The following is a 288,358-nucleotide window of genomic DNA, read 5'->3' as shown; positions in this document are numbered from 1 at the left end:
GGACAGAGGAAATGAAGGTGGGGGGGGAGCCCTGTCCTAGTCTGGCACTGAGCACATTTTGGGTGTTAAGTTCTAGCAAGGAGCCTTCCCACCAGCTTTGAAGGCTAGCAGTGGTGCGCCAGTGAGGGTCTTCTCCAGGCCTCCATCATGCTGTGTGTTGATGTCTGCTTCTCCCCCAGTCCTCAGGTATATTCTCTGTTGATGCCTGCTCATCCCGCTGGTCTTTCAAGAGATTCTGTGTGTCTGCACAGGGCACTGTGGGGAATAGAAACAAAGGGAAGGGAGAGAAACCATAGTGACATTGTTACTCTTATGTTCCACAAGGTCCCTTCCCACTGACACCCAGGATATCACTCTTTGTCTGTTACCCTTATGAGAATGAAGAGTCTGATCTCCAAGATGGCGGACAAGAGGCCATAACACAGCGGCTCCTTTAACTCTGAAAGGAGATCTCTGCTGAAAGTCCACAGATCCAGCCTCAGGATATCACCACCATGAGCTGGCTCATCCGACAGAAATGCTGATTGACAGGCAAACATGAAGCGCCTAGGTAACCTGAAGCATCCTTGTAGACCTTTGCCACCTAGCCTCCTCCGGGAAGGCTCTCTGCCCCAGTCCATGATAAGTGGCAGTTTATAGGACAGATGAATGAATGAGGGGGAGAGTGTGATGTCAGTGGAAATTCCCAGTCTCCAGGACCATTAGCCTCTTAGATTCACCAAATAGGAAGTAGCTTTGAAAACAATAGAGAAGGCCACCTCTTGGGTAGCCTTACATCCCTGGTCCTGGTCAAGGCAGGACCAAACTTGAACTGCCCACTACATCCTTAGGAGATCTCAGTGGGTTGTGCCATAGACTCCTGATCTAGAGGCCCTTGATCCCTCGGATTAGAGGCAACCTGGACAATGTTTACCTATGTAAGAGTCTCACATGCAGTCAAGGCTGAGCCACTGATCCAGGTGACCCACCCAGAGACTTCCAACCCTATGATGCTGGGCCTGTGGCTTTTGGTCCCCCAGGACCTCTTTCCTCAGGGCTCCTCCCCCTGTGGTCTTCCTCATCCTCTCTCTTCTGGTTCCCCTCTCCTTTAATACTCCCCTAAGTTTAATAACACTTCTTCTCACTAAGTCTCCCCTCCCTGTTCTAGGCTCCAATCCCTGCTCAGGTTACCTACCCATTGAGGATCTCTCTTCCCACCCTCCCCCATCTTTCTACCTCCCCTTCATCACATCCTTCCTCCCTGACCCCCATCTTCTCTCCCTTACATTTCCTCCCACCTTCTCTGTCTCCCTCTTCCAAAGTCCTTCCCAGTTTCATATGAAGTTGTGTCCCATGTAGTTTCCTCACAGCCACAGGTAGGACGTAGAAACAGTAGTCAGAGAGGATGTGCCAGGTTAAAAGGGGAAGTAGGGAGGAACAAGGGATAGTATGGTCAGGAAACAAGGGAAGAGAAAGGTGGCCTCCTCCTCTAGCTCAGCTTCTCCCATCAATACAGCTTCCTTCAGCAGCTCCAAGAGGATGAATCCTAACTTCCAAGATTGGCTTCCAGCCACGTCCGTAGCTGGGAAGAATGCTGTAATTAACAGCCCTCATTAATCAGGGCTCAAACTGGGCAGAACTGGATATGGGGGGGCTGGGAGGGACATTACTGCATTGCACTGACAAAGCCGTTGCCACCACCTGAGCCTCAGTGTAGGCCCTTGAAGTCAGGCCTAGGATCTAGTCAGAAGGAAACAGAGGCTAGGCCTGAACCTGAAGAAGACCACTCTAGGAGCTGGCCACTTTGGAACACACCCATTTTCTGTTACCTTCCTTGTGGAAACTCCTAGTCATTCTACCACAGCCAAAAGAAACTGCTGTTAGACAACAGAGATGAATAGGTCCTATCTATCCAGCTCACAGCCCTGTTCTCATCACAACCCCACCTCACTATGGGTAAAACACAATGGACTCACAAATTAAAAAAATTTAAAAATCAGCTAAGTCCTGCACGGGACTAACTGGGTACTTCCGGGTCATTCCATATAGCCTGCTCTGCCCGTTCCTTCCCAGAGCTCTCAGAACAGGTGGGTATTCCTGCCCCTCCCTCCACTCAGATGTAGGTCTTAGAACGTCCATGTGTCTCTCAATGTGTGTGTGTGTGTGTGTGTGTGTGTGTGTGTGTGTGTGTGTGTGTGTGTGTGTGTTTGAGAGGCAGTCTCTGTCTCGCTAACCCATGCTAGTTTTGAACTCATAATCTCAAGCAGCCCCAATTTTTTTATTTTTTTTTTATTTTTTGGACTCCTGAGTAGCTGGGACCACAGTTGCACGACCAGCACACCTCAACTATGCCACTTAGAATCTGACTTCAGCAGAGCCCTGAAGGCTCAGAGGCCCGACCTCCTCCACACCTATATGAACTTATTCCTGTGAATGTGACCTTCCTCGTGACTGTATGATGACCCTGGGCTCATTCAAGAGCTCAACTTCAAGGGCCAGCTCATCCTTTCACCTCCGGAAGTGGAATATTTTCTCCATTTATTTGAGGAGAAATGTGGCATGCCCCACACTGTTATTCAAACAATACTTTCTCACACTCTGGCTTCCTTAAAGGTAAAGATTATTTGACAAGTCCACTGTGACCTCCCCACCCACCCACCCCAAAAATTCAGATGCAAGTGAACCAGTATCACACACATTCTATCATTTGCCATTTTATCCAAATTGCCCTGTGCATACTTGGTCTTATTTTCATAAACTAGAGAGAAGGTGGCATTTGCTTATCTTAAAGCTGATGATAACTTTCAATAACTTCAGAATATGGGGATTTTATAGGTAATTACAGGTGAGTCCTAATTAGCATTTTGGCTTTATTGGGGGGAAAATCTGTCTTATAAAAGCCCATAATTGGTCTGAGCCAGTGCAGCTGTGTGTCTGTTAGAAGCTTGACCAAAGTGGATTTGGACCCCCTACCCCTGTTCCAGTCACTGTTTCTTGTGACATGCACAGTGGGGTTTATCTAACACTGGAAAATGGCTTGGGACTCAATATAACTTCGTGCACACATAATGTACTTCCATCTCTCACAAGCGGAGAGCAGCTTAAAGTTCAGGTGGGCTGAAATATCCTCTTGTTCCTGGACAATGGGAGCTTCCCATCTCTATCTCCTGCTCAGTGTTTATGGATCTAGATCAGCTGGATTTGATGGAGTCCTAGAAAACCAGTCATATGGCTCCTCCAAGAATCACTTTAGCTACAGAGTCATGGAGGGCACCCTGTGATTCCAACCCTCAGCTGGAGACCTAGCCTTACTGTTAGGAGGATCTCTCAATCCTTGTCTTTTTGAAGGAAAATATTTAGTGAAGTGGCTTATACAGTTTAAACAGAAATCTATTTAGCAAGGAAAACACTCCGAAGAGAGATTAGGTGGGCTGCCTAAAGCAGGCAGCAGTGAGGTAGGTGCTGAACTGTGGATTCTAAAGATTTTATAAATATTTCTGAGGTGGGCAGCAAGTTCATGTGGTAAGGTAACTTTTTTTTCCTCCCAAATCATGGTAGACCAGATCTCCCTTTTAAAATATTTCTTCTCATTGATCCCCACAAAAGAGGGGATATCAAACCTGCAAATCATGAGGTATCATAATGACATCAGACCTTTGAAGAGTCAGACCCTTTGTTGGCACACATGTGGGAAAGTGCCCTGGTTACTTTTGTTCTTGATATAGTGAAACTGCCAGGCAGCAACCTCAAGGGTGTTTAATCACAAAGGGTTAAACATCAGGTTAAGCATCAGGAGACATGGCTGCCAGGATGCAGACATGGTGTTTGTACCTCAGTTTCCTCATATATAAATCCTTGCCTAACCAGTATCATGAGCCTCACATCCTCCAATCAAGCAGGGTCCCAGGAAAAAAAAATGGGACCCAGAACACTTGAAGGACAACCATTCTTGACAGAGGTACTTATTTACATGTATATGCATGTGTGCATGTTTGTTTGTGTGCTGGTGCCCACCTGAGAGGACATATATGTGCACACAAGTGCCTGTGATGTAGAAGTCAAAAGTCATCTGTTTTTGTCTTTGTTTTATTTTTTGATGACTCTAGGAATCAAGGGGTCCTTTGCTTTCGGGGCAAGCAGTTCACCAACAGCTCTCTCCGGTTTTCCTGATAGCTGCACCCTATTTGGTTGCCTGGTGAGACCAAGTTGACAGTTCTGTACACCAAGGCCCAGCCACACTGCTTTCTCGTACCCTGTTTCTCGAGTGTTGTGGGAACGCCTGCTGCAGCAGTACCCTGCAACCGCCTGGGCCTGCATCTGCCAGCCTCCTCCAGTCTCCGGGGAGGTGTTCAAGCAGCTTCTCCCTGATGCCCATCTTCATTCTAATCCAGGAAAATTGGCTCATGGCTATCCTCACATCAAAATGAAAAAGAATCATAAGCCGTTGATCCTCCTGTGGTGAGGGCTAAGCTTTGAGATGACCATTTCTTGATTGTGCAAAATAGACATCGAGCTTTTTTATCCTTGGTGGTGGTTTTAATCCCCCATCAGTTGGCTCAGGTATTTTCTGAACTTTATTTGCTGCCTCCAGCCAAACACATAATTTGGCCAGGGTTTGAGTAAGAAATTGGGTCAGCAGTCTCTGTCTCCTTTAACCTTGCCATCCCATTGTAGTAAATGCAGGTTTGTGCTCTCTCTCTCTCTCTCTCTCTCTCTCTCTCTCTCTCTCTCTCTCTCTCTCTCTCACACACACACACACATATTCACATATTCTTACACACACACACATACACACACATACATGTACACACAGTGCATATACACACACATACACACACATACATACATACACATACCACACACATATACGTACATACACACACACACACCTCCTATGTTCATGGAATTTCAGGGTAATGGGAGTACCCTTCATTATGCATTGTTAGCCCCTCTCTACATGAATTTATGCTAATGAGATGACAAAGTGGGGTAAAGACTGGGGAGAGGCTTCAGGTAGGGAACCTGCAGATGGAAAAGGCTAGTCTATGATCAGAGGTTTGGACCTTCAGCTTCATTCTTCTGCCCTCCTTGGAGAAGTGAAGAATGGAATCCACTGGTAATGGCCGTGATATTTTCTGTGCCTGCTCCAAAATGCAAAGCCAAAGATTAACCAGCCTTGCCTGAGAAATGCAACCTCATATGAACAGCCTGCGACAGTGACATCTGGAAAGCTTCTAGGTAGAGAATATATCCAAGGACCTGGAGGGAGGTGTGACCGCAAACAGTGGGAGCTCTGTCTGCCGCTTAGACCTTGCCCCATGCATCTCTTTACTCAGCTATTTATTTATATCCTTCATGTCACAGTAGAATCAGAAGCACCACATTTCTGTACAATTTTTTGAGTTGTTCTAGCAAATTATCAGACCCAACGGCTTCTGTGGCAAACCACATACTCGGAGCCAGCTGACTTTGCAACCAATGTCTGAAACTAGGGCAGTATTGCAGGTCTAGGTCTCAACCTTATGAATCACACAAACTCCAAGGTTATCCCAGGACTGACAAGTTTCTGGACACTCAGCTAGCATCCAATAGAGACTGCTGAGATTTGTGCTTCCACGTGTGTGGCTCAGATCCAAGCCCTACCTACCCAGCCTTAAGAACCCTAGATTTCCTGCCTCCTCCAGGGCATGCTTTTTTTCTATGCTATGTCCAGCAGTCTGTCAGTAGAGTCTCACAACACACACTATCCTGTTGGACTCAGCCCACCTTCCTCAACTCACAGCAGTTCAGTGGCTAGCTCACAATCCTAAGCTTAATAACAAACCTCAACCCACACAGGAGATTTCTTGTCTTTGGTCACAAGGTGTATCTTAGAGCTCTTCTGTCAGTAGGCCATAAGTGGAGTCCTTCATTAGCTATGCTGAATGGGTCCAGATGGCTACATGGTACCCAGGGCAAAAAGAAACCTCTTCCATTCCCAGACACATGGCCACACCATAGAAAATCTTTCCCCAAAGCCCAAGTCACCACATGCGAACTGATTTCCCGTGATGAAGTTCAAACCACATAAACAGCATCTGTATTCTCAGGGAGATAAATGGAAAGGATTATAGGGCATGCCTTTCACCCAGTGCTTGGCCCCAGGAGCCCTGGAGATGCAAACTGAGAAGAAAGGACTGGGACTCATTCTTCTTAAGGTTCGTTGGATTTCTATTCTTCAGTGTCCTGGTAGCAAAACAGACTTCTCAAATAGAGAAGCCTGTCTCCCTACAGCTTCCATCTGGACTTAAAATAAACACACTTGTCTCTAATCCTATTATAACCTTGGAATATGTCACAGCATCGTGTTATGTGGACACCAGGGTCTGTAAGGAAAGACTCTTATTCTTTTCCCATCCCTGGGTAATCTCCTCTGGATGGGTCGGGGAAGCAGAGACAGACAGGATAGGGAGAGTAGAAGTGGATGAAATGGAGAAGGTGGACAGATGCTGGCAACCGGTTCTACCTGTATTTGTTCTTTTCTTATTGGTATGACAAAATATGTGACAAAGGCAAATCAGGGAGAGGAGGGTTTAAGGGTACAGCCTATCATGTAAGGAAGGTTTAGTGTGAGGACAGAGCCATGTCTGTGGACAGGAAACGGGGTTGGGGGAGGGGCACTGGTGTTTCACTTCTTTCCTCCTTTTTATTCAGTCTGGGAGTCCAGACCATGACATGGTACTGGTCACATGGTATTCCAATCCCAGTTAACCTAGTCATAGAACTCCCTCAGACATCCCCAGGAGTGTGTTTCCATGGTGATTTTTAAATATAGTTCAGTTGACAAGATTAACAACCAGGTTATCCAATACCTTGGTCCCGCCCCTTCTACCGCCTTGTTGACCAGGTTGAGGAGTCACATGAGATTGCTTCCCTGCTCATCCAGTTAGAACTCACCCAGCTCTCTGTACCCATGCTCCTCCTGGTGGGACAAGGAATGGCATTTCTCACACTTGAACCTCGTGTTTTCCCTCCTGACTACAACTTTCTGAGGGCAGTAACCACATATGTGCATGTTGATAATAATGCCTGAGAAGGAGTTCTCTTCTAAGCCCTACCATCAAGCTTCTAGTTTGTATTCTTCCTGAAACCTCACCACTGTCCTCTATAGATGTTCTATAGATGAAGCATCTAAGGTGGCAAAGGGGGATTTAGGAGGAGAAAGGGGAGAAGGGAGAGAAGGAGGAAGGGAAAGGAAAAGAGAGAAAGTAGAAAGGGAGAGAAAGAGAGGGAGGAAGAGATTGAGAGACAGAGAGAAGGAGAAAGAAGTGGAAGGAGGGAAGGCTGGAGAGAGAAGGGAAGGGGTAGAAAGAGGGAGAGAGGGGAGAGAGAGGGAAGGAGGGAGGGAGAGCAAGAGAAAGCAAGAAAGAGAGAGCAAGAGAGAGAGAAGAGAGACAGAGACTGGGGGGGGGGCCAGGAATCCACTCAGAGAGAGTCTGAACCCATGCAGAACCCTGACCCAGGGCAGAGGCAAGTGAAGCCCCCATCCTTGGCACTGGATTCTACTGACGCGGTTATGACCAAAGCACTGGTGACATCAGCACTCCATCACCAGGGCTAAGCTTGAGAAGAAGGATCACTCATATCTGGTGGCTATTTCACTAAAATAATGTCATTTATCATATTCTCAAATGGACTAGTGGCAGATTCATGAGTTCCTTTTAGGTGGTGACTAATGAAGGTCTAGTCGCTAAGGTCCACGCTAATGCAGAAGAAAATATCTTGCTTAGGGACTGATCCCTTGGTAAAATGTGGAAGAAGAAGAGAGATCATGGGATTTAAATTCAGGCAGGAAAATCTGATTCTGTGGTTCCCAGAAGAAATTTGCCCTGCATAGAGAGAAGAAAAGTTATTGTCAATTGAGCTAAGTTTTAGCTAAGAAAAGCTAAAAAGTAAGCTTTTCTCAGCTGTCACTGAGTGAGAGAGAATGGGGGTGAAAAGGAGATGGGGCACAAAATGAGTGTCATAATTAAAATCTTTTCCCTGTGTTCTCATATGCAACCAATACCATTGACTTGGAATGGAGTAGAAATGTGTGGGATAGAGGCAGCAGGCTTGAGTCACAGAAGTCTTGGTGCATGGTAGGTATGGCACACTGAGGTTGAAATGAATATCTGCAGTGATGCATCAGAGTTGTGAGTGACAGAGTCATAATGAAAATAATGATCCATGGAAGACATGATATTCACAAGTCATGAAGCACAGAAGTTGTGTTCAGAAGTCATGGTGTTAGCGGTCATGGTGCACTCTATGGAAATCATCATGCACCTAACTCATCACAAAGAGCAGTCAAGATGAACAGAAGCCATGAGGCACCAAAGTCACGAGTCATGAAAATAGCGAAGTATAGAATTCGTGGTATATGGAAGACATGGTGCATAGACACTATGGTGCACAGAAATCATAATACACATAGGTCATGATGAACAGAAGTCATGATTCATGAACATAGTGATGTGTGGCAGTCATGATGTTCAGAAGCCATGGTGTATGGAAGTCATGGTAGGCATAAGTTATAGTGCATGCAAGCATAGAGTCATATTATACAGAGTCATAGTACACAGAAGTCATGAAGCATCGACATCATAAAGTATAGAAGCTGTAAAGAAGTCATTGTATATGAAACCGAAATGCATAATTCATGGATGTCATGGTGCACTGAGATCATAACACATGGAAGTTTTGGCACATGAAAGACTTGATTGATACACAGAAGTCGTAATACATGGAAATCACAGTTGTCTTGGTCTTGGTTAGGGGTTTACTGCTGTGAATAGATACCATAACCAAGGCAACTCTTACAAGGACAACATTTTTTTTTGATTAGGTATTTATTTCATTTACATTTCCAATGCTATCCCAAAAATCCCACACACACTCCCCCACCCACTCCCTCACCCACCCACTCCCACTTCTTGGCCCTGGTGTTCCCCTGTACTGGGGCATATAAAGTTTGCAAGTCCAATGGGCCTCTCTTTCCACTGATGGCTGACTAGGCTATCTTCTGATACATATGCAGCTAGAGACACGAGCTCCGGGAACTAGGGCTGATTTACAGGTTTAGAGGTTCAGTCAGTTATCATCAAGGAGGGAGCATGGCAGCATCTAGGCAGGCATGGTGCAGGAGGAGCTGAGAATTCAACATCTTGTTCTGAAGGCAAACAGAAACAGAAGTCTGGCTTCCAGGCAGCTAGGATAAGGGTCTTAAAGTTCATGCTCATAATGACACACTTCCTCCAACAAAGCTATGCCTCCAAATAGTGCCACTCCCTGGGCCAAGTGTATTCAAACCACCACAACAGTGGACAGAAGCCATAGTTCATACAAGCCTTGATTCATAAAAGCTGTGATGTTTAGAAGCTATGCTATACAGAGGTGGTGAAATATAGAAGTCTTGATAGAACTCATGGTGCAAACATAATGGTCTGCCTAGCAGTCCTGGGTCCGGCCCTTGAGTTCCCCTGAACATAACCATACCAGATTCTTAGAGCTTCTCAAGTACATGCCTAGAGTCCTTTAACATCATAGTCTGGGCTTTCCTTCCTCCAAAAGAAAGCTCCTGGCATCCCTCTTCCAGGTCTGATTCTGATCTCTCTCAAGGTCAAGTCCTTCCCTGCTCCCTTCAAATGAATGCCTTGTCCTTAAAAGGTAACATGAACCTCTCCATGCTGTACCTAAAAAATCTAGGTAATAGCAACACGCCCTTCCTCTCTCCTACAGGACTACCAGAGCCTTGAGGACAGAAAAAAAGACTCAGACCTTAAACATATGAAAATGCATCTAGCATAGATACACACATGCAAAAGATAAAATAAAGTCAAGATGGGACAAGCACTATTTGCCTACCAGCTGGGCTCAGGAGACAGGGCTAGGCAGTGTGCCTAGTGCTGCGGTTTTTGTAGGATCCCCCCCTTTCCCCTTGGTGATCACTGTTCTCATAGACTACAAAAGCTTTCCATCCTTCATAAAATAGGCCTGCATGATATCACAGAGCAATCTGGGCCCAGGGATGCCCCAGGAGAAGTGGGTATTGCTCTGCTTCCTAGTGTCTTTTTCTGAGAATATGGCACAGAAACAAACAAACAACAACAAAAAAGCAGGCTCTGGTGGCAGGCAGACACGCCCTTTCTGGAGTCTGGAGTCTCTAGGTTTTGTTCTAGGAAACGCTGCAGGAAAACAAAGATGCTTGAAAGACGAGATTGGAAGGCTTTGGAGACCAGAACTGTGAGATCAAAGAACTGTAAAGCTTTTGAGGTGAGGTGTATAAATGGAAACTAATTAATCTGAAGGAGGAGTTTGCTGCGGTATTTGAGTTTGCATGAATGCCATCTGCTGGGAGCTCACAGAAGAGGTCCCACAAACAGAGAAGCCCAAGAAAACATCTTAGAAACCTGCATTTGCCTGTAACTGGTACTCTTAGACTCAATTACATTGCAGCATAGGTGGCTTCTAATTGTCTTAGCTCTATCTTCACTTTTGGCTGGGAGACAAAGCATCAGGGAAGGACTGACTGAGTTGAATAAAGCACCAGACTCAATCCAGAGGTGCGTTCAAGTCTCGGGCAGGCATCTGCTTACAGGTAGCCTTGAGTGAGCTGCTTTGCCTCTGGATCTCAGTCTTCCTCCGTACCATCCACACAGGGCCATGATGAACTGGTGTGTCCAAAAGATAGCCCACTGCGGAGTTCAAAGGCTCTGTAAGTGTCAGCTGCTACTGTAGGAACTGAGTTGCGTTGGTAATTCAGAAAATACTGCTGAAAATAAAAAACCATAAATCCATATTGTCTGGACTGTTTACACCTGTGTATTTGAGTCCTGGCATTTTATTACCTAGCTTCAGCAGATACTGCAGCATCCTATTGGTAGAGTTTGACATGTAGCATCATGTACATTTGTGTCACTTTTACAAAGTAGAGGGGATGCAGGCAATAGTGTACAGGACAAGGCTATGGAGATTCCAAGCCTGAAAGACTCACACCTTCTGGAGTATGTGCAATATACTGAACACACTGTCTAACATAGGTGACCCTGGATACATAGAGCTGCCCCATATTGTAGTGATATACTGAAGACACAGAGATGCCCTCATGTCATAGCTGATACTAGAGATGCAGGGATGTCCCCATGACATGGTAGCACTGAAGATACCAATGTTCCCATGGCCTAGATGACACTGGGGACACAAAAATGTCCCCATGATATAGGTGACCCTGAAAACACAACAGCCTAGTTGGATCCTGATGACATCAAGTTCTGTGCAGCCACATTCCTCTCCTGACTCTATGACTCCTATGGTGATCAACTGGATCAATGGCTTTCATGGCAGGAATCTCCCTAACTGCTTCCTTGTTTAATGCTGATGGTTAATCTTGAATGTCAACTTGATTGGGTCTGAAATCAACTAATAAATAGGTACCTGGGTGGATCTGTGAGGCATTGCCAAGAACAATTAACTGATTGGGGAAAAACCTTCTCCTAGAGAGAGTGAAACCTTCTGGCAAATGACCTAGATACAAAGAAATCTGAGGAGAAAGTCATGCTGCTTGCTTGTATAGTTTCATTCCTTGGTTATGAGTTTATCTACTTGGCTCCTGTACTTTCTTTGTTGCCTTCAAAACCCAGTTTCTTCCACATACCAACACACTCTTCGGACCATGGCTTTCCAAGAACCCTCCAGGCCTCTAGCACCAAACTAGGACTGCCAAGATATCTGGCTTCATGGACTGAGAACTGATGGAGCCTCTCAGCTTCTCTAGCATACACGTGACCATCATTGGATTATACCTTTTATAATATATGTTCATTCTGTATGTCCTATACCTCCAGAGAACACTGACTAGCATATTGTCCAGCCCACATCATCATTGGTGCGGAGGTCTCTGTGTGTGTGTGTGTGTGTGTGTGTGTGTGTGTGTGTGTGTGTGTTGCTGTTGTTGTTGTTGTTGTTGTTGTTGTTGTTTACAGAAAGAATGATAAATTTTTCTGGTGATGTGGATCAAAATCAAAGCCTAATGAATTCTAAGCAGAAGCTCTACCAGAAATTATTTAAGAATTTCTGGACATATTTGTGTTCCAAATCATGCTTAGGGAAAACAAAGGCTTCTAGAGGTTATGAAACTCAGCATCACAGACACTACAGGCTGTGGGAAGAGAGTATACAGGAGGTTGGAGATGCTCAACAGATCTCCATTTCTGGTAGAACATAGGTTTCTGGGTACCAGTGTATCGGGGTGGGAGGATCACATGGGCCATGGCGTTGGGCGGTGCAACTGAAGCAAGCAGGAGTGGCAGGATAGAACTCAGTGGCCATACAAAGAGTATCTTCTGCAAGTTTTCAATATCTCCTGTTGGCACTCCTACCTTTTGCTCGAATCATAGAGGTCTCACCTTGATAACATTCATCTCCTGCTGGACTGCTCAGAAGATGGTCCCTGGAGTGCCTAGTAACACTGAGGTCCAGTTCATTGTCTACCAGCCAGGTCTATCTGGATGTCTCCTGTACACTGAGTTCGTGTCCCCAAATCAAATACATCCCCTTCCCCTGAGATCATGTCATGATCTTGCCATGCCCCAGCCACCAAAGCTGAAACCTGCTCCCAACTCACCCTGCTCCCCTTGGCCTCTCCTCCATCACCAACATGTTTAGTCCACACCCCATCTAGCCAGGCTGCTTTCTGAATGGGCTTCTACTCCAGCTTTGTACATACACCTCTACCTGGTTTAGAAGCCCTTCACTCGTAAACCTCCCTGCCTGTCCCCAGCTCCATTTACCATCCCAACTGGACCACCTGCCTACTCTGCAAGCTCTCCTTTTACAAGTCCCCCTCTATACAATGCAATCACTTTTGTCTCAGATCACACCTATCTTGGTAGTACCCAGAGGACCCTCAGTCACTTCTAGCAGACACACCCACTCCTGGCATTGTTCCTTAGCCTCTCCCTGCCTCCTTCACTGACCACTCTTCCCTGGGATTCATCCTTTGAAGGGTTACAATGCCCCAGCACCTTAAGTCCACTGTGGACCAAGCTTCTCACTGAGCCCCCTTGCATCCTTCTATAGCCTGAGTCCCATCAGATGTCAATGAGAAGTGAGGGTTGGGACCCTGGTTAACACATGTTCTGTTGCATATTACATATCTAAACATGAGAACAAAGTGCAAACATCTGCTGACATTGGCTAAGATCAGTCAGGAAGGAGCAAGAATTCAAAGGTAGACAAGAATGAGAGCCATTGGCCAAACCCAGAAGCCTGTGGCCTTCTCTGAAAGACAACCCTGAAGCATGTAGGATGGAGCACCTGTCACTATGGTGAGTCCCAGCAGCTGTTACTCATGTCTGTCCCCTCTGGGCTCTATGCTTCTCAAACCTGCTTTCTGTCTATTTCTGCCTCTTTCAGCAGAGTTGCTCTTGTGGACAGAGTGAGCAGGCCACCCCTCCCCTTTGCAGTATTGTAGGGACAAGAGGAATGGCTCATTCATCATCTGTCAGCGACGTGTGATTTGGGGGCTGCCCTCAGTCCATTAAGAGGCTCTGTATTTACACCACCACCCTCTGATGTTAGGGGGATCATGGGATACGCAGCACCTACAGCCCAGCCTGTCTCCCACAAATCCCAGCATGTGTCCTGCTCATCATCCAAGAGCAACATCACGGTGACATGGAGGTCTGGTTATCGACTTCCCCCACATTCCACCCATGATTACACAATTAATATTAGCGCACAGTTCACCCACCGATGAGCCATGCGCTACAATCTGAGACGTGGCCGCTTATGCCTCAATCTGTAGGACTCATTAGATTTGGTTGCTCATGGAATCTGCTTAATTTCCAGACAAGCCCTATCCTGTAGAGGGAAAAAGATCATCTGTAATAATTACACAGCTCGCCTGCTCAGGGGAAAATAGATTTGTTACTTCTCTTGCTCAAAACAGCTTCACCTCCGGGAGGGCTTTGGAGGCTGTGGTCCTCTCACAGGGACTTATGAGGTTTCCATGATCAAGCTGTGAAGGGGTCCCTACCTGCATCTTATCACTCCCCATCCCTGACTTCCTCTTCAGCTGTGAGCTGTGACAGGACATTTCATGCAGAGCCTCACTTCAAAGAACATGAAACAGGTTACATAATCAAAGGACTAAAGGCCGATTAGGGAGATGATCAATTAACAGATAAGTAGACATGGGCTGTGTGTGTGTGTGTGTGTGTGTGTGTGTGTGTGTGTGTGTGTGTGTTCCTTAAGGACTAACCTGCCTTAAGGAGTCTGTTTCCTACATACTGGGGCCAACATGTAGGATGGTGCATGAGAGTCCTGGTGTTCCAGGAAACAGACAGCAGTGACATTGCCTCCTCTCCCATTGGGAGTCCAGCTACCAAAAATAAACATTCCACTCATTCATTCATTCATTCATTCATTCATTCATTCATTCATTCATTCATGCGTGCATGTATCCATCCACCCTATATTGCCCCTATGGCTCAGTGTGATATTGGAATTTTTCTGGAAGCAGCCCCTGAAGAAAGGCCTGTGTGCCAATGATTCATTAGTAAGTCCTTCCAGAGGGACCCAGCACAGAAGCAAAGATAGAAGGCGAGAAGTGAGGAGGCCAAACACAGCTGAGTAGCTAGAAGGCTCTGCAGGGAGACAGACATTGTGGTTCCCCCAAAGCAGAAGCTTACAATTCTCATGGTTCCTCCCCAAATGACTCCCAAAGGAATTTTTAAGATTCGGGAGATAAAACCTTGATGGTGTTCAGTTTGCTGCAGGATATGAGCAGTAGAACTCCTGACGCCCTGTGGAGAAGCTGAAGTCACACAGCACAGCGGTGGGAGAGAAAGTGCGGAGACTCAAGTGTAGAGAGGTTCCAGGGGGCCCAGGCACTCTGGTCCACTGAGTTCCAGAAGCACTGGTCACCCTTGACTTTTCTCTCCCTCAGTGACTTTGCCCTGCAGCCCTATCCTTTGGGCACTTGCCATAACTTTTTAGACAGAGGCCTCTACTGGCCTCACTGGACACCATCCCCCTCCCAGGACTATTTATGCCTGCATCTCCTAAGGTGGCTTAGCACAAAGGCTTGTGTGTGCTGGGGGAACAATCTGTTTTATGAGAGAGGGATAATGACCACAGGAATGGTCAGTAGAGCAATCTGAGACTCTTTGCAATGCCTTTGGCAACTCCCCAGTGACAGGGCATGAAGATCATTCTGGGCTTCAGGGTCTGAGCTCTCTTCCTGGAGATTAGAGCCAGAGACATGACCCCTATGTGTGTTCCTCTTCTGTTATGGAGGCATTAAGCATACCAGATAATTGTGAGCTTTTGAAGTTAGACCTGGTCCCCAAGTTAGTGATGTCTACATCTTCCTCATCACTCTCCCATCCAGGCAAATCAAAACAAACAGAAGAGCAGCCAAGGACAACACTGGAGGCTTCCTGTGCCTCCCTCTGTGGCTCACACCTCACCCACAGTATCCCCTCAATCAGGAAGTAGCCTACCTCCTCCTACTGTCAAGCCATGATTTTTCTGCCCTAATTTTGAGTGGCCTCCACCCAGGTCTGTGTATAGCATCCTCTATGCGTCCATTCTAATTCACATTTGCCTACTTTTCTTCAGGTCCTGTGTGGCTTTCTCTGACCCTGTGTTGTATCAAAAATGCATGTTTAAATGATAGTTCTATGTTCTGTTTTATCTGAATTTTCTATAGCTTGGGACCCACACACCAAAGAATGTGGAGTGGGAGGGGACAGGGATTGAAAATAATCTATTGCTGGGAGATGGCAGTTCGAGATGGGGATTTTCCTAATGAGCTTGATAAACTTTATGGGAGGCATCTGAGGAGAAACCCCCAAGCAGCCAGTCTTCTGGCAACAATCAGTGAGACCTCAGGCTCCAAAGTAAATGCAGTTGTATACACTAAATCTGGGGACCCCAATATTGCCAGAAGTCAAGATGAGCTCATCTACTTTCATGGGCATTTCCAAGGACCTGTCAGGACATGCCCCAAGTGAGCTAGGCTACCCAGGTTATGGGAACAAGGCAGCTTTCTCAAGTCATCATTATTTCAGAGTTTGCAGACACAGCCTTGTGATCCAGACCATAGAGAACTGCCAATCAAAACCTGTCCTAGGAGACAGAGTCACAACGTGCTCTGGAGTAATTTCCTCCGAACAATGAAGCCACTCTGACTCACAGGCCCCAGGATACACCTGTTTGCAGATCCTGGGGCAGATGGGCTTTAGGGAGCCAGGCAAGCATAATCAAACAATACAAGTGAGCACAATGGCCTCCAAATGGGACCTGAGGCCCTTGAAGTTTTCAAATCCACCAAAACCTGCAGACAGGCACCTTCACTTTTGTACCAGTTGTTCTGGTTTGATTTGGTTGGTTGTTTGAATAGTGTCTCTTGTATCCCTGCCTGGCCTGTAACTCACTATGCACATGAGAATGATCTTGATCTAATCCTCCAATTTCTTCTTCTTACGTGCTTGGTTGACAGGCATGTACCACCACACCTGGTTTTTCATGGTGCTAGGGTTGTAATTCGGGACTTACTATATACTAGGTAGACCTCTACCAAGTGGGCCACCTACCTCACTCACACATTCATTGCCTTTGACCAAAAGTCAGATAGGAGCAGAAGTGGAAAAGATGAGTTTGTCTTCCCAGGACTGACATCAGAATAATGACTTGAGAGAGACAGAGATAGCAAACAAATGGTTTGGCCCCATATCTCAGATGCTAGGAAGCTGTAAGGTCTAGGTATGCGAAGGAGATAGGCGCTGAAGGAGATAGGCGAAGGAGATAGCATACCAGAGTCTTCAGATCAACCCCCGGAAGAGCTGAGTAACAGGAAGAGACCTGACTCCATAAGTCAAGAGTTGATCCTTAGTGTCACTGGAGGTGGAGCACCTTGAAGTGCTCTCAGGAGAAAACAGCAAGACCTGTGTCCTTGTTGTGGTGAAGCTTGCTAATAGACAAGGGTGAGAAAGAGGAAAGAAGGGAAAAATCTCAAGGACCTCTGGGTCCCCAAGTCAGAGCACTGAACCTCTGGAGATGAGAGGAATCTTGGAAGGGAGCAGACAAAGACAAGGAGGGAGGATTTGCATTTGAGAGTGATGGGCTTTCAGTTTACACATCTCAGATGATGTTGAGACAACCAGCAAAGACACATGAGGAAGAGTGTAGGGTCACATGGCTGGAGGAGAGAAGGTCTGGAGAGCTGTGAATGTACAAGAATTAAACAGACTTTCAGTAGATACAAAGAACCTTCAGCAAGGCCTTGTGGTCTGGTGGCTGTCACTTGGTGCTCCAGTTGAGGTTCTGATCCTTGCTTGGGTAGCCTTGGACAGTGAGTCACCATGTGTGTTAGGTGGCCTCTGGTTGGCATGGCATAGCCACACAGAGATGCTGCCCCATTTAAATGAGATGCCAGTCAGCACCTAAACCTTGATCACTCAGCAGCAGTGTTCAACATAAAGAGGGAAGTGAGGATGAACTGAGGCTGCGTGAAGGGGGGGGGGGGTCATTCATCCATCACACTTGTCCCAAATCCCCACCAATGACAGTCTACAGTGATGAAAGGATGTCGTAGCTTTTGGAGAAAGAAAGAAGTGTGTGAGAAATAACAATGGAAAGAAAGAAATGCTAACAGAACTAAGAATTCAATATGTTAAAAAAAATAAATGTACCCTGAAACAATGGGCAAGAATTGAATTATTACACTAATGGCATTGGGAGGATCGCCTATGGGGGTGGGTGGGAACAAAATCAAAATGCACTGTTACTTAATTTCATACCAAAAGATTACAATTTAATAAAATAAAATAGGAAAAAACCCTATAATATACAGACCATTTCTATACATTTAGCTAGACAGCCCAAAGTAGAAAGAAAGGGTTTGGATTTAGTTCAATTGCAGGCATTTTGTATATGATCTCATACTAGCTACTCGGCCCCTTTAGACTTCAAATTTCTAGTCTATGAAACGAAGAGGAAAAATGCCCTGAAGACTGAATTAAATACTGCATTCACAGCATTTAGTATAAGCATCTAGCCCAGTGTATTGTAAGTACCCACTTTGTGTTGGCTATTTATATTGCCATAATTGTTTGTAGTCTATAAAGACTTGCTACAATATAAGGAGACACTTCCTTCTTGACAAAGCCTCTGTCTCCGAATGCCCAAGAATTATAACCAGCTATGTTCTTACTCATTGTGTGCCCCAATTCCATTTCAGAGACAGATGAAAAACCTGAAGGCCCCTTCTGAGGCAGGATGTCACTGAAGGGTGTTGGTGCTGGGTGTGAATAGCAGAAATGGTGAGCCCCAGGCTCCATCCTTGTCTTCCATGAACACAGAAGATGTGATGTCTCTGAGTGTCTCTTAGTCGGGTCATGGGAGTGAGAGGAGCCAAGGCTAGTGAAGGACTCCTGCTCCGCTGCTCTGTGACTGACAGGCAATAAGGAGAGAAGTTTCCATGACAACACAGCAGGTAGGAATTGTGGTCTCCTTTATAATAGAAGAGGAATCCTGGACTAAATTAAGTAGCCCACACAGAGTCAGAACTTAGTTGGTGGCAGATTTGAGGTTTGAGTCATGAGGCTGGCCTAGTGTTCTGTGGCATCCTCTTTGGTTAAACATGCTTAGCTCTCAGAGTCTCAAGATAACCCTGTGGGTAGAGCCAAGCAGCCATCCAAGTGATTGCAGCACAGAAGATGCCCAAATAAACTATGCTGACCTTTGAGTGGTGAAAAGCAGGTGTGGGCCTTGGATATGACGGGAAGCCTAGGATTGGGTGATCCAGAGCAGGCCTCCTCAGCAAAATAATAATAATAATAATAATAATAATAATAATAATAATAATAATAATAGTAATAATAATAATAATTTTTCAAAAAGAAGCATAGCTTCGGGCTGGTGTGATGGCTCAGTGGGTAAGAGCACCCGACTGCTCTTCCAAAGGTCCAGTGTTCAAGTCCCAGCAACCACATGGTGGCTCACAACCATCCGTAACGAGATCTGACGCCCTCTTCTGGTGTGTCTGAAGACAGCTACAGTGTACTTACATATAATAAATAAATAAATCTTTAAAAAAAAAAAAGAAGAAGCATAGCTTCTTTTTAAAATAAACCAAAAACCACATAGGAATGCCCACACAAATACCAGTACCACTGAATAGGATTCACTTACAATGCTCCCAAGACGGGCAACTTGACCTGGTGGCCTAGATGAAGCCCTGCATGGCTCCATCATAGAAGCCCAGCTTCACGGAGAAAAGATAAGAACTGGTCTCCAAGCGAGTCCCTGGATGCCTAGACAATGAATACAGCATCCAGGGCCTGTGTGCTGGTCAGGGCCAGAGACGAGTGCGTGCACAGCCATCAACTCCTGCACCAGGAGAGCCTTCAGGATGGCGCACTTGGCACAGATCCACCTGACTTCAATGCTGCTGTTCTGACCCTGAGCTTAGAAAGAGGAGGCTCAGCATTAGAAGGGAAGGAATTACCGTTAACCTTCAGACCCACAGCAGAGCTGTCAAAGCCAGAGTGCTCTCCCTAAGATAGAAGAGAACTTCAACCCCCAGGAGCAGAGCAGAGCAGAGTAGGAAGCCCCAGGGGGGCAGCTGAGCAGGCTCCTGCCTCTGCCCCAGACAATGACCCAGGTAGTTAATCTGTTTTCCAAACTCCATTTGTGGGAGTTCCAGTGAGCAATTGTGTTTCTATCGAAGTGACTCATCAGCCTCCTGCACAGCGATAGCGCCCGGGTTTCTCTGCGCCTCCCTCTGCAGACCAGCACTGCCCATGCAATCTCGCCTGTAGGACTGACCTTATTTAGGAGATAGGATCTTGTAACCTAAGTAACAGGAGGGCAGCCTATCTGAACGTGACAGATAACGTATTTTCTGCCAGCTACACCATGAACCAGTTTCCCACCTCATTTTTTTAGATCAAAAAATAAATGAGGAAATGGAAGACCTCAGGAGATTTTATTTATTTATTTATTTATTTATTTATTTATTTATTTATTTATTTATTTATTTATTTGTCATAAGTGGTGGCTAGGTTCCCCTGCATGGGAGCACAGCTCTCTGCTGGGTGCCTTGAGCAGGAAAGGAGCTCTTGAGCAGTAGGCCCTCAGGACATTGACCCAGTTCTAGAGAATTTGGTTCTCTCAGCAGGGCCTCCCTGTAAGTCTTGTTTAATAGCATGCCCCTCTATTGCCGGTGGAAGCATGTCCTTGGGTTTGTCTGAGGGAATTAGATGGCAAATATCTCAAGATCAAACCTCATCTCCCTTTAACACTACTTACTGATAGTCTTACAAACGTCTCTGTTCAGTGAATGACTGCTGGTGGCCTCACTGGGTCTGTCATCAAGTCGTCACCAAGGCAAAGCCCACACTGGAGCAATAATAAGTAGCCGATGGTCTGAATGTGATCTTCCAGAACCTCTCCTAGGACCTTGGGCCCCGGGGTCAATGGAGAGTGTGGTTCCGCCCAGCCTTCCAGCAAAGGAATGGAAGGGTTACAGAGAACTGCAGTGCTCAGGCACCAGTGACGATGGCTGCTTTACAGAAGGCACGTTGGCTCCTTGTTCCCAGCCAAGGCGGGCGGCATTTGTTCTGTGGCAAGTATGCTTACAGAGTGGGGTGGAAGATGGAGCGTTTCCCCTAGAGCGCAGTTGGCAGGAGCCTTCTGTCCTGCGGCTTGGCACCCATGAGGCCCTTGTTTCTCACACCAGCCAGCTTCCTCCAGATGCATAAGCTGGGCCTCTCTGTGTCGTGCAGAACAAGCAGCATCCAACCGGGTCACGGCGAGCTTCTCTCTTGGCCCTCCATCTCTTCTCTCACTTGGAGCAAATGGAGCCGTGGCATATTCTTGTCTTTCTAGCCAAACCCACAGCCTACATGAAGATTGCACCCACAAAGCGAGACTGAAGGTGGTAGCATTTCCTTCCCCCAACACTTGAAGCCTGCAGCCCCAGACTCCTTGGTCACACCCGCTACTGCAGGCACCTGAGCCTCACTGTTTACATCTTTCTAACCCTTCCTCTGTTCTCTTTCTCACCTCTGCACCTCCAACCAGCCAATTGGAATATTCTCTTCCACTCCTCCCTGGTTCCTGAAAGTTTCTTTCCTACCAGGATTCTCTGTAGAAAACAGTGGTTTGGGCTCCATCTTAAGATTCAGCCTGAACTTCATCTTCTGATAAAGCTTACATCCCTTCTTCTGCAGGAGATCACCTATGTGGACCATTGGATCCTTCATTTGGCTCTTTCATAACCTTCTTTAACAGGGTTGTCTGTCATGGGACTCTGTCTCACCCTCTGTCATGTGCTTCTGAGGGGCTCTCAGAGCACAAGGAAGCCCTCTGCCTCCAGTACCTGCCCTGTGGTCAGGCACACACCAACACACAGAAACTGCTGGGTAGATGGCAAGGATTGCTGCAGACCACAAAGGCATATTGGGAAATTCAAATCAAGAATCCAATAGTCATTACACCCTTCCAGTAGAAGCCCTGTGTGTGCCAGAGGGGCAATTGGAAACCCAGAAAGAGACGTCTGAGGTTCATTCCAGGATTCGTGAACTGCAGAGACCTGTCAGGAGAGAGACATGCTCATTTCCTGAAGGGATTCCTACAGGAAATGCACAAGGCATGAGCTGCGCTGGGACCCAGGAAGGCATCTGACTGTCAGAGGCTGAGACTCCACGCCAGCCAGGGCTCCATCTCTAAAGGCTTCTGCTTGCAGTCATTTTTAATTGAGCTTGTGAGTGGTTATTTATCAACATCAGCAATGGGCTGAGCTCTGCTCTCCACTCAAGGAAATGGAGCAGAGAAAAGCACCGTCCGTGAGGTCTGTGAGCACAAGGCTGTCTGATAAATCAGAATAGCTCCAGGCAAGGTGCGCTCTGTGTGAAAATGTGCTTGCCAGGAAGCCATCCTGAGGACAAGAGCTGCTCACCACTTCCCAGAGGGTGGGAGCCCAGTATTCTTCAAGTTCGTGTCCCTAATACTCTTAACGGGACTTCTTAAAGAAGGCTGAATTTTAAAATATCAGCAAGCTTTTTCAAAGAGGCCAGACACTTTAAGAATGTGGCTGTTTGTCAACTGTGTAGGGGGAGCAGGAATTTTGATAATGCAATGCAAAGGGGAGTCTTTAGTAAACAGGCACTGCCATTACAGGGAAACTTGGCAGTGCCACTGGCCATTAGTCATCCCGTTCTGTATAGTCCTGTGCACAATGACTGGGGGAGCACCTGCTTTGTCCTATTTTGTAGACAGTGGAGCCACACCACCGTAGACAGACCTGTCATTTCCTCAAGGTCACACAACTGGTAAAAGGAAAGGTTGGAGCATCCTTGGTTCTCTTAGGAGGCTCTCGTTCTGCCGGGTTCTACTGTACTATGCTGAGAATGCACTTCACTCATCTGTCTGTCTGTCTGTCTGCCTGTCTGTCTATCCATCCATCTATCTGTCTGTCTACTCTGTCCCTGCCCCAGAACACAGAACACAGAACACAGCTACTCCTTACCAAGTTCAGGTATGCAAGGCAAGTTCAGTGGGGGACACACGGATACAAAGCAAGCAGTGGCCGAGCCTCTACTTGTTCACTCGGAGCCACAGAAGACACGCTGAGTATGATTCTGAAAGGTCTGTCTTCTCTTTCACCGCTGAGCAGCCTGTAGGTGGCAAGGCCCCCAGATAGCCACACTTAGGAGAGCACTGCCAGTAGAAGCATTCACTGGCCATGGTGACAGAATGCATGCTGTGTCCTCTATGTCCTCACAGGGAACCAGTGGAAATCCCTTGAGAATACCGGGGTAGCCTGGCTCTGTGACTGTTGAGGTCACCTCCCAGCACATGGTGATCACAGGACTCCAAACTGCTAAGATTGGGACTCTTCGAACAGTAACATGGCCACTCTCAACCCAGTCGAAACAAGGGCGATGACTATGCTGTGGTCAGGGGACACAGAGTGAGCAGGTCCCAGTGTACCCCATGGCTTCTGCCCTACTGCCTATTAGACAAGAAGGACTCAAAAGAATGTGACCCACATCATATAACAGGGTCTGGTGTTGTTCCTTTCTTCTCTATCCTACAGCAGCCATGAAAACCCAGTGTTCCTTTGCTTTAACAATTTTCCACATAAAAAAAGAAGTATTTGTTGCTTGTTTGCTTGTTTGTTCCGAAAAGGGTCTCACTCTAAGGCACAGGCTAGCCCTGAACTCATAGCATTCCTCCTGCTTCAGCTTCCCAAACAAAAGGATCGCAGGCACACCACCACACCTGGCAGCCAGAGTTCATTTTAACCCTGTTAGAATAAAGTGTAAGCGTGTAGATGTTGTTTTCATGGTTGTCAAGGAAACACTCACTACTCAGACAGTCTGAGTTCTCTCTTCACACTTGGAGACAGTGTCCCAAGACACCACTTAACGTTCCTCATGTCCCACCAAAACCAGAACTAAGGAGGGGAGGAGGAGGGCCATGCCGTGCCATTCTCCCTCCACACAGGAAAGGGTTCTTGCTTGTCGCACCATCCTAAGTGTGACTGTGATCTCCACAGTGGGGCTTGAGCAAACATACTCCTTTCTAACCTAAGTGGTCCTCAGGCTTGAGTCTAAGTCTCTCCCACACTCCCCCGTGAAGAAAACATTCAGGCAGCAGAACCGCCCGAGACCCAAGTGATGACTCCAACCTTTTTTTGTAAGTCCGTCATGTCTGCTAAACTCCCCTCTGAAAGACTAAGAGCCAACAAGGTGGGTGCAAAGCAGAGTCTGGAGCCACTGACCTGTGATTCACTGATCCCATGTGGTGATACCAGGAGACCATGGGACAGCAGGAATAAATGTGGCTTTCTTGGGTTTTAGTCAATAGGATACAAAGCAGGAACAAGGGTGCATTCACCTGAGATCCATGCCAGATCCTGCCTTTCAAGCCAGCCAGACCTGTGATCTGCCAGACTTTGTTCTCAAAGAGAAACTGGAAACAGGCACATATACACTTAGCCACCACCTAACCCCTTACTCACTCACTTCTGGGCAACTGGTACTCTGAGTCCACCCCAACAAGCCCCTCCACTAATAGCCCGACATTCTACCAGTCTCTGGGCCTCATTGCATGGGCCTGGCTACCGGGGATGGAACTTTCCCTTGCTCATCCCTCAGGTCCACTACAGGGAAGAGCTCCTGAGACCCTGCGCTGTTCGGGACCCCATAGTGAGTAATCTGCAGGGATCTCATCCAGAGAAAAAGCCATCCCAGACCTGGGCATCACGGTGGAAGCAGCAAAAAGAGAGAAATGCAGGCTGTAGGTAGGGTTTCTGCAGAAGGGCCAGGCAAGGAGCATGGCATTCAGTTCAGAGGAGCTGCAGCTCCTGGGGCAGTTAGTGTGCAGAGTGTGAGGGAGTGTACAGGCAGTACAGCCTCCTACATAACCAGGGTCCACACACCAATGATGCACAGAATATGTTACATTGATAACTAAACTGTCTATTTATAATAACATCATTTATTATTATTATTATTATTATTATTATTATTATTATTATGCAGCTCATTCCTATTATCTGGCACATGCAACTGTCCACAGGCACATGCTGATGGTTTCTATCCCATGTGATGTCAAGTTTTCTCAAGGCTTCTCCTCAGTCTGCTTCACACTGGGCATTAAGGTTATCAGGCTGCATAGGTCGTTGCTCCCAGAGAGAGTGGCTTCCAGTCCCTACATCCACCAGCCCACTCCTTGCTCACTCCGTAGGGCCACGGAGCACAATGTTCTCTCTGTCTCTTTGTCCAAAGTCAACCTTGCCCCTCATCACTGGCGCTTTTCCCTGGACTGCTCTTGGTTGTGGAGCTGTCACGGCATTATGACTCTACTGTCATTTCTCTATATGGACTACCCTGTCTGGGGGAGTACTGGACAGCCAAGGCTTGTGTGGTCTCAGGTACGGTCAGTAGGAGGGGGTTGAGCCAGAAATTTCCATATTTTCAATGATAAAAACAAAAAACAAAACAAAACAAACAAACAAACAAACAAACAAAACCCGAACAAACAAACAAAAACAAAGAACAGTTTCAGAATCCCAGGGACTGATTGTTAAAGGTGCAGCTTCTTGGGCTTTAAAGCAGAAATCTGCTGACCTCTTTGGGTACGTGTCAGGGAATCTATACACACAAAAAGAACAGACCTAGGGGCTGGAGAGATGCCACAGATATTAGGAGTACCTACTGTTCTTATTTCCCAGCACCCACCGGTATCTAACAAGGATCTCTTACTCTGGTTCCAGAGGATCTGATGTCCTCTACTGGTCATGGCACCTACTTGGTGCATGTGTGCTCATACAGCCCTACATATGTCTCCATGAAAAATAAATAAGTAAATATGGTGAATAAAAAGAGCAGGCTCCGCAGATGAGCATCACCCTCCAGTAGGAGAGTGGGGCACTGTGAGGAAGTATCTGTCCAGCCCTAGGAATCAGGGAGTAGGCTAGAGAAGCCCTCCCACAAAAGCTATAGAGCTGGCTGGGATTCTCAGGGAGGGAACAGCCCAGCCCTGGGATTAAGCAGAGAACAACTCAACCAAGTTCTGAAGGACACAGGCCTTTTCTCCATGCCTGGCTCCTGATCTGCCCTCGTGTATAGGACCCTCAGAATGGCAAAGCCATAGATAGCAGTGTGTTCATGGCAGCACAGAATAAAAAGAAGACATGGATGGCTGTCTTCTCTAGTCTTCAGGGAATCCTTTTTAGACACCCCCAAAACCAGTCAAGCTGACTTCTCTTACCAGTGTAACAAATGCGTGTGGGGACACTCCTGGCAGAGGGAAGGAGCTGTTCCACCTGGCTTAAAGCATAAAGACTCCCCAGAGCCTAGCTTCCACATAGGAGGGTTTGATGCCACAGCTGAGCTTACTAAGGTGCCCCAAGCAAAGAAGGACCAGGAGAGCAGCCATGGGCTTGGCACTCTGTCTCAGAGACCAGCCCCGGCAAGCCTACCAGCACTGAGTTCCAGGGCTCACACATTCCCAGGCTGCACAGGGAAGCTCTGTTCCAAACGGGAGCACATAGGAGGCCAGAGCATCTACTCACATCCCTGGGATCCCCGGAGGCCTCCTCTGACCACGAACACAAGCTGGGGTGGGCGTGGCACAAAGGCCAGCATCCTCAGAGGCTCCGGTACACTCCACAAAGACCAAGTGTCTTCTCTACAGCTGACCAGAAGTTTACCTGTCATCCCAAGCATGGGAAATGTGTATGACACATCACATGCTGATCAGACTTCACATAATAGCTGATTCTGGATGAAAACAATCTCACTTTTTCTTAAAAGAAGAAATACTATTAATGTGGACAATGCATATTAGAACAGAATTCTTGGTAAATATTTAGATTGAGTATCTGTGAAAGAAAGAGATCAACTTAGTTATAATTAATCATATATAACTTGTTATTTAGCATGCATCTCACTAGAGAGACACTGGGTGAAAGACCCAGCAAGACTTCAGACTCTAAGCCAAGTTCACATAAAGAAGGAAGCATTCCCTCTCGCCCTGACAATGACAAACACAAGTTGAGTATAGCCACTCTCTCAGGAACCCCCCTCAGAGGGGCCGGTTACGTCAGGGATGGGCTGTAGTTCATTTTGAAACTCAGCACAGCTCACAGCTCAGAGGGGATCAAGGGTCAGGACTGTAATTGCCACAAAACCTCCACAGTCCTTGGGAGGACCACTCGAATGCAGAAGCTTGGAAGCTCTACCCTTGCAGGAGGAAGCACCAATTGGCATCATGGCAGGGCATTGTCATCCTTCTGAGAGAAGGGTCTCATTTAGTAAATACGTGAGTGATGGTTCTGAAAGGAAATGCAGCCAGTCACCAGCAAAAAGACTCTACAGCCATTCACATGCATAGAAGAAGACCAGAAGCCTACAGGTGCTGACCACTGAGGAGAGAGAAATGCAGCCCTTGCTCCACAGAGAGGGCTTGGGACATGGGTTCCTACCCAAGTGTAGTTGCTGGCTCAGGAGATGGTGAGAGGGTAGAAACTGGTTTCTTTTGGGAACTGCAGTCCTAGGCCTGGAGGATACCTACACACATCATCTCCATACATCCTTGGCTTGTTCCTTATGCCCTTCACCACCCTGTAGCCCTCTCCAATGTTCTGTTGCACACAGCCCTGCAGCCTCCCTTAGGGTCTCTCCAAGCCCTAGCATGTTGAAACACATGAGCCTCTGGGGACATTTCACATTCAAACCAGAGGAAGAGCTAGGAGATCCCACTGGGAGTAAAGCACCTACTTATTATAATAAATGTGAGGACCAGAAGGTCAGAGTCCCAAAACCTATGTAGATTCAAGGAGGGGTAGCTCACATGGGAGGCCAGTGATTGGCAAACAGAAAGGGAACCCCTGTAGCAAGCTAAGACTAGCCAAATCAGTAAGCTCTGAGGTCAACTGAGTGATGTAATGGAGGAAGACATCTGGTGTCAGCCTGTGGTCTCTACATGCATTCATATACGTGCACACACACATGCATGTGCATATGTACAAACACAGATATGGGCATACATACATACATACATACTGCACCCATATACATCAATCAATCAATCAATCAATCAATCAATAAGCAAAACAATAAAACCCACAGCATCACCCAAACCCCCTGCCTCACAGAAACATCCCAAATAATATTTGACCAAAATATCTGCAGAACAGCTCCACTGGCTAATGTGTAGGTGTGCACAGCTCCCTGCCTCAGATTCGCACCAGCCTCTGATCCCTGTATTTTCACCAACAACCAATATGTGATTTATGTCTGATGTAGTCCTCTGCTGGCAGATTCCTCCTGTGATACATTGTGGTCACCCACTGGCATAGAACTCCAGGGCCATGCGGCTGCACTGTCCCACTTTTCCCAGAAAAACCTTACCTCCTATATGTGAGCCAAAAGAAGCCCCTCCCCGAAGCTGTCCCTGTCAGGTGTTCTGACCACCAGAAGAGTGACTAAGGCAGATGACTTGGCAAATAGCAAGTAAAGGGGGATTGCCCATCCCAATAGTGGGAGGCCTCATCCAGACAGTCCATTTCTTCTCTTAGTGACACAAAACCACAGACTAGGTAGCCCTATAAAGAAAAGAGGTTCAACTTCTGGAGGTGAAAGATCCAGGGTCATCTGGTGACAGCTTCTCGCTGGCAAAGTCTCAAGGAGGCACAATGTTGGATGGTGAGGAACTGAGAGCTTATGCGTATCTTCTGGTCTCTCTCCCCTTTCCTATAAAACTACCAGGACTCAATATAGGCATCAACCTGATGATGACCTAGTCCCAACACTCCCAGGGCTGCAATGTTACACCACCATGAAGTGAATTCCACTTCCCATACCTCAGAGTAGAAAATAAATTCCAAGACAAATTTAAGATGCAAATCATGGCACAATTGAAGGCCTACACAGAACAAAGTCATAGGTCCCTGAAATAAGAGGAATTCCACAGCAGATGACCTGACCTGGCCCACAGCCCTGGCCCTTCTGCCAGGCCATTCAGAGCACTCTGGACTTGCCCATCTGTATACACATTTCTAGAATAAATCTCTTTCCAGATGCAGAGGCTTTCCAACCCAATCAAACTTTGTTAGGTTATAAACATCATAAACTGAAAATCTGTGATACACACCTGACTTACTGACCATTTATATCTTAGCCTCTCCCGTCCTAATCCTAACACTCACCTCAGCCTACAGTTGGGGAAAGTCACAACGTTGGTGGTGTAAGAAGAAGTTGACAGTTCAAGTTGTGTGCAGAGAGAAAAAGGAAGAACCAACATTGGTATGGGAACACTTTCATACCATCTCAAGCCCAGAGCCCATCAAGTTGACCCTCCCAAGCCAAGGATGAACCACATGCCTAAGCACACATCCTACCCATCCTGTTTCTCTGGAATACTCCCTATAACGCCCCATGATTCCCCAAGTACCAACAGTTCGGTGACCACAGCATGAGCACGTGTGTAGTTTGGAGAATAATGAAAATAGGCTACCTTGCTGTGTCTGACTTAGTGCTCTTCCTGGCCATTGCTGTACCCGTCTGGACTCCCAACCTTCCTCCTCTGCACCCCAACCTAGTCTTGTTCCTATTTCCAGAAGAAATGACAGGAATATGCTTGAGGCTTTTGTCCTCCATTTCTGTGCAGAGGTAGCCAAGTTCTGAGCACAAGAGATTCACGGTCAGTGGTTCTCAACTTTCCTAATGCCGCAACCCTCTAATATAGTTCCTCATGGTGACCTCCAACCATAAAATTATGTTGTTGCTATTTCACAAATGTAATTTTGCTACTGTTATAAATCATAATCTAAATATCTGATATGCAGAATATCTAATATGCAACCACTGTGAAAGGGCCATTCAGTCCTCAAGGGGGTCATGACCCACAGGTTGTGAACCACTGTTCTAGATGAAATCCAACATGAGAAGGATCAGGAGAGAGCACCCCAAGCAAGACATCTGGGACCCCCCCAAACTGCTTCCATGGATGTGGAAGAGATACCTGCCATACAGGTGAAGCTCATGAGGCATCAGTAGGCTCTGCTGCAATAGTATTTCCATCTCATCCCCCAGCTGAAAACATCTTCATACAGTCTTCTTGCCTTGAAAACCTAGTGGTCCATTAAGGCAGACCCTTGCTGGTGTGGAGAATGTAGGTAGTGTGATGGATGCCTGTCAGTGTGTCAGCTTTCGAGTCCCTGAGGAATGAGACTCAAAAAGATGTGATAATTAGTTCTGTGCCTGAAGACATTTAAAACCTGGTGCATTTGAGCTCAGAAAAGCAAGCACGTAGCAACAGTGGTGAGAGACCAGGGAAGATAGCACCTGAGTATGGCAGGTGATGCTTGTCATGGACATCTGCTGTTTCTCCTCCTTGCTGGCCCACCTTACCACAGAGCTGATGGAGAGAGCTGGCACTCCATGCTCCTCTAGAGAGGGCGCCTGGAGAGCTGTGAATACCTGCCGCCAAGTAAGAGAACGGGGAGGTGTGAACATCTAGGAAAAGATTTGGCTCAACAGCACAAGAGCGATGAAGCTCGGAAACAGCTCCAGCTGTCCCCAGTGCCAATGGCTGAAGTCCTAGTGGGTGTCCTCCAGAGGGACAAGAGATAAAGGGACAGATTGTACTTAGAAGACCCACAGAAGACTGTGGATTTTATTACCACATCCTTAGCTTCTTCCTGATTCTCTGTGGAAAAGCCCAGGTCACCTCTCTTTTTGGAAACTGTCTGCTCTGACCCAGAACTTCACAGGCAATTTCTCTTTCCAGGCCACATGGCCCCACTCTAGAGCCACACTGCTGGGCAAACCAGAATCACAGTGGGGAATATGGTATAAAGAGATAAATTACTTGAATATCACCTAGGCTCTGGGCAAGAACAAGCCACCCACCCAGCTCAAGGAATGTCCAACCTTCAGAGAGGCACCCACCAGCTAATTCAGCCACACTCATCCCTATGAGACCATATTTGCACAATGTACACAGCAAAGCCATCCTGAATTCTATCCAGTGACCCAAGTCACCTTCCCAAGTCAGCCCAGGCTTCTGGTTCTACCTTTATTTACACTGATATCATTTTATAGAAACCAAATCAGACCAAATAAAAAGTTAACAACAAAAGTTGCTGTCCAAACACTTACACTCAAATTATGGACCTGGAGTTTAATCTGGAATATAGTAAGAGAAACAAACCACTCTACTACTCTAGACCTCAGTTTCCCCAACTGTGAAATAAAGTGATATAGGGTTTGTTGTAAGGTGAAAGGAGCTTATGTATTGAACCATGAAGCACAGTGCAGGTATACATGCCTGCATAGTGTCAGGGTACTCAGCCCACATCTCCTGACAGCAGGGACCAACCTTAGAATCCCTGCTTGTGCCCTAGGACAGGGTCATTCATGGTATCTGGCCACCACTAATCCTGCTTTATTAGCATTTTGGCCATTTTTTCCATGCTCGAACCATTTTGTAAGGAATAAGGCTACAGGAACAGCTACATTGTTCTATGTACTCACAGAATTGATTCTGTCCCTTTCTCGTTGAAATGACTATTGTGTTAAGAGTTCTTTTGTCAGCATCCTACTCTTTGGCACTTTAGCAAAGTCACCATGATGGTATGCATGTGCTGTGTGCATGTGTGCATATGTATACATGAGTATGCATATATGTGAATTGTGTGCATGTGTGTACATCTGTGTTTGTGTACACATGTGTGCATATGTGTTCAGACCTGCTCAGCGCATTAATTCTAACTCTAAATAAGCTCTGAAAACTAAAACCTCAAAGGCATTTTATCACCTTGTAATTTTTCTTATGGCAACTACTGAGGTCCACAGGGAAGTGTGGCTTGTCCCTAGCAGCAAGCAGTACAGCCTGCAAGGCTTGCCTGGGTAACATGAATATCAGCAACAGAAGTAATTGGCACTGAGTGGCACCAACAAAAACAGCAGTCACAATCCTAATGATGCCAAAGTAATTGGATTGAAGCATGAAGTTATTAGACAGAAAAAAAAATGCCAACAGCTCTCACTGACCAGAGCAGAGTTCTACCAGTCTCCTCTCTGGCACGCTCTGCAGAGGGCAGTCTAGGAAAACATACAACCCAGAGGCATCTGCCCAGGACTGAAACTCTACCTCTATGGCTTACTAAGAATGTAACTTTGAACGTGTCTGCACTCTGATCCTGGTCCCTGCTTGAAACCTGGGGTTTGGAAGGCCCCATGAGGCTAGTGTACACTTGATATTTAACAGTAGACATTACCCAGATTAGAGCCTGGTACATAGTAAATACTGATGATTGTTCTCTTGCTGATGTGGGGAGATGAATCAGAAACAAAGTTGCACTTGTTGCTTTATGCCCCAAAGAAGATGAAGGTCTTCTAATATCTGTAGAAAACAAAGAAGAGACAGGGCTATGATCAGAGCATCTTCTATAGGTGGGTGTATGTGAAAGAGATGTAGGGGGAGGGAGAGAGGTAGACAGCAAACAGACAGACAGACAGACAGACAGACAGACAGCAAGAAAGAGAGAGAGAGAGAGAGAGAGAGAGAGTCAAAAGGTGGACAGTCTTGCAGAGCTCTGATACTAGGTGTATTACTTAGGCTTGAAAGTTAATTTCGCCATTAACCAAATGATAACCATAGGTAGCCAGTCAGTGTGTATGAATGCATTTTCTCTGAGGATTGTGGAAGGATTGGTATATTTGCATATGGGCACTATCTAGATTATATCTTAAGTTCTCAGTATTAGTCATCCATGTAGACCCAGGTCATCACAGTAAGACCTCTGCCTGTGTGTGTACATATTACAGAAACTCAGCCCATGGACTTATGCATGAGGACTGCAGGTTTCGCACTGCTGCAGAATATTAGAGTCATTCCGGAGTCAGCTAGAGCAGTTGCTATGTGTACGGAGCCTTATGGGAAAGGCTTGCCAAGCTCTTTTGTAAAGCTGTCACACTTTCCATGTTTATCCATGGGTGACTTGGGATGCTAACATGCAGCCCTGGAGAGACTGCTACCTAGGCCAGGGGCCACTAAGGGGATGGTTGGTTTATTTCTCATTGCTGGGATAAAATACCCTGACAAAAACAATGTAAGAGGGAAGGGGTTGATCTGGGCTTAAAGTTCCAGGTGGATACAGTCCACCACATTGGGAAAGCCATGACAACAGGTCGGAGGCAGGGCATGAAGCCTGTAGGCAGAAGCAGGAAGCTGGCTGCTCAGCTTGCATCTACACTCTGGAAGTAGGAATGCATGTGTAGACGCCTGGTGCTCAGCTAGCTTTCTATATGCTTATGCAGTCCAGAGTCAAAAATTACAGAATGGTAACCCCCCCAACACACCCACACACTTTCAGGTTGGGTCTTCCTACATCAATTAAGGCAATCCCCAAACATGAACATGCGCCAACCTTACATAGATGGTCTTTCATGAAGACCTGCTTTCCAGTAGTGTCTTCATGGTTGTTGACACTACTGTGGCTAAGCTAAGGCCAACCACGAGATACAACTCTTAGTGTTTCAGACACACTCCCACTGATGACTTGGGTAACAAGAACACCAGCTCTCAAAACCCTCCTGTCTTTCAGTCTCTGGAATGAGTAACTGAAGCTTGGGTCCTTAGGCATTGCTAATTAGTGAGCTTAATTATCACATTAACACTTGCCACTGGGATTTTCTTCACTTTTAGTCATCTTTTGTGCTGTTATTCCAATTAATTGTGTTGGAAGACCATGAGCCTGAGCTTCAAAGAATAACGTGATGATTTTTTGAAGTATGGTGTTTGATCACAGGATTGCCTCAGACAGGTCAGCATCTGGAAGGGAGAGCTGGGATATTATGCAGTCCTTTATGTTTATAAGAACTGGCAATAGAGACCTAGTGTATCTACAAGTAAATGTGTACATACATACACACAAACATACATACATACATACATACACACATACATACATACACACACATACATACATACATACACACATACATACATACATACACACACATGCATACATACATAAATACACACACATACATACACACACACATACATACATACATACATACACACACATACATACATACATACACACATACATACACACACATACATACATACATACATACATACATACATACATACATACATACATACATACACACATACACACATACATACATACATACATACATCTGTAGAATATCTGTAGAAAACAAAGAGGAGACAGGGTTTATGATCAGAGCAACCTCTACAGGTAGGTGAATGTGAAAGAGATGTGGGAGGAGGGAGAGAGAGGGAGAGAAGATTGGGGAAGGAGAGGGGAGAGGGAGAGGTAGACAGACAGACACACACACATACAGAGAGAGAGAGAGAGAGAGAGAGAGAGAGAGAGATGTTCTTATCTGACATCTTAGATATCTATCAGAGGGTTTTTTTTTATTTATATTCGTTTGCTTGGTCCCATACACACCATCAACACATACTAAAACATAGCCTTTCACTGTTTCTCTTTCCCCCAAATCCTAAAGTTGAGACTTTTCCTGATGTCTTCTTGAAGCTCCCTCATGGAACCAGGCGGCCATTTTGACAACATATATACAATGTTGCAGCCATGGGTCACACCAGGACTCTCAGTCTTCCTTTTGCATGGTTGGCAACTGCTATTTTTCCTCTGTCTGTGATAAGACATCAAGAGAAAAGTAAGTTAAGGAGGTTTGTTTCGGCTTACCTTCAAGGGTGCAGTCCATCATGGTGGGGAGTCATGGCAACAGGAGCTTGAGGCAAAAATGTCATGTCAGGGAGCAGAGAGATGAATGCTGGTACTCAGCTCACTTCTACTTACATACACAGTTCAAGACCCCAACCCAAGAAATGTTGCCTGCATTCCAGGTGTTTCCACTTCATCTATCCTAATCAAAATCCTCTCACAGACATGCCTAGAGGCCAAACCAGTCTTGACAATTCCACCTAGATGTGTCTGAAGGCTTCTCCCTGAAGTGATTCGGGCAACTTGACATCTAATGTTAACCATCACAACAGCCACCCTTCCACTGGAGAACCTTCCAGCTCTGAAGATCTCACCCCATGGAAGGGATCATCTGTAAGTCCCCAGCACCAGCCAGCAAGACTGACTAACAGGTCCCCATGAGTCTCCAGTGCTGGCCTGAATAAGCTGAGGCACAGCCTCCTACATGGGGAAGAGACAAGGCAGGACGAAGTCTGACACTGGGAGCTAAGCAACTCAACACTTTCTTTCCCAAATCACAATACTTGACAGCAAGGGTGATTATTAGTAATCGCCTCTGGGAAGTAGGTACAAAAGAGGCCTGGACTGGAGGAAAGGTCACCCTACGTGTAGGAAACGAGCAAGCCCAGACCCATAGGAGAAATCTCAGATCCAAATCCCAAAGCCACCTTCACCTGATTTGGACCCCTGCACCTCCCAGTGCTTTCCCAATGAGCCATGAGAGGACTTCCCTGGCACCTGGCATTCATCTCCTTCCCTCAGAACCTGGTTTATTTGAGGTCAACAGTGAATTGCATTAATTATACAGATCCCCCTCACTGTAAAAACTGAGGTGACACTTGGATCGCTTCACAGCTGAGAACTCTCAAAGTAGTCAAAATGGCATGGGGAAAGGTGAAGAAATGTGAGGGGAGAGAGTGATATTAATACACAAATTCATCTTAAGATCAACGGCAATAAGTTGCCAAGATTTGATCTTTTTAAGTCTATCAACATAATTTCATATTACCTAATCTAATTGTCTCTTTGTGAACTGAAGTTCTCAGACATCATCTACTTGGGGGAGGATCCTCTCTAGAGGTGACATCAGCTCTAGGGGTGGCATTGGCCTTAGGATGATATCACCCCTGGGGGTATCAGAGGCCCTGGAAAGACATCACCCCAGGGGTTGAGGTACCAGCTTTGGGCAGGAAATTACTTCTAGGTTGATACTGGCTCCTGGGACCATCACCTCTCCAGGAAACACAGCCATGGGAAGGTATGTCCTTTGGAAGTGATTCACACTCACACACATGAAGGCAATGACTCAGCCAGACAAGAAAAATGCTAGAAAAGGAAAGAGATGAAAAGGAAAGTAAGAGCAAACATTTAAAAGACACTGAGGAGCCTAAGTGTTGGTAGATGAAGGCCAGGTGGGAGCAACTAGCTGGACATGCTGGGGAGGGGCCTACAGTGCTGAAAAGCTCATAGTGACCTTAGGCCAGCAGTGAGGAAGGGTCTGATGCTGAGAAGCGATGTAACCCGTGTTACAAGAGGCAGAAATGTCAATGTAGAGAGAACCACAGTCCAGCCCTGGTCCCGACTGGATATAAGCCCGGTATAGAGAACACAGTGCAAGGAGTGTCTAGATCACAATAGCTTTGGAGCAAAGGGGTTTAGATGACGGGATGGGTCAGGGGGCAAGGGTGAAGGGACCCAAGGTATACCAGCACATCTCTGGTTTCTGTTTGAAGAACTGGGAGTCGGTGGTACCCTGTTGGCTAGCTATGCTAAGCACTGTAACTTTGGACGCGGATTATCTATCTATGCATGTCGCAGCATGTGCTACCCTCCAAGTCTGATAGCTTATTAATCACTCTGAATCCTATCTCCCTAGGGATAAAATTACAAGCTCCATTGTGGGGACAAGATTGAGATGGCAAATAGAAAGGTGACAAATACTTCCTGCCATGCAACAGACACCTGAGAAAAGTTGTCAGCCTCGGGTTCCAGTGGAACCGGCAGCTTACAGAGGGCTGGCCCACACCTGTACACAGCATGTTGCCTGCTGCCAGAGTCAGAGCTGCTTGGTGGGAGGCCAGGAGAGGTCCCTGAGAGTAGGGCAAACCCAGGGCACATTCAACAAAGACAGGCTTAATGGGCCTGCCTACTCCTGTTTGGTGAGGGGTTGAGTCCCTTCCCCTCCCCCAGAGAGCAGTTGCAAAAGAAAGAGAGGGGGTTATGTGACACTCAGCTTAAAGATGGCTCTAGGGACAGAGTCTCACACAGCAAAATGTCAAAATACAAGTCCTGTGTCATAGTGGAAAAACTAAGAAAAAAAAAAAGTAAAACAAAACAAACAGAACTCTGAAAATCAGTCCAGAGTCTGTAAGATCTAGGTGAGAAGCCCTTGTCTCCACTCTGTCACCAAATAGTCTCTACTGGACTCCTGAGTGTCCCTAAGCATCAGCAGGTGCAGCAGAGAGCACCTGTACAACCGAGATGTCTGGCCTAAGTCAGGCTCAGCCTCCATTATGCAGCTGCCTGGCAGGTCCAGCAGAATTCAGGTGCTAGAGGATGGTTGGCCCCAAAGGCAGCGGATCAAGGTTTAACCAGAGTAAGTGGAGGGTGTCCTGTAAAGGCTGAGGGAACCACAGCAGTGTGTGGTAGGGAAACAACTATCAACCATGCTTGCACCCTTAGGGACCTGTTAGTTCAGGGGAGCTGCCCCCCCACCAGAGCCCCCAGGGATACCCCACTGGGAGGAGAGCTCCCAGCAAGAGGTGGGCTCTGCAAGCCCTGGGGCTCCAGACAACAGCTGCCAGTGATCAGATTTCACCCTAGCCCAGGAACCTTCCAGCTCTCAGGGGACATTGTGTCACCTCTCCTGCCTGGGTTCCAAAGGCAGGTTTGCTTGCCCAAGGTTTTGCTAAGTTGAGATGCCTTTGTTCCCATCGAAGATTTCTACATAGAATCCCAAGAACAAAATATTAAATATGTCCTAAATCCTAAGAGCTCTGTTAGCCAACTCCCACAATTTTCTCTCTTGAGAAAGTTCCCACACAGAGGATTTCAAAAGATCTTTTACATGTGTGTGAATGTGTGTGACTATATACATGTATGTGCACATATGTACATGTGAATGGGTGAACATGTATGTGTGCATGTGCACTATACATGAATGTGCGCATGTATGGGTGAACATGCATTGTGCATGCATGTACATGTGTATGAGGGAGGATACATGCACATGTGTGTTTGAAAGATACACATGTACATGTGTATGTGTGGATACAAATGCATATATTGTGATATGTAAATGTATATATGTATATCTGTGTATGTGAGTGTATATATGTGTGTGAGCATGTGTGTGGGTGTACATGCAGCTGTGCATGGGTGTACATAAACATGTGCATGCTTGTATGAGGGTGTATATGTACATATGTGTACGCACATGTATAAGAGTGTACATGTACATGTGTTTTGTGTATATGGATACACATGTAGATACGCATGGGTACATATGTACATGTGTGCCCATTTGTGTAAATGTGAATGTACATGTGGAGAGTACATGTGCATATACATGTATATGTGTATGTGAAGGGCAGAGGAGAAGGCACATGTACACGGAGGGGTTAGTGGAGAGCCTCAAATGTCTTTCTTCAGAAGCCCCTTTGTCAAGTAAGTTACTCTGTCTGGTCAGTCAATGGTATTCTCCTGTCTCCACTTCCCCAGCTCCAGGATTACAAGTATATACTACCACACCAGAGAATTCACTGCAGTGGAGATAGGATGTACCATGTAAGCCAAGGCTCTAGTCATATAAATGACTGTGAGCAGAGTCCTCTGCAAGGCCCTAACTCTGTGAGCCATTTTAATCTGTCCAGAGATACAAGACCCAAAGGGCAGGAACTTAAAGTCTACTGCTTTGATGCCTGAACCCAGGAGGGCCATAGACTTTCAGGGATACCTTAGATTCTCTGACCAGTATGGAAGTCCAAAGGGTGTAAAAATCTGGGACCAGGGATCATCTTTCTTTATCTATACACACAGCAACATAGAGCCCTGCAGAGAAAGGCAACCAAGCAGACTCCAATCAGGATGAGAGGGAAACAGAAGAGCTTGGAAGCCATCTGTCCAGGAGTTTCCTACCATCCACTCCACTCTCCAGCTCTGAGTAGCCTGCATTTGCTGCCACTGGGGAATCCATTCATGCTCACGTTGACTCCAGCCATCTTTTCTCAAGGCGTTTCCCAGCCATGAAAGAACTGCTGCATGGACAGCATACGTAGTGATGTCAGACTGAAAACCACCATGTATTCAGCATGGAGCGCCACATGCAGCAGGCCAGTGAGTTCCACAATCCTGTGCCCTTCACTCCCATCCACTCTTGCATCCAAGGAGTCTTAGCATGATGACTACACCTCCCCAGGTCAGAATCCAGGTTTCAAATCCAGACTAGCTCATCCTCAAGGCTATGCTCTTAACTGCCAATAGCAGCAATGTCCATTGGCAGGTAGGAGGCCCAGATGCAAAGCTTGACTCTAGACACTTTCCTTCTCCTTGGAGGTAAAGTGGATTGCAGGCTACAGACCTCAAGCTCTCCTTGACTCTCCACTGAGTATTAACTGACAGGGCCATTCAACATACACATAGTTAGAGTGTGTATTAAGCAGGGTTCTCTAGAAGACCAGACTGATAGAATGAAACACATACACACACGCACACGCACACGCACACGTACACGTATATATATATATATATATGGGATTTACTATAGTAGCCTACAGGTTGTGGTTCAGCAAGTCCAACAATGGCTGTCTACTAAGGACAAGTCCAAGAATCTAATAGTTATTCAATCCATGAGACTGGATATCTCAGCTGGTTCTCAGTATATGATGGAATCCCAAGGAAGTAGTCTATAATGCCAGTGAAGGAATGGACTTGCCAACTAGAGCAAGGGCAAGCAGGCAAAGAGCAAAATCTTCCTTCCTCCATGTCCTTTATATAGGTTTCTGGCACAAGGTGTGGCCCAGATTAAGGTGTACCTTCCCAGCTTGAAAGATTTGGATTAAAAGTGGGACTTTCCACTTCAAGTAATTGGAGAAAAAAATCTTTCACAGGAGTACACAACCTCTTGGGTTTTAGTTCATTTCAGAGGTGGCCAAGTTGGCAATCAAGAATAGCCATCACAGAGCTGTGTCCAGTCTTTATCACCAGGGTTCAGGACCCCCCCCCCCCCCGCCAGAACAAGTTTGCAAATGCTTTCAGTAAAGCTGGAAGGAGCCAGTAGGTGGTAAGAAATCCTGGAGATTCAGGTCTGAGGCTGAAGGGGCCTCTTCAGGATCCACCTCCCAGAATCCCACAGTCAGAGGAATATCTGAGTGACCTCCATCATTTCCTGCTGAGGCCTAGCCACCACTACCCTGGGTAGGGTGACATTGGCAGCTCCACCAGCATCCGCCGGGACCCTCTGAAGGTGCTTCCCCCATCTGCTGACAAAAGTTCCTTCACTGCTGCCCTTCACATCCCTGTGCACACACCTTCCATCTGCCAAAGCATGTCGTGATCGGCCAGGAGAGGCTTCCCATTCCCACGGTGACACCCTCGGTGACATTCCCAAAAAGCTGCAGAAGTGATCACTCAGACAACTTCCTCCATCCTGTCAATATTTTCAATAAACAGCCCTTTGCTTGAGTGCTCTCAGGAACATGATTAACATAATTCCCTTCCCTTCCTCCAAATTTGATGTTTACAAGGCTATTCTGGTGAGAGCAGAATGCAGGCTGACTGGGGCCTGTGTTGAACCCATATTCCTGTTGACTCTTAATATTAGCGCTGCTGGGGCAGGAGCTGCAGAGTCAGGAACACTTACCCTCGCTTCGCCACTTCTCAGGGGCATTTTGTTGAGAAATTCAGGTATCTCCTGGAGGGAAAGGAGCCTATAGGGCCTGGGGAACCTCTAAGCTGAGCCAGCGTCTATGGTGGGGACAGGCTATTTATTTTCCAAATGTCAGTTCGTATTTTACCTCTTCTGAGAAGCGGTCCCGGGCTCTTCCTTCCACTCTTTACCAGTGGAGTTGAGTCCTTCTCTGGATCCCGTTAGAATTCTTATTTGTGTTACTATGCTCATAATATTGTTCAGATATAAAGAGAGGGCTGGAGAGACAGCTCAGGCAGTCATGTGATTGCCTTAGGTCAGGGTTTAAATATGAAACCCTATCCCCATAGGCTCGCGTGTTTGAACCCTTGGTCACTGTGACGCTGTTTGGGGAGCTTATGGAACCTATAGGAGGTGAAGACTTGCTGGAGGAAGTCTACCTCTGGAGGCAGGGTTTGAGGTTTGATTGACCTGACTCACCTCCTGTGTCCTTTGTCTGCTTGCTGATCTCATCTGCCTGACTGCCATGGCAGCCTCACACTGCTGCTGCCAGGTCTCCCCCGCCCTGATGGATTGTATGTAACCTCTCTGGAACTACAGGCCAAAATAAGCCCTTTCCTCTTTAACTTGCTGCTCTGGTTTGAATGGCAAGGACCCCTATAGCCTCATATGTGAAAATACTTAGTCCCAACTAGGTAGAACCATTTGGAAAGGATTAGGAGGTATGCCCTTACTGCAAGAGGCAGTCACTAGGGTAGGCTTGGAGGTTTCAGAAGCTCACACCATTCCCAGTGTCAATCTGCCTCTTGCTTGTGCCTCTTGCGCTCACTCAGGAATTTCTGCTCTCATGCCTTTGATCTGCCATTATAGACTCTAACCCTCTGAACCCTTAAGTCCAATTAAATGCTTTCCTATATAAGTTGCCTTGGTCATGGTGTTTTACTACAGCAACAGAGAAGTCATTAAGACACCAGTGATGCACCAAGACCTGAGGCCAATTTCCAGAATCCATGTAACAAAGAGCTGGGTGTGGTGATCCATATTTGTCACCCCAGCACAGGAAAATGTAGTCAGGAAGATCCCTGGGAGTCACTGGCCAGTGAGACTAGCCTACTGAAAGAGTTCCAGGCCAGAGAGAGACTCGGTTTTTTTTTTGGGGGGGGGGAGGTACATCAAGTCTAAAATATAACACCCTAGATTGTCTCTGGATGCCATACATATGTACACATGTAAGTATAGACATACTCATGAATGTACTAGCACACACAAGAACATTCACACTAAGTAAATGTGCTAATCTACTTGCTTCTGATACTCACTTCTTACCCACAGGCTAAGAACAAGTTATTATAGTCCTAGCTCTCAACTGCAGTGGATACCTCTGAAGGTCTGGTTTTGGTCACTTTCCGCAGTTCTAGTGTCTGCGTCCACCATGCTTCCCTGGCCTTCTGGATAGGCTGGGCCTGATGGCTTCTCTAACACAGAGCACATCAACAGTGAGCGGATTTTGTAGCTTAACATTTTGTGTTTCTCACCCATATGCTGTCCCTCCAAACCCTCCAAGGGAAAGCCATCATCTTGGGTCAGCTTTGAGGCAGTCACATAGCAGAGCAGCATGTTGATGTGAGCAAACAGACAGCACATAAGGTCTTGAAATGGTCTTCTATCATTCTAACCCAAAAGACCCAGCTGAGCAGCCTGCGAGTCGCTGGGCCTCTGATGGCCCTCTGACTCTGTCCCTTTATGCAATGTCTCAGCTTTCAATGAAAATCACATCTTTTGGTGGAAACAAGACCCAACTTTTGGGACTTTTCACTTGTCAGGCTAACAGCATGTGTTACATATGGTCCTCTCTCATAATGCTAGGCAGTGTTCACTTCCATCCAATTCTTGAGCAGTAAGCAGGACCCTGAAGATGCAGGGCTGCTGAGCCAGGGTGTTGGTAGGTTACACATGCTTAGTGCATCTTGAGCTTACAGGATTTTCATCTTATGGTACATCTAGCAAGATGTAACTCTACTAAGGTGAAGGAAGACTCAACTGGAATGCATGTGTTTTATGAGCCTAAGCTCTGGGGTGATTTGTTACACAGCTGTACTCACTAAATAACAAGTGTTCGCTGCTGCTGTGAACATGGAGCTCTGCAAGCTGCAAAGGGAGAACACACCAGCATCTTTTGAAACACAAATGAGATCATTTTAAAACAAATGATCTCTGCCTCTAATTACTTTCAGGCCATATGATTTGGCGATCCTGAGACTAATCTTGGCTGAATATCACCAGGTTTGAACCCAAGTCTGTCACAGGTGGACTCAAAGACCCCAAAAAGTATATTAAGTTCTCATAGTCCTTTTTTTTTTTTTTTTTTTTTTTTTAGTGAACCAATGAGTTTTATTGGGGTTAATTACAGAAATATGGGTAAGTAGAAATGACACAAAGAAAGCTTCATGACCAAAGCCTATCCCAATAAGAGTAACAGACCACAAACCATGAAAACCCAGGGCACATTGCACCACCTTTAGGCAACACAACAGATAGGCTGGTTTCTGGTTTCTGATTCTTTTTTTTTTTTTTTTAACTTTTTTTCCTCAATTACATTTCCAATGCTAGCCCAAAAGTCCCCCCCCCTTCCTCCCCACTACCCTACCCACCCATTCCCATTTTTTGGAGCTGGTGTTCCCCTGTACTGGGGCATATAAAGTTTGCCTGACCAATGGGCCTCTCTTTCCATTGATGGCCGACTAGGCCATCTTTTGATACATATGCAGCTAGAGTCAAGAGCTCAGGGGTACTGGTTAGTTCATAATGTTGTTCCACCGATAGGGTTGCAGATCTCTTTAACTCCTTGTATACTTTCTCTAGCTCCTCCATTGGGGGCCCTGTGATCCATCCAATAGTTGACTGTGAGCATCCACTTCTGTGTTTGCTAGGCCCCGGCCTAGTCTCACAAGGGACAGCTATATCACGATCCTTGCAACAAAGGCTTGCTAGTGTATGCCATGGTGTCATCGTTTGGAGGCTAATTATGGGATGGATCCCTGGATATGGCAGTCTCTAGATGGTCCATCCTTTTGTCTCAGCTCCAAACTTTGTCTCTGTAACTCCTTCCATGGGTGATTGTTTCCAATTCTAAGAAGGAGCAAAGTGTCTACACTTTGGTCTTCGTTCTTCTTCAGTTTCATGTGTTTTGCATCTTGTACCTTATATCTCGCTATACTAAGTTTCTGGGCTAATATCCACTTATCAGTGAGTACATTTCATTTGAGTTCTTTTGTGATTGAGTTACCTCACTCAGGATGATGTCCTCCAGGTCCAACCATTTGCCTAGGAATTTCGTAAATTCATTCTTTCTAATAGCTGAGTAGTACTCCATTGTGTAAATGTACCACATTTTTTGTATCCATTCCTCTGTTGAGGGGCATCTGGGTTCTTTCCAGCTTCTGGCTATTATAAATAAGGCTGCTATGAACATAGTGGAGCATGTGTCCTTCTTACCGGTTGGGACATCTTCTGGATATATGCCCAGGAGAGGTATTGCGGGATCCTCCGGTAGTACTATGTCCAATTTTCTGAGGAACCGCCAGACTGATTTCCAGAGTGGTTGTACAAGCTTGCAATCCCACCAACAATGGAGGAGTGTTCCTCTTTCTCCACATCCACGCCAGCATCTCCTGTCACCTGAATTTTTTATCTTAGCCATTCTGACTGGTGTGAGATGGAATCTCAGGGTTGTTTTGATTTGCATTTCTCTGATGATTAAGGATGTTGAACATTTTTTCAGGTGTTTCTCAGCCATTCGTTATTCCTCGGGTGAGAATTCTTTGTTCAGCTCTGAGCCCCATCTTTTAAGGGGGTTATTTGATTTTCTGGAGTCCACCCTCTTGAGTTCTTTATATATAGTGGATATTAGTCCCCTATCTGATTTAAGATAGGTAAAGATCCTTTCCCAATCTGTTGGTGGTCTTTTTGTCTTATTGACGGTGTCTTTTGCCTTGCAGAAGCTTTGCAGTTTCAAATTAAAGAAGATCTCAGAAGATGGAAAGATCTCCCATGCTCATGGATTGGCAGGATCAACATTGTAAAAATGGCTATCTTGCCAAAAGCAATCTACAGATTCAATGCAATCCCCATCAAAATTCCAACTCAATTCTTCAACGAATTAGAAAGAGCAATCTGCAAATTCATCTGGAATAACAAAAAACCTAAGATAGCAAAAGCTCTTCTCAAGGATAAAAGTACCTCTGGTGGAATCACCATGCCTGACCTAAAGCTTTACTACAGAGCAATTGTGATAAAAACTGCATGGTACTGGTATAGTGACAGACAAGTAGACCAATGGAATAGAATTGAAGACCCAGAAATGAACCCACACACCTATGGTCACTTGATCTTCGACAAGGGAGCTAAAACCATCCAGTGGAAGAAAGACAGCATTTTCAACAAATGGTGCTGGCACAACTGGTGGTTATCATGTAGAAGAATGCAAATCGACCCATTCCTCTCTCCTTGTACTAAGATCAAATCTAAGTGGATCAAGGAACTTCACATAAAACCAGAGACACTGAAACTTATAGAGGAGAAAGTGGGGAAAAGTCTCAAAGATATGGGCACAGGGAAAAAATTCCTAAATAGAACAGCAATGGCTTATGCTATAAGATCGAAGATTGACAAGTTCTCGTAGTCTTAAGGGTAACTGTTGAACCCCCAAACCTCAGCTTATTGTAAGAATTTCTCCAAGCTAAATTTAGCAAATATTCACTAAGACAGACATGGTAGCACAGGCATGTAGTCCTAGAACTTGGGCGGCAGAAACGGGATTGCTAGCTTGGGAGGCAGAAACCGGGTTGCTAGCTATTCATGGCAGTCAGAGCTACATAGCTAGACTCTGTCTCCAAGGGAAAGAAAGCAGTATTCACTAGCAATATTGAATCATAGAGCCTCTCTGGAACTTCAGCTGCATAAAGGCCAACATGACCTCTGTTCTTGTGATTTCAAGGTGTACAGCTGCAGGGTTTGCATGGTCTCCATGACCCAGTGTGATCCATAAACATTCTGTGTCTATTCCCTCCTTGGCACCCAGCTCTCATAAGAAATTCAACTGTACAAACACAAAATAAACAAAGCAAAATATCCTTCTGTTTCCAATGGCTTTGGTATAAAACACCTAAATGAAGCCATCAGTTCCCTGTCACTGAAATGCAGAGGTGAATAAGGGGCCCTGCTATAATGGAAATGCTGTGTGCCCAGTGTAGAGTGGGGTTTGAAGAATAAGCTGGTATTTGTCAAGACTCTAGAAAAGCCATGTGGGGTAATGCAGGCCTATAATCCCAGCACTTTAGAGGCTGAGGCAGGAGCATCATAGGTTCTGGGTCAGCCCAAGCTACAGAGTTCCAGACCAGCCAGGATAACACTTGCAAAACATGTTTTGAGAGAGAGAGAGAGAGAGAGAGAGAGAGAGAGAGAGAGGGAGAGGGAGAGGGAGAGGGAGAGGGAGAGGGAGAGGGAGAGGGAGAGGGAGAGGGAGAGGGAGAGGGAGAGGGAGAGGGAGAGGGAGAGGGAGAGGGAGAGGGAGAGGGAGAGGGAGAGGGAGAGGGAGAGGGAGAGGGAGAGGGAGAGGGAGAGGGAGAGGGAGAGGGAGAGGAGAGAAAGAAAATTTTACCGGGGTTAAACCATGCCCTTAATGCACTGAAAAAAGTCACAAAGTCACAATAGTCTGAATTGCTGCAAATAACAGATGACATCCAAATCTGTGGCTCAACAAACTGCACTCCCATGGCCCAGTGAGAGACATAGATGCTACTCCTGTCCTAGCACAACAGACACCACCTGTCCCAGGTTGTCACACACATCCTTGTCACCTTTGATTTTAGTCTGTTGAATGTTATACCTAAGAAGTCTGACGACTTCATCTATGATAAAGAGATTAACCTTGGGAAGATATTCATGTCTGCTATATCCAAATGAGAAATGAGAGCCATTTCTACCCACATCTGAGCCAAATAAGCAAAGCACAGGGTCCTAAATGGATTAGTGCTTTTCCATAAAGTAGAAAGGCGATTACCCAGCATGCAGGGCCTGGCCTGCCCTACATGTTAGCAGAGCGGCTCATCTGCCTTCTCACTAGCTGTCAGTGAAGTCCCTTTGATAGGAAGTCGTAGTGCAAGCCCCTATTCAAGAAAGGAGAGGTAAATGGGCTCTAGATAGGTCAGCTGCAGAGAAAGCCACAGCCTACTGCTGGCCTTAGCTTACTGCTACCCTTGGACCACCTTGGTAACCTTAAGAAACAAATATCCTGGCTCCTTTTGTGAGTAGCCATTGTCCAGCTAGGAGAATATTGAGTGGAGAGACCTCAGACCTCTCCCATGAACTGAGGACCAGCCAAATAGTGTAGAAGAAGGTTGGAGAGAGAACAGGAGACACTTCAATACTCGAAAAGGAGAAGACTGGGGAGGAGGCACTGGGACTGTCTGCTAGTCATGGGAGTATGGGGAGGGACAGGAGGGGGTCCTGCTGCATTTCTGGAAAACCAGGGCAGTAGGCACAATGAAGGCAAGTTTCTAAAATCTACTCACTCACTGGAAGTAATATTTACTCTGACACTGTTTCCTTTTGTCCTACTCCATATAGCCCATGGGGAATTAGAATGATCAGGCTTTGGTATTTGAAGGTAGGTCCACCTCAGCTTTCCTTCTCATGAGAAGAGCCTTAAGCACATGCTCTGTGGGCTGCTGGCTCATTCCTGCCCAGGACCCTTCAACTCTCCACACAAGCACCAAGTGTAAGACTTTGTCTGAGGAAAAGGTTGGTCCCTTTAGAAATGAATGTCTATGCCTGCACAGAGCAGCAGATTCTAGAATCCCACCAACCCCTGAGAGAAGACGGTGGTCAGAGACTAGTTCAGAAACAGGCTGGCGAGCCCATCCTTTTCTGGCCATGAAACTTGATAACACCTACAAATTCACAAGGATCACAGCGTGACAAGAAAGGACAGGTGTTTAAAGCCCTGGTCTCTCAAAACCCTAATTAAACCATAAGAGAGGTTTTTAAGAGGATGTAAAAGTAATTTTCATTCACTTGACGTGGCGTCCTGGAGGCTCGCTGCCTCTGTCTGCTAACCTAGGCCTAGTCCTGGAAGCTTCTAGCCTCCATACAATCTAATCAAGGCCTGGAATGTTTCAGCCTCGGACACTTACTGCTGAATAAGCTCACCCATTCTAGCTCTTTCTGAACTCTGGCTGGCTGGTTCAACTCAGCTGTTGTGGCTCAAAACCCCTCTCCAAGCTGCTTCTCCTGAACTGCTCTGCTTGGCCTCGTGCTAACCTTGTCAATCTGTTCTAATCTTCTGACTCTTTCTCACTCTCTGGCTTGTTCTCTCTTCAACTTGTCTCTGTAAAAATCTCCCAGTAAACCTGCCTCCTTCTTTTTAATCTCTCTTCTCTTTTCTGTGTTCATCTGTTCTTCTTTTTCCTTTCTCTTCTCATGAAAGTTGGGCATATCCTAGTTTGTCAAATCTTTCTCTGATTCAGCACTTTTTCTACCACTCAATTAGACATCACTTTCAAACATGGGTGCTTTCTTCTACCAAGTAACTTTACCTTCATCATTTGGGATTAAAGATGTGTGCTAAATCTGTGTCTGTGTCCCAACCAAAGGGATTAAAGGTGTGTGTTAAGGGCTGAGCCACACCACACCTAGAAACAGTTTTTTTTTTTCAGTAAATAGCACAATCTCAGGGTTCACAATGTGATCACATATCCTGCAACGGTAGAAAGCAGGAATCTGTAGCATAAAAAGCAGGAAGGAAGAGAATATAATACCGGTGGAGGAGAAACTTAAGGAGTTTTTAGAAGACACATGCCACACTGGATGTAGCTTGAACATAGACCATGAAGCCTGCCTCCACAGTGACACACTTCCTTCAACAAGGCCACATGTACTCCAACAAGTGCCACTTCCTGACCAAGCATTCAAAACCATGAGTCTATGGGGGCCATACCTATTCAAACTACCACACAGAGTGAGGCTCTAATCCAGTAAGATTACCAACTGAGGAAGAGACACCAAGAGATGTAGGTACTGAGGAAGGGGAATTGTGCTAGTTTGATAGGAATGGATGGCCCCCATAGATTTATGTGTTTGGATGCTTGACCATAGGGAATGGCACTATTATAAGGTGTGGCCTTGTTGGAGTAGATATGGCCTTGTTGGAGGGAGTGTGTCACTGTGAAGGTGGAGGTGGACTTTGGATCTCCTATGTTCAAGCTATGTCCAGTGACACAGTGTCCTGCTGTTGCCTGTGAATCAAGATGTAGACCTCTCAGTCTCTGCTCCATCTTTATCCCTGCACATCTTGTAGGCAGGGCAAATTTTGGGTGGAAGGTTTTGGGGGTTGTCTCCCTCCATCTACTGGAAGTCTACTGGAAGGCTATAGAAGTTGGCCACTTCAGACTTCATATTCCCTGCTGCTCAAGTCTCATCTACGGTCGCCCCAATCCTCCCAGGAGCCTCCCTCATCCCAGGTATCAGGCTTATCCCAGTGATGCCCTACCAGTTTCTCTTCTCTTTCCCAGCCCTCTCACCCCCTGACCCCTGCTTTCCCCATACATGATCTCCACCATATTTCTCCTCCCTGCCCCACCTCACTTAGTTCCCTCTCTCCATCTACTTCAGATGTCTATTTTATTTCCCCTTCTAAGTGAGATTCAAGCATCCTCCCTTGGGACCTCCTTGTTGCTTAACCTTTAGGTCTGTGGATTATAACATGGTTATCCTGTACTTTATGGCTAATAGCCACTTACCAATGAGTACATATCATTCAAGTCCTTTGGTGCCTGAGTTACCTTACTCAGGATAATATTTTCTAGATACACCCATTTGCCTGCAAATTCCATGATGTCCTTGTTTTTAATAGGTGAGTAGTATTCCATTGGGTAAATGTACCACATTTTCTTGAGATTCACCCCCTTGGAGAAGCCAGCCCCTGACACTATTAATGATACTCTGCTATACTTGTAGATAGTAGCCTAGCATAACTGTTTCCTGAAAGGTTTCATCCAGCCACTGATGGACACAGTTGAAGAGACCCACAGTCAAACATTAAGTAGAGCTCAGAGAGTCTTGTGGACGAGTCGAGGGAAGAATTGAGGAAGCTGGAGGGGTCAAGGACACCACAGGAAGACCTACAGAGCCAACTAACCTGGGCCTATAGGGCCTTACAGAGATTAAACCACCAACCAAAGAGAAAGCATGGGATGGACCTAGGCCCCCTATACATATGTAGCAGATGTGCAACTTAGTCTTCATGTGGGTCCCCCAACAATTGAAGTGGGAGCTGTCTCTGACTCACACACTCATGCCTGCCTTTGGATCTCTTTGTTCTAGCTGGGTTGCCGTGTCTGGCCTCAGTGGGAGAGGATGTATTTAATCCTGATGAGACTTGATGTGCCAAGGTGGGTTCATCTGTGGATGGAGGGGAGACTCCCTTCTCTAAGAAGGAGAGAATGGGATGGGGAAAGGGGGGATAGGAGAGTAGGACTGGGGGGAGAGGGGATAGGGCTGTGATCAGGATATAATGTAAATAAATATATTAATGGAAAAAGATATAGAACTCTTGGCTCCTGCAGCATCGTGTCTGCCTGCCTGCTGCCGTGTTTCCCACCATGATGATAATGAGCTAAACCTCTGAAACTATAAGCCATCACCAATTAAATGTTTTCCTTTATAAGGCTTGCTGTGGTCATGGTGTCTCTTCACAGCAATGAAACCCTAACTAAGATGCTCAATATTCCCATCTAACCTTAATTACAACCTTAAAAGCCTTGTCTCAAAACACTCTCACATTGGGAGTTAGAGGTTCAATATACAAATTTACAATAGGACACAATTTAATTCATAGTTTTAGAAGGAGGCATGTGTATGTGCGCACATGTGTGTATGTATATTCAGGCATGTATGTATAGTGTGTTCATGTGTACATTTTGGGCATGCATCTGGGTGTGTATGTCTATGCACATATGCTCATCTGCCTTCTGTGGACATTTTGTATTTTGTTTGATATGTATATGTATGTAGCTTTTATGTTATCATATATGTATGAATATGTGCATACCTAGGTTTTCTGTGCACTTATATTTATGAGAATGTGATATTTATCACCTTGTACCTATAAGAACATATGTGATTATATGCACATGAGTGTGTTAAAATGAGTCCATGAGCATGAACTTCAAGAATATTCATGCACATGTCCATGTTTCTAAGTTTGCTAGTGCTATGTATGTTTTTAATTGTGTTTGCATCTGTTTGTGTGTGCACATGCATGTGTGCAGGTGTATATATACATATGTTTTCAAGTGTGCATAGATGTATGGAGGCATGTGTGTGACTGAATGTTTGTTCATGTGCACATGCATGTGTATTTGTATGTGTGCATGTGCATGCATATGTAAACACACACATGCATAGACTAGAGTTTTGCATATATATCTGAGTTCATGTATAGGTATATAAGTGTGTATATTTGTTTATATGTATGCATTGGCACCTGCATGTTTCTATGTACATAGGTATGTGCACATATGTACATATAAATGTCTGTTTCATGTGAACCTGAGCATATGTTGTTAACATGCACATATATGCTTATGTGTGTGCATGCCAGCATTTGTGTGAGTATTCATATGTGCTTGTGAGTGTGTGAATATGTGAGTTACAGCTATATATTATATACAATGCTTTATCTGTGAGCTATGTGTATAAATATGTGTCTGTGTGTTCCCATAGACATGGATATACACGTGTACTTTATGCAGCCTGAGAGTAAAAGTGGTGGTTTCTAAGAAGCAGGACAAATTCCTGGCAAACTGAGGTGCAACATGCTACACTTGATACTATTGGGATTGATGGAAGCTTAAGGATAATACAGTTCTTTCTTGGTAGAGTTACGAATCAACTGAGGTCTATATAGATGCTAGCAGTTAGGTTTCAGAGTGAGCACTCAGGACCAGCAAGAGTGGCTACTGAGTCAGAATTGTGGGCCAGATAGAAGCATGGGAAATCCCAGGTGAAGAGCACAGAGAACATACACAAAGCATCTGCTTCCTCAAGAAACTCTCAAGGAGGGAAGTAAAGGGCAGGCTTCATACAGGTCCCAAGCCTCTCTTGAGAAAGGAGCAAATGAGGATGCTAAGAGCTCTACCAAGCATAGGGACTATGCTTCCCCTGATGTGTACAGCCAGCCAGTCTCTCTCTCTCTCTCTCTCTCTCTCTCTCTCTCTCTCTCTCTCTCTCTCTCTCTCTCTCTCTCTCTCCCTCTCTCTCTCTTTCTCTCTCCCTCCCTCTCCCCTTCCCCTCCCCCCCCCCCTCTCTCTCTCTCTCTCTCTCTCACACACACACACACACACACACACACACACACGCAAGGTGGTGGGTAGTTCCAGGAGTGGGGACTATACTTCCCCTGATGTGTACAGCCAGTCTCTCTCTCTCTCTCTCTCTCTCTCTCTCTCTCTCTCTCTCTCTCTCTCCCTCTCTCTCTCTCTCTTTCTCTCTCCCTCCCTCTCCCCTTCCCCCCCCTCTCTCTCTCTCTCTCACACACACACACACACACACACACGCAAGGTGGTGGGTAGTTCCAGGAGTGGGGACTATACTTCCCCTGATGTGTACAGCCAGTCTCTCTCTCTCTCTCTCCCTCTCTCCCTCTCTCCCTCTCTCCCGCTCCCACTCCCCCTCCCCCTCCCTCCCTCCCTCCCTCTCTCTCTCTCTCTCTCTCTCTCTCTCTCTCTCTCTCTCTCTCTCTCACACACACACACACACACACACACACACACACACACACACACACACACACACACACAGGGTGGGTAGTTCCAGGAGTGGGGACCATTGCTTCCCCGATGTGTACAGCTTCATTTTATGAGCTACCTGCATATATGATTTTCCTTAAAGCATCCATCATCTTGAATGCAGCTACACTGAGAAGCTGGTTTGTATGTCATCCCACATCACCTCCACCTAAGGTCTCCTCCAAGTGACTGGTGTGACAGTTGGATAGGTGAACCTGGGATCCGAGTGCAAGAGGTAAGGGCAGCAAGCATCTGACTGACACTGACCGCAAGCATCTGGGTCTTTGCTCCACTGGTGTGTGTGGCCCTTGGTCTAACCTCATCTGCCATGGAAGCAACTTCATACCCTAGGGTCTAACCTCATCTGCCATGGAAGCAACCTCATATCCTACAACCACTCAGCATAGCTCAGGATAGCCTCTGCCTTGCAGTGGGCAAAGTCCAGGGTTTGGGACCAGTGTTCTTTGTCCCTACTTGCTTTGTGAGGTGCTAGTGAACTATGAAGAGCCCTAAGATCACATCTGGCTAATCTGGCTATCACAGCTTATGATCAGCAGCCCCAGCCCTGGCACCCTCCCTCAGCTGCAGTTGCTTCCTCACGTAGACACCCTCAGAGCACGGAAAACCAAGATTAATGAGCAATTAGTAGAAAAATCTTGAAGAAATCTGAACTAATTAAATAGCAGATGGAGTTTTAGGGAAAACCTACCCAGGCTTCAGGTTATTGCAAACTCAGACTCATCCCTCGTGTTGGGGAACAATCTGACAATGTAGTAGCTTTTTTATTTATTTTGGTTTTTATGGGTGGGTGGTGTATGTGGAAGCCAGGACCTAATGGTGGACTTTGTCCTCAGTAGCCTGTCTCTGCCTTTAGTTGGTTAGTTAGTTAGTTAGTTAGTTAGTTAGTTAGTTAGTTAGTCAGTTAGTTGTGACAGTGCCTCTCACTGAATCAAAAAGCTGATTTGGCTAAACTAGCTGGCCAGCAAGCCTCGGGATCCTTCTACCTCCATTTCCTCTCAAACCAAATACATGGGCAGCTGGAATTACAAGGACTGCTGCCACAGCCAGCCTTTTCTACATGGGTTCTGGGAACTGAACTCAGGCCCTCGTGCTTAGGCAGCAAGCATCTTACTGAGCACTTGTCCAGCCTGGGAAGCTCTTCCAACAGGAAGAAAAGCACACTTGGCCCTGCCTAGTGTCTAGTGGGTCCAGGACAAGTGTGTCTTCTGGGATGACCTGGGATGACAACGGAAGCCTACCTCCCTACACATCCCATATACTCAGCCTTGCCTGGACTCTGAAGCCCACTAGATGGGTCCGATCTCTAATTCATTTGGCTTCTCCAGCAGTCAAGTCAGGCCTGGAGCCTCTCACTCATAAGCTCTGAGGCAGGGGGGATTTTGCTGTGTAAGATAACTTAGAAACTAAAACTGGTGACACTCATCTCTCAGGGAGCAGATGCAGGAGACTCGTGACTCCAAAGGCATCCTAGGCTACATAAGAAGCCTTGTCTCCAAAAAAAGAAAAAGGAAAAAAAGAAAGAAAGAAAGAAAGAAAGAAAGAAAGAAAGAAAGAAAGAAAGAAAGAAAGAAAGAAAGAAAGAAAGAAAGAAAGAGAGAGAGAAAAAAAGAAGAGAAGAGAAGAGAAGAGAAGAGAAGAGAAGAGAAGAGAAGAGACAAAACAACATAAAAAAAATTATCCACCAGCAAAGGTGTCAGCTAACTAGCCACTAGACTTTGAAGATATTTCAGAGAAAGAGGAGAGCCTTTTTCAGAAAGCTAGCAGGACAAGTGAGGGGGTTGGGGAGGGAGAGGGAGGCAGAGTAGACCTGCCTCTTTCCCACAGTCAGGTGAGCATGAGAGTCTCAGCAACCCAGAGCTTTTACTTTCTCTCAACAACTGGAGAGCAGCTCCAGTCTGAGGACCCGAGCCTGTTGTTCTGATCACCATTGCCATCTTTCTGGCTTGTCTCGTAGTAAACGGCTTAGTGGGAGACCCCCAAACCACCACTGGTGGCCTTGCTATTGGCCACCAACTTCCAGTTTTCATCAACACAGAGGGGTACCATGGTATCCCCACTTTTACGTGCTTCTGTTGTGTTATGGCCTAGACCTAACCCTAAACTACCCTTGTGTTTACCCTTAATCTAACCCTAACCTTAACCCTTACACTTATCCTTACCATTTTCTTTACACTTACTCTTATTCTTAGCCCTACCCCTACAGCTACACTTAAAGCTGCGCCTACTCCTACAGAACCTCCCAGGGTCTGTCTCCAAATACTCAAGAATTATCATGTGAAAGATGTCTATGGATCTCAAATAACAACTGGTTTTGCCTTGTAAGGCCCCTGGTGAATCCAATCAAGGCATGCAGATTCAGCTACCTCAAGCCAACAGAGCTCCCTACAAAGAGGCCACCCCATTAACAGTTCTAGGGGTTACTCCCAGCCATATAAGCTCGGTAGCTTTAGACACAGACTTTTCCTCTCAGTTTCCTCTTCTGCCACGCAGGACAGATCTAGTGACAGGATGTGTGGTGTTTCAGGAGCTGCCGGGTAGCGGAGACAGGCTGAGGAGCCCTGAGCTGGAAGCCAGGCTGCTCTTTGGTTTTCTCCTGCAGACACCCGCCCACGCCTCTGCAGATCGCTCTCCTGGCCCCTTCACTAGTTGCCATGGGAAGATGAGAGCAGAAAGCTAAGCTCTGTAGGCAGGCGCATTACAGCAGCTTTTTGAGGTTCCAGTCCCCACAGAGGAGAACTCAGCAGGATGGAGGCTGGCTCAGTAGCACAGAGCCCCTGGCCAGGTCTACTCATATACAGCCTCTCTGTACATGCCTGGCCCCCCAGGTTTCAGCTCCCTCCTCAGTCAGGCATGATGTCTGGGCAGATTCACAAAGCTTGCTGTTCATACTTCTACTTTCTCATTACTTTTAATGTGTTTGTGTGTGTGTGTGCGCGCGTGCGCTCGTGCATGAATTTGTGGGGTGGGGATGCATGCACGTGAGTGTGCAGAGGCTAGAAAAGGACACTGGACATCTTCCTCATTCACTCTCCAACTTGAGATGGCTGTGTCACTAAATGGAAAGCTTACCACTTCAGCGAGGTGACTGACCAGCCAATGCCAAGAATATTCCTGGCTCTGCCCCCTTTCCCCCCCACCTCCCCGCATTAGGTTTGCAGGCATGCATAATCATAGCCAGCTTTTTATGGAAATGCTGGAGATTTAAATGTGGGTCCTCAGGTTTGTACAGAAAGTGTTTTACTCGGTGAGCCACTGCCCTACCTCCCACTCCCCATTTTCTCAATGCAAATCTCACTCCAGAAGATCTGAGACTGAGTACCAGGTCCATGTGGGATATGAAAGTGAGGAATTTGGCAGAGGAAAACCCAGCTCAGCCAAGGGCAGCCACAGTAGCAGCCTTCCCCAGGGGGTTTCTGCTAGCCACTGTACCAAAGTGTTCACATACATGGCCTCAACAAGCCAGGCATTATGAGCAGAATGCCCACATTGTGGAGCAATGATAAACTGAGGCTCCCACAAGTAAGAAATGAACCTCTGTCCATACAGCTGGGGCCATTCTCCATCCCATCCTCAGAGTACACACAACTCATGGATTGTGGTGTCACCCCAAGTTCAAGCCTCCATTTTGGAAGTTCCATTTCTACCCTATAACAAACCTTCCTTTATGTTATGGCTTCCAAACATTGCAGGTCTAGGTCCCTAGAAACCAAGGGAAATGGCCTCTGCAGATGGACCATGATGACAGAAATTGGAGGGATATAGATAGCTATAAGTCAAGATACGCTGACCGCCACAAGATAGTACAAGAAGCAGAAGGGTTCCAGTTCTGGTCTCCAGAAAGATCCTAAACAATGGAGCCAGCTGACCAAACCCAAGCTGAGCAGAAGACAGCGGCAACAGTAGCATCCTCTCCCCAGGGTGCGGCAGGCATGTCAGGCACTGTACCAAACTGCTTACAGCCACAGCCTCGTTAAACCAGATGGTTTTCTGTCCTTGGCTGACCTTGCGAACACACACCTGTAGTATGCAGAGCTGCAGGATGAGTCGCACTGAGGCCAAAGAAGAGAAGATGCACTCCACATGTCCACTGCTGTGTCCCTGGTCCACCTCCACCCACTCCTTTCACTGAGATGACAGGAGCTGGAAACAGAAGGGAAGCCCAGAATTTACCAGCTTCGGCTGCCTTCACGGCACATGGGATGAGCGAAGTGCCTCCCCCCACCCCAACCTGGCTGAGTATTCTATCCCTGCCAGATGCTCACACAGAGGCAGAAACCCCAGTGTCTCCAGGACACCATTCTTCACAAAGTGCCATGCCTCATTCTGCCCTCTTTGCTTCTTTCACCTCCTAGACACACGGACAGTACCACAGCTCCTAGCTCCACGCACATCTCAGTGTGGAAGTGGGATTCCCGTGGCTGTGGCTCAGGGAAACGCGGGACTCAATTATTTACTTGCCCCGTCCCTTTGCTTTCTTGTACTCAGCTCTGTGGAGCCCGGTCTCCAAAGATCCCCCTCTGCCTTGAAATGATAGACAGCAAGCCAGCAGTCAGCCTAGGACACTTTCTTGGGCTGTAAGCACCAAGCCCCATGCTCTCAGAATGCAGGCTGTCTCCAACAGACATAAAAGCAGCCTGGGTTTCTTTTTTTAATCGGTGAGAGCAGAGCTCGGCAGATTCACATTCTACCCACATCTAAGAGCAGGAGCCGGGCAGCTGCTCTCCGCAGCGGGAAGCTGGCAGAGTCCAGACGCAGACGTGTGCAGCCTCAGGCGGATGTCCAACTGTCCACAGAGCTCAGCTCCATCCACAGAGACAGAGAGACGGTGCTCCCAGCAGCCAAGCCTCCGCCCTCCTTCTGTGCGTGAGGGATGCCACTCCTGTGGAGGTTCACAATCTCGCCTTCACAGCACCTGTCACACAGGGCGTGACTGATGTCCACTGGCTTGTCTAAGCAGTGCAGAAACAAAAAAAATCCCCATTGTCTGATGGAATCTGTGGTTGCCAGCCAAAACATCAGAGATCATTCTCAAAACATTTCCTTCAGAGCTCTGCACCTATGTGCTAAACTTGGTACTCTGGTTTCCCTCTTGGATACCAGCAGTTCTAAGAGCCGGTGGTAAATCACAGGGTTTGGCCTTCAACACACTGAGCCTCGTTTCTGTTTTAGACAATGCCCCCATGAATGTCTGTTAGAGACTTGAGGCCTTTGTTGTTTAGAATTATTACGAGGGAAACTGGTCCATTTCACTCCGTGTGGAAGTAGGTGGCTGATAACAGCTTGAAGGACACAAGGCCATGGGGGGTGGGGGTGAGGGATACTGCTTAGACAAGCCAGGGGGCTTCAGTCATACCCTGCATGACAGGTGTTATGAGGGAGAGATTGTGAGGCTCCACAATGACAGCAGGAAGGGTTATCTAGAGGTCACTGGGCAAAACCTGCCTCTTTCAGAGAGCACACTTGGAAGGAACCTCAGGTCTCTGGTGTTTGGTGGAGATTAAGTAGAGGGAGAGAGGAGGGATAGAGGGATTGAGGGAGAAAGGAGGAGAGGGGGGAGGGAAGGACGGAGGGAGAGATGGAGGGAGGGATGGAGAGAGAGGGAAGGAGGGAGGGAGGGAGGGAAGGAGAGAGAGGGATGGAGAGAGGGATGGAGAGAAAGGGAAGGAGGGAGGGAAGGAAGGAGAGAGAGGGATGGAGAGAGGGGTGGAGAGAGGGAGAGAGAAGGAAGGAGAGAGGGACAGAGAGAGAGGAGCTAGGGAGGGAGGGAAAGAGGGAGCGAGAGAGGGAGGGAAGAAACAAGATGGGAGTGAGGAGATCAGCCAGGAAATACACTTAGGCACTAAGAATGGACTCAATGGCTCTTCCTGGCAGTGTCCACTGGGTTGGGACAGCTCAGCACAGCCTTCATGTTGGTTGGGATCCTGAGAAAATAGCAAGCCTGCCTCAGACTGTACCTGTAGTCAGGGACAGGTGCAGATAGAGAAAACACTGTACTGAGTCCACACACATTTCATAGCAGATTGGACTGGCCTAAGACAATTAACCAGGAAGCAGAAGTCCACATTCAAAAGCCAGCATCCTCACTGGACTCCAAGTCAAAGAATACCAGTGGATGAGTCTCAGAGCTGGGTCCTCCCTTTATCTCTCCTCTTTCCTCACTTCCCCCTCTTGAATCTTCCTCTCCTTTCCTATTTCTTTAAATACAGACAGATCTCAACCTTCCCTATCCCCTCTTTGGCCTCAGAGTTCTCATGCTGCCTCAGTGGCCTAGGTGGGTCCTGGGCCCTGGGATCCTCTCTGCATGAAGGTGAGGCTGAAGCCAGCTTTTTGCTATCTGCTGTACATCACAGCTGGAGATCTCGGTTAAATCTTGCTGGCTCAGGGACCTAGGCATGACCTCTAGGGCTAGCAGGACTATGTACCTCTGTCATCTGTGTGTGTGTGTGTGTGTGTGTGTGTGTGTGTGTGTGTGTGTGTGTGTGTGTGTGTGTGTATGTGTGTGGTTTCAATATCATCCAAAGCTTCTTTCAAGCTCCTTTTGTTCACATACAACATTGAACCTACAGCGCCGGGACCCAAACTTTCTGCCCATGATGCGTGGACACTCCACAAACAAATTTCAGGATGCAGAACCCTGACTGCCAGCTCCCAGTGCATCATGGGAGCAGGTGGATGGTCTGCTATGGCTTGAAAGTGTCCATCCCTCCCACTTTCAAGTAGAAGCCTTCTCTTTTATAGTATTGTTGGGATGCAGGCTAAACCAACTCAGGCTTTATGTCTCGCCATCATGATGGCCACTTTGAGAAGGGCCTCACCTTCCTTTTATTTCCCAGCCTACAGAGCATGAGATGCCTGTGTGAGTCACCTATGTGTCCTGCAACAGCAGCAATGACTGTATGCTACTTCCTGGGAAGATCCAAGATGTCTGCCCTCCCACAATGCTTTGCTTCCTAGGAATGAAGAGTCCCAAGCCCTGGCCCACATGGAAGCAGCTGGGATCTACATTTTGAATAGAACATATAGAATCTGTAGGTACATCAGGGTGAGAGAAATTTTAAGGCAACTTAAGTTCAGTGAAAACAGCCCTGAAGTTAGGCGTGTTCACACCAGTAATGGGTTATTGTAGAGCAGAGAACAAATCCCCTCTAGTTGAGGGGACAGGAGAGAAATGCATAAGCATGGACATCAAGTGTCTCTCTTTCCCAGAGAGAGGTACTTTATGATGCCTCAGACAGATCAGGAAGTTCAGTGGTCAGAGACAGGCCAAGGGGAAGAAGGCAGTTCTATCGCCAGACAGAGCCTTGAGCCTGAGTTTGGGGGGCAGGGACAGGTATATCCTGTGTGAATGCGGTGGAGGGGCAGCAGTATGCAGCACACTTTTGTGGTTGAAATACAAATACCTTGTCACCCCCTAGCACACAGAGAGGGGGTAACATAAGACAATTTTGATCCTGTAAAGGTCAAGGAGGAAGCCTGTGTAATGTGAAAAGAAGGCTGGAGCAGGATGAGGTGCTGAGGCTGAGTGAGAGGCTCAGTGGGAGCCTGGCAGGACTGAATGTGGGTCCTGGTCGGTTCATGTGGACCACACTGGAGTTGGTGGAGCACAGTGAAGGGAGCATGTGAGCATCATGGAGGGAGTCAGAGAGTGGCCTGAGAGGCCTCAGAGCAGGGCATTCATGAAGTTTATGGAGCTCTGTGCACAGGCTTTAAGCACCAGGTAGACGGATTCTAGCTGTACCAGAAGGAAGAGTCCTTACCTGGGACAGTTTGGAGAATGGATAAAATGTGGTTCCTAAAGTGTCACGGCGATGAGCAAAACCTGAAGCCTGGGACCTGGCTGTGGAAGACCAGAGGATGAGGTGCAGGTGCCACGGGCAGTGGTCGAGGCCTGGTGGAAAGGAGTTAGGCTTCCAGAGACCGAATACAGAAGCAGGGGAGAAAGTTGGGAATGGCCCAGGCTGCAGGTTTTGGGTGGTCTGTGAATCTCCACCAGGGTACAGCACAGAGGCCTTGGGGAGCAGTGGGTACAGCCTGGGAGATCTGAAGAGAAAACAGAGCTCTGGGCAAAGATGGAGCACTTACCAGGGAGAGGCCAAAACCACCCAGGGATTGGCACAGGGCGGAAAGGACATGAACAGACTCTGGGGGTTGGTGTCATCAATGGGGTAGGGTAACCTGCTAAGAGTGGTACCAGGGAGGCCAGGAAGCTGGGCCTTCCTCACCCAATCCCCTGAAAGATCACCTAGGAGTGAGTCAATGCGTCTCCCGCAAGCGACCTTGAATACTCCCTTTCTCTGCGCCGTGGCAAGCCAGCCTCCTCTCAGTTCTCACAGTGTCCTACTTTCCAGAGGTGTGGGCTTGGAGAGAACACCTGCAGAATCTGGAATGAATCAATGAATTAATATGCATGCTGCCTCTGGCCAGCAGCTGGGAGTCCCTCCCCAGCCAGAGAAGCTGGCCTCTGCTTAGGCTGTGCAGTCTCCAGTGTAGCCAGTCCAGCTGGCTGAAACGAGCCAAGCAGTCAAGCCTGCAGCCGACTATGCACACCAGTGCCAGGGCAGGCCATGAGTGGCACACCTCTAGGACTTCGGATGCACAGGACATTCCCAGTCCCACCTCCTGCTTTTTCTCTACAGCACCAGGAATATACACATGTGTGCATAGATGCACAAGCGATTCACGTGTGCAAAAGTACACGTACCATGCATACACCCAAATGTATAAAACCACATAAGGGCACATATGTGCATACATGTGTCCATGTGTTTACATAAACATACTCCACAGTCCATTGACTCCCTCAGGGATAAAGTGTCCCTCTCCCCCTTACCTCCTTTGCAACTTAGAAAACCTTCTGGCCTCATGCCTCCCCAGTGAGCACTCTCTGCACACAGGGACTTCCCAGCCCTGTCCTGCCTGCCATGGGCCGCTCTCCTGCCATCTGGTCACAGAGTCTGATAAGCATGGGCAAGCAGCCAATTTGGCCCCAGCTCTGCTTGTAGGCTGGACTGGCAGATAAATTGGTTGTGGAGGGGAGCAAGGAGGGGGAGTAGGGGGGTCTATGGGGGGGCGTGTGGGCAGAGGAAGGATTTTAGATTCTCTCTCTGCTAAGCCATGCACCAGCTTTCCAAGCTCATTGCAGTGCCGTGAAGCTGACAGAGTGCCAGCCGGGAGCAGGCAGATGGTGCTGGGCGGGTGTGGGCCAAGTGGGAATGGGCAAGGACCTTGTCAGAATAGACATAGGGCAGCAGCCCCATCCTACCCTACCCTAACCTTGCCCCCACCCCTGCCCCCACCCCTACCCCCACCTCCACTCCCACCCCCAAGAAAGCTGTGGTCTGCTAACCTCACTACCTATACAGGATGCTCCAATTCATTCTGGTTTATGCCTGTCCTGAGAGGCACTGACCTAAGAACTTGGAGTTGCTCAAGAAAAGACTTGGTTATGGCCTGATGTCAGCTCTTGCACAGAGCAGTTATGACACTGGTGTGACCTTTGAGATCTCTAGAGATAAACCTTGAAAACCACAAGATTTAGACATTAATACACACACATTTCTGGGCCCAGGCTGCAGGGGTGTCTTCTGGGAAGAGGAATGAGGGCTCTGTGACAGGGGTTACTTAAGTCAGAGTCTAGTAAAAAGTACCTGCTTCTCACACCGCAGACTGAGTCCCATCATTCCCTGTTGATCGTATAAGCATTTTCTTGAAGTCCCACAATGAGTCAACCCCTGTAAGACAGGCAACAGACCTACATGGAGCCACCTGACAGTGGCCAGCTAGAACCCCCACATACAGAACAAGACCCAAAGAATAAGTGAGAAGATGGCTGTGCCCACTGTGAACAGGTTCTCCTGATTTCCGTCTCCCCTGAGTTTGCTGCTTGGTGCAGAGCAGCTGTGAACTGTGGGACTTGCTGGAGGCTGGGGTGGAGTGTGATGAGGGACAGGTTCCGGGGTACTCCCATAGACAGGTCCACTCAGGCCTTCCTGTACTGTCTGTGGTATGTGCAGCCACAGATACTTGGTGTCTGAAACAGGTCCAAGAAGGTTCATTGGAGGAAAACTCAGTAGAAGTCGGAGGAAACCAGCCTCAGTCTATGCAGTGTTGTCTGTGTTGGGTTTGAACATGACATTTGCCTATCCAGAAATCCCAACTTGACTTGCCCTTAGAATGACACATGTAGGAGCTAGAAGCCTTCAAGGCCCTGAGCTATCTAAATGTCAAATAATGCTTACAAATAGCAATGCCACAAACACAGCAGTAGAAACATGTCCACTAGACCCCCTTGGCTCTACCTTGTCCCTCGGGTCTAAGTAGGCCTAGGGCCCAACTATTTGATACAAGCAAGAGGGTGCTAAGACCAAAACACCTGCCGCCACCCTCCACCCCAGAACCTCTCCAGCAGCCCATGTTCATGGGAGAAACTAAGTGCTTTAAGGACACTGTCAATTACAGATCAAATTCATTCCCAAGAAAGCCAAGTGGATTTGTAACGTTATCATTAGAAGAACATATGGCTACCCCAATCTCAAACTAAACGTGTCTATGAGAGAGACCACTGTGGTTACTCTTCAGACATCCCTGTGTTAAGATCCTAATCCATGGGTAATGGTGTTCAGAGGAGCAGGGTCATTGTTAGAGCAAGATCTTTATGATGGGAATTAATTCATTTATAAAGAAGGGGGTACAAGAAAGCTCTTGCCCTATCTAAAATGCAAGAGCATGAGAGGACATCTATGAGACACATGATGAGTCTTCTCCAGAGTCTACCAGACCTCTACCCTAAACTTCCCAGCCTCCCAAGCCATGGAAAATAAACTTCTGCCATTTATAAACCACTTCACCTATGGTAATTTGTTATTGAAATCTACACAAAATGGAATGCAAATATGGGTCTTGCTGTAGCAGATACCTAAAACCATGGAGACAGCTTTGAAACTGGGTGATGGCTATTGGGAGAATTTGGAGACCATTATTGGATGAGTTTGTGAGCGTTCAGGGGAGAAGGAGAGCCATAGAGGAATCCTCAGCTTCCTTAGAGAACATTTAAGTGGTTAAATGGTGGGGGTGGGGTAGAAGAAATAAGGGCAGTAAGGACATTCTGATGAGGAGTCAAGTAGAGGCTGGTAGCTAGAAGCATGCTCTTGAGATATTGATGGAGTGGCAAACACCCTGGCATAACCAGGCTGATAGTTGAAGATGTTAGAACCCAAGATTGATTAAACTGAACATCTGGCTGAGACAATAACCAGATAAAGAGTTTATTCTTTAGAATAAAATAGGGAACGTGAAAAAATGATGTAAATACAAGAGTTGTACATCAAAAGGCAAGTAGAACCTACATTTTTGAGTATTTCTCAACTTATCCATATTGGAAAATTTGAGAAAGCCTGCTAAGGAGACAGCAGGAACAGATATGGCCAAGTGAGCGCATGACACAGAGATTAGTATGGCTTGCCCATCTAAATAGAAGCCAGGACCTGTCATCCAGAACCAGTGGAAGAGAGACTCCCAGGGCATTTTGGAATCCATCAAGTATGCGTCATCAGAGTGAAAGGCCCAGGAACAGAGTAGAACAATTTGAAAGAAAGGTCACAGCTGCCTGGGGCTGTCACTCCCAGACTGTGACAAAATGTCTGGTGCTCCAGACAGGTGCAATGCTGACAGGCAGTTGTGGAAGTTGTGGCAAATAGTTTGTGCAGCAATGTTACAGAGGCCTGGAACCTCCCACTAGATCATGGAACCTTTTGCAGGGAATTAGCAAAAGGATGGAGTCACTGCAGGAAGTCCCTAGGCCCGTGTCTATGACAGCTATTCGAGATGGAACTGTTCAAGACCATGTATGCAGATCTGCCCTATCTGTACCTTGGTATTCAATCCTCACATGGCAAAGACAGAGGGATGGGCCACCCCAACACATGTGAACACACACAAACACACCCGTGCACACACATAATCATATGTACACATGTTCACACATACATACATGTATACACATACGCACACACACACACACAAGCTCTAAAGCATGGAGACAAAGAAGGTTATTTTTGACCCTTAAAAATTGAGACTTTCCCTTTCCTCCCTCCCTCCCTCCCTCCCTCCCTCTGTCTCTCCCTCCCTCCTTTCATTTCTTCCTCCCCTTTGGAACAGGAATGCCTATCCTGTGTCTGCACCACCAATATGACATGTTTGGTGGAGCCTACTCATGGCTTGAGGGGAATTCCTCTTGGTATATAATATATCTTTGAATCTTCTCACTTGTGTATGATTAGGTGAGACTTGAAATTTTTGAAATAAAACTTTCCTCTGGAATTTTTAGTTAATATTTTGGAGTGATTGATATGGAATGTATTTCAGCAGTGAGAGTAACAAGAATTTGGTGAGAGTAGGAGCAGGATGCTATTTTTAAACATTCCCGAATGCGTGTATGCATGTGTACGTGTGTGTGTGCACATACATGTCCACATGTCCCTTCCATCTTTTTTGTTTTGTTTTGTTCATTCATTTGGCCATTCCACTTTCTGCTGTGTGAGAACATGGTAACAAGAAGTCATCTTGGAAACAGAAACACTAAGTCTGCCAGGCTGGCAACCTGACTTTGAACTTCCCAGATACTAACAACTGTGAGAAAGGAATTCCAATTATTTACAAATTATTTAAAAATATAGGTTGTATTTTGTTATAGCAGCACAATTACCTAGGATGGTTATGTTTATGCACATACACAAATATATAGACATATATATACACATACAAATATATATATATATATACATACACACACACATACACACATAAATTTCACAGAATTTCCTGCAATTTATGGTATAATTTGAAAGTAGGGCATTTGACACCCAAAGCGAAAGAAAGTTGACAGCAGATATCATCATTTTTAAAAGTCATGAAATCTGTTATTGATCACCTACTTTCTCCAGTTAAGAATGTACCAAAAACCAGCAAAGCCTGGTGACATGTGACTAATTCCAGCTATTTGGAAAACCAAGGGAAGAGGGTTGTAAGTTCAGGGTCTGCCTGGGCTGCAGAGTGAGTGTGAGGCTAGAGGGGACTTAGTGAAACCCTGCCCAGGTTTGGTTCAAAGCACCAAACAATATATGTGGCACATCCATGGGATATGACATCCTCTCTGGCCTCCAAGAGCACATACATGGCATGCAAATGGATAAGCAGGCTTGCCCACATACATTTATTTATTTACACATTGTAAATAGAAGAAAAAGTTGGTATCTCAATGCTCAGGGCTTGTGTGCTCTCCTAGCATGTGTGAGGACCTGGATTCAAGCCTGTACCTGGGGAATAGTGAACATCACATAATGAAAGCATCGCAGGGCGCATGCTTCCCTGATCCATCTGTAAGTGTCCTAAGGTCCACACAGGTACAGCTTCTGGGCCATATAAATGTTCCCTCATATGTAGAGAAAGCCTCAGCTCTAAGATAAAGTTAAATATAACCTCAGGCCCCTGTAGATGTGGCCTTGATCCCTGTAAACATGACCCCAAATGTATGTAAATATATTCTATGGTGTACACAGATGCATCCTCAGTTCTAGAGTGAAGGTTCTGCCCTGTAATCTCTACATAAGGATGCAATGGAATACCCTAATTTTAAAAACTTCCCACCCTAAGGGCAGAAGATTCTATGGAGAAAGGTTTTTCAAATTTGCCCAGATGTTCCATGTGAGGTCACTATGCATGTAGATTAATAGGGAATAAACAAAAAAGACTGTCCTCATAAAGTCTCTTCACCACCCATAGATACATGTGTACATATGTATATATATATATATATATATATATGTGTGTGTGTGTGTGTGTGTGTGTGTACATATATATGTATATATATATATAGAGAGAGAGAGAGACAGAGAGATAGAGAGACAGAGAGAGACAGAGAGACAGAGAGAGACAGAGAGACAGAGAGAGAAAGAGAGAAAGAGAGACAGAGAGACAGAGAGGCAGAGAGACAGAGAGAGGGGGAGGAATACATTATGGTCACTTCTAGATTGCCAAGTCGACCACAAGGCTTCTCCAACAGACTATGACTAGGAAGGACCCCAACTCAATTCCTCTGTTTACCTGGTTAAAGAGACACCAGGGGCTAAGAGTCTCCATTTCTCACTCAGAACTCAGCCCAGAAGACACAATGCAGCTGTTCCCCTCCCATGGTGCTAGGAAGGAGCTATGTATGCTTCTTCCTCTCCTTGGAGGGAGAGAGAGAGAGAGAGAGAGAGAGAGAGAGAGAGAGAGAGAGAGAGAGTAGATAAGAGAAGAAGGACTTGAGGGGAAATGGTGTGGTCTGTAGGCCACACATAGCCTCTGGTCTACAATATCACCCAGGTCTTAGTGTGGCTACAAATAAAGAGTTGCATTTTGAGCTTATAAATACACCGAGACCATCCTGTCACACTAGGGAGGAAGTCAGATCATCTCACATCCCATCCCATCCCATCCCATCCCATCCCATCCCATCCCATCCCACCTGCAGCAGGCTGGGGGGAACACAACCTCAGCAGAGCAGGAGAAAGACAGCAGACCCCACTGGGAGCAGAGGCAAAGCTGAGCCACCAACCAAGTTGGACACAGATCTTTTTCTCCTGAAAAATTCCTCAACTGACCACAAAGACACCACAGCTGACACTTCTTCTGAAGACGTGGACAGACATCAGATGGTGTCACTGTCTCAAGAGTGTGGCACAGAAGTCTCCATGCACCTGGCATCTTGCAGTTCACACAAGCAGGGTGTGAAGGAGGGGGGAACTAAGCAAGCCAACAACACCCATGTATGTCATCTGCTGTCTGCTGCCTCGTGCAGACAGGTGCTCTCGCTCCCTCTGCACACGGTGGCAGTGCTCTGTGACATTGTGAAATTCTCTCCACCTGCTTCTGCCTCTATCTCTCTCTCTCTCTCACACACACACACACACACAGAGGAGAGAGAGAGAGAGAGAGAGAGAGAGAGAGAGAGAGAGAGAGAGAGAGAGAGAGAGAGAGATGCACAGTGCAGACAGCTAGAGCTGGTCTCTGCAAGAATGCATCTGGTGTCAGTACCCTATGTGGAAAGCCACAGGCTGGCACAGCCAGGAGGAACCCTTAACAAACTAAGCAGAAGCCTTGCTACTCTGAGCTTTATATCTTCCCGAGAGAGACCTCTGAAGATAGTGCTCTCCCCTCCTACACTTTCTTTCCTTTGTCTGGTTTGTCTTCTCATCAAAGTGAGCACCCAGACCCAGGGAACATCGGCAGCCCTGGGGAGGTATAGCTAGCTGCTGGTCCCACTCTATCTCCTACCCCTTGATGGGGCCCCTTGTCCTACTTCCTCAAGGATCCATCTCTTGGAGCATCTTTGCAACCTCTGTTCCCAGAACGTTCTCAACCAGGGGCCGCATGAACCTGTCCTTACACACTGCGGTGAGGCTTTAGCATCCTGTGACTCCATGCTGTAGAGTCTAGAATCCATGTAAGGTTGTGACTCTGATGCTTTGAGATCCATGTGAAAACGTGAGTTAGAATGTTGGTTCCTAGACCTTCTGTTAACTATTTATGAAGGAAACCACTTCTGGTCAGGAGGAGCAGCACCTGTCAATCAGAAGGGCAGCACCTGTCAGTCAAGAGGGATGACACCTGTCAGTCAGGAAGGGCAGAAGGACAGCACCTGTCAGGAGAGCCAGTATCTGACAGGAGAGGAAGCACCTGTCAGGAAGGGCACCACCTGTCAATCAGGAGGGGTAGCACCTGTCAGTCAGGAGGGGCAGAAAGGCAGCACCTGTCAGGAGAGGCAGCACCTGTCAGTCAGGAGGGGCAGAAAGACAGCACCTGTCAGTCAGGAGGGGCAGCACCTGTCAATCAGGAAGGGAAGAGAAACAACACCTGTCATGAGGGACAGCACCTGTCAGGAGGAACAGTATTTGTCAGGAGGGACAGGAAGCAGCTGCCAGAAGTGCTAGGCAGTACCTGTCAAAAGGAACATCTGTCAAGGGGGACATCACCTGTCAGTCAGAAGGTACAGCACACTCCCCTCCGACTCTAACTGGGACATGGCCTGGCTCTATGCCCCAGGCCTTGGATGTGACTCTGTAGACAGATGGATGTCTATCTCTAAGACATCAGGATTCCTTCTCTTCCTCCCTGCAGGTTCTGTTACAGAGCTCTGTGAATACCCATCAGGGAAAGTGAATTCCCTGGACTGTGTAGAGGCCTGAAATTCCAAACTTCCCTAAATATAAGAGAGTTAATCCAGCTGGGAAGGCCGCCCCCGGCTAAGGGACCACCACTTAGGAAGGTGGGGCCACTCCAGGAAGGCCAATCTACCTTAAACTACACTGAGAAGGTGCAGGAACAGTTGCCCAGCTAATGAGATAATGTATTTTTCCTTATAAGAATTCCTGGTCCTGATCCAGCCACTACAAGTCCCCGTGAGGTCCTGCTACTCTCTCTGACTCAGGAAGTTATCATTACTCCCCTTTCTTCTCTTCTGTCTCTTTGAAATCCTCCGTTTCCCTTCTCTTCCTCTGAACACAGCTGTTTCTCTGGCACATGGCCGACCTTCATGCCAGCTTAGTTCAATGGAGTTTCTCTGCCTCCTCATCTCCTTCCCCAGGCAACTGATAAAATTTACAGTTTGCCTGTCGTGAGGTTTTTTTGTTTTTTTTTTTTTTAATTCTAATGAAATGGCCCTGGGGTTTCCTTTTAGTCCATTCTCAAATTATTTTATTGAGATCAAGAACCCCAAGAGAGGACCAATATGTGACAAGTCTTAGGGAACTCCCCTAAATGCCCAGTAACATTTCTGTGGATTCCTATTCACTCTACCATTTCCAAAGGCATGGGCTCCTGGTACCAAAGCTCAGCTCTGAGACAACAACCGGCTAAAGCTGCTCAACCCTCTTCAGGAGACGCGTGCCCTTGTGCCCTTGTGTGTCTTCCAAGCGGCTGGCTTCGATGCAGGGCTGCTGAGCGGGAGGCACAGCTGGTATGGTAAAGGAAGCCCTGGTGAAGATCCAGACTCCCCTGCAAAACCGTGACCAGACAGCAGGAGCCACTCTCTCACCAGAGCAGATGTTGCTAGATCCCCACCAGTGATGAAGCTGTCGGATGAGGTGCAAAGGTTCCCAAGGCCCCGTTGTTGGAGTAGATGGAAGCAAAGTCAGCAGAGTTCTGCCATCAAGACAGAAACGGATGAGGGGCCTCAACAGGGTCATCAAGGCTCTTGTTATAGTGGGAATACTTCATACAGGTCTAAACAAACATTGGCCTTCAGAATACCTTCAAACTGTAGCCATGGCAACAAAATACACAGGGAAGTATAGTGATAGCAAGGTCTGCTGTGGTCATAAGAGAGCTATTAACATTTCCTTTTAGAATTGGGGAAAGAGGAAACATTGTCAGACCCTCAACTGAGATTCTCCAGCAGCTGGGACACTGGAGCTGGGGCTTTCACTCATCACCCATGATGGAGTGGGGTTTTACAGTGAGACAGCCGCTTCTGAGTCAACCGTGCTTCTATAAGTAACCTGTCAGCTACGTGCCTATAAATAGTTCTAATAAACTCACTGGCTCAACCAAACCAGACCTGGAAAAAAAATAATTTCCTTCATATGTCGGTTCTCTATCCGGGGGAGAAAGCTATTTCTTTGTGTTTCCCTGGAAAAAAGAACACAACGGATTGGTAGCTGAACTGGGACATGACAGATCCAAGGATGAGTCTGGGAAGAGAGGTTGCATGTCTATCATGGATAATAAGAAATGCAGCTGAGGCTGGGCCACCTAAGAGTGGAATATCTGTGCCTGGATCCCAGGACCATCATCTTTTTCTGATGTAGCATGGAACAGTGAGCCTCCGTGACAAGGGGCCAACCCATGAAACAGAGATGGAAGGACTGAAAAATGTACCATACAGTACCTGAAAATAACACGTATGGAATGAGATTTCCAGGAAGCTCTGGTGGCAGTCGTATGCACCCTGAGATGTGTAATAAGACATACAACCGAGGTTGACCTATCTACCCATAGGGAACATGCCCTTGCAAGGAAGGAATTACAATGAGAAAGAGGGATGTGGGAGGCATCGCTTAGATTCGTCTCTGACTTAGCAGAAAAAAAAGGATAAGAGGAATAAGACATACTGATGTTCTGTTCCTCACAGCTCTGGGGAGTCATAAGGCAAAGAGCAAAAATTAGATCTGTCCTAAAGAAGCCCTCATGGGATCCAAAGCGTGGAACCAGTGGGAAGAATTAGACAGTGTAGAGAGTGAATGAAGTCTACATGATAGTGAGGACTGAGGGAGTTAGGCATGAGAAAGGTGGCAGTTGATGCCTGGCTCACCAGGCCAGACAGAACTATGCTTAGTGGAGAGGTGAGTAAAAGTTAATTTGGCAGAGACCTCAGGACTAGTGTGGGGCAGTTCGCAGCATTCTTGAGCCTTGTTGTGGGATAAAATCTTTCTGGCTGCTAACAACTCTGGCACATCTAAGTGATTGGCATGTAAATCAGGTTTGTGAAGTTCTAAAGCAATCAAGAGGGATGAAGAAAAAAAAAAAGTAGAGGTCATTTGAAAGCAAATGTGACAAGAATTATGCCAGGCTGGAGTTTCTATGGGAGAACTGGAGACAAATCACTTGGCTGGGGAACTTCCAGGTGACTTTGCAGCCTGGGACAGTAATGTAGTGAAGGAGTGACGGGAGATATTGGTGATCCTCACTATGCCTTCTGCTGGGAGAGAAGGTACTTTTGAGGGTTGGGAGCCTCCCAAGCCACTTCCCTAATCAAGGTCCCACGGTTGCTTGAAGAGAGGTCCATGCATGGTGACTGGCAGTTCCATTTGCCGTGGCATATTCGTTGAGCTCCCCAATGATATGAACATTCTAAGGCTTTGGTGAACGCTGGAGGCAAATCTACCTTACTCATGGAAACTACCTCAAAATATCAGAGCAAAGGATGGAGAGAGAGAGAAAGAATGGGGGAAAAAATGAACAAGATAAAACTTGTCTTAAGGATGGAAGATTACCTAATGCAGAAAGCGTTCTTCCTATAGGTGTAAATATGTAAACATCAGTGCCCTGCCTTCCGGTGCTCCTGCTCCTGGCTGGCAGACTCTAGCTCATGTCAATCAAAAGACCAGTCTCTTGTTGGCTGCTAGATACTGATGAGCACAAGTCTCAGCTCTTCCTGTTTCTACATTCTACAAGTTGAACATGGGGTCCCAGAAGCGCACATCATGGATCCAGTATTCCAAAACCAGGAATGACAAGATTGGCTGAGATGTGAAAGGAAATCTGCGTTCACAGTGCTCAGAGGGTCCTAGTGTATAGCCATTCACATGTATACACAGGTATGACTATATGTCTATGAACACATGAATGTATTCATGCATGTGTGAGCAAATATGCGTTCCATATGTGTGTCTGTGTATACATGGGGAAAAGTTTACATTAGTGTATATGTGTAGTTCTCATTGTATGTATGCTGTGCGTGTATGTATTTGTATGCATTGAGCATGCCCATGTGTGAGTATATGCATATATGTATCATTATGTCTGTACCTAATAGTTTGTATATACATTTGCATGTACACAGGTGTTTAATCATATATTCATGTGTATATGGACTACAGATAATAAAGAGCCAGGCTAAGCTTATCCATAGACAGGAATTCTGGTCCAGGCTGACAGGGTATCTCCAAGGCAAAGTCCCTGACTATGTGAGAAAATGGACTTCTACATGAAGGCAGATGTACATTCTGCTGAGCAGCCACAGACACTGTCATCAGCTCACTGATCCTCAGTTCAAATCACCAATGGAAGACAAAGTGTGACTTCCACTGTCTTAAGGTAATAAAAACCAAAGCTCGGGGAGGACTTGCCTATTATTATCCAGGAGAGAAAAAAAAATCAAGAAATAGAGTTGTGTCGATCTTATTTCTATCCTGGAGTGGCAAAAGTGAGTCTTCCAGATTCACTTCAGTTAAATCATTGAAGTCAGATATCCTTTCCTTCTTCCAAACCAGCCTGTCCCATCACCCACCCAGCAGGAAATGGCCAGTCTCTGTGTCTGTCTGACCCAGTTACACACTGAAAGGCTGAGCTTGGCTCCCCTCTCCTCCTTCTGGGGAAGCCCCCGAAGAAGCATGCTACCGTTGCAGCTCTTCTGGAGCCCCCATGGCTCTAGGCCACAGTTGAGTCTCTGCTGCTGTTCATATCCAATGAACCTTATAAATAAAACTTGGTGTTTTCTCCTCTCCTTAGCACATTAAAATGTAAAGACTCCATGTGGAATCTTTCGGGGACCAGTGCATTGTGGGAAATTCCCTGCAGGATGGGGCATTCCATTCAGAGGATCACATTTCACAAGCAAACCCAAGGTGCTTCTAACTCTAGTCTCAGCTACAAATTGGGTCTGATCTTTGTCCATCCACAGCACACAGCCCCCTGCTCTATCTAGACTGTGGCCTCAGCTCCCAGTGGGAGCCACATTGATACATAGTTCCCTGTACCGCCTGCCCTTACAGAAACAGGAGGGAAGAAATCTGGAGAAAGACACAAAGAAAAATGGAGTGTTGCTCCCAGATGCCTTTGAACTGGGGACAATTAAGAAAGTCTCACCTAATCATCAGGAGGTCGACTGAGAGGTGAAAATGAAGCCTGCCACTAGTTAAGGCAGGCTAAGCTAGAACCACAGATTTCATTTAATAATCTCGAGCGTCCAAGCTTATCTTCCCAAAACAGATTTTCCAAGACCGCTAATCTGACTTTATAACACCAGGACCAATGCTGGTTGCCTGCCTAGCTTCTTCCTACACTCTGCACCTAGGTCAGAATACTGGCATTGTCCTGAGATGTCCCTAGGTCTACACATTCGAAGCTGTCAGCGGTCCTGGTAAAGCAGTTGTCATGGTGGTCACAGATGAGGGTTGCATAAGTGGTGGCATCTGTACGGCTGTGCCATTTGATTATTGTAATTAGGAGGGATTAATAATAGAGCAATGCAGGTATGAGCAGTCACCCCTAAGAAAATTGTCTGGGGTCACCTACAGAGTCAGAGGGTATTTTATGTCCTAGCGTATGCTCCTCTTTGAAGGGAGTCCTTCGGAAGACCCCGTGGAAACCTGGGACCTTGCTAGGGTGTGATTATGGGGGCAACCTCCCACGGCTTCCCAGTTCCTGATGTCTAACCCACTGTGGGACTTTAACACACTCTGCCAGGCCCACCATATAGTACCCATTTTACAAGGACAGGCACTGAGGTCAGTAACTCCCCAGAGTCTCATATCTAATGAACCCTGAGGCTAGAGTCCCTAATTTGAGCATCACTCTCTTCCCAGGAGAACATGATGTGAGCCGTGCTTCTGTGACCTGATTCTATAAACTCTAGCCTGGGAGAGACCATGAGCAACAGCCCAAACTACAGCTTCACTCTGAAGCAAGTACAATTAAGTGAGGAGAACTTGAACCACGGTGTGCCAGAGGCGATCACTCACCCAGAAGGGTGCAGACAACGTACACAAATCAAAGCCTAAAACATCAGTGGAAAGAAGACACACACACCCTGCCCTTGCCCGTTAACATGAGCACTCCAAGCTGTTTCCCTTCACTGTGGCAGGTTAGTGGCTGATTTGGGTGGTAGGCTCTGCACACAAACAGGGAGGGTATGCTATCCCCCGACACCTCTGTAAACCTGCTGGTAACTGCTCTGCCATCTCTCATAAACCTTCAATAAAACCAGCGAGACTGAGCCCCAAACTCCCCTGATGCCTGTTTGGAAATTCTATTTGCTGCTGACAATTTATGGGCTAGGAAAGCAGTGGGCTGAGTGCCATCCACTCCTAATAAATGCAGAGCTCTCACAAACAGCTCCCAACCTAGCTGCACCCAGGAGAGCAGCCAGCATGCAGCACACCATGTCCCACCCCCAGAAAACAAGTACACATCCCATGCCCACCACCACACTCAGAAACCAGGCCAGGGGACACTCAGCAGGAGCCAGAGCATGAGAATCCGTGGGCTCTGGCTCTGCAAGGCTCAAGATAAACACTTCTGCTGTCACTGAAGCATGGAAGTCTCAGGTATGGGAGGTCACCAGTCTTCACCAGGGACACCGTGGTGTCTGAGTCTAACCAGCATATACTTATGTATATATATAAATACACATACATGCAGAAATTCATGCAAGCATGTGCATATATGTCATATCTGATATTGTACCATGCACAATGCTCAGAACATATACTCTCACATGTGTAATGCACACTTTGCATATATGTATATTTTGTACCATATATATGCACAAATATAAAACACATGCATGCCACATGCACCCATACATACCACATCTAAGGACGCAAATATATCACATGTAAACAATATATAAATATGTACATATATGTATATCATATATATCATACTAGACACATGTGTACAACCCATAGGCACACACATACATGCTAAATAAGCTACACTGCACACATTACACACAGGAAAACATATACATATCATAGTATATCAGCCACTCATACTAGACACCACACAAATATTATCCATAGCATATATGTGTACACATAAACAACACATATACAGGCCATATGTACATGCCCCCATGCACATATAGGCACATTTAAAACACACAGAGGCATTCAAACACACGGACAGACACAGCACATACCACAAATTCATGTAGTATTGCATACTAAAAACACAAATATGTGTATACATACATCATGTCCATCACCATCACATGCTGACTAGAGGAAGTGGCTGCGCTGAACACTTTGAAAAACTGTGAACGACCCTGAAATGTACCTACCCCTCCCTCCCCCCCCCCAACCCCCACCATCCCACCCCACCCCCCGCTGCTGTGCTCCAAAGGTCTTATCTCCTGTCCTTGTCCTATGGTCCTTGGTTCAGGCCACAAATCCTAAGTGGAAGACGGGCTTGGGAGGAGGTTGTCAATTAACTGAGACAGAAGCTGACCACAGGGAGAAAAATCACCAAGTTGGAGTCTAAGCCTGGTAGTGAGGCACAGAAACTTTGGATAGACTACAGGGTAGAGAGCTGTGGAGATGGCAAACAGAAGGGACCCTGGGCAGAGGGGGGATTATGGAAGGGAAAGAGGTATCAAGTAGCTGGGATCTAGGGAGCACCAACTTTCAGCTGCTTCGTAAGAGCACCTTCCTTCTCATACTGTGTAGGCCTAGACACTGAACAAAGACCAGTGGTCTTCACACCTGCAGCTACAACCATGAATACCTGGGCCCGCCATGATCCCCAGGTCACCAGGCCTAGGCCCAGTGCTACAGGCAACACTACAAGGGCAAAGCTCTTGGCAAGAACAGATGTGGTCTCCCTCTGCTTCCTCCACCCCTCACCACTGGCCGCCGAGGAGCCTGCAGACCTGAAGGGTGTCTCAGAGCTGTCTGCACCCCACCCCAGAGCTGCTGCTTTCTAATTCTCTCCCTTCCTTCTCCCTCTCTACTTGCCGCCATCTTTGACCCTCTTGCCCCCTCCCCTTCTCCTTCTCTTTCCCCCCATCCCTCAATCTGCTCTGGTCTTCAGAGAGCCATGCCCCCAAAGACCTTGTATTCATTGATTGCTTGTCTCCCTAACCACAGTGCTCTAGGGGTGAACAGAAAGGCTGCTGTTGGTGGTGGTTTAGAGCATCCTTAACAATTGATGGCTGCCGGAGACAGAAAGACATTTCCTTTGGTGTCTTCGAGCTACAGATTGGCGCTCAGGCTTCTGTAACTCTTGCTACACATACATACATTCTGATACACATACATGTGTGAGCATACATGCACACACAAACAGGTACACACGCACAGTGGGATAAGTAGGATGGAGAATAGCTCAGAATAGGGAGGAGATCTGAAAGACTGGGAAGGAGGCAAGAGGAAGGGACAGCAGGAGATGTGATCAAAGTATATACATGTATGAAAATATAGTGACATCCATGATACACTTAATGTACACTAATAAAAACATAAACACATAAAAATTAAAAAGCATCCTAAAGGGCAGATAGAGCCAAGACCTGCAAGTGCTAAGGAGGACTGGGGTGCAGGCCACCTTCCTTCAGAAGTGAGGAGACCTCCAGTGTCTTACACAGGTCAGTACATGTGGGCTCAGGCTCCAGATGAGTGTTCCTGCGTTGCTGGACTGCTCTTGAAATGCTTCAGATGTTCCTAGAATACTCAATCCTTAAAACACCCATGTTCATTGTCTAGGAGGCTGGTGGCCAGTGTGCATGAAGACTGGAAACTTCACTTTCAGGACAGGCACCAATAGGAGTCTCAACCCAGCAGTGTCAAAACCTTCTATGCTGCTAGCCCGAGAGAAGAGCCAAGGGTGTGCATACAGGATCTCCACCAATGCCCTGGGCACCCTTGCTCCTGGAAAGATATTGTGTTCCCGTGTAATCTAGCTTCATGTAGGGAGCAAGTTCTGGGCAATTCTGATGCCCGTCTTCCCCCTTCACTCCTCACTGTGAGGCAATGGCCCCATTCCTCTCTCGGGACTCCCTTCAGTCCCCAGTGTGTCAGCATAGAAGCCTGACCAGCTGCCTGTATGTCACTACAAGGAGCTTGAAATTGCTGTGGGTCTCTCCTGTCCCCTGAGCCACCCCTCCTCCACAAGGCCTGCATACAGCAGCAGGTGCTTGGACAAGCCCTGCTAAGTGAGCTAATTATTTCAGGATTTCTGTAATCCACAGACCCAGACATTACCCTTTGTTGTTTTGAAGGGGATTTGGAGATATTCAGGGACCTCTCTGAACAAAATTACGAAGTCAGTGTTGATGCCAGTACTGATGCCGCTGTGGACCTGGGTACCCTCCCTCTCCATCAGTAAGCCTCCCTCCCCCAGGGCTCCTGTCAATTCCAGCCAAATTCACTGCTAACAGCTCTTGTTGCTATGCAGTGCAGGGGCCCTTCATTTTAATGAACCCAGGCTTTAATAGAAGTAAGACTGGATATGCGCGAGGACCTCTCAGACTCCATCACCTGGACAAAGAGACTTTTAAAGGGGGAAGTCATTAATCAGAGTAGACAGGTCTCCATCTCAATCGAGAAGCCCAGACTCTACTTCCTAGTTACACTTTGAAATTTTTCACTTGTGGGCTTGATTGTATGAGTATCAGGGTATGTGCCTGACAGCCTGAGAACTGAATTTCTCAAGGGCTTCTTTGATTCCAAGTTCATCTGGGACTGGACCACAGAGACTGAAGACCCCACCTCATTTTAGGACCAGTTCACAATCAGGTCATTCATTCTATGAGGACATCTAACTGGCTGGTTCCACCTTAACTATGACTCATGGAAATATCATCAGAATTATTTCTAAATATGGAACCATGGGATCTCAGTCTTCTTTCTCTCCTCTCTCTCCCTTCCTATTCCCCATCCCCAGTTCCCTAGGACTCTCCAAACTCAGGAACACCCCAAGTGAGTCTTGGCTGCCAGATACCTCTCTCAGGCTACATATCTATGGGGCATAGAGGGATTCTCACTCAGTCTGCCCCTATCCTCCCTGGACAGGGGTGGAGGGTGGGAGTGGGGATTAGGGTAGACATTAATATAAACATGTCCAAAAGTACATGCTGTTGTCCTCCCTGCCAGTGTCCATTTGGACATTGCAAAAGTCATCAGCTGAGATGTGATTGTGATGAGTCCTAATCCACAGTATCTGTGTGTTTAGAGTAAAGACATCATGCTAGGAAGAGAGGATGGTGTGAGGATAGACATTCAGACATCCCGGAAGACACAGAGTAGAGACAGAGCCACATTGTCTCATCCATGGTATTCTAGACCTAGAAGAAGAGGCAGGCTCCCTTAGAACCCTGCAGTTGCCTTGATTTAAATTCCTGAAATCCAGAGCCCTTAGAGATCAGCTATTGGTTACTCGGAGCCCCCAAATGTTTTTCCTGAGGCAGTGATAGGGATTCTAGAAGGCCTCTGTTAGGCTAGACTTGTAATGGGAAAATGAAGTCCTGTCCATCTATGGAAGACACACTCCAAAACCCCAGTGGATGCTGGCATGAAGGCTAACACTAAACTCTGCATGCACAGTCACACCCCAGGATCCACAGGATTAATTTTGCTAGTATTGAGGGATGGAGGCTAGAGCTATTGGTTAGGAGGATTGGTTCTGGAGCCCTCCATAACTACTGAATTCTGTCATTATTCATGTCCCTCATGTGAAATGGAATAGGATAATTATAAAAGTATACTGCCTTACAGTATCTAAAACATGGGACTTTCCACCCAATATTTCCAAGCCATATTGGGCTGAAGCTGTGGGCACAGGGGCAATTGTGTGTGTTTGCTTCACTTCTAGTTCTACACAGGCTGAGAACTTGATGCTGCCTACCATGCACAGAGAGTAACACCAGTCAGGGAGATCCAACTGTTCTCCGGCCCCTATGGCTTCTGTGACTGCTATTGGATAGAGTGGGAGAATGTTTGCATTCATTCATTCCCTCTCTCTCTTTTCCTCTATCCCTCCCTCTCTCCATCCCTCCCTCCCCTCCATCCCTTTCTCCCTCTCCCTTTCAGCAGTTACACAGAGAAGAAACCTTGTGCACATTGTGAATTCTGGATTTTATACTTTCTCTGGGGGGGGGGGATGTCCCTTGGGGCTACGTGGAATGGGCCCAGCAGTTCCTTTTGACATTTCTACATTATTTTGAAGCTTTGCCTCCAAATCTCTAACCTCTGTCATTGACCCTTCCCCTCAACTCTAGCAGAATTAATGCTGTGAGTCTTGTGCATTGTATTACGTCATTTTCCATTCCTGTATGGTTCTCTGTGTGAGACAAGTCTTCCCAACTACAAAATGATGCCAAAGGCCACGGCAGAACCTTCTCATTCCATATTCTCAGGACTGAACACCTAACAGGGAACAAAGAGTATTTAGTCAGTGAAATACCAGGTATCTGTAATAACGAATGAATAAATGTACAAATATGTGGGCTAAAAATAAAATGAGGGAAAAGGTAAAGAACTCTTTGCAAATTGCAGGATTTTAGCAATCAGGTTGCATAAAATAGGCATGGAAACAGATCTCTGAAGATAGAGATGTTTTTCACAAGGAGAACAAAGGAGGTAAGGGGAAGATGTAGCTTGGGAAAGAAGGGGCTTTGGATGCCCTCTGAGCGCATTGCTCTGCACACACAACTCATTATGAAGCCCAGACCTGACATCAGCAGAGGCCTCAAGAGATTACCATGTCACACAGGGGTCCAGAAGGAGCCTAGGCTGATTCACCAAAGTTTATAGCTGGGTGTAAGAGCAGCCTTGAGCTGGCCGCTTCCTCCTCCCTGTCTTGGGTTCTTTCCTAAAGTATACCTAAAATATAGGTAGTTCTAGAAACAAGACCATCCAAAGCATGAAGAATGGCCTGAGCCTGAGCCTGAGCCTGGGCCTGTCCCAAGAAAGACATTGTTGTCACCTCTCCATTCTCAATCCCCCACTAGCATATGCCTGGCAGGTGGGAGGCCAAGTTCAGTAGCACATGTCCTGTGTCCTCATCCAGAGTGAATGACAGTCACAGCTGCCATATATCACTTCTGACACCAGCCCCAGACACAGAGGGCAGACGGAGTGAAGCTTATGGCTGACTTTCTGACACTCCTGAGGGTTGAGCTTTCATAGATCTGTCTAACACTTTGCCCGTGGGCAGACATCCCAAAGACATTGAGTGTTTTATCCAAGCTGCAAGCACAACTTCAGAGAGGCTAGAAGCACTGAGATCAGCAGTAAGGAGAAAGGCAGATCTGGATTCTGAGACCCTCTCTGACTTCTTGTGTAACCGTCACCTTCACTTGCCATGACAATGACATTGAAACCATGAGAGCCCAAGAAGTTTGTATCAGTCTCTTTGCATGAAGACTTCACTATGAAAATTCTCATTATTTCCCACTTCCATGGGGGAAAACCCATTTCCAATTATGTTAAACACATAATTCATACAATTGCTAAGATAGGCTGTACTTGCCTATTGGCAGATCCAGTCTATACTCTCTGAACATCAATATTGCTCCAGATGCCTGCATGAAACAATTTTCTATGTGACTGACACAATATTTATTCTTTTGAAAAATTTATTCTTTAGAATTTCATATGTGGTTTCTATATTTGCATCATTTCTATCTCTTTTCTCCCTCCAATGCTTCCTATGTCCCCCAATTCAAATCCATGATCTCTTATTATTTTCTATCCTTACACATATATCCACATATAAATTAATAAATACAGTCTTCTGAGTTCATTTAGTGCTACTCGTCCGTATATGTGTTTAGAGCTGACCACATGGCACTGGATAATCTATAAGGGGTCTCAATCCTGGAGAAGACTGTTTGTCCCTCTGCCCTAGCAGGGATTAATTATCTACAGCTTTTCATCAAGGGATGGGACCCTGGGACACTTCCTCCATCCCATTAGCATGTCAATTAGTGGTGTCATTTTCCTTGTCTTGTTTAGGTAGCCATATTGTTGCAATTTCATGGGTGCAGCTTCCCTGACATGTAGAAGACATTATTTCCCAGCACCCATCCTGGTCCTTGGGTTCTTACAGCCTTCCTGTCCCATCTTCCATGATGTTCCCTGAGTCTTACGTGCAGAGGTTGTGTTGTAGATGGGTCAGTTGGTACTGGGTACCTGACCATCAGGGTCAATGGTTCTCTGTATTTTAATCAGTTGTAACTTTGTTGTGTTCTCCATCTGCTACAAAAAAGAAGCCCCTCTGATGAGTAGTGGGAACTATGTATATCTGTGGACATACGATCAGTATTTAGAATAGAGTTAAAAGTTTTGCCAGCTTAGGGAAGTAGCAGTACTGGATTCTCCTCTATGGCCATGAGCTCGCCAGCCATGGGTTGGTGGGCTAGGTGTATAGTAACAAGCATGAATTCCCTCCTATCAAGTGAACTTTAAATACAATTAGACAGCTGTTAGTTACTCCTAGGGTAGAAGCACCACTAGTCCACCTTTGATATCTCATCATTGTTGTGGTTTATAATTATTACAGCTCAGTAGGACTATTGACCACTTTTCCTTCTTAGAAGCTTACCTGGCTCCTTCTGGTACAATGAGAGCTGATCCTTCAGGAAGGAGGCTTCCAGATCAGGTCTAGCTCAATTCCTCTCTCCAAAACGTGTGGTTTGTCTTTAGTAATAGGGTCTCACCTTCCATTTCGGGGATGTAATCAATATTACCACTATTTTCCAAAGCAACCAGCAGATATTAATTCTGGGGTTTGTAGCTCATTGGAACTACCCAAAAGTCTGGCTGTGGGACAACAAGGTTGTCACGTGATTTAGAAAGAAAGAGGATGCCTGTGATCCCAGCACTCAGAAGGAAAGATTAAGACCAAGGCCAGCCTGAGCCATACAGAGAGACCTTTTTGAGAGAGGTGGGGTGACAGAGAGACTACTGAAAAGAGGAGAAAGCTACCTCTGCTCCAACCTAAAATTTGTTGGGCTTCAGTCTGTCTATTTATAAAACATGATACTGCCCCAAGCCAGTGGAAGCTGGCATGTGACTATGACAAACACTACAAAGTGAGGAAAATCCTGGTGAGGGGAGAGTGAGTATCACAGTTGCCCTTCCCTGGCTAACACACTGAACCCCAGACTGGGCCTTTCACTTGCCTGTCTGGGTGACCTAACCTGTGTTCGGAGTGAGAGCCTTCTCCTGGCTGTGTCAGAGATAACCTAATCTGAAGCTGAGGTCCTGGTGCCTCCCTAAGCAACAGACTGAGTCACTCATATATCGGGCCTCTGGAGTATCCTACAAATACTGTAACTGCACAAGTCCAAACAAGCTTCTCTCTTCCCCTAAGAACCAGATCCTATTAAGTCGTGCTCCCAGCTAATGGTGCCACTGTGGAATTTACTCCCCAGAAGTCACAGGGCTCACATGCCTGTCTGGACACTGGTGAGAGTCCTGGAACTCCACCTTCAGCATCCTTGTGGACTAGATTGTCTTTTATGCAGACTCCAAATCTCCACGCCCATCCCATCCCACTAGCAACCAGCCCTCCTGCTGAGATTGGAGGTGTCTCTGAAAGACCCCAGCCTTGGTGTGGCTGCTTTTGCAGTTCTCACTGCCTGGATACCCAGTCCTTTGTCAGGTCCCAGACTTGGAGTTAGTTAATTTGACTTTCCAGTGCTGGTGATGGGACCTAAAGCCTTGCACAAGCCAAGCCAGAAACTATTTGGAAGAGGAAAACAAACAGAAAAGCATTTTGTTCAGCAGCAATCGTGGCAGCTATATATTAACGAGTGGTCAGTTTGTAAATGTAAAATTTTTTAGAAGCTCCTAGACATCTTTATGAAAACCATCTACACTGAGTCCAAATATTGATGGTCACTTCCCTGAAATTCCTACTGCCTCTTGACCTTTTAAAGGATGACCCACTGATCCACTGGCCCACTGGCCCATGGAGGTGCTGAAAGCAAGCAGCAGCCCTCCTGCTGCTCCAGGCCATTCTTGAGGTCTGTGGATATCCTATAACCTGAGCTCACCGGTTCCTTCCAGACACACTTAGAGTGCTAGTGGCCTTCCCTACATCCAGCATCAGACATGTTCCTCCATTTTCCTCCCATCTCTTTGCAAGTATCATGTGTCTCTGCCAGAAGAGGACTCTGGCACTTCATAAATTGACCCCAAAGTGCCCTCATTTACTATAACATGGAACTGAATAGAGGCCATCACTCACCTGTTGCCCTCTGTTGGAAGCCTCTGGGATGCCAGTGAGTTGTTCAGTCCAAGAGGGCTGCTTCATTTCTACTATGACAGCCACAGAGGCACAAGTGAAGGTCAGGAATGTCTCCATAATAACACCTGCACAAAGTAGGTGCCCAAGATCATTATTAACAATATTAATTATAGGTCCCTTATAACCTCCCCAGTTCTGGACAGTACATGTATACTGTGATGTGTCTGCTGGACACCAGCTGTTGATATCGGGCTTTTTAAAATGTGTTCATAGGTTTATTCCTGTTAATGGTAAGTAAATAAGAACTACATTTTATTAGGGGTTATGACAACATTATTCAACTTTCATGTATATAAAGCCAGATGTTAGCTATATAGGTTTCCAGTCTTATTTTTTCACAAGAACAGTAAAAGAAAAATGAAGAAGGAAGAAGAAAAAGAAATGTACAGGTCTGATAGACATATATATAATTTTAAATATATGCTCTACCTTCCAGCTGAGGTATGGCTCAGTCCCTAAAGTGCTTGCTGTATAAGTGTGAGGACTTCAGTTCACTCCTAAAAACTCACATAGAAAAGCCAGGCACAGTGTCACACACTTGTAATCTCAGCCCTGGAGAAGCAGAGATGGGTAGAGTCTAGCGTCAGCTGGGCAGCCAGCCTGCTCTACCTGGTGAGCCCCAGGCCAGTGACAGACTTTGTTTCTATAAAACAAAGTAGAGAATGAACAAAGAAAAAAAAAGTAAGGTTGACCCTGGCTCCCACTTACATGCATGCATGCATGCTCCCACACTCACACACACACACATTCACACACTCACATAGACTAGTGTACTCATGCTCGTTCAACTGCATGCTCTCACACGCTTGCTCATTCACACTCCTGCATATTCACACATTCACTTATGCATACTCACTGGCACACTCATGAACTCACACATACGCACACAGTCATGAACTCATACTTGCACAGTAACATGCTCACAATTGTTCACTGGCATACTCAAATTTACACTCTACTCATTCTCACACACGCATGCTCTTGCACACTTGCTCAGTCACATGCTTACACATGCAGTTATACACACACATATAATTGCTACTTAATGTGTATCTCTTTCCTGCCACCATGAGTCTAACCATAACAAGCCAGGGACCACCAGAATACCAATGTTGATCCTTTGTTAGGGGTTGGAAGAAGAGATGCCCAACAATACGGTATTTTCTATGTAAACTGTTGTTTGATATATAATCTAATGTGTGGTTATACCACCTTTTAAAATTCTGCCTTTTAAAGTATTAATTACTTGGAGAAACTCATATATGATGCGCACAAATTTATTTGCACACCTTGATGTCAAGAAAAGATCTACAAAAGAAGGAGTTGACCAAAGGGCTAGTAATGAATGACAATAGTGTCCCTTCACTGCATGGTTGAAGATGGCTGCTTTCACCTTTTTAAGAGTATTCTCTCATAGAATGAATTAGATAGTGTTCTTTCTGTTTCTATTTATGGAATAGTTTGAGGAGCAGGGGCAAAAATGGGGCAGAGACTGAAGGAAAGGCTTTCCAGTGACCAGGCCAACTTGGGATCCATCTCATGGACAGTCACCAAACCCTGACACTATTATGATAGTATGTTGTACTTGCAGACAGGAGCCTGGCATGGCTGTTCTCTGAGAGGCCCTACCAGCAGCTGACTGAGACAAAAGCAGATACTCACAGCCAAGCACTGGACTAAGGTCAGGGCCTCTATGGAAGAGTTAGTGGAAAGATTGAAGGAGCTGAAGGGGATGGCAACTCCATAGGAAGATCAACAGTGTCAACTAACCTGGACCCCTAGGAACTCCTAGAGCCTGAGCCATCAACCAAAGAGCATACATGGGCTGGTCTGAGGCCCCCTGCACATACGTAGCAGAGGGCTGCCTTGTCTGGCCTCAGTGGGAGAAGATGCACCTAATCCTATAGAGACTTGAGGCTCTGGGGTCGCGGGGACACTGGAGAAGCACCCTCTCAGAGATGAAGAGGAAGGGGATGGAGGGAGAACTCTGAGAGGAGGAACTGGGGAGTGGTCCACATTTGGGATATAAATAAATAAAATAATTAATCAATAAAAATAAATTATTGTATATTGATTTTTAAAAATCTTTTAAAATTATTTATTGTCAACAATGTTTGAATATTTCCCAGTAAACATACAACTCAGGTGCTCTGAAAATCGAACTTAAAACTGAAGAAGCATGCTGTTTGCTTGTCTAGATTTTGTCTTCTTCAGCTCCTTCCGATGTGTCTGTAAGTTCAAAGGCTAAGTCATTCCCTCTGACAGACAAAGACTTAGTTTTAAGCAACATGCAAGCCAAGTCTAGAAGCCCGCAGTCAGAAGCAGGAGGCTCTTATGTTCCTGGGAAGGTAGGAGCATCTTTCAGTTCTCACAGCCAACCATTAGATGGAAGGCCATCTAATGATAGGAGGTAGAGTGTCAGCCTATCTGAAGAGGACACTGAACTGGACCCATCCCAAGAAGTCAATAAGTCAAGGCCATAGTGTGGAGGAAGCTTTGAGGCTGGACTCTGGCTGTCAAGAGATGAAGGTGCTCTTTCTTCCCTTCATCTTCATGGTGTGTAGCCTTCCCAGCCCACCTGCTCTCCCCAGTCCTTCCCATATGTAGCCTCCAAGCTGGAAGCCTATTTGCAGCCAGATTGTTAAGGAATAGCATACAGCATCACTCCTGTGTGCAGAGGCTAAGAAGCACACCCACATCAACAGACCCCACTCATCTGTGGGTTACATCTCCTTCAATTGGATGTTGACATGCCATGCAGCAAAGGTCTTCAAGCCCTCTCTCCTGGCTCTGCATTCTCCCTGGTGACATCTTCAATCCTGAGGGCAGAAGTGTCATTGCTGGCTGATAAACCTCCAGGATATCTCCACAGCTATGCCTCCTTTAGTAAGCCCCAGAGTTTTGTACCCTGATGCCCCTCAATATAAATGGCATATTTCACAAGAAACTTGATTTTTTACATTAAAAAAACAAATAAGAAGACCTGACTTTCCGAGTCCCTGGTTCAGGATGCCTTCCATGAACATTCTCCTTAGTGAACGTGGCTTAGTTTTTTCCAGGTCAAAAGAACTGAAAGTCATAAACTACTGTGCTGAGGTGTGAGAACCATAGTCAACATGTTCTCCCTGGGAGAGAAGGTGACAAAGTACTCAGAGAGTTTCTGGAAGCCACATGTGAACTCTATGGTCACACTCTGCTGCCGCCGCCCCAAAGAGGACTCACACAGAAGATGAAAAAAATGAGTTACCCCTTGATACAGTAGCTCAAGCTAGCTAGCAATGGGGGTTCCAACCCTCACAGAAATGGTACAGTTCGTCCAGTGACCATGGGCCATCTACTTGTCTGAGTGTATGGCCACAAGGAAGGACGAGAACTTCCAAAACAATGAAGACCAGAAGGCTGGCTTGTCGGTACTGCTAACTCACCAAGTAGGCTAAAAGGAAAAATGCTCTTGGACACATGGGAGCAAAGGTGCCCTGCTCAGAGATGGAGATAGCACCAGCTCACACTGAGCTTTCTGCAAAACCCTCTGGCTGGTGCCGACGGGCTGTGCTTCCACCGGCACACTGGTGAAAAAGCAGTCAACAATTCAGAAAGGCAAAGAGCAAAGTAAAGTCAGTCTGTCCACAGCCCCAGAGGCAGAGATAGATGGCCACTGGGCTCCCAAGGCGGGGCAAGGCCATTGCCACCTGAATAAAGTCACTTCTTAAAATGAGATAGCATCCTCAGCTGCCAACAAGGAAAAGGAAACTCAGACAAAGCCCTGCTCCTGGGGAAAATGTCCTCACGAGGGCAGGTGAGTGTGTTTCTTTGCTCCAAAGCAATTGGAGTTTGGTGTCTTTTCTCCGGTCTGGTAGAAACTCAGGACAGGCATGCCAAGTCATGCTTAGGGAGACACAGATAATCACCCCACAGTAGGGAGTCTCCCACATAATAGAATTACCTAGATAATGGCAAATCTCAAGGACCATCTAACAGCAGGGACCTGACATCACTGTCACTCTCTTAAGTTCTAGAGAGAGAGAACTGGAGGTCCAGGGAGAGTCACTAATCAGAGCTACATACAGGGATCAGTGGTATAAACCACCATGCTCCTAGGTCCTCAGGAACCCAAATCCAAGCTTCAGGAGGCCAGGTTGCAAATCCTGTGATGGAGCAAAGAACCTTTCTCTATTGAAACACTGACCTACGTGACAATTCATGTGCACTGTGCACAATAGTGTACCAGGTATTGCTGTAAGTTTTCTTCACTTCACTGGGCATGAACTTGTCTCCCCTCATCCCCCCAGGAAGATACCATTGCTCCTGGCATGCTGCTGACTGTGGGTAGGGGATTACACAACATCAGTGACTTGCTAGGGCCATCAATGTCACCAACTAGGCTTGGCCTCTGAGAGAATAGCAAGTGTTCACACACCCACAGGAACAGGGTGTCCCAAGATAGCATGACACACTAAAAACACAGTCCAATGGATCCCTGGTGTTCAGCTGCAGCCATCAAAACATTGGTCCTCCACAGGGCAGGCAGATGCTCTGTGTGGCTTTCCACAGAAAGAGATTACAGGGACAGCACTCTTTCCTGTAAGGTGCAGATGAGAACCTTAAAGAGTGTTCTATGATGGGTGACAATAGGATCCTCATCAGCAGGAATGGTCACCACAGCTGCCCAGGTCACCATGTAGCACGGCTGACCTGTATCTTAGCCTAGAGCTTCTTCGATGAGCCAAAGTGAGAGAAAGTGAAAGTTAAGGTCAGGGTGACAGATTCCCTTGCTGGTCCAGTCCCTCATTTCCTTTACTTCTGTACAAGACCCCAAGAATGAGCCCACAGTCCCTCCCTCACCCTCCTATCCTACTGTGAGGATCTGCAGCTGTCTTAGTCAGTTTTCTATTGCTGACACACCATGATTATCGCAACGCTTAAAAAAGAAAGCACCTAATTGGGGCTTGCTTACACTTTCCAAGGTTTAGTCCTTTATTAGCATGACGGGAAGCATGGCAGCACACAGGCAGAGGTGGTGCTGGAGAAGGACCTGAGAACTACATCCTGATCTGCTGGGAGAGAGGGAAAGAGGGGGAGAAGGAGAGGGAGAGGGAGAGGGAGAGGGAGAGGGAGAGGGAGAGGGAGAGGGAGAGGGAGAGGGAGAGGGAGAGGGAGAGGGAGAGAGAGAGAGAGAGAGAGAGAGAGAGAGAGAGAGAGAGAGAGAGACTCTGGCTTTGTCATGGGCTTTTAAAACTTCAAGGCCACCCTCATTGACACACTTCCTCCAACAAGGCCATACTTCCTAATCCTTTCAAATAGTGCCACTCCTTGTAACCAAGCATTTACATCTATGAGTCTGTATTCAAAGCACCACAGCAATCTTTGTCACAATACTGCTCCAGTTGCACAAGGAGGAAGGAGGTCCTCTCTGAGCCTGCAAAGCCCTGAAGGTGAGCCTTTGTTTTAGCCCAGAATCTTCCAGCATTTTCTAATAACCCTGCTATATTAACACTGGGCATTCTTGTTTAAATAGCCTGCCTAGCTATTTTTTAGTGGAAGAGACATGAATAGGCTCTGAGTTAGGAACGTGGATGTATAACAGAGTTGTAATGATTTTGTGTCATCCCTCAGATGGTATGTGTGACCCATGGCTCTCCTCACACAGCACAGGCTAAGTTTCTCTAGTTGGGAGAGACTCCCTTGTCAGGGGAGTCAGTGTTCAGCCTGCCCTTTCTAAAGTGAAAACACCATGCTTACGTGTGAGCAAAGCCATTTTGAGCCTAGATTTTTCCAGGGTGCCCCACTTCTATCACCCCTGAATCTAAAGATAACCTCCTCAGGATTGGAGACTCTAAGACTGGTGTGTAACCTACTGCCATGAGAAGAGACACTAGGCCTTCTAGTCCACTAAGCCTAGTCCTTCTCATCCACAGATTGCAGGATGGAACTCAGAGTCTCAGGTCCAAGCAGAGAGAGGTCATCGGGAAGTCCAAAAGGGCAGCAGTGGCTAACCACGGTGAGCTCCTAGCCTTTGTCCTCCAAACCCTTTCTACCCGGTTCCTGCTCTCCCCACTGACAGAGTCATATCAGTTCCTACCCAGGGATCAAGATGACACTTCAATACAGCAAGCCTCCCCTGAGACAAATGACAGGAGTGGAGCTCTGGCACCCCTCAGCAGACATCGCTTTCCCAAATGCCAACTGAGAATGTCTACTAACCAGAGGTTCAAATGAGTGAGTCAGTCCTCTATGGTAGGTACTTCATCATTTGCAGATGAAGACAGTGAGGCATGAGGGGTTAGGTGACATGGCCCTGATCACTCAGTCCAGGCAGGTACAGGCAAGGCTAGGCAATGACTGAGCATGGCTACTAAGGCTCACTTATGCTTAATACACTCCTGCATGCCATCCATGTTCTTGTATCGCATGCCTTGTGTACATGGACCTCCTCTGATCATTAGAACAGCTCCATGGAGTGGGAAAAATGATTCAGGCATCACAGAATGTGGTAGACAAAGATATTAAACCCTAATGAACCCAGTAAAAGGAAAACTAAGCCTGTGAGTGATAAGGAACGGTGCCCAGTGCTTAGAGGAGCATCCCTCAGATACATAAGGTGACACTGCCCCTCACCCCACCCCACCCCACCCCACCCCCACATATACACAGGAAATACATGCTGCCTGACCCACACAGTGTTCTAGAAGAGCCACACTACAGGGCTATTGCACAAATTCCTTCCCCTGATGACAAACAGAGGTATAATTCTACCAAAATGCACTCTGGGGAACAATTGCATTTATTGGGCTTCTTTAAAGAGTGGTGGGTGAGGGGCCCATAGAAGCATGAGTAGCCTTTAAGCAGACACACTAAAAGGTCTCTATCCAGTGGGGTTGATATCTCCCCCATGGCCATATAGATGGAACCCTCCTCCCTAGTCTTTCCCAGACTATACACCTCTAGCCCCTCCCTCAGGCCACCTCACAACTGGAATACAAATGCATAGAATTGGCTGGGGGAATTGATGAATACAGGGTGAGGGGTCTGTGACCTGCCCCTGCCCATCTTTCAGTAAGCAATGAGGAAATCTCAATAGTCAACAAGCCTGACTAGGATCTTTTGCAAGTGGGCATTGCTGAACCCATAAAAGTGGTGGCCGTTTGGCTCAGTATGATAATCCTGAATGACAAAGGAGCACAGGTCAGTTCCCACCAGGGCCAGGGCATATTAGCTACCCATGAGACAGCTCAATTTGGGAGGTGGACATGTTCTCTCTAGAATGACAGTGGAAGTAGATACACAAGTGCATGTTATCATCCTTTAAATACTGGATTTTATTATCTGAAAAACCACATTCAATCAATCCAAATGCATGGCTTCACCAGTTATACTATGTATGCATCGATAGATTTAGGCCTGGTCCTGGACACAGAGTCCTTCAGAAAAGCCAGCCAGAGCCTGATCTCATGGCACAGGCTTGTGCAGCTTCTTGTGCTCCAGAGGGCTGCTGGGAATTTCTGTTCGTTCAGCCATTATCCATCATACTTTCTGCAGCCTCACGGTTAGCAAAACTGTAAGTGGGGAGACTTTTCTAGACCTGGCACTCACACACTGCTGCAGATCAGAGGGCCCACTGTGGATAGACACATGGGAACACCAGTGGCATTTCTGAAGAGGACATAGGCGGTGGGGGTGTGCGTCTCCCCACACTAGCCCTTATTAGCATTCTCATCAACACCTCCGCATGGATTAGTGAGGATCCCATGTTCCCACAAGGGACCTGCTCGTATTGAAGGAGGCAAAGCCTGGCTCTGTTTACACTCTGCCTTGTGCATTCACAATGAACCGCACTGGCAGAACCGCATGGTCGGCAGCATGGGGAGGGGACTTTACCTAGGTCCAAGGGAGACACCACACATCGAGGCTGATCCGCTCTTGCAGCACTGAGTCCTAAACACCTCTGCCATATTAGCAGGACTAAAAGCATGGTGTCCCTCAGGTCTTAGAGGGGATGCAAGCACAGTTTCCTTTTCAGTATAAATCCCCATTGTTCTTTTCACATCAGGCAGAGCTAGTTAGAGGATACCGGTAGTGATGAGAGGAAAAAGGTGTGTGTCAGACTCTCCCCCACTGTTTCAGTTCAAGAGGACAAAGAGCTCAGGTGTTGCCAATTCCCACAGCCATTACTCTAAGTCAAGAGCAAGACCATTGGCTGGGCATCTGTTTTATGGCCATTCATTCCCTGTGCTGTTATTAACCCTGAAGTATCTGATACAGTCCTCATCCCCACTGTCACACAGGCAGACAGTGCAGTTGGCTATCAGGAGATTTACTTCTAGAAGTGTGTGGACGAGTTCATGTTGGAGACAGTCGGTACTTCCCGAGTAGCTGCGTTCGCCCCAGCTGTCCGCACTCTACTTTGAGCTTCACAAGAACCCTGTAAGCTATGACATGTGGCAGAGAGACCTTCTCTACATCGGAACTCTGTGTCCTCTGCAACATGACCCAGAATTGACGCTGTTAGTTTCAGATTGCTGACATCTGGGACAACCTCCTGGTCCCATGTGCCCCACGGAGCTACACAATGTGTTTCTGAGAATGGAAGTGAGCAGAGATGATGTGCAGCAGCTCCTGGCAAGGCTTTGGAAGAGTGAGTGGGGCTTCATCTTGTGCTCCTCCTTCTAAACATGAGCAGAGGCCTTGTGGGACCTTGGACCACCATAGCAATGAGATAGAAGGCTCGTCTTCGGCTGCCAGCTCTCTGTGTGTATGTGTGTGTGTGTGTGTGTGTGTGAGAGAGAGAGAGAGAGAGAGAGAGAGAGAGAGAGAGAGCGCTGCTTCGGAGACTGACTCTGTCTTTTCTCCCATTACAGAAGCCTGGAGTGAAGACATGACCCGACCTCTAAAGGAGTTAGCCCCACCGCACAAGAATGGCAGGACCACACAGACCGAACAAGATGTCCCTCGGAGATTCAGTGTCGGTGACTGATGCCTCACATGGCAGCAGCAGATCCACCCTGCCTCCAGGCACGGAGGATAGACTGACTCACAGGAGAGTGGTGGTATCTGCTGGATCCCCAAGATTTCACCAGCTTCTGAGAGCAGCTGGATAACTAGAGTAACTAGAGTGTCTCCCATTCCTTAGAATAGGTTTTGTCTTCCCAAACAGTAATCATGCATTCCTACCTGACCATGGGATTTTTGCACCCAGAAACTAAAGCAGTTGAGTCCTACAAGAACTCATCAGGAAGGCAGTAGGCAGGCTGTGCATCCAGCCAGCCATGTTGGGCCTCCAGAGATAAATGCGAACTGACATTCTTCTACAGTTCTGCTTGGCATTCATCGGGCTCTTGGGAAGTATTTGTTAAATATGTGGGGTTTGTTTTAAGATGAGAATCATGGTTGGAATGCAGATCAGTTGTCAAATGCTTGCTTAGAGTTCACAGGGCACTGAATAGGTCTGATCACCAGTAGGAAAGAGATGTAGATAGGAGAGAGGGAGGAGGAGGATTTGATCACGAAATGAGGGCATCCAAAAATTATACCCACTGTCATTATCATTGCATGAAACAAAATATTCTATAATCAGCAACATAGGAAGGCTGGGGCTGAGGTTCAGTTGGTAGAGTTCGAGCAAGGCATGCAGGAAGCTCTGGGTTCAATGCCCAGCACTACATAAAGCAGGCATGACCAGGCACACCTGCAATCCTAGCATTCAGGAGGTAGAAGCAAGATCAGAAACTCAAGGCCATCCTTAGCTAACGTCTTGGTTACTTTCAGCTGTGATTAACAAGATGCCAGAACTACCAAAGCAAAAACTTTGCATTACTGGGACTATTGATGCTGGTTAGCTGGAGCTAAGAAATTAGCGGTGATTAAGAAGAGACCAGTGTCCCTGAGGTAGTCTCAACTGCAGCATCAGCCTGTGGGAGTTTCTGCAATTGTCTTGATTTTCAGTTGACATGGGAGGGCTAAATGAAACCTGGGAGCAAAGGGTAACCAGTGGTCCTAAGTGGTTTTGGCTTTAGTTGCTGCTTGAGTTCCTGCCCTGACTTCCTCAGTGATGGGACTGTGACCTGGAAGTGTAAGGTGAAATAATTCTTTCCTCCTCTAAATTAATTTTTGGCCATGGTGTTTATCACAGCAGCCCAAAGCAAAGTAGAATGGTTATGTAGTGAGTCCAAGGCCTGTTGGAATTCCATGAAAATATTTCTCAAAACTCAAAAGTACCACCCCAGTGAGAGAAAGAGACAGACAGAAAATGAAAGAGGATTAATATAATCTACAAATATCTTAGGCAGGTATGCGCTGGACACTCTGAATAACACACACCCTGTGTTTGTGTTTTCCTGGTTGTCCTTCAGTGGTGACCCCATGGAGGCTGCCACAGGCTATGCCCCTGTGAATAGAAGTGTCGGGTACCAGAAAGGTGGTGCAGCCTAGGCCCTGGTTCTGCCTTGCCCTGCATTGTTTCTGTCAGCTGCCAGGCCACAATCCACGTTTGCAGCTATGGAATAGGAACCTCATAAAGGCTCTTCATCCTTTAACACTGTGAAGCAGATATTCCCAGAGTGCCACCCAAGAACACTTGCTGTGGCCCTAGTTTGGTCTTCAGGAACCAGAGGCTATGAAGAGAGTGGAAAGCCATGTGTGGGAACGATATGGCTTCAGTCACCAGCTCTGTTCCCCTCCACCATGGTGTGGTAACTCAGAGCTCCAAGCTAAACCTGGATCCCTGCTGTGTCAAATGAAGGAAGCTGGTGAAGAGCCTGTGCCAGATCAGAAGCACATGTGAGCCCAAGTTACAGACTGTATACTAAGCTAGTGCTTGTTTCTATTAAAAAAAAAAACAAAACATATGACTAATAAAGTCAGGTCCAAATACCTGCCTGTTCAAACAAGTTCTCCATGGGACTCAGGAGGGGAGACGCTCATGACCCTTGGAAGCCCTGCATGACCTAACCTTCCACAGCCTTTCTGATTCCATCTTTTCCACTTACCCCTGACTTCTTATTTCTCACATGGTGTACACTCCTGCCTCAGAGCCTTTGTTTTAGCTCCTTAACTCCTTAGTCATACGCATGGCTTAACTGTTCACTTATTTAATACCCTTATTAAACATCATATTCCAGTAAAACTATAGTTGGCCATATTCCCTATCCTTTCTCCTTGCTTATTTTTTTCCTTAAAACCCATTAGGCTGTCTAATGAAATGTAAATTTACTTAAATTTTATTTGTGCCTTATTCAGGTAGAATATTGTCTCTGGGGGTGATGTGTGTATGTGTGTGTGTGTGTGTGTGTGTGTGTGTGTGTGTGTGTGTGTTGTTGTTGTTGTTGTTGTTGTTGTTGTTGCGTAGACCTACATTCTGAATACCTAGAACAACAACTGGGTCACAAAAGGGCTCAAGGTGTCCTTGATGGATAAAGTAGGCTATGTAAGCAAATATCAATAAAGGGAATGGAAGACAGGAAAACATTTACAGTGTTTAATTTGAACTGGGTGACAGGTAAGTCACCCAGCTAAGGCTCCAGAGAGCCATGACATGAACTGTTTGTGGAACAGATGGTCCAGGCACCTAGGTGCATTAGAGACAGCAGGTGGAATGAGAGCAATGAGCATGAGCTCCCGACTCAGTCTGCTGGAAGACCACAACGGTGGCTGCAGCTACCCACAGCTAGACCAAGACTGGTACCCCAAGCCATTGCTGGGACCTGCCTTTCTCTCACTCCCAGAAGGCATGAATGTTTCACAGTGGTGTGGATGGTGATGGGGGCAGAATTTGAGGGGTTTCTAGACCTTCCAAGATTGACTTGTGCCAGCAGCACCATGGGATGCACTGGGTCAGGATACACCTTGCTCTTTATGGAAGTTGTGAGTTACAATTATCCTCACTCCCTCATTTTATCAACAGTCACTCACATGACCTTTGGATATAAAGCTCTGGCAAGCCATATTGTGAGTGTCCTTTGAGGTGACTGTGACCACGGACATGGGCTCTCTTGGTTAAATTGTCCCTGGTCCTCTTCTCTCATTGGTACAAATCTATGCCCTATTCGAAATGACATCTTTGGATCTGACACAAGAATTATATCTGCCTTTGGCTTCAAACACACTAGTAGCATAGGCTTTTGAACTTATGGAGAGAAAGAAGAACTGGGAGAGAGGTGGTCAGTATCTTGAATACCCACTTTATGTCTGGCATGGAGCTAACTTTATGTCAAAATCTCAGACTTCTGCAGACCCAGTGTACAGGGAGAGAGGTCAGAACTTGTTTTGATCCCTTTCGCATTGTAATAATGAGATACAGGAGTCTGGATGACTTATTTTACAAGATCTGTTTAGTCCACCATTTTGGAAGCTGATCAAACTGTTCAAGGACCTCCTTGGCTACATCACATCCCAGTTGATGACATCCTGGCAGGAATATATCAGGAAGAGGGAGTGTACATGGCAAGATGGGGGACAGGGAGCAACCTTACATCTTTATCACAACTCTCTACAGAAAACAAAACAAAACTCAGACACCTCCAGAAATACCTCAATCTCTTCTGAGGGCATGACCACTTGACCTAATGACCTCCTGCTAGACCTGCCGTCTCTTATAAATCAAACCACATCTCCATAGTAGGGTAGGGCCACATTTCCAACACATGAATCCCTGGAGGATACACTCCAGTCACAGACAAACCATGGCAGAGCCCCAGAAACAGCAGCAATGTTTGTTTTGTACTCTTTGGCTACTGTGATAAGGCACCATGACCAAGGGAGGTTATAGAGGAGAGAATATATTGTGGCTTGTGGTTCCAGACGGATATGAATCCATCCTGGCGGGGAATCATGACAACAGGGAGCAGACATGGAAGCAAGAACAGGTGAAAGCTTACATCTCAAATCACACTCAGGAAGCAGAGAAGGAACTTTGAAACCTTAAAACCTGCCCCCACTTCTGCCATAACATACTTCTTCTAGCAAGGCCACGCCTCCTAAGCCTTCCCAAATAGCTCCACCAACTGAGCACCAAGTGTTTCAAATGCCAGAGCCTATTGGGATCATGAAGGATTAATTCTCTCAAGCAGGGCTGGTGAAGACAGTGCGGTAGCAGGTGGGAGAAGAAGTGTGTCTTTCTAAGTCGGGGAGACTACTTCCTCAAGTCAGACCAAGCCTTCAGACTCTGAAGGCTTTAGGGTCCTCCTACACATCTCCAACCAAAGTTAAAGGGTCCTGTTTTTCTTTTTAACCAATCTATTCCCTTACTATAACTACGGACACCCTCTGAGGCTGGGTCTTGAATTTTCACTCTAGGTTACCCAACCTTATAATGAGGAATTGGGTCTGATTTTCTACTACTTGAGCTCTGTGGCTGCTGGAGAGATTCTCTTCCAGGGCACACTTAGAAACCTGTAGACTACGCGAGCATATCAAGAGACAGTTAATTTTTTTCCATTGACCTCTTGCTTTTTTATTGTCAGTTTAGAGCTTCTAGGAGAAAAAACAAACAAACAAACAAACATCTTTTTCTCCCTTATTTATCCACAAATGGCAAAAAAGCTAAATTTACTGTTCCTCACAGTAGCTTCTTCAAACATTTCTAACCATGGGCTTTCAGTTCGCAAGACTGGCTGTCTTAGCAGTCCCAATCTGGTGCTGAGGTCCTGGAGGATTCCAAAAGAGCTGCTAGTTTTCAGTCTATATCAGAATCCTGAAGATGTTAGATCTGATGCAGGCAGCATCAGTAGATGAGTAGATGAACTTATCAGCAAGAGTGAAGGCAAGCAGGCAAAAAGCAAATTTTCCTTCTTCTGTGTCCAGAAGGTACGGTGAGATTTAGAGTGGATCATCCTGCTTTAATAATAAGGAAATCCATCACAAGGGTGCCTAGCAGCTTGGACTTTAGTTGATTGTAAACACAGTCACACTGGCAACCAAGATTAGCCATTACATGGTGCCAGTCCCTAATTTTAACACCAACCTTCTGATTCTGTAGAGAGACCATAGCTGTACAACCTCATTCTAGTGCCTATGACTTCCGGGCATCAGGCACACTCATGACATGTGACTCTTGCCCACTTGTACTACTCTGTATCGGTATGGAGGGACCATCTATACCATATACACATAACTACAGCTCTTGAGATACATGCAGCAGGCATTTGCCAAGATCACAGTGACTTGAAAGCTCAATATGGAATAGACTTTTGGTCTCATAAATCCTGTGGAATTCACTCGTCACTTGTAGACTCTATATCCAGACTCCTCAGAGAGATCCCGGCATGTCACCCGCATCCCCGACAGGAAGTCACCTTTTACTATATGGTTGGGTCCACCCACAGAGCCTCTATTTCTGGAGATGACACTGAACAAGGAAATGGAGATTGCTTGGTGCTACAGGAAGCTTATACACGGGAAAGAGGAGGAAAAAGGGGAAGGGGAGGAGGAGGAGGAGGAGGAGGAAGAGGAAGAAGAGAAGGACGAGAAGGAGGAGTGACTGAGCTTCCGATCACTCCCACCCAAACTCTGCAAAGTGGGACCATGAATCTGCATCCCCAGCACCCCATCTCATCCTACAGGGCAGTAAGAGTTCCCACGTCAGCCTACTCCTGAAGCTGTTGTGAGGAACACATGGAGGTAACAAGGTCTCAAGGACTCCCTGTAATCCTCACTATCCTGCTAGCCAGATAGTTTCAAATGCTGCTCCTTCCCTGAGATCCGCCTCTCTGCAGATGAAGGTTCACCCGTGCCTCATGCTACAGCTCTGAGGATTCTCAGTCTTCCAGCAGCTTCTAGTCACCTGCTTTGTGAGCTTACGACTCTCCTTTTATGCAGGGTCAGAGGAGCCATGTAGACCAGATAAGGGACTTTCTCCCGGGAGACTGTCCTCTGCCAACCCCCTTGCCTGCCTGCTCTCTACTATTAAAGCTAGCAGTTGTACAGAATGTCTCATTGGTAGGAGAGTCTAAGCCAGGGACATTTCTCTACTTTCCAAGGCCAGTTGTCATGGAGCCACTGAGGAGGGTTCCAGCCTCTGCCTCTGGGTGGCTCAGGTCACATCCCTGACCCACACTAGTCATCTTTGTTGGCAGCTGCCAGGCCTGGTTCCCCAGACGTCAGAGCACAGTGTCTGCTGGGTCACTCTGAAGTCATCTCCAGCTGAGTCATTTCCCTTGATCAATGCCTTCCTGAGAGCTGCTGTCCTCAAGGCCCCTCTGGAAGGTGGCTGTGCCTGGCTGAACCATGCATACTTACCACCTTCTCTGTCCCCTACATGGCACACCCACATGGTATGCCTATACCAATAGAGGCAACTAACTGCTCTCACTGATTACCAAGGTCAGTTTATGTCATTGAAGTACAGGAGGATGCTGGGATATCAGCTGCACTGAAGGATCATGGATACCTGGAGCCCAAGAGCATAATCTGTGTACAGGAGTAGAGAACCTAGTACCCCCAAAGGTATTGCTTCCTTTCAAAAGAATGAGCCTCATTTCCTTGGGCTCCTCCCATTGCTATGCTCCACCCATGTCCGGCCTTCCACCCAGCTCATGATATAGCCAGGACAGGACTCTTGACATGGAAGACTACAACCACTACTGCATGGTCTTAAAAAGGCAGCAGCTACACTGAGATGAACAGGGAGAGAGGCCCCAAAGGACTTGCTTCTATCACTGTACACAGCCATCAGCATCTTTCTGCCACATCAGGGGATTGCTAAATGATGCAAGAGACCTAGATTCGAATCCATGTTAAGACATTGGCAGCTGTGAGGCTATATATATGTGAGATGTCATATGGACATCACGTGGAAGTGGGAAAACAAAACAAAACAAAACACAGAGGAGTGCTGATCAGAGCTGAAGAAACATTTGGAAAGACAGAGGGCACAGTAGCTGTCAGGTCCAGATGTCTATTCCAGAAAAACACATTCTTCCCAAGACCCCAGCAAAGGGACCACAGCAAGGGTAACATGGAGCACTATGTACATCAAGTTGTCCTACAAATACATACATATGATAAACTTTATTCTATAACTGAAGGGCAGTAAAATATCAGAAGCAATTTATCATGAAATTCAGCAGTCTTAGCACAGGAGTTTTCTCCTTCCATACTAAATCGGAAGCCTAAAGGAATCATTTCACAGTTGCTCTGTAGGACAGCCACGCTTTCAGCGGCATTCCTAGCAGCTTCAGAACCAACATCAGGTAGAGTAAGGATTTTATAAACAAAACTACTGAGGGACCTTCACTGTTATCAGATGATGAACAGGAGGGGAGAACAGACAAAGGGGGCACACTGGACAAAGGGCTGACAGCAAGATTCCATCCTTCCTGTTGAACAGCCTAAAATTTAAAGCTAAGAAATGATTTACTTCTGGAATCTTCCATATGGTAGTGTGTGGAGAAGCTGTCATTGGGTAACTGGAAACACAAAAGTCAACGCTCAGGAAATGAGCTACAGAAAGTCATAACTGGGTGGGCTGCAAATTATGGATGGAGGACCATGGTCAGCCACAGAGAAAGGACTGCATCAGACCATGGAGGAAGGACTACTACAAACCACAGAGAAAATACTACAGCATATGGAGAAAAGAATACAGCAGACCATGTCCAAGACAACAGCTTAAGTCAATCTTTAATTGTTCTCTTGATTAGGTGCCCTGCTATACATACAGCATAAATATTAAACCATCTCTTGCCTCCAGGGATCTGTGGGTGTGAGAAATGTGGGCATTATTGATGTGACAAGTGGGTTTCTACAGCATTCGTGGAAAACAAGGATTTACATAAGATCTTTTTCATCCAGGGCCATGGGGTATCTTAGAGAGGATAATTCTTCAGGCAGTGATAGGATCAAAGCTCATCCATGATACCAGGATGGATGTGAAGAGCCCCAAAGCATGTACACACAGATACACACACACACACACACACACACACACACACACACACTCACACAAGCACTCAAACATGCATGTACACACAAGATGGTGGCATTCTGACCCCACAGATGTCTGATTCTAGGTAGCCAAGGTTCTAGGCAGCCAGCTGCAGTGAACAACACCCAGAGAGAGCACTATAGGACTCTGACAAGGGCTGACAAAAAGGGCTATGTCCAAAATGACAGCTAAGCCAGTTCTGTACCCCAATGTCCCTAAGCTAAACTAGGCCCCACATATAGCGGACCCCAGGTTCTGCCCTGGAGTCTCAAAGCAATTTCTGATCCAGGTGTCTAGGGTAGATGGGACACCAAAGGCAATGGGTGACCTTCACCTTGCACATAAACTTCCAGAGTGACAAAACAGGGGCATAACGGTATAGACCTTTAACCCCAGCACTTAGGAGGCAGAGGGGGCAAGTGGATCTCTATGAGTTTGAGGCTAGCCTCTTCTACATAGTGAAACCATGCCTCAAAACAGAGTACTGAAAGGACTGGTCAAGTGACCCACAGACCTTCTGTGCCTCTCTCACTAAATTACCTCTGTACCAACTGGCTCTGTAGAGACAGGTACAGACCTTCCCCTGTGTTCTGGAAGGAGACTACACAGTGAAGGAGAGAGAGGAGGGCAGTCCATTATGTCCTGAAGACACAAGTAGAGAATATGCATTTGGCTGAGCATTTTGCGGTCTGATGATACCAAAGACCTGTCACCTGTCAGAGGGGGTAGCATGCACATTCCCATCAATCTATCACTATAGAGGCTGAGCAGGTGAGGGCTCAAGTGCAAAGAGTCCTGGGCTGCACCAGACCTAAACTCACCAAAGGCTGGTATGCTGGTTGTTTTTAATGTGTGTCAACTTGACACAGTTAGTGTCATCAGAGAAGAAGCCTCAGTTGAAGAAATGCTTCCATGAGGTCCAGATATAAGACACTTTCTCAATTAGTAACCAATGTGGAAGGGCCCAGCCCACGGTGGGTGGTACCATCCCTGGGCTAATAATGGTCCTGGGTTCTATAAGAAATCTTGGGGGGGGGAGGGGTGGGGGGAAGAGAGCCAATAAATAGCACCCCTCCATGGCCTCTGCATCAGCTCCTGCCTCCAGGATCCTGCCCTGTTTGAGTTCCTATCCTGACTTCCTTTGGTGATGAACCTATGAAAATGTAAGCCAAATAAACCCTTTCTTCCCCAGTTTGCTTTTTGGTCATGGTGTTTTGTTGTAGCAATGAAAACCCTAACAAGGGCAGCTGAGAATGCAGCTCAGTGACAATAGGCAGGAGAGTGGAGCCTGGAAGTCTTCGTACAAAGCCTACAAAATTATCATATCTCCCCCCCCCCAAAAAAAACCCAAACTCACTGGCAGATATAAAGACTGGAATGCCCCTCGACATACACCCTGGACTTGTAACATAGAGAACTCACAGATGAAAGAGCACATTCTACAAATGTCCCAATCTTTTCTGCATGGGCACCTTTCGAGCCTCGAAACTTTCACCCTTGCTCCCTCCCACCTCCTCCCTTGGAAGTGTATTCTTCTGCAATAAATCCTACTGTGGCTTTGCTTGCCACCATCCATATGACTCTGTCCAATTCCCTGTCGCAGAGCACAAATGCCTGCAGATCCTGGCAGGTACCCTTTAAACCCCAATATCTACCAATATTAGCACAGCGTCTGCTGAGCATATGAAAGGCTCTGGGTTCATCCCCCAACACTGCAAAATAAATACATCCTTATAGACATGTATGCTTGACCTCGGGGTTTTCCTCGGAAAGGTGACAGGCACGATGCCACCGTGCTGATTATCCAGCTCTCAATCTAAGACCAATTAGTCCAGGGCCGGGGGCAGCCCCCAAGAAGGTCCAAATAGAAGCTCTGGTGGCCCTGCCTGGCTCTTCTCCCCACCTCATTCCTTGAAAATAAATTTAACTCGTCCCGAGACTGGATCTGCATCTGGCTTCTCCTCATGAAGATTTTTTTTCCTCTTCCTACCAAAAGGGTTCAAAAGTTTAGAGCTGATTTGTATTCTGAGCACCAGGCAGACTGCTGCAAATCCAGCTCTGTGGGGGAGGTTGATTGAACAGCCAGCCCGGGGCAGGCACCGCTCTCCAGAACTGGAAGGGCTTCCTGGGTGTCGCTGTTGCTCTCCCCTCCCCACATCTTAGCCTCTCTAACCCTCCTGTCCCTGCTGGGAGCTGCTGCTCTTTGTGATGATAACAGCTGATCCGCGGGCAGCAGTGGAATGCTGGGGAATCTCCAAGGAATTCCACCAGGGCTCTTTCAAGCACTTCATTTGCATACATTTGTATAAGTTATGCAGCGGTATACACTTCTCTTTAACATTGCACCCTAATGAAATCACTCAGATGGGCACATTAGAAATGGGATTTACTCTGGGAAGGCTGACCCTTTGCCTGTTAAATCATTTGAATGATCATTTGAATATATTTGCACCAGTGGCACAAGGAAAGCGCTCTGACTGGTGTTTTCAGAATTAATGAACCAACTTGGCTACCTTTGTGGGGAGGGCCTGGAGGCTTCTGTAAACAGTCTTAGGCACTTGGAATCTGAGACTAGGGTATCAGCCTCAGACCTAAAACATCCCCAGGAGTCAGAAGCCATCCTAGAAGTCTTCACACACAAACACCTTTCAGGGTCCCTCAGAGAACCTCTGCAGGGAGAGGAGGGCATGGGGAGAGTTGAAACAAATCAAACAAGAGGGCACAGTCCCCAGAGCTGTTGGTGCCCCACTATGGAAGGAGGATGCCTCAAGAGGAGGCTCTGCTGTATGGAGTGGCTGCCTCTTGCTGAATGGTAAGATCACAGCCTCAGCTCACTCAAGGGGTAATAGCAGGCCCAGCAGGGAGGTGACCAGAGGCTGATTATGCCCCAAGAAGCCAGCACAGCCAGCAGCTATCTATCCTGGAGGATTTAGGGAAAAAGAAAATGGGATTCAAAACTGTGCTGGAGGGGTAGCCTGGCAGAGAAGAATCTGTGCAGGAGCCCCCGTAGCAGAGAGTGATGGCAGCCACCTTACTGCTTTGTCTTTCACAATGCTTGTAATTTATTCTTCATGAAGCCTGAAGTGTGTGACCTGTTTCAGGTCATTCTGCTTATAGAGGACAGTTCAAGTCCCAAAGCCCCTCCTTGCATGCCTGCAGTGCATCCATTAGTCACGTAGGGGAGATCTTCTTCTACAGACCTTGCCCAGGTATGCCATGTTTTCCAGGGAAACATTACCTAGTGGGTAGCAATGGAATGTCCCCCGCACCCCCAGGCTTCTAGGAAGGCCCATTCCTGAGCCTTTTAGGAGGAATCAGCTTTAATCCCAAGGTCCTGTAGTTGCCTCTCAGACTAGCAGAAGGTCCATATTATCCCTCTCCAAGACAAAGACCAGAGAGCCTGTCTGCCAGGAGTCAGAACATACCCATGAGCTTCTGGCTAGGATACTATACCCGGAAGACTTCAAAACCACCAGTTGGCCTTTGTAGAGCAGCTGCAACCAGCACAGCTACAGGGCTCCCCTTCTAGAACAGAATGTAAGAATGTATCCTTTGACCAATTAACTTCACGGCTACTTTCTCCCCTGCAAAGCTGCCTTCTGGGATGCACCGGGAAGTTGTTTTATTTGTTGTTATGAGAAGACCACCAGAAATGACACAGCTTATAGTCAACTAAAGGTCTTTATTCCAGCTGGCTGGAACTATATTCAGGTATTGGGGGGTCCACAGGGGACCCCCAGCATTTAGAACAAGGGGCTAAACACCACTTCTGGTTATCTCACTCAGCAGCCGCACTGGGGAGGTTTACACAATCAGGCAGCGTAAACAAAGCTAAGATGTGTAGCTATCAACTCAGATTCCTAGAATAGAGTTGGATACTTTTCCAAGGGATTCTCCATCAAGGAGATCTAATTCTAGTTAACCCTGAAATGGCCTCAGCAAGAACACAAGATGGAGGTTAGCTGAGATGTGACAGAGGAAGATTGTGCAGAGGTTCCTCTATTTTATATTCTTGTTAAAGCCCCTTGCTCTAAATGGCACATACCGATGTCATGTTTGGGGTTGAAGTCACATGTTCTCTTTCATTTGGCGGGGATGAGGAGGATGGAGACAACGTCTCACTGTGTAGTCCTGACTGGTCTAGAACTTGCTTTGCAGATCAGTCTAGCCTTGGATTCCCAGAGATCTGCCTGCCTCTGCTCCCTGTGTGCTGGAATTAAAAGCATGAGTTCTACCTGTTCTCCTTCTAAAGCAAAGATCTGGTGAGGGGAGCAATAAGAGCTGGTTTCCAGGGTCAATTTGCCCCTCAGTGACCCAGAACTATGTTCCATGCTCTGTTAGTATCCTTGGTGGCACTGGAGCCCCCTGATCTGCCATCTACAGAAATGAGTTTTGACTGTCTAGAGGGGTCTTACTCTTTTCCCCAGGCAAAGACACTGGCCTGGGAAAAGGGCTTTGTGTATTATACGGGTGTGCAGCCACACACCATTGTACCTTCTGCCTAGTTGTGTGGGAATATAGACCTGACTGCTCTCTTTACAAGAGTGCCATGCACCAGGGCCTGTCTTGCCACAACAGCATTTTGGCTGTGAGTGAAATGGCAACATCTACTGCTGGTGTGAAAGGCCATCTAAACTGAGTTCCGATTCTACTAGAGGAACTTCTAGTGAGGTCTTGACCGAGTTACTTTTTCATTGCTGTAATAAACACCATGACCAAAAGAAACCTAGAGGAGAAGTCAGTTTATCTTGGCTAACAGTTCCAGCTGAGATTCAGTCCATCATGCCAGAAATGGCATAAGGCAGGAATGGGGAGCTGGCTGGTCATACTGCACTCAGGTAGGAGAGAGAGAGAGAGAGAGAGAGAGAGAGGCAGACAGACAAAGACAGAGGCAGACAGACACACAAAGAGACAAAGACAGATAAACATATACATCCTCTAGCAAGACTCCAGCCCCTGAAAGTCCCATAATCCCCCTCCCCCAAACGGCACCACCAAATAGGGACGAAGAGTCTAAATACCTGAGCCTACGGAGACATTTCTCATTTAAACTACCACACATGGCTTCTCACTGTACCCACTGAGGCACATAGCCTGGCAGAGTCATTTAGAGACCAGGGTCTCTGAGGTGGATACAAAGGCTGGCTGAACTGTGTGACCATGTCCCTGTTTGTGACTGTCCCTGTTTGTTTGACTCCTCAGTGAGTAGGACCTGTGCTTTGAGATCTAGTCTCTCAGAAAGCTCCCTGGGGTCACTCCTAGAGCACCCCAGCCTTCAGCTAGTACCTGGGGCTCACAAGGAGGATTACACTGGAAATCATGGGTTTTAATTACTGTTTAAAAAAAAAAAGTCAAACACAGAAAGATTTCCAGGGCCCCTCTCAGCTTCCACAAGGTTGACACAGTCATACCATAGTTTTCTCATGAATGGGAATCTTTAGATCAAATTCACATACCTGCCTAGCCAGTGTTTGACTGTAGAGAGGGTCCTGCAATTAGGAGAGGAAAGACATTTAGCATGAGCCAGCTGTGAGCGGATGCAGGCTCCGCTTCTCACGCCCTCCTTCCCCAGGGCTTCCTTGAAAACGGGGCCACAAATGATGTGGGTGTAAGCTACGAAAACGGAGAGTGTCACCTGAAGGTTGTATGTAGATCTGAATGGCGGTGGAAGCAGATTCACCCATTCTGAAGACTGGGGGAACCATTCCCTGACTGTCCCTAGTTTTAGGTGACAAATAAGTACTTCCTTCTACCCACGGTGCTCTCTGTGTGCTGTCACAGCACCTTCCCTGTGTGTATGTTTCTCACTTCACTCCTTTAATGAAGGTACCCAAGCTAGGACTGGCCTCTTCTGAACTAAACCTGCCAAGCCAACACCTAAAATAATGCTGCCTTCTGAGCTCTGGAGGGTTAGGACTCCAATCCATCCAGACATGTAAACCCAAAGCGCTGGGAAACTATTTACATATACTTCATTCTAAAGCACCTCTGTCAGTATACATTGTCATAAATTAACTTAAGTAACTTGCTGTAAGGACACTCCTCTTGGGAAATAATATGTAATTTTTTCTGAAGTCCTGAAAAAAATATGTAAAACTATGAAATTTCACTAAAAAAAAAAATATCATTAGTTGAAAGCTTCACAAAAATTGCTTTCTGGTTCTCTAGTGATAATTTTTCAGCCACGTGTGAGACATTGTGGCTGCTCCTCCACCTTCAGCCCCGCAGCCATCCTGAGGCAGCTGTTATTGCTTTCTCTTCTTGTATGTGTGCATACGTATGTACAGATGCACATACATGTGGGGGAGGATGTACATGTGGGGGCCAGAAGATAACCTTGGATGTTGTTCCTCTGGTGATGCCCATCTTTTCTTTCTTTTTGACACAAAGTCTCTCACTGGCCTGGAACTCTCCAAGTAGGGCTAGTCTGGCTGGTCAGCCGGTCCTGAGGATGTCTCTGTCTCTATTTCCCAGCACTGGGATAACTGGGTGTGAGCACTGGCGTGCACCTAGCTTTTTTTATGTGTGTTCTGAGGATTGTACTCTGTTCTCTGCATTTGAAAAACAAACCTCTTTCCAACTGACCCATCTCTCTAGCGCCCAGCACATCCCTTCCCCAGGGGCTCAATTTGAAAACCTTCAGTTGACAGCTTGCTGAGAGGAGTTAGTTAGCCTAAGCCTGCCTTACTCTGGGGATGGAGACTGTCCATCCAGGTATGTCTGGTATTTCCATCAACACCCAGACACTAAGCATGTCTGGAACCTCTGCTGGGAAGCCCTTTCTCCTCCAGCCATGGCTTCCTTCCAAGGCTGTCCTTGCCCAGGTCCTTACTGTTGTGCAGCTAAGGATGAAATCCCATGGAGCTCATCAGAACTCCTTCCCCTGCCCTGTCAAACTGTCACCATCAGCCATAACACTGGTGGCCGGTTTCTCTGCAACCCAGCTGGGCCTTGCCACCTTCTGGAAACCCACATGCCATTCTAAGCGATGTGGACATCATCATGTGACATAAACTCAAGTGCATACTCCTGTTGTAAAAGTCCTCCACAGACACTGCTAGGCCCTCTGTGGCTTCTCCGCCCACCTTTTATCCAACCACGGCTTCTTGACACCACCAACCTGCTTAACAGGGATTAGGACTTGAAATTAGTACAAGTGATTTAGAGAAAGACATGACAAGTGTCCTACACTCCATCCCTAAAGACCAATTAACTACATTCAAGGTGGACATAACCATTAATGTTGCCTTAAAGCCACATCGAAGCCAAGTAACCCAGTAATAACTATCAAGAAGCTCAGAAATGTTGGATGATTTTGGGGTAGTTTCTAGAAATGGCATGATCCTCATGTTATAACAGGGAGAAGTTACGTATGTTTTATTTCCTGTGTTTATCTTTAAAGTTGTCAAAAGGATGCTCCCTCTTCAGCAGACCCTATTCCCAGCTTTTAGGAGGGTGTGATTCTTGCTTCTATTCCCTTCATGAGCAAAGGAGTGTGAGGGGTCTCCATGAAAAGGCAGATGTAGTGGAGCGACAAAGAAAACATTGGGGAAAGTGCCCTCAGAAGCATCGCTGCTAATTGTAGAGTTCATTTTGGGCCAGTAATTACAGGAAATCATTTTCGCAAACTCGCATCAGGAAAGATGACATGAAGAAGATTCTCAGCCTGGACAAATAGAGTCCAAAGATTCAGTGGTGTAGAGGTCACATGTCTGCTGTAATTGGCAGGATGTGTTTTGACTTGTTCTCCTGAAATGTGATAATCACATGCCAGAGAGGTAAATGGGTAATTGCGGTTTTTTTCAGCCTTTGGAATTGAGTGTGCAGGTTGTAAAGCCACCTCGCTTTCATCTTTTCAATAACCTGCTCTGCTATTGACAACAGACACTTGAACTGTGGCATTTTCCTTCTTTTATGGCATAGATCTAAGAGAAAGGAAGGTTTGCCTTGCAAAGGTAACTTCCCAAATGGTCCCTTGTAGGGAAGGGAAAAGCCAAGCGCTCCATTCTAAGGTTCATTTAATTACAAAGAATAATTGGAGAGGGGATGAGAAATAACATCAAAACAAAATGCAGGCTGACAGCCTGAGGATCACATCAGAGAGCCTGCTGACCAGGGGTGCCTGGCACACTTTCCTCCACAGCACCTGAACAAAACAGAAAAAAACAACAGCTGCTTCCCCGGAGTATTTGAAGAGGGTGCTGGAGTTCAGTGCTGATGTGGCCTTAGAAAGAAGAGAACAATGCTCACAGCATCCACAGTCCCACTTCCTGGCGTCACCCTTCCGGAAGCACAGGGGATATCGCTCCCACGGGAAAGCAGGAGGCCCCAACAGTCCTGACTCAGACCACAAACACCGAAAACGCCTGCATGGCACAGAGGTCCTGGGCCTATCTGAAGAGCAGCTCGTGTAGCATAACACTGCTTTCCCCAGAGAAAGGACCCAGTAGGCACTGTGCCTCTTCCCAGTATCGCCCTGGAACCCTGCCCACCCAGGGTCATGAGATGGAGCTGAGCAGTTCAATCTAATTATTCAGCTGAGCCATCCCTATAACCCAAGCAACAAACCCTGCCCACCCATCCATGGCCCTGAGACACAATCCACCCAGGCAAGCAGACCCCTAGGGGCCCAGTAAGATCAACAGAGCAATGCTCAGGCCCTGCCTGCTGCTGTGTCACATGCATCTGAGCAAACAGGGTGCCAACTCCTACACATGGCCCTTAAACTAGCAGATGCTTGCCTCTGCAACTGCCATGGCTACAGCGTTTGCCACACTGGCTGGCCAGAGTAACCCCTCCTTCACAGTCCTGTAGAAAAGGATAGGTTCCCTATATCCAAACATATTGTAACCAAAGTTATCAACCTACCTAAGAGAGGTGTATTCCAGCTACTGCCAAGTCCTGTCTAAGCCAGGGAGACCCTCATACACATTGCTAGCCATACACTCAAATGCTTACTTGAAACCAAAGCTGTCACATCTTCTAAAACCAGCACCATTGGTTAGCTCCGAGGAAGACTACTACTATAGCCATTCTGCAAACAGTAGGATAGCTGTCTCTCCCGATACATGAATATCAATGAAGAGTCACAAGAAGCACTGTATCATAGGCCCTTGGGTCTACAAACTTGACACTGCCTTGTGCAATAAGGAAACAGAAACTGGTACGTTAAAATAAATTTATTTATAGTTTGTCCAAATTAAACAAGGAGGAAGGATCTGATTTCTGTGGCCATCTTGCAGAACATATGCAAATTTAACTATGAAGCAAGATAATCAGCCTTTCCTGGGACATAGGAACTGGACCAGAGATTACATCCACTCCCTGGTATAGAAAATGTTTCTTATTCAAGTCTGCAACAAGGAGAATGAAGTTTTAGAAATCCCCTATTTTTGGAAGGAAAAGAATCTTGGGTTTTGGTGGGATGAAGAGCCTTGCCCATTCTAGACCTGGAAGCATCCTTTGTTCCTAAGTTACCTCCTTTCATTGGGTGGGAAATAGAAAATTTTGTATCTTTTCTTTGAAAGTCAACTTGATGCTCAGCTCCAAACTTTTGTGTTCCTGTTAAGCATACCAGTTAGTGGTGGAAGCACAAAGTGCATCTGCTGAAAATATCTCAGCCAGATGGTAGTGGTGCACACCTTTAATCTCCCAGGACTCAGAAGGTAGAAGCAGAAAGATCACTGAGTTTGAGGCCAGCCTGGTCTACAGAGTGAGTTCCAGGATAGTGAAGCCTTCCTAGAGAAACCCTGTCTCAAAAAACAAACAAAATCAAACCAAAACCAAAACCAAAAACTCTCAGATGGCTCTTCTGTTAAAAGTATTTGCTGTTCTTCCAAAGGGCCTAAATTTGGTTCCCAGCACTTATTATATCAGGCAGCATGTGACTAACTACCTGTAACCCCAGTTTTAGGGGATATGATGAACTCTTCTGGCCTCAGTGGGTATACACAGACACACACACACACCACATAGATGCACATATACATAAAAATACATACATGGGCATACACATACAAACCCTCACATAGGCAAACATAGAGACACATAAATAAAAATAAATCTCCAACATATCAACATATCTCCTCTCTCACTAGAGCTTTACCAGAGGATCACAGTTACACTGTCTCTAGAGGAGCAATTCTCAGGTAGGTTGAGATCCTTTGAGGTCAAGCAATCCTTTCACAGGGGTCACATATCAGATATCCTACATATCAGATATTTACGTTGATTCATCACAGTAGCATAATCACAGTTACAAAGTCACAACAAAAATAACTTTATGATGGGGGCATCACCACCACATGAGGAAGGGCAGTAAAGGGTTGCAGCATTAGGAGGGTTGAGGGGCACTGATCTAGAGGAATATGCTCACTCTCTAGAAACTGCCTGAATGAGAATTCAGAGTCATGACGATAAGGAGCAGCAGTGGGAATTCATTTGTTGAATTAAACAATGTTTGGAAGAGATTATTTTGTGATGAAAAATCATCAAAGAGCTTGGCATAAAAAGAAAACCAAATAGAAATATTGGAACAAATGAATTCAACAAATAAAATAGAAAATCTAGTTGAGAACCTCAAGATCAGAATAAATCAAACTAAAGAAAATATGTACTAACTAGAAGACAAATCTCTGAAAATAACCCACTGTTGGGGCTGGCCTGCGGCTCTCATGTCTGGGTTCGAGCCTGGAGGCAACCTGGAGCTGAAACAAAAGAGGGAAACTAGGCAGACAAGAGAGAGAGAGATGGAACCAAGACAGGATTCTGATCAAGGCTCAAATTTTTAATGGTGGACATGCTTTATAAAGGAGGGGGAAGCCCATTCCCGCCAAATCATCCTTGGAGCCCAGCTGCAGGTAACCATGTATAGGCTCCAGAATAGCTAGGCAGACTCCCAGCAGGTAGCAGCAGCTGCAGTGGCTGAACAATAGAGTGATCTAGGGAGGCAGGCTCCACCCTAGGTGATCTCCTTAGTGGGATAGCAAGGTCAAGGTCTGTCTCCGCCTGCTTTCAGGCTTGTGGGAAGCTACAACCCACCAAGAATCAAAGGAGTCAGAAGGAATTTAAAAAGAATGAAGTCTACACAAGTCTTACAGAAAGGAACAAGAAGTATAAAAAGAGGTAGAGATAAAAAGGGTACAAGAGTATTCATTTCCAATAAAAGCCTTTGAATGTAAACAGTTAATTCTCCGATTGAAAAAAACATAGGCTAGCTGAACATATTTTAAAAAATAAGGTCCAATGACCATACTGCCTAGAAGAAACTAGTTTCCACAGCAAAGACACACAGGACCTGAAAGTGAAGAGACAGAAGAAGGCCACCTACACAAAAAGAATCAACTGTGATCAGGAATCTCAGCACCAGTCTTGTCCATGACAGTTAAAAGAAGTGAGGAGGGTTAGCATCTAATGATGAAGGTATCAATTCATCCAAAGAAAATAAGTTAGATTGATATGTGTGCCAATGCTGGAGCGCTCGATTATAGGAGGAAGGGGTAGGCCCCAGTACAACAATTCAATGCCTCTCCTGGATCAGTCCATCGTCCAGATGCCAAGCTCAGCAACAGACTTCTTAGCAGAAATCCAACAAGCCTGAAGAATGGTGTGGGGTAGCAGATCACTAGATTTAAACTATAGAACAAATGGACCAAGCAAACACCAGATATTTCATCAACTGCTGCAGAATATACATTGTGCTTTTCAAGTCATAGGCATTTTCCAGGAGACACCAAGTGCCCAAGCCAGACAAGGTTCAAAGTAGATCTAATAACCAAACTCCCAGATAGTTCTCAACAAGTTCACCTGTATAACCAAAATACACAGCACACTCAAGTAGGATTTACCTACCTCAGGGATGTAAGGATGGTTCAACAAATGCAAACCAATAATGCATCACCACCTAGCATGAAAAACTAACCTATGATTATCTCAGTATATAGAGTAAAGATACAATGTGTTCCTCTCATGATACAAACAGTCAACCAGCTGGGCACAGAAGGAAGAGACCTCAACATGATAAAGGCTGCTTATGAGAAACCTGTGACCAACATCAATGTTTTCTCTAAGATCAGAAATAAGATGAGGCTGTTTGTGGTGATGTTTCCAGAAGGGATCAGCTTAGGAGGGAAGATCTTGCCTAAAAAAAAAAAAAAATGGGTGATACCATCCCAGAGACTGGAACCTAGATGGGTGGTGGAAAGGAAAAAGCTACTGTGCTCTCCTCTCCCCCTTCTCCCCTCCCCTCCTCCCTTTCTCTCCCTTCTATTCTCTCTCTTCCCTCCCCTCCTCCCTTTCTCTCCCCTCTATTCTCTCTCTGCCCCTTCGTTCTCACTCATGGCTGCTGTGATGTGAACTACTCCCCACCATGGGAGTTCTTCCTCAATGGGATGAAGGGAACTTCCTGAAACCACAGGTCAAAATTAATTCTTCCCCCTTATTTTTCTCAGATACTTGTCGGAGAGCTGAAAAGTCTGCTTCACACATAATTCAGTTGAGGGATGCAATATCCATAAGATATAAAGAATTTAAACAACTCAATAGGAAAAAAAATCATTTAATTAAAAGGTGGGCAAATGACATGACTAGCTATTTCTCTAATGACATACAAGTGGACCACACATAAAGAGTCATGATCAATATTATCGATCATCAAGAGATGAAATCAAAGCCATGGTGTGATATGATTTCACCATAGTTAGAATGACTATAATCAAAAAGATTTTTTTTAAGTGGTAAAGGCTGAGAGAGTGTGAATGAAAGGGCACTGTCCTACTATTGGTAGGAGTGTAAATTATAAATGCCATTATGGAAAACATAACAGAGATTCTACCCACCCCCAAACCCAATAAAATAAAATAAAATAAAATAAAATAAAATAAAATAAAGCTAGAAACAAAACCAGCATATGATTCAGTGAGTATGTATCCAACAGAAATGAAGACAACATTGGCACTCATGTCCATTACTGCTCTGCTTACTGTGGAATCAACTACAATGTCTACTGACTAATGAGTGGATAAAGAAAATGTAATGTGGATGCATAGATGGCTCTATGCATACGTACACACGTGGAATATAATTCAACCATGAGAAAATTAGGTTCTGCTACTTTTAGCAACATGGGAAGAAAACTTGACCTTATAGTGTGACCATGTATAGACACTTCAAAGTTCAAAGCTCATCTCAGAAAAGTTACTCAACCTGAGAAGGAAGGAGGCATGGATGACCCAAACAGGCAGTTGTGTAGAATGACTTCTAGTGTGTTCTGGTGTTCACTGGAGCAAACATGGATCTGTGGCTTCTATAGAATACTGGCAAAGATTCCTACTACAGGAAGACTGTGTTGAGCTATCATGTTTAAAAACAAACCACAAATAAATCTAACCAGATTCTCTTTAAAACACATGTAAATCAAATAGGAGCAACAAAATTTCCCACTTTGTTTTCTCTTCTGAATCCCCTATTTGTGCAACAGTAAAAGAACCCAAGGGGCTGGAATTCAGAGGAAGAAGCCACACGGCAGCTACAGCTGACAGTATTCAGCAGAATACTTCAGACTAATAGATTACAGATATTCTCAGGGTACAGAAATGATGTGCCTCAAGTGACAGGTGTGGCAATGACCCCAATCTTATCATTACACAGGGTCCATGTATTGAAATGTCACACAATAATGCATATGTACAGCCAGCCTCATCAGTTGAAAATAAGAGATGTATTAAAACACAAATGTAGGTCATGAACATGGTAGTGATTTCCAGTAGTTAAAATTGATGCTATGCCTGGTGCTTTCTTCTCTCTCAGACCCACTGCTCACACAGAGTCATCACGTGTAAAAAGGACTCTGCTCTGGCCTGTAGCACAAATTGGGGTGTGCCTTCTTCCACATCCTGGCGCCCTGATTCCTTCTTCACGTTGTCATCTGTAACACCCATCTCAGAGACTCTCCATCTTTGCTCACCACCCCACCCCACCAGGGCTCTCTTGACAGAGCAAAAACAAGACACAATTGAACGCATCAAATCCCGCGTGCTAAATCATATGTGAGCGTTTGCGTGCCGTCAAGCAATCAACTTCTCTCTGTCCTCCCTTCTGAAGCCCCCTCTGTATTGCAGCAGAGAATCCAAAGGGTTGCGATTTAGGAGAAAACCCCGGGAGGCCCCCATCACAAGTGGGTGTTGCGGCTCTGAGCTGAGAGAAGCCACAGAACCAGACTGCAGCCTGGCACACGCCGCCACTCTCCCTCTTTCTGCTGCCGATTGCCCACGATGAGGATGCCCGCCCAGGCTGGCAGAAAGTGCTTATCAGAGAATGTTCCCTGGCTGATCATAACTGATGCAGTGTGCTGTGTCAAATCGCTTCCTGTTTCCTGACTGCGGATGAGAAAGTGTGATCAGAGCAGAGAGCCTTTGCAACAGCTCAGAGCCATCACCCGGAACAGGTGCAGTCTCCCTCCATGCCTCCTACTCAGCCTGGCTGACACCCACCCCCATCCGGGGCTGGTCTTGGCTCACTGTAGAAAAGCTGTGGACTGGTTTGGGGAGACACTGAGATAGACTCCACAGCAAATAGCTCCCCCGGAGCAAGCTTGTGGGTCTCAGCTTCTACAGGATGCCAGCTTGGATTCTGCAGGACTCTCCATGTGAAGCTACTAGGTCTAAGAAAGCACCTCCTTCCATGGATGACCTCAGCGTGTTCCTTCCACCTCACTACCCTTGCTCATATTCATCATCAATCTTCGTCCACTTAGGGACCTCCCTTGGAGCAGGCACTCAGACATGCTCTTTGTTTTATTCTCATTCTCCACATGAACAAAAGGAGCCTCCTAGAAGTAAACAGTGAGGTCATATGGCTGTAAGCATCAGGGCTTGTCCTGGACACACTGCCCTAGTGTCCCTACAGTGTCCTCCCATCTGCCTGCTGTACCTTACCCAGCATCCACTAAGTCCCTCTCATTTGCTATTGTTACAAGTGCTAAGCTGCAATGGATTTTAAAACACTGATCACTCTCTCTGTCATTACACAACCGCTACCGTTCAAATGAATGGAGCTAGACCTAAAGTTAGACAGCTAACAAAGGTGTATCAGATAGAAAAGGGGGCAGTAAGTAAGGAAATGTAGACAGACTGGGCTACGAGGTCATGGCAGGTGAATGAGCCTCCCTGGGACAGAAGCACCAGAGGGAAGACAGAAGTTTCCAAATATGTCTGGAAGAAGAGTCTCCCAGAAGATGCACTGTGGGGTGCCCACATGAAGAGACAGGGGAGGGACTGAGGAAGCTAGGAGGATGAAGACAGCCAAGGCCACTGTAGGTGACAGTGAGTTCCCAGGGAATCAGACACCGCAGTGAAGACCTCAGGCGTTTTTTTTCCTGGGTTTGACAGGCACTAAAAAAAACGTTCCGAGCAGCAAGCCAAGGAGACCAGATATTGTTGGACTAGGACTTAAATCTTCAAGAGCAGCAGTTGAGAAACTCGGGAGACTGTACCAAAAAATCCAGGGGAAGGTAATAGGCCAGGGTGGTGGGGAGCCAGTTAGCGCTGAGTTCTTTTCAGGTAGCAGGGTAGGAAAGCCCAGAGCTTTGACAGCTACAAGTCACCGGCTTTCATAAAGCAGGCACAAGCCCAGCTTGGGAACTTCAGAAATAATGTGTGCTTGGAATGAAGCCCTTCTTCTAATGCAGGAAAGCCTACTGAAGAAGAAGTGAGATGGTGCCATGCCCCACCACCGAGGGGCATGTCCACTTGCCCCCTGCCAAGGCACACTCCCATCACTGTGCCATGCACTTTGAAGCTCTGTTTGCTTTGCTTTAGTTTGTTTTATGCCTTCTCATAAGCAATCCAAACCTTGCATTTGGGGCATCCCCTCCCTCTGCTTTTTTACTGATTCTGAATATCACTATATATTTTACAGTCTGAGGCAGTTTTTTTTTTAATTTTATGTAAGTAGAATTATAGTCTCTGTCTTTCTTCATTTCTTTTCCTACTCATGATTCTTTTGAGATCTATTCATCTGGTTTCTATTGATTTGGTCTGTTGGCTGCTCTGCTGTGTGCCACCCGTTTTATGTGCAGGCAACAGCTTCTTCATTTCCCTGCCAAAAGGCACCCAGGTCATCCCACCAAATCACAAATGCTCCACGAGTATGCAAAGCTTCACGGCCTGCATGTCTTTACGCACTTTGTAAGACGGTGTGTCATTGTTATGAGCCAGGAAATAGAACTTCTGGGTCAGTGGTACTGTCACATTCCACTCAGATCTTTTCAAAGATTTCACGAAAGCAAGGGTCCAGAGTCACCTTGACCAGCAGAAATGGCTCCTGTCTCTGCAGCGGCTACCCTCACTAGAATCAAAAGCTTCTAATTGACCATCCCCTTCCTAATAACAAGTCCATTACCAGGATTTTAAAGTTTCAGCCATCTAATGATTATGAAATATGCCTTGTTTATTTCATTTTTAAAATCCCCAGCTTATGTGGCTAGAGCGATGGCATAGCTAAGAGACGGTAACTGCTTTACCAGAGGACCTAGGTTTCATTCCCAGCACCCTCTTGGAAGCTCACAACCATATGTAACTCTAGTTTTAGGGAACCCAACACCCACTTTTACTTCCAAGTGTACCAGGCATGCACATGGTACACAGTTGTGAATGCAGCCAAAGCACCCATACAAATAAAATAAAAATAGTGAATTTTTAATTTAAAAGATGTTCAGCTTACTAGAGAATCTGTATATGCAATGAGAGGAGGGTGAATTGCATTGCTCTTAAGATAAACTGACTTTTGTTTTTGGTGTGTGTGTGTGTGTGTGTGTGTGTGTGTGTGTGTGTGTGTGTGTGTGCTGAGACAGGATTTCTCTGTATAATAGCTTTAGAACTGGAACTAAACTAGGCTGACCTTGAACTCACTGCCTCCCAAGTGTTGGAATTAAAGGCAAGTGCCACCACACCCAGCTGATAGACTGACTTCTGTAATATAACATTTAAAAGTATCGTCTCTTCCAGGCCAGTGAACAGCTGAGTAGATAGAGGTGCTTGTTGTCACAAAGCCTGACTATCTAGGTTTAATCCCTGGGACTCAAAGGGTAGAAGAAGAGAAATAGCTCCCCCAAATTGTCCTCTGACCACTAAAATTATTGTGATGGCATGTATAGGCACATGCGCATGTGCGCACACACATACACACATGCATGCTCATAGATAGATGATAGATAGATAGATAGATAGATAGATAGATAGATAGATAGATAGATGCCCAAAAAATTTAGTCCTGTCTTCCCAATGTCTATAGCTATTTAATTTCTTATGTTGTATTGGATAACTTCTCCAGGACAACGATGGATGGAGGTGAAATAGCCACTGTCCCATTCGCTGCTTTAGTGTGAACACATTAAAGATACAACACTGAGTTTTACATTTGTCATGAGCATGACATTGTTGCTTTGGGTGGTTTTATTCATGGAAATCAGGTTTCAGTCTTCCTAGCTCTCTAAGCCATTTTATAATTAAGTCGTATGAGATTTCACCAAAATGCTATCTATTAAAATAATCAAGCCTAGGCTGGGGAGGCGATTCTGCACAGGTGAAGACCTGCGTTCAGAAGGCCAGCATCCACAGAAGACATGATGGCACTAACCACCTGTAATCCCTTTGCTGAGGGAAGGGACGGGGAGGGCTCTGGAGCTCACTGGCTGGTCTGCATAACAGAGCCCTGAATTTCCAGTTTAGTGAGAGACCCTGCTTCGAAAACCAGAGTGAGAAGTGATCAAAAAAGACACCTGACATTGACCTATGGTCTCCATGTACACACATGCACATATATATGCATACACCTGCATGGGTGTCTCCACACACTTGCACACGTAACACACACATACATAAACCACCACCACACACATATGCACACAAAACCACACCCACACACACCTGCATGTTTACCTCCACAGACTTGAACATATAGAGAACACACACATGCATACAAAATCACATACATACACATATACATACACTCTACTACATACACATACACAGAATATCACACATACACACAATATCATACATATACTCCCTCACAAACAGACACAAAAAATAATCAAAAATTATTTCATTTTTACTGCAAATTTTTATCAGGTTATTTTCTGATGTTAAATTACCTTTTAATTGTGAAGATAATTATATCTCATAATGATCACAATTAATTTTTATACACTGCTTAATTCATTTTGCAATTTAACATATGCTTGGCTCACACACATCCATAAGTAAGGTTAGCATTAAAGTCTGTTTCTCATAGACTTTTTCCATTGATGATCAAGTTTATAGTAACTTCAGAACGTGACTCAGTTGCCTTGCTGTTCCATGAAGCTATTAGTAACTTGCAAAGGTAAAATTGCAGCAATGCTCTGGTAACTACTTTCGAGAATTTTTTTAGATCATTTCATACTGTTAGTGAATAGTGGTCTGTCCCATTATATTAATTACATTAGCATTTCCAGACTTTTTATACATATTTGTATAGTCTTTTACATTCCTGTTCTAGGTAGCATCAAGTTTCACTTCGACACAGCCTATGGTGATCTGAGAAGGGAACCTCTGCTGAGGGATAGACCTTGTCAGAGTGGCCTGTGGTTGTGTCTGTGGGAGATTGTTTTGTTTAAACTTCCAATCAACACTGTCTTTAAAAAGCTATATCCAAACTCAGTGTTTCCACAAAAGATCTTATTGAAAATAATGAAATTGTAAGCCACACATATATTGCTTGAAAAATAAATTTCAGTAAAATCAGAACAGTATTAAAAACTGCATGTATGTGGTTGAAAAGATGGCTCAGTGGTTAGGACCCAGGTTCAGTTTCCAGCACCCATCTGACAGCTCACAACCATCTGAAACTCTAATCCGGTGCCCTTTTCTAGCCTTTTTCTGGACTCTTTGGGCACAAGGCTTTCATGTGGTATGTGTGTTTGTATGCAGACAGGTAGACAAATATTTATTCACAGAAAATATTAATAAAGAAATCTTAAACCCTCAAGAATGAAGACTAGGTACAAAAGAAGTAGAATAAGTGAAATCCTAGGAAAAGCAGAGGTCAGCAGTCTTAGAGGTAATAAAAATAATAAGTCAACAATTAACCTATGGATCAGTAACATATTAATAGTCAGGTTCTGCAGTGATGATGGCATTGACTGTAACATTGATTCACCCCAGGAATGAATGCCAGGGCATTTTGGATTACTAATTTCTTATGCAATTAGTTTTTTCCTCCAATAATAAAGAAACAAGATGGGTTATAATGCTGCAGATAGCAAGCGTGTAATGATAGTGCATGCTGTACAGGCTGCCACATATCTATGTAAACACACAGCTAACACCTCAGTGAATAAGAGAATTTATTCTGAAGCCAAATGAGGGCCAATGGCCCAGAGATACAGACTGAGATTGCATAAAACACCATGTTCCAGCATGGTAACAGTTACGGTTTTATGTTAATAGAACAAAGAAAGCCATTAAGAAAGATATTTTTTAATGCATTGGTAGGTGTATCAGATAGGTGGGCATAGACAAGCACAAGATCTCTGCAGTACACTTCAGATTCTCTCTGATGACAGTTGAAGACTGGTCCCCATAGTTGAACTGTTTTTAGAAGGATTAGAAGGAATAAGAGGTGTAGCCTTGTTAGAGGAGGTGTGGCCCATTGGAGGAAGAGTGTCACTGGGAGGTGGGCTTTGCTGTTTCAAAAGTCCACACTAAGTCCAGTCTCTCTCTCTTTCTCTCTCTCTCTCTCTCTCTCTCTCTCTCTCTCTCTCTCTCTCTCTCTTCCCCTCTCTCTCTCCCTCTCTCTCTCTCTCTCTCTCTCTCTCTCTGTCTGTGTGTGTGTCTGTCTCTCTCTCTCTTCCTCTCCCCCTCTCTCTCCCTCTCTCTCTCTCTCTCTCTCTTTCTCTCTCTGTGTGTGTGTGTGTGTGTGTGTGTGTGTGTCTGTCTGTCTGTCTGTCTCTCTCTCTCTTGCTTGCTCACTCACTCGCTCTTACTCTCTGCATGCTATGTGCAGAACATGATATAAAGCTCTCAGCTATGGCCATAGTGCCATGCCTGTCTGCTTCCCTTCATAGTGACCATGGATTAACCTCTGCAAGTGTATGCAAACACCCAATTAAATGGCTTCTTTTGTAAGAGTTGCCTTGGTCATGATGTCTCTTCATAGCAATAGAACAGTGACTAAGACAAAGAATAAACCCCAAGAGGGCAGTAAACAGCTATGAGGAGGGGAAAATAAAGACAGTGCAACATAATTTGCCTACAGCATGCAACATTCCAGCTCTCCATAATCATCTAAGCTTAGTCAGTTGGCCTCATAGACTATTTAATACAGGTATAGCTTCTCCGCATGGGAACTTGGTTCACACACAAAACAAAGAACCTTTGAACAAGAGAGAATGAATAGAGAGAAAGAATGAAAAGAGAGAAAGATAGATAGAAAGAAAGAAAGGAAGGAAGGAAGGAAGGAAGGAAGGAAGGAAGGAAGGAAGGAAGGAAGGAAGGAAGGAAGGAAGAAAAACAAAATGTAGAAAAAATAACCCTAATTATATCTTAAACTGAAGTGAGGCAGACTGGTTCTATGGACTACTTAAAATTAACAAGAAGAAACCCACATGTGAGAATTTAAGGAATATAGATCTTAGTCTGTCTCTGTGCTCAGAAGAAAGCGTAGCTGTAAGTGTCATGATCATTCAAAGTTAAAATTGATGAAGTGCAACTCACAGCAACAAGAATGTGACCTTTACATCATAAGGTGACCCAACGGCATTTTATTAATAATTAAGTTAGGGTTTTTGTAAGAAAGCAACCTCTCTTAAATCATTGTCTTGAAACTGACAATGGACAAGACCTCTCAAAAGAGACGTTTCTCAGTATATATCCTAAGTTTTTAAATTATAGGTTTTGTTTCTGGTGGGCACATTTAAGAATTTACTCTAACAAACCAAGAATTAAAGTACACAAGGATTTCCCTCTAAGAATTTTCAGTACAATATTGTTCATAGTAAAAGTGGAAATATATGGAATAGAAGTCATAGGAGGGTGGTAAGGTTCTTCTACATAGGTACACTGCCTTCATTGGGAACACAGTCTATGCCTGGTGTCAGCTTGACCCAAGCCTGGCCATCGGGGAAGAAAAGCCTCAACAGGGTGGGGGTGGGGACTGACTCCATCAGATTCACCTGTAGACAAGTCTGGGGGTGGGGCATTTTCTTCATCAATGATTGTAGATAGTGCCATCCTTGGGCCATGAGGAACAAGCCAGTAAGCAGCATTCCTCCATGGTCTCTGCTTCAGTTTCTACTTTGAGTTCCTGCCTCGGCTTCCCTTCATGGTGGATGTGACTTGCAAGATGAAAGCAAACCTCCCCCCAAGCCCCCCACAAAAGTTTCTTTTAGTCACAGTGTTCGTCACACAAACAAAGCCAACCAGGATGGTGTGCAGCAGAGTTCACTAAGATACCCAGATTCTTGGGTTCAGGAACAAAGAATTGGGCCAGGACTCATGGACAATGAGAGAAACAAGAGTTTATTAAGAGACAAAAGCATTCCAGAGTGGAAAGTGGGTCAGAGAGCTGAGGAAGAGCCTGAGGCTAAAAGCCCTGGGCCATGAAGGTCTAGATTTTTTTGTTTAACATTGTCTCCTCAGAGGAGCTTCTCTTCCTTCCTCTCCTCCCACTCCTTCCCTCTCCTCTCCCCTCCCCCTAAGCCCTTTCCCTTTCTCCTCAGAGAAGGGGAGACCTCCTGTGGATGTCAACCCTGGAAGGCCCAGATCTTCTCTAGATCATTTGCCTAGCACCACCTTCTCCTGTACCTGTCAATCAGGAGAGTGCCAGCTTACCCTTCTCCCTCATTCCCACCCCCACAGATACATGCTGTTTTGTTACCTGTAGCTTGTGATTAGAGAAGTTTCTATTCCTGATGGCTCTGAATCCTCCCTCCCTATTCTCCTACCTCAGAAAAGGACCCACTCTAAAGCTGAAAAAGATGGCTCCAGAGGGGTGCCCCAAAGACAGCTAAGGTCAGACTGTCCCCTCACCTACCCCTAGTGCTGCAAAAGGTTCCACAAGCAGAGGACGTGTGCTTCTATAATTGAAGAGAGCGAGGGGAAAGCTTGGGGACAGTAGTAATACTGAGAGGAAAATCTCTCTAACCCACTCACCCATCAGTGACACAAGACATGGAGGAAGGCACTCCTAAAATAGCTTTCTCTCAAACTCATATGGGCTGTGCTGGGACCCTAGACAGTGTCTTTCCTGCTCCCAAGACACACAGGCGTCAGGAATGCTGTCATTTCTCAGAGAGTGGAGCTGCCAGCCTGACTCTTCAACTCACAGAGGAGCCGACTGTCGGTGCAATGACTTCAAATTGGTTTTTAAGTCTGACTCAGTTGAAGAGGGTAATATACCCTCTGGGGTGGGGTGCAGTTGTGGAGACATCTGTCAAGTGGCTGCCTTCTGGGAACCTGTGTCGGCATCCCCTGCTATCGTGGGACTATCTTCCCTGCTGTTTGCAGATCTCCCACTTGTTGGGTTTTGAAGGTTGTTATGAAAAGAGGGACCTTGAAAAAGGAAGAGAAAGGACAGCTTCGTGAAAGAGCCTTTGTGGAGGCTGTCATAGGGATGTATGTCTCTATGGTGACCAAGGCCGGCTCAAACGCAAGCAGAGCAACCATCGTGCACTCTCAGTTAGAGGCAAGTAGGGAGAGAGTGTGGAGAAGGACAAAGGCTTTACAACCTTGTCTGAGGAGCTGGGGTCTGCCTGTGCCTCAAAGGAGAGCATGTGGCTTTATCCACAGAACTCAAGCTCTTCAGATGAGAAATCGCAAGCCCTTCCTCAGGTGGCCAGTGAGATTCTCAGAAGATCAAGGTTACAGAAGCGTCTTGCCAAGAGCTGTCAGTGGCAGGAAGATCAAAGGCCTCTGCTCATTCAATATTTATTCAACAAATATACAGAATCCAGCTTCAAACTGAGAGCCGAGTTCAGTAAGCCAGAGAGGCGTCTAAATAGGTCTCCAAAATCAAAGTGGAGTCTGAGAGTTAGGTATCAGACCTTGGGATGCCAACAGCCACAGGAGGAGAGAGGCCTGGGAGGGGCCACAGCCCAAGATAGAGAGCTATGTTCTCCACAGCACACTGTGAAGCTGGTAGAATATCTCTGCAAAAAAAGAGACAGAAAGGAATAAGCCAGAGAGTGCTCATGACTCACGCTACCATCTTACGACATCTTGCAAAGGTAAGGCCAGAAAGAGCACAGCCCTGGCCTAGGAGAACCAAGACCCTAAGCAACTAGATCTTGCCCCCACAATCACAGACCTGTCATAGGAACACAGCAATGTGGCTGTCTCGGAGGCAAGGCAAGGTCATGGGGAAGAAGGGCATGGTGGCTTTCTTCCCTTCAGGGTAGAAAGCAGAGCTTCATGGTTGTCTGGGAATCCCAGGCAACCCCTTCCCCATTCACCTCTCATTCTTCCAGTCTTTACATGTTGTCCACACATAATCTGAGCTTCATTTCTACCACTGGCCTTGCTCAGCCTGGGTGTAGGACACCAGAACCCACAGCTGAGCAGTGTCAGCCCTTCTAGCCTAATCCCTGCACTGTCTTAGCTGTCCTGCTTCCAACAGGCTGGCTTTCACAAGAGCCTGCTTTTGAACACATTGCTCTTTCTGACGCAAAGAGAAGCTCGTTCTTCATCCTTAGGGCACCGCCTGCTTGGTTTAGCCAAGTTTCTTCAGTCCTCTGACCAATCCTCACGGAGTCAGAGGTCTCCTCTAGGAAGACACACAAGCTAGCACAAGGCCTACCCCAACAATGTGCACCTCTGCTCAGTAGCTGGTCTCCCCTGGCTGGGGCCTCTTCCCCTGCCTGGGACCTCCTTACCATGGTTGAGGCCTCCCTTCTTTGGCTGGTTTCTCCCTCTCTTCACTAGGTCTGAGCTCCTTTTCTGCAAACCTAAGCCCCCTTCACAGACCTGGCACGTGGTATGTACTCCCAATTCTGAGGTCAAGATCTCACCGATCTATGAACTGAACCCAGTTACCACAATCACCAGTGACCTGACAGTTCTTGCCCCTGTTCGAAGGCAGCACAGATCGCATAGGCAGACATCCCAGTAATTTTCCCATTCGCCAAGCCCACATGGAAATATATGCCTCACTCTAACATCAAACTCAAGCTGCCATGTCTCCTTCCGATTCCTGAGTAATGGAGCCACAAAATAGCTCCAGCTCAGAAACTCAAGATTATCTGTATCCTCAGGCATTATATAGAGAGCACCAGAATTCCAGAGAGGATGAGGAAGGCAGGTTTCCACACCCAGCAACTCCTTCGCCTGCTGTATATTTTTATCATGCTGCAGTTGAGATTGGGGCAGGCCGTGGTTTTCTGTCTCTCTTTTACTGGAGATCAACTCTCATCTGCCATCTCAAAGCTGCCATGTACTGTTCCTTGTTGGAGTCACTAACCACAATGCAAAGTCAAGTTTACTAAGAGCTGATGAGACAACACCAAGTCCTGCACACCGACACCTCATCAGTGTTAGTGGACAAGGAGCAGCTTCACGCTTCTTTCTGTAGACTTGAAGGTGCACTGTCGTCCATGAGAACCTAGATCATCGATATCAAACTGTGCCCTCTGCAGAACAGCAATGTTCTGAGCCTGGAGGGACCCAGCCAGTGGAGAGAGCAGATCTATGGTCAGAACAGCCTGCGACTTACACCCTGACTCCACTCTTTACTTTTAGGCAAATGATCCCACCTCTCTGAGCCGGAAGCCTCTCAGACAGGAAGTAAGAATGGAGTCACTTCTCAGGATTGTAGGAAGAACCAGTCACGAGAAAGCAAAACACACAGTGGCTTCCTGGAAAGCAGTAGGTGATCGATAAAGCAGACTTAATATAGCTTCACTTATGAATCTAGGCAAGATTTTAAGTGCTATAGAGATGCCTCTGAAAGAACACAACATAACACAATACAGGGGGAAAAATGGTTTTAGTTCTTTTTCCTGTGAATCATTTGCCTGGGACTCATTTGGTGTAAGATGACATCTGATTTAGCACAAAATTAGTCCAGACATTTTAGCTGTCCTGTGGCAGCACTCTACCAGTGTTTTCCCTTGAGAAGGGTCCTGACTTCAAGGTCTCCACTTCCTGCTCAACTATGGAATCTTTTTATGACTGAGAAAAGCTCAAATCAAGATATGGGATAATATAAACAGACTTCCTTTCTGCATGTGGCAAAACCAGTTTAGAAGTATTTCATGTGGCACTGAAAGATAAACAATTCTGCATGTATCTACAGAATATCCCATGTATTCTGCATACTGCAGAGACTTTAGGGACAGCCCAGCATTTTTGATTTCTTATAGTCACTTCTGCCCCTCACCACCAACTAAAACATGCTCCTATCACCAAGCCCCTCCCCACTAGAGCCCCCACAGTCTCCTCAGACACACATACCAATTACCCCCCTGTGACCCTCCTGGAAAGTTTCTTCCCTTCTTGCATTGGTCTAGTCAGAAGTAATATCTGCTACAGCAAGTTATTTAACATGCCTACTGTGTGTGTGCATTTCCATTTGCGTGTTTAAGTTTGCTTAATGCATAGCTATTCTTACCACACTATTGTTCAGTGCTAGATGTTCATAAATAAAACAGTTTAAAGACTAATATATACCCCCTGGAGTCTAGACAAGCTAGGGGAGGCTGGTATCCTGGGGAACTTCAATTTCACAGAGCTGAGAAACCATAGCAAGGCTGTCTGTGTCAATACAAGGAGATGCTGTAGACTCAGACCCACTTAGCACCCACGGTGGACACTTATGAGCCTACCACCTCTATAAAGTCACTGTAAAAGTAACTTAGAAATAATCCTTTTACTCATGAGCACCTGAGTCTCAGGCCTTCCATTTGAGCTTCTAATATATTTGTAGGGAACAGCCTGGCAGGCCCAGTGAAGCATTTATTCATGAAACAGCCCAAAAGCCTAACTTTGAGGTTTGAGCAAACATCTAGGGGCATATACTGAAACACACTGGGTGAGACAGAAGACACTCCAAAATTATGTGCTCTAATTATAGGGGAATGGGGCCATTAAGGAAGAAGGACACTGCAGAAGACCCCTAGCTTCACCATGGCTCCTGAGTGGCCTTAGGAAGCTCCAACATCTATTGCTTCCACTTCCTCAATATTACAGGCCAATAACTGGCCCCTTCCTGGTGATTGTAGGAGCTATGACCATATCAGAAACTCTGATCTAGACTAGTGTCATTCTTTGCCATGGGAGAAACTAAGAGTCCCCAAAGGCCATTGTTTTAGACACATGCTTCACAAGAGAGGCAGGGCTAGGACGTAGAAGTTTTAAGAGCTAGGCCCAATAGGGTGTCCCTGTGTCACTGGTTGATAGGACTATGAACAAGACTATAAAACCCAAGTCCATTTGTCCTCCTCTCTTTACATCAGTGCCACAGGGTGGCAGCTTCCTCTGCCACATGTCTTTACCATGGTACACTCAGTGCCAGAGGTCCAGAGCAATGGGGATTACAGACCATGTGCAGATACCTCTAAGTCTGCCCTCCTTGTGACTGGTCATCTCAAGTACCTTTTCCAGTGGTGGGAAGTTGACAGACATTGTCCTTATTTAAAACTGAGTAGCCTCACTGGGTGGGATTGTCCTTCTCTCCTACTGCTGTCTTCCACATTTGGTAGCTGGCTATGGCAAGGTTGTCTCTTGCAAATCTTGGGTTCCTAAAATTCTTTGAGTCAAGATATAAGGTAGTATGGGGCACCCGTTTCCTGAGCTCTGGGAAGCTGACGACTATCCAAGGTGGTCCTCTGTTACCCATCATTTCTAAAGGGCACAGGGTGGGCTGGTCCTTCCTGATGATAAATGCTCTCTTCTCCCTCCATTTCTCCAAACTTGGACCTATATTGCTAACCTAAACAATGTCCACCCCTCTGCCTAAGGTGCCAGTGGCAAACAGGTATGAGTCTCCAGAATTCACTCTGGGGATCCAGTGACTTCACTGGACTTTCTCTCAGAAAACAGGTGAAGTATTGCTTACCTGTGTGCTTCCTCACAAATGATACACTGGAAATAATTTACCCCATAGGAGTGGTGGCTTTCCCATAGCCAAAAATATGGGGCCTCAATACCTAGTTCTTCCCACTTATATCCTCTAGCTCCTTCCCACCCTCCAAATACATCCCTATGTCCTGCCACCCTACTACTTCTAACCCCCTTCTTGTGAGGTTGCCTGTAGTGAGGGGGAAATTTGCATTCAGCTGTCTGGGAGGGGTAGCTGGATATACAGGCAAGGGTCCCATGACCCTCCAAGCTTTCTCCTTCTGTGTAGGAGTAGGACGTGTTGGGAGGGAAATAAAAGGTCAAAACACTTAGCTTTGATGATTTTTTTAAAATCAGGCCCAGCAGAACTTCTGAAGATGGCAACAGTTTCGCTCAGAGGGACAGTTTTACATAGCATCTACTGTAGCCAAAGCATTGGGCATGGCTTCCCAGTGTGACTAAGCCAGTGGAACCGGAGATGGTGATAGCCCTCAATAGGGGTATAGCTGACCGTGCAGTTAAAAAAAATACCCAGCATCTCCCTTGTTTCCAGTAAGTCACCCGGTGGTGACCCACCACTCACCCTTCTTCATGAAAGGGCTGATACTGAGTGACAATTCCAAGTACTCAATAAGTCCCTTGCACATGTCTGCTGTCTGCACCAAAAGGCATTCAAATCCCATGAACAGAAACTGTCCCTGTCCTTAGTGAGGCTGCACAGGTGATGCCCATCTGCCTCTCTTTGAAGCCCTCAGTTCAAACAGAACACACAGACAGGGTGACTGCTGCTAACATAGGTCTATGGATGCCTCAGCCCAGTTAAGGACCCTCTGTACACACCTGCCCTTAGGCACAGGATATTACAGGGTACTGAAGAGATCTTTCCTAGACAGGATCACTGCAAGCATGCAGGGTGGGGCTCAAAAGAAAACACAGCCAACAGGAGCCGCGCACACACACAAGGCTCCTACACAGTGCTCTTTGCCACTGCAGTACAGCACTCCTGCCTGAAAGACCATGTAAATGCAGAGACCAGGAGATGGAAGGTGAGGGGTGAGGAGGAGTGCCCAGCTCTGCAGGTCACTGTTCATCAATACCACTGCCTTACGTGTACTTGAATTTCCAAGAAGGGAAAATCCTTGATTCAGAAGTCTGCGTCTATAAAGGTTTGTACTCAGTAAGCAATGGCACTGTGAATGCTGGCTCAAGCAATCTGTGTTCTCAGGCTGGCCCAGCCCTGCCTCTGCTCAGCACTAAAGAAATAGTGGAGGCACAAGTAGTGTGTCTTCTTGTGACATAATGCTAATGACTGCCATTCATCAAGCTCTTATTATGTGCCAGGCAGGTAGTTTATACTTAATCCTGAGACCATCTGATGGAGCAAATATAATCCCGACTTTAGAGATGGGGGAATGATTCCATGAATATTCGACAGGTTAGATGAAGTCCCAAAAAGTGAAAGTGATGGACTCTCAACCTGTTATGGAGGAAGACCTCCACGGTTGCTTTCCGGCCTCTGGTCCAAGTTTAGTCTTTGATAGATAACACAATAAACATTGAGAGAATGACCAAGACTGTGCTCTGCCATTACAGAAACACAGCTTCCACTAAGCAGACCACAAGGCTCCATCCACCAACACCCAACAGCAGATGCTACAATCCCTTACTAGAGAAACCTCAGCCCATCAGCAGTCCACAGCAAAGATGAGCCTCCTTACCTGAATGGTATCCCAGACTACATATCTTTCATGCAGAGTCTCAAAGGGAAATCTGCTATGCCCAGGAACCCATCTCCATGCCACACAATCTTTAAACTCCCTCTGAGGAGTAAGCCTTGCTGGTCAAGTGGTGATCCCAGCCCTGCTTGACAAACTGCTCCACTTGCTCATGAACTTTGGGCATTCTGAAGGCATGGGCCTTGTCTATTTCTCTGGGTTGCCTGGATGCTTATGTGTTCCTGTGCCTCTGGGAGAAGGCTTACCACTTTCCTAAAGGGTTATCTGGTCTCCCAGGAGGAGGGACACATTCCCCACTTCACAGCTACCCGAAGACTCAAGCTCACTGAGGGACACTCAGGTTGAGTTTGTCTTTAGAGTCAGGGATGCAGTACATGTGAGTTGTGTATTTGCTGACCTCTAGGAAAACAGTCAGTGGCTTGCAGACCAGAGCAAAATCCACTCATCACAGTGGATTTATTTCAGTGACTCCTGAACGTATTTCCAGCAGACACTGACGTCTACCCTTGACTTGGGTCTAACAGGAAGCAGGTAGAGCAGGAATGACTAAGCCTCAATGTGTGGAGGTGGGAGTGGGGGTGGTACATGTTCAAGGTCAAAGAGTAGCACTTTGCTCTCAGCAGAACTTAAAAATTAGCAATTTAGAGGCAAACAACACTAATTTAAGGTTCTAGAAAATGGACTAAAGAGATGGCTCAGCAGTTAATAACTCTGGATATTCTTCCAGAGAACCAGGGTTCAAGTCTCAGCACCTACATGGCAGCTCACAATCATCTCTATCTCCAGTCCTAGGGATCAAACACCTTCTGGCCTCCAAGGGCTTTGCATCCATGTGGTACACAGACATACATGCAGGCAAAACACACTTAAGAAAAATTTTAAGGCTGCAAAAAAAAAATGTAAATACAAATTATGGAATTACGTGCAGGTCACTATGAGCCAGAACAATGTGTGGTGTGAGGTAATGCTGACAAAGCTGAAGGGTCGCCCAGCCATGAGAGCCTAGTGGGATGGCCCCACCATTCATCAGGAGGAGTTTGTGCTCACGTTCCTGATACAAGACATGCAGTTTCTTGCTGCTGCTATGGCTGTGACCATTCACCCAGCCCTACCTCCAAGGTGCAGGCAGTAGCTCAGACAGGGCACCCATCCCCCTAGCCCACAGCCCTCTAAAGAAAGAAGCAGAGCCACGGTTGGCTTCCCACCTTGGTTCTCAGCTCTCTGCTGCCTCCTTCCTGTCTTCACAGGTATGATCTTACATCTGCTTCTGCGCTCCACATAGCTGTCCATACCTAGCGTCAGGACTGCACACCTCCCCTTAGAGTTCATCCTCAGAGGAGAAAACGCACAGCAAATGTACACAAGCTAAAATCCAGGTTCAGCTTCACCTTTTCTTCCCATTTTTCTTCACCTGCGGTAATCTTACCACCACCACATTCCTGTTATACTTGGACAGGAAGGCAATCAGGGAGCCGTGCTTTTAACGTGTATTTAGATAATCAAGTCATTTGTCTTTACTCTTTCCCTTCGGTAATTTCAAACATGCAGTTTAATATATCAGGATAGTGCGTGCTATTGTTTTGTCTAGAAAGCTGTTGCTGCAGATGATTAAGAAAGAAGTCTAAATGAGACTCATGGGCCAAAACATACACAGTCAAAAGAGTGATAAGCAGAGCCCCATGCCTTGGAGACCATCGCAGCCAGCAAGGGAAGGCAAGAGAGGACAGTAGTCATGGAGGGCTTTAGAAGAACGCACAGCTTGGACAAGTCCGGTGGCCTGAGGGCAGGTGGGCACAAGGGGACCTCTGGAGAGGCACTGAATTCCCATGGCCACCAGTGGCGAGAGGGAGCAGGGACTAAGCAGTAGCGTGAGAGAACGAGGCTGTGGGGAAATGAGAACGAGGCTGAGAAGTAGGGCCTGAGCAGCTGTGAGACAATTTCAGGTAAAACATAGATAGCAACTCAGGAATGAAGGAACAATCAGTACTCGTTTTAGCTGCAGGATGGGTGAGGGTTCCCAACAGATAAGCCCACAGAGTAATGACAAGCTTTCTGTGACCCAGCCGTAGCCAGCAAACACACACCCCGTGGGATATCATACAAGCCCGACTCTGCACTAAGGGTGTGACAGTGGACAGGTATCTCTCCTCCTAGAGTCTAAGCTACTCTTGAAACTCACTCCTACTAAGATGCTATTGTGGGACTGTGAAAGGCAGCCTGTTTTCTGGTTGAGCTAGGTTTAAACCCTGGAGACCCAGCAGATAACTCGGCAAGGGACCATAGGCGTTTGCCACACTCTTAGACACCAGGCTCCTGACATGAGCCCTCAGCTCTCCATAATTCTGTGGCCATCAGTCACTTAGGGCAATGCCCCAAACCCCTCCACAGGTAGAGGATGTGACTACAGATCACATAGACTCAAGACAGATCTCCACTTTAATGAGATACCTAAAGGCCTGAAGGGCTTAGCCAATTAAGCTCTCCTTCCCAGATACTCCTCCATGCAAAAGGTATTTAACCTCAGGCCCATCCTGAGAAAGTGGGGTACAGTTTCACTCATCACAACTCTCCACCATGACAATAAATGCTTTAAATCCATAGACTGCCTCTTCTCATTGGAATCTATGCTGGAGCAACGGAGCGGATCTTCCTCTAAAGAGTCAAGTCTAATCTCCTGAAGGAGGCTTCCCTGCACTCTCTGCTGCAATCTCTACCAAGCCAAGCCACCTGCTGAACAAGCCTAGGACTCTGTCATTTCCTTAGGACCCAGTTGGAGCTCTCTCCTCACCCTCTTTTCCCTTCCACCCCAGGCTAGAGCCTGCCCACAGGCCCCCACTCCTTTCTCAGCTCTTCTGCAGCATCCAGCCGCATCTGGGGTGCCCAAAAGCTAGAACCTGCCACCCTGACCTCTGTGCAGCCCAGGGACCCATGAACTTCAGCAGGTCCTCGGGGACCTCGCACTGTACTTCCCCAACCCCGGAGCAGGGTCCTCTGTTTTCTCACAGTCCAATGCCCACCCAGGGACAGCATGGGGTGTGCGCAGTCAAACATCTGGCATCCTGCCTTGCCCAGCTGCCCGAGCCCTGGGCCGGATGTGGGTCACCATTTTAATCTATAGCCATTTATCCCATACTCTGTTCTGTATGGTTTTATACCCAGACAAGACACATGGTTCCATATGAGTCTGAAAGGAGCCCTTTCTCAGGGGAGGATTGGGGCAGCCATATTGCCTGTGTGCTTGACATGGATACTTCATGCCTCCTGGCCTTTCTTCCACCCTCACTTGCAGACAGCACCCCAATTCCTATACTTGACTAAGGTGTGAGGGCCACGTATCTACCCACACTCTCAGGCTTTATGATCCAGCTTACATTCTGCCTCCTCAAGTACTTTCCAGCCATTCCACTGTGAATCACTCAATCCATCAGTCCATCCATCCATCCATCCATCCACTCACTCACTCAAGAAATTATTTCTGAACCCCTCCAAATGCCTAGGATTCATTATCAGAAAGTCAAAAACAAACTAGATATGGTTTGTATATTCTTCAAGTCAATCTGACAGTATGGTCGGATACAAATAAATAAGCAATTAAATGTAGCATAATGAGAGAGGAACTGTGTAATCAGGGCTATGTAATTAGTTTCATAATAAATCGGGCATTGAACTGCATTCCGATTTTGCATTCACTTTGGGTGCTTCTAGCTTCATTGCCCCTGTTAATACACAGCTTCTTGAGGACAGGGACTCTCGTCCTAACACAGGTGCCTGTCAGACCCATCCACTGCTCCACACAGAACATGTGCTTAACAGTCTCTTTCTCATTTATTTCTATTGTTTATTACTATTAGAATTTTACATACCATGGGGATGAGACACACACATATATATGTGTGTGTATGTATATATATGTGTGTGTGTATGTGCATGTAAAATTTTTAGTAAATTTTAAAATTGGGTTATTTGAGTTTTTTAAGTTAAATTATGTATGTTACTTCTTATTTCAATTTATATTACAAAATGATAGCAAAAGAGACATAAAGACCAACAGAATATAACAGAGAACACTAAATTAAATCAAATTTAAATTATACACACACACACACACACACACATATATATATATATATATATGAATGATATACTACAATTAAGAAATGTATATACTAATCATCTACCATAATGAACTATGTGTGTGTGTGCACGAGTGTGTATGTTCACACTCGTGCATGCACACACACAAACCTCTGCATGTAAAATTTTTAGTAAATTTTAAAATTGGGTTATTTGAGTTTTTTAAGTTAAATTATGTATTTTACTTTTTATTTCAATTTATATTACAAAATAAGCAAAAGAGACATAAAGACCAACAGAATATAACAGAGAACACTAAATTAAATCAAACTATACACAGTGAAGTAATATTCAACAAATCACTTAAAATATAAAATAAAGAATAGAACCTTAAATTAATGGTGAGAGGAAAAACAGACATTCACTCATGAAAGAAGAATGTGGATGGAGAAGGAGCCCATGCAGGCTAGGTCAATCTGATTAGGGACCTGAACAGAGACCCAAAACTTAAAATTCCCCGGAAGGAAACAGACCCATAAACTCCTTGGTATTATCCAAGACAGTGAGTTGGGGGTTTTGTTTGTTTGTTGGTTTTAATATCACACCAAACCCTCAGGTAACAAAAACAAAACAACTTGGTAGCACCGCATCAAACTGAGAAGTGCACATGGAAGGAAAGAATTGACCAAATAAAAGGGCAGCCATCAAATCAAGAGGAAACATTCGCAAACCATAGCTCTAATGAGTGTTTGATACCTATCTATGGATTTTATCTGATGGCTTTAAAAAAGCATTTACGAAGACACCTTGGGAAATTCAAAATATAAAGAAGCATTAAATGAAAGGCTGAGAAGTCTGTGTACTTATTACTTACCCAGCTTATGTCACCCTGAATGTCGGCACGGGAGACACAGGCCTCATGGAGACTCACTCCTAAAGATCATGTTCAACTGGATGAACATATGGGGTTGAAGAGCAAGGACAAAAGGTTCTGACCCGGTCAGAGTGTGCGGCTGATGAGCAGGGTGGTTCCATGGGAGTCAACACCAAGACAACAAATGGCTCCTCGCTCCAGGATTGACAGCCTGATGGGCTCAGTTGACCCCACTCCACCTTACCGCCCAACTGCAGGTGCTCCACTATCCAGGTTTTTAAGGTAACTTCTGTTTGAAAGACTCTTTTGTCTGTCCACTTAGCATGATGAAGCTGACAGGCAAAGGCAGACATGAGGAGGACAGCAGAATCCATTCAGTATGTTCCATAAGCAGAAACGCCATGAAATCCCATTATGGTATTCAAGGGGATGTCCGTGACAGTGGTGGGCTGGTATTTAGGACTCCTACTGATCTCCTCAACCTGGGCTTCATCACAAATTTAAACTAGGGAATTTGTGATTCCAAAGCCTTCTCTACTACCAACATTGTCTCATATTCTTAAGGGATTTATTCTTATTTCCACACATGTGTATATGTGTGTGTGTGTGATCCATGCCCAGATGCTCACAGAGACCAGAAGACAGCAACTGGATTCTCTGGCACTCAAATATCAGGCCGTTGTAAGCTGCTTACCTGGGTACTTGGAACCAGACTAGGGTCCTCTGGAAGAGTAGGAAGTGCTTTCAACCCGATGACCATCTCTCCAGCCAATCTCACATCTTTCCTATAGGTCTGGACCACCATCCAACCTTGTGTTCCCTCGTCATCTACCCGGAAACTCTACTATCATGGCGAGATCTACACACTTTCTGGCCATCCCCTTGTGAAGTCTGCCCTTCACAGGGACACAGAGATGTGGCTTGGTGCCTTTATGAGTGGTGTGGTGGTGATTGAAGCATTCCCCACACTTCTCCATCTTTTGAAATTCGGTCCTTAAAAATGTGCTGGTGGGTTCTGCCATCCAACTATTTGATTCATTTTTAAAGGGTATGTTCTATGTCCTTTTTTTCATAAAGAGGATACACGATGATTTAAAACATTCAATTACTGTCTATACTGTTAGAATTCAGCTAAACCTGTGGAGATTTACCTGATAGGTAATTGCAAGGGGAATGATTCCTGTATGTTTTGGGACCTTCTCTGTATGCATAGATACATGGGTACTGTCGACTCTATTCCTCATAGGAATGCTGGCAATGACTCTCTCTCTCTCTCTCTCTCTCTCCCTCCCTCCTAAGCAGCTTTCTTAAGAATATCATTGTTCATTGCTCAGTATCCAAATCCATTGTATCCAGACTCACTTCCTTCCTAACAATAAGCCCAGGATCAGGCATCTACAGACCTGGGATATGGGGGTCCCTCCAAGGACCCCAGTTTCTTCACTACAAATTCAGACAACCTGCCCAGTAAAGTCTATAGTTAGTTCTAACACCTAGGGCTGAAGGCGAAGCGCTAAACAAGAGCTGTAAGGGGTAAGAAGCCAGGCTGGCTTCTGAGAGATGCCCACAGGCCCTAAGCAAGCATTCCCTTATGGATGCTAAATATCCTGGGACAGCTGCCAATTTAGGAGAACATGGAGGAATTTAAAGGACTGTCCTTTTCATTGCCAACATGACAGACTGCCTCATTTAAAAAAAAAAAAAAGCAGGTTTAGATGTCTTGGAGGAAGACTGGGACTTTCTGATGCAAGAGCCAGGGCCAGAAGAAACTGGAGAAGAGAGGAGTGTACAAAGACACAAGCGTTTAAGTTGACTAGGATGCTGCACATCCACGAAGCTCTTGTCTTCTGTCAGACCAAGGCAACAAGCTAGAATGTCCAAAAGAGAGAAATAGAGTCTCTGGAAGCCAAATAATTTATCACGAGAGGCAATGGGTGGATAAACAGAATTATTCTCTGCTGTGAATGGATGGGCTTGGAAATCAGTAAACACCTTCTGAGTAGCTGCCTTTATTTCAGTAGACAATAGTTTGTTTCCTAGAGGCATACGGAGGTATTAGAGACCAGAGCATCCCATGAGAGCAGCCCAGGAGAAGCAGCTTTGGGGCTTTAATTAGCACCCTCCACCTCCTGCAGAGCCTGCTGCACCCAGGATATCTTCACCTAACTGTGAGACAATAAGCAGCCACTGAAGGTTGCTGAGCAGAAGAAGTATTGCAGGAGCAAAGTCATTAAGGCAATTAATCTGAGGGCTGAGTCGATGGTGGCTTGGGAGTGAGGCAGGGACGTGGCAATAACTCACCCAGGAGAAATTCGATGGAGAAAATGAGAGAAAGGTGGATTGAATGCCAGTGTGTTCACATTTGTCATGCTGGACCATCCCACGGTGACACTCCCACAATGCCGCTGGGCACGCTGCAGCCTCCTGCACATCGCCGGGGTGGGTGTCGGGGTGGTCCTCCCACAGGCATTATCTCCGCTAAAGGTCTCTGAGATCACCCTGCACCTGACATTTCGTTTGTTTTATTAAAGCACAACAAGTTCTGTTCACAAGCGCTGCCAAGCCCCAGTCCGTGCATAGGAGCACCACTGACATAAGGGAGAATTCCAGGAATGATGGCAAAGAAACTATGCTGTCCTTTCGATCCTGTATCGTCGAGTGTCTGATTTCTTAAAACCCTCAGTCTTTGAACTACTCCCCTGCCACCTCTCCCAGCATGGCCCAGTTGTACCCTGGACTACAAAAGGAGTCAAGGACAGCATGGGCAGGTCTGTCAGAGCAGGGATCTTCGGGCACACAGGCAGGAGACTCCACTAACACCTCTGGGAGTCTCCAAGACTGCTAAACTCTGTCAAAACTGCCAGGGTTTCCAATTAGGAAAAACATCTCGGGGAGGCTTGTTAGCCTTACTTTTTCTTTTAAACGATTAGCTAGACATCTTTCTTTAGGCTCTTCCAGAAGTTATATTGTGAGCCTCAAAGTCCTCAGGCAAAACCCTTAAATTTGCAAGTCAACTGGTGAGGAGTAGGAACCAGAAAGCAGCAAACAGCCATGTGTGGTGGCTCATGTCTGTTATCTCCGGAAGCTGAGGCAGAAGGATTGCTGTGAATTCAAGTCCAGTCTGTCACGTGATTAGTTCCCAGTCATCCACTGAAAAGAGAAACCGTGTCCTAAAAACCCCTATGTAGGGACTGGAACGTGGATCCATAGTTAAGAGCACATACTGCTCTTGCAAGGACCAGAGTTTGATTCCCAGCATATATATCCAGGGAGATCCGATGCTTCTGGCCTCTGATGGCACTTGCACCCTTGTGCATGTACCCACATGCAGATACACACACACATACACACAAACACACATACATACACACACAGGCACACAGGCACATAGACACATACCCACACGCAGAAACACACACACACACACACTCACACCCCAACACATATATACTCACACCCCAATGCACGCACACACACACACACACACGCACACACACACTCACATGCAAATGTACAAAAAGTTAAAAATAAACATTAAAAAACAAAAATATAAACAACAAAATAATTTTAAAGTATTTAAAAATATAATGAGCAAGTAAAAGAATAAAAGGAGGAAGGAGAAGGAAGGGGGAATAATATCATTATATTTTAATTAAAATTATATTTAAAAGCTCTCAATGTTAGAAATTGGAAGAAGTTGCCTACATTTTGGGCAAGCCTCCGGTTGGTTCAACTTTCCATTGCCCAAATTTTAGAGAGATGGAATTTATTATGCAGATCAGGCAGTAGGCCTGAGAGAATTACCATACTTCCTGACTCTCAGGTGCAGTCAATTAAAGATGCAACTTCTATTTATTAGCAGCTTTCCAGAAAGAAAAAAAAAAGAGAGAGCGAGATCATGTTAAAAGCATCCATCAATTACAGCCGGCATTCAGCGCTCACAAACACTTACAGGTGAAAAATCTGCATCGTATCATCAAGAAATATGGTATTTTAACTCAAAGGTCATCATCAATTAATCATTTTAAAGGACTTAAACAAAATGGGTTCTCTAGAATAGAGGACAGTACGAGCAAGTGACAGCGGGGCCGTGTGGAACATGTAGCAGGTAAGGACATCTCAGAGATCCAAGGACACTCTCGGGGCTTCTATAGAAATCCCTGTTTGTAAATCAGAAAGGCACCCAGTGGGCTCCAGGAACAGATAAGGGAACCATTCTCACCCCTGGTCTGATCTGAGGTGGACAGCGAGGGTTCTTAGGATACAGATGTGTTTACTGAATCCTGCAGCGCTTGACATATCTGGTGGCATACAGCCTGAACGTAGGAGACTCGGGTCCACCCTGGTCTACAACTCTCCTTGACACTCCTGTTCAGCCCCCACAGCACCCCCTCATTGCTCCCAGGTGGCTCTGCCCCTAAATACCCCCACAACACAGTCTTGATATTCCATAAACTCCCACAATAGAGACTGGAGTCTGCCTTATGCAGCAAAAGCTACAGACAGCACCTTCTGCCAAGTGAGGTAGCATGTGACCACTGGTGGGTCATTGTGCCCAGGCCACAGCAGGCCCAGGTACAATGAACAGGTGACTGGGAGGAGGGGACCCCCCTCCAAAAGAAAGGAGCTATCCAGTGCCAGCCAGGTAGTGGGAAGTGGTGGGAAGTATTGGTGTCCAGGTCTTAACCCAGTTCTCCTTCCACCACTGAGCACAGGGAGTTTAAATGGAACACAAGGAGCAAGGGAAATGTCTAGCTCCCTCGGGATCCAGTCTGAGCAAACTGCTGGCCTCACCTCCTTGGACTCCTGTTAACACACTTCTCTGGCCTCAATCGTTTCCCTTCTTCTAAACAACCTCTTCTTCTATTTCTTGCAATGCAGGCCCACTAGAGACAATTTTCCTTCATTTCTGCCTATCTGGGAACGCTCCATCTTCCCCATTTGACGAGCAATCTCACTGAATACACAAGTGAGTCTGGAGGGATTTTTCTTCCAGCTCCTCAGCCTGACACTCACCCAGCTTGCTTGTGCGGCGCCTGAAGGCAGGCGGGATGTAATTTATTTTCTCACTTTGCTTTAGGTATCCTAGATTGGAAGGTTTGGTGTCCACCATTGATTTTTGAAATTCCTCAGCCTCTGCTCACACATTTTCCCCCACGCCTGTCATTATGAACACAGAACGTATAGTGCTCTTTGGAAAATTGGCTTACATTCTTTGATGCTCTGTCCCGACTCTCTTGCTTTCTCTCTGTTTTCCAGTTTGGGGAGTTTCATGACAGCTTCAGGGCCATACGTTCTCAGCCAACCTGATCTAATGATGAGCACATCAGAGGCTCTCTTCACCCATGTCTGGTTCCTCACATCGTTTCTTGACTCTGCATTCCCAGCTTTCTGCTTTCAACTCATTTGAGCTGTTGGTTCAACAGCCTAAGTTGGCTTAATTCCCATGCTGGTAGGTCCTCCATCCTTGCTGTATCTGAGTTGGCTCTGGTGGCTGCCCATCCCCTTTAGATTATGGTTGTTGCCTCTCCAAGTGGTTTCTCACTCCATGTTTTGATACCTAATGCAACGTGTGCTATGTATTCTTGGACATTACATGTTTTATATTCTGATGGCAAATAATGATCTATACACTTACATAAATACTTTACGTATGTTATCATACTGTACTACTTAACTATAGTTTGGGTTGTTGTACCACTAAAATTATAAAGCAGTATAATACACAGGGAAGCCTGAACTCAGTATGAGCTGTGCGGTTGTGTGGCTGGTGACAATTATGCTGGCCAAGGGTCTGTGTCCACTCTCTTGACTGTGGTTTAGAGCCTAGAATTTTCTCTCATCTCTTTGTTTCTACTTATCCTATGGACCTAGTTATCCCTGGGAGTGTCTTCTTCGGTAGAGTCCAAAGCTGGCTATTTTTACATCTGTTTCTTGGGCTTCATTGGTTGGTTTGTTGGTTAACAATTGGTTTCATTTCTCAGTGCTGGTGATGGGACACAGGGCCCAGCTCATGCCTGGGGAGGTCTGGATCTCTGAGTCATGCCCCTTGGGATCTTCAGTTGTACAAGAGCTTTGATGGTATGGTATGTGATCACCAGTGAAGAGGGGAAAAACAATAACCCCAGACCAATGCTGTCCTTTAAAGAGTTAATACCTCTGAGATGTAACCCTCACAGAGACTTTTCCGGCCTCTCCCTCCACCATACTCCACAGGTGACCAGAGGGTGGGAATGCACTGGAATTTCACTTATTTCAGATAATCCTATATGCTCTAAGAACAGTCCTCCCATCATCAAATGTAGCCCGATCCTCCAAAGGAGTTCCCTCCTCAGCCACAGCAGCCAGAGGACACAGGCAGGAAGACCCACATCTTCACATCACATTTTCCATTGTGTATTTTGCATGACAACTATCTAGTAGTCTGCAGAACCATTCCAATTTGCTCCCATTTCCACACAGCTATGAACTAACCTGGCATGCATAAGTCCCAACTAGTTACCCACCAATCTGCCACTAAATTGTCATCTAGTAGCAAGACCTGGTACCCTCCACTGTTGCTTCCCCAACCCCAAAATCCAGACGAGTGTGTCTCTGAGTAGATCCATATCATATGAGGATGCCAAAGAACAGGGATAACTGAGACCAGAGCTCCACATATATGCACAGGCAGGAGCCTGTGTGTGAACTCACATGTGTGTAACTATGAAAACACATGCATCAGCCAGCGTACCTACACACATGCATAGATATACACGTGTGCCTGGTACAGGGGCACTTGCATGTGCACCTGTGTCCAAAGAGCTCTTACAGCAAGTCTAAGGAGTCCACATGGTCACATTCTTAATCACAGATACAAGGTCACACGGCAAGAAGGATCATGCAGGATCTGTACCCAGACCTTGACCCAGGGAGGAGACACTCACCCTATAGTGGGGTCCACACATCCCTCTTACACCAAGCTGAGTACTTCTGTCATTAAGATGAAACTTGCATTTTCTGACTTCACTATGTAATGACAAATGTATGCTGTGACAGGCTTAAATATTTTATTCACCCTAAAACTTCAGTTTTGTACTCTTTCCTCTGAAAACAAGTCTAAAAGCAACTTCCCATTCAAAAAAAAAATCCCAGAAATTGATTCTGCACAGGTTTCTATGTGCCTGGAGGAAGGGGGCTTACAGAGACTGGACAGTATCTTCATTCACCTCATGCCAGTTCCCTCTGCCTTGGCTGTCTGGTATCTGTCTCTACAGCCGCCAAATTGATGTAGGCTCCCATCTGAACACAGGCTGCTCCTCTAAAAGACAAAGCAGAATTCACTTTCACTCTGTCTGATCACTCATGGCCTTGACTGATAAACCAGGCTAAGTCTCCTCTGCAGAGAGGCAGGTAACGCAGCTGAAGCCCTGCAAACCTGAGATGCACTCTCCTTGCTTGTGCTAGGATACCTTAGCAGCTCTGATCAATGCCCCACCCCCCTCTGCATGGCTAATGAGGGGAGCAGGCAGCAGCACTATGTCCTTGATCACACATGACCTGGAGGTTCCTGGCCCACACATCTGCAGTATCTTGCAAGACTTTTAATTATAGGAATAAGATGCTGGTGAGCATGAAAGCCAACATAGAGTTACTGAGTGTCCGGATATTTATTCTTTGGGCTTCCTAGAGTGGTTGTGCTGTGTCTGCCTGGCAACAAAACCAAGATTTTACACACACACACACACACACACACACACACACACACACACACACACACACACACCTCACAGTTTGGAAGCACCTGAAATCTCATACCAAAACCACGTGACACAGTCCGTTGACAGGGCCCTCCCCGTAGAGTTCCTCTGCCTTCTGGAGGCCCTGAGACTACCTGATAGACTTTACCATCTCTCTCAAGTCATTCATGCCCATGAGTCTCCCTCCTCTGTCACACTGGTTACAGTGATCTTGGGGCTAAATGTGACTTTCAAAAATGGACCCAAGTATTAGGTGGGATGCCACTGAGGCCCTGAGAAACTGCACACCTCAAAGGCACCCTGAGGGACCTCACACCTTTCTAAGACAGCCACGTCAGGCTCTCTGCTTAATGGAAGGGTCTTCTGACCCTGAGGGCACACAGCTGAGGCATAGGCTATCCCAAGCACAAGCCTTGGGTAAGGCATGTCCTGCTTACCTATGATTTTTGAACATCTGTTCTAGAATGTCCCTGACCAAGCAAGCTGGCTCTATACATCTAGCCTTCTCCACCGTGTGTTGATAACCCCGAAGACTTCAGCCAAAAGTAGCCCAAGAAACACCAACCTCAAACACACTGGAACCTGCAACCTGGTGCCCTCAACCTTCAGCTCCTTGGGAACTCAACCTATCACAGAAAGAGTTTGTCTGACGGACAGTAAAGACATTCCGAGAATGAATGAAACAGAGAAGTTCATAGATAAGAGAGTTGATCCTCACTTCACGTTGGATGCTGAATGAAGTTTTGCAACAATTATAAAATGGAAATCCCAAAGTCACGCCAGTACAAGAAGTACTTAAGAAGTAGCTTAAGAAGTAGTCTCAGAGGCTTAAAAGGCAAGCCTTGTTTTGTAATGACTTCATCAAGTCCCCTTCTGCCCTATGGCCTCATTACAGATGCCACAATGCACTCAGCTTTCCCTTCTCTGGGCCCTGGACCACTCTCTGAAGCATGAGTCTTGCTCTGACAGCATAGGTTTGGCACAAGTGGGATGAGATGACATCCCAGGACTGAGATCCTTAGGCCTCTGTTGCTCTGAGTACCTAAGCCATTCTTCCTCATGACCCACCTCCCACATTCCGTCTCGATTGCTCCACAATTATGTCAACTACTGGTCTAGGGGTATATACTCTTCAGTTCCCCAAAGCCTATTAGGAATGCTTCTGGACAGGGCTGCAGGATCAAATACCAGAAGTGTAAACACAAGAGCCTAGCACTGTGCAAGGTCCTGTAGCTTATTACCTGCCTGGGTTTCTCTGTTAGCTGTAATTGCTAACACAGAGCCGGTGCTCATCTGACAGGAGCGCTTCAGTTGGGGATTGCCTCCATCAGACTGGCCTGTGGGAATGTCTGTGAAGGTCTGTCTTGATTACACACAGATACAGAACAGCCCATCCCACTGTGGACAGTACTACCCTATGCAGGCCCTGTGCTGAATAAGAAAAGATACCAAAGATGAGCTTGGGAGTGAGCCAGAGAGAGGAGCCAGCAAGCAGTGTTCCTCTAATGGCCACAGTTTCCCTCAGGGATGGACTGTAAGCTAGAGAGAAGATGAAATAACCCCTTCCTATCCAAGTCATTTAGGGTCAGTGCTTTGTCATAGCAACAGAATGAAACTAGAACCCTGAGAATTTCTTTAAAGTATAGCAAATCCCCAGATGACAGAACTGAGTGGGCTCTCTGAGTACATTGTCCTAGTCCAGGTCGAGGGATTGGTGCCCGCTGAGTCCTCACAAGGGGACCCTGGGAAGAAACAGTGCTGAGAGCCCCCTGTGGTGGGCAACAAAAACCTTCCTGTCCCTGTGACTCACTCTGTCAACTCACACAGTGTCCCCTCACACTGTGACAAGGTCAGGACCCAGTTTTCCAGTCCTTCCTGCCTCACAAGAACACATGCACGCAGGTATACATGTGCACATGCACACATATGCCCATACAGCCATACAGACACATGGGTACATACAAGTACACAGACACATGCATTCATGGCTACATGCATGTGCTCACAAACATGTGGGCACACAGATTCACACACACTCATACTTTGTGCCTCTGTGGAGTCTCCTAACATCGGGATCCTCAAAATCCTGTTGAGCCCCCTCTTCTTCCACTCACTTGTGTTCTAAGGAATCACATGTGGCCTCCACTGACTTGTCTGTCTCCGTGTGAGTCTTAGCATGCATCCCTCGGCACCTGGGCAATCTCACTGAAGGGCTGATGTAAGACAATGGCTTCCCGTGCACCTGCTGAATGTGGTGAGCTGTGAGCAAAAGGCCACCTGGCAGCTGGCAGCACAAAGGCTGCTTCGACATAAGCAGTCTGGCCTGGCTCACCACGGCTGGAGGACTGCCAGCTTCCCTTAAGGGACCAGTCACCAGGCCTATTCAGCCTCCCCCAGAGTCTGCCCTCACGGTCCTGGGACAGTGATGGATTGCTCTTACAACATCAAGCTAACTTCTTCTATGAGAGGAAGAGGACGCTAGTCTGATGAGTGGTACTTCTGATATGTTGTATTTTATTCAGGAAGGCCATCTTCCACCCTGCCCAGGCATTATTGCCCTTCGTCTCAGGCAGAATTGACCTCTGAGGTGGTTTGAGAAGAGCTTCACAATGGCCCAGCCTTTACAGTGATTGACTGGAAGAGGAAGAGAAGCTTCGGGACAGTCAGTGGATTCCACCTCATTGTCTCCTATAGAATCATTCAACTTCACTCAGGATCAACCCAGAGCTATGTCTTCTGGTCCTACCCACCAGGCTGCCCAGCACCTACTGTGTGTGTGTGGGGGGTGGGATCTTTACCATTCTCAACTCCTCCCATGTCTCACCTACTTTCTGAACCCAGAAGTGAAGTTCAAGACTCCTTGGCACTCCCTTCCTTCTGGACCATGCAGATCACAATTTCTTCAATCAAAGCACCAGGACCCTCTCTCCCAGTTCTGGATACACCATGCCCCACCCCATCACTACACCCTGTGTTGTCTGTGTGCCTCTCCGTGGAAAGTTGCTGTCATCAGATCACCACCCAACTCAAGGACCATTCGGATAGTACCAGCCTCAGCTGGCAGCTCCGAAAGCCACTGTTGTCTTTGTTGCTGCCTTCCATTCTAAGTTTTTCTTGGTGCTGCAGAAGACGGACGACACTGAAGCACAGTTTCCTACTGCTGGCTCGTATACATGGATGGGAAGAAACTGGAGATAGACAGGTCCTCGACAGGTCTACCCTCTCTGTTGTGAATCAGCTACGAGGGACTCTGCTCAACCTTCTATGAAGCACTGGAAGGCGCCAGATGGACATTAGGAACTTCATTTTGCCTCCTTAATACTATTGAACAATCTAAGCTTATTCATTCAGACTTACTTGAGGCTCTGTGGCAAATGATACTTTTTTTTTTCTGCCGGCCTCACAAGGGTGGTCCATGCAAGACCCCGTCACCCACTTTCAGGAACAAAGGCCTTGCTGTCAGTATTAGATTCTGCAGTGCCATTGCTGTGTATTTTGAGTGAATTTGGTGGCACAGTGACTGGAGTTGGGGGGTCTAGATACAGGGAACCCGAGGCTTTGGGAGCTTGGCCACTGGTTCCAACACTCCCAGACACCCTGGCTTTGTGACCCCTGTTCCTCCCCCTACCCTCAACCTGTCACCTGCTCTCAAGGGATTTCTGTACAGGTGTTACACTTTGAGGGGACACGGCCTTACGTGAGCAATGTTGAGTCCTCCGTTGCTGGCAGTGCCAACGGATATATGCTGGGGGCAGCCATGTCTTGTCGCCCTGAGCCAGGCCTTGCACATATCTGCACTGAGGTTAGGATGATGGGGTTCATGTGACTGGGTTTAGGCTGTGGCCTGTGGATCTCTCCAGAACCTGATCAGGACTCAGGGGTTCCAGCATATGTCAGGCCTGGCTAGGAGCTGTGCCAGGACTGTCTTCCTCCTTAAGCAATCCCTGTGTGGGTTGCTTTGGTCTTCCTAAGTCAGGAATGGGAGGCAATGGGGTAGCCATAAAACCACAAGCTGGGTGGCTACATGGTTCTGCATGTGGTTTGCTTTCTTTTTTTTTTTTTTTCTTTCCATTTTTTATTAGGTATTTAGCTCATTTACATTTCCAATGCTATACCAAAAGTCCCCCATACCCACCCACCCCCACTCCCCTACCCGCCCACTCCCCCTTTTTGGCCCTGGCGTTCCCCTGTTCTGGGGCATATAAAGTTTGTGTGTCCAATGGGCCTCTCTTTCCAGTGATGGCCAACTAGGCCATCTTTTGATACATATGCAGCTAGAGTCAAGAGCTCCGGGGTACTGGTTAGTTCATAATGTTGATCCACCTATAGGGTTGCAGATCCCTTTAGCTCCTTGGGTACTTTCTCTAGCTCCTCCTTTGGGAGCCCTGTGATCCATCCATTAGCTGACTGTGGGCATCCACTTCTGTGTTTGCTAGGCCCCGGCATAGTCTCACAAGAGACAGCTACATCTGGGTCCTTTCGATAAAATCTTGCTAGTGTATGCAATGGTGTCAGCGTTTGGATGCTGATTATGGGGTGGATCCCTGGATAAGGCAGTCTCTACATGGTCCATCCTTTCATCTCAGCTCCAAACTTTGTCTCTGTAACTCCTTCCAAGGGTGTTTTGTTCCCACTTCTAAGGAGGGGCATAGTGTCCACACTTCAGTCTTCATTTTTCTTGAGTTTCATGTGTTTAGGAAATTGTATCTTATATCTTGGGTATCCTAGGTTTTGGGCTAATATCCACTTATCAGTGAGTACATATTGTGTGAGTTCCTTTGTGAATGTGTTACCTCACTCAGGATGATGCCCTCCAGGTCCATCCATTTGGCTAGGAATTTCATAAATTCATTCTTTTTAATAGCTGAGTAGTACTCCATTGTGTAGATGTACCACATTTTCTGTATCCATTCCTCTGTTGAGGGGCATCTGGGTTCTTTCCAGCTTCTGGCTATTATAAATAAGGCTGCTATGAACATAGTGGAGCATGTGTCCTTCTTACCAGTTGGGGCATCTTCTGGATATATGCCCAGGAGAGGTATTGCTGGATCCTCCGGTAGTACTATGTCCAATTTTCTGAGGAACCGCCAGACGGATTTCCAGAGTGGTTGTACAAGCCTGCAATCCCACCAACAATGGAGGAGTGTTCCTCTTTCTCCACATCCTCGCCAGCATCTGCTGTCACCTGAATTTTTGATCTTAGACATTCTGACTGGTGTGAGGTGGAATCTCAGGGTTGTTTTGATTTGCATTTCCCTGATGATTAAGGATGTTGAACATTTTTTCAGGTGCTTCTCTGCCATTCCGTATTCCTCGGTTTGCTTTCTTCTATTTGCACGACATGAAGATGTCAGCAAACCTTCCCTCTGACCATTGGCGTTTTAAATTTTTCTTTACTTAGAACTGTACCCATCAAATAAAACAACATACGTGAAAGACACAATCATACACTATCAAGATTCATGTTCCTGTGCCTTTAGTGCAGCTCTGTCTTGCTTTTAAACAAAGGACCTCACAATTTTATTTTGCACATGGCCCTGAAAAGTATGTGGGAAACCTGCTTCTAAATCCTCTAGGAGTACATCCAGCCATTTCAAACCAAATCTCTGTGCTTCCTTCTCGGTAACTACCTCCAGTTGCTGGGCACATGGATCTCTCCCAGATAACTGACTGGGCCTGAGGCCTCTTCCTCCAGGGTGTGAACTCTTTGTCTCCTGCTGCTCCAGTTGGGAGGCTCCAAAGTCTTCAGGTCAGAGAAGCACAGCTCCTGACACCTCAGCAGGGAACAGTACCAGTATCTCCCGCAGACGGATTGGCCATGCCCAGCCTGATTAGATTGGCCAAATGCTTTAAACATCAAACGAACTGACCCTTGACATGAGACCGGTTGATTTATTACTCTGCTTCTGCAGCTGACAACAAACAGGGAGAGCTTGGCTCTGTCTGGTCATTTTTCAAGCTCTTTGCACAGGAGTGGCACCTATATCCTCTAACACATTACTGCAGACAGCCCTGCTAGAATACTAAGAGGCTCCTATTGAGATATTTTCTTTTAAGGGGCTCGAAAGAAGAGTCTAATTGAGGGAACTGAGAATGTCTGTTGTGTGTGCATGTCCGGTAGCGGTGCTGAGTTATTAAGCCCAACCAAGCCGGAGGAGTTCAGGGTGCTAGAGGGAGACATCTGTCAAGGTCACCTTGTTCTCTGACTCCTGGCCCAGGCTGGGTGACACTCCAAACTACCCTAGTGCACACTGCAGCAGACTGTGTTTTACCCCAGTGAAAACAGCAGTAAGTAGCTGCCTTGGTTTCTCAGGGCTGGAGCCAATTCTATCTTGGGTGGTTTCTAAGTATCTATATCCTTAAACGGGTCTAACGCAGGTTTTGTGTTACAGAGTACATTTATCTATCAACTGTATAAGGAAATCAGAAAGGTGAGGAAACATATTTATGTTCACAACCAGAGAGAGGAACTATTCACCTGTGCTTTGGGACTTTGTACCTCCAGGTAATGATATGGTCATTATCTTCACCCTCCACAGACCAAAACCCTGGGCTTGGGGGATGCAAGCTAAGTTCTGTGTGGCCAGAATGTATGTTAGTTTCTAAGTCTGGGTTGCAGTGACAAGAGCTCTAAGACATTGGTCTCCTTGTGCCTTTTGGATGGAGCTGCTCACGAAGAAAGCCACTCAACTCCTAGAGCCTAAAAGCACAGAGTCAAACATGTCTGCTGACCCAGACACTGTTGGGAGAATCTTGGCAACAAGGGCTGTCAGAGAGCTAAAGCAGCCATCACATCCAGGAAGCTGAGAGCATGAGCCTTCCTGCTGACAGAGCCACCTCAGGTCTCCTGGCTCTGCACATTTTTCCTCTAATCCATTTTGCCATTGTCCACTGTGGCATGGGTGAACCCCTCCCTCTGGAGGAAAATCTAAATCTCATGTACTGGGGATACAGTCACAGATGCAGCACCAGGCTCTGATACATGCTCTCCTAGAGGGATGCAGGAAGGTTTTGCTAAGTGGCCTCTTCATAACTTTTATTCCTTCATAAACCAGTCCAGGGCCTTTAAAAAAAAAAAACAGCAAACAAAAGCCTTTTGCCCTGAGATAGAAAGCCTAATAACATACAACACTCCCGGGAAGTTGATGGGAAAGTCGTAACAAGGACATATTGCAGAGTTTAATTAAAATTTTAGGTCTATTTAGGCATTTTAAATAAGTAGCAATTTCCCAGCTTTGGGAAAGGAGTAATAAAGTAAGAGAGGTGGGGGGAGAATGGCAGAAATGCTCCCATAAAGTCCCTCATCATTTAAGTGGCACACTCTGCAAGAAAGAGGGCTGCTCAGCTTCGAGGAGGCAGCCACACCATGTGTGAGGTGAAAAGGCCTCCTCTGCGGACAGACTGTGGCTCTGCAGAGAGGAAAGAGCAGAGGCTGTCCCCTGGAGGTCCTGTCAGGCCCTCCCAGAATGCTCTTGAGTGAAGCCCATGGTTGGCCAGCTCCACCCACACGCTCAGAGCTGCAGGGCTGATTGCTGGCCTGTCATTCTTAATCATGAGCAGATGGTCAAGCAACGCCAGACATCTGAGAACCACTTCTAACAAGGAAGCCAGTGACCAGAACAATCCGATGGGAACAAAAGCAATTTGCAGGAAGCAGAGACTAGACAGGAAAAGAGGAACGTGAGAGGGAGGGCCCACTAAAGAGGCCACATTCACGCTGCAGGAATGAAGGGCTAACAAAGAATGCTTACAAAGGGAAAACGATGTGCCGCTCAGAAATAAAACCCAAGGAGGTAGATTTCTGACCACAGTGAGACAGAGAACACTAGATGTGTTCAACCTCGCAATGCAGCCAGAGAAGGGAACCTACACTTTACCAAACCACACCTGCACTTGGACCCCAAAGAGAGCCAGGGTCACAGTACAGGTGATTTTCTGAAATAAGGAGATGGGGGGGGGGTGGGGCACAGTGCTCACTTACGGCAGGATACATAGATGCCAACTCACATGAAAATTTGAACCAATTTCTAGGAGAGGGTTATGAGGTAGTTGTGGTGATCTGCGGTCCTTTAAGACAAAAGAAATGCACACAAGAAATCCCCAGATGCTCCTAAATTGCTAGGTCATCCCAGGAGGAGAACCAGCACTGCTGCTGTGGGGAAGGCATGAAGTACCACAGACACTGCTGCTGTGGGGAAGGCATGAAGCACCACAGACGCTGCTGCTGTGGGGAAGGCATGAAGTACCACAGACGCTGCTGCTGTGGGGAAGGCATGAAGTACCACAGACACTGCTGCTGTGGGGAAGGCATGAAGCACCACAGACGCTGCTGCTGTGGGGAAGGCATGAAGCACCACAGACGCTGCTGCTGTGGGGAAGGCATGAAGTACCACAGACGCTGCTGCTGTGGGGAAGGCATGAAGTACCACAGACGCTGCTGCTGTGGGGAAGGCATGAAGTACCACAGACGCTGCTGCTGTGGGGAAGGCATGAAGTACCACAGACGCTGCTGCTGTGGGGAAGGCATGAAGTACCACAGACACTGCTGCTGTGGGGAAGGCATGAAGCACCACAGACACTGCTGCTGTGGAGAAGGCATGAGTACCACAGACACTGCTGCTGTGGGGAAGGCATGAGTACCACAGACACTGCTGCTGTGGGGAAGGCATGAAGTACCACAGACGCTGCTGCTGTGGGGAAGGCATGAAGTACCACAGACACTGCTGCTGTGGGGAAGGCATGAAGTACCACAGACGCTGCTGCTGTGGGGAAGGCATGAAGTACCACAGACGCTGCTGCTGTGGGGAAGGCATGAAGCACCACAGACGCTGCTGCTGTGGGGAAGGCATGAAGTACCACAGACGCTGCTGCTGTGGGGAAGGCATGAAGTACCACAGACACTGCTGCTGTGGGGAAGGCATGAAGTACCACAGACACTGCTGCTATGGGGAAGGCATGAGTACCACAGACACTGCTGCTGTGGGGAAAGCATGAAGTACCACAGACACTGCTGCTGTGGGGAAGGCATGAAGTACCACAGACACTGCTGCTGTGGGGAAGGCATGAAGCACCACAGACAGAAAGAAACTTTATAGTCTCGGTAACACGGGAAACCCTATAACTGTGAGAGGCAAGGATGACACATGGCCCAAGTCAGACCAAGGGTTTGGTCCATGTGTGCAACCCCTTCCTGGGAGCCTATCTGTGTTTGAAGCTAAGTCAGAATGAGAAGAAAGCATTGCTGCCTTCTAGCACCGAGCCAGGGAACATACATTGACAAAGAAACAGGATTATCTCCCCCCCACCCCCTGAGGAAGGATATGGTGGCAAAGATGGGTGCTCTTTGAAGTGTGGCTGCAGAGGGGAGAGCCCGTGCTCAGGGTGACCCAAATACTGACCAGAAGACTCCAGTCTATCAGCCCTCACCCTGGATCTAAGGAGCTGTTGAAATCAGAGGTGTGCGCAGGCAACCCCATGAACAGCAGAATCCAAGCCAATTGCCAACTAGACTAGTTCTAAGTAGTTATCACAGTAGAGGCAAAGTAAAGATACTTTAATTTACTGTCATACCAAGAGCTCCAGAAACTGAGTCACACACACACTCAAGAGGTTTGGTGTGAAGAGAAATGGTGTACTATAGGGCAGATACAGCAAAACTTTCACACAGTGTTTAAAGTAACTGTGAATAACATGGTAATAACGCTGTGCAGTCAGCCTAGACGTTCATCAACAGATGAATGGATATCAACATGTGTGCTTGTGTGTGGGGGGGTGTGCACACTTGTGCACACATGTGTCAATGCATGTGTGCACACAAAGGGAGTTTGATTCATCCATAGAGAATACAAGTATGTCATATGAAAAAAAAATGACTGGAACTTGAGATCATGATGTTAAGTGAAATGAGCCAGAGCTAGAACAATAAATACCACATTTCATCTCATATGCAAGAGTGAGGAGAAGGATACTGAGAGGTGTGAATATGAGCGAAGAAACCTATCAGCCTGTGTGAAGACACTACGATGAAATCCATTATTCTGCACAAGTTTTCAAAGTCAGGATTTTCTTTCTGGGTACAGGGTGAGACACCGACAGCATGCAGGAGCATGCAGGGAATTTCAGGGGAGACAGTGACTCTGAGAAGGGATCAGTTAGAAATACTAAGAACAGTGAATAGACACAGGAAGAAAAATAAAGAATGCTCCTGACAGGTTCTTTAGCAGACTCAGGGAATGCAGCAGCAACCGAGAACAACACTTTTAGCTCTGTGAGGTGACGTGTGATAGCCCAGAATGGCCAAAACCCAAAGTGAGGCGGAGGAGAAGAGATCACAGAAGGAAGGACACATCTAATAAATGTCAATGGGTTCTCCAAATCAGTGAACAACACCAGTCACTCGACCCTTTCCGCTCAACAACAAAACACGGGAAAGAGCGGACCAGAACGGATGGCAGGCAAACTGCTCCAAAGGCAAAGAAAACAACTGAAGAAAGTGTGACGGATGCCCGTGGCAAACAAAACTCAGAATGAAGGAACAAAGGGCTGCTGCTGAGCTCAGCTCTGAAACCATGCAAGCTGGAAGACCACAGCTCACAACCCGTGAAGCACTGGTGAACCACCGCTCAGAAGAGCCAACAGTAGTGGATGTTTGAGACAAATGGAAACCGAATCTGAAGAGCCCATGTACTGAAATGAGTTCTTCAGTTGGTGTGGGATCTATGTAAAGAAATGGAAGGCAACTGAAAATGCATAAATGCCGGTTAGTAATAACACCATTTCTGTCTGATGCAAACCCACAGATCAACGCTTTTTGTCTAAGCTCTGTCAGACAAGCTTCGCACTCCAGTGGATGGCAGTTAACACAAGAATCCATAATTGAACAAAGTGCAGAAAATAGGTGATGGTGGCATGCTCAGCCTCAAATGGAACTAATTTGTCACCACCCCCAAGGCTCACGGGACATTTTGGAAAAAGGGGCAAAAAGGATGAAAGAGCCAGAAGGCTGAGAAGTGTTCAGCAGAAAGATGTCTTTGGGATGTGGAAGGGCATTGTGCTCAGGAACTCATGGGCAGCTACAGTTATCTGAATAAGACCTGCATGAGGTTGGACCTAACAACCTTTCATCATGGGTAGAGGAGAGTCTCATGAGCCCTCACCCCTTCCCAAGACTGTCATTTTCTTCAGTGGTATAACCACGAATATGTTGCCTTTGCCCCAGCAAATAACCTCTTACACATGCTTTGGCAAGGAACTAATTAAGCTCAATGGACCATAAACAAAAATAAGATAGGAAACTAGGAAAGATACTTGGTGAGAACCATTTCACCAGTGAAGGTGTAGGTAAGAGATGGGAATGGGGGTTGAAAATGACTAAAACTTATTATATAAATGTATGAGGCTGCCTAGCAGTAATTTTAAAAGCAGTACTATTTTTACTTGTATTTCTCTAGTTATTACTGTCCAAAGAAAAAATATCAGCACCTCATGGGTTTCTGACACAGGTCAAAACAGAATACAAGACAGTAATGCAGAATTTAGGAAAAGAAACTGGGAATGCATTGCTGCATCCTTCTAGAATCCCAGACAGAGCATGATTAACAGAAGGCATGCACTGTTGGCTCTGGGGTGCATACTAATAAAATATTAAAGGAGACATAAATTATCGGCCAGGAAGGAACCTCCACTCTTATCTAGAGTAGGTGTTATATCACTTTTCTTAGAGAGATAAGAACAAACACCAAGTCACCCTGATAGGGCCCCAACAACAGACTAAAGCAACTATTGCATCCAAGTGCAGCTTGGTGAGCCAAGGGTTTATTGCATTGCTTATAGTGGTTACTTCCTAAGGCATGAGGGACTAAAAATTCAGCTGCATCACTAAAGAGCCTACCCCAACATGGGTGACAACCCAAGTTCGCTGCATCCCTGAATCTTCTCGGCCATCTTGCAGGCCTCTTCACCAAAGAGTCTGGTCTTCCCAGAAATCATTTACTGATTTATAACCTTCGTAAAGCGTTCACCTTTCTGAGCCCTCCCCTACTCCCCAGCTCTTGTGTATAATGAAGCCCCTCCTCCTTCAAGGGGCAAATACTTCATTTGAAGGAAAGATATTCCCAACACTGAGTAAATGGGATCTGGGCTTGCCTTCAGCCTGAAGCAACCACTGGTCTGAAAACTACACAGAAGGACAGTTTCCAAACCACTTGCCTCAGGCCACGTGCCATAAAATGTGGATGGCTGCAAATAGCTATTCAACCAGTGGTGATAGGTATGGGGTCCCTTATAACAAGATGGAGCCAAATGGCAACATCCTGCCCAAGAAGTTGCCTAGAAAGGCAGTGCAGAGAAAGAATGTTGTGTAACCTTTCCTCAGAGATGAAAACATTCCACCCTTCAAGAAACTTCTTAAGCAGGAAGGTTAAACAACTCGAAATAGCTTCAAGTCCCTGCAACTGACCAGATTCACCAGGCCCCTCCCTGACAGAGTAAACATTCATTCAGAGCTGAGTTCCAGTCATAACCAAGCTTCAAAGAAGACTCTTGGGCCAGAGCAGCTCCCTGAATGACACAGAAACCAACCTACCCACCTGGAAAATGTATAGAGCAACTGAGGCACCTGGAAAGGACATGCTCCAACCTGTTGAACTGCCCACAGGCTGAGCAGTGTGCTCTGTTTCCCAGCTTTGTGAGCAGTCACCCATGCTGGGATAGACTTCAGTGATGCTCCTGTCTTTGAGTCATTTCTACTCTGGTAAGTAACCCACCAAGTTGGACTTGGGTGGTACCTATACTTTGGAGTGTTGTGGGATCCCTATCTGGAATGAGTAGGGATATATGTTGCATTTCCCCAGGAAAAGTTTAGTTACACAACAGAGGAAAATGCTGAGAAAGAAAGATGGTAGATTGGACAGACAGGTGGTGATTAAAGATAAATGATAGATAGATAGATAGATAGATAGATAGATAGATAGATAGATAGATAGATAGATAGATAATACATAGATGATAAATGACAGATGGATGATAGATGGACAGTAGGTGAATAGTACATAGATAATAGATAAATGGATGATTGATAGATGATAGGTAGATGGATGATAGATGATAAATGATGGGTGATAGATGATAGGCAGACAGAGGGATGATAGACAGATGATAGGTGGATGATAGACAGCTTATAGATGGATGATAGATGGATTTGGCCACACAGGCTTGAAAGGAGGTTTTGTGCTCAAAGTAAAAAAGATTCAAGCCCTAGAACCTGCTGTGTTGTTAATTGGCTGTGTGACGTCTCAGGGTGAGAGTTTCCTCACCTATGCTATTAGATGTTAGGTAAGATTCCTATTCTTTCAGACAACTAGTGTGGGAGAAATGCAAGGCAAGGAATTTGAGACACATCCCCCTACACACACACACACACACACACACACACACACACCATGTCCACCCCAAGCAGTTTGATGCCATTCTGTGAATAACACTGTTTGGGAAACTAACTCCACTCAAAGCCTAGACCAGATCATCCCAAGGCCCTGTAAGACAAAGTTGAGGCATAGCTGCTTGGCAAGCTTTGAACTGCCAACCTTCCACACCATAAAAGCATACACGAATGAGATACCTGGGTGGCTAGCTACTGTATGTATCCCTAGCTACTGCCACAGGTTCTCATTCATGCCACAGCTGGCAGCATTGGGTGATTGGTGTCTAGTACATGGTTGGCACCTGATATGTACTGAAGACAAGGAAATCCATGAAACAGTTTTGATGATGATTACAATAGAAATACAATCATTGATCAACTAGCTACACTGAAGACTTATTACCACCAAGGAACAGCGGGACAGGTCCCAGAGGTGAAGATAATTTTATACCCACAGGATGCAGTACAATTTTTTCTTGTGACATGATGTGATGAGTTACAGACTAAAATGGAAAGCTACAGACACACGGGGAACCAGGTGTGCACAAGTGCAAAGAGGCCAGGAAGGATCAAGCAGTGGGGGACTCTAGACTGCTAGACTCCAGCAGATGTAGAGGATGGAGCAAAGGAGGAAGGCAAGAAGCAGGGGATAAGGACAGAGGGAGCTATTATTGTATGTCAGAAACACCAGCTCTAGACCCCTGGAATCTTTGACCTCTATTGACAGCTCCTAGGCAGTTGCAAGCCAAGATAGCACAGGCTCAAGTAGAAGGCTCAGAGCTGCCTACATCAGGCAAGGCCACAGGCATCAGATGCTAGACAGCTCTGGATGAAAGTGAGATGAATATGCCCCTAGCAGGGCCAGTGCCAGGAAGCTGAGCTATGAAGACAGAGAATGGGGGCGGAGCCGTAGTGTAAAGAGAAGGCAGTACATCCGGGGAGGAGAGGAGAATAGCCTTATCTTACTAATACACATTTATTCAGGATTTTAAAAGTCTTCTTTCAGTGGTTAGTAGTGGCTGCGTGTCTGAGGAGTTCCCTAACTAAATGTTCTTTCTCAGAGCCTTGATTAAAATCTCTTCTAAACTGAGATGGAAGAATCATATTTTATTTATCATCCTTTTGTTTATTTGTTTGTTTGGTTTGTTGTTGTTTTTTTGTTTGTTTGTTTGTTGTTTGTTTTGTTTTTTGTTTTTTGTTTTTTTTTTTGAGACAGGGTTTCTCTGTGTAGCCCTGGCTGTCCTGGAACTCACTCTGTAGACCAGGCTGGTCTCAAACTCAGAAATCTGCCTGCTTCTGCTTCCCAAGTACTGGAATTAAAGGCGTGCACCACCATTCCACCTCTGTCTTTCATAATTATTCCCTTTCTTTCATGCAAATCTACTACAGTCATGTAGGCCAGAAACCAAGGGCCCTGCATCACACACAAAAAGCAAGTGGAAAGCTAATCAAGTTGTCCAGGCCTGTGACTTCCACTGCTGGTGGTTTGTCAAACCACCTTATACAACCCAAACTGGCAGCTACTGCCACTGCCTCATCCTTAGCCCTTACTGACTCAAACGGGAATGACCAGACCATTAGAACATGAGATTAGAAACAGCTTTTATTACAGCACAGTGTGAAATCCAGTGGCCAGGGCAAACATGGGGAAGCAGGAGTGTTGCATGAACATCTCAGCACCCTAGCACCCTCACAGCCTCCCCTCCACAGTAGATGACCTGCCCAACTCAAGTTTCTTAACAAATATATCCAGCCGGATATGGGCTACAGAGCGCCTGTTGGACACACACTCAGATGGAATTATTTCTGCTGTTTTTCTCTGTACCAAACAGGGACACATGTTCTGAAGTGTTTGGGACCTATGCTGCACAGGTGGTGTGTGAGACAATCTTGCCGGCTCGACCGAGAAGTGGCCTGAAATCCAGACCTAAACCATTTTCATCCTCTATTTGACCGATAAAGATAGCTTTCCATTCCAAAGCAAAGCAGGGACATAATCCAGGCAAAATTGGATTCCTGAACCTTATAAACACACTTTCGATTGGCACAGCACAGCCGTGGAATCTCAGCTCAGCTGTGTGGGCTACCTTCCATCATAAAGGGCACAGTCTGACAGGCCCTCTGAGACACCAGATAGCCTCCCGTGAGAAATGTCAGTTTCAACACACAAAATGAAGTCTCCATCCCATTTGCCTACCAAAACCTTCACACAGTAGACCAAGCCCCTTGAAGCCATCAGTTGAGACAGTTGGTAATGGTCCTGAACGATTTCTTCTTCTGCATCCAGAAATGCCTTCAAGATCTCAAGGGTGACATAGACAGCTTGGAACTAATCACTACAGCTCTGTTCTTAAGAAGCAATCAACCTTATGCTTATTTTACGTGTATGGGTGTTTTACCTGTGCATATTTCTATGCATGCAGTGTCTGCAGAAGCCAGAAGAGAGTGTCATATTCCCCTAAAACTGGAGTTACAGACAGTTGTAAGCAGCCATGTGGGTCCTGGGAATTAAACGTGGGTCCTTTGGAAGAACAGCCAATGCTCCTGACGGCTGAGCCATCTCTCAAGCCCTTAACACTCTACTTTTTAAAAAAGAAATATGTATTTAATGTATATGAGTACAGTGTAACTGTCTTCAGACACACCAGGAGAGAGCATTGGATCCCATCACAGATGGTTGTGAGTCACCATGTGGTTGCTGGGAATTGAACTCAGGAGCTCTGGAAAAGGGGTCAGTGCTCTTAACCTCTGAGCCATCTCTCCAGCAGCAACATTCTACTTTTTTTTTTTAACATTCTACTTCTAAAGACAGTGCCACATTTTGTCACAGAACACAAACGTTTCCATCTTGTACATATCCAGCTTAGTACCTGTTATGTCCATGGAGCAGGTCAGGCCTGGTAATACAGAGAAAGCAAATATGACATTTGCTTGAGCACTGAGACCTTCAGGGAAGGATTTTAACCTGCCTCCCACTCCACCCAGCTGTGCATGGTTCTTAACACATGGGGCAGCAATCAGGAACCTGATCAGTAAGTGTTAGTGTGTGTGGTTGTGTCCTGAATGTGGACAGGAGATGCCAAGAGGGTGAGAGTGGGAAATGGCCACATCACACAGACACCAAAACAAGCTATGACAAGGATGGTTCTTTATTACCCCAACACTAACGGGAAACTGGAGATTTGCATTGCTTTCTAGTGCTGAACATGGTTAATAACAGGTCCTAAGCCCGTCTCACCTGACTCTTACAGACCATGCATGAAATCACAATCCCGCCCTCTGTAAGTGCCTCCTTGCTCAGATTGGACTTGGCCTCAAGACACAAGGGATGGGCCTGAGATTCAGAAGCACAAGCCATTCCCAGCGGTCTGTATAATACACTGTGCTGTGTGTCATTTATTACCCAAGGCCAGATGATGTGGCAGTAGGTCCCACTGCTGAACAGTACCTTCACTTTCGTCACTATTTATCACGCTAAGGCCTTTCATCTGCCTCTGCTTAGTGATGTCAGGGATTATACTGCTGACCCATGAAACTAGTGAACAGGGACGCATTTCAGTTGTAGACCACAGTGCTTCCTGGCTACACCACTTGCTGTGCTTCCGCCCACTAGCCAGAAGCATGTTTTCTTCCACGTCCAATTGATCTTGTCATCAATTCCTAACAGAACTGAAAGAAAACTTGGGATCTCCTTCTTTAGTAAATGGAGACTCACTTGGGTTTTGACTTCCTGCCTGTGCTTAACACACGCTGAGCTCGGAAGGCTGATAGAATTCTCTCACGGAGGACAATTAAAACAAGCCAGAGATCAGTGAAGACAACCAGAATATATAAAACACCAACTCTAGAGAGGAAAGGGGGAAACATCTATAATTGGAACATTATCCATTATTTTTTTCCACAACAATTTTCAAATTTTACACTGAATCATAAAGGAAAAAAAAAACCCCCTATGGTTAAGGTCTAGCAGAATCTTTACTACATTAAGGACATAAACCAAGCAAGGGCTTTGGGATAAGCAACAGTTAGATATAACAGAATTAAGATCCTGGAAATGAAGGACACATGGAGATGTGAACTGATTTCCTCCTGAAGTACCCGCCCACCTCTTAAACTGAGCGCACCTTGAAGCATTAGCTAGGAACAGAAATGGAAGGCTGCAAATGTCCCATAGATGTTTCAGAAGGCTTCAGGATTGGGAAGACTATTGGAGTGTAAGCCACAATGGGTTTGAAAGTAAACCTGAGGGACACACCAGACTTCCCTTGAAGACGCTTTAAAGTCATGCACAAAACTAAATGCAGAAGACACAGACACAAGGCACACGAGGCACTATAAATAACCCAATGAAGACGAGAAAGGAAGAAAGGAGAGAAGGTATCCCTGACCAAGCACAGTTCCAAAACATTCAGCGCATGGGAGGTGAAGGCAGGGCGATCAGCAGTTCAAGGCCATTCTCACTGACAGTGAGTTCAAAGTCAGACTGAGCTATACAAGACCCTGTCTCAACAGAAGAGAACATAATGAAAAATTAAAATCAGGGTCTAGGATGTGCTCTAATGTTAGAGGGCTTGCCTAGGATGTGCAAGGCCTCAGAGTCCATCACCATACTACTAAAACTGGGGAAGCATCAGTTTTCTGTGCCCTGCAACAATAAGCCTTTGTGCATATATTTGCAGAGAGATCCTTGGAACAGAGACATGTCTGATTCTGTGCTTAGTGCCCTTAAGCTGTGGCTCACACTGGGGTTCTCAGAAGAAACACAGGACACTTCTCCAAGTTCCCTTAGGCTGTCAGAATACAGTCCTGAAGGTCTAATTTTTCACAGCTAGGGGCCAGGGACTGCTCTAACACAATTACAGACTATCTACATCTGTAGAAGCCTCCGTTATGGCTGTATGTATATCCTCCAAAGCAAGATGGGAAAACACTTTGCATGCAAAGATAGCACTTGGCTTGACTGAGTCAAGTCCAGCCCAGTTGTGACTTCTACCCCTTGATCCATGTCAGTTGGTGTAGGATCCAGGCTGTATCTTCAGACTCCCTCCTGTACAGGGCGGTAGCCTCCACTCTTCATATGTCCATAACCCATCTGCACTGAAAATCACAGGCCTGAGGACGATAGGGAAACATTTTAGAACTGTACCTACCATAGCAATCCAAAACTGTTGGAAGAAAACAGAAAATACTAAACATAGAAGAAATAAAGCTTTTCATTAAAAGGAAGTAGCAATACTGATACCACCTTGATAGTCAGGACCATGACAGCCAGGAGACAAGCAAACGACAGCTGTAGAATTGTCCATGCATATCGCCAAACAAGAACTGGACTCATAGCAGAAACACCTTTAAAGATGAGAGTGAATAAATGTGCCTTTAAACAAACAGGACTTGAAAATTCAGCGGGTGTAGAACAATGCTAAATAATAAAGAAACAAAACAGGAGACTTTGAACAGAGGAAAAATACTGTCAGAAAGATACATATTACTGTCGGGAGAAATAAAAACTATCAGTAAAGGTTAAGAGACGGCTGTCTCTAACTGAACATAAATTCGTTAAGAAAATTATTCTAGGATTTAAAGCGTAAGGAGAATCAAAACATAATAATTGCCAAGAAAAAAAATAGAAGTCACAGTGTAAGAATGCCCTTGTATCATCCAGGAAATAAGAGAAATACTATTTTAGCATACACTCCTCTAAACCAAGGACTCCTGTTGTGGTCTCTACAGCAACCACTGGAGAGTGGAAGTGTGGGTAACTACAGAGGTAACAAGGTCGGGTATAAAACACAAGAGAACTATAACTGATCAAAACAAAGGAGGATATCAGAACAAAGAAGAGAGGTACAGATAGGGAGTGAGAGAGCAAAAGGCTCGATTTCCATACAATTATATAACAGGAAAATGTAAATATCACAACAGCAACCACTTTTAAAAATCGAAGTATATGTTTTAAATGTAAGAACACAAAGTTTAAGATTAAAAACTGAAAAAGATACACATTGAAAATATTAAACAAGATACTTGATACAGCTCAATTCTTTCCAGACGTAACTGACTCCATGTCAAAAAGTAGTTTCAGAAGAGGAATAGTTTTGAATGGAAAAAGTATAAAGGGGAGTTTAACTTTGTACCTAATAATACAAATTTAAAATATATAAAAAGAGAAACAAAATTTATTAAAAAGAAAAATAGAGAAGCCTACACTTACAGAGAGTTGGTTTCCATATACAACAAGACTTATCTTTATGGGTTTGATAGTCAAACTCAAAATTGAGTATTATATACAAAAGCTGATGTTTTATAAATTATGTCTGAATAAGATCATACTCAAAATACAGTATAAGCCTGAATCAACTTGATATTTTCCTCCCTTTAGATTTTTCTCTACGTTATAGCATTCTGGTCAAATACAACATCAAATCCTTGTTTCCCCACAGAGAGCTTAGATGTTCAAGAAATGGTGTTTTAAACACAGAGCCCCCAATGGAGAAGCTAGAAAAAGCACCCAAGTTGCTGAAGGGGTCTGCAACCCTACAGGAGGAACAACAATATGAACTAACCAGTACCCCCAGAGCTCATATCTCTAGCTGCATATGTATCAGAAGATGGCCTAGTCGGCCATCACTGGGAAGAGAGGCCCCTGGGTATTGCAAACTTTATATGCCCCAATAAAGGGGAATGCCAGGGTCAAGAAGCGGGAGTGGGTAGGTAGGGGAGCAGGGCAGAGGGAGGGTATAGGGAACTTTCGGGATAGCATTTGAAATGTATATAAAGAAAATACCTAATAAAAGAGAAAGAAAGAAAGAATTATTTTCACTAAAAAAAAATAAAACAACAGATTGAAAATGAAAGGTGAACAACAGAGATAAAAGTTAACGAAATGTATTAGCATTTTTGTAGTTAGAAAATAAAAATTTAAATTTGAATTTGGTCATTCTAATGGTGAAAGCAATAAATAAAGAAGAATCTCTTAGTTCAGTACCAGGAAAAAAAAGAAAAAGAAAGAAAGAAAGAAAGAAAGAAAGAAAGAAAGAAAGAGAGAGAGAGAGAGAGAGAGAGAGAGAGAGAGAAAGAAAAGAAAGAAAGAAAGAAAGAAAGAAAGAAAGAAAGAAAAGAAAGAAAAGAAAAGAAAGAAAGAAAGAAAGAAAGAAAGAAAGAAAGAAAGAAAGAAAGAAAGAAAGAAGGAAATGGCGTTTTAAACATGTCATATTCCCAGAAGTTCTTGGTGTGCAGATTGTGTGTCATAGTAGATACTGATCCATTCCATTTTGGAATCTCTATGACTTCATAGAGGTGGGACTGAGGATTCTCCCAAAGTGCTTTGGGTCCTTCTTCCTGTGATGAAATGTCTATTCCAGAAGTTCTGATTTGCACCAACATTGTGCTTATAGGGAGCTGAACACACACACACACACACACACACACACACACACGAGAGAGAGAGAGACAGAGACAGAGAGAGACAGAGAGAGACAGAGAGAGACAGAGACAGAGAGACAGAGAGAGAGAGAGACAGAGAGAGACAGAGACAGAGAGACAGAGAGACAGAGAGAGAATAATGTATAGCAATGAGCTAGAAGCACAAGGTTTGGGGGAAGGGGCAGGAGTTGAGCCATGGCTTCTCTGTGTAGCCTTGGCCATCTTGGAACTTACTGTATAGCCAAGGCTAGCTTCAAACTCAGAGATCCCTCTGCCTCTGCCTCTGCCTCCAGACTGCTGGGATTAAAGACGTGTGGCACCACTGCCTGGCAAAAAGTCATTTTTTTAAAGATGTAAATTATTCAGAAAGAAAGTTGAAAAGGAGAATAATAGAGTACAAACATTAAGATCCCAAAGGTCATGGTTTAAGGAAGCAAACGCATTTGACAATCTCCTTGGAGACAAGATGTATAAAACCTGACCATGCTATAAAGAGCTCGGTGATACAGATGCAGATCTTCACAACCTGAGATCACAGAGCAGCCTCTTCCATGTGACTCAGGGGTGGGATGAGGTGGGGGGGAGTTACCACTGGGAGATAGATGTCAGCCCAGTCAGCCAAGCTTAGCTGTGAGAGAGTCTGGAGTGTCTGGAATGTTAGCTGAGGGGGACAGGGACAGGTGCTCACTGTCAGCTAATCCAGCCAATTTGAGATCTTCTGAGTTCATCAAGAGACCCTGGCTTGTTTACAGTCATGCCACCTTGATTGTGAAGTCTCCTCTGATCTCAGAAGTTAATCAGGGTCAGGCCTGGTTAGTATTTGCATGAGAGATGTTGCAAGAAAAGAAAGAAGTAAGAGCACAAAGACCAGACTCTCTAGAACTCTGTGGGCTTTAAATGCCTAGAAGAGGATGGTTCTTACAGACAGAAAGGAGCTAGAGAAAGCCAAGAGCTGAGGGAGGTGAGGAGTGCTAGCTCAAAGTCAATGAGGAGGTAAAACTGCTCTGAATGCATAAAATGGTGGTTATTCAACCTAGCCCACCAGAAACACCGATGTGCATCCTTTAAATCATGTTAAAATGGTGAACTTTGTTACATAATTTCCAAAAAAAATTAAACCTAAGAGAATGCATTTGGTTATGGATTGAGGGTCACAATACATGAGAGATGCTTAACTTTCTCAAATCAATAGACTCAGTGTAAGCTGAGGTCTTTAAGAACATTACAAAGTCCCACGTTTTAGACCTGATACAACGCATCATGAATCTCAAGTAGGTTTGGTGTGAGGATAAGCAAACTGACCAGAGAAGCAGAACCAAAGCCCACCCATATCACATGCCTGGGCTGTTCATAAAGCTAGAATTATGATATGAGAGAACAGTGGTTCTTAACCTATGAGTCCTACCCCCCCACAGGGGTCGTATACTAGACATCCTCCATATCAGATACTTACATTACGACCCATAACAGTAGCACAATTGCAGTTATGAAGCAGAAGCAAAAATAAATTACAGTTGGGGGGCCACCACAACATAAGGACTGTGTTAAAGGGGTATAGCATTAGGAAGGTTGAGAACCACTGTGATAGAAGAATAACAATAATTCCATGAACTCATGACCAAACTCTAGTATCTATTGCATCAAGATTCACTGATTCTGTATGTGCATCGAGCCCTCTCTCATACCATGCACACACGATGGGCTCTATATGGACTGTAGACCTAACTGACAAACAGCAAAGCATCTGCCTTGGGAGACTCCTTCCCTCTGCAGAGTCCTCAAACCAATGTAAAACAACATGAAACCCAGACCAAAATATGAGCTCTATCTCATGAAAATGAACTTCTGCACAGGCAGAAGTTATGGGGTAATAGAAAGAGGCAAGACACAGAGACATTTGCTGTACAAATACCACAAATGGACCTGTATCCATCTCATAACTCCAAAATATTAACTCTTTAAATGAAGCCCTAGGAAACAGACATGAGCACAGTCTTAAGTGAGAACTATGTGGAAAGTTCACTAAGGGGCTGAGACATAACTCAGTCGTTAAGAGCAAGATGAACAGATCCCAGTTCCCAGCACTCACATCAGGCAGCTCACAATAATCTGTAACACCAGTTCCAGGGCATCTGACACCCTTGTCTGGCCTCTGAGGGTGCTGCACTAACATGTAGAAACCCACACAAACTCATAATAGCAAAAATAATAAAGATAAAAATCTTCTTAAAAGTGCATTGATCTGCTGACAGGAGCCTGATAGAGCTGTCTCCTGAGAGGCTCTGCCAGAGACTGACATATACAGAGGCAGATGCTCGCAGCCAACCATTGAACTGATCACGGGGTCCCCAGTGGAGGAGTTAAACAAAGGACTAAAGGAGCTGAAGGGTTTGCAGCCCCATAGGAGAAACAACAATAACAACTAACCAGAGCTCCCAGGATCTAAACCACCAACCAAGGAGTACACATGGAGAGACCCATGGCTCCTGCCGTATATGTAGCAAAGGATGGCCTTGTTGGGCAACAATGGGAGAAGAGGACCTTGGTCCCGTGAAGGCTTGATGCCTCAGTGTAGGGGAATTCGAGGGCAGGGAGGCAGGAATAAGTGGGTGGGTGAGGGTACACCCTCATAGAAGCAGGGAGAGGGGGGATGGGATAGGAAATTTCAAAAGGAGGAAATCAGGAAAGTGGATAATACTTGAGATGTAAATAAATAAAATATCCAATAAAAAAAAGTACATTGATCACATGAAAAGCTAGCCAGCATCCCTATCTACCCTTCATGAAACACAAATTAGAATTACATTGTGTAGTGCTTCACTCTCGTTTGAATGGCTAATGTGAATGAAGTCCATGTGAAAAACTGTGCATAGGAGCTGAAGTGGGGAATCTGACAAACACCCATAATCTCAGCATCCAAAAGGCTGAAGGAAGATGATTTCAAGTTCAAGGAAGCTAGGTGTACAACAGGACCTACATCCAAGCAATAATGTATAGTAGCCAGAAGTTTCATAAACTTTTGATACAAAGGCAAATTAGAGAGCCAGCCCTCCATGCATGCTCACCAAGCATGTCAGGGCCACTCCCAGACACTCACCCCACACAGACATGCATTTCAGCATGCACAAAAGGACAATGCACCAGCTTTTCACAACAACCTCATTATAACATCCAAAACCAACAAGCTCATTGACAGTAGAACACATAAGTAAGTCATATCATATTCAAATCATAGATTCTATACAGGAATGAGAAAAGAAGACCATAGTGACACAGAGGCTCTCACAGACAGGACTATGAGGGGAGGAAGACATACAGGCAGACACAGGAGTATTCATTCATCTCACAACAGGCAAGTCTAGTCTCCAGTGTCCCACTCTAGAGTGGGAACTGACTAGTGGGATCATGGAGGAGGCTGTAGGCACTGTCAGCTCTTTAAGGTTTCACTTGAGCCATGCACAAGGCTACAATCATGTTGTTAAAGAGGTTATTAATAATTGGCCTATTCTGTGACCATTTGTGCTTTGTTTGTTTGTTTGTTTTTAACCTTTACCATGCAAAGTTTGTGTAGGAAGGGGCTTAACTTTCGCTGGGAAAATGATAATGTCTCTTTCCAAACACCTCCTCCTCCAGCCTTCCCAGACTGATGTAACAGACCACCTTGGTGATATGGAAGCAACAGAGAGTTGTTTATCATATTCTGGAGGTTGGAAGTCCAAGGTCAAGGCTCTGGCCAGTTTGGCATCCAGTAATGGCATCTGACATCATAGAAGGTATCTCCTCAGCATCCATACCTTATAGAATGGTGAGGCAGGATGTTGGAGTTTCTTTTCTAAGGACACCAGTCTCATCATGAGACCATTACTTTCACAACCTCATCGCCTCCTGAAATGCCAGGATCCTACATGTGTATTTGGGGGTCCATGCTGTGTCCCTCCACTTCACAAGGTAACAGTGATTGACACAGGGTGAGGCAGGGTTTGACAGTGTAGAATATTTGCTACGCATTTTTAAACTACGCTTTCTATGTGTATTTTTCATAAAGATTTAAGTTATATCAGTGATTTTAAATAAAACTTAAAGAGATCTGATAGTTAAAGTGAAAAGGCCTGAAGGAATCTGCATATATAACAACTCTTAATATCTTCACTGAAAGCTCATGGAAGAAGCTAAACACAACAGCCTGCCAAGCTTGGTCCACTCAGGAGCCATCTGATCTCCCCAGGCCAAGTTAGAAAGTCTGGAGTGGGTTTCTAGAGCACATGGCCTCTCTCCCCACTGTGTATCTCACAGTGGTCCTCTAATTGCTGAGTGTGGCTGGCTAGACACATAATAGCAAAGAGCATCATAATAGAGGAGCAGCATCCTGGGAGCCCACCACATATCATTAGCACTGTGGGAGAGAGGTGTTCAGATCCTCGGGTCTTCCAGCATCTCCTGGAGGTTCCTGGATGTTTTGAACATGAGCAGGCCTTCCCAAGGTCTTCTGGGTGCTTTGTGGAAGCATGACTGTCCCCTGCAGAGTGCAGGTGGCATGGAGAGAGAGAGAGAGAGAGAGAGAGAGAGAGAGAGAGAGAGAGAGAGAGAGAGAGAGAGAGAGAGAGAGAGAGAGAGAGACTCTCTTCCATCACATCCAAAGCTGGCTTGTTCAGTGGAAAGGAAAAACATCCCAAATCTGGAATTTGAAAATGTACAAATTTGAAGAGATGAGACAGGCAAAGGGACACTCAGCTGGCTCGGACGTGTGTGATAGAAGTGGAGGGCAGATCTGTGCTTTGGGGTGATCCCTCCCAGGGCACCCTTGCAGTCCTCAGCCATGCTCACTGCCTTCTTCATGAGAGGCTTTCAGACTGCTTTTCCAGGGTTTGTTTGACACAGCCTTACAGGCTCATGAGGACCAGCTGCTCTGCTCAGATGTCCTCTGATGGCTGAGAACTACCACACAGGAGATTTCTAAGCCAATGCCATCATTACTGATAATTACTGGTGTGTCTCATCGTAGCCACTGTTAGCTCAGAGTTCAAAGCTCGTTTTTGAATGCTTTACTTCTCTCTTTTGTATAGTGGTTTTATTTCCCATCATAGCTTCAGAGAAGAGGGATGAGAAGAGGCCAGCACGTCTCCAAATCACACTAAACAAGACCTAACCCAGAATCTCAGTGTGCTATGGGCATGAAGCTGGAGCCAGGTACCTAATGTGGGCATGTAACTATTATTGATACATATCAAAAGCACACACCTGCCCTTTCCTTGGTATTTTTATTATTCATATTGATGGGAGCAAGTATGATAACCCAACACATGCATTCAATCAGGGTTAAATCCATTTCCTTATACACTTTTAATTTTGACTAATATGTAACAGTCATACACATTTTGACATAAATTATGTCACCTCATGATCAGTTTGAATCTTCTGGTGTGTGCTGGCCCCAACTATAAGTATATCCTGACTTTACATATTCCTAACTATGTGGCATTACCATCCCAACATGGGAGTATAGAAAAACTGAGCTCAGCATGATATGGACCTTTTACCATAGCATACACACACACACACACACACACACACACACACACACCCACCACACAACTATCCCTGACACCATCAGATCAGCAGTCCAGGGCCATTCATATCATCCCACTGACCCCAAGAGACAAGCACAAGACCAACCCAAGCAGAAGTGCTATACAACTATAACAATTTAACAAAGCACATTGGCAAAAATATTTTTAAAAAAACCAAAAAACAAAAAAACATGGCAAATGTCAATGAGAGAAGAAAAAACATGCATTCACATCTGGCTGCCTCACACACTCCCTCTCTGATCTTGTGCTAAGGGTTGACACCTGCCGAGAAGGACAGGGTGGAAGCAGGTGTGTAGAGGTGATTGAGCCAGCTCCTGCATGTGCAAAGTGTGACCCTAGGGGTTGACACATGGCCTTCTTGTACTTTTGTTATTCCATGACAGGTTGCCTACCTCTCTCTTTGGGTATATTTCCACAGTTAACATACCAATGCCCAGTTAAGGACATCAGATATATACTTGAATATAGTGTGTGTGTGTGTGTGTGTGTGTGTGTGTGTGTGTGTGTGTGTGTGTGTGTGTTTGTGTGTGTGTGTGTGTAATTGCAGAATTATCTAAAGCTATATAAAAGGGAAGAAGACCAAACACAAAAACTGCATCCTCTAGAGCTGGTGGGGGAGGGCCATGTGCCCTACCCCTGGAAGCCAAGCTCCAAGCTTTGACCTGGCCACATGGACTGGATCTTCCTTTGTGACTCTCTGAAACCGTGGAGAGAAATGCTGGCATGTGTTGGGGCAGCAAGCGTCAGCATCCCTGGCGGACAGGTCCAGCTGTGTGGCCTCATATGCCCCACAGCATCTGCTGCTTCCACTCATCTCCTGTTGCTTTGTGGCTCCCCCACGTCATGCTAATGAGTTTCCTCTCCGCTTAATTCATACAGTGTTGATTTGTGCCTCTTGCAATCAAGACACTTTGTCCAGCAGACATTTAAAGAACCCACAGAAAAAAATGACGGGAGTCAGGCTACATCATTCTCGTGCTGTGTACCCACAGAGAAATCTTAGCCTCTCTGGATTTTAGATCTCCTGGCTGAAAAACAATGAATTATTAAGTTCTTTGTACTTTCCTACCATCTCCTAAATTATGGTATGGTGATGAAACTGACAGGTTGTGTGGTAAAAGCCCTAGAGACAGAATGTGAAGGAAAAGTATAAAACACTGAGTTCATGGTGCTCAGGATGGTGTGGGATGCACTGGGCCACATCCCAACACTGCAATCTATCCTGGTTCTCTTGGTGCTGTGTGGTACCCCAGCTGGCCTGGCATTCATTGCTGCCTGGAATGGCCTTGAACATGGAATCCTCTTCTTCAGCCTACAGAGGAGTCAGGATCACAGACCTGTGCTAGAAGGTTCAGATAGAACAATGATGTACGGGACTGTAGGTGTGGATGTGGGAGGGGTGGGGGGGTGAATGTAGGGTGTATGGATGTGTGAGTATGGATGTGGGGGTGTGGGTGGTGGGTCGAGTTGTACACAATGCACACATGGAGGTCAGTTCTAGTGTCCAGTGTGTGTACATCAGTTCTCAGGTTCCCCTATCTTCTGTTTGAGTCTGTGCCGCCTGTTAGTTCAGAACTTTGCCAGTCTAAGAGCTTTCAGGGCCTTACCTGTCTCTGCCTCCCTCGCTGTTGCTAAGGTTACAGGTATGCACTTCCATGCCCAGTTTTGCGTTTGTAAAACATGAGTACTGGAAATCTGAACTCAGGTCCTCATGGCTGTGAGACAAGGTCTTTATGACTAATCTCTCTCTGGTCCCCAGCCCTGATGTTTTTATTCTGCCTTACCAGAACCCATGAGGTGATCTGGGTTCCTTCCTAGGAGACGCTGCGTTTTTTTCCTCTGAAGTTGGGGGTGTAAATGAGGGAGGTGAATGTGAGCGTATCTCATTGTGCACAGGTATGAAATTCTCAAGAACAAAGAAAAATTACACTAGCAAATAGCTAGAGGGTAAAAAGGGGAACTTAAAAAAAAAAAAACAGAGCTTTTAATGTGACTGTACCTCCAACCTTGACTAAGGAACCAAGACACGACGAGGTTAATTCACTTGCCCAAGGTTGCCTGACTCCTGACTGGCAGATCGTCACTTGAGACCCAAATCTTCTGTCTGCAAATGCAGAGGCCTTTGTGACATCTGACTGTCCCTCAGCCAGGTCCTCTGCAGCAGAATCCAGTACATCTCTTCTCTTGCTGAAGGCTGCAGTCAGGCATGACTAGCCTCCATGCTCCATTCTGGTATTGTTCTTACAAGGCCTAGGGTCTCATTTGTTTTCATTGTTTTTCTTTCAAATCACAGTACAGTCCCTTTTGAACAATGCTCTGCTTAATCTACCTGGATTAAAAAGGAGCTAAAACCAATATTTCCTTTCTGATTTCATACAACCTATTTTATCCATTTTAACAAGAGATTAGGTCATAAAAAAAAGGCATGTAAATCCACAAAACAAACAATGTCGCTTTCCGTTGGACTCTAGACAAATAACCTGAAAATAATCCTGACAAGATTGTGTTTGCACAACCAAAAAAGCTCCAAGAAAGAAAGAAAGAAGGAAGCGACAGCCACGAGGCAGCCTCACTCCTGCTGCCTCTCATGTTGGGGCATCTAGGACTTCTCTTCCCAGGTCAAAGTTAAATGAATCCATCAGTGGAGCCTATAATTAGCATGAGTGGCTCATTCTGAGGTCTCCCCTGTGCCTGCTTGTGGCATCCTCAGCATGAATGGGTGCATTAGGAAGGCACACATTCACTGGGAGTGAACACTCGTGTGAGCAAGGAAGGTGACTGGTGTCACCATCTCTCTTGCAATGTAGCAAAGTGATTTTTCATGGGAGCATCTATGGGATGCTCTATGAGAGCACTCCTTCATGCAGATGTGCCTGGACTGCATGCATCGAGCAAGGATCATCCCAGTCAGAGAAGATCCAACCTCTGGATCCGCTCCAACTGGAGAAATCAGGAGGTCACTGGTGATAGAACCATGACATTCCGTATACTCGTAACCCAAATACAGAGAACTCACTTCTAAAGCAAAGCATAAACCGTCTGATTTGTAGCCCTCTAATAAGGAATGCAGCTATATACAAGAAAGGCACACATGCAGCCATGCAGGTGTTACATTTACATGATGAATAAGAGAATAATAGTTGTGGTAGTTTGAATATGCTTGGCCTAGGGAGTGGCTCTACTTGGAGGTGTGGCCTTGTTGGAGTAGGCGTGGCCTTGTTGGAGGAAGTGTGCCACTGTGGGCCTCCAGATGAAGATGCAGAGCTCTCAGCTCCTCCTGCATCATGTCTGCCTGGATGCTGCCATGTGATGATAATGGACTGAATTTCTTAACCTGTAAGCCAGCCCCAATTAAATGTTGTCCTTATAAGAGTTGCCTTTGTGATGGACCATGTAGAGACTGCCATATCCAGGGATCCACCCCATAATCAGCATCCAAACGCTGACACCATTGCATACACTAGCAAGATTTTATTGAAAGGACGCAGATGTAGCTGTCTCTTGTGAGACTATGCCAGGGCCCAGCAAACACAGAAGTGGATGCTCACAGTCAGCTAATGGATGGATCATAGGGCTCCCAATGGAGGAGCTAGAGAAAGTAGCCAAGGAGCTAAAGGGATCTGCAACCCTATAGGTGGAACAACATTATGAGCTAACCAGTACCCCGGAGCTCTTGACTCTAGCTGCATATATATCAAAAGATGGCCTAGTCGGCCATCACTGGAAAGAGAGGCCCATTGGACTTGCAAACTTTATATGCCCCAGTACAGGGGAACACCAGGGCCAAAAAGGGGGAGTGGGTGGGCAGGGGAGTGGGGGTGGGTGGATATGGGGGACTTTTGGTATAGCATTGGAAATGTAAATGAGTTAAATACCTAATAAAAAATGGAAAAAAAAAAAGAAAAAAAAAAAGAGTTGCCTTTGTTATGGTGTTTCTTGGTGGAAGTAAAATTCTAAGACAATAAAGACAACATTAAGACAATAGTACTCTGCTTTTTGACTTAACTGTGCATAGTGGCAACATGTATGTAGAGTTTATGATCAGTGTAAACTAGACCCACCTGAATGCATGTCTTTTAAAGTTTGAATACAAAAATACAAGATAGTTTCCTGTCCAAGCCATTGACAGGTCAAGTCAAAACCCATCTTATGTACATGAGTGAATAGTATTTCCCTCTACATAAAATACTTCCATTTGCCTGTTCAGCCATTATGTTGAAGAGATCATGTCAGATACAGAGGCCATAGCTCTGCCTTGGGAAGCATCCTGTGCTGAGATGTTATGGGTGTTGCTCAGGACCTTGGGAACTGGTAGAAGAGGGGCTGAGATGAAGGGATGCTGAGGAAGGACGGACAATTGCAAGGCAAAGACTAACTCCAAAAATAATATTATCTTCAATGGAACTCACATTGAAGAGAAGAGGGTGGACTTGAGTGATGCCTTTGAGGCTTCTAACAGTACTTTGGAAATGAAAGAAAAATATTCTGAATCAAAAATGACTTGAGCTAAGGATATGGCTCAGTTGGTTTCATGCTTGCCTAGCAAGCATGAAGCCCTGGGTTCCAACTCCAACATCATATAAACAGGGCATCATAGTAAAAGCTTCTAATACTAGCCTTCAAGAAATGTGGCCAGGATGCCTTAGTTTATTTTCTTACTGCTGTGATAGAAATATACTGATAGATTCCCAGGTCGGCCAGTCTCTGGATGGTCATTCATTCCGTCTCTGCTCTGAACTTTGTCTCCGTAACTCCTCCCATGGGTATTTTGTTCCCCCCTTCTAAGAAGGATCAAAGTATCCACACTTTGGTCTTTCCTATTCTTGAGTTTCATGTGCTTTGCAAATCCATCCCATAAACAAGCACTAAACCCAGACAAAATTGCAGATGCCAACAAGAGCTTGCTGACAGGAGCCTGATAAAGCTGTCTCCTGAAAGGCTATGCCAGTGCACGACAAATACAGAAGTGGATGCTCACAGCCATCCATTGGATGGAGCACAGTGTCCCCAATGAAGGAGCTAAAGAAAGTACCCAAAAAGCTGAAGGGGTTTGCATCCCCATAGGAAGAACAACAATATGAACTAACCAGTAACCCCAGAGCTCCCTGGGACTAAATCACCAACCAAAGAAAACACATGGTGGAACTCATGGGTCTAGCAGCATATGTAGCAGAGGATGACCTAGCCAGCCATCAATTGGAGGAGAGGCCCTTGGTCCTATGAAGGTTCTATGCCCCAGAACAGGGGAATGCCAGGGCCAGGAAGCTGGAGTAGGTGGGTTGGGGAGCAGGGGGAGGAGGGAGGGGATAGGGGATTTTCAGAGGGAAAACTAGGAAAGGGGTTAACATTTGAAATGTAAATAAAGGAAATATCTAATAAAAAAAAGAAAACAAAAAAATGAAATACACTGATAAAAGCAATCTAAGGGAGGGCTTATCTTGGGTCACAGTTCAAGTTACAGTCCACCACAGCAGGGAAGTGAAGGCAGCAGAGACTTGAAGCAACTGTTAGATTCCATCCACAGTCAAGTAGCAGTGAATGGATGACAGAGGGAGGGAGGAGGGAGGGAGGAGGGAGGGATGAATGTTGTACCTTGGCTCTTTTCTCCATTTCACAGACGCTAAGATCCCCTGCCACCTACATATAAGATGGGTCTTCCCACATCAACTAATGTAGTCAAAATCATATCCTTGCTCAGAGGTCCTTGTCCCAGATGATTCTAGATTCTGTGAGGTAGACAATTAACACTAACTGTCACACAGAAGGATGAGAAGTTCAAGGTCACACTCAGCTACATATTAAAAAAAAAACCCAGCAAATTGGATAAGGGGAAAAGGTATTTTACATTTTCATATATAATTTCCCATGATGCTGACCAGATGTGACAAATGTTCACATATTTGTCAATTGTCTCATTTAAACAATTTTTCAGACACACTATCGGTTACATTTTACCCCTGACCTAGCAAAAGCTCATTGTTGTGTATATTTGTGAGACATTAGAAGTTTAGCCACTGTTGATAACATTGTTTAATTTTATCATGAAAGAGTGTCAAATATCTCTCAAGTTTTATCTGATCCTGTTGATGTGATCAGATCTTTGCCCTTCATTGTGCAAATATGGGGACTCTCTGTTATTAATCTGCATGTTGAACCACCTCAAGGATGACTCCTGCCTGGTCATTGTGAATGATGCTTTGAATGTACTATGGTTTCAGAGCACATGGTCATAAAGAAAGTTCTTCAATGAATGGTGTTATGAAAATGGATTTCTACATACAGAAAAATGAACCATTCATACCATACACAAGTTCAATTCAAAGTGGGTTAAAGACTTAACCTGGGATGTAGCTGGTGTGTGTAAGGCCCTAGGTTTGAGATCTAGGTATATTCCATTCAGGGAATAGAATGTGTGTGTGTGTGTGTGTGTGTGTGTGTGTGTGTGTGTGTGTGTGTGTGTGTGTGTGTGTGTATTTGAAGGAATAGTTAAGTACAATAAAAGAGCTTTGGGAACCACCAAGATCAAACACAAGGAAAGTAAAACATCATTAGCCTAAACAGAGACTTCTTGGAGATGACCTTCAAATGCATGTAACATAACAAAGCCAGACTGAGGGAGCTGAGTGATCCCCGAAGGCTCTGTACTGCACAGCAGCATCTGTAGAGGAAAGAGACAACCTGCAGAGCAGGAGGAAGTATTTGCACAGCACACATCTGAGAAGGGACTAATTGCCACAACACGTAAGAAACCTAAACAAGGCAATAGCAAGAAAACAAATAACCTGATTTTAAAGTGAGCAAGGGACCTGAGTAAACACTTCTTGTACAATATACAAAAAGTCAATGAGTGCATGAAAAATAAAGTTCAATCTCACAAACTATAGCAAATGCAAATTAAAACCACAGTGAGATACCACTTGCCAATGCTTGCAATGGCCAGTATCAATGATAAAAAATGGAAGTATTGGAAGGGCTGTAAGAAAAATGAAGCATTTTTGGTGGGAGTGTAAATTAGAATAGATATTGTGGAAGACAGCATGTTTGCTATACCATATAAGTCAGCAGAGCTTCTACTGGGTTTGTATATAAGGGAACAGAAATCAATACATCAGACATATCTGAACCCTCTTGCCCACTGCAATGTTAGTCAAAATAACTAATATACAGAGTCATAGTACATGTTCAATAATGGATGAGTGATTAAAGAAACTGCAATGTGTATGCACTGTGGAATGTGATTCAGCTGTAATTATGTCATTGTGTCAACATAGATGAAGCGGGAGGACGTGAGACTAAGTAAAATAATAGGCCAGGCCTTTAAAGACAAATGCTGCAAAATTCCAGCTTTATGAGGATTCTGAAAAGGCAAACTCATAGAAACAGAATAGAGTGGTCCTTACAGGCCTGGGGCATGCAGAGAATGGTAATGTGTAGGTAGGAAGGTGCAATTCCAGCTGCACATAAAGAATGTTTCACACATCCTTCTATCTTTTCTGTTGCTGTAATAAAACACACTGACTGAAGCAACTTAGTGGAGGGAAGGGTGACTTTGGTTATACTTTCAGACCAGAATCCATCATTGAGAGAATCAAGGCAGAAACTCAAGCTGGGGCTTGCAATAGAAACACCATGGGGGAATGCTACATGCTGCCTCATTCTCAGACCCTTGGTTAGCTAGCTTTCTGATACAGCCTATAGCCACCTGCCCAGGGAATGATCCCGCCCACAGTGGGCTGAGCCCTCCTCCATTAATTAAAAATCAAGACCATCCCTCATAGACATGCCTATAAGTATCTGATCTGAGCAATTCCTTAGTTGAGACTCTTCTCAAATGACCCTAGGCTGTGTCAAGATGACAGTCAAAGGTAACCAGAACAAAAGGGTTTCATAATCTGTGAAACAGTAGGGCGATGACAAATGATTTGAAAAAGAAAGAAACTAAGAAACAAAGAAAAACATTTCAGTTTTTAACACTAGTAAAATAGTAGTTTTTATGTGTCTTAACCCCAAAGAAAGAAAGGTGATGGATATGTTAGCAGGTTTGACTCAATCATTTCACAATTCATACTAAAATATCATAGACACTGCTGCTTAAGTACATGCAATTGTTATTTGTCGCCTAACATCAGCTAAATGACCATTCTTCACATATTGTTGCCAAATCATAATCAGAACATCAGAGCTCATGGTGCCTGTAGCCACAAATGCCAATGAGGAGACAGGAATTGAACATAGGGAGAAGGGAGTGGAGACCAAGGCACCCAAAGCTCCGTATCATGGATCTTCTCAGGTAGCAAGTCACATTTCTGAGACTGGTGATGGCTGTAGCTCTCTCCTTATCATCCTTTGCTGTGGCATCTGGGCTCCGACACAACCTTGAAACTAAGTGCGCTTGGCGTCAGGACTGAACTCCTCCAGAGTCATCAGGTCTGGGAAGGGTTAACCCAGAACAAGCAAGTCCTACACACAGAACTGGTTATAACACACATGCTAACTCCTTTCTATAATATGGATTACAAATGTGACTTAATAATTCATTATATAAAGGAGCCCCTAACTATACGCCCTGGTTCAGAATCAGTCTTAGGACTGACCAAGAAGCACATAACTCAGGAAACTGGCGATTTGGCCAATGAAGCCACTCAGAAAACAGGTGAGTCCTGGACTCCTTTCTCAGTGTCCGCTGGAGGATTAATGCCGTGCTGGACACAGAACCCATGCTTCTTCAAGGGCAGTAGGTAGAGCAGAGATAACACAGATCCAGAGTGGACAGTGCCTGCTCTGGACTTGGGGAAGGTCAACTTGTGCTCTGGCCCTTGGGTTCTTGGAAGATGGGCACATCACCAGCACTCTGCAGCTTTTTAAAGACCAATTACAGCCATGAATAGGAAAATCACCTTGTTAGGTGACTTTTCATGGGAAAATGTGAATAAATGCCTGTCTACTCCAGATAGGACGGCTCGGAGGTTAGCTTGATGAACCAGTGGTTTACTGGGGTAGTGGGCAGGCACAGGGGCAGGAGGTGATGTACAAGAGCCGAGCTGACTCAGAGGAAGCTGCATTTCTGTAAAGTCTACCCCAGCATGGGTGAAAGCCGCATTCCTGGAGTTCCCTGCATGACTTGAAGCATCTCCCCAGCCACTGGGCACTACTGAGACCCAGAATGCTAGCTCTTTTGATGCTGACATTAAAACCTCAGGGTCAGGACTTGGGAATCTTGGTGTCAGGAGTCTCCAGAGACTTCTAAGTTTTGTTTAATTCCTTACTTCCCGAGCCTCACTCTGAATGATTCAACTCAGAGGAAATAGCTATCCAACATACCTCAACACACAATAACAGACAGTAGTAGATACAATAAGAAACAATAATACAATAATGCATGCAATAACGTACAATAGCCATAATCTCTGGCAAAGAGAATGTACCCAATAATCTATCCCAAACTTAATTCCATAACACAACCGCCACTGAGCATCACGTCTAAGGCTGCCCCTGTGTCTCTGCTCTTCCTGACAGCTAGCTGTGTTGTCTGATTTTGAATGATAAACACTATCTTGGCTTTGTCTTCATGGCTCTCAGTTCAGATCTGTAGTAACAGATGCACACAGGCTTCCCTGGCTCAGGGCTGTGGTGTGATCAGGCCACCATTGCTATTGACTAAACAATCCTGAAGGAAAACCCACAACGCCATGAAGGAAAACTGACACAGAGTAGAAGTGTTAAAAAGCAGCCAGCATCCATCCATACCAGGCTGTTAGCAGCTGGCCTCTCCCTCACCTCTGACTGTTACAGACTCAGGTAGGATGTTGTCTAATCCCTCTTCAGACACATATGGCTGCACTAAAAAGTACAGGGGTAGAAATGACCTTAAAAGAAGAGTAAACCATGAACCTGAACCCAGAATGCTACTAGCCCTTTTGATGCTGACATTAAAACAAAAAGATAACAAGCTACGTTATGCTTGAAGATTACTTTTCAGCTCTGTTCTCTAACCCAATCAATTGACTTTTAAAAAGGGTGTCTGCTAAATTACTCTATCTTCATCTAAAGAAAAGGGTTTTTTTTTGTTTTGTTTTGTTTTTTTAAGCAGCCCCTCAAACTAAGGCAAATGTGTGGCCCATGAAAACAGCAGTGATTCTAGAATGATAATAGGCTGAACTGGCAAAACATCACAGAAAAGGAAGGAAGCTTGAAGTCAGACAGATAAGGGTCTGCTTTTAGAATGAGGTATACATTTGGGTAAATTGTTTCCCCTCCCTGAGTGATGGTCTTCCCATTAGAAAAGTTGGCATAAGTCATTGGCACACCTGGTTTTGCAGCACATTTGTCTAACCCTCTTTTCAGCCAGGAAGCAGGCCCTGGGTCACGAGTCTAGACAGTGGCATGACTATAAGTTGGCTGATCAATCAGGGTTGTGCCTACTCAAAATAAAAAGGGCATCTGCTGCAATGTCCTGCAGTCCCTAAGTCTTACCCTTTTGTTCCCTTCTAGGAGTATAGACAAGGTGGATGAGGTCACAACAACCAAATTAAGACCATGAGGCGATAACAGGATTCAGTATGTATGAAGTTGGCTCAAGTGTTGTCCACAAAGAGTTTATCTACCAATCTTCTTCCACTGTGACTTGTTCTCAGGTCAATGGCAGATCATCCCTGTGCACCACTTTCCCTGGCTGTCGTGTACAGCTGCATTTCTGTCCAAACAACAGTAATGATCATTCTGTAAGGACATTATTTTCCTTCTGTAGCTATGATAAAATACTCTGACCCAAATACCTTGGGGAACAAAAAGGCTTATTTTTCACTTAGAATTCCAGGTTAGAGCCACCATAGCCAGCAAGTCATAGTGAGCAGAACTTAAAATTTATGGTTACGATCCGTGAGAAGAGACACATATGTGTTCACCTGCTGGCTCACAGTAAACTCAGTTTCTCCACATTCGTATAGTTAGGGGTCCACCCTAGGGAATGGTACTACCCACAGTGGGCTGGATCCTCCTACATCAATTAACAATCAAGACATTCCCCCTGGAGGCACGTCCAAGGGCCAATCTGATGTAGACACCCCCACCCCCCATTGAGACTCTCCTCCTAGGTTATGTTAAGTCAAAAATTAATGTTAACCATGCTAACCATCACCAGAAATTATTAGCTTGCAGACCACTGTGTCCTTGAGAAATGTTTTATCCTAAATTTTAATATTTTTGTTGAAATTCATGAGTTAAGTTCCATTAATGACCTTTGATACTTTCCAGAGAAAATAACTGTCATTGTCAATGATGGAAAACTAATGCTTATTAGTCCTCCTCAGATAGCTCTTAGAGACACGCAAGGTTTGAGTAGGTGCCCTGTAGGAACTTCTGTGCTCTAGGCATACCTGACAGTATAGGGAGGAGAGCTACCCTGTTGAGTTGCCTAAGGAAACCACCCTAGCCATGGGACAATGCTCAGGGTACTTACAGCCACGTGTTGCTTAGCAACAGGCTCATTCTGAGAAATGCCTCGTGCAAACACCATGGGAAGAGTTCCACAAACCTGAAGGGACTGGTTGTCATTTGACAGGACCTTTTAGGTCCTAAGGCCACCGCCAGTACAGCAGATGGTTTGTAGGAGGCTTTTTCACAAACACTAGCAACACACACTAAAATACCAATAAAAGCACACTATAGTAAATACATCAACCAGTAACTTAGTTGATTATCATTATCCAGTGTTGTGAACTCTGCATGGTTATCCATGCTACACTTTGCCTGCACAGTCAGTGAGCACATGTCAGCTTCACCACAAATGTGAGTAATAGGGTCAGCTCTAGCACATGGCTGAGACTCACATCCCTAGATAGTAAGGATTTCTCAGAGCTGTAATAATCTTAAGGGATCACTAAGGTGTGTACAAGTTGCCTATACGTGACTGTGTGTGTGTGTGTATGTGTGTGCGTGTTTGTGTAACACAAGATATGGAGTTGGGAAGAACAGTTGAGGATGGACATGATCAAAATATATTGGGTACATGTGCCAAAGAATAAATTTAATAAAAAAAATATACCATTGAATGAATGAATGAATGATGAACTATGAGATTGACTCCTGGGCTCTTGGACACTATGAAGATCAGGACAAATGTCAGTAAACCAAAGTCAAGGGACAGCCAATCATGTGAGTTCCAGCTCATGTCTGAGTCAAAGTAGAGAAGAACATGTCATTGTTAGAAGACAGGACACAAGAATGCTCCATCCAGGCCTGTGGGTTAGGTGACAGTCACCGACACTGAGAGGGCCACTCTCTTGCTTTACTCTGTCTATGAATACTAATCCCCACTAGAAAATCCCCAAACTTCAGTTTACCTTTCACCTGCCACCATGTGACTTTGGCAAATGAGCTTAACTGTCATAGCTCTGCAGGGGCACCATTCTCACCTCTGCATGCTAACAAACTACAGAAGAGAGCATTTCATGTCTGCATCTTGTCGTGGTGTTTACCCAGACTTCCAGCGAGCACCTGGGCATGGTACTGGGGAACACTGGCCTTCGGAAGCAAGATCTGAGCTTAGTGTTGCCTACTCTTCATCCACATTCTTAGGTATTTATTACCTAACTCTGCTTCCTGAGGATCAAGATGCAAGTGCCTTTGCCTTTAATAGAGTTTAGGAGCTTGGACTGAGTAACCACTCACCACTCCATCTCATCCCAACACCATGGTTGCAGGAGGGCAGCAAGCAGCCTCACCTGAGGAAGGACAGAGAGCAACCTGAGCCAGGTTCTCCTGAGCTCCCATCAGGACCACAGCCAGGGCACCACAGCAGTACTCCTGCCTCTAACCGCCTCATGCTGACAAACATAACCTGATCATCTACCTAAAGCACAGGTTAGTCCATGTACCCCTCCAACCACGATAATGAACCTAAAGCATAGATCTGTTTATGTACCTTCCCTACCAAGACTTCAAATGATTCCTGCCACCATTACCAGAAACAAACTTAACTCTAAAGTGGTGGCCTATGTGGGACCGTGAAAGGTAGCCTTTTTCCCAGTTGAGTTAACACTCGAAACCCCAGTGACCCTGAAGGGACAGTAGGTGTTTCACCTGATTCCTGGGCATGAGGCACCTGTAACTAGCAGCAGCTCCCCATAGATTCGTGGCTTTCAGTCACGTAAGGGCAACACCCTAAGCCCCTCCACTTGTATAGGACCGTGATCACAGGTCACATAGGCTCAAGACAGATCTTCATTTTAATGAAGTACCTAAAGGCCTGGAGGCGTAGCCAATAAACTTTCGTTCCCAGACACTCCTCCCTGCATAAAGTATTTAACCTCAGGCTGCCCTGGGAAGTGGGGTATGGCTTTACTCATCCACTTTCCACCATGACAATAAATGACTTAAAACCATGGACTGCCTCTTTTCATCGGGATCCAATGTCGGGAGCCATGGAGAAAGCCTTTGCCTACAGAGCCACCTACCCATAGAAGGCCTCTCTGCACTCCCAAACACTGCAACCACAAAGCTCAAGCCAAGCCCAAGCCCACCACCACCATAAAGCCAAGGACTCTCCAGGCGGGACCAGCCAGAGCTCCCCCTCTTTCTTCTGACCCTGGGCTAGATCCAGCCCATGGGCCAACTCTCCATTCTCAGCTCTTCCATAGCTTCCAACGGCACCTGGGTGTCTAAGAGCCTGAGAACCAGATGACCCCAGCCTTCTTCCAGGCCGGGGGGGGGGGGGTCCCAAGCCAGCTCTGGCTATCTCGCACCTCAGACTGCACTTTCCCACCCCCAGAGTGGTGTCATGTGTCCTATCAACACTTACACAAGGAGTCTAAGGATCTCACCTGTCCTCGTTCCTATTCTATGAGTCCAGACACAAACCTGCCTGCAGCAACTGTACCGTGGCAGAGTGGACCCCTGTGCAGTCTGCCTACCCCAACTTCAGCCTCCCCTACCAGATCCCACCTCTACACACACTAGATCACTATCGTACAAATACACCATGATGGAGCTTAGGGTCTGTGCTCAGCCTTGAAGCCCTGGCTCTGACTCTCCACACACTGAAATAATTCTCCTGCATTAGAGAGCAATCTGATGCTCTCCCTCCTTAAAACTGACCTGTTTCCAAACCACCCTAAACCTCATTGATAAAGATATCCTAATACATGGGTTCTCTGCTGAGCACCAAGCCACCCTAAGGTCAGAGATAGCAGAACATCTACTGTTGTAGCTCGCATCCCACAGCCCTTGGCACAGACTGACCAAAGAATTTTCATCTTCAGTTTTGAGAGCAAGTATCTGTCATGCGTCCTACCAACACTTACACAAGGAGTCTAAGGACCTCACCTGTCCTCGTTCCTGTTCTGTGAGTCCAGACACAAACCTTGCTACTTTGTTCTTTAAGGTAAATATAAATGCGAGTTCTTTTGTCAAGAAATCTCAAAAGATATGACCATGGAGTCAACTGATTTTTCCATAATAACCATCAAAGTCCTGCAAACTGAAGGATAACATTTGTTCCATTTTCTTTCTAACAATAATAAATTTCCCGATCTTGGGGGGGGGGGAGGAGGCGCTTGGGCCTCTTTCTCATATTCTTCTATCTGAGGAAGGACAGGAACAAAGCTCTGCCTGCAGAGGCGTTTCTATACCCACTCCTAGCCCCTCTCCACCGCAGTGAGCTGGGAGGGAGGCGTACTCTAATTGCAGCCATATCAATCAAAGGGACTGCAGACGGCAGACAGCCTTCCCTGGCTGGAGTTAATTAGAACACTGGCATTTCCCAGACTGTCGGCATAATGAATGCCTAGGAAGATGTGCATGTACGTCCAATGGGTAAATACAGGCTGTCAGACTCCCCCATGAAGCACTCCCAGTCCTGGCAGGCTCTGTCACCTCACATGACCAAGAAGTGACTCATAACCTCCAGATATGCAGACATGCCCTAAGAATCACCCTGCCTTCCATCTGAAATAGGGTCAACTGGCAGGTTCACCTACACAGTCAGCCATGTTTTGTACAACTCTATTCGCAGGAAACATGTGTGCTGACCTTCGCTAATGTGTAACTCTAAACTCAATAACCACACATGTTAACTACCAGGGCACTGAATGAGTACTCTGCTTTTGGTTAGTATCTCATCACTGGGGACGTACTAAACCACTTGCCATTCTTACTTATCCCACAAGGAAAGAATTCAGCCAACATAAATTTGAATACTAATATTGCTAAGATTTTCACTTTAGAATTGAGAGCGTGACCACAGACTGCTAATTTTTCAACCTTTCTCTTGAAAGCATCAGAAAGGGGAGAGGGGTTCAACAAATGAGAACCAGTTGACAAAAGGAAAATGTGCATTATACTACAGAAGAAAAAGGAAAAAGGAAGCCCGAGAGTATTTCTTTGCAAGTTCCCTACACAGGCAACGATAACGAAACATATTGCTAGAAGAATCATCTGCCAAGTCCAAAGGAAGCATCAGGGCACAGGACAGTCACCAATAAAAGACAAGCTATCTTCACGGTGCCTGACCCTGCACAGGCCTTACACAGAGCACGCAACATGCATCGGGTGGTGCCCAGGGAAAAGTCACAAGGCTTCCGGCCTCACTGAAGGGTATAAAAAGTAGGCAGAAAGAAGTTGGTCCAACCTGAATGTGAGGAAGGTAGAGAAGGAAGACCACTGAGGTGCAGGTCTACAGGGAAGTGAGACAGGGTTGGGAATGAAAATGAGAAAAGCGCTGTAAGCGTGGATAGCTCTGGGCACAGGGAGCACAGCTGCGGGAGGAGGAGGAGGGTAGATCAGAAGCAAGAGGAAGAATTAGAGACCCTGGGAGGCTTTACGCAAGAGGAGCTGGAAGGTCGGATTCTCATTCCAAAAATATCCCAAAATAAAAACGTATTTTCACCTCCAGGTCTGGTTTTGCAGACTAGATTATCTTAACTTTCATCCTGAAAATAGCTTACCGGGATGTAGCTAAGATAGCGCACTCCATCCATTAAAATTGTCTGATCTAATCAATGGGGGACTAAGAGCTAGCACAAATATAGCAAGGATGCCCACTCTTGCCATTTCTGCTTCGCACAGTGCTGAGGGGTCTACCAAGATCAATCAGTCACTAATGGGAAAGATTCTCACAAGGTGGCCATTAAAACTGATAAGCAAACTCACAGCATTTGTACGATATGAATTTGCTGCACAAAAATTAGTCACATTTTTATATCACTGACAATTTATCCAAAAATAGAGAAAGAAACCAAAAATATTATGCTGTTTGTAAAAGAATTTTAAAAAGATCCCAGGAATAAGTTTAACCAAGGAGGTCAAAGACACTGAGAACTACAAACCACTGTTAAAGGGCTGGGGAGATGGGTCAGTGATTGCGAGCACTGGCTGCATTTCCAGAGGACATGGGCTCAATTCCTACCACCCAGGTGGCAGCTTGCAACCATCTATAACTCCAGTTCTAAGGAATCCAACACTCTCTTCTGGGCAACATGCATACATACATACATACATACATACATACATACATACATACATACAAGCAAAACACATATAAAATAAAAATCTGTAAGAGCAAAGACATGAAAAGAAAGCAGGAGGGAAGGGAGGGAGGACACACTTTAGCAGGCAACATAGCCCAGGAGCTCCACTCATCCTTGACAGCCTCAGGGGCACGCATGTGAGGCAAGGAGCCCACCCCTCCTCCAGGAACCAGCCATGGCTGTAAGGAGTGTGGAGGAAGCACAAATCCTGTTTCCTATTCTTCCCTTTGCCTAACTGCACTCTCCTCTTATCCTCTAGCTGCTCCTACACATTTCCCAAAGAAAGACTAATAATCAAATCAACTTCAAAAGTTCTGGATGGCATTAGCTAAGTAGGTCACCTATCCATAGAACTTCTCAGCCTCTGGCTCTCACTAACACTGGGAACAACACATAGGGAGAAAGACTATGTCACACTTGGCTGTGGAACCCTTTTTTATGGGATACCTGTTAGTACACATGCTGTTTGAACAAGCATAAAAACAAAACAAAACAAAATAAAACAATAACCAAAAGCACTTGTCCCCATTCAACTGACTATTCTAAAGCCTGCCTATCTTTCAGGATTTGCCATATTTCTATAGGTTCTATAATATCTGAACAATCAGAGGCCATTTCTCAAGCCCCCACAACTCTCTGACGGCCTTAATCTAACCTTATATTCCAGATGTCTCAATATGAAGGTTGAGTATCTATGTATCTACCTCTTACAGCAAAGTCCGACTTTTCCCAGAGTTCCTTCCAGATGAGGTGAGGTCACTCTGACCTTCCTGCCCATGCAATGCTATTCCTAGGGGAGAACCTGCTATCCATCCAAGGCTCTGTAGTTGTAAGATCTTCCTTTGCTCGTGAACAATGACCACTTCTTGACATTACAGAAGGTGTCTGAGCTGTCAGAAAAAATCAAATACATTCATCCATCTTGACCAAGCATGCCTTTCAACTACCAGCTTCAAGCCTTGAGGCAAATGATTGTCTCAAACAATAGGAACTCAACAGGAACTCAATCATTTGGGTCTTTTACAGGAATAACCCAGAATGACTTCGTATTATCATCACTGTTTCTTCAAAGTCAAATGGGCCACAGTTGTTCTAACTACAAGTTTCCTGCACATCAAGATGCCTTTCCATATCTTCCATTTACCATGTACCATTACCATAGTCTTCCCTTCATGACTCCAAGAATACCCTGTATACAGAATCTTCTGCAATAAAGTAAAGGGAAACAATTTCATATTCAAGAAGAACATGAAGGACCATGATCCTCCTTCCCCATCAGTGACCATGCCTTTCTTTCACCTTTCATCTCTCTAACAGTTCCACCAACTATTGCACCTAGACACATGCTAATTGATTTCTCTAGAAACCCAACTTTTTATACAGGATGGCCCACACCATTTCTGCAGTTCTTCCTGGGCCCTGCACTTACCAACAGATATACGTCTCACGTGACAGCCTTAGGGACACACATGTGAGGCTGTTGACCACCACCAGCAAGAGTCAGCACAGAACAACCACAGCTCTGTTCCGTGGACCTCGGAGACTGTGGCAGTGCTTGCTCTTGATCTCCTTTCTTTTGAGGTAAGGTGGCTGACCTTGTTGAACCTGTAGACTGATCTAACGCGACTATATTGGCTTAAAGATTGCTGTTGCTTTACCGTGGAAAGCCTCGTGTTACACCTGCAGGTTCTCTGTCTCAGTGTCTCATTGCCTCTTTCAAGGGAAACCTGTAGTCCTCCTGCTGAAATAAAATTTGGATTCCTGATTTATGTAAAGACCAGAGAATATAAGTTTATATCTTTCCTCCTCGTGCTGCACCTCTAAAGGTAGAAAGGAATGAATCCACAAAGCCAAATGAGGGGGGAATATCAGCAGAATAGCACCTTGAGTTGCATTTGATGGGCTTCAGTCTGTAGAACAACTTGGCAGAAAGAAGACAGTTACAGAGTAAAACACTTGTAGGAAAAGTCAAAGGCACAGTTTAAAGAGTCTATAACATAGGTGGGCCTGAAAGCCTGCTGACAAGAATGTCCAAGAACAGGTGAAGACGAACATCTATCTCTCTTCAGCACTCCGGGCACTGAATTCTTCCTCCTTTTATTCTATTAGACCTCCCATGGGTTGGAGAGCACTTGCTACGTTAGGAAGGGTGGTCAGTTTCTGTTAGTTATAGATCTAAGAGCTATCCAGAAACACATCACTGTTCGGACCAAGAGTAAGGCCGAACCAGATGACCTGGGAATCCTGTGGTATAGACAAGCTTTCATAGAACATTAGTCATGGTGAGATGATCGCTTCTCGGCCTTTTGGCTAAGATCAAGTGTAGTCATGGTGAGATGAACAAAGGAGGGGGAGGGGAACTAAGGGAGGATGTGTGGGTGCGTACATAAAGACTGGTTGGAAGGATGGGTGGGTCAATGGGTGAGTGGGTAGACAGGGGCTTGGCACACCAGGTGCCAAGAATGCTCCAATATGGGAAAGAAGACAAGCCAAGGAGGGAGAGACAGTGCAGAGAGCAGCAAAGCCCCGTCCCTGAGGTAACTCATCATGTGCACACAATTACCTCAAAATTGTTTTAACATCCCAAACAGTTTGGGTTTGAGCACTTCAGAAATCTATTCAAGATATATTTTATTTTCTAAACTATGTGCATAGACTATTTTAACTAAATGCCAGATTTTAAAATGTCGAGTGTGTGAAAAGTCTTGCAGCCACACGGTTTGGGGCCAGAACTCCCATCAGGGCAATGTGTGGCAACCTTGAACTTATTTATCTATTCTCTGCTTCCCAGTTTACAAAGTTATTTTCTATGTACTTCTTCAATTTCCACAACAACCCTGCGAGGCATGGATTGTTCTTTTACTGACATTGAAGGCAACCATACTCAAAAGACATGAATGGCACATCTAAGGTTTATAACTGGGCTGGGGTTAGATCGCAAATTTCCCACTTTAATGCAGCTTCCTGAGACAGACACATCACAATCCATTCAGTTGAAGCCAATGTATGAGGCTGGAAAATGTCTTATTAAGCCAGAGGCGCCGAGAGCATTCCTCAGACTAACCACCTAATCCAATCTGCCACTGCGTCCAATCTGTTCCCTGGAGGTGTTTCTCTCACAGTCTCTGCAGCTTTTATGGGACCACACACAAGTCACAGTCAACATAGCAGAGTGTCTCCCACTGCTCACTTAGTGTACGCTCTGCCCACAGGGAGAGCACACCCTGTGGCCATCTCTTGCCCAGCCACTCAGACGTGCTCAATTTCCCTGCATCTCCCTTTTCTCGGGTTCTACTTATTTCTCCAATAGCCAAAGATCCAAATCATTACATATACATAGTTAAATATCTATCATAGTTCCAAAACTACCTTCTTTTTCATCTCACATTTCCAAATCAATAAACTCACTCCAGGCCATGTCTCTTCTGTAGGCATCATTTGTAATTTGATGAGAGCACCAAGTGAACGCTAGAATTAAGGACCAGCGGAGACCTTGGTCCTAGGGACCCAAGACCTAACAAAGGCCACAGCAGGCAATTAATGGCAGACAGAGTCTTCAGGACATGCATAGAGCTCTGGTCCACTTGAATGACTATGGTGGGAAATTGGCCATTCTCTGGGAACTAACAAGCAATTTTCTGTCAGAATACTAAGTATGGGCTTTGAGACAAGAGCCACAAAGGACCTTGATTCCTGGTGGATTTTTTCAAATGATTGCTTCCTTCTACATGTTGAGGAGGAGGTCTGAGATCCCCAGCACAAGGCAAGAACATTCTCTCACATCCCCACCCCCTCTCTCCCACCGCCAAAGGAAACGACAACCAAAGACTAGATCGAACAGACATCCAGGCTCCACATGACTAGTTACAGCCAGCCAGGCATCATCGTGGTGGGTCTCTGAGAGGAGCTGCAGACAGCTAATCCTACTCAGGTCATCTGCACGGGTCTCAGCTCACTGATATGAGTTGTCTCACTATCTAAATGTCTCTGGGCTGGTGTCTTCTTCAAAGCACAAGGACTTCTAAAGTTAGGTGGACATGAGAACTCTGCTTATGGGCACGGGTGCTGTGTCCACTAGAAACCCAAACTGAAGCTTCCACTCTATAAAAAGCTTTTTGCAACAAAGAAAATGCAAAAGTGTATACACAAATGAAAATACTCCTACCTACAACAATAGCTAAAAGCTGTTTTCTACCCTTTTCTGTGCAAATATATTTACCAAAGAAATAAACCAGAGTAAGCCAAAATTAGTACTTTTATTTTAATTATATTAAATGGTAATTTGTCTCAAATCGTAAATGGGCTACCTATAATATTTAAGTACATGATAGATAGAAAGCCAAAACATTTGATATGAAATATTTTTTCTAATTGAGTTGTGATTTTTCTTGTAAACATCTATCCTGATGCATGTGTATAAAATCTCTTTTTAGGTATTAGAAATAGATTCAGAAGCTGAGAAAATGTGCCAGTGGATATACCTCTTGCCATAACAGTATGAGGACAGGGGTTCACATCCTCAGGACACACACACACACACACACACACACACACACACATACACACACACACACACAAACCCAATGGGAAAGCTTGGCAGCCACCTGTAGTGCCAGCACTCAGGAGGCAGACACAGGGCATCCTCTGGGCAAGATGCTATGTAAACTAGCCAAAACTGATGGTCTTCACATTCAATAAGAGACTCTGCCACAATAAGTAAAGAAGAGAGTGAGCAAAGAAGATACCCAAGATCACCTTGAAGCCCTTTATGTGCACACGCGACCATGAACATCAGTGGCCACAGGTAAGTACGTATCCCACATGGTCCAAGCATACAGAATAATCAGAGATGAGAACAGGTAGTTTGGGATGAGGAAGAGTATGCTGGCCCACATAAGAAGCACCCCAGATGAAGATCACATTCGTGTTTAATAGCTGCCACTCGGTCTATGCTACGCTGTGTCTCATGAACAGAAAAGAGAGGGCAGTCTCTGCCCCAAACCAGGAGAAAACACATTTATCTGTGTCTATCTGAAGATTACAGTCAAGGACACAAGTCTGAAATACATAAAGTCAGAATGGAGTGTAATTTTCTAAGACACATTTAGAATAAGAGAAAATACCTAGAAAACTTAAAAGGAGTTTGACACACTCCACTTTGAAAACAGGAATCAACAGAGACCAAGGCCACCTGAGAGAGAGGCTGGAGCATGGCAGTGTACCTACTGGCTTAGCCAGCCAGAGTCACCAGCAGTTCTAGGGATGACAGCCAAGAATTGTCCAGAGATGATCCAGGGCCTGGGCTTGGTCCAGCCTCAAAACCCACCCTTTCATCTATATACTGGGTCAGGTCCAGCGCAGAGCCCACACACTCTAGATGAGAATCTATACACCTGTCTGGGTCTAGCCTCAGAGCTCACACACCTGGGTCAGGTCCAGCCTCAGCCCACACTCTCATCCACACACCTGACTTGTCAAGAGCCATTCCCTTTAGGATACTACGACAATAGGCAGTGAGTATCCCCATCCACATTGCAGCTCTTTATGGCCATGGTTTCTGCCTTTCAAAAGCTTGTTTGTTCTGTTGTAGAAATGGCGACAGGCATCTTTCCCTTTACTCCAGGCAGTCTCTTGTTTGAAACTGTAGCCAAGTCTGACCTTGACAGAGAAGACAAAACTATTGCCAGCTGAATGAAACTAATGCCAGGGTGGAGACTGGGTTTGTAAATCTTGTTGCTCTCACAGACTACAAGACAGTAACTTAAGAAAGGAAGAGCTCACCTGGTTCACAGTTTGAGGGTCCTGTCTGCCATGGCAGAGAAGGCATGGTGCCTAGAACATGAGGTATGATATCATTGCGTCTACACTTGGGAAACAGAGACATGAACACTGATACTCAGCTGGCTTTCCCTTTCTATCAGTCCTAAACCCCAACCCATGGAATGGTGCCACCCACACTCAAGTGGGTCTAATCTCCTCAGTTAAAACAATCTAGAAACTCCCTCCCAGATGTGGCCAGAGGTTTGCCTCCTAGGTATTTCTGGACCCTGTCACATTGACAGAATTAATAATCACAGTGCCCCATTTTTCTCTTTGATGGACACTACCCATTACTCTTTACCCACTGGGTGTAAGTAAACCAGCGGCCTTCTCCTCCCAGCAGAAAGCTGTGTAGGCTCAAAGGTATCTCCCCTCGTGGCAGCAGAGTTGTCTCCATGCCTTCCAGTCTGCTCTTCTGCCACCTTGTATGTCTCTCAGAAACCCTCATTGTGTCAGGATAGGACGGCCATCCTTCTGTGTAAGTGTGCACAAATGGTACCTTTCTAACTAGAGTCACTTGCCTCTGCTGTAGATGGGCTGGAACAGGCATAGTGGACCACTTAGGTACAGACATCCAGACCTTAACCCCTTCCAGACCTTAACCCCTTTTCTACCAGAGTATGACAAACCCCTACATCATGCCAGGCCCTAACTTACTCGAGGGCCTTTCTCACAGTTTCTGTGAGTGTTAAAAAAAATGTCAGATGGACAGGTGGCCTAGATGTACAGAGCACAAGGCACCTCCCAGTGAATGCAGGACGTTGACTATGGTGATTAGTTTTAACCATCAACTTGATAGAGCCTAGACTCCCCAGGAGGTGGGCCCCTCTGGGCTGGCACACCTGTGGGAGATTATCTTGATTGCATTAATTAGACTGGGAACACCTGCCCACTGCAGGTGGCATCATTCCCTGGCTGGGGTCCTGGACAAAGGGGAACTTGGCAGAAGCATGCATCCATCTTTCCCTTGGGGATGAGACATGACCAACTGTGTCAAACTCCTGATGCTTTGACTTTTCCCTGCTACAATGACAGGACAAACCCTTTCTCCCTGACATTGTTTTTAGAGTGCCTGGTTATAGTAACAGGAATAGAAGCTACAACAATAAATAGACAATGGTAAGACATTGAAAAAGTGTCAGTTGAATGGCAGATCTTCACAAAACTGCTCTGTGTCTTCACAGTCCAGCTTCTAGAATCCACTCTGACACCAAAGCCCGAGGCTCTCACATTGCCTACAAGGTGGCGCAATATTTGCTGTTAACCTGTACATCTTAAATAATCTCATAACTTAAAATAATCCAGTGTGGATGCTACACCAACAGCTGAGCTGCATTGTTAGTGTGCTGATCCCAAATAGCTGTGAGTATTTGGGATAAGTATAACTTCTCTTTTTAACATGTTTTTATTCACTGTTGGCTGAATATACAGACTTAATACTTCTGACATGTAGGACTGACCGTACAGCACATTCAAAACAGAGTTAAAATAGAAAGAAAGGAAAAAGGCAAGAAAGGAAGGAATGGAGGAAGGAAAGAAGGAAGGAGAACAAGAAGTAGTCTTCCTTAACTTTGAACAGCTGGATATGTCTGTTTGCTTGTGCTGTGTAACAAATATCACAAGCTCTGCAGCTTAAACCAACATATATTTACTCTGTTGTAGTGGATGCTCAGAACTGGTCACTGAAGTGAGGTGCTCCACTCAGGAGCCCCAGGACTCCCTGAAGGCTGAAATTCAGGTACCCACCAAACAGTTCCTCAGCTAACGCCCCAGCTAGGAAAGTTCAACGCCCAGCCTCATCCAGTTCTCATGGCTGAATGATAAGGTCCTCACTTCTCTGGCTGGCAACTGGGGTCCCTCAGCTCCTGTAGATGACGAGTCTGTGGCCGGCTGGGGCCCACGGGCATCCATGGAAAGATGCTGTCCTTTCCAGCTTCATAAGACTGTCTTGCAATGCCACTCAACCACAGAGGTATCCACAGTCAACTTCAACACGTGACATGACTTATCCAGAAAGTCACCAGCTCCATCCACACTTAAGGAACGTGTCATACAGAGCCAGACATATTCATTTACTTTAGATAATATCTTCCCAATTGGGAACTTCCGTCCCCAGGACTGGATGCTTTTTCACCTATATACGGAGAAGTTCCCACAGGGTCGGGTGGAGTGGCAGTGGGATGGGGCAAGGGAGTGCTGTCCCATCAGAAGGCATGTTCCTCCTTTGGCAGGAGACAGGGCTCTAAGTGAGTATGCGGCTCTGAGAACTGGTGTCATGAAAGCCAGCCTTGGCTGGAAAGGGGGGAGGAGACATGCTACAGAGCATTGCGACTTTCAATCAAATTGAATGTGTGTTACTACTGATAGTTTTAAACTTAGAACAGTCTACAAAGAAAGTGAGTGGTAACCAATGCAGCTCAGAGAGGAGGGGAAGGATGCCCCCGCCTGCCTGCTGGTGCAGGGTACCACCTTCCCCCTTGGGTTTTGACTCAACAGAGAACATCAGAACAATGGTCTCCCAGCGGTTCCAGCCAAGAGCTCTGGCAGGGAGCGCTGCAAGGGGATCTCCACGGAAAACAAACAAAGGAAAAAAAAAAAAAGAACAGTTTTGAAAAAAAAAAAAGAACTCTATGTGGAAAACAGTCGTGAATTATGATTAACCTTTTGTTTCCACGTGGTTGGCTCTTCCTTAGTTTGGATTTTCCACAGATAAACATCCATCCTGGATCAATCTCTTTTTTCAGGATCACAGAAGTGACCTTGACTTCACATACAATGAAGATGGACCTTTCTAGGACCTCCCTCCCTCTCTCCTTCCCCTCTGTCCATAAGTGATGAAGTTCTTTCTCAAGTACTGCCCATGTCCACCCTAGCTGCCTGTCCAGAGACACTAGCTTTGTTCCCAATTCTTTGTTTTTGCATCAAATTTAATTAACCAGTTGGATACTGACAGGCCACAAATCAATAGTTGACCGAAATTCTTAAAATATTCATGTGCTAGCGCTCTCTCTTGGGACTGGCATCCATGAGAATGGATTAGAGGCCTGCCAGGATACGTTGACTTCTGTCTCAGGCTTCTCCCTCCTCTTCACCTCTCACCCTGACACTTTAGTGTGCTCACCTAGCTCACGGATTCTGAGCACGGATTTGATTCCATGCAAATAGGGAATCTTAAATTATAATAATTCACAAATCTAGTGATGAAGCAGGACCAACGGCCCTAGAATCACAACCGCTGTGACTGGAAACTACTCCCCAGACTGTGTGTACAGCTCTGGTATCTAGACCCTCCCGAGTGCCTCTGAAACAGCGACAGTCTGCACATGTGCTTGGAGTTGACAGTCTGCGCATGTGCTCGGAATCGACAGTCTGCGCATGTGCATGGAGTGCCGCCGCGACAGTCCACACGTGTGCTTGGCTTAGACGGACAAGCAGATCAAAGCCAGTATCTCCCACAGTCCCTGTGGTTGCTAAGCACTTAATAGGTACTGCTTAGCTAGCCATGGTGCTTGACATCAGGACACATGGGCACCAAGCCAACCAAGGAAGTCTGTGGTCCTTCAGTTCCCTTTGGTATCCATCAATTTTGCAGTTCTGTGTAGGGTGGACTTGAGTGCTTCTATGTTGGTTTGTGTTATTTTTCTCTTTCCTATTGGAATCAATCGTTTCGTTATAATCTTTGGAGGACCTCATTTTTAAGCACTCTGTTAATCTTTTTCTTTGTATTGGATTTAAGTTTGGTTCTGTATTTATTTTGTCTGCCTTACACTTTATTTGAAATTATCCAGTCATTTGCTTTCTATTTTTTTAATAGAAGAGATAATTTAATTATTATTCATTTGTTAAAAAAAATGGTATCTTGTGTGTTCATGCATATGTGCATGCGTGTGCAGAGGGCACATGAGGACTCGTCCCAAACTTTTTCACATTTATTTATTGTTTGTATGTGCCACACATGACGGGGGGAGGGCATACACAAGCCGTGGTACGAGTGTGAAGGGCAGAGGACACCTTGTGGGAGTCAATTATCATTTTCCTCCACTTGGGTCCGGGGGATCCAGCTCAGGTCTTCACACTATGGAGCAAGTGCCTTTGTCCACTGAGACATGTCACTGTCCCAGTCTGCTTTATTTCTTTAAATATGGGTTTCTCACTGAACCTAGAGCACATAGATTCAGCTAGACTAGCTGGCTAGCAGTGATCTTCAATGAATGAATGAATGAATATGACTGCTCCTAGGCATGGTAGAGGAGAGGGTTTATGGTAGATGTGAGGGAGAGCATAGCCAGAGGCAGGGACATCTGGGAGAGTCCAGTGTGGACATGGCCCTGAGCCAGGCCATGTGAGGAGAATGGGGAGGGGAGAAAGGGGAGAGAGGAGAGTAAAAGGATACAAAAAGGAAAGGGCCAAGTAACCAAAATGGCTAGATTATATGAAAGAAGGGCAGCCCAGCCCCTGGGGTGGAGAACTTTAGGGTAGGGTGTAGGATATGCCAGCTAGAAAAATCCTGTAACAGACAGGGATTGATGGATGCTGGGAGGACCTCACAGCCAGGTCCACTTTGATATGTTAAATAGGCACCTCAGTTAGCCATTTGTCCCCAGTTTGAGACAACACTCCTGTCTTTACCTCAGCAGTGCTGGGAGAATAGGCTAGGGCCCTCCTTCTTCTCCTTCTGGGGGGCTGAAGTCAGGTCCTCTTGCGGTAAACAGGCACTTGATCAATGGAGCCATCTCCCCAATCCAAATGCAACTTTCTAACGTGCAATTTTAGGTGCTGAGCTGTCCCTAGCTACTCTGATGTACTGGTTCTTTACTACAAAATATGTTTGTCTTTTTTATTTATACTTTAAATATAAATAGTTTACAGTTGTGTCACCATAAAAACTGTATTTTTGTACTGTGAGGTAGGAATATAGATAGATGATAGCTATACATGTGTGACTGTATTTATACCAGATATCAACCGTGAACACTGGAAAGGCACTAACCAAATCAAAGCATACTGAGCAGTAAAAACTACTAAATTTGCCAACATAAAGTGACCACTGGCAACCATTGATGCGTCATGTGACCTTCATATGACAAATGTCATCATCCTGTGAGTGCTATCATTCTGAGATGAATGCAAGTCTTATTTTCAGTGCTATGATTTGGAATGGCAAACGTACTTTTGCAAACATGATTTTATTGTGATACTGTCAGCAAAGACGTTTCTTTTCTTTATGTCCAAAGCAGGAAAAAAAAAAAAAAAAAAAAAAAAAAAAAGGAGATTTACCCATTGAAGCCATTTGGGTAAGAGGAACAAGGAGGTCTAATGGTCCCCACTTCCCGGCCCTACCCTCTGAGGTATTTTCTATATAAATTATTTGCGTTAACTGCGAGTTCATTTGGAACAGTTAATAAATAATAGTTTGAACTTGTTATGAATGAATGTGTTCATGTTTAGGGTGTGGTCAAGGTTGATCGTTTTGTTCATGTCATCTCTGACTTTGCCACCATTGTCACCTCCATCCATCAGCCCCTGAGAAAGCTCAGTAGCAACTCCCACTGTGACTATTGATTTTTAATTAGTACTTGTAGTTCTTTTCAGCTCTGTCATAGATTTCATAAGATGACAAAAACGGATGTGAAGTATAATTTTATGAAGTTATTGATAGAGTGTTCATTTTATTGTCCCTGTCTTCATTAGGGGTTACTACCACTGTGATAAAACACCATGACAAAAAAGAAGAAAGAAAAAGGAAAGGAAAGGGAAGGAAAAGGGAAAGGAAAAGGGAAAGGAAAAGGGAAAGGAAAAGGAAAAGGAAAAGGAAAAGGAAAAGGAAAAGGAAAAGGAAAAGGAAAAGGAAAAGGAAAGACTTGAGGAAAGGATTTACTTGGCTTACAGGTCCACATCCCAGTTCATCATCAAAGGAAGTCAGGTCTGGAACTCAAAACAGCAGGAACCTGGAGGCAGGAGCTGATGCAGAGGCCATGACGGGTGCTGCTTACTGGGTTGCTCCTCATGACTGGCTCAGCCAGCTTTCTTATAGAACCAGAACCTCCAGCCCAGGGATGGCACCACCCACCATGGGCTGGGCCCTCTCTCATCATCACTTATTAAGAAAATGCCCTACAGGCTTGCCAGAAGCCTAACCTTATGCAGGAGTTTCTCAACTGAGGCTCCCTCCTCTCTGATGACTCTAGCCTGTGTCAAGTTGACATAAAACTGGCCAGCACAGTCCCCTCTTATCCATAATTTTTCTCATTATGATATGTTTGCCCATAGAAATCTCCTTTATCCTAGTTAAAATTGCTCCATTAATTTTAATTAATTAATGCCTTCCTGGCATACACTCTTCCATGATTTCGTCCCCAGCCTTTTATGTGAGCATGTTCTGAGTATGTCTCATAAATCTCACATAGAAGAATTTTCTTGGTACCCACTTCTGTGTCTTTCCAGATGTGGGTCAATTGGCCTTCACTTGCTTTGGTCACTCACAGGGTTATTTTGGCCCTCTCTCTATTTAATAATAATTCTATTTTATTTTTCCTTTCCTGCCTCCTATTAACTGCTGTCCTTTCAGTCCCTCTCCTCTATGTATTTAAGAATCTTATTTCCTGTTCAATTCCTTTAGTGATAATGTTTTCTCTCATGTCTTTTGTAGTTTGCTAACAAAGTATAAAGCCAGTCAATTTCCATAATACAGTCTTCTAAGTAAAAGCCTGAGTCCTGTTCTCCTGACTACTCCCTTGGCCAAACCCACATTGTTATTGCATAGAAATTCTAATCCATCCGGTTTTTAAATTATTAAAAAAAATACATTTTATACAAAAAATGATTTACTTTTTATAAATACCATTATTGCTTCTTTTTGACAACTTGGCCCTTCCAGGATTACTTCCCTTCCTGAGAAATTATGTCCTTCAGTAATTATGTATGTGCATGTGTGTGTGTGTGTGTGTCTGTGTGTACATGGTTACGTACATGTGTCTGTGTGTGTACACATGTGTACATATGTGTGCAGTGTATCTGTATGTGCATGCATATATTGATGCATGTATCTCTGTGTGTATGTGTGCATATGTGCATGTGTGTGCATGCTTACATGTGTGTGTGGATGTGTATATGCATGGTTCCATATATGTGTCTCTCTATGTGTGTGCATGTGTGCATGCTTGCATCTGTGCATGCGTGTGTGAGTGCATGTGTATACATACATATTCAACCACATGTACATGCACATATACCTATTTATGCACACACATAAATATACCCATATGCACATGCACATATACATATGCACATGAACAGGCATATATGCATGCACATGTATTTGTACACACATACTGTCCATTTTCTTGCAAACGTTAGGATTTCATTTTTCTTAACAGCTGAATAAAGTCTCATTATGTATCTGTACCATGTTGCCTTAATAGTTAAAGAGAGAATTTCTTTATTATGTCTAACTCCTCTCTGAGATCCTCCTGGAAAGAGACACCACAGCCCAGAATCTGAATCTGCTGCTGCTGACCTTACAGGGCACTGAATAAATCAGAGACTTAGTTAGACACGTCATTACCAGAGTGGACTATGTTCTTAGAAGTGCCTGGATTCCTACTTGGGTCAGTAGTAGATTAGCTAGAGTAGAGAGGGGCAGGCATCTGGCTTTCCTGGGTGTGTGTGATCATGTTGAATAGAAATAAGTGCTCAGAAAGAAGAGACTGAAGGCCCCTTGACCACTTCAATCCAAGCCTTTCTGCAGAGGACTTTCAACTCCAGAACATTTCTTACTGAATCTCCTTCCCAGAGGAAGTAAAAAGAGGGCAGCTTGATTTATGCCTCTTAGCAGCTAACCCAGCAATGACCTCTGGCTCCGTGTGGAGCCTGGCAAGATGGGATGAAATATTTAAATGCAGCTTTGCACAGAAAGTGGCGAGAGGTCTGCCAAAGGCATGGCTGTTTCAGCTCACACTGCAAGACAAGTCACTTCAAATCTAAGACTCGACATTGATAAGATAAAGCAGAGTTCAATGTGTGTTCCACTCTGTGGAGCCAGTCCGTAAATACACGTGCATAGGAAGCCCACTTGCGCATGTGCAGGCATGCCACATGTGCACTGGAAAATTTGAGAGCATAAGGTCTGTGGTCCAACATGAAGGAACACAGAGTGCTGCTCTGCCAAGTGAGGTTTATATGAGGCATACCCCTGAATCTCAGTTCCTCTATAAACCAAACACAAGAGAAGAGCCTGGTGCAGCATGAGCCCCAAGAATCACTTTAACTGAAGGCCACCACAGTGGCCCAACTGTAAACCCTACCAGCATTAAGATCCCAGGTTAGAACAGAACTAGCTGTGTCTCCCTCTTAGACGGTGTCCTGAGAAACACACTTGCTCAGGAGCCAGAAGTTCTATAGTCTTCGTCTTATTTCTGAGCTATAATTCTCTTACCAGAAAATGGAATCTTGGGGTCTTGGGGCTAAGTGACTTCTCTGCCCCAGCCTGTGGTGCTATACACAGACTATTTGCTGATTAGTCTTCCCAGATACTATAGGCCATCAACTTCTCACTCCTATCAGCCAAGGAGCTGAAAAAGAAATCTCTTTTTGTTAAAAATGCTGTCTCCCTGTCATTCGTGGATGTTGCATAAACCTTTCATAGCTGACAGCTGTAGTCATTGCACCCATGATCTCACTGATGGCACCATGCTCTATAAGCATATGTGGGTACCAGCCAGGGATGGCAGCAGACCCTCCCTTGCTGTACACATGGGTTTGCCAAGTTCCATCCCAGCTCTAAACGCTGTGACCAGTGCAAAACAGGGCCTAGGCCTGACCCTCTCCCTAAACAGATTTCCACATAGCACAGCTTGTCTGCACTGCCTTGCTGATCAAGAATAAGTGCCACGCTGTCCCCTGCCCATAGTGCCTGAATTCAGATATTAACATACATGGAGTTTACCTTAAAGGAACTCATAAGATGATAACTCTAACATCTGGTGTGAAGCAGGCACCAGAATCAGCACAGAAGGACACAGGAACGATGGAGTGTGTGGATGGGGCAGAAAGGCTTGAAGTCAGGCAGGCACTGGAATTCTGTGTCAACGAGAATCAGGTAGCAGAAGCAGGAAGGGACAAAATGCGAGTCCTGAGGCTAGGGCTGGCTTCAGGAACACAAGCAAGCAGTGACTTCGAGCTGAAGAGAGAGATGGAATGTATCCACTCACATCAGATAGGCTGGCAGCCAGACCACCATCCCCACCCTCTCCTTGCCCAGCAAACAAAAAAGGTGATTGCCCAGCACGTTGGTGTTGAACAGGTGCAGTATATGGAGGGGAAAGGACAGAACAGGACGTTTCCATAGCCTTTACTCCACTTCCTTGAGTGGGGAGGTTGGGGGGAAATGATTCCATAAACTGATGGGAATATGAATGGGGAAACAGGAAGCTGCTCTTGGGATCAGATGTCAGACAAGGTCGTCATGTCACTAATATTTCCAGGAGCATGGCATGGGAATGAGATCGTTAGAGGGTAAATTCAATCAAATGCAACAGGTTCAGTGAATCTTGGGAGTTCAGCATCAGAAGACTCTGAAAGCTGAGGGGGTCTGAGCTCAAAAATCTCCTACTGTCCCCACTTCCCCACTGCCCGGGAGCCCTGGCAGCTTCAGAAAGCAGAGCAGGCAACACTGTAAGTCTTCACTGAGGCAGGTGGGTGCATTTGACTTTCATGGGCATAAAGCCCTCATATCCCAAGAGGCTTCATTTCTTTCTTCACTCTCACATTTACCTCACACCCGGGTCTTCTGGGAACTGTGACACTTCCATTTTCTAACATTCATCTCAGCCTGGAAGCGTGGCATAGCATTAACTGTGTGTGCGATTGCCACGAATTGCAATTAACTTTGTTTTGAAAACTTCCAGAGTCCCTAGGGAAACTCAAGGCATGGCAGGTTCAGGATTCGCTCCTCTAGACCCCCAGGTCTAATTCACAGGAAGGTGTGATGCACACCAGACTTCAGCTACAACCCTCTCAGCACTAGGGCCTGGAAAATATCCTGCAGCAGCACTTACAACTGACACTGAGTGTAGAGAACCTGCACTTGAATGTCAAAGGAGGCGTCAGAGGGCACAGGGCCCCCCTGGGAGGAGTGGTGGTGGAAGGGGGTTGGGGGAAGCTACAAGACAGGTGATGAAAGAAGCCCGATTATTTTAGCCCAGGGCAAAAGGCAGAAAGGACCAGTTTCTCATCATAAAACTGCATTGCTTCTCCCGGAATTGAACCATTTCACCGAGCGTGCAAATAAGGAGAAGCAGTTAATATGCAACTCTAATAAAGAATTGCTGAGCGGCCCCTTCATGCTCGACGCTGTCAGGTAGCAGAGTGGAGAGACTTATTGGTGGAAATATAAGATAAATAAGTTACAACCCTTATCCTAAGGGGGTCCTTTGCTGCGTACATGCATAATTTACGGCAGATGAGCCAAGACTTAGAGAGGAAGGCGTGCTTGCATCTGGGTTGCGAGGCAGCAAGGCAAGCCAGGCGTTTCATCTGCATCCTGCAATAAGGAAGAGAATTTTCAACTCCCAGCTTGATCAGGGGCTACGGAGAAAACAGGGGTTGGGGGAGCCATTCATTCAATTGAGTCAAGAAAAATGCACTGGGGTTGGGGTACACTAGGGGACCATGGCAGACATGAGGAGCAAGTGAGGCTGTAGAAAGAACAAGGGTAGGTTGTTTCAGCCCCAGAACTGAATATGTGTGTGTTTTCTTTCTTTCCACCTCTCATCCTCTCTCCTCCTACTCCTACTCACCCCTTTCCCACCACTGTACTTGCTACTGAACTTTGGGCCACAGCCTGCACCCCAAGAAACCACAGTTGGCTACTCATCTTCAAGAAGCCACACAGGCAAATTAATAGTAAAAAGCAGAAATGGGAAGGGCTGTTCAATATGGCCGCATTGGGAAGAGATCCAATAATGGTCTATAGTACTTCTTTGGGGTCTGGATTGGGATTAAAGTTTAAATAGAGGATCAAGAATATGATTGCTTAAATAGTTCAGTCAAGGAGTGGTTCCATCCACCATTGACCCTTCAGTGCCTGGGCTTCAGTCTCATCCTGGAGGATGGTAGGACAAGTCATCAGAACCATGTGAAATCTTTTCCAGGACAGGTCTCCCCTCTGGCTAGTGTCAGACTTCCAGCATGGGATTCCTATAGAAGTTTCCAATTCCTGAGTCCATTGTTTCAATACTTAGAAAGCCAGGTTGAGGAGCACAAGGATCTCTTTCCAATATATTCCCACCAGGCTAGGCACCCACATACAAGCACATTACTTCCTTACCACTGGATACATGTGGACACTCCCTAACACACACACACACAAAAACACACACACGCGCGCGCGCACATACATGTGCACATAGAGGAATCCCACACACCCAGGTACCTATGTTCAAATTTGCACACATGCATTTATATATGCACACACACACAATGCCTACTGGTGCACAGACAAGCTTATATTTTCATATGTATATGTGTGCATAGATGACACTATTCACAAGTATCATACTCTCTCACAGAGGTAAAAATGCACACAGGCACCCATACATGATACACCTGTGGCTGGGGAGCACAGGTGACCCAGAGGAGCCCCTGCATAGCCCCTTTTGATGGTACTCAAAGCCATAGCATAGCCTGGGGTAAAGAAATGCCAAAACTGCTGCCAGAACTTGGAATGAAAATCCCAGGGAGCCTGAAACTGCTCTCCAGTAGAATCATGTGCTGTGCTGCTCTGGGTGGTATATAGGAAGAAGATGGCAGCCGCTAGCCTGCAACCCTCCCCAGGAACATCTCATCTCCCCCACAAGGATCCTGTGAGCACACCTGCATCCATAGATCTGGAGACAGGAGCTCACAGCAAGCGGAAGATCTGTATATGACAGGGTAGTAGAGCCAGAGGTTAGCACTTGACCAAGAGGGAGCCACTGGGCCAGCTTCTGAATGCCACGTAGGGCAGGTGACCCTGTGGGGCCAGGCCCTCATGCTGTGGCTTATTTTCTGCCTACATGGCTCTGTGAGGCTCGAATTAGGATCCTTGTGGACAGTGAGGCTGCCCATTTGCTCCAAATCCTGGATACTTGACACCTAAAGCGCCTCAGCTAAAGAAGAATGTATTTTAAACTCCTCCCTTTGCCTGGCAGCTGCAAGTCAGACCATGGGAAGCATGCTTTTCCACAAGCTTAAGAGCAGAATGCACAAACTACTCAAATTAAATGATTTTGGAGAACCAAGAAAAGAATCTAAGAAAGGCAAGGCATATGTAAAGTCAAAAAAGGCTAAGAATGTCAATCTAAATGCAGAAGTTACAGAAAGATATCAAAGAAGGCCCATGCCCCTCATGTAAGTATTGTTCTCACTTTTAAAACATTATTGTAAGTTACCACATTATCCTATTAGAGGGGATTTATAAAGATCTCAAATGCAGAACAGATTTTCAAACCCCTTTAGAACTTAAAAAAAAATAATAGCGATTAATTTCTCTTAATGGGAGAAAGTATGCCATTAATAACCCAGAACAAACATATTTAATGTGGAAACTTCATCGTGGAGGAGGGGCATGAAGGATGAAATGTGGTTTCATAGGAATGGCCTCCACAGGCTCATATATTTGAAAGCTTAGGCACCAGGGAGTGGCACTGCTGTGTGACCTTGGACTCTAATCCAGCTATTCTGAAAATGGACTTCTTTTCCCCATTGTGTTTGGTTTTAGCTTTTGTGGGAGTAGCGCAATACAAAAGGTTGTGACCAGCTCATTAACAAGAGAAGCAAATAGCTGAAGGGAAAGTATGAAATTATCAAGTATGACTTGATGCAGAAACTCAAAACAGCTTGCCGACAGCAGGTTAGAGCTCATGGAATGTTCAGGAAGCCACTGGATACCAGGCTTCATAGAAAGCAGGGCCACACCCACAGCACACAGAAAAAGGCCCCGTTGAAAAATCGGTGATTACTTCTCAGAAACCAATTTGGACCCGTGGGGACTGAAGTCGCTGAACAGGGTCTTGATGAAGACATTGAAATAATTTGAGCATCAAAATGTATAACAAAGGATAAGAGAGTGAATCTTTAAATTGAAGAAGAATCTATTAATCTATTCTGGGATGATAATTACCTGAGAGTGGGGAAGGTCAGTCATCAAGACAGAGGAATGCTGTCAAGTGAGGACAGGATGATTGAAATGAAAATCACTGTCTCGCTGAGCACAGGACAGCTGAGACCTTGTGATGGGCACTAAAACCACCAGGCAGGAAAGCTCAGGGACAGGACATTTAAAGACTCTTGAGAATCACACCTCAGACTCATCGTCTCTTGTAAGGCTAAAAGTTGCCTGTCCACAGAGAAAGAAATTCAGCAAAACTGTCTGAGCCAAATGATGGAGCGGAGTGAACACCCCAGCAACAGAGCAAGGCAGCATCCTGCACCCGTGAGGAATGCACATCTGTGTGCAACATCCTGTGGACGGTGAGGTCAATTGAGAGTGAGCACACGCAAAGATGCCAACTGAGGCATCAGCAAAGGCCACTCAGACTCTTAAAAACTAAACACAATGGGGGGAAACATCCATTTGCAGAATAGCTGGATTAAAGTGCAGCAGCTCCATTCCCTGGTGCCTAAGTGTTTAAATATATGAGCCTAAGGGGGCCAGTCTTATTCAAAATCACATGTGCACATATATAATATATTTAAGAGTTAAACTTAGGTACATCTGTAAACATACATATCATGCCTAAGAATAGTCAGCAATAGGACCACAGGCAGTGACACTCTAAATTTAGCTACAGACTCATATTGAAGCCCTTTAGAATCTACTGTGGAATCTGAGACCCCCAATTCTGTACACAGCATGAAAGACTCAAGGATTACCAAGAAAAATTGAGTTCGCAAAAGAATAAAAGAATGGAAGGGACAGAGAAGGGAACACTCACACTACCAGAGAGCAGATTGGCATATCATAAGGCTATAGGCATTAAGACAATGGGGGGGGGCACTGAGGTGTCTCAGTGGGTCTCAGAAGCTCTTGTCAGAAAGCCTGGTGGTCAGAGCTTGATTCCTGGAACCCATATGGTGGAGGGAGAAAGCCAACTCTGACCCCCACATGTATGCCATCAAACACAAACGCTGCACAAACACATGCACACACCAAACAAACAAATGTCAAAGAAACACTAGTGTCGGAGACAGAAAACACCCATAGATCCACACACAGAACAGTAAAGCTAGCAACTGTCGGGAAAAAAACAAAAAACAAAACACAAAACACAAAAAACAAAAACAGATTGATCAACAACAGAAACAGCATTAAAGTCAGCAGGGAGAGTATGGACTGTTCCAAAAAAGACAAGACAGTTTCTTCATATTCTTAGGGAAAATATAAATTAGGCACTTGCTTCATAAGCCTTATAATTCTTAAAAATTGATTAGTCTCCCAAATTGAAAGCAAAATGACACATATCCTACAAGGAGAATTTCATTGTGACATCAGAGTAGAAGATGATTTCTTGTACAAAGGAAAGTCCAAAACTACCGGGGAAGAAATCTGGTAAATGTAACTGCATTCAAAGTAAGATTTCCACCCCCACCCCCCTTCATAAAAATACCATGAAAGGAATAAAAATGCCATGCACAGAACAGGAAATATCTAGTAAGCATATCTAAAAGAGATCAGCACTTGTACCAACAGATTGCTTCTAAGAGTCAGAAGGGCAAACAGAAACTATGAGGGATAAACAGAAACCATATAACAGAAGACTAAGCTGAAGACATGGGCAAGGCCTTTCAAAGAAGTAGAAATATACATGATTAGAAAAAGCACAACTTCATTAGCAATTTTGAAAAAAATACAACTAAATGTGATATGCTAAAGACTCGTAAAACCAAGTGTGCTGGCTGGTTTTATGTCAACGTCACACAATTTAGAGTGATCAGAGAGGAGGGAGCCACAACTGAGAAAAAATGCCTTTGTAAGATCCAGCTGTAGGCAAACCTGTAGGGCATTTTCTAAATTAGTGATTGGTGGTGGCGGTTGGGTGGGGATTTCCCATTGAAGGTGGCCCCATCCCTGGGCTGGTGGTCCAAGGTTCTATAAGAAAGCCTACTGAGCAAACTATGGGGAGCAAGCCAGTAAGCAGCACCCCTTCATGGCCTCTGCATCAACTTCTGCCTCCAGATTCCTGCCCTGTTTGAGCTCCTGTCCTGACTTCCTTTGATGATGAACAGTGATATAGAAGTATAAAGCAAATAAACTCTGCTTTCCCCAAGTTGCCTTTAGTTGTGATGTTTCATCACAGCAGTAGGAACCTTAACTATGACACCCAGCATGGAGAAGGAAATGTACTAGTCAGCTTTAGTTGCCATAACAAAGAGCCCCAATAATCACCATTTTTTTGTTGTTGTTATACATTAGTTTTAGGTATTGCCTCTACAACCTATCCCCATGTGTGCTCTTTGCAATATGCAGGAGAAATTACAAGATCTGGGAACATGCAAGACCAGAACGCTGCTAGTTTGATCACATCCATTGGCTCCACAGAACCTAGGGCAGGAAGCACCCTTTGAGAGGGAAGCTCTATAATAAGTTAATGAACTGGACACACAGCACCCACACCACAAACCAGTCAGACCCTTACACTGTAGGGAAACCATCCATGACATAACACCATGCATGTCCTACTGAGATGCAATTTGCTCTCCCCGCAAGCCAGATATGACTCCATGAAGAACAGAACCACCCCCCCCCCAAGAAACACCAGCTCCTAAGAACCAAAGAACAACCAGGCCGAGGGTATAGCCCAGTTGATAGAGCACTTGTGTGGAATGTGCCAGAAGCCTGGGTTCAATTCTCAGTACCACAAGGGAATAAAAAGAACCAAGAAATGTTCAGAAATGACAACAGCAATGTCATCTACAGGAGAACAGATTGATGATCCACTGTGCTGAGAGGGTGGGAGTTATCCAACACTAATTCTAAGAAAAATGAAGGCCAGCTACAGACAACATAGATGAATCAGCCGTGTGTGCACTTAGCATCCATTTTATTCGTAATTCAAATTAAATAAAATTAATCAAAATTGGAGGTCGTTCCTCATTTAAACACCAAACAACATTTAGCCACAAAATTCACAATGATGACAACAAGACAGAAGGAGGGGATAGAGGGTCCTTCCAAAAGTGGCAGGAGCATTCTAGTTAGTTCTTTAAACTGTGTGTAAACTTATATACACTTGGAGCTATAAGCCATATTTCATAGCTATTCTCTTGGGAGTGTTCAAAGGTGAGGATTGATAGAAAGAGAACACCTAGGCAGGGTTTCAATGTATGTCAAACATTCAGCCTGTGAGGGAGAGGTATTGCCCACCAGAGGAGTTGCTGCTGGGAGTGGCCAGCCACGGAGTGCCAAGAGAGCAGGCCAAATTGTCAGCACACCAGCCCAAGTCTTTAAAGTTACAGCTTCCATAGCCTGTGTCTTCCCCTGGCCATGAAATGCAGATGTGGTATCCAGTGCTGCACACACCTGCACTCGCATGCAAACATCATCCTCTCACAACCCTAGTGCTAGTACCTTTGTCTTTAAGATGGATAAGTGAGGTTGGAGAGATGGCTCAGTGGGTAATAGAATCTACAGTTCTCACAAAAGACCAAGGTTCTGTTCCCAGTACCACTCCAGCTCCACGGTCATCTTCTGGACTTCTCAGGCAATTCACACAAACACATACAGTCAGACACACACACAGAGAGACATACAAATAAGAAGAAATGAACAATGATGTCAGAGATGTCACCTAACCTCCCAGGAGCCCGCCAGAACTGGTATAGCTCCTGGACCATCTCATCAGTTGTTCGTAGTATGCAAGGGGCAGGAATCTATGAAAGCAGAGTGAAGAGAGCAACGCCGGTTGAAACCTGAATTGCCAAAGCAAACATACACACAAAGTCCAGGATGGTTTCTTAGCTCCTGATACCCAGTACCCAGCCCTGGGGGCCCACAGGAAGGCCTGGGAGAGCGGGTGGAAACTTATGATGTCTGCTGTGATATCATGACCACTGTAATATCAAGTCTTTGTCTCTGGGAGATGTATGCATGAGTCTATATAGAAAAGGGGGCCCTGCATCAGTGAATGACTTAAGGAGCTAATAAGCTCACCCTAGATTATCTAGGCAGGAAGGTACTAAATGGGGTCGTGGTGTGCCTGTGAAGTAAGACAGGGAATGACTTGTTGTGTGGAGGGAAGGGGGTGTGAAGATCTGAGAGGGGTCCCTGCAGGTGTCAGACAGGGAAGGGAACTGTGAGAAGAGATGAGAATGAAAACCGGTTCAGATCAGACTTCTGGGAGTCTAATGCCAGGCAGTTCATTGTCAGCAGATTTAAGACACTGTACAATCCGTGTAAAGATTTCCTGGCAACAGCCATTCCAATTCCAGGTACACAATGCAGTTTAAGGTGTGACTACACAGGACCTCCCTTACAAAGGTGTGACCATGAGGGTGGGTTCTGTAGCTAACAGGCCTAGAATCTAGTGTGGTCTCTGACCAAGACATCTCCTCTAAGGATGGGTAACAGTCTAGGGTAGGAAGGGACTGGGATGATCATTCTGGGGAATTTAGGTGAGGTTTGCCTCTATAGCAAAAGGTGGGTAAGGTCTGCCTCCACACATAGCAGAAAGGCCACCAGGTCATTAAACAAAATCCACTCCCAGCCTTCATGACAGGAAAACTGGTATTTTATCCCCACCACTGAAAAGAGGACCCTGTGTGTTTAATATCCTTATTTCCCTAGTGATCTCTGTGCCCCTAACAAAGATGAGGCAGAGAGACTTCTAGATGCTGGCAGTGAAAATTATAGGGGTAAAGCTGCCACCAAAGCCTTAGGAAGCCAGGGAGGACCCTCCCTAGAGCCTCAATAGGAACCTGGTTCTGAAAGCGTCTAAATTTTGGGGTTTCTGGCTTTTGGAATTGTGGGTGAAGAGAGAAGATATCCTTGTTGGCCTGTGCTATGGTCGCTTGTTAGAATAGCCCAGGACACTGGTGGTAGAGCTAGACCTGAGCAGGTAAGCAGGTCAAGTACAGGGATCTAAACCAGATGTTATTCACCAAGTACAGTGCCAGAACTGCCCAGATGGAGGGGGCCAGGGTGACCGCATAAGGCACAGCCCTGCCTTGGTGCTATGTATACACTGTGGCAGAGCTGTGCCCTCAAACATTTGCTAGATGAACAAGAGTCTCACATGGCTTTCCGTGAGTTCCTCTCCCCAGACTTTGCATAAGAAACCTCAAGGACAGAGGCCCATTGGAATATTCCCAGATACATAGGCAACCCAGGCAGGCTACCAATATCCCCAAGGATACTAGGATGTCCTTTGTGATGACCCAGAGACAATACCAAAACTCCTCAGGCTTGCCAGGATAAATGTTACCAATACCAGCAACCTTCATGTTTGGTAGAAGCCGGAGCAGGAGCTGAGATGTGGGAGCCCACATAGGGTAGGGTGAGGTTAGATACTGATGGTATGGGTCATAGTCACAGCCTTTGCCTTGGAAAGCTCTAGACAGCACAGAGAGGTTGGGAGTTCATAGAGGTTCCTATCCCTGGGCACGGGAATTGGGTGTGATGTTTGAAAATCAGATTTCTAGCCATGCAATAGGGGCATAGAAATCAGTTTTCAAGGCAGAAGGAAATGTTATCACAAGTCAGTGACCACTCAATTGTCACTAAATAAGTCAGATATCATGAGTATGTGGCTGACGGTGTGCAAGGAATACCAACGTACCACCCCAGGGCTGAAAGGAAGAGACTGAGCCTGCCCTTGAGCTTGTAGGTCCTGGTGTATGCTCTCAGCACAGAAGCTTAGATACAAAATTTTACTTTCCTTGTTTCCAATATTATACAGCTTCTCCAAGCAGATCGCTAGAGATAGAGCCAAGTCTTTCTGGAGAACATAATCCCAAAGTTTCCTGGGGGGCAGGGGAGTGCAGGACTTTGGATCAGGACCTCAAGGCCTCCTGGGTCTCCTCTGAGACGTCCCTATTGAATCCCTACAGCTCTGGGGCTTGCAAAGGACAGAAAGTGGTGTCCTGTCACATGGGTACCCAGGCAGCTCCTATATTGAGAAGCATGCTACCCTCCCTATTCACTGCACCATCTAGAATAAATGGCGTACTTCCTCCCTCGCTGGATGCCCATAGCTCTGGCCCTGACTTTTCTATTTTCTCTAAGCGACTCTGACCCTCTCTATACTATGTGCATCCCATCTAAAATATTCCATTTGTCAGAAAGAAGAAAATCCATTGATCTTCCTACTCTGACACGCCCTCCTTACAGCCACGTGCTCAGTCCAGATGATGCCTGGATGATGCTAAGAGTGAAAGTTAACAGGACAGAAAATCTCACTGGGGTGGTAGACAGCCACTGGGGTCTTCCCAGGATGCACATATTCAGGGTGAGGGTGTGGTTCAAACCTTCAGCACCAGGCTCAGTGTACAATAGGATACAATCCAGCTCTACTTCCTGTATCGATAGCCACCTACAATGACCTTCCCAGATTTACCACCAGAGCTGGATATGGTACTATGCTCCAAGTGGAGAGACTAAAGGCCAGTCTTACACATTGCTGGCTACCAGGCTCCAGAGTACAATGGAGGCAGCAGAGGCATCCCTCCCTGCCTGAGAAAGGACAACCAATAACACTGATATCAGCAGGCAGGCAGAAGTCCAGCATAAGGCCCAGCTAGGAAGAGCGAGAAATCAGCAGGTGAAGAATTGACCCCTGCAGGTCGGGCCCAGACAAGACCGACCACTGCTGCCTGGTTTTGTAATCACTGTTGCTTCTGAACATAAGATACCTGATGAACTGAGAGCCTCCTGAAGGGAGGAATAAATGATGTAGGAGGACAAGTGGATTGTAGTAAAAGCCGAGGTGGACAGCATGATGGAGTTTGACACAGGAGACACTCTGATGACTTCGACGGAACTCTAAGTACAGAAGCACTGGGATTCTTACTACCAGATACCAGACTTGTCTTTGTTCCTGTGACCCAAGCTGACCCCCCCACCCCCGCCAGGTCTCTTCTGGCTATTAACACACACCAAAGCCTCTAAGAGTCCAGGGCGTGACTCCACAGCAGAGTCTGCACTGACCCTGCTAGGTATGCTAATTATTGGGCTTAAAAATATCATGCTGGTCCATGTGTTCTCCATGGAGATGACCAGGTTCAGGAACCTCGGATGTGTTTCCACCCAAGAATGAAACAAATACTATAAGAGGGGACGGAGGACTGTTTCTAGTTAGTCTTGTCCAGTGTGGATGGAAAGAGTTGGACCTCAAGGTTTAGAAAGATACTGAGGGAAAACATGGAAGAAAGAGAGGTGTGCCTTGTAGTGGAGCCGTCAGATATCAGAGCTGCATCAATCTTATATAAACAGACCAGGGATATACACCCACATAAGCTCTCACTACAAACCAGCTCTCTCCACTATCCCCCTGATAGCACTTCCTAACATAGACATGCCAGGATGAATCTGCTCTCGCTGAAGAGATGGCTTTATCTATAAAGTGCTCATCACACAAGCGTGAGGACCCAAGTTCAATCCCCAATACTCATGTACAAGTCAGTACTGGTGGCTCAAGCTTGTGATCCCAGGGCTAGACAGACAGACAGACAGACAGACAGACAGACAGACAGACAGACAGTCAGATAGATTTCTGGGGCTTGCTGGCAAGCTAGCCTAACCTAAAAATAATAAGTCTCAGATCTCAGAAAGAGACTCATCAGTTAGCAAAGGGGATGACTCCTGAGGAATGACAGTTATGGTTGACCTTTGAACTTCATATGTATACACATACACACACACACACACACACACACACACACACACACACACACACACAAATGAATCTGTTAAAATAATACTTCTGCCAGGGCTTTCTCCAAAATGCTAAATACTCTTTTCAACTATAGCATATACATAAACTTTATGAAACATATTTATTTACTTAATTAAGCTCATCTGTGTACACACACATACACACACACACACATAATTTTCTGGTTATCTATTTAACATATGATTCAAAAAGAAACTTTCTTGTTTTTAGAATACAAGAATTTATTAGAATATAATTGCATGTAGGTTCATTACTGTAGTTGGGTGTTTTTCTCTTTGCTGTGGACCAAGCTCAGAATTAATACCATAGCTTCATGGTAAGGAAGAGAAATACTAGAACAACAAGATGTGTGTGTGTATGTGTGTGTGTGTGTGTGTGTGTGTGTGTGTGTGTGTGTGTGTGTACATATGCATGCATATGTGTTGCAGGAGACTGAATGCAGGGATTCATGCATGCAGGTAAGCTGTTTCCTGAGCCCTGAGTCGTGGAAATTTAAGAGAAAGGGTTATTTGCAGTGAAGGCCTTCTCAGGCTCCTCAGGTGCAACTGTCTCAGCTCTCCAGAGGTGTGGGGCCTATGAGCTATCTGCTCAGGCAGGACCCACTCAACATGATCGATGAGCAGAGAAATGTGCTCCTTTGGCAGCCAACGCCCTATATCCAAACACTATAGGCCTTTCTCTCGTGGCCTTTGACTAAGAATTAGAGCCCCAAGATGGGCATTGGAGAGACTAAAATAAAACAACATTTGCATAAACAAACTTGGCTTTCCCCAGCCCAATGCACGCAGCTGCTTGGCCCCCGCCGTGGACGTTTGATGAGCTGATCTCTAACAGAATAGGGGGAACAGCAGGAATCATGTGTGTGTGGAGCTCAGACACCTGCAATGAGAGGGAGTAGAGAGAGTGGAAAATTCCACAGACAAATGCTCTGCTCCAAACCCCACTCCTTGGCTCAGAATATAATCTTTCTGGGACAATTTTATCAGGGTCTTCATCTATATTCCTATGCCTGAGGTACTTTTGCCTCCTAAACCTCTTTAGAACTGTGGCTGCTGATATCCCAACTCATTTCTGGATGTAGCTATTATCCCTGTTGCACGGCACAAATCAGCATGTGAAAATATTCATAAGGCCTCTGTCCTCTGGGACCACTGCACACCGACTAGAATGTCTAAGATTAACATTGTAGCAATAAAACCCACTGGTAGAAAGCACAGAAACTCTGGCTCCTTCACACATGGCTGGCAAGAACAGAGCATAGGCCCACTGATATCTAGCAAGCAACCTGATCATTCTTAATAAAGTCAACATGCAACTCATATGTGACCCAGACACTTCTCTCTAGGACACATTTCCCTGAGAGACAGTCCTTGTGATCTGTGTCTCCTAATAAATGAAAAAGTCTCTCAGTCTTACAAATATGGCTGTGACTGGAACAGGGTCTTTGCAGACTGGACAAGTTAAGATGAGGTCATGCTCTACTTCCTTTAGCTCTAACTAACTTCAGTATGTCTTCTGGTCCTTTAAAAGAAGAAAGACATGGACAACGGAAACAGCTTGTGAGAGCAAAGGCAGATGTTGAAGGGATGGAGCTACAAGTCAAGAATGCCAGGGAGGATGAGCAACAGGAGTGTGGAGGACAGAGGACAGCTTCCCCTCCCAAAACCTCTCTGCATTCTATTTCTAGCCCGGAGAATTGCAAGAGAGCCCAGTTGTGTTGGGGTCACCACTCCATGTGACTTTTTCTTAGCTGCTGTAGCCCACGAAGATCTTGACGTCTAGATGCCCGGTGGACTGTTAAGCTCCTTAGCTCCTCTTTGGGTATCAGTTTACTATCAGGTCATGATGCTGGAAGTCAAAGATATCAGGTCTAAGACTACATGGCTAAGGGTTTGGGCATCCCAACTTTCTTTCACTAAATCTGCAAGTACAATGAGTACTCACTCAAGGAGTGATTTCAAGTGGAGCCATGAGTCAGAGAACCACAACTCCTATCCTGTGAGGCTCAAAGTCGTGCACAATAGTAAGCCTCCAAACCGGGAAGCTCAAGGAACTTCAGACAGAACTGGGGTTGCAGGGATGCAAGGCTAGACACGGTGCAGCGGGATCTGAGGGAGCCGGATGGTGACACAGAGCCATCAGGCACTGTGAGGACCCAAAAAAGCTGATGAACAAGAACATGGAACTTTCTAGAGTGAGCAGGAAGGAGAAAGGGTGACACTGAGGGGAAGGAAGAGTGCTTTGCAAGTAGAGAACCCTTCCCAATAAAACCATTTTACCCAGACCAGAGGTGTTACATTTTAAACAAAATGTAATAATGGGGGTTCACAGAAGGCAGTGTTTCCCTGTTATAAATCTCAAAGACATATTGTCTTCCCTAAAATCACAAGAGTATCTTTTAGGCTGATCTAAAACTGTAAGGACCAGACCAGTAACATCATTCTAAAACATTAGCATAGCAAAAGATACCCAAGAATAGCAAAGATCACAATGGGCTATGTAGCATCCCTGGTTTTTGCTACAGCACTCTGAGAAATTTAACAGGAAAGCTCTGGTCATGGAAGGCCTTCCACACAGGGTGAAGACTTTGGATGTCATTCCAAGTGTGAGAGGAGAATATTAAGAGAGCTTAAAAGGGCACTGATGGGAAGCAATTTACATTTTTAAAGGATAATTGTAGTTCCTACATGGAAAATGGACATAGCTAAGGAGACCCATTAGGCAGCAGCCCCTGGACAGAGCTAATGGTGGTCAAGGGTAAGGTTGGTCAATGCCCTGGGAGAAAGGGTCAGGTTAGAGATGTGGTAGGAGGTGGAGCCAGCAAAATTAATATCAGACAGAGGCAGGAGACACAGGAGCTTCCAGGGCTGTTAGCAAGATGTGGAAGGCTTTGGGAATGTCTACAGGACAGTACAAATGGGATGTTTCAGGACAGTGATGGAGAGCTAGCAGGACTTACTGTAGGAGACTCAGGTCAAGAGGAAACTGGAGATAAAGACACCAGCAAGGATCTTTAGCATGTGGACATGCATGCGATTGTGATCCCTGGGTAGACATCACTGTGGGCTGAAGTTGTGCCCATAAAGAAATATCAGAGAAGAGGACAGACAGAGATGGGGCCTGCAGCAAGCTCATATGGGACCCTCAGATAAGATCCTGCAAACCCCTCCTTAGAATTGGGAACAAAACACCCATGGAAGAAGTTATAGAGACAAAGTTTGGAGGTGTGACAAAAGGATGGACTATATAGAGACTGCCATATCCAGGGATCCACCCCATAATCAGCTTCCAAACGCTGACACCATTACATACACTAGCAAGAATTTGCTGAAAGAACCCAGATATAGCTGTCTCTTGTGAGACTATGCTGGGGCCTAGCAAACACAGAAGTGGATTCTCACAGTCAGCTAGTGGATGGATCACAGGGCTCCCAATGGAGGAGCTAGAGAAAGTACCCAAGGAGCTAAAGGGATCTGCAACCCTATAGGTGCAACAACATTATGAACTAACCAGTTCCCCGGAGCTCTTGACTCTAGCTGCATATGTATCAAAAGATGGCCTAGTCAGCCATCACTGGAAAGAGAAGCCCATTGAACACGCAAACTTTATATGCCCCAGTACAGGGGAACGCCAGGGCCAAAAAGGGGGAGTGGGTGGGTAGGGGAGTGGGGGGGAGGGTATGGGGGACTTTTGGGATAGCATTGGAAATGTAACTGAGGAAAATACGTAATAAAAGATAAAAAAATTAAAAAAAAAAAAGATCCTGCAAACGCTGGCAAAGCTCATTCAAGGATGCAAGAGCTGCCATGTGCCTAAACCCCATTTGAGAATGAGAGGGTTGAGACCAAAAATAAATAGATAGATAGCTAGATAGACCAGAGAAGAGTTGTTTTCTTGTATAAGATAGTGAACATCTCATAAACTTTGGTCATACCAAATAATTATGCTGTCATAAAAATAAAGCTACAAGAAGAAATAGCACAGTGCATGACGTGCTCACCAGGCCAACATGAGGATCTGAGCTCAGATCACCGAGGCTCACAGACACAGCTAGGCATGGTGACATGCACCTCTCACACGTGGAATGACACCCAAAGTCTTCACCCTCTGGAAGGCCTTCCATGATCCCCGGGGTTCCTGGACACTGGAGCTCACTCCAGTTCAGGGAGAGACTTCCAAAAATATCATGTGGAGGGCAGCTGAGGAAGGTGCCTGACGTTCACCTCTGACCTACCCACAGATCATTATTACACTTGCACAGGATTATCTTAAAGAAGAAGAAAAACAATCTGAATTTTAATTGTACAAGGGCATTTAACTTTAAAACTAAAATGTTATAGTTTAATCTATGGGCCAATTTATTTGCTATTAAACTTTAGATAGGTGGGATGGTACATTCTGGGTGGTCTGGCCTTCAACTTAAATTTCAAACAGCACAAAATTACTTACAAATTAGGAAAGATTGCAAGAGTTATATAATATACTTTTAAAAGATAACCTATGGATGCTGGTAAAGATCTCCCCCCACCCTGCATGCTGTCTCTTCACTCAGTTTATTGCTTGCCTGGCTGTGCAGGGCTTTTTAATTTCATGCAATCCCATTTGTCAATTGGGGGGATTATGTCCTGTGCTTATCAGAGTCATTTGCAGAAAGTCCTTGCCTGAGCCTGGATCTTGGAGGTTTTTTTTCCCCTCTGGCACTTTCTAAGTCTTGGGTCAAAATGCCATGATGAAACCTATTCCTTTGTGTGCTAAATTTTAATTTTAATTTTAATTTACAAAAAACCACTATTGATACAAAGACAGAATATAAAAAGAACAAAACAGAGGTGCAGGTTTAAAAGCTTAAAAACAAAACAAAAAGCATCCTCATTGGTAGAAAGCCAAGGGCCTGAATGGAATTTACGGGTGACTCTTACTTTCCTCCCAGGATGTTTTACTTACAAAGACATGTGGCCAAACATAAATAATAGCATGACCTCAGGAGTATATTCTAGAAACATCTGCAAAGCCTTGTACATACATCTGGCCCAGGATCCCATGCTGTTGCCTATACGAGGAAGATAGTGCTTATGGCATTTGTGGTGACCTCCCTCCCAGCTACAAACCTGCAGTCATCTCTCTCTCTCTCTCTCTCTCTCTCTCTCTCTCTCTCTCTCTCTCTCTCTCTCTCTCTCTCTGTGTGTGTGTGTGTGTGTGTGTGAGAGAGAGAGAGAGAGAGAGAGAGACAGACAGACAGACAGAGAGACAGAGAGACAGAGACAGAGAGAGAGACAGAGAGAGAGAGAGAGCGCACATGGGTCATGTGTGCCACAGGATACATGAGGAGATGGGTCAGAGGACAGCCTTGAGCCAGTTCTCACCTTTCACCTTGTTGGGGACACTGTTTGTCAGTCCATAAGCCAGGTTATCTGACCCTGGGATTCTTGTGTCGCTACCTCCCTCCCCCTTGGAGGAGCACTAGAATTACAGGTGCACGCTGCCACGCCCAGCCTTACACAGGTTCTAATACTTGGGCTCTCATGCTCACTCACTTTGCCCACTGAGCCATTGCCCCAGCCCTACACCTAGAATCCTGTTCATCAAGTCACTGGTATGCTTGAAAGTCAACTGCACACATGACAGTCAAGGCTTTTTTAGAAAAACAAACAACAACAAAACCTTATATGGTGTTTCTACTCTAAAACAGTCTTAAGCATTATCAGACTTGTTGATATTTATAATGAAAACAGTCACAGGAGCCAGGCCACTTTATTTTGAGGACAGAAAACAGAGGTTCACAGATCCTGTACAACTGAGCTCCTGGTCACTCAGAAGGTGACATCTAGCCCTGGAGCTGACAGTGCAGCTGAAGTGTAGACCTGTTGCATGTCCTAGCTTCATCCCACCTTCCCCTCCACTGCCTCCACATCTCTCCCAGCTGTGCTCTCCTCACCTCCATCCTCATCACCCTATCATCCCATCCCCCCAGGCCACTATAGACAACTCTCACACAGGCGCATGGCCAGGCCAACCCTACTTCCTGTATGTCCTGACCGAGAGACCTTTCCAAACCACCCAGTAGAGTTGCTTCCTCACTGGAAACCTCCTAGCGGTGCCCCCAATCCTTGTCCAAAATAGGAAGCTGTAAACCTCTCCCATAAAAAGTGAGGTAGTATGTTTGTCTCACTACCTCCGACCCCAGAGCAGATATCCAACCTCGATCCTGCAGTCTGAAAGCAGTGGGTGCATGAGCCCATATGTCCATAAAGCTTTGTGGATAAAACAGCAAGCTGGACCTGAACGTGTGGGCCACTGCCTGCCAGCCTGGCCTGCAGAATGAAGACTTGTCCATCATCTCAGTACTGAACCCCAACCGCACTCCAACCCCAACTGTACCCCAACTCTACCCTAACCCTATCCGTAAAACTAACCGTTACCCTTACCCCAACCATCATCATTGTACATGAGACTCTAATTGCACAGCCCCTCTATGAGTAAATGCTATTGGCCAACTGATTGCAAAAGTTGTCAATGGGAAGAATGAGAACAAAAGCAAGGAAATGTGGGAAAGCCCACAGCCCCCCTCCAATTTGGCTATACATCTAAAATTGTTCTGAAAACACGATCTTTGGAGTGTGCCACTGTCACATTACTTGTGCCTCCAAAGTCTTTCTTTCTATGCAATGTTCCTAGACCAAATAACACTCCCCTCTCCCTTTTAAATTTCACTCTCTGTGCATGTCCTCCACAGACCTCTTCTGCTATGTACTTCTCTGAAGGTGCCACCAAAGCCATCAGACACCACGAATGAAGGTGAGTTCCCAACTGTGATGGCTAATTTTTTAATGTCCACTTGACTGGATTTAGAATAATCTAAGAGACACATTTCTAGGCATATCTGTGAGGTCATTTCCAAAGAGGGATAAATGAGGAGAGGACCCTTATCCTGAAGGCAGGTGGTACCATCTAAAAGGACTTGGGGTCCAGACTAAATAAAAAGAAAAGCAAGAAAGCCAGCTGAGCCCCAGAGCTCACCTTTCCTCTGCTTCCTGTTCCACTGAGAGGATGAGAAAAGCAGTCCTCAGCATTGACCCCCACAAACCTGACTAATCTGCTGCCTCGACCTCCTGGCCATCATGGACCATACCACCTCTCACCAGAGCCAAAATCCTTCCTTCCTACCTCAAACTGCTTTGTCAGGCATTTGGTCATAGCGGAGAGAAAAGCAATTAATACAGCCAAGGAAAGGCTAAGGCGGCTTCTTACTGCTTTATCTGGGAATCCTGGGTAGAGCAAGGGAAATAGAGAGCACAGAAAACTGTGCAATGAGACAGAGCGACAGAGCCATCTTGTGTGTTACTGGTGGGTAGGGCTGCTAGAGCCTACAAGAAGCATTATGGGAGTTTCTGGTGGAGGGGCAGAGAGAAGCCATAACCAGCCGCTGTGTGTCCAGTAGAAGCAGTTTTTTACACGGGGGCCTCTGGGCTGCTTCTGCTCATGCTGAGCTCGCTCTGCTATCAAAGGGGGATCCTGACAGCACTACGTGGAGCAAAATCCTTTCAAGTACCTGCTCCAACTGATGCTAGAGTCAAAACAGGAGCAAGAGGACAGTTGGGGGCAGCTGTGTCTATTATAGGCCAGGCCTCCCTGAGATTAGCACTTACCCCTTTGGGTCAGCTCCATTCCCAAGTCCTGAGAAATGGCCAGAGGAACCACTGGGGATGTGAAGATCAGAGGCTGCACTCACTGGCCGCTGCAAGAGTTCCAGGTAATAACTGCTCCCTGAGACACTTCATCTAGAATCCTCTGTCCCTCAGCCAGCACCCCGTTAGTCTGATTTGTTCTTGTGTCGTGAGGTGACCTGGTCTTCGCTCCATAGTCTGAGCCCCTGGGTATTCTGAACTTGTCGATGTTGTTGTTGACTGCAGATTCAACCATTGTCACCTGATACGAAACAGCTGGTGAACGCCCAGGACTGGGTGGGCGAATCCTTCATCCCTGTGCGGAACAGCATTCTTTACTCCCTAGATCAATGGTGATGGCTGCTGCTGCTATAGCAGCAGCTCTTCTCTGCCCATTGTTCTGATGCCAGTTACCCAAAGTGCCTTGGCCACTTCAGTGCCCATGAGTGAATCCTTATTCTGTCCCCTGATGGGAAAAAAACATCCAAGCACTTATTATCCAGGAATAAGAGCCTAGAGCTAGGACAGAAAAATGGCTCCTCTAGGGAATGAATGACAAGAGAGAAGGGTTCACAGCTCCATCCTTGACCCTGAGACCCACAAATTCTAGTTATTGTATTCTCAACACCCTGGTGCATGCTACTGCATCCTCTGGGATACAGGGTCCTCTTGTTGCCGGGTGCTTCCCTGAGTTGGAGGTTAAGATAATCCTTATAACCTTAGAGTCATTCTACCTCATCCTAGGTTCTGGGTCCAGGTGTGATATATGGTCCCTGGCTGATGAATACTAGCCCACCTAAAAGTTAACATCTTGGCCTGACACAAATTAGGTAATATCTGTCTAGGTTAGTCAGTTGCAGGTGGCAGGCTATAGTGAAGATAGTGACCTTGGGGCTCCATGCGATAGCAAGTCACTCCAGTACTGTGACAGAGAAGTAGCCTGATCCCAGGCCAGTTCTGGGAGGATGGGTGTGGCCACTTGGGGAAGACATGGCTGCAAGAGGCCAGGTAGGCCCAGCCTGAGGCGCGGCTGCTTCCTAGAGGAGTAATGGATGGCTGCCCATCAGCTCAGGAGCTCGGTAGCTTCTCTCTCTGCTCCACAATGAATTCTTCCCCAAGGACAAACTCTATGATGAGTCCATGCCAAACCATCAGAGGACGATGCATTCCCCATGAAAAATGCCAAACATCACAGAAAATGAAGGCAAGGGAAATGACAGATGTGAACCTTCAAGGCTTGTGCAGTCCCCTCCAGCCGCACCTGTACCTCTCAAGGCTGGGCGTCTTCCCCGGATCTGCTATCAGTGCTCGGTGTGCTCTCATCCTTGAAACCCAGCAGGGCAGAGAGACTTCCTATTAGCCTCCAATGTGCCATCAAGAGAGGTTAAGCATCGCTGAGGGGTGAACAAAGGAGCTTTGGTTCTGAGGAAAAGGGACAAGTCTTTTCTTGACTAAGAAAGATTTGTGAAGGAGAAAATTATGTCTTAAGTAATAACAATGTGAGGATTTTTTTTAATACAAAGAATTGACTTTAATTCTCCAAGACTTTTTTCTTTGAGACAGAGACACCAAATATCCAGAACACAGTGTGTAGCTGTGGTTTGATGGAAGGTTGCAGTTGGCTCTCTGGAGACTCACTGAATCAGACCCTAATTGTAAATATCTGTGGTCTCCTTTTTCAGCCACTAAGTTGATAACATCTCAATGCACTAGAAGACAGTTTGGAGTCACGCTGCCTGCTCAGAAGGGCTGGCTCAGGGCTAGAGCCCAGAGCATCGGGTTCTGACTACCTGGATGAGAAGGCTGGTATATCATGTTGCTAAAAGCTGTGCAGAAGCAAGATTCTGGGTCTAATTGTACCTGGATTAGAGGCCACAGAATCCAGACCACGTTGTCCTTGTCACTAGAGCAAACTTATTCAGTTTGGCCTTCACACAGTGAGGAAAGGCTTTGTGGAATCTCTGGCTTTAAAGGTCTGAATCTCCTATTATTAATAATTTAAAAGAAAAGATCATTTCTGTTGACTTTTGTTTGTTTGGTGGTAATGGGGGGGTAGGAAGCCTTTTGTTTAGTTTTTGAAATAGGATTTTATTAGGATTTTTTTTACTAGGATTTTATCCTAGGCTAGTCATGTAGCTGAGTACAACCCTTAACTTCTGATCCTATCCCTACTTCCCAAATGCTGGGGTTACAAATGTTAACCCCCATATTTATGCAAGCCTGTGGATCTAACTTAGGCTTCCGTGTATGTAACAAATACTCAACTACGTGAGCTATGACTCCAGATCTGATTTTAGGGGTTTTGAGACAGGACTTTACACGAAAGATTAGGTTGTCTTTGAACTCATGACAGTTCTGACCTCCCCTTCCAGAGAGCTGGGATTACAGAGTACATATGTGAGGCACTGTACTCAGCTCTGGCTTTTCAAATGTGCATTGTTGGTCATGGACTAGAACATGGGAATAGCACTCCCTTTGCCTGTTGGTTTGTTTTAGAATGAGATATCAAGAGGCAGCCCTTTGGCTATAGGAACAACTGTTTCCTCTTTCTCTTCGGAAGCCAGCAGAGAAAACTCAGCACAGAACCAAGGATGGAGAAATTACAGCAAGTAGAAGGGGAGAGAGAGAGTCCACGATGGCCTTGGACTTGTGGGGATGAAGGGTTGCTTGAAGCCTTAGGGAGATTCTGGGTGAAGGAAACAGACTACCGAGTCTGGACTCTCTTCTGGGCATGGGTGCTCTTGCCGAGAGAGCAGATCCTAGAGCCCAGGACAGGACATCCGTACACATGACTGTCTTTGTTACCTACACACAGCAGGATGGCATGGACTATTGGCTACTCCGATACTGCAAAGGCCTTCATTTCTTTTTCCTTTCTTGAAAGGGGCTTTCATGGATCTTAAACTGGCCTCCAACTTACTATGCAGCTGGAGAATGGCCTTGAACATATGATTCTCTCTGCTCCTCTTCCAGGCTCGCGCCACCATGTCTTGTTTACACGGGGCTAGAGAGCAAACCCAAGATTTTATACTTACCTGGCAAGCACCAGTCCCTACTACAGGGACCCATTTCAGCACCTGAATTTCTCAGTTAATGGCTGAGCGCTGGTGACATCTTAACTGAAACCGAGGCTATAGCATGACCAGGGTGGCACATGTCAGCAAAAGGCCTCAAAGAGATGCGCTCCAAGTGTAGCCTGAAGCTGTGTGGGGTGTGGAGGGAGGATTAATGGAGTGCAGAAGAGAGAGGAAAGAGAAGGCAAGCAGAAAAGATGCTGATAGGTAAAGGAAGGAGAGGGGTCAAGACAGAAACCATTGTTTGAAAAGAGAGGAGGCAAAGAAACAAAGGACAGATGCCTAGTAGCAGGTGGGTAGAAACAGGAGGAACTGCCTGAGGAAGGGCTGGCCTGGGTCTGGGTCCGTTCCACTTCCTACACAGGAAGAGGCATCATTGCCCTGTTCTCTGAGTCGGACCTCCCTGCAGAGTAAGCCCTTACTTACTCAGAGAGGGAGGCAGACACACCTCCCTCACCATAAAACCAAGGAGAGAACAGGAACCAGGACAGACAGGCAGCAAGGACAGTCAGACACAGAAGTTCTTGGCTGGCTAGAGCCCTCTCATAGACAGTCATGCTGCAGCAGGGCCTCTGCCCTTGACCCAGGACTCTAAACTCAATGGTGCACATAGGCACCAAGGGGCCCACCCCAAAGGTGTCTAGTACTGTATCTCTGAAACCTCAGTCTGTTGTACGTGTGTGTGTGTGTGTGTGTATGCGCGCGCATGCGCGTGCATGTATGAACATCAATATAATTACTGCTTCTACCCTGAAGAATTTGATTCTGTTTCTCCATCTTAGAAACACTCTAGTCACGCTCCGTAGCCAAGCTCTAGTGCATGGTGAATGAGACATTGCCTGCCCCTGGTGCTGTGTATTGTACAGCACAGCCTGCCACACTGTATGGTAGAGGACACAGTGACTGTGCATGGTGCTGTGTATTGTACAGCAAGCATGCCTGTGCACAGTGCTGTGTTGGACAGCAAAGCCAGTCACACTATACATTGTGCGCAAAAGCTTTTTGGCTTGCTGAAGCATTCCTGATGTGTTTAACCGCAGTTCCACCCCAACTCACCTCCTCCCTCAGCCCGTCTGGTTTCACCTCACCAGTGCATTCACACATCTCCATACACTCTCTATCCCACTTGTACCATGACCTACAAGTCACACCACCCACCTCCAACCCAGCCCCCTCCACCACCTCTCTACCCTCCCCACCTCCACCTACCCTTTACCTTCTGCACCCTTCACTGCACCCTCCCCCACCCACCCACCTGCACCTTAATTCTGCCTGAGCCTGAGCACAGCTCTCATCTCCAGTAAAGAGCTGCTCCCAGCCTCTGGCAGACCATTGTACTTCCTGTTCTCAGTGGCACAGCCCTTATGCCACCGCATTCCAGTCTATGTTATCCTTTGTCCACCCACCCCACCTCCTGTCTCCTCTCCTGTCCACAGAGAGCTCAGGACAGAGACTCTACAAACACCATCAGAGAAGGGCACAGTGGCTTGCCTGCAGGGGGAGCCACAGAGCCACCAGCTCAGACAGGACCCACCAAGGTCCAGCCAGGACACCCCACCAAGAACTGGAGTAGTTTTCTTTTTTCTTCTCATCTTCCAGGTCATCTCCCTGCCCTGCACCAGCAATGCTTTTTGAGAAGAAAGAAATACCGAGTTAACATTCCTTAACAGCAGATGTGCCATCATGTAGAAAATAAAGCTCTCCCTCGGCGCTCTGCGTTGGTGTGCCTCAAACAGTTCATTCTGGAACCTGTCGGTTTCACATGCTCTCTGTTGCCATGGTAATGCTTCAGTTCGAGCTGGGAAACACTGGCACACATTACAAAGGATGGCCCTGAGCCTTGCTCAAAAGTCCTCAAACTGAAATGGAGCCTTTACATGGAAGGCTGAGGCCTCTAATTCAAATGTTGGCTGACAGTGGCAAGCTCAAGGCAAACAGGTGCACACAGAGCTGAAAAGCTGTGGCTTCAGGACTTTTATTTGTCAAAGAACCATTGACCCCATTGCTGGAAATGTTTTCAAGACAGGGTATCTTTCTGCAGCCCAGTCTGGGTTGGAACTCACTATGTAGCCCAGACTGGCTGCAGGCTCTGAACACACTCTCTCTGCCTTTGCCCTACTAGTGCTAGAATTATAGACATGAACCACCATACCCAAACTTAGAAAAGATTTTAACACCTGCTTTGCCCTCTCTGCTTTCAGGCAAGAGGCACTTTATCTCACTATAATGACTTAAGGACCCAGAATCCATAAACATATCTAAATGAAGTCCTTGTGAGCACAGCACAGTAATGCCAGCTCATGGGCATCAGGCTTGGGACCCTGCTTCTCATGAGCTCTCACTAGCATGCCAAGTGTGTGTTCTCTCCCATGTGGAATGATCTCCAGGAATCTCCAAGGACAGCCAAGGAAAGGATAGATGGATGGATAGATAGATAGATAGATAGATAGATAGATAGATAGATAGATGAGAGCTGAGTAGATAGAATGCCAATACACTATGAATCTTGTTAGGTATGGAAGCATAGTCACATTTAAACCTTTTAGTTTTAAAGACACAGACAAAAGCATCTACAGGTGAAACAGGTGTCCGTTATTGACAGTGGTAAGCAGATAGGAGAATCTGATAACATATTGATAATTGTAGGTAAGGATAATGATTAGATTGGTTAATTGTGGTGTCTGTGCCTCTTCAAGTACATTTAAATTTTAAATTTTTTCATAACAAAATTTAAAAGAAAGATAGGAGACACATTAACAAAACCAAATTAAGACTTAGGGACTGTGGAGGAAGAGGGAGTAGAAAGACCTTAAAAACCAGAGATCAAAAAGGACTCTGGTGAAACAGTATTTTTTGGACATAAAAATACCACAGGACTCATGAACTCACAGCACATGTGGCTGTCCGCACAAGACCTGTACAAGAACAAGCCAGTCTGCAAGCTCACAACCTCCCACCTGTAGCTATGGAGCTATTGGCAGTTAATGGCTCCTTGGGAAGGCAGACTCAGTTTTCCTTAAGGGTGTATCTTCTGGTAGGTCCACAACTCTCCAGTGGGTGACCTCAAACCTATGTGAATATAGGGAGCACACACTGGATTCAGTGGGTCAGAGGAGGAGAAAAGGAGGAAAGGAGAGGAAGAGAAGGAAGAGGAGGAGAGGGAGGAGGAGAAACCCATATAAACAAGACTGGATCAGTAGCAGTATTAATGGACATATCAGTGTAAAAGGAAGAAAATTTCACAGGGTTCCACCCCTAGGCAAAGAACTGTAGGCAATTGGGCAATTCTTGACAGCTGGGATGAAAATTAGCCTTTCCAGCAATGAGTGCTTTTATTGGTTGTTCAATACAGAGTGATCAGCCTTGAAACCATATACATACAAGCATCAATGTGCGTGTGTGTGTGTACACAGATGTATATATGCACACACACACACACACACACACACACACACACACACACACACAATATAACCAGAGAGAAAGAGGCGATCATCTTGAGAGTGGGAGGGCATGGGAGGGATTTGAGGAGGATATCTAGAAGAGACTTGAGGGAGGAAAAGAAAAGGGGAAGCTGTATAATTCTATTTCAACTAAACACATTTTTTAAAAATATAAATTTCCCCATGCTTTTCTTGAATCTAATCCCTGGCTAACTCAGCCTTCCTACTTTTGTAACTAGATGCTGTAAACTAGTGGTGTTTAATACTGATTGTCAACTTGGTAGATCTAGAATCACTTCAGAGAGAAACCTTTGACCATGTCTTTAAGATATATATAAGATATATATAGACTGGGTTAACTGAGGTGGGAATACCTATGCTTAGTATGGGCAGCATGTTACACATACTCCATGGCCTGGGGTCCCAGACTGAAGGAAAAGGAGAATGTGAGCTAAGAATCAACAGTCATCTCTGTCTGCTTCTTCACTGTGGATGTCATGTGATCTACTGCTTCCAGTCCCTGCCGCCATGACTTCCTTCACAACATCAGCTTGTACCCTTGAACTATAAACCAAAATAAAGCCTTCCTCTCCATATAGGGGGGAAATTGGGAGAGAGTGGGAGATGGATCTGGGGAAAGTTAGGGTAAAAAGGTGAATATGATCAAATACATTGCATGCATTTACAAAATTCTCAAAGAATTAACAAAAGTAAACCCCACCTGCAGGGCTGTCCCAATAGGAGCTCAGTGTGTGTCCACTCCTATCTGTGAAGCACCTGCCTGTGCCAGGTTTTGTGCAGTGCAAAGGCTCCAGGTGGGTAAGGAGCCGCCCCACAAAGAGCATAAAGAAAAGCTGAAGGAGGCAGAACTGGCCTTGGGAAGAGTATTGAAGGAAGGCCTTGCCCTTTTGTGCTCTGTATAGTTAATCAATGAGGCTGCCAGGTGTTCACTCAACTCTAGGGAGCTCCACACTATGTACAGTGAAGAGCCGGCAGGGAAGACGGGTGTTTGTCTTGTAGAGAGCAGAGAAAGCACAGTGTCCCGCCGAGAGGTGGCCAGGAGACCCAGGTGGGTGTCTGCAGAATATCTAGGTCAGGAATGATTCAAGAAAGACCATCATGGAGAAACACTTTTCATGCTGGGAGGCTCTACTGATTCTCTATCTCCTAAAGTGATTTTAAAAAACAAACAAACAACAACAACAGCAACAAAAAACAGTTCCTGATAGTTAGGAGCAAACCCTCACCTCTGATTCTATCCTGGCTGTAGGTAGGTCCCATTCACACAGCTCAATAGTGTCAGAAGGAAAGGGCTACGTGCTGAACCAATGCATTCTGAATATTGTTCATCTTTTCTAAGATATAGTTTATATAGAAAATACAACAAAAAGGGAATAAAGCAATTCAATCTCCATTGCCTTGCAGCTTTGAGGACAGCTAATGTTTCAATCAACCTAACGGGTCATGCCAAACAACTGTGTCCTGAATCGAACGGTTCATGGGTGTCTTGTGTGCGTTAGTGCTAATCACTCAGCCTCTGGAAACAGGAGCCATGTGTGTGACTTTGCTCCGGCAGTGGTTTCAAAAACAATGCCAGGCACTTATTAAATATACTCATCAGTAAGTGTGTGTCTCTAAAACGTCTTTGACTATTCAATAGTGGAAGCCTTAGCTGCCACGTCAGCCAGGAGTCCTACCCTTCAATGTTATATGGCACTCAGGAAAGAATTGGGTTTCTATCTCAGAATCCTCTATAAACTCCTTATTTTAAAAAGGCAATCCCCTTTAAAGAGCACTGTGCCCTTCAAGCACACAGTCTGTCCAGGAGTCCCTCCCTGGGTGAAAGCCCTCCACTCTAACCCAGTCATCCTTCTCCAGCCTCACCGTCTACCTGTCCCCTTTCTACCACAGAGAGACCTTTAGGTTCCATGGAAGCCATATCCCATAGTGAGGGCTCCCGGGGGGCTTAGCAAGCCTAGTGGAAGGCTGCCCATTCCTTGCTATCTCACTAAGCAGGAGTGACGATTGGCAGCAAGCAGCATCCTGCTGCCACTGAGCCAAGCAGAGATGAGCAGAGGTGCAAGCCAGAACAGCAAGGACAAGCAAGGGCAGCCATGGTTTCCACTGCTCCTCAAGCCCAGGCTACCCCTCAGACTGCTGGGATTCCCATATGCAAAAGACATGGAGGTTTATGTAAGTAAAACATTTTTGAAATAAAATTTATGACCTCACTGAAGTCAATATTATAAATACTAATACCAATAAGCATGTTATGATACCTTGTAAAATAAGTTCCTCAGCCTCATGTGTTTGAATACCTGGTCCACAGCTGGTGGTAACAGAACTCCAGGACATGTAACCTGACCTACAGAAGTAGGTCACACAGGCAGGATCATGACAGTGATAGATTTAACTTTAGTTCCTACTTCGATATTCATTTCCTATCTACTGGGATTTGAACTGCCTCCATTGCCAACTTCTGCTGCTGGGAACTGAGCTGTTCCACCATGCCTTCCCTATGGTGATGGGCTGAACCCCTCCAACTGTGAGTCAATACAACCCTTCTGCTCTCTTACGTTGCTTCTGTCAGGAACTTTGGTTATACCAAAAAGAAAAATAACTAATATGCATAGTAATGACATATAATTCTAGAAAAAAAAATACCTTCAGAAGATGGTCTAGGGGAATTTTCCTGCAGTGTTCCATATTTTAGAGTCTTGCTCAGTGCTTAGGCTTGCAACCCAAACCAGAGCATCATCTGTAAGGTGTTACCTAGAACACATGCTGGGAGAATCACACCTCCCTAGAAACCCTGAGCAAAGTAGGCAGAGGGCCAAGGCTGGCTCTGTGGATTGGCAGAACAGAGGCCCCTGAGATCAGTAGACTTCACGTTTGGCCCAGGACTCTGCTGTTACTATTCTGAAATTCTTAACTTCTGAACAAAAGGCTCTGCATTTTCTATCACACTGAGCCCAATGTGCATCTTGCAGGGTTGGGAGAGTCAACAGATTTATATCCATGGAGAACTGGCACATTAGAGGGACTAGAGGTCTGAATCTTAGCTAGTCCCTGGCAGGAGCAAATCTGAAGTCTGTAACCCCAAAGGATTGCAACATACTTTCTACTTGGCCAAGAGGCAGTCATGCTACCTGGCCCTTTCTCCTGAACTGAAAGGCCAAAGCTTTAGTCTATAATCCAAATAAATAAATGCTGAGCTAGCCAACATGACTGTAATAAACACTCAAGATAACCAAGTTATAAAGAGCAAAGGGTTGTGGTAGTTCATGCTTCAGGGGCTCCAGCCTAGAACCAGCTGGTGCCTTCGCTTTGGACCTGTGGTGAGGTAGCATAGCACAGCAGAGGCATGTGGTAAAATACTTCTTCATGGACAGGATATTTAACAGAGAAAGAATAGAAGACTGGGGTCCCTCTGTCCCTTCAAGACCCTGTATCCAATGATCTAAGACTACCCGTTGCATCTTGCCTCTTAAAGTCCCCATCATCTCCCAACAGTGCTGCTTTAAGGACCAAGGCTGTAACTCATGAACCCTTAATGAATAGCCTAAGTTCAAAGTACAGCAAATGTCCGACTGAATGAAACAGAAAACAGAGCTAGGGAGATGGCCCAGTGGGCAAAGAACATGCCACACAAGCCTGAGGGCTTGAATTCGAATCTCCTGAACTCATGTAAGCTGGGTTCAGCAAGCAGCCCACATCTGTAATCCTAGCTCTCCTATGGCAAGATGGAGGTGCAAACAAGAGAACCCTCTCCTCGGAAGCTGTGGGCTACCAGTAAAGACCCACAAGAGCTGTCCAAACAGTGTTGGAGGGAAGCTGCAGACCTGAGGCTGTTCTCTGACCTCCACACATGAATTACAGGACACACCCCCATCCCCATACATATGCATACATACATATTATGCCTACACATGTCACATGCACACATATTAAAAGAAAGAATAAGTAGGGCTAAAGAGATGGTTCAACTGTTAAGAGCACAGGCTGCTCTTCTAGAACCCCGGGTTAAATTATCAGCACCTACATGGCAGCACACAACTATGCTATAACTCCAGTCCCAGGGCATCTGATGCCATCTTCCAGCCTCCATAGACAACTGCATGCATGTAATGCACAGACATACACACAGACAAACTACCTTTACACACAAATTGCTTTGATGAAAAAAATAAAATTTTTAAAGAGAAGAAACAAAAAAATTTCCTGGTGAATATTATAACTCAGTAAAAGAGAGTCCTCAGCTAATGGAGTCAGTTTGAGAGGGAGAAGTAGAAGAATTAAAATTAAAAGAGTCTCGTGCCAAGAAGAATAGGCACTTTACAGAGGAAGCAAGTAACAGGGGTGTCCTGTGGGTCGGTAGCTAGCCAGCAATGGAGTGTATTCTCACCATCAAAACCTCAAAGTAAAGGTCTGTTAAAGCAGTGTGTGTGTGTGTGTGTGTGTGTGTGTGTGTGTGTGTGTGTGTGTGTGTGTGTGAGAGAGAGAGAGAGAGAGAGAGAGAGAGAGAGAGAGAGAGAGAGAGAGAGAGCGAAATGAAGACCCACAGGTCTTTGCTTATTTTGCAGTACTTGTGGAGCTCGGGGTGCTGTCCTACAGGAATATCAGGGTTATAGCAGTTTGAGTCTGTGTCCTTGGCGTGTTCACTGCTGCTAGAGGCAGACAGGACACAGCCAAGGCAAATACATGGCATCTGAACTGTGTGGAAAAAGACTGTGAATGGCAGTGAAATGGGACAATCAGAAGTCTGTCTGACTGGCAGGCCACTTGTCCCTAGTACCACCTCATGTCTCTGTGACCTTGAAAATTGAGTCTAACATCTCAACCACTGGCTCCTAAGATGCCCCCAGCCTATACTTCGGCAGCCTGGTCTAGGATCATAAGGCATGCCAGTCTGGGTGAGTGTGTGTTCAGGCCTGAGCAGCCTTGCTATCAAGGGAATGGCTCACACAGCTGTGGTAGACAGTTCCAGCTGCTGTCCATGGGAGGATGGAGACAGACAGACCACAGTCAGGTTGCCTTACCCATCAGCCTCTTCTTTCACAACCTCTGTGTAGTTAGCATTTGTGTACTTACCGAAAATCTGCCTGGAATAAGATAAAAGTAGAATAGATTACAGGCTGGGCATGGCAGTGTGTGCCTGAAATCACAGCACTGCAGCTTCCATGCCAGCCTATGCTACAAAACAAAGCTCTGCCTCAGAAAAATAAATAAATAAATAAATAAATAAATAAATAAATAAATAAATAAATAAAAGACAGAGGTTTATAGTTACTTTCTGTTACTGTGACCAAGGAAATTTAAGGACAAAAGAGTTGATCTGGGCCTACAGGTCCAGAAGGATAGGGATCCATCTTGGCAGGGTTGGGGCTGCAGCAGCAGCCAGTGGAGGAAGACTGTGTCGTCGAGCCCAAACTCAAAGCAGAGAGTGAAAACTGGAACGTGTAGTGAGGGTTTGAACACAGAAAGCCTGCCCTGAATGATGTGCTTTCTCCAGCAAGGATCCACCTCCTACAGGTTCTACCACCTCCGGAAACAGCACCATCAACTGGGGATCAGGAGATGAAATGCAGGAACTACAGAAGATACGTCTCCTTCATTAATAGAGGCGGCAACAAGGTATCAGCAGGCTGGCTAATTTTACTGGAGATTTCAACACAGTTGCTATTGTGGAAGGTTTTTTGCATTAATTAAAAAGTTGGTAAAACCTAGTTTTTACCTCAGCGTGTCAGATGTAGAGAAGACGTGCAAGGGCAAGAAGGCCTGGCTGCAAGAGTGGCCCGACCTCAGGCAAAGGGGGCTTTAGTAGTGCTCAGTGGAGCCTCCCTATGCAGTCTCATGCCTGGAACCCCCTCTGTACATGTGTCCCTCTGTCCTAGGCTGATTCCAGGTGCAGGTGTATTCATCATCTGCTGACAGGATGATGTTGTGTGACAACCCACACCTTGTGGAGCAAGGCCACCACCACTAGTTATTGTCCATGGATTAATGTGTCCTGGGCATCCTGGACTTGTCTGGCTCCAGATTACTCAAAGGAACTGGCTGTCTTCCAAGTCTGTATCCCTTCTATCGGCCGATCCAGGCGTTCTTGAAGGGTGGCAGGGGTCCAGAGAAAGAGGCAGAGAAAGAGGCACCTTTTTAGCTATGGATATCAAGGTCACCTCTGTTCATGAACAAAACCAGAGAGATGAGCATGCGCATGTTAGAAGAGAAAGCAATCACCAAAAGGCATTGGAGGCTGCAGAGAGGATGTCACCAAAATGCTCCCAGCCATGGTGCAGAACTGATGAGGACATTGGCTCCTGTCTACCATGCCTGCTGGGGTCATAAGACACTCAGAACTCCCTGTAGGGCAAACAGACCCTAAGGGACCTTAGGCATTTTTGGAGGAAGAAAAATAATAGTCAAAGAGAGGGGCATTCCATAGAGAAGAAAACCTGTATTAGACAGTTCCTGTATATCTATGATGTGGTTTTACTGGCTGTAACATAGGGGCCACATCCACTGACCTGTCCCCATCAGATAAGGTACCACCACCAGCATAGTCATTAATATAGACTCATTGTGAGGCATATGGCCTAGAGTTAGGCTGCTGGCTTTATGTGTTGCTTTGTTTGCTGCTGTGATGAAAGAAACATTAAAAAAATACTTATTTTGCTCCATAGTTTTCCTGGGATTTCAATTTTCCATAGCAAGGACAGGACAGTAATGGGAGAGGCTCTGTCCCCAGCAATGTTAGCACAAAGCAGTGGTCTCTCATGGTGGTTAACAGAGAGCAGGTGGGAACCAGAAGCAGGTCTTCAGAGTCTTGCCCTCAGTAACCATTTCCACAAGCCTTCAAAATAATACCACAAGCCAGACAATGAACATTTAGAACAAAGGCCTGGATGCAGCACTTCAGATCCAAATCATAGCCATTTGAATCCCAGATTCACCACTTGCTGGTTCAGAGATTTTGGCCAATTTGTTTAAATTTCCCTGTATGTCCCATCCCCACACTATGAAATAGAGATAAGCATCTACCTGCTACAAAAGCTGATAGCAAAGCTGAAATGTCATAGCAAAATGTACATCTGTCTAAACTACCACAGAATAAGTGGTCAGTAAGGTAGTGTTCTCATTACTGTAATATGAAGAGTGGGACAGTGATGGTGTAGGTAATAGTGGTTCTGATAAAGAGGATAATGGCAGTTGTGGTGTTGATAATGATAATGATGATGGCAAAGATGGAAATGATGACATGATGATGTTGATTCGAGAGATGGTGATGATGTTGATGCTAGAGTTGGTGATGACGGTAGTGATGATTCGAGAGATGGTAAAGTAATGATGCTTATGGTGCTGATGAGAGCAGTGATGATGATGACTGTGTTGCTACAGCTGATGATGAATGTGGTGATGAGGAAGTGACCCTGTTAGTGGTGATGGTGGTGATTATAATAATTATGGTAGTAATGATGTGATGATAAGGGTAGTTGTGATGGTGGTGGTGGTGGTGGTGATGGCATAAATGATCATGGAGTTGATGAGGTAGTTGTTAGGATAGTCGTGTTAATGATGGCGGTAATGAGGTTAGTGGTTATGGTGAAGTGAGGAAGATGGTGATTGTGATGATGCTGGTCATTGTGATGATGATGATGAAGATAATAGTAGGATGATGATGTTAAAGTGGTAATAATTATGATGGTGGTGATTGAGGTGAGGAAGATGGCGATGGTGGTAAAAAGATAGTATAGATGAATATAATGGGGTTAATGACTGTGGTGAAGTGATGACCATTCTGAGAACACCGATTGCAAAGTGGTTGTGGTCATGGTTGTGTTGATACGTCATCCTCCTCCCCCACCCCTCGTTCCTTTTTCCTTTTCTCTACTTTCTAAATTCTGCTTGCACTTAGCCTAGCTTTACATGTTGATATGAGTTTTCTAAGAAACAAACAAACAAAATAAGAATGTATGTACACACCTTTCCTCAACAGGAGTGAAAATACCACTAATTAGAGAGAGATTAAAAACCTCCATCTCATCCAGTGAGAACGGCATTGGAAATCAAAGCATGTCTCCTTGGCAGAACGGCTCATCCGGCGTTCCCAAGTGACAGGTGCAGGGCTCAAAAGATGGAAAACAACAGGCTTGTGGATTCGGAACACGACGAGTTATTGCTCGGGATAATCACATACAGATCTGAGGTATCAAAAATGGAATCAGATTGGTCATGATCGGAAACACTCGGAGAACTTTCATGCACATTTGCACAATTGTCTTCCTTTTACTACGGCATCAGCAGCAGGGTAGCTCGGTGTCCAGCTTGACAAATACAAAACACCCGGGAGACACCCATACTTCTGACTACCTGCTACCACGAATAGCTTAGTTCCTATTAGTTTCTATAAGGCAGTAACTGGTATTTTACTTCATTACAGTCACACAGTTACAAGGTTTATACCGGAGACGCAGTCTCAGAATGGAAAATTACATGCTGCTGATCCGACTCGGGCAGACTGCACCTCCTTGATTAAAACTCCAGGCGCTACCAATGCAAATGCATTAAGTATGGGCACACCGTAGCATTTCACAGTGTGATCTATGTACCTCAGAAGAGGAACGAGATCTTATATTAGTGTGTCTTTGACCTAAGCACAAGTTCAACATACATTTTTGGGGTGCAAATTCTACATCCAGGCCCCTCATTGGTTGTCGGAAGTTAAACTAGGCAATCCCCAGCCTCATCCTCAAGTATCTACTTTAGAGGGGAATGCAGGCTGGCCAACTGACCTCCTTACCACAGACCTGATATGAGTATGTAAGGACATGAGTATGCTTATGAGTATGCTCTGACATGCAAGTCCTTTCTGGGGCATCCTGTACCCCCTAGTTCCTGGCATGGCGGATCAGAAGCAGAGTGGCTTAAGGAACACAGTAATTTTGTTTTAAACCCAAAGGAAATGGCTAAATTTTGTCATAAATCTGATTATCCAGGAGTTAACGCCAAGTTCCTAAATCCATCTCTTTGGGAGAGTGAAACCAAGCATTTCTTGGTAGATGAAGGATACATGCTGCTGGTCATACAACAAGAAATGAGAGTGCCTACTTGATGGGTGGCTAAAAGGAGCTAGGGAGATGTGACTCCCGGCGATGTGGAGAGAGGTAAAGGAAACATGGGAGATGAGGCACTCAGGGACTGAGAAGAGTGGTCCAAGGAATGAAGGAGTGTAGGAAGAGGCTGTAACCTTCCACGGCCAGCCAAGATGGAAAGGAGCTGAGAGATGTGAACTGGTCTCTTCTCAGCCACTCAGCACCTGATCTGGAGACCAAAGAGATAAACTGCCACCCTCCATCGAGATGAGGCCAGGCATCACAGCCCAGAGCTGATCAAGGAGCTTCTCCAGGCACGACAGGGAGGTGAAGTATCCTCTTCCCAGTAAGAAATTGTGGATGTGGGAAGCTTCAAGTCTGCGCTCAATGCCAAATGCTGAGCTTATCTGTGCTGGTGAAAAAAAGCAATAGGCACTTCTTTCTCAGCCTTGGGGATCCTGAGGCTTAGCCACGAAGTGGCTAAGGGACATGGTAGCCTTTGGTAGTCTGGCAGTATACAGATGTTCCTGGTGGCTCATCTGGTGCACTCAGGGATGACAGAGACACAGGACTGGCCACTCTTTCACCTTCTCTCTGTTGAATGGCAAATCCCCTCTGCCACTGTTGTCTCATTGCTTCCAGCTGGAGAGAAATCTCCATAGCGAACAGACTTGAGTGTCTCATAGAAGCAAAGCATACTGAACATCCGGGTTGTTTAATTATCTTCTACAAATAATTACAAGGACCTTCTAATGAGGAAGCTTTATTGATTTGCCATTTATTTGCTAAACTGCTGAAGGGGGCAAACCACTGCATGGGCAGCTGAAGGATGCCGGCCAGATCCAGATTTCCATTCCTTCTCACTACAAGGTGAGGACAAATGTTTCTCATGTTTCCTTTAAGATGGAAGAATCATATAAAAATGCCAGGAAGGGAAGGAGGGAGGTGGAATGTGAGGGGACCTGCTCCAACTGCAGTGTGCTATGGCCGGCCATCTCAGTCCTGGCTGCAGGGTGCCGCAGCCGTCTCAGCCCTGGGGAAGAGGACTTGGGAATCAGGTTGATGGAAGGGTAGGGATCACCTGTGAGTGATTCTCTTGTGTTCCTAAAGAACAGCTACAGGGAGGCAGGCTTCTCTCAAGATGGGTTTCTCTGTCTCCTCCTTCCCCTGGATACATCTGTACCCTGCAGGCAAAGGTCCTGCAATATGAAAATCTCCAGAAGGAGACTGGATAACGAAATCTAAACTATAATTCATAAGAAAGCACGATGATGCCCCTGACAGTGACCCCTGATAATTCATGTGAGAGAGGAAAAAATAATTGGCTTAGAGAAAAACACACGTTTCCAAGACTTTGTGTATTAACCCAACCGCTTGGATTACTTAACCATGAGCACAATTTGATCTCGAGACAAACAAGCCATTTGTCATTGGTAGGGATAATTTTTCTTGGGGACATTGAAAGCAATTTTAAAAAGTAATAAAGTATTTAAAGAGGAATTGCCAAGTCAGGAAATGGAATTTTTTTTAAAAATGTATCTTCATTTATTTTATTCTACCTTAAAGTATTGAATCCATGTAGAAACCACCTGTTTGTCTCACTACTATCTTAGAAAGTTTTCCACTTCTGCTGTGTGTCCAGGAAGCCCCAGCCATGTAGAAGGAATTAGCAGTTGAAGCACCAGTGGGCTCTGCCCTGTGGACCCTTGCCCAGGACAAAGACCTTCCTGAAAACCATATTGACATGTTTATCAGTATAACTGCCTGACTGGCCTTGACTGGCCCTAACTGACCCTGACAAATATCTCCCCTGACAAGTCCAGGGAAAAGCCAAATTGTTCCACATCACAGATATTTTCAGGAATCTCCATTGCCAATGGTGGCAACACAATCTGAAGTTTCTCAAGGAAATAAAGAAAACTACCAAAGGCAGAAAGTCTGAGCCAAGCTCCACCATTGACAAGGTCATGACCGTGAGCAGACGTGTAGCTAGGAACAAGTCCCAAATCCACAAAACACCGTCCACCTTGTTGGGAGCACTACTGAGAAGATGCAGAGCTAACCTTCGAACTGTTATGACTTAAATAATACAAAACATTCTATCATTCATGCATCATGATTGGTTATTTTCATAGGCATAATTGTCATCAAGGAACACAAAGCAGGCACATAAACATGTGCAAATGTGGACTTACTGTGGAGAAAACACTCAGGAATGAGCAGACTCGGGCCCAGGCCTGGCTAGGCAATATTCTCGCCACAAGTATGGGCAAGCCTGTTAATACTCTGAGCCTCAGTTTCCCTACTTTCAAACAAGAACACTGGGACACATCCCATTTCCTCCAAAAGGGCCTTTCTCTGGTGCTTTCTATATTAGGAAGGAAATAGTTTACAAAACTGTAGCCACAAGCAGTAAGTAGTCTTGACAAAGCTGACTGACAGCCTAAGCCCCAGGCTTCCCACTATCCAGATGTATTAGACCACAGACAACTGACCTAACTTGTGTGCCTCATTTTCCTTGTCTGTCATTCCTACTTTGGAAGTTGTTGGTTTTGACTCTGCAGCACAGTGCCTCACCTGAGAGTCCTTTGATGCCTACTCATCTGATGCCTCCTAAAACACCAGCCTTCCCCAAAAGAGTAGAGAATGGCTGATGCAGAAGCTGCTGGTTCAGAAGGAAATATCAAAGGCAGATCCAGCCATAACAGGACACACACGGCCCTGAGTTTCAACTTCCTCAGCCCTGCAGTCCTACAATTGGTGGGAGCATTCCCTATGGTGAATATCTAAGTGAGAAAGCACACCCCAACCACTCCAGGAAATAAGCAAGTCGAGTCTCAGTGAGGGGGACCCTCCACATCCCACCAGCATCCCTGGAGGGTTGCTGACAACAGGAAGCATGCAACTGAGGATAAACCAAGCCCCTGCATAGAAGAACCAGGAGGAGGGGGAGGACACTGTTCCTTAGCACAGCCTTCAGTCTGATGGAACACAGTGCAGAAGGTTTACCCTGTATGTATTTGAAATGATCGTGAGAAAATCCATAGCTTCCTTACTGGACTAGAAGTTCTGGGATGGAAACTATGAAAAGTAAGTTGTAATTCCCAGGGGCTGCTTTCCACTTGTAGAAGCATAAACATAGATGAGTAGGCATGTAACGGAAATTCTATGTCCTGCCACTTGTTAGTCAGATAACTTTAACCCTGAGAGGGCATTTCCACTCGCTCATAAAAAAGAATGAATGAGCACCCACCACCTCTGTCCCCTACTCAGAGGGTTCCAATCACATTCTACTACTGTGATAACCAAGTTTTCTTTTAGATACTGTCAAATCATCCCTAGTTGAAAATGGATAGATTCTCATGATATCACGTTTAGAAGAACTAAGACCAAAAGCTAGGTTCCCAAGGTCTCTCTATCTATCTATCTATCTATCTATCTATCTATCTATCTATCTATCTATCTCTCTGGAACATCAGGAACCAAAGTAGAGATCTCCCAGAATATATAAAGAGTTCCTACAACTCAACAACAAAACCTGACTAAAGAACAGTGAGTAAAGAATTTGATTTACTATTTCTCCAAAATGGTCATAAAAGGTAATAAAGACACACACAAAAAGGTGTTCACCATCATTAGTCACAGGAAAGGAAAAACATGCAGTACTAAGTCTCTGACATAATTACATAATTACACAATAGACATAAATACACACAGACATGTATGCTGTGACCCATGCATAGGCATGGGTGCTAGAATCCATAGGATGGTAAGACAATGAAGAAAGGACAGACATACACGAAACGCAGGAAAGCTGGGGTCAAGGTAGGGGTGTGTTTACTCTGATGGAAGTATGTACTACCACCAGCAGCCCATAACCTCAGCATGTTTATTACATCAGCACAGACAGAGGGTCATCTAGCTCTGTAGGATGTCTCTGTAGTCTAGCAGCCTCAGACTATAAACATCCTGGAAGAGGAAGCCTTAGTTGCTAGTCTCTGCATACACTGATCAATCTCTATAAACACTCATACTCAGACACCAAGAAAAGCTTCATAATCCCTCCAGCCTCGTCCTGGTAAGGATATGCCGCTCCTGCGAACCTTAGGCATTGGAGTCCTCACCATGGCCCTGCCCATGGACAACACACATTTACTTGGGACTTCAGGCACTCACAGCATTCTCTGCTCTCTACACATATTATTTAACTAAACATATGTCAATTGTGCTGCCAATAATTCCTCCCCACTTGGCCCAGAAGAGCCATAAACTAACAGCCTCAACACCAGGCATGAGAAACCCCTGGTGGTGGTTTGAGTATGTTTGGCCCAGGGAGTAGCACTATGAGCAGCTTGGCAATGTTGAAGGCTGTGGCCTTGTTGGATGATGTGTATCACTGTGGGGGTGGGCTTTGAGATTCCTATGCTCAAGTTTCACTCAGTGAGGAAAGAAACCCTCCTTCTGGCTACCTCCGAATCAAGATATAGAACTCTTGACTACTCCAGCACATTGTCTGCCTGCAGGTTGCCATGCTTCCTGTCATGATAATGGACTGAACCTCTGAAACTGTAAGCCAGCCCTAATTAAATGTTTGCCTTTATAAGAGTTGCCTTGATCATGTTGTTTCTTCTCAGCAATGGCAACCCTAAGACACCCACTTTCAAGGTGTTCAGAAGAGTTCAAAGAATTCCCAAAATAGCATAGGCTAATGCTGTTACCCTTGATTGTCTCCCAGAGGTTAGAGATAAGTTCCTATGGAGGAATGTACCACTCACTTCAGACATAAGACCTGGAGAACCCAAGATGGAACTCACTTGAAGGCTTACTCTTTGAGGGCTAGCTTCCATAGTCCCAGAAGCTGCTGTGTAAGTCTCCAAGGGAGGGAACCAACAGTCATACCCAGTGTGAAGCTTAGGAACACAGTGACAAACACGATGAAGTAATAACCCAGTGTGTACAGAAGTAGCACTCACATCTTGGGGGTAACCAACTGTTCATTCATTGGAATTTAAGTCCAACCAACAGGAGGGAAATCTGCCAGGTACTGGAAACCTAGCCAACTGCCTGGGGCTAGTGAAGTCATGGAGCTCAAAGAACTTTTTATCACCACTTTACTAAGCCAGTATATTCCCTAACTCCATTCTAAATACTTGTCCTTAGGCCCACAGATAAGTGCAGTTCTCTCCCAAGAAATTTCTCATAGCAACAGAGGAGACCATTACAGAAACCCTCAACTGGTTGAAATGCAGAAAACAAATGACCTTGGGGAACCCAGCCCCAGAAGAAACACCTATAACACATTCTCTGCACAAGGCTCAGGGAACATTGTGGAAGAGGGATGGAAAGGCTAAGAACCAGAGGGCTGGGAAATCTGCTGTGAGATTGTGTCACCAAGAAATGACATGTGAACAATATGGCAGCCTAAACAAGACCTGCAGAAGGGCATTACAAATAGACATGCTAACATGGAAGAGGGAAATCTCATGGGGATCCACCTATTGACAAAGAACTATAGGCAACTAAAGAATGATGAGATTGGGAGAAATAGTCTTCCCCCAGGGTGAGCCCCCTAATGGATTATCCAATACCAAGTAGTCAACCCTAAAATCATATACATGCAAGCTATATGAAATGGGCTAAGCAGTCTTATTCATATATTTAGAAATTATTCCAATATAAGTTTTTAAGAGGCTATGATTTCACAATAGAGTTAGGGGGCAAGGGGAGTGGAAGAAGGAAAAAAGAAGTGATACAATTGTATTTTGATTTTTATAGTTAAATTTTAAAAAGAGTGGGTGGCAGTAGCATGTGGTGCAGACTATAGCCTAGCCTGGTGACCAAACACAAAATTTTCAGGAATGTCTTGTCATTTATAAGCCTCCATTCATTCCCCTGAATACTGGCTGTCACACAACAACATGAGATTTGAGTTAGTCAAGGTACCTCAGATGACAGAGCCAGCCTAAGGCAGAGCCTGAGAAAGAAATGTCCATGTGTCTATGTGTCCATGTGCTACAATCAGAGTCTGACTTACTGTGACTCCACATGGTATAAAATAGAGCTGATGCTTTGCCCAGGAGACTCTATTTCACATATAGCTTTGAGTTCATTTTGAAGATGGAGAACAATTTTCACGTAGATCACCAGATGCACAGAAATAACCAACTATGCAACACAAATGATAAATGACATATTTCTTGTAGCAGAAAAGGCTCTGACCTGTAAATGTATAAGGGAGAATTGAGAAGCCAGATCAATAACTTATCCAACACAACAAACTGAGGAAAAAGTCTTACTCTTTCTCTTATACCCCATTAATTGATGGACACCTAGCACTCAGATGGCAATGACATCAAGGATTCAACCAACACATGACCTAATGCCCAATACCTGCATCAGGAATAGACAGGCAGAAAACTCTCATTTGTCCTTCATGATTCAGCTAGGTGGTCTCCCACTGTTGTCAGGTCCTACTTGACTGACATCTGCCCATCCACTGGCTTGCCCAGCTGGACCCGAATCTACAATCTCCACTCTGAGCTGGCTTTTGCCCTTTCAACTCACCCTGTGAGGACAGGGGGACTCAGCTCTTGATCTTTGTCCTCAGCTCTAACTCTCCCAGGGCCTCAATGGTAGCTTCTTCCCCACTGCTGATTTGGGTTAGTTATCTTATCAATACCAAGTCTAGTTGCATTTATATCAGTTAACTTTTGAAACCACTAAACTCTGCTGCAGCTTCTTTAACTCATATTTATTCTATAATTATATATATATATATATATATATAATGAATTGAATAAGAAAACCATATTTGTAAATAAGATAAGAATTTTTAAAAATACAGTTGCCTCAAACAGGCTACCAAGGTAAGCAGAGTTATCAAATTTTGTTGCCATTGAAACCACTAGAGTTAGTGGATTTATTATTATTCAATAAATTCTGACATTACAGAAGGACCCAAATGTGTTCATTTGTGTTTCTGGCATAGCATACGCATGACACTGGGGCTAGATGGCTGCTCTCTCCTGTCTCAGCAGGTGTCTATATCTCAGTATCATCACCTTGTGACTTACAGTGAACACTCAAAACCTGATGTAGTTTGTTTTCTGTGAGAATGAAAGAATTTAGCATTGAAATTCTTGAAAACCTTGAAATTGTGAAGCTTCAGTAAACTGAGGTACACACGCTCTATGGCATCGTGTCGAGTAAATCTGGGGTCAAGGATGGCAATATAAGAACACAACTATGCTTCGTGGCATCCAAACAACCAGGAAAAGGCCAATGAAAGAGGAATGCAAAGGTCCAGGGCAGACAAAGGTGGCAAGGAGGGGCTGGAAAAGAGGAAACCTTGGTCAGGTAGATTTATATCACCTGTGCTGATGTCCAGGGTTGGAAAGTCAAGTTCAGCATCCAAGGAACACAGGAAGGAGGCACAATAGCCAAGTTCTGGGAAGTATGAGTACACCAATCTTGTAGGCATCTCTGTCTTCTTTTTCCCCCTCTTCTCTCTGGTCTAATCAGCTTCCCAAACCTACAAGTGTCAACTATAACTATAATTGAATATCATCTCTCCTATAGCAACCAGTGCCCACAACTTAAGATTACACTTCTACAGTGAAAGGCCATAGTGGCATTGTCCTGTTAGTTTTAGCTATCAACTTGGCATAGCCTAAAGTCACCTTAAAGAGAAATTGGATAGACCTCATTAGCCTGTAGGCATTTTTGTGAATGATTATCATCAGTGTTAATGGACATTGTAGGGCCCAGACCACTGTGGGCAGCACTGTCCCCAGAGGTATACAAGAAAGCCATATAAGCATTGTGCCAGTGATCAGACCAGTAAGTAGCTTTCCTTCATAGTTCATGTTCAAAATTCCTGCTTGAGTTGCTACCCTGACTTCCATCAATGGTGAGCCATGCCCTACAAGTTGAAATAAGTCCTTTCCTTCTGTATCAGTGCTCTGTCACAGCAAGGATCCGGAGAACAGCCTTTGAGCAAAGATGTATGAGTCAGAAAACAAGGCTCATAATTCTTACTTGGGTGTCCTCTTTCATTCCCTCCTTCCCTGTCCCTCTGCCCTTCTTCCTTCTCTGTGACCCAATTTAGCTAGCCCATTTGTTACTTCTTGTTTGTCTCTTGAAAGAGTAGTGAGTGGCTTAACCATCCAGTTTTAACAAGCTTTCTCAAATACTTAGAAGATAGTTCCATTGTTCTTGAGCTGACTAATATATAACTTATTGTGTCATCATTTTACTTGTGGATTTACACTGTGACATCCTCCTCCAAATCTTTAGAAACACAGGGGAGGGGAGAGAGGAAGCCAAGTCAGGAGAGAGAGAGAGAGAGAGAGAGAGAGAGAGAGAGAGAGAGAGAGAGAGAGAGAGCAAAGCCATAATATGAATTCTATATGATTTTTACAGCTTCTAAAATATTGGCGGTAAACTGAGGATTTCACATAAATATGTCCTGAGGACTTTCTCTAGTAAGAAATTCTATGACCTTCTTGAGACCAAAGGCTTTGAAACACAGAAACATTAAAGTTGATGGAAGGCGCTATTATTTGACGATGTAAGCACAGTTGAAGTGTAATGGAATTTAACCCTATGGGGAGTGCCCAGCTGGTAGAAACCCCATCCTTTCCTATTCTCCTCACAGGCTCACTCACTGAACTACAGGCTGAAGAGGTCTCTGGACGGCTGCTCAGATATTCTGCAATCCATAGTAAGCCTGGACATCTACAATATTACCTCCCAGCCCTCCAGGTCAACAAACCCCTGCTAGAGTAAGCTTGTTTGATTTTGCGATTTTAAATATTGTTTGGCCCAGCAAGAAAACTAGATTACCATGAACATTTCTTCAAAAAATGAAGATCTATCTAAAGCAAATAGCCAAGTAATTACACAGAATTCAGTATAAAATGTCATCCAAGAAATGGAGCTGCCGACCCTGGTGCCCAAGGCCACCCACACCACATAGGACTCATTCCTTCATAGACTGGACAACATGGACACCATTTTATTTGCAGATTTAAGAGGAAATGTGTTCAGCAAAGTCAAGAGCTTCATGCCTTTCTTTTTTCCTCAGTAAACACCACAGATGCAAGCCCAACCAACAGAGCAAGGTGATCCTTTGCCAGCAATATGAGGAGAACCCACTTCCACTGACATATCCTCAGGATTCCAGAAGGCAGTACCCAGGATCGGTGGCTCCTTGCTCTGCTTCTTGACCTCAAGGGTCACCAAGGCTGCTGTGAACCAAGATGGCCCGGCACCTCTAAACATGGTCCATAACACTGTAGTACAACCCATCCTACATTCCTCATGAATATACAGGGAGGTTTAACACCATACCTCTTAAGATAAAAAAGATCTGATGAGATGTCTGCCCATGGAGTGCTTGCTGTAAAACCATGAGAACTTCAGTTTAATCCCCCAGAAATTACAAAAAAATCTGGAGCAGCAGCATGCATCTGTAATCTCAATACTGAAGAGGTAGAGACAGGAGGATCGCTGGGGCTCAGTCAGCCACACTGAGCAATGGGTAAGTTCCAGGCTGAATGGGAAACCCTGTCTCAAAAAATAAAAAACAGGGTAGAGAACAGTTGAGGAAGATACCTGCTATATATCTCTGACCTCTGCATGTATGCATACGCAAGTACACACATGCAAACATATCTACACATGCAAAGAACCATGCACACTCTTAGCCATTAGTTTGTTACCAAAATTCAGTATAGAGACTCTGTACATCTTCATCTCAAAGTCTATAGCCATACATTTAAAAAAAATAATCAATGAAACATACATAGAAAGCACACTAGAAACTGAACAAGATGAAATTGGTGAAATGCTAAGCAGAAATCCAAAATAATTGTGCTGCTTACTTTTAACCACCAACTTGACATAGTCTAGCACCTTGAAAGAACATCAGTAAGAAATATCTGTGGAAAACTGCCTTTATTTTGGGGTATGATGACCTACCCATTGTGGGTGGCATCATTCCCTAGTCACCAGGTCCTGACCAGTATGATAGGAGTATGCTAGCTGAGAATAAGCAAACAAGAATCCGAGTGTCATTCTTGTCTGCTCTTGACTATGGATATGCTTCAAGTTCCTGCCTTGATTTCCTTTCAATAACATACTGTAACCTGGAACTGTCAGCTAAGTAAATCCTTTCTTCCCTGGGTTTTTCTTGTCTCAGTATTTTATCACAGCAACAGGAATGAAACTAGGACACAGAGTAAAGAGAGCAGAAGCAAAGCACTTGTGGGGGGAGGGGAGTGTCAGAGCACAGAAGAGCTGCAACAGGCAGTGCATAGAGTATATACGAGCTGCAAATGGCAGTGCATATAGTACACAAGATTGGTAGCTGCCAGTGCATATAGTAACTGCAGCAGAAACAAGGCAGTGGGCTGGGTCAAAGCACACAGGCCTGTAGGCAGCATGGACAACTCTAGCATACATTGGAGCTGAGATAAGACCTCCCCTTGCAAAGTGTGACTGAGGTTCATGTGAGAATAAACCATTGGTTTCCCAAAGCTATGTGATAGGTGCAGACTCGGAGGAAAGGGTATCACAAACTGAGACAAGTGCCCTGTAGCCAAAAAACAAACAAACAAGCAAACAAGAAAGGAACACAAGGCAACCGCAGCTTGCATGCGCTCTAACTTCTTATACCAGGACACATGCATGGGGAATAGTATATTGCCTCCTTCATTTTGGAAAAGGGGCGTCTAGGTAGGAGTGCTGTTCCTAAGCTGGCATTATGTGTCGGGCCAACATCATAGCAGGAGCTGTGTGTTGGGAGATGGAGAACAGGGTCCTTTAGGGACTGACAGGATTAGTGGGAACATGGTGTAGTCTGGGAAGGAATCTAAGAGTCCTCCTGGGTGACTCAAAGGCAGCTCAGGCTGCATGGCCTCAACTGTGGTCAATCAACAGCAACTGAAGATCCTTCTTTCAACATGCTGGGCAGTGAGCACAGGAACCAGTAGGGATGAGTACATGGACCGTCAGTGACACAGAACTTGGAGCATATCTAACCTCTGCAAGGAGTGATCAGCACCATAGCCTCCAAGAGCACTGTGAAACACAGGCAGGAAGCAATCAGGGTGGCCCCCAGGCAGGCTAAGTAATAGAGGATACTAGGCGTTCCAAAGAAGAAAAGAAGCTGTGCTGCTGACCCTGAATGACCCAGAATCTGTAGATTCCCAGACAAGCCACCAAACCACATTTTGCAATGAGGATGGTGATACAGGAAACAAGTGACCAGGAAACCTTTAACCTAGAGATACTCTCAGGAGCCGCTCCTGGAGGATTCAGAGCCTGCTTTCTACGGCACATTCTGTAGCCAGAGAGATAGAGAGAAGGAGGAGGAGGCCATGGGTAAGGCACAGCTATCAGGCAGCCACTTCTGAGGAGCTCTTGTGACATGGGTATGCTGTTACTATGTTTGTAAGGGAACAAACAAAGCACCTGTATAACCTTGCTCAGCCCAAGAGTCTGTCCATAAGAGTGGAGTCTGTCCCAGTGTGAGCACAAGAGGTGAATGTCTCTACCTTCAAGAGAAAGGAGACAGCCCCCCCGCCCCCCCGCCCATACCACCATGCATCTCACTGATTGAGTACAGCAGGTTGTGTAGCCAGTCCTTGCTGTGGCTGCAGGCTGTACCCTGTCCAACTCCACAGTCACACTGCCATGACCTATCAAGGTCTCATGCTGACTTTCATGGTCCTGTGCTTCACTTGGGCTTCCCTATTTGGCTTGTAATAGACTTTTTATCACTGTGACAAATACTCATAAAAGGAGGGAAGACACATTTGGAGCCTGATTTCAGAAATGTTGATCTATAGTCCTCAGGCCTAAGTCAAGACTGGGCATCCTGGTGGCAGAAGACACTGCTCACCTCACTGGCCATCAGGAAGCAGATATGGAGAACACCTAGGCTATGAGCTTCTCCTCCCCCTCCCTTTCATCCCAAGCCCTCAGAGGAACATGCAGCCCACATCTAGATGAGTTTCTCCCTTAACTAATCTCAAGAGATGTCCTCACAGATACCCCAAGAAATATACTGTACTGACTTCCCGGGTGTGGCTCAAGCCAACAAAGTTCACAGTCCAACCTACCTTTCTGCATCCTGACACTCAAACATGGGTCCTAAAACCACACTTTTTCTCCAGATAGACAGTTGTAGTTCTACCTAACGTGGTGTAGTTCTTCCATGTGCAGCTGAAAATGCACAGTTCTTCACACACAGCTCTACTGCCACTCAAAAAATTCAAAGTACCCTCTGGGTATTTAAGGCAAACTCTTAGCTGTGAGCCCTTGTGAAATTCAAAATCCAAGTGACACACTTCCAGCATACAGTGGCAGAGTAACGTTCCCAAAAGGGAAGAGGGGGACTAGAAACCAAAGATAAAACCAAAAGCAAGCCAACACAGCAGGGCAGTCCCAACCCTGTGGCTTCCCATCTGTAGCCCAGACTTGCTCTCTTCTGGGACGGCTCTTCCATGCTGCCTGACCCACTATGGCAGACACCTGAGATCGGCAGCTTCCAGGAAGAAGGCTTATGTTGGCTGGCTGTTTCAGAGGTTTCCATCTGTGGGTGCTTGTCCCATTGCTGTGGACTAGGGCAAGGCCAAACTTCAACGTCACAGATAGCAGAGCTGGATGGCAGATCAAGGCTGTGGCAACCAGGAAACAAGGCAGAGAGACAAGAGAGCTTTCAAAGACACGCCCCCAGTAACCTACCTATCCCCCCCCCCTCAAAATGGTACTACAAATGCTCACCAGATGTCCCACCCCCTCTTCATAGAGTCAGAGCCCACCGGTCACAGCCTTTCAATGTCTTCACCTGTCATCTAGTGTGTCAGAAAGACATGAGACCCAGCTCTGCCAAGATTGATTCCCTGGGTCCCAGGAACAGCAATGGAGAAAGCCCTTGGGGACAGACCTTCAGACAATCACCACTCCAGGCTCTAAGTGGCTTCAAACCTCTAAATTAGAGACAATCCCAAGATGCCCTGCTCTAGAACCACTGGTACAAAGCCCAAATTAGACTCAAGTATGAAGCCCACACTCTCAGTAGGACTTGATGACGTGCATTGGCATCCTGGATCTCTGCTAGCTAGATGGGTAAACCCTGACTCCTTTCCTATTGTGATAAAATGCCCTGAGAAAAGCAACTTAAGAGAGAAAAGGGTTCTGTGAGTTCCACAATTCCAGGTTACAGTCCATCACGGCAGGGAATTCGAGGCAGGAACCTGAAGCACCTAGCCACACCCACAGAAAAGAGCAGAGAAAATGAATACACGCTTTTCAGTACTCAGCTCAGCATTCCTCACTTTCATGAAGTCCAGGACCCAAACATAGAGAATGGCACTGCTCACAATGGGTAGGTCTCTGCATTTCAATGAACATAATCAAGACAGTTCCTCAAAGACTGACTTCACTGAGCATCTCTACCCAGGTAATTAATTGTGTTAAGATAAGGGTTAAAATGAACTATCCCAGACACTACATGCAAATCTCTTGCCTCACTAGTACACTGGAGCCTCACTTAGAGGCCTTCACAATTTAAAGAATAGCCAACCACACACACCCCAGAATATATGATACTAGACAGCTGGCATCAGATTGAGTCAGTGTTCAGCCATGACCTTGAGCTATAAAATAATGTGATAGGTTGAGGGGCTCTGGGAAAAGTTTAGTTGTAAACCAGGCCTCTCTTAGCCTTCCTTTCTGGAAAATGAACTTCCAGAAGGGACAGCATGAGCATGCTTAAACAAAAGCATTCGATGCATGCACGTGGAGGCATTATCACAGCCGGTTTGGGAATTTTCCATCCCAGGATCACGGGCAATCCTGCCTTTTCTCTGATGGAACGCAATCAGGAACTGTCCCAAGTTTTAACACAGATTACCCCATGGTCACGGGTAATTGGCGAATCAAGTACTATGCAAATCAAGCGCTAATTCCAAGCAATTAAAATCTGAGATAGAGCTAAACTGCAGTTAATTTGAAATTTTATTTTTTATTTTTATATAAAGTGCAAAACAGCAAAAGCCACATGTCAAGGAGAGGGAGGCCAAAGATGGTCTCAGTTCTCCAGCTGCCTGTGCCCTCTGTCACTTGCTGGCATCCCTGAAACCAGGTCGCCTGCTTCCTGCTTCCTGCTTTCTGCACAGCACAAATGGCACAAGGAAGCAGAATGACAGGAAAGACAGGAAAAAGTGAGGGCAGACAGCTGAACTGATGCTGCTCGGAATAGCGGCCTGCACTGACTCTTGTGGACAAGAAGCAAACATGGAGAAAGGGCTCTCCTCCAAACCCCGGACTGAAGATCATCAGCCAACTGACAGAGCCAAGAGCGATGCGGGAGCCATGTGGAATCCTCTCCTATAACTACAATGACTGCAGCAACAAAATCATAAGCCCCTTCGCGAGGTCCTTTCTGAGCTGCCAAGACAGACAACACACACCCACTCGCAGCTCAAATCCTTGCCTTAGCAGGCACCATGTCCCAAAAGACTGACACCGAAGCAGCCCCAAAGCTGCACAAGGCAGAAGGAAGAGAGACACAAAGTTCTGCAAGCCCGGTGGGAATTGGCCTTTTGTTCTGGGTTTCATTTGAACTCCTGAGATTTTTATGGCTTCTTTTAACTGCTAGAACCCACCAAAGAGGTCGATGCCACACGTGCGCGCACACACAAAAGCTTCAGAGAGGACAAAGTGACTTCAATGTCATTCTCGACGCAGGAATGGAAAGACATATGGCCTCGGTGACAGGCTGTGGGCAATTTGAGCCCAGGACTCAGGCAGCAAGAGAGGCTATCAGCAAAGAATAAATCTTGGTGCACGGTGGGTAATCACTTTGGATTAAGGCCACTTTTCCAGGGCCAGCAGGAACAAAGGCTATTTCCCAGAGCCAGTAGAATGAAAATCAGTTGTTTTTCATGCGGAGAGAGTCTCACAGAGGGAGAAAACAGACTGTATGTACTTCCTTCCCCACAGCAGGTCAGGCTGCCCCAGCACGGCAACTTCAGAAGCCAGCCCCATGTCCATTCTCCGTTCCTGCACACAGGGCTTCTCTCTCTAGTGGCTGTGACCTAGCTAGGTTCCCAGAGGTCTTCTAGAGACCTACTTACCCACAACTGTCAGACACGGTAGATGGTGCCCACTGGGAACTATCTAGCTAGTTTCCTGCAATGCTCAGTCCTCTCAAACAACCCCAACCTACATGGTTTTGTGTTTTGTTTTCTAAAATTCCCTTGACATTGTTTATAATAGATGTTGCAATATGGTACTACCAGGCTTGCAGTAAGCTATATGTCCCAGGCATGACCTAGGCCTCAATGTGTCCCAGCTGATGGCCACAGCCTCAGGGCTGACATGAAGCACTCACTTACCAGGCCACCAGGAGAGACAGTTTCTCATCTCTGCTCAGCCTCTGTCCCAAACTGCCTTTATCAGATGTTGCCAATTAGAATTACGGTCTCTATCTGGAACCATGGGAAAGTTGTCCCAGGTTCAGCTAGTCGGGGAGAATTGGATATGACTCTTGACCTTAATTCCAAAGAAACAGTATTGTAGATGTGTGTTGGGGGTGGATATAGTTGTGTGCGTGCGCGCGCGCGTGCGCATGTGTACACACATATGAAATCTGGAGAATATGGTCAGATGTCCTTCCTCAGGTACCATCATCCTAGTATTAAGACAAGACCTTCACTGGGACCCAAGGCTTGCTGACTAGGCCAGGCTGGGTGGTCAGTGAGTCCCAGGCATCTATTTCCTCTCCCCAGTGCTGAGATTACAAACACGTGTCACAGCTGGGCAGTGGTGATGCTCGCCTTTAATCCCAGCACTTGGGAGGCAGAGGCAGGCAGATTTCTGAGTTCGAGGCCAGCCTGGTCTACAGAGTGAGTTCCAGGTCAGTCAGGACTACACAGAGAAACCCTGTCTCCAAAAAACAAGACAAAACAACAACAAAAGCAAACAAACAAAAAATACCCACACATCACCATGTCCAGCTATTTTTATATAGGTTCAAGGGGTTGACTTCAGATCTCACTTCTTTTAAGCCCTTTACTGAAAAAAGAAAACATCTCCCTAGCACCACAGAGGCACTTTTAACACACCAGAGACAGGTCTCTTTCAGGAGCAGACTGGTTGTTGAATCATCTTTCTGGACTTCAATTTCAGGCCTATGCCTTCTCTGCTCATAAACAGAGCTCTCAGTGTGCTCGCCTCAGCATCCATGGTGTCGAGGGTGATTGTCCAGAGGGGCAAGCATTCCGACCCGCTTCCTGTCTCCAGGTGACTCTTTTCTTCACTTAAAACTGAAGCTGATTTCACCTGCCTTGTGTATTGTCATTACTCTCAGAAAGCAGATGTGTGTGACCCTGCTGCACAGGAAAGTGCTAAGTGAGCTCTGGATCTTCACATCCCAGGTCACTTCCTCTCCTAGAGGAGGAGTATGGGAAGCAGAACTTACCTCCGTGGGCCAGAGGAAGCTAAAACGACATGCTTTGCACGGCTCCTCCAACTTCTGCTCTCCTATAGGCTGCCACCAGAGACCTCTCAGATTAGAGCCATCTTTTGAGTAGCGTCCCTGAGCTGCCTTTGGGGTACACATCACCCAGTTTACAAGGCTCCTGTGTAGGTGGACAAGATGGTCAAGGCTCGTCAGCCAAACTGAAGTCTCACAGCTTTAGATGTTCTGGCGAGAAGTGCAGAGGAAGGTGCTAGTCTGTGTGTTATTTGGGCCTTGGAGAACATCACTTTGCCCAAGGAGCTGGTGACTCAAGTAGAGCAAGGGACAAAGGCCGAATGATCCAGCTGATTAACTCTGGGTTCTTCGACATTTCTTCTTAGTCCAGATTTGGCAATGAGAAATTTTCTGCTCATTTCCATTCCCTTCATGAAGTCTCAATATCTAATTAATTAAGGCTTGTTTATCAGTACATACACGGTGCTCAGCACATGACCAAGTGTTCTCTCTGCCTTAAGGCAATCAGAGGTAAACGATGGGGAAAGAAATACAAATGGTGACTACTCTGAAAACAAGAGACATGCGCATCGATAAGGTGCTTGTATGAGCTATCTTTCTTGTTGTCATGACCAAATGCCCAATAAGAAGCCACTTGGGACTGGAGGGCTTATTCTCCTGCACAGCTGGAAGGAGCACATCACGGCAGGAAGGTTTGATGGCAGGCATGCGATGTGACTAGTCAAACTGCAACCATAGTCAGGAAGGAGAGAGGGCCCAAAGTAAGATGGGGCTTTCTTGCAAGCTCCACCTCCTCCAGGTTCCATAACCTTCTCCAGCAGCAGCAGCAGCCAGGGACCAAAAGTTCAAGCACTCGAGCCTGGGTGACCGGGGTGGGGAGCATTCACACTCAACCTATCACAAAAACATGCTTTCTAACTGAATAGCAAACTTTTTCTCTACTTTGAACAATTTTTCTTTTTAAGGTTTGAATTTAAAAATAAGTTCATGGATCCATTACTAGTACCCATCCTGGGCAAGACCTCAAAAATATTTATCAAAGAGGACAGACAAAAAGACAGACATAGCCAGGCAGTGGTGGCGCATGCCTTTAATTCCAACAGTCGGGAGGCAGAAGCAGGCAGATTTCTGAGTTTGAGGCCAGCCTGGTCTACAGAGTGAGTTCCAGGACAGCCAGGGCCACACAGAGAAACCCTGTCTCGAAAAAATAAAATAAAATAAAATTAATTAATTTTTAAAAACCACATATTTGGAACTGTTCTGAAACAAAAACAAACTTTATTTCCACACATAGAGGACTTGAGTTGTGAACTCTATAGCCATAAAAGTGAAAGGGTTGTGGGTATGCAGGGACGGAGTCTCAGAGCAACTGGGTAGGAAAGGATAAGAGAAGTAGGGTATCTTTCTTACTTGCATTCAAAATCAGTTAAAGATTTCCTTGGGCAAGAACCACAGACTATGTCTCATGGGTAGCTTTGGTGAAAGGATATGAAAGAAGGCCATCTCGACTTACGTCCTAACTCTGCTACCTATTCCAACATGTTCACTGTGTTCAGAAGTAGAGCACTGTGGAACTGCTGGGTCCTCTAAGCACCTCACACCCCCTTCTGTTGTGGTCTCTGGGTTCCTAGTCACAGAGGCACAGTCTGTGTTGGACTGCCCCCTCAAACACAGCAGCAGCAGAAGCACGGGGTATTAATAGTGGAGAAGGACTACCTCCCACAAGTTCAGCCTTCACCCGGAGGGCTGAGAAGGCCGAGGAAATTTCCATGCCAGAGAGTTAGCAAATCATCCAGAATTGAGATAGATGATTTCAGGGGTGTATGGTTGCTCTAGGCCTCAGAGGGCTAGGACTTCTCAACATATGTAACAAGATACACACCACTAGGTCCCAGTCTAAGTAAAATTTTAAAAAAGTCCCAACAAAGAGATGTAAACTATGTACAAGGAATCTATTTGAAATTATAAACAGGAAAGAACAATGACCGTGGTGCACGAGCGAACAGACAGAAGAGGTATCATTAAACGTGAAGACAGGTTAATTAGTGTGACCCAGATCATGGAACAGAGCAACAAGAAAGAATAAGGAGAAATGAAGACAACCTTTGAGACCTTGCACACAGCAATCGCACATCTCTCTCTCCTCTCTCTCTCTCTCTCTCTCTTTCTCTCTCATACACATACACATACAAACACACACACACACACACACACACACACACACACACACACACACACACACACACACAGAGGAGTTCCAGAAGTAGATGATAGAGATCAGTGAAGAAATAAAAGTCACCCTAAGTTTAATAAGACATGAATCTTCGTATATCCAAGAACATCAACAAACACCAAGGAGGACAAAATTAAAAGTAGCTATACTGAGTCATAGTTAAATGAGAAGAAGGGGAATACACACACAATTTTAAGAACAGAACAACAGGAGAAATACCACATATGGGGATTTTGAGGAAGTTCAAAGGCAACTCATCAAAAGAAATTATAAAATCCAAAAGGCAGTAGAGTGTCAGATTTAAAGACCTGGTGGCAGGGTTCTGACAATAAAGAATTTTATACCCTTCAAAAACAAACAAAATAAGAACTTTAAATGGAGTTTAACACACAGAGACCTGACCATTGAGGAATGCCAAATGGAGACTTTGTGGTTGAATTGAAAGGACACTGGATAGGATGTAGCTGATGGCTACAGAAGAGATCAGCCCTGGTGAAGAAAAACCACGTCAATTAACGTGAAACACAATAGCTTCAGTTTGGAACCCTTTACTTCCCCTATGTATTTCAAAACAGTGATTGTAACAGTAGTTATAAATCCAGGTTAACAAGAACACAAAGTAAGATGGACTGATTCATGACAGCAGCAATGTCCGGTGGAGAAAGAGCTACAGAGGAGCAATGTCGTGAGTGAGGGTTGGTACTAAGCAAAACTAGACATTTCAAATTACAGTTCTAATCATACACAATTTTAAGAGGTAATCATCAAGAAAATAACAGATCCATAGAGGATAAAACACAGGAAGGAAATCAAAAGAGTACATTGGGAAAAAACTAAATACAAAAGAGGATGAAAAGTCAGGGAACGCAACATATGTAAAAAGTATAGAAGGATAACAACAGGGACAGAGCCCTTGTGTCCACCAATTAGTGCATATTAGGGAAAGTAGATGAAGCTATCCAGTTAAGGTGTAAAGACTGGCTGACTGTCTAGAAATACAAAGCCCAAGCCTTATGCCTTCTATAAGATAATCGTTGTAGATCCAAAGACATAAGCACCTTAAAGTCGTTAAGAATTAAAGTCTTACAGACTCAGAGTCTTCCAATTCATGGCCTGGGGGTATTTTCTAGCAATTGCAGTTTGCTTTAGCTCCTTTGACAATTGCTTTACAGTTCTAAATATCTTGGGTCTTTTAAACTAACTTATTATTAAACAGTCTACAACTTAGATTGTTATACAAATAACTGTCTCTGCTCTCTTGGGGTTGCTTATTATTGATGAGCAGAAATCCAGTGATTTTGTTGTTGTTGTTGTTGTTTATTAAGTCTCATCCATGAACATGGTCTGTCTCACGATCTCTTAGACTTTTTTATTTTATTTTATTTGTTAATGTTCTGAACTTTTTCAGTATTTAGATCTTGTATATGTTTTGTTGGGCATATAGTATATAATTAATATAATTATTTCATTTTATCATATTTTCTTGATAGTTAACTCTCTAAGATAGAATTGTAATTTGAAATACATAACAATTTTGATTAGTTTGATTTGTTTACACTAATGTATCTGCAGTTTTTATTTTATGTGCTTATTTGCACATGCAGATTGCTTGATTTTTCTACATTGCTCATATATCCTGCAGTTTATTAGCTCTGGGAGGTTTGTTTGCAAATTCCTTAAAATTTCCTCTGAAGATAACCATGTTATCTTCATTATTCTCCTTTCCCAGTATGTACATCCTTTGTACCATTTTCTTGGTTTTTTTTTATTATGTATTTTCTTTATTTACATTTCAAATTTTATCCCCTTTCCTCATTTCCCCTCTGAAACACCCCCATCCCCTCCCCCTGCTCACTAACCTACCCACTCCTGCTTCCTTGTCCTGGAATTCCCTTACACTGGAGCATTGAGCCTACACAGGATGAAGGGCCTCTCCTCCCATTAATGTCCCACAAGGCCATCCTCTGCTATATATGCAGCTGGAGCCATGGGTCCCTCCATGTTTACTCTTTGGTTGGTGGTTTAGTCCCTGGGAGCTCTGGGGGTCTGATTGGTTCATACTGTTGTTCCTCCTCTGAGGCTGCAAACCCCTTCAGCTCCTTGGGTCCTTTCTCCATTGGGGACCCTGTGCTCAGTCCAATGAATGGCTGTGAGAATCCACTGCTGTATTTGTCAAGCACTTGAGCTGTCTAGAGCTTTCAGGACTGTGTTGGGTAATCCTTATGTTCCCCCAACCTTAGTGGAAAGCGTCCCATCTTAGAAAAAATTTTACCAGCAGAGAAGCTGGGAATTGGAAGTATCCTCTGGTGAGACAGACAGGCCCAGGGATACATGCTCAGCTTTCTCCTGTGAGAAGACAGCCTATGAAGCCAACAGACAGCAGCTAGGCATGGATCTGAGGTAATGGAAGAAAATAAGAATTGACAACTCCAGCATAAATAAGTCAGAAGTGGGTGCTTGTCTTGCAGTGTTTGTCCTGAATCCTGCATCTATTCTTTGTATAACTATTCATGCAAGTCTTTAACTATAGCTACTACTTCCTCCATGTTGACTTTAAAAATGGCAAAGTTGCACCATGTGCTCTGTCTACCTGAGAACCTACATGAACATCACATGAACTTGGAACAGGTGAAGTGATCAAATGTCTTGTGGCCAAGGACCAAAAGTTCTCAGAAGCACCTAGGCTTCCTCCCTGCTCCTCTCATCACAGGCCACCAAATGTGACACTGCTCTTTTCTGAGACCCCAGGGTCTTCTTAAGACTGTTTCTGTCACCACAGATGCCCATACCACACACTCTCAACAAAGTCAGACTTCACTCAACATAATTGTCTTCCTTTCACCAGATTTCAGAAGGAAATGTGCTGGCCTTGAGTTACAAAATTACTAAAGGAGTAGAAGCAGCTCAGCCCTCATCCCAACCAGAGCAAACTAAGAACAGATAGAAAGTCAAAGGAGTGGAGGAGATCTCAGAGGTTGTACACACAGTGCCTGCTCAATACTCCGTGATGGACCACCATCGTCGACTGACCAAAAGCATCACAGATACCAGGCCAGTAAGCAAAAGCCACCTGAGTGCTTTGGCTGGTCCTTCCTTATCCAGAGTGAAGTGAGAGGAGGCTCAAAATGAAAGTACCCAGATGCTGGCAGGACACAGGGCACAAGACAACATGAGGAAAGAAAAACCCTTTGAATTGAATATGAGATTGAAATTGTAATTAGACTAGCCTTGATGGGGAAATATATGAAGACAGGACATGTGCATAAGATCAAAAGTACCATAACCTATGAGTTCAGTCCGGTGTTCAAAAGTGAAGGGAGGAAAGAACCAATCAGAACCATTGGAAAGGCAACACGGAAGCACACACATGTAATCAGAGCATTCAGGGGTAAGGAAGGAACTGGGGGATGGGGTGTGCTGAGGCAGGAGCATTGCAGCAAGTTAGAGGCCAGCCTGTACTATACAGCAATACCTTGTCTCACAAAGACCAACAAAAATGCTCAGTGGTAAAAACGATTCAATTTCTTGTTTATATAGTTCTCACTTCAGCTCAGCAAAGCATCAGCCACGTGATTATGAAAAATTAAACACATACAGAAAAGTACAGAGAATAAACTACAGAACACCCAAATATCCAGCCCCATCTATACAGCAGTAGCACTTGTCATCTATAATTTATGTTTTTAAAATATTTATATAGGTACTGGAGAAATAGCTCGGCAGTAAAGAGTATTTGCTGTGCACTCCTGAGGACCAGAGTTCGGGTCCCAGCTCCCACATAGCAAACCAGAAGTCCATGGCTTCCAGCCTAGCCAAGGAAATATGAGCCCAGGTTCAAAGAGAGATCCTGCCTCAAAGGTAGAGATATCAACTGCACCTTCTGGTCTCTGTACACATGCACACACATGTGCACACTAACATAGACACTTACATCAAATCAACAAATCTTTTCAAATATTTCTGTATCAAGAATAAAGTTGAAGCCTAATATCTCCCTCTAACTATCCCAATTCTTCCTTTCTCCATGCTAGCCACCCCCCTCTCCGAATTTGGAATTTATCATCTGAACCTGTTTTTATACTGCTGCTGCATATATATTGGGCTATAAATAATTTGTAGCACCGTTTTGCATATTTCCAAACTTTATATTTATATTACCAGGCTGCAGAAACGCTATGCAATTAGGTTTCTTTGATTTACCATTAGGTTCTTGCTATTTATCTACTTTAACCATGTAGAAAGAAAGAGGGAGATGGAAGGAAGGGAACTGAGGGAGGAAGTGGGGTTCGGACCAAGGAGAACTAGAGGGCAGGTTGCTCTAACACCATGCTTCCAAAAGCATCCATTATCTGTGTGTTTGTTGCTAGGAATGGAGCCTATTTTGACCAGTTTGTGCACATTTTCTGTGCACAAGACTATGTCCCTAGAGAGAGAAATAGACTTTTGGGGTTATCTTCAGGACATCTTACCAAGTCCTATCCCAGCAGATAACTTGTTAATGTCTTCCTTGTTCTCTGAGCACAGAATCTTCTCACTACCCCACCCCATGTGTACAGTGCCCCATAAATGAGGGTCTGAGCCATGTAAGCCTGTCTCCCTTCCATTCCATCAGGCTACCATTCTAAGTGATTTGCCTTCTGATAACCACACATATGATGAAGACCCATGACGTCTATACATTCCCACAAACGTTTATGTTTCTAAACCTATTGATGGAATTTTATTATCTTATCTTACTCAGTTTATAAACATACTTTTATACAGCTTACTTTATAAAGTTGTCATAAGGACCACTTTCCCTCTTCCATTTATGATTTGGTGAGCTAGCTAATAAATGTGTATCTAGCATCAAAGTATGCTGGAGTTTGCAATAGTCAGCACTACTGTGCTTCTCCAACAGGTAGAGAATACGGACAAGAGCAATCAAGCAAATAGACACTGTGCTGGCAGGAATGGACTGATACTCTGAACTAAAATAGAAGCCTGAGAGTGTTACGTACGATGCAGCAGATGGAGCAACTCTGATGGCACGTCTTGAGCTCTGCCATTAGCTGGGCTGAAGAAATAATCTGGACACATGTGGGAGAGAACACTCCAGGCAGAGGCAGCAGCGAGAACAGCACTGGTGTGTCATAGAACATGCAGAAAGACCACAGGCAGGAACACGGTGACCAGAAACAGCAAGGGAGGTATGGATTAGCTAGGAAGCCCCCTGTCTGCATGAACCGTGACAGGGATGAAAAGGTGTGACCTGAAATATGATTTAAAGAGTTAGCTCTCTCTGAAGGAAACACTAGCAAAGGCAGTATCAGAAGAATGCATTTGGGGCCATGGCTACCATTCAGACTGTGCATGGTGTGTGTGTGTGGAGGGGGGGGGTTGCTTTAGACCAAAATATCTTAACTATCAAACTAGTGATATCTTAAATGCAAGACCTGCCACAGTGGGGTCTGTATTAGATGACATCCTCCTGTGAGACACCATGCACCTAGAAGGGTCAAGATACACCTGGCCTCCACCCATAAAACCTTATGCACCTGGGATGGCAAGTAGTACCCCTGGCCACCACCCATGAGTCGTTATACACACTGAACTTGTAGATCATATACTTGACTTCAATCCAGGAGTCAACCTGCTCCTGGGTTGGGGTGGCATACCTGGCCTTTACCCATGAGACATTATACATCTAAGCTAGTAGATGGTACAAATGGCCTCCATCCACAAAACACTATACACCTAGGATGGTGGGAGGCCCATCTGACCCACATCTGTGAGATGTCAGCAAAACCCTTGGTACCCAGGATACTCAAACTCTTCACACATTTCCATATCCCCTGGGAGAATGTCATCCCTGACAGGCACCCCTGACTGTGAGTCATTGCAGTGACTTTTATCTCCATATGGGGTCTGGAGAGTCTGGAGAAATTCTAACCTTATCCTTTCCACCAGCCCAGGGTCCGACCATTCCTTGATGAATGCCCTTCCCCTCTGAGTAGTTTCCTCCTTATCATCTCCAACCTGGGCATGAAGCTGATGAAGTCCTGGAGAAGACACCAACTGTCCACCCAAGGGTATGTACTCATGGAAGCTCCTCCACACTCTGGAGGCACTCTGACTTTGATTCTGTCCCGACTCCACCGTTTGATAGCCTCATTCTTTCAAAGCTGCCTGGCAGCAGGGTCATTTTCCCTGGAAGAACTGAAGTCTTCATTCTTGTTCTTGGGCCCTCCGAGGACATAGGCAGAGCTGGAGGGAGTTAAATTTCCTGTTCTGCTTATTCAGTGCTTTCTAATTAAAGGATTCCATTTTTCTCTGAAATGTCCTCATTCTTCTGTTAAAAAAATGTGCATAAAGAATGTACAATTGTGTAGGCATAATCCTGTCATTTAAAATGAAAACCTCTGACAAGCCCCCATCCCTTACAGGGAATGCTGTTTCAAACCTCCATGTTAACACACATAACCTTCACCATAAGAAATCTAATCTCAGTAGCACAGTCTGTAACAAACCGTGACAGTTTCCAGGAGAGAACAGAAGGCCACCAGGAGGGCACCTTGAGTCTCAACCCTGCAAGCCAGGGTCCTCTTCACACCTAGCATGGCTTCTGGGCAGCATGATGGAACTCATTAACCCAGTACTTGGGGAGCTGAGGCAGGAGGATTGGCATAAGCCAGACAGAGCTACACTTTAGGGTCTTCCTTAGTCCCCCAGGCACCCCAAAGCCTGACTCTACAAATGTTTGCTGTACAGGCTACCTTTCCAGATGTCCCTATCCCAAGTTGAAGAGAGGAGGTCAAGCAGGCCATAGCCTCCATCTTATCTCACACATTCCCACACCTCCCATGAGGAGGCAGATTGATCCATGGGTGGAATGCTTAACTCCACTATTCAAACCCATAGTCCAGAGACATGTCCTTCTACCTGTATGTTGAAACCACTTCTGAATCGGAAGCTGACTCCCTTTTCCTTTGGCAATGAGTGGCCTGGGGGCTAGAGCAGCAGAGTGGGTGCCCTTGTTCCATCTGTAAGGTGCCGGGGTTGAGGCTTCTGAAATATCCAAAGCAAATCTTCAGACAGAGGAGTTGGGGGAGATGAGGGGTGAGCCCCAGGAGTTGTTGGCAGAAAGAAACTTTGAGATCACTGCAGTGGCTAAAGAGTTTGATCACCAGAACACCTGCCCCTCTATTTCAGGTTGTTTTCAATATTCTGTGCTGGTCTCTGTGTGACAGAGATGCTCCATGCAAGGAAGCCTAAAAATATAACACATCTTTTGGGCTCCAGCATGGGGCAGCACACAGCATCTAGGATAGAAGCAACACTACTTGTAGCGGCGAGAAGAGATGAATTGTAGTTAAGTATTACCAAAAAAGTGCCATATTGCTGGAGATCTGAGGAAAGGCTAGGTGGTGTCTCTGAACTCCAGGACAAACATCCCAGGAGAGAGTTGGAGGCAGAAAGGTCTGAATCCAATGTGGGGATGGTAATTCTTAGAGGTGGCTCTTAACCAGGCTTCCTGAGGAACTTGTAAGCTTGCTCTCACTATCCCTGAACTGTGTGCCTGAGAGTGACACTCAGTAGATGCCCCAGGGTGATTTGACTCATACAAGGTCATCCCACGCAAAGACAGCATGAGCTTCACCCAGGTAATAGAGATGGTCCTAATTCAATGTGACTGGGATCATTATTAGGAGATGGCTTAGTTAGTAAAGTGCTGTGCACCTATGAGGACCCAAGTTTGAGCCCACATAACCTCCTTTAAAAAGTCAGGCACAGCACTGGAGAGGTGAAGACTGGATGGTCCTGTGGGCTGCTGGCAACCCTAGCCAAATCACTGAGTTCAGGATCAGTAGAAGCCTTCTCAAAACTAAGGCAGCGAGTGGCATGTGATTCCAATCTCTGACTATATCCTTTCTATGTAAACCCCTGCAGTGGTTTGAATTTGCCTGGCCCATAGTGAGTAGCACTGTGAAGAGGTGGAGGCTTATTAGAGGAAGTGTATCACTGTGGGGGTGTGCTGGGGAAGTCTCCCCCTACGCTCAGTATCCACCCAGTGAGAAAGAGCCAGTATCTCCTGGTAGCCTTTGGATCAAGATGCAGAACTCTCTGCTCCTTCTCCAGAACCATGTCTGCCTGCGTGCTGCTATGCTTCCTGCTATGATGACAGTGAACTGAACCTCTGAATCTGTCAGCCAGCCCCAATTAAATGTTTGCCTTTACCCTGATATAGTTGTTTCGTGTGAGGCTATGTCAGTGCCTCGCAAATAAAGAAGTGGATGCTCATAGTCAGCTATTGGATGGAACACAGGGCCCCCAATGGAGGAGCTAGAGAAAGTACCCAAGGAGCTGAAGGGGTCTGCAACCCTATAGGAGGAACAACAATATGAACTAACCAGTACCCCCCCCCCAGAGCTCGTGTCTCTAGCTGCATATATGTCAGAAGATGGCCTAGTCGGCCATCATTGGGAACAGAGGCCCAATGGTCTTGCAAACTTTATATGCCCCAGTCCAGGGAAATGCCAGAGCCAAGAAGTGGGAGTGGGTGGATAGGGGAGCTGGGTGGGGGGAGGGTATAGGGAACTTTTGGGGTAGCATTTGAAATGTAAATAAAGAAAATATCTAATTTAAAAAGGGCAAAAAAATGTTTGCCTTTATAAAAGCTGCCTTGGTCGCAGTGTCTCTTCACAGCAATGGAAACCTAACTATGACAGCCCCCCTTCTATCTCTGATTAGATCACTGGACTTGGGGCCTGTTCTAAGTTCTGAATTGTCTCAACTTTAGACCCTCATCCTAGTAACATGTTCAAAAGCTCCATGTGGCTAGTTAGATCACACTCAGAAGTTCTGGAATTAGGGTATTGTATTAGTCAGGGTTCTCTAGAGTCACAGAACTTATGGATAGTCTCTAGATAGTAAAGGAATTTATTGATGACTTACAGTCTGCAGTCCAATTCCCAACAATGGTTCAGTAGTAGCTGTAAATGGAAGTCCAAGGATCTAGCAGTTACTCAGTCCCACACGGCAAGCAGGCGATAGAGCAAGAGCGAGACTCCCTTCTTCCAATATCCTTATATTGTCTCCAGCAGAAGGTGTAGCCCAGATTAAAGGTGTGTTCCACCACACCTTTAATCCTAGATGACCTTGAACTCAGAGATTTAATCTTCTGGAATCCATAGCCACTATGCCACAAGATCTCCATACCAAGATCCAGATCAGAAACTTCTATCTCCCAGCCTCCAGATAAGGGTCACTGGTGAGCCTTCCAATTCTGGATTGTAGTTCATTCCAAATATAGTCAAGTTGACAACCAGGAATAGCCACTATAGGTATAGAAATACTTTACTAAGGGCATAATGTAGTTTTTACAAACACAGAAAAACAAGGCACTAATAACAGCCATTTACCATCCCAGGGCTTATGCAATAAAAGCAGAGGGGAGAGGGGAACCACTGGCAGACTAACAAGCAGCAGATAAAATTAGACAGGCATTGTACCACATCGATCCAAATGACCAAGAAGGGTCTGGAGAGAAATCTAGGGACAACAGGTGAGTGGTCACCCTTGCACTAACCTTCCGAGATACATACTTACCCTATTCCATGCAAAGATCAGCATGGGCTACCCCTAGAAAGAGTAACATGGGGAAGAAAATGCTGGAAAAAGCTGACTTAGCTGACCTGGAAATTTAGTTCTACCTAAGTTGAGGAGGTGGAGGCTGGTAACCCAGAAAACAATATGACATCCTTCTAACACTTTAGGAAAGTCTAAAGCCATAAAAGCCTACTCTGATGTTTTCCTTATAAGTGTTCAGGAAAACTAAGGCCACATAAAAACAAGCAATGGGGCCAGGGAGATGGCTCCCTCAGTGGTAGAGTTCCCAGCATCCACGTGGTGGCTCACAATCACCTGGAGCTCCAATTACAGGGGCTATGATACCTCTTTTACTTCCTTGGGCTCCACACATATATACATATACACTCAGGCATACATACAATACACATTAAAATGGATAGCTAGATGATAGATAGATAGATAGATAGATAGATAGATAGATAGATAGATAGATAGATAGATAGAAAGATAGATAGATAGATAGATAGATAGATAGATAGATAGATAGATAGATAGATAGATAGATAGATATCTCCTTCTTCTTTGACCTGCCTCCCTTTCTCTGCATGTATGTTCTCTCTCTTTCTCTTCCTTTCCCTCTTTCCTCTCTGACAGTATGCAGTTTAAATAAACTGTTTGAGCTACACTGAATAATTTAGATGATAACATAAATTTTATTATATATATTTTTTAATTTTAATGCCTAATTTTGTGGAATGGTGTTGTCCTTCCCTGTAATTTTATTTTTTTATTTTGATAGGAACTCACCACGGGCAACAGAGTGGCCACAGTCTGGTCATCTCCCTTCCTCAGTGTCCCAAACATTGGGATTATGGACACGAACTACCACACTAGATTAAATATTTAAAATTCCATTCTTGCTGTCTTCTCTCTTCTTCTCATGCCATGTTTCTAACTTCTTTTTAGCTTTAAACAAAACTCTCTATCTTATTCACTCACACTTTTATTCTCTCGTTCTCTCTCTTGCTTTTTCTCTCACATTCATTCTCTCACACACTCTTTCATTCTCTCCATTGCACCCTCTCACTCACTTGCTCTTCTGCTCTCTCCCACACCATTTGTCATGCTTTTCTCCCACTTTCTATTCTCACTGTCTTGGCTTCTCTCCATTATTCTTTCTTTTATCCTTAGCTGAATACGCCTGCCTCATTTCTTCCTTGCACACTTGCCATTTACTTCTGTCTCGCTCTGACATTGTCCAGCCTTACTCCCCTTATGCCCTTTCCATGAGGATCTAATCTCTTCTAAGTACATAGGATATTGCACCTTTGTACCCTTGTACCTTTATGGTTCTAACTACATTGGAGCTGAGAGGGTGATTGTTTTTAATTGGTAGTTACTATACTTTCAGGGTGAGTTTATCTGTCCCTTATGACTGCTTTCTAGTCTTTGGTCCTAAGGCTTATTTGGAGTTCAGGCCTCAGCCCCCCGAGCATATTGTTGAGTGTTTGGTACTGAGCCCAGAGGGGGAGAGGCTGCCATCAACTCAACCACAACCTAGTCCTACCTGAACACTGCAAATGTTTCAAATGCAAACAAAACAAACAGGACATTAGAGAGCCAGCCAATGAATACAACGAAGATGTGCAGTGTCCAGTGCAGAAACATAAGAGCTTTAGAGATCAGAAGTCAACAGCTGCACAGTAATGATTCCAAGGAGTGAACTATACATTAAACCACAGACAGTGAGTTCAAACGAATGATTAAAAGAATGTTCAAAAATCAAAAGGCACACAAACTCTTAAGCGAATCAAAAAAAAAAAAGAATAAAAGTAAAGAGATGAATGAAATAAGGAAAACAACACAGAAAAATAAATGTCAAATTCAAAAAAGAGAAATATAGAAAAATCAAATTGAAATTCTGGTGATGGAAAAACTTGTCACAGAGAATAGATCAAGAAAGTGAAAGACAGAACAACATAACCTGAAGACAAGAGAGCTAAATTAGATCATTCAGACAACAAAAAGGAAAAACATATATAAGAAAAGACAGAACATGCAAGATCTCTGGTGTGCAACTAAACTTTCTGGTTCTCAGTGGGGAGCGTGGAGGGAAGGATAAGGTAAATGCACAGAGAACACTTTCAATAAAATCATAGCTCAAAATTCCAGGCTTACAAAAGACATGATTATCCAGGTGAAGCATTTAAAGCATCATGCAGACAAACAGAAAGAGTTTCCCAAAACATATTACAGTAAAACACTAGATACACAGAGGAACATGGAAAGCTGCAAGACTTCTGTACCAAGTTGCATATAAAAGCTGATTTAAATAAGATAAACGTGTTTGAATAACAGATTTCTCAACAAAACCCTATAATCCAGGTCATAAAACCATATTCTTCAATACCCTGGAAGAAGGTAACTGTCAACTCGGAGAGCTGTATCCAGCAAAGGCACCCTTCATAACTGAAGGAGAAATAAAAGTCTTCTGCAATAAACACAAAGTTAAAATTTTTGAGGCTTCCTAAGCCAGCACTTAGGAAGATATTTGCTTAAATACACCAACACACCAAGAGAAAGTGAAAATATTCATAGGGACACCAGAATTATAGACAAGCAACTGAAGTTTATGAAAATATAAGCAGTATTTTAAAACAACAAAATTCAAGAGAATAATGTACCTTGCAATTAATAACTCTAAATGCTAATGATCCCAATTCTCTAACCATAATGCACAGACCAGTAGACTAGATTTTAAAATAGGACCCAACTATTGTTGCCTGCAAGAAATGCTCTTCATTGGCAAACAAGCAAAGCCTTAGATTAAAATGATATAAAAAGATATTTTAAAAATGCATTCAGAAGGTAGTGGAGTAGATACCCTACCATCTTGTGAAGGAGGCTTCAAATCAGCATTAGAAAATACAGAGGTATCTACTGACAGAGGATCTGCTCTATCAAGAAAACATTCTAAACAAAACACACAGACATCAGCACACCCAATTCCACAAACACCACTAAATATAAAGACAGAGAATGACCTCAACACAATGACAGTTGATGTCTTAAGTAACCCACCAAGATATGGATCATCTAGCCAAAAAGAGCAATTTAAAATAAAATCAGAGTTTAATGACTTAGCAGTTTGGACTTAGCAGACATTTATAAAACATTCCACTCGACAGCCACAGAACACTCTCTCCTTGGCAGCACAAGGAACTTTCTCCGAAACAGGTCATGTTTTAGGACCCAAAGAAAGTATTAATAACTACACGAGAATTTAAATAACCCCCTATATTGTATGTGACCACAATAGATTAAAACTAGAAGTCAGCAGTGAGAGAAACTCCAGGAAATACTTATGGGGAATGAAAAATATACCATTTAATAATCAGTGGGTCATTGAAGAAATCTGGCAGAGTTTTTAAATAACTCGAATGAAGAACTGAAGTCACAGAATAGTAGAATCTATGGTATACAATGAAGGCAGATAGAGAAGGAATTTTATATCTGTAAATGGCCACATTTTAAAAAGAGAACTCTAAAATTAATAACCTAATCATGCATCTCAATATCAAGCTCTTATCTTAAATTCTTAGAAAAATATGGACAAGAAAACACAAAATTGGTAGACAGAAAGAAAAAGGATCAAAAGAGAAGTTAACTACATGAAACAAAAAAGAATAATATAAAGAATCAATGCAACAAGGTGAGTTCTTTGAAAAGATATAAAAAATTGACCAACCCTGACCTGAGCCACTCTGTATGTCCTGCTATTTAAAAAAAATCAAAAGGGGATATGTTGAAACACAGTTCAGGAAGAGAGCTATATAAGAATTCTAAGGGCTTGTGAAAAGATTCCAAGAAAACAAGACAAGAGTCTTGGGACATCCATTTCTTCAAATCACAGAAATGTTCTTGGATTGTGTTTTCATGCTCCTCCTGGGTGTATAATATAGGACTGAGTTTACTTCAGTGGTTGTTATTTATATGCCTTTAGGGAAAAATATGGTTTTGTCACATGTGGCTTGTCCTTGTGATTGTACACTCGCTCATGTGAGTCTTCTCAACCCTCAGCATATAAATTGCCTGATTCTCTGAATAAAATTGGCTACTGCATGAGACTTTAGACTGCCTCAGTTTTAGGCTTCCTCTTCCCCAGGTTCATGCCACCAACTAGAGTGGTGAACAAGTGGCACCCAAACAGGGACCCGAAGTTGGCTCTGAGATAAGAGAGTGGAGACCACTACAGAAGGAGGTCAGTGGGCAGAGTGGGACAGAAACCAGGGAAGGCTTTGCTATGTCAAGCTTATGTATCATTTGTTTTCAGTTTTGTTTTTTGGTTTTTTTTTAAGAAGGGGGGAAACACAAGTATTAAAAATCACAAATATTAGACTGCTTGCAAGTTGATTGTGATTATAATTTCTGGCTTCCAGACAAAAGGAATTTTAGATAAAGAAGTATGGGGCAGAGTTTGAAAGACTATTGAAAAGGCATATAGTCTAGAGGGAAGAATTCTCATTCCATTTTGGGTCACTTGGGCATTAATTCAATCCCTTAAAATATTTAAGGAAGATAAGAAGGAAATTAATCATGAAGAAGAGAGGGCAAATTCCTTGAATGAATAGAAACTGGGTGAACAAACCTTAAACTTTGTAAAAAGAGGCAAAAGATGAGATTTTTTCTCCATTCGGGCAAAATCAAAAGTAGAGACAGCACCATCTATAACTATGTTGGTGATGCTGACGACTCCCTCAGCTCCCTTACTGGAGCCCCCCTTTAGATACACATCCTCCACTGCCTGAAAATGATCCCAAAGCATTGGGTAAGGAATCTGATAATCTAATCTCACATTGCCTTCATTTCCTGATGAGGATTTCAGAGAGCCTATGAAAATGCTAACTTTACAACCTAAGCAAGCAAGTATGGAAGGAAGAAGGAACTCATTTCCCAGTTCCTTCTCAGTCACATGAGCTGGCTTGATAGTTCCAATGCACTAATGAATCTATTTACAACTCTAGAAGGGGAGACAACAGCACTGGTCAGTCCTCCCATATTGTCTCAAGAGGCAAGAAACAAACTACAGCTGTTTGAATCCAGACGAAAAGAAGCATTTGTGGATCCCTTACTGCCTTTCAATTTACTTGTTTTCCCCCACTGAATTGTCTCCTACAGGTATTACAGCACAAGGAATAAGCCTTTGGGCAGGGGCATTTATTTATAGCATAAGGACAATAAAATACTAACTGCTTACTCTTCTTGCTCAATTAGTAAATCAGAGGAGGGCTGGATAACAATTATATGGATCTGATCTTTGCTGTATTATATTACCTTTAGCTAGCAATCAGATTTTAAGAGCATTATAGAACTCTGTATTTTCTAACATCATTTGTAGATTACTATGGAAGGATAGGAAACAATTATCCAGCTGGTAAGCTATGGGATTCCCTCATATAAGCTGAATTTGCGATTACAAAAAAAAAAAAAATGTCCAATCTTCTCACATTCCACAGGCAGATACTTATTTTATTGATGACTTATCTAATGACATTTGGGGATTCATGGACCAGACATCTATTAATCTATTAGTACATTTTTCCTCATCCCAACAGGTAGAACTGGCTGCTTTGACTCATCTGTTACAGTTAATTCATAAACGCTTAAATATTGTTTCAGATTCTGTTTCTGTTGGAGGATTATTTCCAGCAATAGAAACTACTTTAATTTTGTCTTCACATCTTATTATACCCACATTACAGCAGGAACGAGAACAACTGGTGAAAAGCCCACACATGACCCTTGTTTATTGCTCATCCTCAGGCATACTCGAACCTCCCTGATTTCACTGTAGAAGGAAACAATCAAGCTGAGGCATTAACTTGCCCTATTTTCACTTCTCCAAGAAGAAAATTGGGAAGAGGTGTGCATCTATAATTGCAGACAGAGCCACTGAAAGGTGGGTTCCTCTCAGCTCCTCTAGCCCTGGGCCATCAAGGACATGGCTAGAGTGTGAGGAGACAGTGGAAGTCACCAGAAAAAGAGCTAACTTCCAGCTAATGGGCAAACAGAGATGGCGAGCACATTCTTGGAAGTCAAGTCCGCCCACCTGGGGCCCGCCCACCTGGGGCCCGCCCACCTGCAGCCAAGTTAAGGGCCTCTGCACCAAGGGAGTAGCTACTTTACTAATGACTCTGTTAATTACTGGACCTTGGAACCATAATAGACTCATTAATTCATCTGAAGAAGGGACTGTCTTTAATTTTTCCTTGGGATTTAAATCACTTTCTATTTACACAGGACATCAAAACATTTGTATTCCCACTAAAGGCAAATATAGGGTTACACTCTACCAATAATACTAGACATAGTTTGGATCCTTTTCTTGGTGACAGAGTATTACACACAATGTTGTCACTGTTTTAATGTTATTCATTATGTTTATAATTTGCTTACTTCGTGCATCAAATGACAATTAGATTTATTGACAACATCTCAAATAAAAAATACTCTGAATATCCTGCTATTAAAAAGTAAAAATGAGAGGGGGTAGCAGAACACGGTCCAAGACTGGAGTTATGTGAGAATCCTGAATGCTTGTGAGAGAAGCAGAATATAAATTGCCTGATTACCTGAATAAAGTTGACTACTGCATGAGACTTTAGACCTCCTCCTCAGTTTTAGGCCCCGCTCTCCCATGTTCACACTGCCAACGAGAGTAAGAAACACCAAGCTAACTAAAATATACAGAGTGGGGATGCAAGTTAATAAAATCTGGAGATGAAATGGGGTGTATTGCAACAGGTATCAATGAAATTCAACAGATTATTTGAGCATACTTTGAAAAACTATATGGCAATATATTGGAATAAATGGGTAATTCCAAGACATATATGAACTACCAAAATTAAGTAAAAGGGCTATAAATAATGTATACAGATTTACAATAAGCAATGGGATTGAAACCATAATTAAAAAAAATACCTTCCAACTTAAAAAGACCAACATTGAATTAGTTGCCCAGTTATACCCAATATTCTAAAAAAATATCTCCAAAGCTCCTTGAATTACTCCATAATATTTTAAGAAGAACAGTACCAAGGTCATTTTATTAATTCAACATTCCCTAACACCAAACATGACAAGAATATAATAAAAGAGTAAGTTGTAGACCAGGTTCCCTGATGAACATGGATACAAAACATATTAATAAAATACTTGCAAACTAATTCAATAACACATTAAAAAGATCATACACAATGACCAGAGTAGTTTAATACCAGGGATGTAAAGATAGTTCAACATACACAAGACAATCAATGCAATTTAGCACATAAGTAGACTGAAAGACAGAAATCACATGATTATATCAGTAGATACAGAAAAGATCCTTGACAAATTTCAACATTCCTTCAAGATAAAAAAACCCTTGAAGAAATTTGTAGAGTGGACACACTTCAACACAATAAATTCTGTATGCAAGAAGTTACAGCGACCATTATACGAGAAAAACCAAAAACAACCTCTCCCCAAATCTGGAACAGGAAGAAGGAGTCCACTCTCCTGGTTCCTACTCAGCAAAGTGCTTAAAATCTCAGACTGAGCAATAAGGCAATTGAATGAAATAAAATGGATATAAATAGGAAAGAACCCAGTCAAACTATCCCTGTTCAATCTTGTCTTCCCTGACTTGTACAATAATCAGGTAAAATGTGTTTTTCTCATTGGTGTGCATTAGCAGTCATCAAGAAGCCCCTAAGCTTGTGTAATATGTCAGGAACTACACATGGGTAAACTAATTAGTGTTGAATATAGCCGAGGAAATGGTGATGTCTCTCTTGAAAGTTGAGTTATTCAAAAGCATCTCATGACTAGGTGACCAGGGCAAGCTGTCATTTGTAAGAATATGTCTTCCATTGTCCAGTCATTCATCATCACAGTGAGTAGATGCCCACCACTGTGCAGTTGTCCATCACAATGAGGATATCCTCTAGTGTGCAGTCTCTCATCACAGTGAGGATGTCCCCCAGTGTAAGTCACTGACCACCACAATGAGGAGATGTCCATGTACAGTCGCCAATCCCGCAGTGGAGAGATGTCCAACACTGTGCAGTCACCTATCATCATACTGAGAGATGGCCTCCAGTGTGCAGTTACCAGTCACACTATCACCTTTGGGAGCAGATACCTAATAGATGGCTATTGCTCATCCATAGTATGATAGGCACCCAATTGAGTGGGTTACCCATCACCATTGTGAGAAGATGCTCACCACTCTGGAAATACCATTGACTATCTTTATTGATTGCTTAATTTATCTTCCCAGAAAGATGGCCTTTGAACAAAAGTCTTCCATCTTCTCATTACACTGGCTTTTTAAAATCACCGTCCTTGCTGCTACACTTTGTCCTTCAGTTTAATTTGTTGAGAAGCAAACAGCTAGACTTGGGTCTAATAACAATCTCATAGGATCAAAAACATGATGTTATCCCTCTTGTCGTCAACTCTGCCTTCCAAGTTCCTGATCATGCCCAACAAACTACCTACCTACCACCACAGGTCTCAGTATCCATCCTTGAGTCACACACACCTCACATGGATTGGACGAAACTGTATTGGATTCTACACTTTCCTGGCATCGACATTCATGGGCATGGATTTAGAACTGATGTCTTATTATTTATACTTAATTGTTTTGTCCTCACAGAATAGGTTCCTTGTGTTTCTTACTTGTGACTGCATTCCATGTCCTGTGTGTATATGTGTGTGTGTATATATATGCATATATGTATGTATGTATATTATGTATGATGTGTGTAATATAATGTGTGTATGTTTGAGTTTGTGTGCATGTACACCAAGAAGGGAAGTGAGAACTTCTTCAATTGGAGGATAGAAGTCTTAAAAGTAACACTAAAAACTGGAAAATAATGAAACAAGTTTCAAAATTCCAAATGGAAGCGTAGCAAGATGGCTCAGAAAATAAAGGTTCTTGCTGCCAACCCTAATGAGCTAAATTCTATCCCTAGGACCTGCGTGGTGGAAAGAGAGAACCGACTTCTACAAGTTGTCCTCTGGCCTCCACATTGCAGGCTGTGGAATGCACATACACATACACATAGATATAGACACCAATAAATGTAAATAAATGATAAATCCCAAATGTAAAATGACCCCCAGTCTAGGTGTGTCTATAGATAAAGAATTAAGTTTCTAAATAGGAGAAACCCAAAGTTTGCCCTGTGGAGCTGGAGCTATGGAATCTGACTCAAGGCAGAAGGGAGTGCTCCCAGCACAAAGGGTAAGGAGGACAAACCAGAACAGCAGAGGAGGAGCTAGGAAGCTTTGTCTGGTGAAATCCATTTTCCCAGCAAGAAACTGAAGAAATCCCTGCTGGGCCTGAAAGCATTAAGAGGAAAGCTGGGGCCTGGGAGTTTAGACAGCTCACGAACAAACAAAGCCTATTGGCTCTACAGAAAGTAAATGCAAATATCACAATCCCTAAAAGGTTCCTGTGGAAGCAAAACTGGACTCCCAGCATTTCCACTGGACCCAGGTGTCCTAGCATGCTGCCTGCTGACAAGTCGCTGCTCAGGCACTGGAACAGAACCATAGCCCTACTCAGCCCTGTCACTGCCTGGCAGACTGCTGGCTACCCTTTCTGGGTATCAGCATACTCTCCCATAACACAAGGATAAAATGTACCATGTGCAGGTTTTGGAAAGAGATGCCAGGACTGTACAGAGCTCCTACAGGCAGCTCTTGCTCGTGGCACTATCTCCACAGCTACCATTTCTATTTGCACAGAATTTTAAAACAGCTAGCAGCTCTCGTGGCTGAACTTTAGGCCAGCATCTGCAACAACAGAGGTGTAGGGTTGACAAACATGAGAAGCAGCTACATGTGAACCTGGGTAGGATAGAAAGAGGAGGCAGAGGGGCTCAAGGCTGCATAGCTGGGGAAAAGCCAAGTCAACAGGAGCCAGCCTATGCTACAAAAAGAAAAAAAGATAGGGACCCTCTGGAGGATATTGGTTGGAAGACAGAGAAGTGAACCCCAGGATACAAAGCTAGACCAAGTGGACAGTGTGCCAAGGCTCCAAACCCTGCTTTTCATGTGTCGTGACCCAGGACACCGCACTGAATACTCTGAAGGGAGCTGAGTGTTTTCCCTGCCAGCTGGGCTGAGCTGCTATCTGCTGCTAGATAGTTGCTAGAGAACACCGAGAAGTAGCTACACACAACCAGGACATAGTTCCTTCACACCTCCATACAGACACCATAGCCCAGCCCCTCATAGAGGCCAGCTGGGCGGAACACAAAGATGCTGCTTTTGTCTGTGAGCAAGGCCCCAAGGAAGCATCCTAGATCAATGGCCCCACTCACTACTACTTTTCCTTGGAGCCCCTCCACTCATTTCTCCACTCAGAGCTGGGAGCCTCATATCACCTTGGTTAGAGCATACTCCAGAGGGATATGGTCTTCAAACAAAGCCCCAGAGGCAGGATCCCTGCTGCACAGTTCCACAACATGACCTTTGCCGAAGGCCTGGCCATCCCACACCTGATTTCCCAACAATGCTTCTTAAAGGGCAAAGAGAATTCAGTGCTAGAGAAGCCTGGCTTCCTCTACATAGTCTGTGGACCTTGAAGGGTGCTTCCGTCTTCCTGGATCACTGCACAGGCCCACCATCAGTGGGCTGTCAGCATAAGCGTGAGCTATTTCCCCCTCACTTATAATAACCTCATTCTACTATCTTCTTCCTGAAGTAGTTATGGCGTAATGATGTCATGTATTTAAGCTTGATAAACATAATTACTATCAACATTTAATTGATTCTTGATTACAATCAATTATATTTCTGAAACAATCAAGCATCCTACAATTAAAAATAATTGGTTCATTAGCACACGCCCTTACTTGACAATTACACAAATGCATTATTTATGTAATTAGACACATTTACAGTTCATTATTCCACATTTTATGCTATTGTTACAAAGCTACTAAACTCTTCAACTTACTTTTCAAACCTCCTTTGGCTAATACTGAGATGGAACAGTAAGTTGCTCCAAACAGATCCAGTAAGAAAGGGAAGTTACCTACCACAACACAAGCTATAAATCAGAAGCCTGAATAGTACATTGATTCCAAAATAATAATTAACCAATTTATCACCCTTACTTTCAGAGGAAGACGTGAGGACCCATATTTGTGTGCATCCAATTGTGTGCTTTACAAGTTAAGCTGATCTTGATTGAGGTGAAAATATTCATAGAGTTGAACAGGAATGTTAAAAAAGCAAGCAACCATGGGACCCATGAGAGGTAGCTCTGATTCAAATGGAACAAAGTCTGTGTATGACTCTCCTCCCCTCCATTGTCTAACAGAAAGGCTTAGCCTATTAAATGACCACTCAGTAGTTTTAAAAAACCAAAGCTTAATGGCTGGCTGCTCTCCTTAGTCCTTCTGTCACCTGTTTGCCCCTCACTCTCAGAATGCCGGTGTTTCCTTCCAAGGCACATATTTCTTACTTCAGTGGAGCATCCTGTCTAATGGTGACACTGGTGTCTCCTTCCATGGCTCCCAGGACTAATCTTTCCCAATCGTGGCACGACCTGTGCAGCTTCCTTGTTCCCCTCAGTCACTAGAGACCAGAAATCAGAACTCATCAATCCAGGCTGGAGCTGAGAATGGAGACCAGAGCCAGGAGCAAACCTGAGCCTGAGTAGCTCCATGAAAGAGAGGGAGCATCCCACTCATACACTAGATGTGCTGGAGCTGATGAGGCAAGAGCTAAGGGACTAGCCCAAGCTGGGAAAGCTGGGGTCTCCTCCAGGATCTCAGTGCCCAGGAACCAGGGCAGAGACGGAGCTGGATCCAGACTTCCTCAGCAGGTGCATAGGAGGTGAGTAAGGAGGTAACAGTTCTGTGCAAGGACTTCTTAAGCAGGGCACGATGCCACACATTTTGAGCACAGCAAGATGCCACACTGTGTGCAGAAAGCCCGCTGCATCAGTCAGTGTACCCACCTTTCTGTGGAGTTGAGGCCAACACCACACTGAAGGAAAGGTCTGGTAGAGAACCAAAGTGTAGAAGAGAAAAAGAAACAGAGGAAGGGAGAGAGGGAGGGAGGGAGGGAGGGAGGGAGGGAGGGAGGGAGGGAGGGAGGGAGGGAGGGAGGGAGGAGAAAGGAGACCTGAAGCCAATGAAGAATACCTATATTGGTCAATCTATGCTTTCACCTCCACCAGAAATACCCAGCAAGATGTTTGAAGATCATGAACAGTCTAAGTAAGTGACTCTTTTGAGAGAGAAATGGATTTGGCAGCCAGACAATGGCCTCCCCAGAAGTTTCCTTCCAAGGAGAGAGGATGTCCTATGGCAGCAAAACCATCTAACAAGATGGGGGAACCTGAGGAAAAGGAGCAACAGACCTAACTGTGAACTCTAGAGAAACTGGAAATTCATATCGCTGTTGCAAACGTGAAGACTGAATTAATTTTCCTGAAAGCATGGCATAGAAACATCAGAGAGGTGTGAAGGAAGACCTGGGATACTGAGGGCCACCCAGAACATTCTGCAGTGAGCCACACCAAGAACAAAGAAGTGAGCTGATGAAATGTTTTAGAGAAAAGCACAAAACATTAGACTAAGCACACAAAACCCCTGAAGGTATAAGAAGTCGTCTCATACTTAACATACTCTATGGTGAAATGTCACTGTTTCAGGGATAATAATGATCCAGCCATCACTGGAATGCTGGGTCGCTGCAAACATGCATAAAATATTAATACAGAAAGATCTGCATCGTATATTAGGAAGCCATGGGCAGCACTCAGGGTACAGGGTGTCGGTTATGAAACAGTGAGAATGAGCGTGGCACATTGGCTGAGAGATGCAGGAAAGCCTTCTGGGAGGATGCATGGGGAAGCAAGCCCTCAGACTCTGAGGTGCGAGCTGAAGCAGGACAGGATGAAAGAGACACTTCCATCCATCACTTATTCTTAAAATATTAACTATCCGAAAGTCATCCATTTCAAAGTTACATTAAATAACAAGCGTTGCAGCAACAAAATCCATTTTCCTTTTGGCTCAGGAGCTTACCTGAGTACTCTGTTCAGGGCCACTGTCACCTCATGCTGGGACACACCACCCTCTGCAGCAACAGTGGCTGCCAAGCTACACCCACACTAGGCACAAGTGAACATCAGGAAGCCTCCATTCCAGGCTCATCAAAATTTAAGAAAATATGAGTAGCTTTTCTGCAGAAAGTCATAAAATACATTGAATGTGTTTTAAAAAATAAAAAAAATAAGGTGTATGCCAAAGGAAGCATTTTAATGTGGAAAAATTAAAGAACAGAGACATCCTTTGACAGACAATAATGGAGAATCCCTTGTCACTAGATGCACATGTATGCATGCACACACCACACACCACATATACACACATATGTAGTGTATACACCACATGGAATAGACAAGAGGTCCTCAAGACCCACCTGAAAGGACACTGGATGGAAATTGGAATCCAAATGAAGAAATAAGAAATGACAGCAAAAGTAACCACGTTGATAAAAACAGACGCACAGTGTGTATAGTCTGTTCTTAGCTCTTCTCTAATTTGAAATCAAGGACCAAATAAATAAGTACTGTGAAACTGCACCAATAGGCTTTCCTACTAAGGATATGATTTACAGAGGGCTGCAGAGATGGCTGCAGAGTAGATAAAGCACTGGTCACTAAAGGGTGAGGACCCGAGTCAGATTCCCAGAGCCACCTGAGGCTGGTTGCAGAGGTATAGCATCTAATCCCAGTGCTCTTATGGAGAGACGGGAGGCGGGCACAGTAGAATCCACAGAAGATCTCAAGCCAAACAGCCTGGCATACTCAACAACAAGCAACAAAGACCATGTCTCAAAGAAGGTGGAAAGTGAAGACCCGGGGTTATCTACAAAACCTTCCACCCAAAACTTGTCCTGCCTACAAGATGTACAGAGATAAAGATGAAGCAGAGATTGAGGGGACACGATCCCCTTCAAACCCATCCCATGGGAGAGAGCCAAACCCTGACACTGCTAATGATACTCTGCTATGTTTGCAGACAGTAGCCTAGCATAACTGTACTCTGAGAGGCTTCATCCAGCAGCTGACTGAAACAAATTCAGACACCCACAGCCAAACATTAGGTGGAGCTTGGAGAGTCTTGTGGAACAGTGAGAGAAAGGATTGATGAAGACTGAGGGGTCAAGGACACGTCAAGAAGACCTACAGAGTCAACTAACCTAGGCCCATAGGAACTCACAGACACTGAACCACCAACCAAAAAGCATGCATGGGCAGGACCTAAGCCCCCTACACATATGTAGCAGATGAGCACCTTGGTTTTCATATGGGTCCCCTAATAACCGGAGCAGGGGTCAACTCTGACTCTGTTGCCTGCCTGTGGACCCCTTACCACTAGCTGGGCTGCTTTGTCTGACCTCAGTGAGAGAGGATGCACCTAGTCCAGCTGTGACTTGATGTGCCAGGGTGGGGTGGTACCCATGGCAGGAGGCTTCCCTTCTCAGAGGAGAAGAAGGGGAGATGGGGGAAGGCATGATATGAGGGTGAGAATGGGAGGAGAGGGGGGCTATGATTGGGATATAAAGCAAAGAAAGAAGAAAGGAAGGAAGGAAGGAAGGAAGGAAGGAAGGAAGGAAGGAAGGAAGGAAGGAAGGAAGGCAGGAAGAGCAAGCTGATGTTGTCTTCTGACCTCCTGGTGCACACATGGCACACAGATGCCTGTGCTGATATGTATCCACAAACACACACACACATACATACATAAGCCTATACACACACAACCATAAACATATATACACACATAAAACAACACACACACACAGAAGAGAGAGAACATGAGAAAGAAAAAGTTTTTAAATATTTAACTTACAAAATAACAGCACAAAAGAAGGGAATTTGAATATTATGTAGCAACAAAAAATTTTGTATACTAATGAAGTTAATTTTCATCAGTATGACACTAATAACTAAAAATACAGCTTATATAAAATATACAAATATCCATAGAAAATGGAAAACATAAGCATGTCCTCCAATTGGTAAATGGATAAATATTGTATGTCCATACAATGGAATATTATTTGGCAATAAAAAGGGATGAAGAACAAAAAAGGGCATGAAGTTGGAGGGCCAGGGAGTTAGGGATGCTCTAAGAGGCATTAGAGCAGAGGTTCTCAACTTTCCTAAGAGCACAGTTCCTCAGGTTGCAGTGATGCCTAACTATAAAATGATTTTTGTTGCTACCTTAAAACTGTAATTTTGCTACTCTTATAAGTCATAATGTCAAATATGTTTTTCTTATTTGTCTTTAGGCAATCTCTGTAAAAGGGTCATTCAACCCTCCAAAGGGGTCACAGCTGAAAACTGGGCGGGGGAGGGGAAGGAGTGGAGGTTAAACATGGTCAAAGTAAAATACATTGACAAAGTTCCCAAAGAATAAAAATATGTCTAAGGAAATGAAGTATTGATAAAAACTACAACATGGATGAAGCTTAAAACACTGCTAACTCTAAAAAAGCAGCTGCAAAGGATCGTTTATTGATTATTCCATTTATAAGGAATGTCCAGAATAGTTAAAACCATGGGAAAAGAATGTAGACTGGTCATTAACAGTAGGTGAGAGAAGAAAGTGGTAAGGAGTCCTGTGTCCTTTCTGAAATTCATTTAAAAAAAAGTATATTCAAAAATCCTTGGTGATGGCTGTGCAGCCCTGAATACACACACACACACATATACACTCATCCTTTACAGAGTAAATTATATAACATATAACTTTAATCTCAATAAAGCTGTTTCTTAAAATCACGCACCACAACTCATGCTTATAGCTCCAGCACCCAGGAGGTGGAGACAAGAGGATCAGGAGTTTAAGACCAGCCTCAGCTACACAGCAAGTTCATGGCCATCCTAGGCTACATAAAACCTTATCTCAAGAAAAAAAAAAAAAAGAACAAAGAAAGTTGTTGCTTACATAAAAGAGAGTGTGTGTGCATTCTAAACAACTGAAGTGTCAATTAATGAGATATCAAATTAAAGAGATAGAGAGATAGTTCAGCAGATAAGAGCACTTGTTTTTCAGAGGAGCTGGCTCAGTTCTTGCCACACACAGAGTGGATCACAACTATTTCTAACTCCAGTTTCTGGGAATCCAATGCCCTCTCTAGCCTCTGTGGGCACTTCCTACACATGGTACATAGACATACATGTAGGCAAACACTCCTATACCTGAAAACTAAAACAGTACATCTTTAAGGTATCAAATTGATATAAAACTGGATGAGGCTTCACTCAGAAGTAACCTAAGAGATCACTGACATTTCTTAGGGTTAGCGGCATCTTTGGAGATATCAGGAGATGCTAATAACACAGCAGGAAGACCTGAAAATTTATAATGAAGGGAAGTTGGGAAGCCAGACCACAAGACAAGAGAGAACAGATAGCCTTAGTGCTGGACAGAAGATGACAACTGCACAAAGTCACACACCAAGATCCCAAGGTCAACAGAAAAGAGGTGCTGTTATCACGCTAGAAGATAGACTGGAAGAGTTCCTCCCTTAAAAGACAAAACAAATGAAAAAACAACAACAACATAAATTACAAAATGTAATGGACCCCTACCACAACAGTAAAGATTGGTAACAAGATTCAAACATCTAAATAGAACATTGGCGAGACTTAGCTCTGAGCTTATGCTTCTTTCAAAACTCCAGTTTCAGAGACAAAGTTTGGAGCTGAGACAAAAGGATGGACCATCTAGAGATTGCCATATCCAGGGATCCATCCCATAATCAGCCTCCAAAGGCTGACACTATTGCACACACTAGCAAGATTTTGCTGAAAGGACCCAGATAGAGTTGTCTTTTGTGAGACTATGCCGGGGCCTAGCAAACACAAAAGTGGATGCTCACAGTCAGCTATTGGATGGATCACAGGGCCCCCAATGGAGGAGCTAGAGAAAGTACCCAAGGAGCTAAAGGGATCTGCAACCCTATAGGTGGAACAACAATATGAACTAACCAGTACCCCAGAGCTCTTGTCTATAGCTGCATATGTATCAAAAGATGGCCTAGTCGGCCATCACTAGAAAGAGAGGCCCATTGGACTTGCAAACTTTATATGCCCCAGTACAGGGGAACACCAGGGCCAAAAAGTGGGAGTGGGTGGGTAGGGGTGTGGGGGGCAGGGTATGGGGGACTTTTGGGATAGCATTGGAAATGTAAATGAGGAAAATACCTAATTAAAAAAAAGGGGGGGGGAACTCCAGTCAGTGCTGAATCCTTATCCCTAAGTGGGTCGTCTACACCACATGATCCATGAGCTCTAAGGCTCATGGATCATCACAGAGGTTGTGGAAAGGATGGAGAGCCAGAGGAAGGGTTGGAGTATTGAAGACTGTGGTCTTCTGGGTATGGCATGGCACTGCACTCTTAAAACTCAACAGCAGCTGTGATTACTGGCAAAAGACTTATGTAAATCTGGGGTTGCTCGTGTTCTGTCACAGAGGGGACAGGTCTTGTGAGACCCCCACAACCTGAGAATTTACATGCAGTTCATGGTTGCCAGGAGAGAGGGAGGGAGACAATTTGTTCAGTGGTGTGGCCAGTGGTAAGGTGGCCAGTGCTCCTGTGAGTAAGCACTCACCCATGCCCCTAGAAGCAGCATCAACTACATTCATTGGATCACACACAAAGTAAAAGGGAGGCTTGGGAACAGAGAGGGGACCAACGGCAGGACAAGAGGTAGTGATGGGTTGCATATAATCAAAATGTATCATGCATACATTATATGTGTGTATAAAATAGTCATTATAAAGTCAGTTGTAAGAGATGCAAAAAACAAGCAAGCAGACAAACAAACAAAAAAACAGCACTTTAAAAAAAAAAAACCAATCTGGGCTGGCGAGATGGCTCAGCAGGTAAGAGCACTGGCTGTTCTTCCAGAGGTCCTGAGTTCAATTCCCAGCAGCCACATGGTGGCTCACAGCCATCTGTAATGGGATCCGATGCCCTCTTCTGGTGTGTCTGAAGACCGCTACAGTGTACTCGTATACATTAAATAAATAAATAAATCTTAAAACAAAACAAAACTGCTAATCATGTTGGTTCACACTTAAAAAAAAAAAACCAATCAGGGAAACAACACTTCCATTTGACAAATAATTGTCAGTCTGGCCTCAGTTTCCCTTCTACTACTTCAAAGACTTGAAAACAAGGAGAAAGTATCAGAGCTAAAAGGTGAGAGGAGTCTGGTGAGGATCCAGTATTGATGGTATAGCAGGAGCCAGAGACTTCGACCCAGAGCAATGACTCATTGCAAGTAAAGTTGTTTGGGCAAAAGGGTATTCTGTGTGGCATACTACGACACACCTCAGCTTCCAAGGTGAGATTTGTTTTGTTTTGTTTTGTTTTCGGGGATGTTGCAAAGGTGAAGGGTGGGGAGAGGAGATGAGTGGAATTGTGGTACATGATATAAAATTCACAAAGAATCAATAAAAAAGTCTTTTTAAAAAGAAAAGAAGAAGTTTTGTGTGGGTATGGCTCTCACCTATAATCCCAACACTCAGGAGATTTGAGGCAGGAAGATAGTTGCCAGTTGATGGCCAGCCTGGGCTACGCCTAAAAGCAAGAAGTATGTGGACAGCCTCAAAGCTCTATGCCTGGCTGAGATTTCAGAATTGGCAATCTCATCTCTGTCTTCAACATGAATGAAAACCCCTAAAGAGAAAAAGTGGTATTAAAGCCACTTGATCAAACAAACCTAAGTACTCATCAATTAGATAGTTTGGACATGGAATCTTGGATGATAACCCGATGACACACTTCCCGTGAAGAAGTAGAAGCCTTCATGACAATATGATGTGGAAATGGTAGAGCCAAAGGAAAAGGTGAAAGAAAATAAATGTACCAATTTCCTCAATTTAGATAGAAAAAAATCAATACATATGCTTCATTCTTGATGCAGGCATCCAGACAATGTATGCTTTCTCTTCTCTAGGAAAATGAGTCACCATAATTGAATCAATAAGCAATAAACAAAAAGCCATGTATGGAATTGGGAATGGCATTCAAGAATTAATGCTCTCAAGTTCCCAGCATTTGGGGGCTGGTTTTCAAACTGTCACGGAACAAGTAATGTTCGTGCTGCATTTCCAAAGAATGCATGAAGAAGGACAGCTCCTGGATCCTGTATTCCCCAAGCTGCGATATCCTAGAGACCTGGGTAAGGATGGATGAAAAGATATATGCGCCAAGTTTGATGGCTATAGATGCTGACACTGCATATGGAATTATAACACACATGAAATTCTGTGCTTAGCCATCTCAAGGAAAATACGCACACTGGAACAAGGCAAACCCAACCCCAGAAGGAATAGAATGCTTTGGGGATGAGAAGGCAAAATCGTCTCATGTGCTGGGAAGGCATTGACAGACACTTGCCCATAAAGAGACACTTCTCAGCACAATGAAGTACGTACTTAAACCACCAAGCCAGCAGCCAAGGTTTAAACACAACTGCCTGGTGGTAAATCCAATGTCATTGTCACTGGAAATCTTAGGGGAGCAGGAAGCATTGTGTTTAGCCAGCATCCTTTCAGCTCATTGAGGTAAAAGGAGGGGGATGGATGAACAAATGGATAGATGCATTTGTAGGTACATATAGCTACATAACTGTATATGTGATTATTGGGAAAGAGGGGAAATTGACATTTCTCAAACATAAAATATTACCTACTTGGAAAAGAAAAACAATCTTAAAATACATCTTTAAAAGGTTTTTCTTATTCCCTTTATCTTTTGAGGTTATAATTATATCATTACCCTTCTTCCTCACTCCTCCCTCCAAAACCTTCCCATACACTGCTCCTTACTTTCTCTGAAATCCATAGCCTTCTGTTTCATTAATTGTTATTACATGCATATAGAAAACACTTATTTTGAAAATCCACTAATATAAATTTGAAAAGGCACACTCCCCCTGGGAGCCCACCTTAACAGTCAGCAGTGAGAGAGACTATTCGGATCAGTCATACTGTCTGTGGAGGCTGACCTTAGAAGACACTGTCAGGCTCTGGTTCCAAGAACCAGGTCCTCACAGGACTTGCAACAAGAGAACTCAGCAAAGGGGGACCACAGTGTCCACACCAACAGATCACTGTAAAGGAGATGTGTGCTCCTGCCAAACTAATTTATAAATTAGAAACAACACAGGCAATGCTTTAATATAATTTTTTAAGTGAAATTGATCACAAAGGCCATCTCAAAGAACAAAGAGCACAGACAAGGGAATTTAGAAAGAACAGAAACATATGACATGCTTCCTGCTGAAATAAAGCTGCTATTTGGAAAGTAGGGGAAGACAACCAGGGGAAAACACACAGCACAATTCTAGGTCAGGATAGAGCCCTGGATGTAGCTGGAGGTCTAGGAGCCATGAGCACAAGGCAAGCTGTGGCCCTTGATCTGAGAAGGTACCCACAGTGCCCATGGTTCTTACCCCACAGTGTCTGTGTGATGGCCTGCTGGCTTCTTGTCATCTCTTGCTTGGCCAGTAGAGAAGAATGGTAATAAACTATGTCATACAGGGATATAAGAAGGATAAACGGGAGCTACATGTAAGGCCCTTTTAATAGGCCTGGACACAGATTAGCCTGTAGAGGACATTAAATAAAACAGATGCATGTGGGTATTGTGGCTCATACATATAATCCCAGCCCTTAGGGAGCTAAGGAATTAGGATAGCAGGAAGTTCTAGGCCAGCCTTGAAAAATTAATCAACTAGGTGAGGTAACCCAATCACAAAAGAACACACATGCTATGCACTCACTGATAAGTAGATATTAGCCCAGAAGCTCAGAATACCTAAGATACACTTCACATACCACAGAAGAAGGAAAATCAAAGTGTGGATACTTCAGTCGTTCAGAAGGGGGAACAAAATACCCAGGGCAGGAGATACAGAGACAAAGTGTGGAGCAGAGACTGAAGGAAAGGCCATCCAGAGACTGCTCTACCCAGGGATTCATCCCATATACAGTCGCCAAACCCAGACATTATTGTGGATGCCAACAAGTGCTTGCTGACAGGAGCCTGATATAACTGTCTCCTGAGAGGCTCTGCCAGAGCCTGACAAATACAGAGGTGGATGCTCTCAGCCAACCATTGGACTGAGCACAGGGTACCCAATAGAGGAGTTAGAGAAAGAACTGAAGGAGCTGAAGGGGTTTGCAGCCCATAGGAGAACAACAATATCAACCAACCAGACCTTCAGAACTCCCAGGGACTAAACCACCAACCAAGAAGCACACATGGAAGGACCCATGACTCCAGTTGAATATGTAACAGAGGATGACCTTTTTGGTCATCAGTGGGAGGAGAGGCCCTTGGTCCTGTGAGGGCTCGATGCCCCAGTATAGGGTAATGCCAGGACCAGGAATTGGGATTGGGTGAGTTGGTGAGCTGGGGGGGGGGGGAGGAGGGGATCGGGGGTTTTTGGAGGGGAAACCAGGAAAGGGGATAACATTTGAAATGTAAATTAAGAAAATATCTAATAAAAAATTAATCAATTAGCTAAAACAGGTACATTTCATTTAAAATTTTAATTAATTGGGAGGACATCTAACAAGCTGTGTGTGCTTGGCCACACACCCACTGATGGGATGAAGGACTTCAAAGGGCTATCACAAAACATAACTTCTAAGTAATGGTCAGAGAAGATAGGGAGGCATAGTCCTGGGTGAATGGTGTGTGTTTTAATGCAACAGAAAGAAAGGAGATGAAGCAATATCAAGTATGAAATGCTGGGAAATTGGGAGAATCAGCACTCTTTAATTTCTTATTTTCACACTCTGTGTGATCATGTGTACACCTGAGTGCATGTTTTTGCACCCAAGTCTTCTGCAAAGGCATTAAGTGCCCCTAACCACTGAGCCATCTCGCTAGGAAGCATCAGCACTTCTTAAAGCAGAGACCTCAGAAAGACAATGAGAGAGCCCTGTGTGTGTGTGTGTGTGTGTGTGTGTGTGTGTGTGTGTGTGTGTGTGTGTTTGTGTGTGTGTAAGAGAGAGAGAGAGAGTTCCCCAATGTACATGTGTGCAGCTGAAACATAGACATGCACATAGAGGCCAGAGGCCAACCTCATGTGTGTTTCCCCAGGCTCTGTGCACTTTGTTTATTTGCCAATTAGGTTAGGCTGACTGGCCAACAAGCCCCGGGGGTCCACATGTCTCCACCTCTCCAGTACAGACATCATACGAGTGTGTCAACACAGATTTTCACAGGGGGTTCAGAGGCAGAACTCCCTCACACTTACACAGTAATCACCTCACCAACTGAGATACCCCCGAGCCCCCATAATTATGTTGAACCTGATAGGGGATAGAGGGGATAGCACCTATCTAAAAGATAAAATAGGCAGGTTAAAGACAAAAGGAACTTCTAGCATGAGATTAGGGTCACCTACATTCTCTGGGTTTTGTCTTACAGGAATCTACAGAAAAGCCAAGCAAACTGACACACCATTAGAGAAATGTCCTTTTTTTTTTTTTTTGCATTAAAATATACCATTTCTACAGAACAGCATCTGCTTGCTTCCATGACTGACCGTATGTTCTCTGCAAGAAGAGTGGCCCGGGGGGGTGGGGTGGAAGGGGGCAGGAGATGCACACAGGCACTGGTGAACTGGGAACGCCACTCCACTTGCCTCTGTATGAGCCACGGCTTCAAAGACAGCTGCAATGGGATCAAATCAAACAGCACAGCGGCACCACGGGAAGCCCTGCCCCCACCGTACCACTAGCTTACTGCTATCATTTGCAGGAAATATGAGGCACTAAAACTCTGACACCAAGTCCCTTAGAAAAAAATTGCAACGGGAAGAAGGAACGGCACAACATGAATCCAGCCTCTCAAACGGGTCGGCCAAGCCTTGACAATTGATCTAGTGCGCCATGATTTATCCCAGGGAGACACTGACCCTCGAGTCAAGTAGAGCCCCAGACAATCTAAGAGTGCCAGGCGGGCTGCATTATGGAGCGCCATTTGGGCTGCATTACGCAGCCAGCACCGCAAAGGCAGAGTGTGCCCTTGGCAAGGACTTGAAGACGAGTGGAGATGGCTTGCCACAGCCACTGTCACAATGTCTATCTATCAGTAAAACAGAGGAGTAGGAAGAGCAGGATTCTGGTGCCTTCTGCACACTGAGCTACCTGCAGCTCTGACGCTGCCGTACACCCCATGTAGTAGTTTCCCCCACACCCAGCGGTACCCATCAAGTAGTCCCCTTGTCCTCATTGCACAGGAAAGGACAGGAAATCTCCTCAGCTGACAACTTGCTTCAGGGACTGTGTCACAGTGTCTAGGCTCAGTAATTCGCATATACAGAGCCAGCCAAAGCCTAGGGTCCTAGCAGAATGGAAAGGGCCATGCACCTTGGGTGACCTCCAGTCACCCATGAAGGTGACTCCTGACCACACATGCCCTGACTAGCCCTTTGGACTTGCTAGACATCTCCACCATTCAATGGGCCCCTGGGTTCTTAAGGGCTCTATTGATGTCTGTTATGATATCAGTGATCCACAGCATGGAAATGAGTCAGCAGAGTTGTGGGACTCCATGCCACACACTGAACATAAAACATGGGGGTCCTGGGTTTCAGTGTGCCAGGCACCATCCCCGTGGGTGAAGAGGTGTTCTTAATGGTACATGGGAAACCAGAGAAGGAAGGGCAATGTGCCCTAATGGCGGGAACAGCTTGAGAGCAGAGGACCCAAGCTCTTCTCAACTCTTCCACTCTCTACTTATCAGTGGATCCCGACAAGCTCGAGTCGTTTATCTTTTCTGATTTCCTTCCATAAAATGTGGCTGTGACTCCCTGCTCAGCCCCCTCTGCCTCTTCTCACACAGGAGGTGGTGCCGGCTGGAGAGGAAAGTTGCTGATTGTATGTAGACCAGGGCTCTGACTGTCAGGGCAGACATGGTGGATGGCTTGGGATGTTCTTCACAAAGTGAAGGGTGCCGGGCGTGGTGGCGCACGCCTTTAATCCCAGAACTCAGGAGGCAGAGGAAGGCGGATTTCTGAGTTCGAGGCCAGCCTGGTGTACAGAGTGAGTTCTAGGACAGCCAGGGCTATAAAGAGAAACCCTGTCTCAAAAACAACAACAACAACAACAAAAAAAAAAAAAAAAGAAAGAAAGAAAGAAAGAAAAAGAAAAAAAGAAAAATAAAAGAAAGAAAGAAAGAAAGAAAGAAAGAAAGAAAGAAAGAAAGAAAGAAAGAAAGAAAGAAAGAAAGAAAGAAAGTGAAGGATGCTTCCAGAACTCTGATGCTCTGTCAGAGCAGGTAGCACAGGAAACAGGGTGACCACCTCGAGGCCCCTGTGGAAAGACAACCTGCTCCCATCTCTGTCCCTTTGCTATTCAAATCTACAAGTTAACCATTCTGTAAACTGTGCATAGTATAGCCTGGCCTCCTCATTGGATTATGGGAAAGTGGACCTGACGAAACAGAGACCTGAAGAGGCTGAAGGAAGAACTGTTTTCCTAGAGAATTCCACTGACCCCAACCCAACACACACACACACACACACACACACACACACACCATGCCGCTCACAGGACAGATCAGCAGAGCCCCAAGCACCACCATGCACTGCTGTCTGTGGCCAGGATTTACCAGAAGCCGTTGTCTCCTCCTTTATGACAGAAACAGTGCCAGAAGCTGCAGTCGTAGCTCAGTGTGGCCCTGAGGCTGCCGCAGAGTGTCACGCCTGTGCCACCATTCCAGATGGCTAACAGACGTGGCCTCCACAGGCAGGGGCCAGCTTACCAAACTACCCAACATCCTGAACAAAGTGCACTGGGCTTCCTCCCAGGACGGAGCCGAGGACTGCTGGGTCATAAAGCCATCCTTAGACACAGCAGCTCTGTCATAGTCAGGGACACTTACAGGGAGGGGAAACAGCTTCACAAAGAAGTGTGCCAGCCACTGCTGATCTTTGTCCGTCTCTGTGACAGATGCTGAAGTGCCAGCTAGTCAAAACGATGCTTTGGGGCTGACAGCTGCCACTGTGCCCATTACTGCTATCCCATACACGTGTGAGCACATTCACACAGACATGTGCATAGCATGGAATGTGTACACTCTGTAACCCATCTTCTCTAGGCATTCTCTTTAGAGCCCATGTTTCTTCTTAACTGTGGTCACTTTACCTCCCTACAGAATGAGCTTCGCATCTGTATCTTCCCATCTGCATCTGTATCTTCCCATCTGCATCTACCGGACAGGCATCTCTCCCAGGAGGAAGAGTACTAGTTCCAAGGAGTGGTACTACGTGCTGCTCGGAAAGGCCAAACCATCTGCTCGCCTCTCATCCACAGAGACTGTATGGGCTGCCAGATGTTACACTGTCCCTGAATGTCCTCCCTGCTGAACAGCCACAGGCAGAACCAGAGAAGAGATGCCCTGTGGAGTTGAAAGGCTGGTGGCGTGGAGCAGCACCCACAATGAAGATACCCAGGTGCAGCTCAGAGCCAGGCCTGCTGGGCAGTTCTCAGTGCCATGCTCTACTGTCCAGGGACCGAGCCACCATGCACCTCCAAGGTTTGCAGTTCTCAGCCTCCAAGGAAAGACAGATCCATCCCATAATTAGTCATCAAACACAGACACTATTGCACATGCCAGCAAGATTTTGCTGAAAGGACCTTGATATAGCTGTCTCGTGTGAAGCTATTCCAGTGCCTGGCAAATACAGAAGTGGATGCTCACAGTCATCTATT

General features: G+C 45.3%; 2 long non-coding RNA genes across 2 annotated transcripts in view; both read right to left on the bottom strand.

Annotated features, from left to right (window-relative positions):
* Gm31333 (predicted gene, 31333) overlaps positions 1–56,192 on the bottom strand; it is a 57,840-nt gene extending 1,648 nt beyond the window's left edge. Inside the window, exons 1-4 of the long non-coding RNA NR_154987.1 lie at positions 56,042–56,192; positions 34,274–34,319; positions 31,805–31,929; positions 1–255 (exon numbers count right to left, since the gene is read on the bottom strand). The exon at positions 1–255 is cut by the window's left edge and continues 1,648 nt beyond it. This is a non-coding gene — a long non-coding RNA (predicted gene, 31333). The remainder of the gene's footprint in view (positions 256–31,804; positions 31,930–34,273; positions 34,320–56,041) is intronic.
* A 100,054-nt stretch (positions 56,193–156,246) lies between these two features.
* Gm31508 (predicted gene, 31508) lies at positions 156,247–287,892 on the bottom strand. The gene is made up of 3 exons (NR_154989.1): positions 287,792–287,892; positions 159,906–160,006; positions 156,247–159,772 (listed from the first exon to the last, which is right to left on the bottom strand). It is a non-coding gene; the product is annotated as a predicted gene, 31508 (long non-coding RNA).
* Positions 287,893–288,358: the final 466 nt, after the last annotated feature.

The sequence above is a fragment of the Mus musculus genome, chromosome 12 (genome assembly GCF_000001635.26).
Source record: "Mus musculus strain C57BL/6J chromosome 12, GRCm38.p6 C57BL/6J".
Classification (NCBI taxonomy): domain Eukaryota; kingdom Metazoa; phylum Chordata; class Mammalia; order Rodentia; family Muridae; genus Mus; species Mus musculus.
The sequence above is the reverse complement of the archived record's forward strand: the minus strand, read 5'-3'. Positions and strand labels throughout refer to the sequence as shown.